The 270,836-nt window shown below is 38.5% G+C and overlaps 2 protein-coding genes across 7 annotated transcripts in view; both read right to left on the reverse strand.

The window, feature by feature from the left end:
* Positions 1-26,301, reverse strand: part of LOC146004908 (protein FAM135A) — a 491,480-nt gene extending 465,179 nt beyond the window's left edge. For all 4 annotated transcript variants that reach the window (XM_083143937.1, XM_083143938.1, XM_083143936.1 and 1 more), the window contains exon 1: positions 25,866-26,301. The gene's annotated coding sequence lies outside the window, so the exon portion shown is untranslated. The remainder of the gene's footprint in view (positions 1-25,865) is intronic.
* Positions 26,302-52,568: 26,267 nt separating this feature from the next.
* Positions 52,569-219,159, reverse strand: tfc (Brevican core protein triforce). Of its 3 annotated transcripts, none has more exons than XM_083144063.1 (5): positions 218,830-219,159; positions 133,662-133,868; positions 86,399-86,508; positions 76,695-76,803; positions 52,569-55,504 (listed from the first exon to the last, which is right to left on the reverse strand). In XM_083144063.1, exons 1-5 carry the CDS (start codon positions 218,930-218,932, stop codon positions 55,260-55,262), a joined length of 774 nt encoding a protein of 257 aa, XP_083000189.1. In that variant the 5' UTR covers positions 218,933-219,159; the 3' UTR covers positions 52,569-55,259. The 3 variants fall into 3 exon arrangements, with proteins under 3 accessions (XP_083000189.1, XP_083000190.1, XP_083000191.1); XM_083144064.1 differs by lacking the exon at positions 76,695-76,803 and adding an exon at positions 79,138-79,246; XM_083144065.1 differs by lacking the exons at positions 76,695-76,803; positions 133,662-133,868 and adding an exon at positions 79,138-79,246.
* Positions 219,160-270,836: the final 51,677 nt, after the last annotated feature.

Consider the following 270,836-nt stretch of genomic DNA (forward strand, 5'->3'; position numbering starts at 1 on the left):
TCTGCTTGCGTTACTTTTCTCGGCTTTCGCCCGTTAGGATTTTGAAAGGGACGGCGTGAAAAAAACAAGAACAGCGGGAATTAGATTTCTTCAGTAAATCCCTCCGTTATTATGCCCGTTTACGTTTCTCGGTGGATTACAGGGAGTCTTCGAACTGTGGCATTGGAGTTTGCCAACTGGAACAATAGAATTCTCCAGGGCTCTTCATAAATTGATTACGGGCCGAGAAGGCTCCCCGGTTTTCATGCACAGAATAATCCAATACAAGAAGCCATTCTCATTTTGAATATAATTTCGTTCTGCGCTTGGTTGGGGCCGAGGACAAGGGAAAATCGAATTTGACGGCCTTCGGTGGTGGCGGGAGGAATAACTGAATTTCAACGAAGTTAGCACCAAGTACACCTTAGGTGAAAGGGCACATTCAGAGAGGGCGCATTATGTTCAATGGACGTTACGCGAAGTAGACGTTTATAAATGTGTTACCGTGAGGGAATAAGTTACTGCTGAAGACCAATCACCAGCATGGACGTCCGGGAGGGGAGCAAGGGTGGGCGACGCCCCCATCTGGAAAATGAATGTCCACAAAAATGTATATACTTCATACATAATTTCATTTCAGTCACAGTAATTTTTGTTAATTATTATAAGGGTGTTGATGGAATGATAATTTCAGACTGAAGCAATTTTTTATGAGAGGGCATCACTACTATGGGGAAAAATTGCCTCCGCCCCTCCCTGAAAAAAATTCTGCAGACGTCCATGTCCTCTACTAGTACAGTCACCGGCAAATATAATAGTAGGCAAATTGTCCACCGCCATTTTCATTACATTTTATTCCAAGTCCTCTGTTATATTAAGGAATAAAACTTTGACCATGCAAAGCAGATGTCCTCGTCTTCTTGACGTTTATCTGTGGCAGCGATTAGGGGAGTAGTTGCCCCCCCCCCCAATATGGCTTCTTAGCTAAGCCTTGCCTACCAAAAGAAAGTAAATTGTCCATGTCCCTAAGTCACTAAGCACACGTAAGGGAAAACACAACCCCAAAGAGGATTGCACTGTCTGTGGATTCAGGCGTCAAAGCTTCGTTACCCTGCAAGAAGCACTACGTGCAACTGAGGTTGTTTTGGGGTGAATCAGGTCACCCCCTTACACTCCGATTCTCAATTCGAGTCCCGGTGTGATTATGGGTGAGTGCCCCCTCTAATTATCATTAATCTTCATCGTCGCGATTAGCCAAAACCCGCAGAAAAGTGACTCAAAATGAGGAAATAGAAACAGTACGAAATTATTTTCATGTTTAACATGTAACTGTGTGTTCCTGGACAATATTACAATCCCTCCTGAAAGAATGACAAAAAGAAAAAAATCTGATCAATAAGAGAAAAGTTAACCATATTCAATCTTCCACATTACCCCCAGGATCAGTGGCGGCGACTGGGTTCCAAAACTCGAGTAGAGGGGGCGAGGTGCGAAAACTGTGGGGGCAAGGACAGTTTACTTCCCCTTGGTAGATAAGGTGTACCATAGTACATAGTATTTGTTTTATATATATGTGTGTACTGTAGTAAAGGATAATTTAAATAAAGGTAGTGTGCAACAATAATGGGTGAACCGTAAAACGAGCATCTGCCGTCCCAGTTTATCACAGAGGCACTGGGACATGCGCATACCCTCGAATGTATGCGGGTGGAGGTTAGGATACATTCGGGGGTTCCCCATTATTGTACCATACTGCGGAGGCAAAAGTGGCAAAAAGAAGGGGGGGGCAACTACCCCCCACGCCGCGCCTAATCGCTGCCACTGCCTAGCGATTGTAACAGATCACAATATTCATATCTGGTGCCACAAACAAAACTCTCTACTCCCTAAGAACTGCGATGGCTTCTCCTTCCACGGTCATTTACATCGAAAATAAACAACGCAAAGAAAATTCAAAATTGAACAGGTTACCAGAACGTATTATTTTTATAGCTCAATTTCCAACACGATAAACTCTACATCCTGTTGGCTGACGAAACGTCTTACAATTGCCAATTTCCACGTCATAGTCAATAATAGCCAAAATGACACGCAATAGTTCCATAAAAGCAAATTGTGCAGCATGAATTAATTTATAGGCTAAATATGTTATTTTTTCTGCTTCGAAACGAAAAGAGGGTAAATGTCTGTTATATCGGAGACACATTTCTAACGCATATTTTCAGTTTCAAATGGTTCGTACTTACCAATTGTGTATTGCGGAACCTATTTCAAGGTGCCATTATGCTTTTTACACGAAAATAACTTCGATTTTTCACATTACGAGTAATTCTTTTGGGACCTTTCTTCCGTTGCGGATCATAGAATATTTCGCGCACAGCTGTGGATCATCACGCGTCGTGCTTGTGTTTTGTCGATTTGGAGTGGGCATGCAGTGCTGCAACCTTCTTAACCGAAAAATACCTACTTTCGTGTTCATTATGTCATCACAAACCATTGACGGATAGCTCCAAAAACCATTCCCGATAGCCCCAAAAACCATTCACGATAGCCCCAAAAACCATTGACGGATAGGCCCAAAAACCATTCACGATAGCCCCAAAAACCATTCTGCTGTTGTGCAGCATTCCATAGTGCCAAAATACCTCCACGAAGTTTGATAAATGCAACAGAAACTCATTTCCGAAAGTAGTATCTCCTGTCAATTTGAAGGAAAGTGTCTCCGATATAACAGTCATTTACCGAAAAGAGTTAATAGCGATCTATGGACGCTCACTTCAAGAGTGTATTATGTCCCTAAAGTGTTACATAAGAGAGAGGAAATGTATTGTTACGTCATTGTATTTAGCGGACAACAATTGGGCTGTTGGTTGACACTGCCCTCTCCCGATATGTCCATAGTGTAGATACACAATGCCTTATTATCATAACTTACAACGAACCTCCGAAACTAATGGAAGGACTAAATTGAACGGTGTGACTCAGCTGTTAGTATATGCAGATGATGTCGACTTACTGGGGGATGATGTAAATATTAAGAATAATGCTAAAATATTTTTCGAACCGGCTAAAGAGATAGGGTTGGAAGTTAGCAAAGAGAAAACTAAATATACGCTTACAGGCCGAAACCAAGTGTTAGGTAATAATCAAAATCTAACTTTTGATAACTCGTTTGAACCAGTTTCCAAATTCAAGTACTGAGGAGTAATACTAACAAATGAAAATGATATTAAAGAGGAAATAAAAAGCAGGCTTAATCCAGGAAATGCATGTTACTTCTCTCTTCATAAACTTGTATCTTCTCGTTTAATACCTAAGAAACGAAACAGTAATTTTGCCTGTAGTATTATATGGCTGTGAAACTTGGTCCCTTACATTGAAAGAGGAACACAAATTGAGAGTATTTGAAAATAAGATCCTTAGGAAAATATTTGGACCTAAAAGGGATGAGGAGACAGGTGAGTGGGGAAGGTTACATCATTTGTATTCATGTCCAGATATTATTATAATAAAAAAATCAAGAAGACTTAGATGGGCAGGCCATGTGGCACGAATGTGAGAGGAAAGAAGACTTTACAGGATTCTTGTTGGGAAACCTGATGGTAAGAGACCTGTAGGAAGGCGAAGTCGAAGATGGATGGACAACGGTGAGATGGACCTAAAGGAAATCGGGAGGGGTGGAAAAGAGTATCTTGCTCAGGATAGGGACACAAGTGATGCTGCAGCCATACACTTTCGGGTTTAAGAAGGTTAGAGAGTTAGTTAATTAACAATGGACCTCTGTGGCCTAATGCCTACCGCACCTCTTTTTTAGTTTAGCCATTCCTTCCTGCAGTACGAGGGTCACTATTATATTTTGAGCCTTAGCAACACTGATTGAAGTTAAGCGCGATTTGACGTTTGCACGGAATCGTCTGGCATTATTGACCATAACGTACTTCAAATGTTTTGTCGATAGCTTCATTTGTGTTGTTTATGTTGCGTTGGAGATTGCGCGAAAACAATAACATGGAATTAACTCGTGAACATTTTCGTGCGATGATTTTTTACGATTTTCGACGTGGATTATCAAGACAAGAGTGCATCGATCAACTTACTTCCATATTTGGCGATGAAGCCCCATCCTTTGCCACTGTGAAACGCTGGTATAACGAATTTAATCGTGGCCGCCATTCGCTCACCGACGAGATTCGCGAAGGTCGTCCAAAATCAGTTGTTGTTCAAGAAAACATTGATGCTGTGCAAAACCTAATACTGCAAGATCGTCATGTGACATACTGTGAGATTGAGGCAACCATAGGCATTAGTTCCACCAGCATATATATAAATATTACATGATCATTTAGCTGTGAGAAAGGTATGTTCTCGTTGGATCCCACACAATTTGACAAAAACTCAAAAAGACGCTCGCGTCAATTGGTGCAAACAAATGCTCAATAAATACAATCGTGGTGCTTCAAAAGACGTATATGAGATTGTAACAGGTGACGAATCATGGATATATGCATATGAGCCGGAACGTAAACAGCAGTCGACTGTATGGGTGTTTCAAGATGAACCCAATCCAACAAAAGTTGTTCGCGCTCGAAGCACATCGAAACAAATGGTCGCCTGTTTTTTTTGGGAAAACTGGTCATGTGGGAACTGTGCCTTTAGAGGAACGTAGAACGGTCAACTCTGAATGGTACACAACAATTTGTTTGCCAGAGGTCTTCGGTCAAATACGGAAAACAAACAAACGCCGTCGGATCATTCTTCATCAAGACAATTCCAGCTGTCACACATCTCGTCTAACAACCGACTTTATGAACAGTCAAAAAATCGAATTGATGGGTCATCCGCCGTACAGACCTGATTTGGCACCCAATGACTTATTCTTGTTCCCGAATGTCAAGAATAAATTGCGTGGACAACGATTTTCGTCGGCGGAAGACGCCGTTGATGCATTCAAAAACCATATTATGGTGGTGTCTCAAGAAGATTGGAAAAACTGCTTTGACAAATGGTTCGAACGAATGCAAAAGTGTATTGACCATAAAGGAGAATACTTCGAAAAACAATAAAGCAGTTTTCAATGCCAAATTCCTGTTTTTTCATTGTTAGGCTCAAAATATAAATAGTGACCCTCGTACCTACCTTATATTACTTTGTTTGTTTGTTTCATTCATATCGTGTTTTATAGTGTATCTGTACAATCATGTACTCTGCTGTATTTTTCTTCTTTTTCTGGGGTTATGTTAGGACTTGCTGACAACCTATTTGGGGTCCACCCACATAGATTAGATGAGAAATTTTCAAAAAATTTGAGGACGATTATGGAGGAATAAAGAGAGATGAAGCGATGGAGAAACAGAAAGAAAGAAACACACATAAAGAGATAGAAATGTAGAAGGAGAAAGACAAAGGGAGAGAAAGAACAAGAGATAGAGAAGCAGAATAAGAAATAAGGAGAGAGATGGAAAAGCAGAGAAAAAACTTAAGATATAAAGAATGGAAACAAGAAAGATACAACAAGGTGAAAGAGAAAGAAACATATTAGAAGAGGTTGAAAGGAGGAGACAAAGACAAAGTAAGAGAAAACCGCAAAGAAATAGAGAAAACAAGAAGAAAAGAGGAGACGGATAATGAGAGAATGATAGGAAGAAAGAAAAACAAGGTCAAAAGTAAAATATATAAAATGAAAAAGAGGAGACAGAAAATGAGAAAATGTGGAAAAAGAAGGAAAAGTGAACGAAATATAGAAAAAGAACAATAAGAGGAGACAGAGAAAGGTAGAAAGAAAGAGAATCAAGAAAAAGTGAAAGAAATAGAGAAGAAAGGAGGCAGAGAGAAACACGGACAAAGTGAAAGAAATATAGAGAAAGAAAAATAGAGGCGGCAGAAAAAGATAGAAAGGGATAAAGAAGAAAAAGTGAAAGAAGTAGAGAAAAGAAGAAGCAAGGAGGCAGAGAGAGAAAGAGAGAAACAAGGAGAAAATGAAAGAAATGTATAGGAGCCAGAGAGAGAGAGAGAGGTAGTGTTGCCCACGAGACGAGATTTTGGCCTGTCTCGTCTCGTGGAATAGCTGTCTCGTCTCGAAAATATTCGTTTGTCTTATGACACATGGTCAATCTCGTCTCGTCTCGACCCGTGGGCAACACTAGAGAGAGGTAGAAAGAAACAATGAATCTTAATTGCCATGACTACTAAGTGGAGCTCACTTGAAAGACGCTTCACCCCACGAAAAAGCCCCTCGTCAGAAGGCAATTTAGTTTAGTTTTACATCAACAGATGGTGCTCACTTCAAGATAAAATTCAGTTACTTTTGTATCACATTACGTTTATTGGTACAATTTGACGCTGTGCTCAAATATCAAATTTCTGGACATGCTTATGCTATTAATACCCTAGATCTTGAAGATACAATGCGTAAAATATGAATTCTGTTGTATCTTCAACATCCACAGAGTAGATTAAAGAACTTCCCTCACTTGTTACAAACCCCCAAAAATAGGCAATAGTTAGGCTGGATAGTTTGATGAGCTAACCAATCACTAACTATTTTCCTACCAACTTGATATTGGTAGGAATAATAGTGATCGGTTATCTCATCGAACTATCCAGACTAACTATTGCCTATTTCTTGGGGAGCAGGAAAAGGTTTATAGTATCCTTGCTTTGACTCATCTCACGCAACAGGTCGTTAGGTGTCGGGGCTTGCCACAAGTTAATAGATTCCTAGAGATGAGGCCTGCTCGAAAAGTTAAAAGGTTTATAGTACAAATAAAAGAAAGCTAAATAGAAGAACATCGAGATGAAATGTTGATGGTTTGGGCAACTATTCACATTGTACGAAGTTATAGACTCACCCTACGTATTAATACGAGATGAGAACTATCGGAATAAAATTATAAATGCTCGAGTTTGGACTCCAATTAAAAATTAACCCGTAGACCTAAATAAAAACAAGTTATATCAATATTTAGCTTATTCAATTCTGCGTTAATTTATGCTAACCAATTTTTTTTCGAGTATGCTGTATAATTTTTACCGTCGTGAGAACAAAAAGGGCCGGTTTTGAAATTATATAAAACAAACACGGGATGTCCGATAGCATGAAACTTTAGTATGGTGCAGTCAGAAAGGTTTTAAACACAACTTTTAATTGTTAAGATTTTTAAAATGTGCCGAAAAAACAGTTGTCATCAATTTTCCGAAACAACTTTTTCTTAGTATTGGGTAAGTCCTACAAATACCCTAATTGGTCTTATTTTGAAGGTCTTTGCATCTGTTCTTAAAATCCATTATTGTTGACAAATTACATTGAGAAACCGATTTTATACAGATTTTTATACAGCGGTGTAAAGATGTACACCGAACGTGGCAACACGGCACACAGCGATATGCGTTGAACCGTGGAAACTGCGGGCTAGCGCTGCGAGTCAAATGGTGATGTCACGTTACACGCGCCGAATAAAAATCTATCTATCTATAGTAGGGATGTTACAGACACAAGACAACTCTCTGTCTGGTCTTGAAATTGGATTGATTCAGTAATTGATTTGCTTCATTTTAATTCGCTTCTTGTGCCACCCTTGGCTAATTTGCGAAGACTGGGATGAGTGGTGATATGATGAAATTGATGAATGGACACTCACAAACATCAATGCACAGGCCACGATTCGAACCCGGGACCCCTGGCGTTGTAGCGCGATATGCTAACCACTCCGCCACGGGGGCCGGCTGGTTTCGAAATTGCATACAGGCTTGTAAGAATTGATATGACAACGAAAGCTCGCCCCCTTGTAACATGTCGAGATGAGTGCGAGAGTTAAGACAGACCTTTGTAATATCGACACAAGGCCAAGACTAGCTCGAGTATTTGGATATTGCAATATGTCCCTAAGCAAAAATTACATTAATATGTGGTTTCTGCAGGCAACTATTATCTACCTGATTAATTATTACTTGGTCACATAGTAATTAGAGAGAGAAATTGGGAAGAAAAGAGAAAGAATACGAGGTGCGTTCAAATTCTAAGGTCTCTATTTTTTTTTCATTAATAGAAGGAGTTATAAACGTGAGAGTTGTTTGAGAAGAAGCATCCATTCTTGAAGGTTGATGAGGCCAAATGACAGCACGATATGGCCCATAGAAAGCTAGTGGCGCTATCTAACGACGGACATGTTTTTGATACTGGGAATGACATCATTTACATCGAAAGAACAGCGTGTTATTATCCATTTTCTTCACCTGTGTGGAATAACACCCATCGATATTCATCTTAAATTGACTGGGACATGCTGTGGTAGTGTCATGGACATGAACTATGTGCGTTCGTGGGTTCGATAGTTCAAATGATGTCAAACGTTGTATGAAAACAAACCAAAGGAGCTTCGCCCACGAACCAGCCGCCAGTTACTCCATTGCTCAGAAAAGTTATGTTATGGGACAGCGAAGGCGTTATACTCACGTATTGCTATCCTAAGAGTACCTCAATGATGGGTACAAGCTATGAAACTGATTTGAGGACCAAGTTGCTTCCAGCATTGCGAAAGAAACGGCCGGAAATGGCTGTAGCTGTGTTCTTTCATCAGGACAACGCACCACCTCATCGGGTGGCCACTGTTCAGACGCTCTTCATGGAAAACAAATTTGAAGTGAATCACATGCTCCGTCCATACTCACCACACCTTGCACCTAGCAAATTTTGGTTCTTTCCAACGCTCAATGACTGTCTCCGTGGTCGCACATTTTCTGGCCGTTCCTCTCTTGCATCAGCGATTATTCAGTATACAAAACAGACTCCTAAAAAATCATTTGCAGAGGCCATGCTATCGTTACGTCAGCATTGTGAAAAAAGTGAACGTCTAGAAGGTGATTATGTTGAGAAGTGAGGCAGTTTCAGCTTTCTGAGGTGAGTATGTTTTTCAAAATAATTTATGAGACCTTAGAACTTGAATGCACCTCGTAGAAAGAGAGCGGGTATCTTTCTCTCGTTGTCTCCCTCTCTCTCTCTCTGAATCCTTTCCTTCTCTTTCGTTCATCATCTCTCTCTCTTTCTTGTACAAAGTCAATCCTTTAGTTAAAATTGTGAGCGTGTGCTTCTCGTTTTCCGAGAGTTCGCAGCGTCGAAACGAAGCGTCAAACAGAAAAAAACGTCATTAAGAAGACTCGTTTCACTGAACGAGCTCTATAAAATTTGTGCTGTGACACGGTGATACTGAAAACGAGGCATGTATTTACAACTCTGTACGCGTCCGTGCAGTCATACACAGAAATGTCCAACTGTACAAAGACGTTCAGTAAGCATGTTTTACTGTGGACAACTTCCCTCTTTAGAAGCCAGTTCTAATATAATCTCTCAACCTTATGAACGGGGAAGCGAGACTTCCTATGGAACACTGGATAAACAAACGTAGTGGGAGAAGGTGCCTAAAAATAGGGAAGAAATTAAACAACGCGTGTAAGGAACAGACTGGAATAAGCAAAGCAACGCTGGAGTTTCAGCAACGACAAAATACTCAGAATAATCGAAAGTGGCAAGGGAAGTTCGTAAACAAGTCTACTCAGCACTCCACTGACATCAGTGCAGTAGCCTCAACAATTACCACAGAGTATACGCCAAGAGTCGTGAAACATTAAATGAAGACCATCTTTCTATTAACATTGAACTGGGTTTCCATTAAATTAAGCATTTAACTTTCTACAAATAATGTACCGTATTGACCCGAATATAAGCCGCACATTTTATCCAAATTTCAATTGTGAAAAATTAGGATGGTATGGTAATTAAATGGTATGACTCAGTTGTTAGCATATGCAGATGATGTAGTCTTATTAGAGGATGATATCAATACAATTAAGAATAATGCTAAAATATTTTTCAAAACTGCTAAAGAGATAGGTTTGGAAGTTAACAAAGAGAAAACTAAATATATGCTTACAGGCCGAAACCAAGTGTTAGGTAATAATCAAAATTAATTATTGATAACAACTCGTTTGAACCAGTTTCCAAATTCAAATACTTAGGAGTAATATTAACAAATGAAAATTATATTAAAGAGGAAATAAAAAGTAGGCTTAATTCAGGAAATGCATGTTACTTCTCTCTTCATAAACTTTTGTCTTCTCGTTAATATCCAAGAAACTAAAAGCTATAATATACAAAACAGTAATTTTGCCTGTAGTATTATATGGATGCGAAACTTGGTCCCTTACATTGAAAGAGGAACATAAATTGAGAGTATTTGAAAATAAGATCCTTAGGAAAATATTTGGACCTAAAATGGATGAGGAGACAGGTGAGTGGAGAAGGTTACATAATTTAGAACTACAACATTTGTATTCATGTCCAGATGTTATTAGAATGATTAAATCAAGAAGACTTCGGTGGGCAGGCCATGTGGCACGACTGGGAGAGGAAAGAGGAGTTCAGAGGATTCTTGTTGGGAAACCTGATGGTAAGAGACCTGTAGGAAGGCCAAGACGAAGATGGAGGGACAACGTTGAGATGGACCTAAGGGAAATCGGTAAAGATGGAAAGGAGTATATAGAACTTGCTCAAGATAGGGAAGGATGGAAGGCCTGTGTTGCTGCAGCCATGAACCTTCGGGTTTAAGAAGGCTAGAGAGTTAGTTAGTTAGTTACATGATTTCCCATAATGCAGCAATAGCATTGTAGAAACTGGTCGCATTGTAGATAATATAATGTTATCCAACAATAGCATTGTTGTTTCTAACTGGGCATTGTATAAATTGCCGACATTCTTGATAACGTACTCTTTGATTTTATTAATATTGTGTTCGTTCTTCCCTAAGCTTATACATGTATTAATTTCTACTGAAGTGGATCTACAGAAAATAGTTACCGGTATTTTTTCTTCCCTCGGTTTATATTCGGGTAGTTTTTCTTTTCGCTCCTTCAAATTTTATGTTGCGGCTTATATTCGGGGGCGGCTTATATTCGGGGGCGGCTTATATTCGGGGGCGGCTTATATTCGGGGGCGGCTTATATTCGGGCCAATATTTCATGAAAAGAGGCAAACTACAATTGAGAAGGCATATATTTTCTTTAAAATATGAAACGCGTAGACTGTATTTTATATTCGTGTTAATATTGATTTTGTGAATTACCAGTTTGTATACCTTTAGTAACCCGGTCATGGAAACCTATATCAACGACTGGGGGTTCGTCGTGCTGACCACACGTCACCCCATAAACTGGTTGGATGATCTCCGGCAGTCAGTAGGTAAGCCCTCACCCCTCACCCACACGGGTTATCTTTATACCTTTAGTAACTTTACCCGTGGCGCAAAAGTTCATTGAGGGCACGGGCCAACATACAAACTGCCGGCCTCACTGCCAAGGTGGGAGATCATCCAACAAATTACGGGGTGACGTGTGGTCAGCACGACGAACCTCCAGTCGTTGTTGTAGGTTTTCACGACCGGGTAGCTCATTCGTAGCTCCTCAATTTCTACACGATGGTGGGTGGTCCCATACACAGGAAATCTCAGGAGAAAAGTTGTTACGCTTCCCCTAGGAGACTCGAACCTGTAGCCAGATCCCAAAGCATGACGTCATAGACCACACGGCTACGGTGTGGGACAGGAACTTTAATAATACTGCTAATTACACTAAAAATGAAAAAAAAAACTAGGGAAAATACTTGATTAAAAATCCACGAGAGTGGACAGAAAACTCCGCCAACCCACAATCCTGCATAGGGTGCTAAAATGTCTCGAGAGGAGCTACTTTGGTTGAGAATTTCATTTCTAATAAACAAGAATATTGTGACAATGGATGAGAGTTGGTGCGAGGATGCATAGCTTCAGAATCACGATCTCTGATTGGTTAATTTATCTCAAGCTTGTACGGAACCACAGAGCGAGCGTTAATGCCTATTGGCTAGACGACGTTGGTGTCTGTGTTCTCCCAGAATGCAGTTCGACTGCCTTTACACCGAGAGGGTATCAACGTCACAGGATGTGACGACAGGTGAGGCGTGAGGGTGATGACGTCACTTCCTCCGCCGCCCTGTCAAGAACGTGCCGGCGTAAATGGTTCAATCGACCTGTGATTAATTGAACTTGTAACTTCACCTCCCCAAAGCGTGAGGTCTTTTCGGGGACAGGGGCTGGGAGGGGGTGGGGGAGAATAGAACAAGGTTACAGAAGAGTTCGCTGAAGTTGGCGTTTTAGACTGACGTGAAAGACTTTACCGGTCCACCAGCTTGGTTGCTATCGAGACGAGACTTAAAAAGAGGACTCTTGTACCGTTCTTTGCCCGTTCTGGAGCAGGAAGTCTCGGTCTATTCTTGGTCCAGAAAAGGAAATCTCGTTCTCGTCTCGGTCTAGAAAAGAAAGTCTCGTTCTTGTCTTGGTCTAGAAAAGAGAGTCTCGTTCTCGTCTCGGTCTAGAAAAGAAAGTCTCGTTCTCGTCTCGGTCTAGAAATGGAAGTCTCGTCCTCGTCTCGATCTAGAAAGGAGTCTCGTTCTGGTCTTGGTCTAGAAAAGAAATTCTCGTTCTTGTCTTGGTCTAGAAATAAAAGTCTCGTTCTCGTCTCGGTCTAGAAAAGAAAGTCTCGTTCTCGTCTTGGTCTAGAAAAGAAAGTCTCGTTCACGTCTTGGTCAAGAAATGAAAGCCTTGTTCTGGTCTTGCTCTAGAAATGAAAGTCTCGTTCTGGTCTTGGTCTAGAAAAGAAAGTCTCGAACTCGTCTCGGTCTAGAAAAGAAAGTCTCGCTCTAGAAAAGAAAGTATCGTTCTCGTCTTGGTCTAGAAATGAAAGTCTTGTTCTGGTCTTGGTCTAGAAAAGAAAGTCTCGTTCTGGTCTTGGTCTAGAAAAGAAAGTCTCGAACTCGTCTCGGTCTAGAAAAGAAAGTCTCGCTCTCGTCTCGCTCTAGAAAAGAAAGTCTCGTTCTCGTCTTGGTCTAGAAATGAAAGTCTTGTTCTGGTCTTGGTCTAGAAAAGAAAGTCTCGGTCTCGTCTCGATCTAAAGGAGAAGGTTTCGTTCTCTTCTCGGTCTGAAGGAGAAAGTCTTTTTCTTCCTTGCCTCAAGCGATTCCCGAAAATCTTTTCACCTTAGTATCCAGAAAGGACACAGAAAGAGAGCTGTCAAATTTACCTCTTCTATCGCGTAGCAATTTAAGTGTAAAAATCACTGTTTATAACGTTAATTCTATTGCAAAAAAGTAACTCATTTTCATAAGTAACTAGTTACAGTTAGAATTCCTCAAGTAGTAAATTCCTCAAGAATAGTAAACAGCTACATCCAAACACTTAACAAATATTACAGCCTATCTACAAATAGGCAAAAAGGCAAACCCTTTAAAATCTGAATGAATTGCATAGTAAAATCATGTTTGATTTAAGGAAAATTTTCACATGTGTAAAACTTACCCCTACACACTGCACTAAAGGCATAAGGGATTGTGAAGTTAGGGCCACACATTCATAATTTTGGCCAATTTTTTGAGGTGATGTGATCAACACCACGTTCCGGTCGCCTTTATCTCCCTAGGTACTCATTTTATCAGAGGTTGCGTGAACCACAGAGTCGCTTTTATACAGGGACAAAGCCGGAAAATGTCTACCTTACATCACCCGCCTAGCGTATCGAATGGTAAGTTACAGCACAGATTTGTAAAAATATTTATAATCCATCACAATGATTCTGAAACCGCACTCCTTCCAAATCCTGATCAATTATTTAGTAATTAGGCCTTCAGCTTTCGTGCCAGTCAATTTTAACCCTGTCGCCACATGCAGGGTACGCAACAATGGTAAGCGATTGTTGTCATGACAAGAAAGACGATCACGCAGGACACTGTAAAGAAGACGTCACGATTCTGGGAATGACCTTGAGGTATCAGAGGCCATTCGTGCAAAAAAAAAATAAAAAAAAAATGGCAACACGGAGTACTGCATGAAAAGTTTCTCTCACGTGTCGGTGAAATGAATCATTGTGTTGGGGCATAATGCATAATACACCAATATCATACATACATACATAATATACAGGATGTAACCGTACAACACCAACAAAGTTTCACAGTGTGTACAGGCAGTGTGCGAATTAACAGAGGGGGATGCTGGGGAATTCCCTACCCAAAAAAAATCTGCACAAGAAAATTTATATCCCTGCAAGGGCTGAAAAATCATTCGTATCTGTTAATGGTCCAATCATCAAAGATTTCCCTGCCGAAAAGTATGCAGCCTTGTGGACTAAAAAAAGGACGCTAGTTTGCAACTGACCAACCTCAGCGAGCCAACAGCAGGTTGTTTTCCACTAGTCTTCATGTTATTTTACAGGTAACATAGGGGTGCGCAGACCCTCTGTTTAGGGGGGAGGGGGCAAAAGCCTTGATGAAAGGGTGCTCGGAAATTCCCCTTACAAACTCCTAGGGCAAGTCGAGGGGACTGATTAGACAATATTTGGAATAGGAACCCATGCCCGGAAACGTACAGTTTCGTGCTAGAACCATGACAATGTGTCGGATGTGCCTGTGTTGGTATGCAACCGGGTAGGCAGTACATGACGTCAGAAGATCACCTGATGGCACGTGACGTCTACAAATTGTTGCGTTCTACTGTCGACACAGGTGTTGATCAATGAATTGTACGTTTCTTTTTTGTTCCCTTGGCATTGTTACCAAATAAGTTTGTTTGTATTATGGACCGAGTCACACGTCATTCATTTCTGTGCCTTACGTAACACCTCATTTGACAATGATTACACTTTAGGTCATCAGGTTATCTTCTGACGTCATGTACTGCCTACCCGGTTGCATACCAACACAGGCACATCCGACACATTGTCATGGTTGTAGCACGAAACGGTACTTTTCCGGGCATGGGTTCATATTCCAAATATTGTCTACTCAGTCCCCTCTACTAGCCCTAGGAGTTTGTAAGGGGAATTTCCGAGCAACCTGTATATATATATATATAATGCAAGAAAGACTTGAAAACTCATCTTGAGTATCCTCTGTCCTGTTCTTCTTAGATTTCTTGCTTTCTTTTACTTCAATCCCCCCCCCTGCCCCCTAAAATTTATTTCCGTCCAGGGAAGGGGGGCAAGGCCACTGCAAGCCAAGAATTCGGTATAACTTGGGGGTACTAATTTTCCTTCATGCCACAGTTATATGGGTGTGCAAGTATAGCAAAGAAATGGCGGCCAATCCAAGCAGGCGAATGCTGACTTTTGATGGGAAACATAGTGTGATGCTTTCCCACAGCACTAGAATAATTTGCATAGGCATGTAACCTGCTGTCGTTCACGGCAACATTCGTTCATCCTCTTGTCACAAGCCTACTTACATTGTGAGCAAAAGGCAAAATAAGATCCGTTGTTTCTTTAAGTTTGTCCAGAGCTATAGTTAAATAATGCTCATCTCTTCAGCTGTTACAAGGTGGAAAGGAAAAGTGAATTTCATGGACGATTCGCACACATATGCAACGTTCTAAGAAATCATATGGCTCGATTAAGACACTACCAAAACCACAAAGCGTAAATGTATGGTCCACGGAATATACTTCAATTTCCTTTATTGTGTGAGAAAAAGTTTAGTATGTGCGATTCTAGAAAGAAAACTTATGAATACAACAGGAAGTAGTATATAAATTCTTATCCTGAGTAACTTACAAAATGTCATTATGGTCTCAAACTTCCTTCTCAAATTATTCAGAAACAAGGAGCCACCTACAGTTTATTTTGGAAACAGAAGCTCTAGGAACATATACCCAAGGCCACGCAACAAAAAACAGAGAATTATGGATCTTTGGTAGTTTATATTCAGAAGGTCACAAAGAAGAAAAGCCAAAAAGTGGGTTGTTTAAATACTTAAATAAATCGGATTTCTGATAGTACTGTACTCAAATACTGTCTTCTGAACTTCTAAATGGCTCACTATAAAGTAAAATAAGGTATCGGGGCCTCCCTGTGGCGTAGTGGTTAACGTCGTCGCCTTGTAATAAAGGAGCCTCAGGTTCGATACAAATTGCTGTTTGCAGATGACCTAAATTTTACATGAAAATAAGAAAACAAGATGGCAGTATTCAACTTCAAAATGATATTACAAAGTTAGAAGCGTGGACAATAAATAATGATTTAACACTAAATATCGATAAATGCCTTTATGTATACTCGAAAGAGAAACGAAGTTGAATTTCATTACCAAATACACAACCATACCATTAGGGGTTATTTTTAATTCAAATCTTACTTTCAATACACACATAAAACATGTAATTAGTCAAGAATCTTTGGTTTATTCTTAGGCTGGGGAGGGATTTTCAGAGTATAGAGAGTGCTGGCCCCTGTGGCGAAGTGGTTATCACATCGCGCTACGACGCTAGGGGTCCCGGGTTCGAATCTTGGCCTGGGCATGGATGTTTCTGAGTGTCCATTCATCAATTTCATCGTATCATCCCTCATTCCCATTTTCGCAAGTTAGCCAAAAGTGGCACAAAAAGCTAAGTAAAATAAAGCAAATCAAATCAGAGTACAGACACTAAAAGTTTTGCTTTTTTCATATGCAAGACCAAAACTCGAATATGCATCTGTTATATGGAATACAGACACAACAAAGTACAGTGAATTAATTGAACGAGCCCAATCAAGCTTTCCTAGATTCTTAAAATACAAATTTCAGAAAGTATACCCCACATTTGAACACTACGACAACCTAATATATGAATGTCGATTTACAAAGCTGTGCCATAGACATGAAATAGCATTCTTGTAGAAGTTGTTAAATCACGAAATAGATTCATTTTCGAATCCCGTCGACGAAAACTAGACTCAAGAATGAAGTTTTTCTTCTCAAGAAGGCTAGATTAGAAATTGAAAAGAAATCTCCATTCTGAAGAATGTGCACCAGTAACAATAAATTGCTAATTAAGGATAATATTATTGACATCTTTTCTATGAACCTACGGGAACTCAGTATTAACACGCTGGCCTTAAACGCATAATTTACGAATGAAATGGTATGATAAAGTAGCAAGCACAAATATATTATAGAAAAATACATATAACTATATTCACTATATATATGGGCTCTGTAACTACGTATGTACCTGTTGAGTTCAATAAATAAATAAATATTTGGTTGAAAAATATATACCCGGTGGAGGACCATAGCGGTTCAGATTGCACTAAACTGTAGGTCCAATGCTGATTAGCCGCATACCATAACATTAATATTGAACAAATCGTAAATCCAGAATAGTGTACGTCCAAAGACCATGCGGGGGCAAAATGGGATACCCCCTTCGACCCCCCTAGAAATTGGCATCATACATTTCAAAATGAGGAATAAAAGTATTGGATAATTAATAACAAATTATGTTCAGCCATTTAGTATTCCAGCAGAACAACAAAAAGAAAAATGAGCTTGAAAAAATTAGTGTAAAATTACGTCAGCGCCTCATATTTACATATTCTACCACTTAATACAAGGTAAAAATTGTTCCATGAGTTTTTATGTGAGAGATTAAAAACGATAAACTTTACTACTAAAATAATAGCTAATAATGTTTCCGTAATAATTGGTTATTAATTTATAATAATAATGATTTATCTATTCAACTTTATATCAATCCTGACCGACCTTACAGAAACTTCTGGCGATGCGTACGTTCTGCAAGTGATTCTTTTCCCAGCATAGGTCTGTGTAAAATAAAATGCACCTAACAGCTAGCCCTCGCGTCTAACACACGACTAACGAGCACTCGCGTCTCACACACGACTATACGGCGTACGCTTTTAGAAGGAACATGAGTTCAGCCAATACGCAGCCAGTGCTGTCGCGCTGCTGCCAAACCAACTGCTAGCGGAAAGGAAACGCAGAGAATTCGCCGTGTCCAATATTCAGCTTTTTATATATAACGGATGCACGTGATATTTGAGTACAATGAAATATATAGTAAGGAATTCTAAATAGGATTATATCATATCACTGCAGCATATAAGAGAAACTCGTACCTGAAAGAAGTTTGAAGGTATTTATTATAGAGGAACTGCAAGACCATCATCATCATCCCTCTCGTTTCTGTTTTCTGGCATGTTTCCCAGAAGATTTGAATAAGGGTTCACCGATTTCTGTGGTAGATACGTTACCCTGTTTTATAATACGCAACACAGTATGCACACAGACACCACACGCTTTAGCCGTAAGTTCTCGACTCGGAGGAAACACTGTTTCTAGCACGCACTTCTTCCGACGCCAATTTCTAGAAGCAAGAATACACTAGATTTCTGTCTTGTGAACGTAATATTTTACCCTTGGTGCCTGTACTACTTGTAATAGGTTTCGAGAGCGACGTTATTAATTTGATTTGATTTACTTTATTTTATTTTTCTGTCACTTTTGGCTAATTGCGAAGATGGGAATGAGTGATGATATGATGAAATTGATGGATGGACATTCACAAAATCCATGTCCAGGCCGGGATTTGAACCCGGGATCTCTGGCGTCGTAGCGCGATATGCTAACCACTCCACCATGGGGGCCGGCACGAAATTATTTAGTAACACTCGCGGAACACACACTATTGCATAACTATCGAACATAAGTGCTGGACTTCACAGCGCGCTACGACGCCAGGGGTCCCGGGTTCGAATCCCGGCCCGGGCATAGGTGTTTGTAAGTGTCCCTTCATCAATTTCATCATATCATCATCCATCCTCATCTTTGCGATTAGCCAAAGGTAGCAGAAAAGCGATAAAATAAACCAAGATTTAATCAATCAATAAGGGCCATTTTGAATCGTCTCACAACTGTTCTTCGTGGCGTACGAGTACAATTATCTTACACCGCCCTTGTTACGAAAACGCTGAACTGAAAGTGACTCAGACTCGCAATGTTCGTAAACGCCCACGACAATGAAGGGCCATTGTTAATATTCAGACGAATTTGACACCCATAGTTTTACCAAAACACAACTCAGCGGGGTCAACACGGTGGCAAATAAAAAAAAAGACGGAACACTGAAGGAAAACGAAGGGTCATTGTGTGTGTGTGTGTAGAGACGCGCTGTTTCCCTTGTTTCTTCGAGAAACGATATCTCCGGCTGTAGGCGACGGAAATGCATGGGACTTGGACAGTCAGGTTCATAATGTCGTGTCCCATGCAATGATGAACCTTAAAGTGGCGAGTTTTATAAAGAACGTCTTGCGCGCAAACCTAACTGTACAACGTTGCACTCCTGCTATTGGTTGGTCGCCAAGGACACGCTCTCCGTAACTCCGCCCGATATCGCTTCTAAAACCGTGCGTCGTATAACAGCAACGGTTCCGTATCTGTTTTATTCCCCCCCCCCCCAATATGACCTGTTCTCCCTACTTGAACAACCCCTCCCTTCCCGCCACCTACGGACCATATCATGTCAAATTGGCCCACACATCTTATGTTCGAAAACGCAACTAAACTGGTCTTGAAACATCAACGATAACCACATCCTTGTTAAGTAAACATGGAAAAAAAATATGATTGGCATGCCACTCTATCCACTTACAAGCGACTTTGGATAATCATTAACGCTTTTATATTGGTTCTGGGTGCAAATTAAGGCCATACGATACATTTGCAAGAGGATTGAATTGTATTTACTGGTATAAAATGGAAACAAGAGACAGTCAACAAAGAATGTAACTTTTTTTTAACCAGCACTTTAAACTATACACGTAAAAACGGCTACCTTTGTTTGTGTAATGTGGCAAAATTTCTGAAAGAGAAAGGGGAGACTGTTATGTTATATTTATATACAGTAAAAACTGCATATCCCGGAACCTCTATAAGAATGAAACCTGTAAAAACGGGAAAAAAAGTCTCCAGAACGGACCGATTTTCGGAAACGGAACACCATTTAAAGACCAACGAGATGTTTTTATTCTCAGTAAGACGGAAATTTCTTCCTTTATTTTTTTTCCCTCGCAAGAAAACAATACTGTATGTAAGTAGAACACGCCTCTGTTGCCAATCGCTTATCGGCAACATTGTCGATATGAAAGAATGCGCTACAATACTCATAGCTGTTACGATTCCATTTCTTTCTTTCATCTCTTACCCTCTTTCTCCACCTTTCTTTGTCTATTTCTCCTCTGTTCTTTCGTCATCTTTCTATTTTTCTTGTTATCTCTCTTTGTTTCTTTCTTCTTTCTTCACGTTTATCTCAATCTTTCTTCACCTCGCTTATTCCATCTTTCAATCTTTCTCTTTCACTCTATGCACATCGCGCTACGACGCCAGGGGTCACGGGTTTGAATCCTGGCATGGCCATGGATGTTTGTGAGTGTCCATTTTACTTCGCTTTTTGCGCCACTTTTGGCTAATTTGCGAAGATGGGGATGAGTGATGATATGATGAAATTGATGAATGTATCGCATTTTTATTCATGTACGTAAATGCATTAGTACTCTACATAATAAGTAATGCGAAATGTAAATCTGTATTTCCATTATTTCCTGCAGCGCTCTATACTGTATTTAAAGTCAACCCTGTATAAGAAGGAAAACTGTTAAGACGGAAAATTTTGCTCGGAACCATCATGTTCCGGAATAGACAGGTTTTACTGTATTATTTTACACGTCATTTTCCATCTCTCTGTTTTAGGCCGAATTACGATCCCACTACTGCATCAATAACTTCTCACCGTCATTCATCCTTATTGTCGCAATGAAATACAAAAAAATTATCACCAGGGGTCTCGTATTGTAATCTTGACCTAGGCAGGGGTATTCTTTGTGAGTATTTCTTCAACCTCATATTCACGATTAACCAAAAGTGGTAGAAATGCGATGTAAAATAACCCAATCAATCAATCAAAAATTTACTAACAATAATAAAATACAAATGTCTGTTGATGTTATCGCCGCGACAGGCTTAAGGGCAGCAAAGTTTATCCCAAGATTTGAACTCAACTATAGTATTAAAACATGATTTCTTTCTTCTTTTCTAAATTTTCGCAACCGACCTTTGTCGTCTTTCACGGACTATAGAAACGAATGGGTCGTGGTTAAAACAGAAAAGAATTAAGAAGTCTAAAAACCTGTCCTTATCATGTCTCTGAAACAATCAGCTCTTCCTTTTTAAGCCCTTTTAACCGTCTTGTATGATTCATTTATCCTACTCCAGCGAAGGACAGAACAAGGCACGTGTTGCGATACTTACTCTAGGGAGCGGAAGTTGATGACCTAAAAAATTTAGGTATATGACCTATAGAATGTCCTAAAAAATGGGAAAAAATGCAAAAATGCAAAAAATGACCATTAAAGTTGTTAGTTTCAGGTTAAAAATTGAAATGAAAAGGAAATGAAACAAAATGCAATCTTTTTTTTTTTTTTTTTTTAAAAAAAGGCACCAAATGATACCACATGCACATTCAATCAAAATAATCAAATAGGATTTCCAATGGAAACAACCGAATAATTTTTAAACAATTTAATGAAAAGGTCGTATACACTGAATGAATTGGTGTAAAATGCAATAATTTCCCGCATCTGTGCTTGTAAATTGCAATCCTGCGAGATCTATATAGGCCTATGTTCACCTTGGTGAAAAGACTCAAGAATATTACGAAAATGAAAGAAGTGATAAAATACGACGAAACAATACATCGAATATACCGAAAAATGACGGGAAAATTACCTAAAACCTAAAAAATGCAGTTTAAAATTACCTTTTTTTGGGTTCTAGACGAAGTGTAATATTGTGTATATTTAATGGGCATTGTGTCCGAGATGTCAGAAAAAAGACGACACTTCATCAACTTCCACTCCAAACTTATCTCGTTTTTTGTTGACGACAGGTGGCGTTAAATATAAACTTTTCCATACTTTTGTGCTACAACCTCGACAAACAATTTCTCTCCAGTGTTCCCAGCTAACTATTGCTCATAATAAAGAAAGCACGTGGCATGGTTTGATGATGGACTTTCTATCACACACGACAAGGAAAAAATACATAGATGACACGCTTCACTGGTTCACATTCAACAGAAAATGTGTTTTGTTTAATTTCATACAATATCTTACGTTCTACGACCGTGTAGAACTGTTGTTGTGGGAACAGAGAAGAAAGTAAGTGAGTGGATAAAGGATGGGCTAGAATATTTTCTGGGGATCATTTTAATGTGCCCAAAAGTATCACAGAATTTAAAGTTTGAGATAAACGAGCATTTATTCATGTAATTTTTATTGTTTCCAGGGGCCATATTGGCAGCCCATTCTGACGCTGTCCCTTTTTGCCGGTATCTATGACGGAGTTATTTGCACAACGAACTACGAATGGGTCTTAAAATGGAATTCTGGTTAAGGCATAGAATGTTTGCCTCATATTCCATTTCATCAGTTCATTTTAGTAGTCTTTTCCTGCCACTTTTGGCTAATCGCGAAGATGAGGATGAGTAATGATATGATGAAATTGAAGTGACACAAAAAGCACCCATGCCCTGGTCTGGCTCGTAGCATGCTGTACTAACCACTCCAGTGTTGAATCCAGACACTTTCCTCCCGGGGGGGGGGGGGATCAAACTTCAGAGGGGGGGATATCATAGTCATCAACTTATAATAAAACACCAATATATTTAAATTGCCCCTACTTCTGATGTGATTAAGCGTTATTAGGTATAATTAAGTATCATCTTAAGAATGAGAATCAATAAAATAATATTATAGCATCATACAATAATTTACATTTACAGTATAGTAAGGCGTCTAGGCTTTCTGCAGCATATATGTGGATGACGTCATCAATGAAACTTCTGTGTGTTCCTCGTCTCTATGAGTTGAGACCTTTACACAAGCCTGAGGCAAATCATGGTCCATCCTACTGCTAAGATGTTATCAAAACGTACGATAATTGAAATTCGTTCATTATTTTGACTATTAATTATAAAGTAGACTGAATCAGTGCTTATTACTACAAAAACACAGTAGTACTAGTGGCGTGCCCAAGGGGGGGTTGGTGGGGGTTATAACCCCCCCCCCCCTTTGGCCCAGGATTCCTAAAAAAATGAAGGTCTAAGGCAGGAAAAATGGCAAAAAGAGGACAGACTACTAAAAGAAAGTATACATAACTCCTCCCTTTCAAAAATCCTGGACACGCCACTCAGTACTACGTTTTACGTTAAATTAGAGTTAATGAAAGAAAGCTACAATGTTGCCAAATTTCTTAGTTTTTGTCTACTGAAATTTTCGGGGGGTCTTTAATTTCCGGGGGTGATTTTCTCCCCCGGGCCACCCCCTAAATTCATCACTGAGCGACAGAATTCGAATTTTGTTTTTTACTTCACTTTTCTATCTCTATTTTAATCGCGACGATGATGTTTAATGATGATTGAAGAAGGGGCACTCACAAAAAAATAAATACTTATGCCCATTACAGGACTAGAACCTAGAATTTTCGATAGCAATTTCTAGGAAGGGTGCAAGGGTAAATTTTGAGCCAATATAATAAAACTTTTGGCATTTTTTGTTTGAAAACTTTTAGGGGGTGAGGTAATTTGGTGTTAAGTGTGTAGATCAGTGGTTCCCAAAGTGTGCGCCGCGAAATATTCCAATATTTTCACTGAAATGATATGATTGTTCCAAATATGTGCTTATTTAGTACTTTTTACACATAAAATGTTTCTGAATTTGAAATATGTGTTTATTTTTTACCTTAAGGCAAGCTACCTAACCACACAAACTGAGCGTTGCAAGTGTCAGATAGGCCCATATTCTGACTAGGGCGCCACGGGAAAATCTTGAAACACTAAGGGCGCAGCGAAACGAAAACGTTTGGGAACCCCTGGTATAGATGAATCTGTGTGTTCGTACCTCTTAACCTCTTAACTGGGAAATTTCCTCGTCGAAAGCCCAATCTGCCCTGGGAATTTTTGTTGATAAATTGATGAATTTCGTAAACCAATATTTTAGTTAATATTTCTGTGCTCCATGGCATACCATTTAGGTATTGTTTATTCTTTTATTGGTCCTTGTTGTACTTTTTACAATATGCGAGATTTACAACTACAATATATCTCGGATTTCCTCGGCAGGAAAAACACGCCGTCGCTTCTGATTTGCCTGAGCCATTATTGCATACGCGATAGAACTGAACGTCGGGCTGTGTTCGTTGCTTCCCGCTAACTCTAACGGTTACAACAGTCTGGAAGTCAGAGACATCTGGTGAAACAAAGAAGAAAGTAATTTGACGAAGTATCTCGTCATACACAACAGATATCAGCAGTAAGAACATGAGAACGTAGTATCCCGTCATGCCCATTATTAATCAGTAGAGCCAGAACGGAGTATTACGTCATACCCAGTTAAGAGGTTAACACCAAAATGGCCATAAATATGAAAATTTGTAGGGGTGGTTACGGAAAATTGGGGACGGGTTCAGGCCCGTAGCTAGAATTGATCTCCAGGGGGGGCTCACGGGTTATCAGGGGGGGCTTTGTAAACCAAGTCCATTTTTAAAAAAATATTAAATGAAGGTAAATTATGTGTGTGTGGGGGGGGGGGGCACTCATTCATTTATAAATATCATATACTACACAAATACCACATTTTTCTAAATCTTTTAAAACATATCTTGAAGTGTTAATTGACCGATGCTGAAATTATCCCTTACACACCCCATACTATTTGAGATGGTACAGATATGTATATCACACACAAAAAACGCACAATATTTAATCACAGCGCCTGCAGTATATTCCACCCCCGGCCGAAGCAATTAAACTCCCCTTCCTTCCCAAAACTTGGGAGCTGTTGTTGACCTTGACGCAGATGCGGAAGGAACTTGCATGATGACAACAAAGTCACAGATTTCTGTCTAAACGGGAGGTCGCAGCAGGGACAGTGAAGGTACAGATAAAGAAGCTCCCCTATGAAAGAACTTTCTGAAGTCTAGAGAATATTCTAAATACTTGCAGCTACTTCTGCTCATAAACAAAATGAGCGAATGTAATAGATGCTGTTCATATTCTGTGGATTTATCCTTAAAGTTGTGAGTTGTCTACATTTTCACTCTTCGCTGCAAACAAATTATGCAAAATAGTTTACCTAATGTAAAAGGGGGCTGATGGCAATTCCAGGGGGGGCTGACCTCCCCCTGGCCCCTGCCTGGCTACGGGCTTGGACGGGTTGTGTGCAAAATCACTTAGCCACTTTTTGGAAAAGTACCACCTGTACACAAAAAAGAGGTAGTACTTCTTGATGACTATTGTGATGTAATAATGGGGGAACCCGGGTTCGATTCTTGGTGCAGGCACAATGGTCAGAATCCCACTATAAACTGTATATCGAGTACCAATTAACTTATCTGTTTATAAAGTGGACCACAAACAAAATAATAATTTCCCATTTTACGAAAGTACTGCCAACCTGAGATATTCCGTTTGAAGAAAATGTATCGACTGCTTGTCACGAAGGGAGGGTATGAATCAAAAACGCCCACCCATCCTCCATCATCGCCTACACTCACTTTTATGTTTTATCTTACAACCAGTGGCGGCGAAAGTGGGGGGGGGGGCAAGGACAGTTTACTTTCCCTTGGTAGATAAGGTTTAGCATAGTTCGGGGCAAAAGTGGCTAAAAGTGGGGGGCAACTGACCCCCCCCCCCCAATTGCCGCCACTGCTTACAATGTTGCTGTCATTTTAAGTGTGTCAGATAACATTTTATACAATTTGACACTTAAAAAGTACTGCAATTTTGATTAATATTTGTCAATAACATTCTGGGGCCAGCTCCCCCTTGTCCCCTATGCTGACACATACATCTATTTGCTAATTTCTTGCGTCAGGTTAAAATTAACACCTCAATGAGATATCCTGCAAAGGAACACATGTTTATCTGCATGACAATGAAATGAGCGTGTTTACTTTGCAAACAGAATGATACGGTTACACCTACCTCGAAGCACAGAAAACCTCTTCGCACTGTAGTAGCACATACCGCACACTATGCACGAAACTGCAAAATACGAACTGGGAAACACAAACACTCCCGAAACATTGAACACGATCACTAAAACAAAGAAATAACCGTGAACACAACACAGAAACGACTTGACAACACACAATCCTATGCACTTGTCTCTCTGAGTTGAATGATTTCGTTAGATCTACCTCCTTCCTCGATTTGAATGACCAGACCACAGCTACTACGAACACCAGACACTGGAGTTATTGATTTTTCCGAATGCAAGGCTCTACGCGAATAACACACGATATTTCCACACGTATATAAGCTACCGTATCTACTTTTCTATGCCTTGAAGCATGTATTTACTACGCAGCACTTTGCCCTAGCAGAAAACAACCTGGAGTTCCGCAGCTGTCAAAACCCGCACTGCCGCCATCTTCGGTGATAGTACGCTGCTGCCACCTGCTGGAAAGTCCCGGTACTAGCAGGACAAATTCAATCGAACAGCTGAGCCTGGGCGTAGGCATGGACGGGAAGTGTCTTCAACCCCGAGTGAATGAAATAGCTGAATCGCTCAATTGTTTTTTTTCTTTCTCCTCCCTCCCCCCGGATGGAAATGTGATAATGCAACAAGTATGGGTGGTTTTGTGTGCTTGTGACATCACAAAGTGTGCAACCTTCGACGGCAGTTAGCCAATAGAAACAGCTAAAAAGAAATGATGAAATTCTCCCAGATGATGCAGCTAATATATCAACCTTGGTGTTGGTTGGCCTGCAGTGCACAGAAGTGGTGACGATATTTGGAAGCGGGGAAAGGGGGGAGGGGGTGTCGCTAGATAAAACGACTGTGACATGTTAGAGGGAAATAAATTATACATACTTGTACCTGACTTCGGAATGTAAACACTTGATGTGTATCGCCCTGTCCACACACTACCCTTAGCTGAATGGGGACAGGGGCGTGCTTTTGCACCTGTTTCTAACGTTCATGCCCCCTTACGCACTTCCCAATCTTCATTTCAATTATAGTAACAGCAAAGAAGCCCAAATGAAAGTTTATTATAGCAGCTACTCACAGTCATGGTTGCATTAAAAATGTTTCAACTTGACGTATAAAAAATGCGTGTAAAAGTGAAACACGTAAATACGTGAAAACTATAACATGAATTAGAATGCGTAAAATATGTTTAAAAACTTACAAATTTACCAGGCACATATCTGAAAATGCGGTTCAAGTGTCCCAAACGTAGGCATGTAATAAATATTATTACTAATAATAAATTTAGTTGTTAAGAATCTCCTGATAATAATAATTATTATTAATGAATAGATTATAAGATGAAAGAATTATAAATTAATGAAACGGATTCACTATATGTAGCTTATTTCTACACACAGAACCCAAAATGTGTCAATTGGCACACATATTTTGATTTCAATAACATGTTAACGTGCATAAATTGCAAATGATGCACCTTTTAGTGTGTCAAAATACACATAGAAATGAATTAAAGGGTATTTTTATGAGATGAAGTTCCGTGTGATGCACTAAAATGCATCAATTGGGAAGATCAGACAAAATCATTTCGAAGATAACAAACTTTCACTTTTAATGCATCAATTGACACAGCTAAATGTGTAATTTTGTTACCTTCGAAATGATCTTGTCTGAACTTACAACTTCATCTCATAAAAATACCCTTTCATACATTCCTGTGTGTTTTTGACACACTAAAAGGTGCATCATTTGCAATTTATGCACGTAAACATGTTATTGAAATCAAAATATATGTGTCAATTGACACGTTTTGGGTTCTGTGTGTAGTTACAATTGATCAAATTTGAATAAAGACAGCTGTTCTACCAAGGTTATTAATGTCATAATAAATAGAAGAATATTTATAGATTAACAATAAATCTACTATAAATATATCCTAATCGAATTCTCACCTTCAAGAAAGTTCAGCGAGAGTAATTAGCTATTTTGTAGAACAAAAAAGTAAACAAGCATATAATATTCTGCTTATGAAATTGATGGAAAAGACTTTCAGAGAGGGAAGGGCATCGGTAGCGCCAGGATTAATCATCTAGGGGTGCTGAGGGGGGTGCGGAATGAAAGTTAGGGGGTGCGATGTTGAAAATAAGGAAAACATGAAACATGCATGCAAGGGTGCCCACAGGAGTTTTTCTCCCGGACGGGGCGGGGGGGCAGGGGGGCAGAGCAGGACTTCATATCTTTCCAGGAACTTATATTTTACTTTTATTATTATTGTTGTTGTTATGCAAATCTCAAAAATGAAATGGAACTGAAAATATTTTGGCGTTGGTGCCAACGTCAGGCTTGAGTCCACTATTTAAATAGAAACTGGCTTCACCTTATATCCTTTCCATAAACATCTAACATTTTGTACTTTTTCACGATGCACTTATCAGAGACCACTGCTGAGTGTTCGATTTGTGTGCGTTGGGTAAAAGAAAATCGCTATGCAACCTGACGTTCTACTATTTGAAAATAAAAATAACACGTACAAAAATTACGAAATCATGTAGTCAGTTTCATGTAATCATCAGATTGCCTGTTGAAAATAATAATAGCGGTATCACTTCAATACCTAACATTCTACGCTCAAAGTGACGACATTGTTCTAATAGCATAACGTAATATAACATTTCATTAGGCTGAAAATAATTTTTGGAATGCGGGTGCTGAAGGAGCTGCGGAAGAAAGTTAACTGGGGTAGGGTGTCGGACCCCTTGAACCATCCTTGAAATCCACAAAATTTTTAATTACTCCCTCAAGACACTTTAACAATCTAGATATTACACATTCTTCATTATCTTTTATTCTATTTATATATTATTTAACTACCTGGCATTAAACAAAGAAGGGTTATTTAGGGAAAAACTTCAGATTATTGCCAACACCTCTCTCCAATTGACACTTGCTAAGGTTAAAATATCTCACTCAACTAATTTGCATTGACATCTTACTCTTTAACGCAATAAATGTACCAGTTTTAAGATAGCTGGTCTCTGCATTTCATGTATAATTAATTGCCAATCTAGTTTCCTGCGTGCAAATCAACAATTGTGATGTAGTGATGTGTTTGATTTTATGTCAGGGCAGGGTACGGAATTTTCGGCTGAGCTGATACATTCATTATACTGTTATAGTTAGGCTTACCATATTTTTTTGGGTCCAACCCGGGACATATTTGCGATCAACTCGTTACTGCTGAATTTCAGTTTTCTTTACAAAAATAAATTGAAATTACTTAAAAGCCTTAACATTTTATTGGAACATTAAACTATAAATTGTACAAGAAAAAATATTAACATTATTTTCTAAAATCAATCAATTACTTTTAAAATGTTGAATTGAATAATACATTGTCTGATGTTTAGGAAACCTCTCTGTTCTCTGTTCTGTTAGTTGACTGAGTTGAACTTTTCACTGGATATAGCCTTTTTCCAGAAATGGCTTGTTTGTTTTAATAACATCATAAAATTCACAACATGAATGTTCTGAATTAATTTTAACATTCAGCAGATGTTTAACAGTGGATACTAGAAGTCTACCTCCTTCTGCAGACCAAATATTCCCTATAATTGAAAATACTCTCTCAACTGGAGCAGATGTTCCAGGCCTAGCAAACTCAACCATTTTAGAAATATTGGTACATGAAATATCAGTCTTTTGAAACACCTTAAAAATTGATCGTGAATATTCAATACCGGTAGCTATTTTCATGTTCGGATTCTGAAAATCCCGGACAGCACTAAAAAACCAGGACTGTCCGGGCTAATCCCGGACGTATGGTAAGCCTAGTTATAGTGTTTGTCAATTCATACTTTAAAGGCGACGCCAGAGGTCCCGGGTTCGAATCCCGGCATGGACATGGGTGTTCGTTGTGTATCCCATCAATTTCATCATATCGTCACTCATCCTCATCGCGATTAGCCAAAATTGGCAGAAATGCGAAGTAAAGTAAATCAATCAATCATACTTTAAAGGCATGTAAACAGAACAACTTTGGGGACCAAGACATTCCGAGGGAGAGTAAAACCCGATATATCCTACATACGCAGTGGCGTGCCCAAGAGGGGGGTTGGCGGGGGTTATAACCCCCCCCCCCCATTGGCCGAGAATTTCTAAAGAAAAGAACGTCAAAAGCAGGAAAAGTTGGCAAAAAGAGGACTGACTAATTAAAAAGTATACGTAACCCCCCCTTACCAAAATCCTGGGCTCGCCACTGTACATACGTCACTTAATACTCGATTGGAGCAAGACCATCTTGAGGTTCAGGCCACAGCGCTCAGTCAAGACGTCATCATCTGGAGGCGATCGTCTTAACGCTCTAAACTCCTTGTCGTAATTTTACATTAGATAATTAAGGTATATTTATTTCTCTTATGAAGTTAAATTTCGACATTTACCCTCCCGACGAATATAGTTATAAGAAAAATTTATAATATTGAATATTTGCACCAAAATTTTCATTCAGGAAGTCACAATGGCCACCACAAAAATTCCTACCATAGCACAAAGAAAGAGTTGAAAACCGTTAGAAACTTCCTGGCGGAAAAATTTAAACATTGTATATCTTTGAAAAATATTATCGGGAATATTGGTCAGCTACAGTGAAACTCTCGTAACCGCTTTTGTATGAACTTTTGTATGTAAAATCAATTGATTAAAAAAAACAAAAAACATGTTAGGTTGACCGTAAACTTTCCAAGTTACCTAATCAATTAAATTGTCTTTAAGTTTACCCAAAATTAATCAACCAGATAATGCAGATATTCTGTGTAGCTATACAATCTCAATACAAATCCTTAATTTCTATATTCTTGCAGCAAAAGCGAAAGAAATTGGTACAAGGACAATGTTACATTTCTGTGATAAAGACTAAACCTAAATCATTTGTCACATTGTAATTTCGATCCTATGGACTTTATTGAACGAAAGATAATAAACAAATTGAATCTTTTCATTGTCGTTAGTAAGATCTGTGACAATAACTTAAGAGTTTCATTGGGAAAAAAAGCAGATTAATATTTCCATTTTAACGTTCACTTGGGAAATAAACATTTGGAATATTTCCTTACACTGTGTTTTATTTACATTATGTTAAAAAAAATCGTGAAGAATGTTAATAAATTATGAAACAATAAACATTATCACTGATTTAATAATCAAAGTTACGAACATTGAAGGTTCACAAAGACAAAAAATAAAAAGCAGTTCATATGAAACAGTATAAAAATTTAATACATTTGTAGTTCGTATTAACATAGCTAGGTAACAAAATGATTTCTGTGTGATAACATTTATATTTGAAACATAAGTAATATATTCTTGGATAGTTTTACACACGAATATTTCATCGAAGTTCTTGTTACACATCACACCTTTGTATTTGAATGTACAACATATCTTCCATTAGCCTCCGATTAGCATAAAGAAGCATAAAGCGGGATAAAATTAGAATAAATGTACACATGTATCAACTTTGCCCCGTTCTATAGCTTTCTTTCATTAAGCACATTATGAAACTGAAAATTTGTGTAAATAATATGAATAATTTATCGAATGCTTGCATAAAATTTACACTAACAAATTGCTTTGGTAGCCGTAATATTAACCAACGTTCGTAATTCAGGGTAAATTATTTGATATTTCTAAAAAAATGTAGACATGTTGTCCACATTCACGAGTATATTTGATACCTATTCCGGACACATGAAATGTTTACATCATGAACTATTACTCTTATTTATTTTTTAGTATAAAACATTTGTTACTTGTATCTTTTCGTAGAGACTGAATCACATGGAATTGCCCTAAAAATTTCTCATTTTAACAACATCTTGAAGAAATGTGAACGTTACTCTTACCTTTTTCATTGTAATTGCCTCTGCAATTGAGTACACAAGACGTATACACCATACCCCTTCCACATTTAAGCATAATTACACGTCATGTAAACTCGATTACAGTTCTTAAATTTGCATTACAATTCCATATTCACTAAAAAGGTCAAACATTGATTCAGAAGAAGCAAATCAAACATGGCGGCTATCTCGCCTCCAGTTGATGACGCTTAGTCACGTGACCGGAGCAAGCCATCAGGCTTTCAGATTGAGAAGGTAATGATTGGAGTGAAGTATGCATGACTCATGGTGCTTCATGACAGTGGTATGTTTCACTTCCAAACAGGAACAAAGAAACATGACTTTTTGTATTTTTGGTTCTAAAAGCAGGAAGTAATTTAGCAATTGCACTTGACTTTCTTTTGATTTGCTTTATTTTACTTCGCTTTTTGTGCCACTTTTGGCTAATTTGCGAAGATGGGGATGAGTGATGACATTACGAAATTGATGAATAGACACTCACAAACATCCATGCCCAGGCCTGGATTCAAAACCGGGACCCCTGGCGTCGTAACGATTGCACTTGACATACAACAGACTGTATATCACACACTTGTCAAAATTATTGGGGGGGGCCTCTGATCACTTAAATACATAAATGAATGACTCACTCCCTCTCTTTTTTAAGAATAAAAATTACGTCTTCGTATAGCGGTTTTTAAGCAGTATTATATTCTTCATGTAAATGAAATGTAACATGAAAAACGTTTAGAAAATGTTTCAAAGTCTCTTTATGTATTTTGTGTCTGCTCATTTGTTTTTTGGATAACAACATTTTCATTGAAAAGTGTATATTTACATTAAGAGGCAAACCTAACAGTTTTATGCCGGCCTCGGTAGCCGAGCGTGTTGGGTGGTCGACTCAACTCGCTTTGATCCAGAGGTCTCGGGTTCGAGTCCCGGCGAGGGCATGGGTGTGTTTTAATGTCCGCAACAGACATGTGACGGGTTGAAAATAACCTTAGTGTTCACGTACCCATACAAATAACGAATATTTACAATATTTAACAGTTTTATTTAATTATTTACATAAATGCTAACACAAATCGGAGGAAAATAGTTTAACTTTTTTGTTCTTGCTACAATATTTTACTTTTTTAGTTTAATTTTGCAATAATAAAAAATACCTAACATGTACACTAAGATATAAAGTGACATACACAACAAAAACAGATGAACATGATTTCATAATAAAGCAAAAGTTGCCTTACGCACTGGGTTATTCCTTATGAACTCATTAACGAGCAGTCTCAGGTCCAATTTATCAAGCACAGTTTGATGTATGCGGAATACGCTAAGCTGCTTAGTCTCTTCTGCCCCATTTTAGAATCTCAAATATGTCTTCAATCGGCGAGGAGCACTGAATGACTTTTCGGCTGTGGCTGTCGTAACTGGCACAGTGCGGAGGAGCATCATGAATTTGGTAACTTCAGGCAAAAGCTCCTGGAGGGTGCTGTCTTCCAAAAGCAACTTCCTCATGTCACGCATGGTAGTTAGAACAACTTTCTTCTGTTTGGCGATATCAACAAGCATGGACAGGTGTAAGGAGAGCCTATCGGCATCCAAATCTTGGCGAAGGAATTCTCGCGTTTGCTCAAAGTTTGTTGTGCAACTGTTCACAGCTGAGATGCATTCTTTCTCTACGGCTGTTACTTTTTGTAGTCCTGTAGATTCATGGCTTTGTTTAACACATGATTTTACCGTGTCACACACGTCAGTGTATATTGATTTATAATACTCTTTTGGAGTGTAGAGCTTGTGAGGTTCGCCAGCATCAGGATTTTCAAGTCTCTTAGGGACGTGACGTTGCCGGGGCAATTCTGGCTCATCAACGAGGCTGGGTATGTCCTCTGTGCATTTCTACCAGAACTGCTCAAAACCCATTCGCTTTTCTTGAAAGATGTCAGTCAAGTATTTTAGTCTTGATTCTGTAGCACCAATGCGTGGAGACTGAATCTCACAGTATACCCCTTCTATTGGACCCATCACATTGCAGTAGAGGAAAAGAAAGAAAAATGTCTTGAAGTGAAGCATTGTCTCCAGATATCCAGTACATTTTGATGCTGCGTCAGTAGAATCTTCTTCAGAAATTTCTCATAAAAATTGACAAGGTTTTCAAAGTTATTTAAGATCTGTTGGATACTGGAGCCTCTCAACGTCCACCGATGAGGGCAAAGTGGTCGCAGTCCAGTATGGCCAGTCTTCTCGATCACATCAATAATATTCCTAAATATTTGCATTCCTTTAGGGGATTTCCTAACAGTCTTAACAAGTCTTTAGATAAATTCATTATGTCTCTGATACAGGACAGGTTACGCAAGCTATGAGCTGCACAGTGTACATAAATAGCCTGCAGCTGCAGATCTGTAGCTAACTTTTGCAGCCCTTTAAATCTTCCCTCATGCAAGAGGCACCATCGTAACACTGTCCCCTCAGATTCTGTATGGTCAAGTCCAGTTTTGGCCTCAGTGTTCGGAATCTCGTAAAAGCCCATGAATTCCTAAAAAATATCAACATTTTCATTCACAGTTCGAATGCAGAATGTCAATTGTTGACGGATAAATATGTCACACGTTTTGTCAAATATAATAGCAAAATATTCCCGACTTTTAATATCTGCTACCACAGAGCGCAAAACAGATCTCCCTAATATATCAATGATGTTCTGAATGCCATGTGAGAGCCATTTGTAGCCCGATCGTCCCATCCACTCCCCTAGTTCATGCACATCGTCTTTTGAAACTCTTTTTAGTAAAAATGTTAACAATACTCATAATTATATACTTAGTATATAGTAATAAGTCATGTGTTTTGCTGTCTCTGGTCATAGCCCCCAAATTGATGGTTTAGTGGTCTCAGCCCCCAAAAGTTGATGGTCTAGAACATTTCAAATGTATTTTTAAAGTTAAGTTCATGTGGCACAATTCAGAGTAAACTTTACAAGAGAAGCCACGAGCCCCCCCAAGCCCCATGGAGTCGGCGCCTATGTATCACACAGAATGAGAATGTCATTGAACTGTCTATTTGAATTCATCTTCTGTAATGTTTTGAATAAAATATTTTTTGGAAGAAATTAAGATTAACAGTTTCTTTACGTAGACCAGGACCTCCCCGATGGGACAGTTGTAGCGTAGTCGCCTCGTAATCAAGGGGTCCCGGGTCTTATACCCGGTGGAGGCACATAGTGGTTCAGATCCTACTTTAAACTGTAGGTCCAGTCCCAATTAGCCTTACTGTGCATAAAGTGGACTTAAAACATCAATTCAATAAATCTTTATGTATACCAAAGCTACCTCATTTCACAAAGTAACTCAGTTTCAGTAACTGAACCTTGAAAAGGTAAATTTAGTTACTTTTATAATGACATTCTGCTCGAACGTTTCTTGCAATCTAATTATTACACAATTAATGATCATTAATTGTAGTTAAATAAATACATGAAGACTACACGTGTTTTATTTCTGTTTCTGGTACCTACATAAAGTCTTCGTATATTTACATGATTGCAACAAATAAATGATGTCCATTGGAGAAAAACAATCGAAAGTCAACAAACCATACCTATATATTTTTTACGTTCTGTCCTAGTTATTATTGTGAAATATGGTGAATTGGCATATTTGCATAATACGATTTTTTTCTACATTGTGTCTTTAATCAGACTGTTTCAGTAAACAATCGAATCTGATTCATACATATCGATTATCTGTTCCATTGCATTGTTGCAGTGAATTTGGGTAACGATTTATGCATGCAAATTACTGAGAAACTGCTAGAGATGAACAATTTAATTTAGTACACTGAAAATTGTAGCTAATGTTAACGTAGTGTTCTATGAAGAATCTCAATCTCGATGGAAGTCAAACGATATTAATTTCACAATCGATAAGTCGAACATTCGATTTCTCTGAAGCCAGTAAAGTCACATTGATGCACTAGCGTGCTAAGGTTATTTGAGGGGGGGAGGACTGCGTTCTAGGGTGAGCGGAATACACAATGAAATATTACGTAATCACTATTTTTATCCTTCGTCTTAAAAATTGTTCAAACATAGAAATGATATGATTTTTATTTGGCGCCGCTTTTCTGCCACTTTTGGCTGACCGCGACGTTAAGGATGAGTGATGATGTGATGAAGCTGATGAAGCAAAGAAACACCCATGCCCAGGTGGAGATTCGAACCCGAGACGCCTGCCGTCGTTGCGCCCTGTGTTGACCACTCTGCTAGAAATGGTAATAGGGTCATTTCATGGGAGGGTGTTGCATTTACAACTCTGGTTTTTCCGAGTAGTTTATTCTGCTTTCATTCGAAAATTTTGATTTTCTCAAAATTTCAGAGTGGCTGTAGCCCAGTAGAGATTCGTTCATTTGCATGTTCGTTTCAAGCTTAGAACTGTTCTATACCTGCTGTTCAGAAATTATTGAAGATATATTTTGTGCACTGCTAGAAATGCAGCTTCTTGTGTAATACGATATTGAATATCTTAAAGAAACTGTCTTCCTGTCTGTCAGTGAAATTTAAATACTGACAGTAACAATCGTCTTACCTCAGAAACAAACACAAATATTGTTATTATTGTTATAATACGGTAGGAATTTAGAGATGTATAACAGTAATTAATTTACACAGATCATTATTTTAAAGTTTTATAAATGTTCTCAATCAACCAATCTTAAACAGCCGTTTTTGTCCATGATTACTTTTTGAAACATACATAAATACTTTACATTTAAATCGTTATATCTCCCCCTCATTATTTCACAGAAATTGTATTAGGACTATTTAGAACAAAAATAAAACAATTTCCCTTTACAACTTCATGTTACATTTTCTTCAGAATGTTAACAAACATTCCCACTTGATTAAATGTTCTGAAACCCTTACAAATCTCCTCCAAATAATAGTTTATTCGTTTATAAATAGGCACATCGACAAGATATGTAAATAAATGTAAATCATTAACCATATTAATATAGCTAATTGGCAAGAAACTTTGTAATTCATGGTTACATTCTTCCTAATTTGAATTTCGCTATCACAATAAACGAAAAACAATATATAATTACTTTGGGAAATTGTTTATGAGAACACTGGTAATAACCTATTGTTCAAAGTTTATAACGGCTTTGTCACTATGATACATTGCCTATGAGATTTCAACAAAGGCTTTGCAATGCTCATTGTTATGATACTGCACAAAGGTCGGTATTCTGTGACAAGGAATGTTTCAATATAAATTTATAATAATAAAGGGTGTTCCATTAAGACGGATCAAAGTTAGCAGTAAATAAAACGGTGTTATTGGTGAAACTTTATTGCTTTCACTTTTGGATCATGTTATTAGAGGCATGACAATTATGTGTGAAAAACAATATCGGCCAAATGTCCGCCAAGGCTTCGGCGGCACACGTCCACTCGATGGTCACAATTTTTGATGACGTCTCTGCATAGTTGCTCGTCGATCTCACCAATATGCCTTATTATCTCATCCTTCAGCTGTTGAATTGTTGTTGGCTTGTTGGCATAGACCTTACTTTTGAGATAACCCCAAAGGAAGAAATCTAATGGGGTTAAGTCGCACGATCGTGGTGGCCAATTGACATCGCTGTTTCGAGAGATGATGCGACCTGGGAACTTCTCATTCAATAAAGTCATTGTTGCATTGGCTGTGTGGCTTGCGGCGCCGTCCTGTTGGAACCACAAATCTTCGACATCCATAGCATTCAATTCAGGCCATAAAAAGTTGGTTATCATGTCACGGTATCGCTCGCCTGTGACCGTTACAGAATTCCCGGCATCATTTTCGAAGAAATACGGGTCAATGATTCCGCTAGCAAAAAATGCACACCAAACAGTGACCTGTTGTGGATGCAGTGGCTTTTCAACAATGTTCCTTGGATTTTCATCAGCCCAAATGCGACAATTCTGCTTATTAACGAACCCACCAAGATGAAAATGGGCTTCATCACTAAAGATGATTTTTTGTGACAAATCATCATCGGCTTGTTTTTGCTCGTGCATCCAATTGACAGATGTACGGCGCTTCAAATGGTCAGCAGGCTTCAATTCTTGTGTCAATTGAATTTTGTAAGCGTGTAGAGACAGATCCTTTGTCAAAATTCGTTGTAGCGTTGTTGTGGAGAGGTTCAATTCCTACGCGCGATGACGAATAGAGGTGTCTGGATTCGTGGCCACATTCTCGCGCACTGCAGCAATGTTTTCAGCTGAACGGCGTAAACGAGCACGCATTGGCGTTTTCACATCTGCCACCGACCCAGTTTGTTTGAATTTACGAACAATTTTACCAATTGCACTCTCAGTTCACCAAAAAAATCGCGAAGTGCCCGAAATGGATTTCTGTTTGACGTCCATTTTCGTAATACGCTTCGATAACGTTGCTCGATTGTAAATCTTTCCATGGTTGCAATTGGCAAAGGCTGAAGTTGTTAAAATCTGAAAGAAAAAGAAAAAAAACATTAAACACTTAACCTTATTTCACATTTCAAATCGTTCCAAATTAATGGAACACCCTTTATTTTGTGCAGTAAAAATACCAATAGGCTAACAATATTGTTATTAGTTTTTACAATTGTGGCATATACGAACATTTTGATTCAAATTCTACACTATATGCAATTTTTTATTATTATACACAATTTCCCCCATTACATAATTCGTAAAATTAATATAACCGATAATAACATCACGGTTACATAATAAACGCAGTTGCATATTGTTCTTTTCTAGGACTTTGGATTCGAATCTCGGCCTGGGTGTCTGTGTTTCTTCATCAATTTCGTCATATCATCACTCATCCACATCGTCGCGATTAGCCAAAAGTGGCAGAAAACTGACTTAAAATAACGTAATGCAATATACCTATCAGTCAAGCAGAAGCAACTTGTTATTTTATACATTTATCTTTAGGTTGCAATCTCTTTGTAAGATCTGATATTTTCATTTCTGCTCCGGTTTATTTTCATTAATTTTATTTCTCAGTATTAGTTTTCTTCCTTCTGTAGATACATATAACTATCTTCTCGTTTAATTATAGCAGTTGATGTACTTACCAACTTAAGTTCAGCAACAGTCAATATCAATGTCATGGATTCCTTTGCTTTAGTTTCTGATACACGATAGTTTCTTTGGCTTCTGGCTATTACATCACGTACCCATTCTCATTTTTTTCTTTACGCCTGCTTCTTTAATGTCTTCCTTTTCAATCAGATTTATCTAAATTTCAAATCTACTAAATTTGGTAATATTCTTTAATTCTTGCACCCAGTCATTATGTTGGAAACTATTATCTTTATAAAGAAAGAAAACACCAGTACTTGAACTTCATCTCAAGTCATTTCAGGAATCAACTTCGATTTTCGTCATGATGTTCCAAGACCTACTTGCATTAGTTCACATTTGAGCTCCATGACTGGACTGCTATGCACAAACAGTTGGCAGCTTCCGCAATAGATGGCAGCGCTATGCAGTGCACTCCTCTGCACAGGCGTGATGAAGCGAACGCAATTTAATGTAATTCTACCGCAGCGAGAAATTTGTGTTTCTTGAATATGTATGAACGGTTTTTTAGCATTTGTAGCTCATGTTTCCCTCGCTTGCGATAAGGTTTATCTTTTCACCCTGGCATAGAAACCATTAGCACACTCCCTAATTCCCAAACTTTGCAAATTATCATGGAATAAATTTCAACGAAGATAATTTCTCAAACTGGCGATAGTAATAGCTACTTCACAGACAGTGCAAAGTAATGTCGGTATTCCATTTTCCAAGATATTTAAGCAGTTACGTAGAAGGAAGAGACATGCAAATTAAGAAATCATCAATTAACACAAGTGTAAATAGTGATGGTCACACCTTGACGCTTAAATTTAAGACATTTCCTTCTCTCCTCCAAATACAGAGGGTGAGGCGAAGTCTCATATATCTAACAATGAACCTTTAACCAACCTAGTACCACTACGTAGGGAACACAGGTTCGATTCGAGGGAAGTTCTGGCATGCGTTCCCAGGTTACTTCAAGGTCACCCCCTTTCCCTGAGAGAACGTCATTAATCCGCCACTGTTTTGAAGAACAAATTGACTGGTTGCAATCTCAGCCATCTGTCAATCTTTGGCGGAACTTTTTACCATCAGTTGTGTTTGGTGTATGTTTATTTCAATTCTGTCAAAATGAGAGCGAGTATTGGAAATTTCTAAGTAACCAATTTCTCCTCGCGTTGCAATTGTAAGTGGATCTTAGTGTCACTCATTAAGCTAGATAAAATGTATTAGAAATATAATAAATAAGTATGCTTCGACTTCCATGTATTTTCTATGGAAAATAAAAACATTGGACCTTCAAGTTTTCGATGGTCAGAGTAAATATTTTGTCATCTTTCGTCTAGATGAGTTACTTCTCTCCTTCGTGTGATTTATGTAATTATTAGCGTGCAACTTTATGCAATTATTATGAGTGACATGTTGCCATAGCATTCAGTGAAGGAAAATACACCTCTCTCTCGAAAATTTGAATACTTCACAAATTTGCACGACGCGAAAGGATCTGAAAATGATTAGGTACGTATAATTCAAGGAAAGTTGAGACTTAAGCTCCATGCTTTAAATTAACCGCATAAAAATAAGTAAAGTGCACCACGCCATGAAGGCATATAGGGGGTGTGGGGGTAACGCCCTACACTTTCTTGATCCGGTCATGAGTGGGGGTGATGTGATCAGCATCACGTCCCTGACCGCCTTTACCCCCCAGGGTTTCCCCCAGGTACCTATATCATTCGACGCTGGGTGGACGCCGAGGCCGCTTCCAACGTTAGAAAAGTTCCCGGATTTGAACAGGCCGGGGATCGAACCCGGGACCTTGAGCATGGTAGTCACACGCGTTACCGACTGAGGCACCATGCAATTGATCCATTTATTAATGAAAACAGCAATAAATTATGATGGACATAACCGGCGATTTGAGGAGTATAATTTCAACGTGTCAAAAGGCTACATAATGAATACTGCGGTTTCTCCTTTGCAAATACATGAACTTTTTATTTGCAAAAATGAGAAATTGTAACTTGTAGAAGTTCTATATATTTTGAAGGCTTGGTGTTTTTTTTATTGTTACGGTCTGTTGGAAGACAATTGTTTCTAAGTCAAAGAACCTCATTGTTGGTTTTTCTTGGAAGTTTGCGGGAACATCTGATGTTCATCCACAAACAGTAGCAGAGCGGAATCAGAACTTTCGTATCTTTGTCAATTTCTTCATCGTACCTAGGTATATAAAGTATTACTATTTTTATAATACTATTCGTTTTGGATGTAGTTCTTTCCTGAGAAGAAAGCATTTAAATTTATGCAGAAATTAATATAAAACAGTTGCAATTAGATATTAAATTAGTATTATTGTATTCACATTTTATAGAACTTTTAGGACTTAATAACAGTAAAACAAACTAAGGAATACTGAACAAATTTCTAGCCTTTTGACATTTTTATGATTAAAAGGAAGTATAAGAATCTTATGCTGCCCTCTCTGAAATGAAACGTAAACTTGAGATCTTTCGAGACGAGCAGCCTTAAAAATTGTAGTAACTTGGAAATACATGCCAACAGCACCTAAAAAGGTAAAGTCCTCCCCTGTGCATAGCACCACGCCATGAAGGCGTATAGGGGGTGTGGGGGTAACGCCCCACACTTTCTTGATCCGGTCGTGAGTGGGGGTGATGTGATCAGCATCACGCCCCTGACCGCCTTTACCCCCCAGGGTTTCCCCCAGGTACCCATGTTGTTCGACGCTGGGTGGGCGCCGGGGCCGCTTCCATCGTTAGAAAAGTTCCCGGATTTGAACCGGCCGGGGATCAGCACCTAACCTACCCAAATATTCATATAACAGCTTAAATAAACAAAACGTACATGCTTAATTTTCCTATTGTATGCCTACGTCGATAGGTTAGGAAGGGTGCTGTTAGTATGTATTTCCAAGTTGTTAATGCTGTGTCTAGCCGCTCGTCTTTCGATAGACATGGTCGAGTGATTGAAGAACTAATGTTTAGACTCGGACATAATTTGTGGCAAATTGAAATTGCCTCCGCCATAGTACAATATGCGACTGAAACAAACGGCGGCAAATGTTCTGTCGGGTGATGACAGCTGACAATGGTATCCGAAAGGAAATTATTACCTTGTTTCACTTTATCGCAATATCAAACTTAGCCTGCATTCTTGCACAGAGATTGTTGAATTGTGATAACTCAAATCGTGCACACTGGATATTGCTGCGCGCTCCGAAGAGACAAAATATTAGACTGTAATGAAAGCTCTATTCCTTCCGAGATATCTGTAACCCTATTGCAAAAAGCATCGAAGTTACAGAACGTTGAATTATGCTTCTGTGATAAGCTGGATACGTCAGTTCTTCTCACGAACATTGGATGAAACACTCGCAGCGCCTCTGGTGGTTGGAACTTCACGAAGATCGGAAGAGAAGAAGTAAAAGAGCATCTTGGTCGGTGTGATGGACACGCCCAAACCTCAAAGCTATCCATTGGTTTACGTAAGGCGTGAAAGTGGCTTCAAGCACTGTGATATTATGTTGGAAGTTGAACCCTCGTGCCTGCATATTTTCGATGAAGGAAGGTTTGTCTGATGGATAGTAATTTCGTATCTTTGAAGGCACATTGAAAGTGGCTTAAACAGTATAATTTCACATATCTCTGCATAGGCTGAAGTCATGGAGATTGACCACTACGTAGGGATCACAGGTTCGATTCGAGGGAGGTTCTGGAATTCGGTCCCAGGTGATTACAGTCGGAGACAAATAATCTGTCCATTTGAACATTTGTAGTTCTTAACTGTATTGGTTGGAAAAGAAACAATACACGCCATTCAAAAGCTTGGAGTGTCTACTTTTCAATTAACTGGTACAGCACGATAGTTTCTTTTTCTTTAGGCAGATTCGGATTTAGGGGGGTTAGGGGGCTATAGACCCAGACGTCCATCTGCAAAGGGGCTTCCACTGGGGAAAAATGATTTGAAAAAAAAAATGCTGAGTTGGTGTTTTAAGTTTACTTAATGCACAGTAAGACCTAAAAGTTATAACTGGTATTGTATACAAGGGGGGGGGGGGCTGTAATCCTACAGTCTTGTATGATCATTAACATTCCATTTTTTTTGTAGAAAGCGAATGCCAAAATGATGATATCTTGCTTTGGATCTACGCATTCCTTCAAGCATACTCAGATGAAATTGAGTGTGTGCGTGTTGAACAACAAATGGGGCCACATTTCAACAATTGTCAGGCCGGTAGACGCTGCCTTCTTATATGAACACATCGGCCTTGAGCTATGTAGGTGGCGCGGTTACCAGGCGCCCAAGAATTTAGGTGCACGTTCATACCAGACACACACATAGTGCCTTGTGTGCTTTTTTATATATCTGCTTACACCTACCGGGAACATAAAAAAAGTGAGTTGCTTTTACCCTTGAAGTTAAATGAAAGTGTGGATATAACGCTCGCCACAGTGGCGTAATAACGTTTTCAATACACGGATTGAGAGAATGGCCAAATATATACTTTTTGTTTAAATTCCATTTATTTTCGCTGCCCAGATATCATAAGTTCGTGTAATACTTTACAAATTACATTTGGTTTATTTCACTTTGCTTTTCTGCCACTTTTGGCTAATCGCGAAGATGAGGATGAGGGATGATATGATGAAATCGATGAAGCAACAACCTATTGCTAGGTCGGGATTCGAACCCTTGACGTCGCAGCGCACTGTGCTAACCACGAGAAGGTCGTCTACTATGTTTGAATTGAACAAAATACAGAGGTGAATCCTAATATTAGAATTTTGTTTATTTACTATCTTAAACAGATAAACTTTCTCTAACATACAAGACATGCACTTGCACGTTCTATTATAATATTATGAAATAACCCCTCATTCCTAATTCTGTTTCTTCCTCACTCGATTTGTACTTCTTTTCACTTCCTTTCTCGCCTTCTTCATCCAGGTCCGTAGCTAGAATTGATCTCCAGGGGGGGGGGCTCACTAGTTATCAGGGGGGCTTTGTAAACCAAGTAGATTTTAAATTATTTGTATGTGTGTGGAGGGGGTCATTAAGTTACTATAAAATTTAGAAATATCACACAAATAGTACATTTTTCTATAGGTATCTTCTAAAACATCTCTTGAAGTGTTAATTGCTATCATCATCCTTTATTTGATGATACAGATATTTATATCATACCAAAAAAATGCACAATATTGAATCATAGTGCCTACCGTACATTCCACCCCCAGCAGAAGGAATAAAACTTCCCTTCGTTCCCAAAACTTACGAACTGTTGACCTTTGATGCAGATATGGAAGGAATGTGGATGATGACGTCAAAGTCACAGATTTCTGTCTAAACGGGAGACCGCGACAGGAGCAGCAAAGATACGGATAAAGAAGCTCCTCTGTGAAAGATCATTCTATAGTCTAGAGAATCTTCTAAATACTTGCCGATACTTCGACCTCAGCTCATAAACAAGATGAAGTTTCGTTAATTTATCCTTCACCGAAGCTGTGAGCAAAATAATATCTGCTGTCTACATTTTCACTCCTCACTGCAAACAAATTACACAAAATAGTTTATAAAATATCAAGGGGGAGTTCAGCCTGGCTACGGCCCTGCTATGCAAGAACTTTCTAAACTCTATACAATCTACTAAATACAGGGTGTCTACAAATGATTGAAGCAGTTTCACGATGTTACTGTACGTGTATTATTGAACATATTGTGAAGTAACTTTACAGTTTTGTAGAGAAACTCAACAATTTTTGTGACACATTACAAGTGTTCGATATGCCCCCTCTTCGTGATTCTGCAGACATAAACTTTATAATCAAGTTATTCCCAAACGCGATGAATAATGTACCTATCAATTCGATCAAAACAAGTGATGATACGAGCCCGCAGATCACTCGGTAATGGAGGCACAAACACTAGATCCTTCACATAACCCCACACACAAAAAAGTCACCATGAGGCAATGACAGCAGTTGTTGATCATCATTTCCAGAACGACCGACCCATCGGTTTGATACTCTGGTGGTTAAGATTTTGTGGACATCGTGATGGAACTGGGGCTAAACTCTAAATTTTGAGATTGCACAAAAGGCATTGAGTTCCGGAAAGTAACGAATATACTCACCGGCGCCACGGCGAACAGAAAACTCCCATAACTTGTAACTTGTCACAAATCTTGTTGAGTTTCTCTACAAAACTGCAAAGTTACTTCGTGATACGTTCAATAAGACATGTACAGTAACATCATGAAACCGCTATCAATCATTTGTAGACACCCTGTACTTTCCGCTACTTAGACTTCAGTTCATAAACAAGATGAAGGAATGTGATAGCTGATCTTCGTTCTGCGAATTTGTCCTTTCATCAAGTTATGAGCACATAATATCGGCTGTCTACATTTTCACTTGTCACTACAAACAAATTATACAATAGTTTTACCTAATGACTGGGTGCTAACGATGATGCCAGGAGGGCTGAGCTCCCCTGGCCACTGCCTGGCTACGGGCCTGTCTTCATCTCCTCCCATTCTCTCGTTTGCTTCTTTCTTTTCTTTGCACCCAGTCCGACTCTCTCCCCCTCCTTGTTTATTTTTGCCTTCCTTTCTCTGTGCTCTTTTCTCCCATTCTGTTTCTCTCTCGTTCCTTTCTCTCCCCTTTCTGTGTGTTGCTTATTTCTTTTCCTTCCTCCCATTCCGCCTGTCTGCCACTCTCTCAGTTTTTTCTGCTTAGATTCTGTTTTTATTTTCTTTCTTCCCATTTTGCCCTCTTTCTCTCTCTTCCATCTTCCATTCTCTCCCTCTCTGTATTCCTTCTATTCCTTTCACACACTGACTTTCTCGTTGCTCTCTCTCTCTCCTGTTTCTTTCTACTTTCCATTCTCTTTCTGTGATGCTACTTCCATTCTTATCCTTTCCCTATTCTGCCTCCCTCTCGCATCTTTCTCTAAGTCATTTCTTTATTTCTTCTCCGTATCTTATTTCTGTGTCCCCTCTTCTCTCTCTTTCGTATAGAATAATATAATTATATTATACAGGGTGTTCACCTGCTCTCGGCCCTGATTTTCGCTTATAAAAATCAAACTATTGGTCATAATGTAGCCTAATGAAATTTGCTATGCTCATACCTTCACACATTGTTTCCAGTTTCTTCACCAGATATTGAATGGAAGACCTTGCAGGCGGTTTCCGGACCCCAAACTGTGTAATAAATTATCGCTGGCGCGTCTTCATGGACTTTTCAGTTCTCCAGTACGTGAAAACGATAAACACACGTTGTTCCTCCGAGTACCGACTCATACTGTACTGTAATCACGAACCACTGATTGTAAGCACAAACTTTCAACCGAACCCGAACAAATACGAAAACACCATCAGGTGCGTCACAACAGCAAGGCCAAGAACTCAGACTGAAAGCACACGTCTGTACGATTGGCATTTAACTGCAGGCGCACGCGCATGCCCACGCAAGGACTAGACACACTGTGGCGCCATCTCCAATGACGTCACCATGCTTCTCATATACCAAGGCACGTCCGAAGCAAATTTCATTACATTTTCACTAATAGTTTAATTTTTATAAGCGAAAATCAGGGCCCGAGAGCGAGTTAAACACCCTGTACTTCAACATGAACAACTTAAATGCAATATAGTGAATTATATATTTATAACGTTCAATGTTCCATGTAATTATACATGTTGCTGTATTAATGAGATCACCATTCTTTTCGTCGTCCCCGATTCAGGCACACAATATTTGTTTCTCGTGCGTATCTGGAAATTACACATTCCCACGAAAGGGAAAGATCCAATATTTGCAAAACTCCAAATGTAAACTCGCAGAAAGAGAGAGAAAGCAGGGAGGTTTCTCCAGAAACACAAACACTGCTAACGTCCCAGGATTTCAATGACGGTACTTTCATAAATACTGCCGATGTACAATTGCAAATACAAGCAGTGAATCCACAGACACATTTGCAAAGAGGGCCAAAATCAACCAGCCATTAATTAATTAATCAACTAATAAAATAAACCACTTCTTATATTACCCTCTCTGTGGGCTCCCATGAATAATCCGTTCCCAGAAAAAATATACAGGGTGACCCTGGAAAGTATGCCCTCGAGTTTCTGAAACGGACAATACACGTCATAGCAATGCAACAATGCAAACAGTCACCGAGCTTCACTCTAAAATGTGGAAATTGAATTAATATGAAGTAATTCTTTTCAGTATTTCAAACATGCTTAACGCATGTAGCACTGAATAATGTCCCTAGACATAGGCTACCTAGTTATACATTAAACACATTAGGACTATATTGATTAGTGAAGAGGTTAGTCCAGCAGTGATGCCAGAAATGGAAAAAAACTAGGAAAACGAACACATTATCGATGAAATTCTAAAACTTTTGAAAGTAAATGAGAGTTACGGAAATTTGATGTACGGAAAGCACTTGAAATTTATTTGAACTTGGAACAATCTTCCTGAATACAAGAATGGAATAAGGACCCATGTCTCAGTCTCAGAGGCGTCTCGTGAACGCATGCTGCGCATGCGTCAATTGTGGGGGAAAGGACAGCTTGCTCTGCGACGACATTAATGAGCATTTCTACATTTCTAAAGTGAAAGAAAGTAATAATTCATTTCCCACAATTGAGGCATGTGTCACTTCAGATCCAAGAACTGTAATATGAGCGTAGTTGAGCGCTCTCGTGTAAAATAAATACTTCTCCTATATGAAAAAATTAGAATGTAGAAATGATCATTAATGTCGTCGCAGAGCAAGCTGTCCTTTTCCCCACAATTGACGCATGCGTTCAAGAGACGCATCTGCTTAGTCTACATTCGTGATCAAAATATAAAACATTGGGTGATGTGACAAGATACATCAGCAGTCTAGTTGAAGTCCACTTCCGGCACAGGTAGGATAATCGGGACTGAACTATCAGTTGAAAGGTGTATCCGAATTATTATTATTGAATTAAACACCCGTTTTGTTCTCGTCTCGAATTATATAAACAGTACATAAAGCCTTTTGTTTGAGTTCTGCTATTTAGCGTCAGTTTTCCCACTTTTGGCTAGTCGCGACGATGTGGATGGGTGGAAATAGGGACACCCACAAAGAAGTCCAATGCCCAGGAAAGGATTCGAACTGGGACTCCTGTGATGTTTTGTTTACGCAAGTTGTACTCAACGTATCATTATTTAGATATATATTTACACGTTTCACTTTAAATAATGATATGTTAAGTACGGCTCACCAATGAGCCATTCCATGCGAAAGTGGACAAACAAGGTTAATTTCCTTTTATTGAAAGTATCACTTATTATAAATGAAATTAAAGGGATAACTATGTAGAATTTGGAATTATTAACACAAACATTAGTTTCATGGCTTTTAAAAAACATATGGTTTCAAACATGTTACTCTTTATAGTAGAAGTGAGATTGTATGTGTGGTGTTTCCACTTAATTTAGTTTCATTATGATGCAGTATTATACCATAAGAAAACCAAATTAATTCTAATTTCGTTCTAATTGTCTCATTTATGTATTATTTCTACAATCTTAAGCTCTGAAGTATCATAGTTCATTTCTAAAACACACCTTAGTTTGAAGAATCTATTTATGATAATTTTCATAGCCTTTGCATTGTTCCTTAATCCTACATGTGCATGATGTCATACACGACACAGGCAAAAAATATTTGCAAAGAAAGAAGATAGTAACATTTTTAGAAACTAAAAGCATCTAAATGCCGAGTAAAGTTTACTTTGTGAAAATAAAATGAAATTGCTTCTGTAAACCCACATATTTCATATTCAGAAACAATGGGGAAGATCCTAATGTTAAGTCTTAGAAGTGTCACACCCGTCACAATTACAAAAAATGTATTTTCTGTAGCTGAAAATTAAGATGCGGGGAGGAATATTCTGAAATTAAGTAACTTTCATTAAGGAAAATAAAATTACATGAATTGATAGAGTTACGTATTTGAAGATGCGAAGAAAATAATTTTAATATGAATATAAATTTGTCTGAATGTCACACCCATCACAATAGAATTGCCCCAATATGCAAGGGCTGACCTCAGAAGGCGCTCAAAAGTTAAACTTACTTCCACGTAGTACACTGGCGAACTTTAAAAAAAGGTCTCCCTCCTCTTAGTTAGATTGGAAGGTAGTTGGAAACACTTCATTACTCCTGTATTGGATAAGAAAGTGGGGGAAGGCAGTTGCAGACAAGGCCATCACTACCCTATGCACACGTAAACTTGTTTCCGGAAAGCTTTCTGTTGGAGTCTTGTCAGGCATGATCTGGGCAGTTTGTGGAAGATTCTTGTGTTCCTACCCCCCCCCCTTTTCTTCTGTGTGTGTGTGTGTATGCGCGCGCGCGCACGCCAACACCTGTTTATTTTTAAGTTTGGCGTATGTTTCTTGCATCGACTAATTGCTGTTATGGCTTGGAATGAACCAGGTTAGCAATGGGCAAATAAAAAAGTATAAAAAATACCAAAATTCCTGGCATGAGTAGTTAGTAGTAGTAAAAGTTAGGTAAAGTTCCTCGTGTGTATAGCAACGTGCCATGAAGGCACATTTAAGGGATGTAGTAGTAGGGCACCGCATATTCTCGAGCTCGGCCATTTTGGAGGTGATACGATCAGCACCACGCTCCAGCCGCCTTATTTTCGCCAGGGTTGTAGTAGAAATGAGAAAATAGAAATGTTTTGCATTCTGCGTTTGTGACAGTATTCTTTGGATATTGTCCCTGAAATATCTATTAAATCCTAACCCGCAGTTTTTTTTTAGGATAAACTAGTTGAAGGCCGCGAGTGGTTCCTGAGAAGTAATGAAGATATCACAGAATGCACACTAGTTAGCTCACATTTCTTAGGGGGAGGGGGGGAGAATGATATACAAATTTATTCTACGAATGCTTACGCCATTGTGACAATGGAGTATATTTTGCAGACTAACGAGGATCTGGCGTCTAGATACAAGGCCAGTATAATGGTCTGTGAAGTTTGGGCTGTGTCCTACGTTTGTGATTGCCTTTCACAAATTTCGTCTTAACACACCTTTCATCCTTATCTATGTGATTACTCAAAAGTGGAAGAAAAGCGAAGTAAAATAAATAAATCAATTGGTCATTGTGTCCCTGCGTTTTTCAATATTTCTTCCTGAACGAAAATTAATGTTTCACCGATGTAATGCATCACTATAGTCATGTGAATTATTATTTTCCGTCATCATAGTGTGCTTAATCATTCCTTAAAGCATAGACTTTAACGCTGTTGTCCTTAGTGTAAACGATCTTAACTGTGTGGAAGTTTTTACGTAGGCAAAAAAATGGTTAAGAGTAAATCCCAATTGATTGTTAGAAATTTAAAATATTATAACTCTGACGTGACGCATATTGCTGTTCTTAGTTCGCTGTCAAGGAACGATTTCTCCTAACTAAAAAGGATTCCGGTCTCCGTGGTTAAAGTGGTTAACACAGCTTGCTTAAACACCGCCTTGGCATTGTGTTCATTCGGTGTTCATTGTGACTGTCCCTTCTTCAATTTCATATTTTCATCGCTCATCCTCATCGTCGCGTTTAGCCAAAAGTGGCAGAAAAGCGAAGTAAAATAAACAAAATCAAACATAAATAAGAAGCTGAAGGGAAAAATAATCCATTACCAAAATTAAAATATATAAATATACAGTAATTACTTTGTTGACACTGCAGTTTTTTTGGCAGTGTGTAGCTGTCTTAGGGCCGTATGTTCGAATTAGCTGACCTCAAAATATACGAAGAGTGAACGATTCATGGAAATGGGGATGCACATTTCTATTACTTTAGTAAGCGTTCAGTCGTAAATCCTGTGGACACAGTGTGATTTTCGTGCAAGGAAGGGTTCCTGGGACATCAACTAGGTTGACGTTTACTTATAACATTACAAGGGTATGGATATCTCTCAACAAGTGCAACAAATGTTTATGGTCATGGAAATAATTTATACAATTTGTTTGAGTAACGTCGTTTTCTACCTCTTGAAATTAATGGTGACGGGAGATGAAAAGACACACGTGGCAGATTGTAACGTGCTTTGAACACAGAGGTCTTAAGTTCGAACCATGATTAAGGCATGTTTGCCCCAACACATCCATGTTATCAATTGGTCAATCATTCTCATCGCCACGGATTAACCAAGAGGCAAAAAGGCAACGCAATATATCCCAAATAGAAAAGAATACAGAAAAGGGGCAAGGAAATGCACATATCATGCCGAGTCGAGGTTGTGTTTTGCAAGACGGAAATGTGTAACTATTATCGCAAGAGCACGTTCAATTATATTAGGGCAGGACCATATATCACACAATGCAGGTGAAATTGTTGTAGGTTGACGTGAATTGTTAATGTGCCTAAACTCTTAAAATACTCTAATATCAGGTTTTTTGTTCCACTTATTATTTCAATTTTGAGGGTCTTCATGACCGAGTGTTTTGCATGCTCTATGAAACCGGAGACCCTATGTTGGATTGATTGATTTGCTTTATTTTACTTCGCTTCTTGTGCCACTTTTGGCTAAGTTTCAAATATGGGGGAGGCCTCCCCGATGGCGCAGTGGTAGCATCGTCGCCTTGTGCTCAAGGGTTCCCTGGTTCGATACCCGGTGGAAGCACATAGTGGTTCGGATCCCACTTTAAACTGTAGGTCCAGTCTCGATTAGCCTTACTGTGCATAAAGTGGACTTCAAACAGAAACTCAATCAAACTCAATCAAATATGGGCATGAGTGACGATATGATGAAATTGATGAATGGACACTCACAAATCCATGCCCAGGCCTGGCGTCGTAGCGTGATGTGATAACCACTCTGCCACTGGGGCCGGAATCTATTTTCGAAACGTGGGTAATATTTAAGAGCTTATTGTATTCGTTCATTTTTTCTGGTCACTCCAACATTCGTCCTTATCGTTGAAAGTAAACAAGAGGGATATAATATGGTCGTAAAAATAGCAAAGTTACCACATATGCCCGTCACGTGCCGAAAGAAACGACCTTCTTTGCTAGTTTTATTTTTATATTTGTTTTAGAGCTAATGACAAAAGAGAGAAAAGAAAAAAAATGAAAAAAAAAAAACTATTTTCATTCATGAAGGAAATAAATCGCCAGCTCAGAACCTGATTTCTTGAGAGCACAAAATGGACAACAAATATTTCTTCCGAGGCCGAATGACCACAGAAAGAAACGCTGTGCTAATTCCTTGATGACTCATGGTTAACATTGCTCTTCTGACAGCTGTGGAGCTCTTCCTTATCTTACATAGAGTTTCGGCATTGAAGCTGGAGTGTTTCCAATTCAATATCGGTTTTTGTTTGTTGCTTCCAATCTAACTAAGAGGAAGGAGACCTTTTTTAAAAGTTCGCCAGTGTACACCCAGGTTATTGCAATGATCCAGACAAAGGAGACTCTGGCATCTTGTGTTGTGTGCTGTCCGTGTGTGTTTGTGATTGTCCCTTCATCCATTTCATATTATTATCATTCATCCTCATCCTCGCTGTTAGCCAAAAATGGCAGAACAGCAAGTAAAATGTACCAAATGAATCAATCAACTAATAAATATAATTTTGTACATTACTTAAAAGTTTAAAATTAGGGAATGTAATAATGTTGCAATTTATTATCTACGAATTTATTAGTTTTATACAATATGTACATTATATTTCTTAGTCACAATCGCATACATCCATAAATCATAATTTGATATACATATTTTTCATATTACAATCATTCAATCATTATCAGTTACATGATTTTTTCAAGGCACGTTTCATTTATGTACTGAAATATTCATGTAATCTGCATAGTGAAAATCTTGCAAAATTGATTGGGGTATCGTTATAATTCGAACTATAGGTTAGGTTTGGAATGTACAACCAACGGCAGAAAGTAATAGTAGGTAAATTGTCCATGACTATTTTGTGAATTGAAATAAAATCGGCAACGTATGTTTCACATCAACATAATTATATTCATTAAAACAACACAGGTTACTTAATAAAAAAAATAATGAATATAACGATGGACAATTTGCCTACTGTTATCTTTGCTGTTGACTGTACTGTAAAATTTACTGCTATATTAACAATATGCAAATTGCCCATCGCTAGCTTTGTTCCCTTCTAGACTATGTCGTATTTTTTACGGAATGGAATTGTTCGCTATGTCGAAGCAGCTGTTTTGTTTCTTTCAAGTAGTGACCCTTATATTGCGGTAAACAGAATTAGTGATCATGACGATGGTCAACTCACCTATTATCTTTACAGTTGGCTTACTTGCAAATGAAAACTGCCCTATTAAAACTACTTGGTTTGATTGGAAAGAATGAAGTGTATAAAGTTATTGATAGCTCAAGACCTTTCCTCGTGTGTATATGGCTATCTTTGAAGCAATGAGGTAATGCCATTACTGAGTTTCTTACTGTTTTAACAATGGACTAGTGAATCACAAAATTCTATTTTAGAATCAACTTGTGGTAGTCTGAACTATATTTTATTAAACTTGTTACAAAGATAGAACTTTTTTTGATCGAATTATAATTTTTCTATCTCTTATGTAAGTTATTGTTTCATACAACTGTCTCATTTTGGAATATCTTGAGTTTTGCATAACCTGTAATCAAAGGAACAATAAAAAGATCAAATTACTAAAAAATCGTTACTAAACCATGATGATTGCATGGTTTTATGCTAGCACATGAAACAGTTCAAATTTAAGATTGCGATCAACTGTTACAAAGTTATCTTCATACAAGCCATGAACTCGACTCGTCTAGATGGTAAACTTGTTAATGTAATGTTTTTCATTTTGGGATATCACGAAGCAAGAAATTATATTTCACTTGAAATCATGCTTTTTAAAATGGATCAAAGTGTATATATATTAACCGTGTATACAGTTATTTATGCCCGACTTGGAAAGTTCATTTATTACACACAATCAGTACAAATGTGTATATTACTTGAGCACCACCATATCTTTTATCTGATATGTAATTAGAATTCTACAAAGATAATGTAATTTTTAATTTTCGTAATACGATGATCTTTAAGATACTCTGGAATATTGTGGCCTTTATTATCTCTTTTACAAGACCGAATTGGACCGAAATATAAATTTACACATTAAACAGGCTATGCTGTTTATACATTTAGTGATAAATGTGGTATGTAGCAATCAAATTACTAAAAACGGAATATCCTGTCATTCAAATGCACGACGAAACTCAATGAGCCAAAGAGTGTATGTACAGTGGGATCCACTAGTATTGCTCGGCAAATTGTCCATGACTATCTTCATTAATTTCTCTTTTACATCCTATGTGTTTTAAGCGATGGATTATTATGTATGCTGGTGCAAAAGTTGTAAACAGTTTGTTTTGAGTTTTCTTTTAATTCTTGAAGCTCTTATTGGGTCAAATAAAGTGAACGAACATGGTGATGGACAATTTGCACGGTAATACTCATGGATCCCACTGTACATTATATACGCTCTTTGGATCACTTTACCAAAATTAAGCTTATAAACAAATGACTAACATTTATTTTAAAAACTTAACAATTCAACTCATCTGACCGTATTTCTGTGTGCAGGTTTGTTACGAATCATGATATTGACTCTGTACATTATATGTGCATATTGCACAATCATTTAATGTATAATTAAAGAAAACTTATCAAATAAAATACTTCCCAACTAATTGTTTGGGAATATTGGGGCATGCAGTATAAAAATGTAAAATATAAAAGTTTTTCACACAACAGTAAAAAGTTAATTATTAACTTTTTTCATTAAATTCGTGCATAATGATTTTCGTAGCATACAACGAATTCAACATTGCGTGGCTAGAATTATCTGATAAATAAACAAGTGAGGTCTAAAATGCAGTGGAAATATTAATGATAAAGCCGGACTGTAAAGTTTGGGGATTTCAAGAAAAAAGAATGCTTTCGAGAAGTATCAAAGCTTCTCTAAATATATTGCCACACAACTCTTTTTCTGCTCTTTTAAATCAACTGGTGGAATATTGGTTCTTTAAGTGCAATGTATGCTTTGGTATATAAAGGGTTAGTTTGGGATCGAACCAACATTGTCAAAATCGGTTTACTCTAACAAGTCATCAAACTTTCATCTCTAAAAATCTTCTCCAAAATCCTACTTAAATATGAATATCATACACATACGCATGCACATCAAACATTATAGGCCTAGGTCTTTTCATAACAATGAGTTGCTGTGAACACGATATACTGGCAATAAACTGCACTCTCTTATGATGTAGTTTATGTTTTGTGTCTTGTATCTTACTTTAAAAAGATATCTTTATGGTACTTCACAGATGAAGTAAGTTTCAAACGAACATGGAGTGTCATTCCACTTCAAGCCTTTGCCGTCTCTGTTCCAGAGTTCAAGACAATGTTCCTCCTCTCCATTCTCGTACCGGAAGTTGTTGGGTTCTCCAGCGTTCCAGTTGGTGAATGTGATTGGTCGGCCGGTGGACATCCAGAAGAAGCTGCCTTCCTCTCCTTGGTCAGTTCCAGATGTCCAGAAGTGTTCATGTCCAAAACCTTAAATGCAAAGCAACAAATAAGTATAGTCACCATAGATTAGTGTGTCGAAAAATTGAACTGTTAAGCATAAGCTTGGGTTAGAAGTCAGAAATTTGGAAAGAATACTTGTTATGGTTCGTCTAATCTTTGTGCACTGTGCACCAACTACTATACAGATGTGCTTGTAACTACATAATGTTAACCTTGGTTTGCTGACAATAAGTTTTCTACCAATCTATTATGACAGGAATAATAATATATTGAGTAATCTTGGTTGAAAATTATTCATTGTCTTTGTATACTGCATCTGGAGTATAACTTGCACACACGCACGCACACACACACACACACACACACACACACACACACACACACACACACACACACACATATATATATATATATATATATATATATATATATATATATATATATATATATATACATATATATATATATACATATATATATATACATACATATATATATATATACATATATATATATATATATACATATACAGGGTGTCATTTTAATGGCGCCCACGGACCACGGAAACGTATAGAGGACATCAAAACAAACAACTTTTCTCAGTAACATTTTTCTCGTTGGTGCATCGTTTCGGCGCTACAGTCGTTCAAAAAAGACTGTTTTGCCGCCTGAATGCTGGCAACCACACACAACATTTGATTGCATTTGTGACGTCATATCCCGTCGTGAAGCGATGCGTTCCAGGGTTGCCAGGAACACACATATTCTGTGAAAAATGACATAGCTACAATCAGCCACATTATGTACCGTAAAACAAAACGAGAAAACACGTTCTGTAACCTAACAGGAAGTAAACAAACGATACGAAAAATGGTAGAAAGAAAATATAATTCAAGTGGAAGTGGTCGTATCGAATTTTGTCCCATCTTACATGTCAAATATTTGCAAATCTAGTTACCAAGTTGGCATTTACAATTTAGTCTATCCACTTCGTCCTTCTGATACTAGTTGTCTGTGACACACTGAACAGATAACAAAATATAAATGAAGGAACTCAAAATTCCAAAGGTAAGCAACACATAATATAATGTATATTCAGGGCACAATGAGGCAAGTGGCAAAAATGGTAGCAGTAATACAAGCTCTCCGACGACTGGGTTTATCTACGCACAGGATACACATGTAATAGTTTGCAACTGTGAACAGGGCAGTATATTCGCTACTGATTCATCATTAGATCTTTACTGTGGTTGTACGTGTTTTAGCAGTAATGTAACAACGTGAAACTCGGATTCTTTCGTTATCAGCACAAAAGTACCACAAGGCATCTGGACACAAACCTGTAGATATCAACCTTGCAACGAGATTTGCAAATATAATTGACATGTAACTGGGCGTAAACAGCCACGTGTAAGCTGTAAGCCAAATAAAATTTATTGTTGTTGATATTTGACATGTAGGCTGAGACAAAATCCGATAATGACACTTCATTTTGAATACGTTTTTTACCATTTCTCATATGGTTGGTTCACTTCCCCCTTCCCCTGAGGTGACTACTGATCTTCTGGCTGGTAGGCTATGATATTCGGCCTGCTGGAAGCGTTTCTCGCTTCGTTTTACAGCTAATAATGTGGTTGGTAGTTTGTCATTTTTAACACAATTTGTGTGTTCCTTGCAACCCTGCCGCGCGCCGTATCGCCGCAGGAAATGACGTCACAGTTACGATCAAATGTTGTGTTGGGTTACCAGCATCCAGGCGGCAAAACGGTCTTTTTTGAACGGCTGTAGCGCCGAAACGATCCACCAACTAGAAAAATGTTACTGAGAAAAGTTGTTTGTTTTGATGTCCTCTATACGTTTCTGTGGTCCGTGGGCGCCATTAAAATGACACCCTGTATATATATATATATATATATATATATATATATATATATATATATATATATATATATATATATATATATATATATATATATATATATATATATATATATATATATATATATATAAGGACGTATTTAGGCGGTCCAGGGGGTCCACCCCCCCCCCCCTCGAAAGGCTTACCAAGTACTAAAATTAAATAATGTAAATATGCTTGTTGAGCATAATCGATGGTTATTTATTTTCTCTGAGCTTATTGGCAGGCAAGGATTATACCGAGATCATACTGCTTTGAAGGACAGCAAGGACATATTTAGGGGGTCCGGAACCCCCGCCCCTCCCCTCCCCACCCGAATGACTTATGAAGTACTAAAATTAAATACTCGATGGTTATTAAATTTCCTCTGAACGTATTGAAAGTGAAGGACTATATTGGGATCATACAGCTTTGAACGACATTACAAAGATTTATACACACTACTACTCATAATAATGTGCATAAAATATTAATCAGAAACTTTACTTTTCTCCAACTGCATCTAACATTGTTTTCAATAGTCAATAAATATTCAATTCTTCATGTATTTGACATTAATTTCATTGCCAGAGCACTTGTTTTTACTTAAATTATTCCGATCTTAAATACAGATAAACTACATAATGAATATGCGCTGTTATATCTTTATTGTTATACCGTCTTTTTGCCTATTCATGTAATAATAATACAATATTAATTTATATATTGTAATTAGTATTAATTTGATTTAATGCCATTATTTTAATTCAAACAGTATTATTATTATTATCATTACTATTACTGTTATTGAGACACTTGGTTCTGACCCCCCAAAATATTTATAGATACGTGTCTGATATATATATATATATATATATATATATATATATATATATATATATGATATAATATACCTTCATACAAAAAAAATGAAAATTTACACCAGAAAAGAAAACAACCACAAAACTGAGGATTTCAAATTTGTAAAGCAAGCTAATAGTTCAACAAAACAGTACATATTTCTCTAGATGATGATGACACAGTATCATAATTCAATAAATGTTCATGAATTTAGACACATATATACTTACTTGCATGCAAAAAAAAATAATGAAAATGTACGCCAGAATGGAAAACAACCACAAAATTGAGGATTGCTAATGTGCAAATCAACCTACAAATTACAGTTCAACAAAATACTTACATATTCCTCCACAAGATGATGCTATATTACCATAACTCAAGAAGTGCTTACGAATTCAGACACGTCTACACTTACCACTTCCATGCAAAAAAATAATGAAAATTTACACCAAGAAGGAAAACTACAGAATTGAGGATTGCAAATTTTCAGATTCAGGTAATAGTTTAAAAAAATACTTACATATTCTTCCAAATGATGATCCTTCATTACCTTAACTTGGTAAGTGGTTATGAATTTATTATATATGTTGTTACAATTTTAACCAGTACAAAACCTGAGGAAAGTTAAGAAATTTTGATTCCTTTATTGCAGATTTATCTAAGATCATTTTAACATACTCACTACATTTATCCTGTTCAACGTAGCTCATTGAAGCTTCCGATTAGACAAAGAACTTACTCGCACATATTCACGAACAGCACTTGAGTGCTAAAACTAATGGGGAGAGGCAAGTGCAGTTTACTACTCTTAGTAGACAAGAATAAGTATTAAGAAGTCATATTTTAGGGACAAATGTGGCATAAGTGAGCGGGGGGTCCTGATCTCCGCCACTGTTCACGAATCTAATCATCAAATAATATGTAAATAACAGTTGTTGCCAAATCTAACTATAATCTGATATCACAGACATATTGCTTTACATGCTCATTGATGGGTTACATATTTGTGCTTTAATTAACAGCAATGGTAGATAACAATGGTGACGTGAAGTCAGTGAAATTGATTGATTGATTATGTTATTTTACGTTTCTGCCACTTTTGGCTAATCGCGACGATGAGGATTATGGTGAAATTGATGAAGAGACATTCACGATGAAGAGACATTCACAGAGAACACCAATGGCCAGACCAATGCGCTAACAACTACGCCACGGAGGTTGGCGTGAAGTCAATGAAAGAACAAACGCTGATATCTTGAGCAGAGTTTATATCACATCTGAGTTGAAATAGGTGTTACTAAATACATCTGATATATAACATGCTATGGGTTTTTCATTAATAGACTTGAATTATTCCAAATTCATTTATCTACTTTCACGTCAACTTAGGTTAAATTTTGGACATAAAAAAAAAATAATCGTTACTACTACTTCCGTCTTTGACATGCAAGTATGTACTTCAACGTGCATCTGCTATGCTAATCCTTTTAAGAAATGCCAGTGTGAAAGGAATTACCTTTTATAACACCACCCTGCATTTTTTGAAAAAAAATATTGGATGATTTGAAATCAATAGCTGATTCTGGAAGTATTTTGATTGCTGATCACGGAAATGACATCCATTTTTTCGCATCACGTCAGGATTTTTCACAATTTTACAATCAAAATTATCATATTCGCCATTCCATTACGTATATTACAGAACGCAATAAAATAAATCTAACCAAAGGAAATTTCGGTTGTTTACAAACCAATAGGTGATTCTGGAAGTATTTTCATTGCTGATCATGCACATGATATCCATTTTCCCCCCATCACGTCAGGAGTTTTCACAATTTCACAATCAATCATATCATATTCGCCATTCTATTACGTATATTACAGAATGCAATAAAATACATTTAAAAACAGGAAATTTCGGATGTTTAATGTCATTAAGTTCAATCAACATAATACATTATAATAACATTGAATTTTGGACATTTTGTGAAGAAAATTTTATGAGGGATTTCGAAAATGGAATTTACGTAATCAAAATTTACAATTTTCTATCAATGTGTCTTGTGAAGATGGAAGGTGGATTAAATGCTTACTATTCTATGTGCATTTATAGTTCGAAATTGGAGGATTTGTATTGTAGAGTCATCTATTGAGGAAATTATGGACCTACACATTTTATTGTTAAATTAAGGCAGTTAAATATATTGCTATTTTCTGAAAAACTGCACGTGATGGGTAAAAATGAATTTCATTTTTGGAATCAGCATGCTGAAATTATTCAGAGACAACAGTCACCTGTGAGTCATCTAAACCCATGCAGGCCTGTGTAATCATCGTCAAAGCTTAGGTCTGGTAATCAGCAAAGTCTATTCATTAATCTGATCTTTTCCCAATCATGTCATTCATTCCAATGCAAGAACAAGGCTCCTTTAACGTTCTCTTTAGCGTGCATTAAAAAAAGACTCGCTTCTATTGGCTAATACCCAATCTAGTCAAATACTTAAGTGTTCGCCACTTGAATACGTGATCTGACTGACATGCAGTGAAATTTCGCCTTTCAATACACTGTAAGATCATACTCTATATCGTATCATATTTAAAATAACTTTCTATTCCTTATCATGATTGTGGCTTTGATGTTTATCGAGCTCCTTGAACATGTTTAACTACTTCTAGCATACTCAAACCATTTAAAAGCTGCTAAGATTTGCAAGTCACAATCATAATGAAATATTTACATTCTGACAAGGGTTTTGAAATTGCACACGCCTTGTGGCAAAACCCAAAATCAAGAGTGTTATGTTACTAAAAGGAAATGTATAAGGGGACCAGTATCCTGTTACTTACAAGGGATTGACGCCTTTTGCAAGATTATAAAGACCTAAATCTTTCTGCCTGAGCTTTGATGTAGAATTATTGTCACTACGTTTACCAATATGATCCATCCTAAATGACTTTGAGGACATGAATATGAATACTTAAACGTTATTAATCTACATAATAATATTTCAAAGACCTACTTATTTTAAACGTCTCCAAAATCTTAGTTATTTTTGTGTTAATATGGAAGAAAATCATCATCTTGCTTTACTGGGAAGGAATTAAGTTCAGATACTTGGAAAATAATTTCAAGTGTGATTTCACAAAATTCCCTTCCACTGCAATAAATTTATATGAAATATCAGGTTAATATAATTACGCCATTGCTTCTACACATTCATTTTCAACAGGATTACTGCAATAGTGACTCATGGAAACAAAATTATATTTTGTAAATTAGGAACGTGAGGTTAAAATATATAACTTACGAAAAGAATGTATTGAAATGTTTAGATTTATAATATCGAAACACAACATTCTCATAACTGAAATTGCATGTCTTTTGTCAGTTTCCCTGTCAATTTAATTTAATTGTACTGTTGGTTCATTATATCTGTCACATTTTCATTCCTTCTCAGTTTGACGAGATTTTTCCTTGTTGAATTTCCGGTAACTTATTTACAGGGCTTAATTTCCTTACATAGAATTAGCCTTAGCATATTTATCACTACAACATTACTTTACATTTGGCAGAAACGTGGACATATTGACGAAGTTATAATCGCATTTGAAATATGAACATTGATATCGAATGCCCTTGCACACAAGAGTGTATTGCAAGTCAAGCTGAGCCTTTTTCTGATTTAGCTGGCAACACTACGTAGAGAATTATTTACTTTTATTCCCACATTGAGAATACTGCTCTAAAATTCAAACAAAACGAAGAGTTGCTCGCTGTGTCCCCGCTTGTAGAAACATTTACGCACAGCATGATGCACGGGACTCCAGATCTGTCGCGAAATCTCCAATTTGAAAGCAAAAACTAACTTGATTTGTTTTCCAAAACCGGTACAAGCGACATTGTGATAAATCTTCTCTTTGCCTCCTTGATCTGCCAACACTGTGCAAAGGAAAAGTACCAATTATTGTAGGCAGTAATTGTGGCCTATTGAAACACTGTCAAACTGAATCCTTGCATGTGTGATTAAAATGGGTGCGAAGTTAAGCAAAATCTATTGTTCCTTTCCTTGTTGCAGGTTGTAATTACGATTTCGTTAGGCTTTGCGTCAAATATTGACAGTTTGCTCATTCGTACGAGTTAGGTAACAGGGGAACTCTATAATTACTAACATTTCGACATAGTAAAATGCAGTCTTCTGAGTCTTCTGTACAATTCGTTTAGTAACTTGAAAGGGCGGTCTGCAAAGACTAACAAAGTTATTCTTTTTTAAAAGATCGTCACTGTGTATTATAGTAGACACATAAAAGAGGTCAATCAATATACAGGGTGATTATGAAAATGTTAACACTATATGGCAAATACAAAATGTACTACTCACCGTATACGTTTACTTCTTTGATTGGTTTTTGGGGCTATCGTGAATGGTTTTTGGGGCTATCGGGAATGGTTTTTGGGGCTATCCGTCAATGGTTCGTGGGGCTCTCGTGAATGGTTTTTGGGGCTATCCGTCAATGGTTTGTGATGACATAATGAACACGAAATTAGGTATTTTTCGGTTAAGAAGGTTGAAACACTGCATACCCACCAAATCGACAAAACACAAGCACGACGCGCGATAATCCACAGCTGTGCGCGCCATATTGTATGTTCCGCAACGGAAGAAAGGACCCGAAAGAATTACTCGTAATGTGAAAACTCTAAGTTATTTTCGTGTAAAAAGCATAATGGCACCTTCAACTATGTTCCGCAATACACAATTGGTAAGTACGAACCATTTAAAACTAAAAATATAAAATATCCGATAGAAATGTGTCTCCGATATAACAGACAATTACCCTAAAATCAACTGAAAACATTCATAAACAACAAAATCTTCATAAACCATGCAAAATATTTAACTTTCTCTAAGGGATACAGAGGGTCAAGGGCAGAGATTCTTTTAAAGGTAAGATGTTTACTTGCAATTACTATTGATCGCATTAAGATTTTCCACTTTATCTGGAATATTATACACATTTGGCACAGATACTGCAAAGCAAAAGTTTGTAATGTTCGGTTTAGTCTACTTTATACACAGACAGGCTAATATGGACGGGACTTACACTTTGAAGTTTAATCAGGACTACCTATACTAAACGCTTCCGTGTACAACTATGGTAAGGGCAATAAAGTTATCCAATGTCGTTAGTCCATTTGTCGTTTCTGTATAGTCATGAATTGACCTTCAAGTTATGAATGCTTATGACAAAAATGTTGTGCCAGCTCTCACAAGACAGCTGTCATACCCAGAATTAATCTAATCTAGTATCTTTACTTTCATGTCTTGGCTGACAGAAACGCTACCGTTAGGCCTACCATTAAACAAAAGCACGTGTTCTCAAGGGTATTGATATCTGAAAGTATTTGGACACACCCATTGTCAATCTACTAGCTTTCGCCTAACTGTGAACGCAAAGTATCTGCCCACCAATATGAAATCACAATCATGAATCAAAACACTTGTAATAAACTGTATTAAAAGGAGCCAATATGCATGCATAAGAGTACTGAAGAACATAGTATTTAGGGTACAGGTGTGAAATTAGAACATTTGACATTCGTTAATGAACATAATTAATTTGGTGTTGGTTGAGTGTTATTTCTTCCCCTTCAAAGGGCATTGTTTTCTCATTTGCTATAACGTACTTGCTTCTAGATAAAGGTTTTATTAGAAATCAACTTCAAAACAACATTTGCAATTAGGTCTATTACAGAATGTACAGTTGTGGAAAGAAATATTTCCCCATAAGACTACCGGTATAAAGGCTCTATGGGGGAACTGCACAAACTAGCCTGTTCACTTGATTAGAATGAATCAATAAAGGAAAAATATATGAGCGCGTCAACAAGTATGGCCGTGTAGCACGTTTCGAAGTATACAAGGAAAAATCTCTTACCTTATGGTTAAAAATAGGGGTACAAAACGCCCGTTGAGAAAGGTTAAAAATGCAAAGTTATGAAGGTACCTGCACAGGACATACACAATATATTAAATAAGATAAAGAGAGACTTAAAAAGTTCCTCAGAAACAGTGTAAGAGGTCCACTCTTCGCAGAAAGCTAAAAGCACTGTTATGGTTATCACACCATATTTAAACGCGCTGAGTAAGATCGGTACCTAATTCGACCTCCGTAACGGAGTGGTTAGCGTAACAAAGTTATAGGCCTCAGATCAACCACGCTTAATGCATTTGTTTTCCCCATCATCCATTTTATCATCAGTCATCATCATCGTCACGATTTATCCAAGAAGTAGAAAAGCGACGTAAAGTTACAAAATTCAAACAAATTATCAGAACTTCAGGCATGTAGCTGTCACTGAAAAATTAACTCTAAATTTCTAAATTTGCAGGAATTAGTCTGTGCACAATAATTAGCGACTGGTGTCGTCTGTACTCATTTCTTAAACCGCTGACAGTGCTTCAACACTTTTTCCCAAAATAATGTTCAGGCGAGTTCCTTAAATTAAAGGAATTAGTTTATGATATTTGAAAATATAAAACAATGGGCATAAGATTCCTTGCATTATGAAAATCTGGTTTTCAAGTTAACTCAAGACGAGTAACGCGTTACAGTTACCTTTAATTCTCCTTCCAAAAAGTACCCTGTTTTTGTTATCTGTCGTACACAAGGCTGCCCGCAGGATGTTTTCTCAGGAGGGGCAACAGTGCATAAAGTTGGGGAAAGTAGGGGTGATGTTTTTCTCCAGTTAATAGAATTCTCATAAAACATCCCCAATATTAGGATAATTTACATCAGCTGTTTTACACGACACCCATTGCCCATGATTTCACGCTACAGTTTCAAAATTTGAATTATATGAAGCCTTTCCAGATATCTCAGGGGGACAAGTGCCCCCTCTGGTCCCCCCACAAAATTAAAACACACCTATCAAATATATCCTCCATTCCGAATTTATCAAGGTAATGAAAGTAACGAAGAAAAATGAAGTACCGAAAAAGTACAACGTTATGTTGCTTTCGAACTGTAAAATAAAAGAATAGCTATACTTTTTATGTTTATGTAAAGAAACATCATACGATTCTCACAGCTTCTGTTAAGTTTGAAAAAGACGTTTTTATCAGAATATTCTACCTAATAAGTTGTGCGACATGTGCAATGTGGCCTGAACAAATTGAGTTTAAAAGCAAATAGTCGACACAAAGAAATTTCAAAATAGCGTTCACCATTGTGTACTTGTTGGATTCGAATTTGAAACTTCATTACTTTGCAAACAGTGAACAGTTTCGAGACTTGAACAAACGTAAGAATCAAGGAATGTGCATACTCGAGGCAATCCGTAATATTTGGCATATCTGCATATATTCCCATCGTCACGCCAGAATACTCGCCTGACCTGACCCTTTTCACTAAGCCACAAGAAACACGTAAGGTATCCAGGCCACTTTCACACTCCTGTTGCTGAAGATGGTATCTGTACGTCTTCAAACGAGCACGTAGTCAGTGAAACCAGAGTTCAAGAGAACCATGGATTCATATCTACATTAAAAGCGGTTAATTATATTTATGGACAAGCGATTAGCGGTGCAACGTTGGGCACGTATATGAGACAATTTCAGGTCAATCTAAATCGATATCTTAATGAGATTCCTTTAAAAGATGGAGCACTTCGAGTAGGAAGACCATGTACTTTCAGCACGCCCCGACAGATGTCGTGGTGGCTCCAGGGCTGCTTTCTTTTGTTTCTGGCTGTTCACGTACGCTAGAAATTATGAATATTATCAATAACTTTTCGTCAAGGACTATAAAACCAAGACGTGACTGGAAAATTCTAACTTTGTTGGATCGAATTTGTAGGGAAAGAACGGGGCAGAGGGGATTTTGGACATTTTCTATTGATTTCCTTCAAGATTAGAAGTAGATTATATAGGATTTACACAGATGAATTATTTTTTAAAAAAACCTTCGCTGATCATGATTAATACTTTCAAGTAATTATGTTCGATATTTTGTGTTTTGTTTTTGCTATCACAGTATTTAGCATAATCGGTACATTGTTTTTAAACACGAGAAACTTGTAACGGTGCTTCAAGAAGCTTCAGTTAACAACGAACATTATGTACATTCCTCTCTCTCTCTCTTACATACACACACACACACACACACAGATGCCTAGTGTTACGTTAAATACTTTTTTAACAGTTGAAAATCCAATAATTAAATAATGTACTTCTACGATGTACTGTAATAGAATTATTTCTAAAGTACGTTCAAAAAGAGTGTTCCCCTGTGCATAGCACCACGCCATGACGGCGTAGAGGGGGTGTGAGGGTAACGCCCCACACTTTCTTGATCCGGTCGTGAGTGGGGGTGATGTGATCAGCATCACGCCCCTAACCGCCTTTACCCCCCAGGGTTTCCCCCAGGTACCCATGTTATTCGACGCTGGGTGTGCGCCGGGGCCGCTTCATTGTTTCTAATAGAATAACATTGTAAATAATGTATTTGCTTTAATATAAATAACACCAAGATGAAGCATTATTTGACAACTGACTTTACAATTCTTAAAGAGTGCTATCAAAAAGTCAAACACATAGCCTATTTCCCGATTCTGTTTCCGTTTCAACTCCTCCTGCACATGGTAATAGAACAGTACTAGTCATTGTGGGGTACCTTGTATACGAGTATCACATCAGCATGAACAAATCTCATACGTTAAGTGCTTTTAACTAATAAGTAGGCCTATGCGAAGCGACAGTGGCGGCGATTGGGTTCAGTGGTGGATACAGTAAAACCTCGTTAATTCGAACCCCGATAAGCCGGACTTCGCTTAATCCGGACAGGCAAAAGGAAAATGCAAAATGCAAGGTTTTAAATGTGGCTAGAAGTCAACAAGAGAACTTCTCAAAGAAAAGGCAGTCAACCACTGATGAAATTCTGTTTCTCGCAGACTTTGTACTGTAGTGCATAGTGTATATGCCCTTTATATACACCATAATAAACGTGTTTTGTTGCTATAAACACTTTCTACTGTTCTTTTAGGTTATTTCAGTTAATCTGGACTTTCTTAAACCGGTCAACTTATCCCCCCATTAGTCCGGATTAACGAGGTTTTACTGTACAGTGACTCAAAAAAGAATTCAACTCACTACAAGCTTTACATGGAAACATGTACAACAAGCAGAAAAGGAACGAAGATGGAAGTACATGTTAACAGAAAATACACAGAAAAGAAACACCTTTAGCCTAGTAGTTGACGGAAGGAGTACAGAAAAACAAAAGACAAGATGCGTAATTGGAGCTCAAAAAAGTATTCAACTGTAGTACTTGCGGCATACAATATTAGGTGTGTGTGACATTCTTAATACTTGCTTGGACACCCTTTTCTCTTGATGATTTCCTGCAACCGTTGTGGGACTGATTTCACAAGGGTATCTGTTGTTTGTCGGGTAATCTGGTCCCATTCTTCCAATAAAACACGCTTGAGGTCATTTTGGTTGAAAATGTGGTGTTGTTGAATCCTTTCTTCGAAAATATGCCAGACATTCTCGATAGGATTATGTCTTGCGATTGGGGAGCTGTTTTCATCCAGCTTGGTGTTGGGGGCTGAATGTTTTGGGTCATTGTCCTGGGTGAACATGTAGTCACCAGTAAGCCCAATAATGTTCACCGAGTTGGATAGGTGCACCTTAAAAATGTTGATGTAACGAGTGTGGTGCATTGTACATCAATGAAACACAAATCCCCAACATCATTGACACTCATACAGCCCCACACCATCAGGGGTTTCCACAGGAGGGTTCATGACACGTCTGCGTCATGGGAATTTTTTGGGGGGACAAAATTTTATACCAATTCTATATATCTTCACGCAAAAATGGGGGGGATCGTATAGTTTGATTGACGTTTCATTTCAACCTACCTGTGGGTGATCGCGGAGATAGAGCTGAAATGAAACATCACCTCTTATGTCTTTAGAATCGGTTTGGATGGAGGGGGCGTGGTATTCGCATTAATACAAGGTTAGTCGAGCAGACAGACTGTGCAGAATAAGGTTGACTAACAATGGCAGTGAGCCTAAAGTATCTAAAATAAACATATATTGCTTAAATATGTCTGTATTATTATACAGTGACGTAACCACAGGAGGGGGGGTCATTGCCCCAACCAACAATTCTAGGGTAGCAAGGGGGGACAAACATTGACGGCCAAGAGCACCTGCAGGGGGGGCACAGAGGAGCAATTACCCCTTCGATTTCAAATTTTATGGAAATATAAACTCATTTTGTAAAATTTTCGTGCTTGCTTCGCTCTCATTATCTGCTTTTTTCGTTTTCGTCAAATTCAGAGCTTTAGCAAGGGGCGGCGGGAATCGGCCATGGGCGCCGAATGATCTAAAAAGAAGTTGTAAAAGAGAGAATGCCATTGCGTCCAGTGAAATTATTTACGCCCTATTAAATCAATATTGTTTTCAATTGCAAAAATTGGATGAAAAAATTTTCTTGCTCGTTTTCTGCTTCTTTTCTGTAATGTATGAATTTAAATAATATGTGTTGTATATTTGAATTGAATAAGCTTTGAACACGTACACAATTTAGTGTTAGGCCTCCCCGATGGCGCAGTGGTAGCGTCGTCGCATTGTAATCAAGGGGTCCCGGGTTCGATACCCAGTGGAGGCACATAGTGGTTCGGATCCCACTTTAAACTGTAGGTCCAGTCCCAATTAGCCTTACTGTGCATAAAGTGGACTTAAAACACCAAATCAAACCAAACAATTTAGTGTTAGCTTGTTGCATATGTATTTTCTATTTTATGCAGCTCCATGTTGCATATGTGTAAAACATATGTTGTACATGGAAGTTACACATGTATCTTCGGAATGCATATGTCATTCATTTTCTGCCATTCAAAAATACAGTTTGTGTGCTTGATTTCCATTATTAGCTAATGTGAAATTGACGGTGTTGAAAAAATATTTCAAATAGTTTGTTCCAACGCAAATGCTTTAGCACCGACTTCTACCCCCCTTTTTGCGTAATTTACGAGGATAGTAACGTCTTTGATACTACTACTACTGGCAGTAATAATAATAATAATAATAATAATAATAATAATAATAATAATAAAGCCATTATTATTATTTGTAAGTTTATCCTGGTACTTGCCCCCCCCCCCCGACAAAAATTTTTGGTTGCACCTCTGGTATTATATTTTTCCGCAAATTTTGTGACAAAAATAATTTGAGTAAATAATTCGGCATAAAGGAGGGGTGTTCTTTTTAGGGGGAGTGCGTCATGGGCCTTGGGGGGGGGATGTGCACCACTGCACACCATTACCCATCCCTCCGTTTTTTTTTGGGGGGGGTGGCTGTGAGATTTTTCTCATCTAGTTCACAGTTCTTTTATAGCCACGCAATCATGCGCCCATGACTCAAATTTCATTACAATTACATAACTTTACAAGAAAGAATTACAAATGGGTCAACGAGCATCTGATGGGCGCATGATTGCGTGGCTATTACTGTGCATAAAGTGGCCTTAAAACACCGAATCAACCAACCAGAAACAGCTGAAGGCAAATGATACAACATAGAAGGAAGACACGTCACAATTACGTACATAAAACGTAACGTTGCACAAATATGAATGAGACTTCGTTTAGCCGTGCTTGGGCCACACTTCCAGATGGCTGGAAAAACAATCCAGCTCCTGTCCACCAAGAATGTCACTGAATACTCCAGGCGACGTCCAGCTCCTACATAAATATCAAATGTTATAGCTAATGGAATGCGCGAAAATGTACTTCAGAGGTTTGGGAACGTGTAACAAGAAGGGGCAGAGCAACAGGTTTCTCGCTGATCGAAACGGTTGGGATTGAATGACAAGGCCTTGTTGCAAGTGCACTGTGCAAATGGCATTCTATGCACCTGTGTTTGAATTGGCATGCGGTTCTCGCACGTTGGTTGGTGGGAACCAGTTTCTCGCAATGGTGACGTAATTCAGCGATTGATTTCTAGCACGTCTTGGCAACTATGGATAACTATGACTGTTCTAAAGTTCACTTTTTCTGTCAAGTTTATTCACACATAATTCACCATAATTGGGAAATGAATTGCATAAAATTACTAAAATTGTAACATTATTATTCTTCACAAACTCTAAGGCGTACAGGGTGTTCATAAATGATTTACAGGATAAATGTCGCCCTTAAAAAGAATTCATGCAAGTACAATGAAGTTCGTTAACATCAACAATATATCATAGTAAGTCAAGGCATACGTAGAGTGAATTAAGAACATAAAGTGTTACGATTATCATTATTACACTTCAGAAAATCAATACCTTCACCTGACGTCACCCAACCGCGTTAACTGAATATCCCTGGTGGTCCCACCTGGCAACATTGGAGTCTACTGTCACCGCATTGTCACAAGTAAAAGGGAAATGAAAATAAAGAAGAAAGAATACCGGTTTTTTATCTGTGACCAAGTGAAAGAGCGCTGTAGAAAAAAGAAACTACCTCAGGCAGAGAAATTTGCTGGAACAACTGGACGAACAGTGACGTTGAAAAGCACATTGGCCATACTGAATTCTACGATATTCATTCAGTCATAAATAAAACATCACAGATTTTAATTCTTACGGGAACGTTCACCGGAAGTCCCTGTTTTATTAACTTCAGCGCTATTACGCAGTTTCTCTTCAGGAACAAGAAACATTGTTATAACTTTTGCACCACTATTTTCATTACATTTACGTCTTGGTGTTTGCATAAGACAGAATTCTGTTGATCCTTGTGCAAAGAGTTTTTGTACTAATTTCGTAATTTAGAAATGCATTCTCATTTCCATGCACAATTTTTTATTCGCCATTTTGAAAAGTATTTGGTGCTGTAATTTTATCAAACATTAAAGTAACTATATTATATTTAGTATCAAAATTATAGGTTTTCAGAGCCGAGCAATTGAACAATGACATTTTATTAGTGTAACTGTATTTGATTTGTCATTTTTTCAAATTAGCTCTCAATATTGTGTAACATTTTCGTGTTTTAGAGTTAAAAATCACATCAAATTGTGGCAATGATTTGGATCTAAAACTTTAAGACTTAATTAATATTGGAAGTAAATTAGTTTTATTATTATTCATTGTTTACAAGCGCTTATGTACACATTTATAAAGAAAATGCTTGAAGAAGGTTATATAATGTGGATTGCTTTAGACTGAGTGTACAGGGTACAATTCGCCTAGAACAAGTTTATATTTTGAGATAGGTCAGTCATTAAGATAAAATCATTCAGTGTTTATTTCTTACAGCTACAGTATAGGGTGATATAAAAGTATTTTCAAAGTTTCAAGTTCGCATTCAATTTTCCAAATCTTTTCAAATTACACAAGGATTAAATTACGACGGTTTATTTGCATAACACAGGACAACTACTGGGATAGTAGAATAAAGTGGATTCAGTTCGACTCTTTCACGTTTCAACTGCAGTAATCACTAAAGTAAATATTTCAGTTAAGTAGACAATCAATTTGTGTAATTTACCTTCACATTGCTTCTAGAACTACAAAAAATATATCCTTAGAATTATTTTAGAAGATTGAAACTTATATTAAAATGATTTTCAACTCCAATTATGTAGTGAGCGAATCATGTCAAACAATCAATGACATTTCTGAAGGAAGACATTGAGGCAGCGTGAAGAGTCAAGCTCCAGTTACAAAATAGTACCACACACACGTTTTACAAAATATAAAAACAACTTCTATTTGAAGATAGACCATGAAGTTCTAATTAAAAATTTTCAGACGAATAGATCTTTATCAGTTTACTTTTAAAAGTACTTCCAGTTATTCCTTTAAGGTGAAATGAAATTTTATTAAGTATTCTCAACAAATATGCACTAAAAAACTATAATTGTTATTATCCCTCTTACGATTCAAAAACTTTACTTTACTTCATATGGCATTTAACTAATTTTTCTAGAGTTTCAGGTTATTCCTGAACAAAAAATTAATATACTATAACACTGCCATCTGTTATCTAAAAGTAAGCATAAAATCATTATCGTGTTTGTTTGTGGCTTCATAATTAATACATTTGTTCCCGATTTTCAATATGTTTCTCATTACTCAGTCCAGGAAAATGCCACTAAAATAAAGCGCCCACTAAGTGGCGTTAATAACTATTTTGTCTCAAAAAGGGGGCTAAGGGGCCTTTGTCTTCAATTGGACCGTATAGAGTTCAATTCAAGATTTAATAACTACAGTACTTTTACTGAGAATTTCTCAAGATGTACTAAATAATTTTCCATCAGTAGTAACTAGAGGGCACACTACTATGTAATTTTTATATTATGAAAATGTATGTACTTTGAGCATGTAAATGACTACAAATGTACTTGGATCAATTTAGCGAAATTTTGTATGGTATAGAGAAGTGCCTTTTCAGCCTTTACTGCATAATTGATTCTAACTACTGGAAGGTAATATACTTACACGAACTTCTAAGTATTGGCTTGGTAAAGTTGGATTTTTTCGTTAATAACTCAAGCTGCATGCGCTAGTCAAGTTAGCGAGTCTATCCACAATGCAGTGCGTGAGCGAGAAGAACCATATAGGTGCTGCGTTGAGGTGACGTCATCGGCTCACTTGTTGATTGGTAGCTGCCGGAGTTATGACTCGCTCCCAAGTTGCAAATGCGTAATATCCAGAGAGGTTTCGAAAAGAAAAGACTCACTGATGCTTGTCCATAACAGACACTAAAGCGGCCATCTTGAATTACATCCAAAATGAAAAACGCTCCTGGAAGTGTATTGCAACGATCCCGAACAGCTCCGCGAAGAGATTGGAAAGAAAAATATGTGTAAAAAGGTGACAAGATATCAAAACTGCGAATTTGTGCAGTAATGAACTGTACGTAAATATTTAGTAGAAATTATCTAGCTCATACAGCGTACTATCATTGCTGTCCAATTGCTTTTATTGTTAATAGTGGTTGATTAATTTGATCCAATAAATAGTGATGGTAGTGTAAGTACGCCAGGCCAGGAACCAGTGCGGAGACCGCCTTTATGCCAGTGACACTATGTTGTCTCGTCTACCTGCGAAGTAACTCACGGTCAAACAGCCAATTAGGCCCACCGCTTTTGCAAGAACCGACAACGTCCCTTCCCATAGCAGCCAGTAGGGAAACACGATTTGATTTTGTCAAAATAACCATTCTGTGATGTGATTGCACACTGGTTAATACTGCGGTCCGACTGTAGTTACCGGTATAATTGGTCATGTTGTTTCTAAAGTTGGTCCTTCTAATAGTATTAGATTTGTGTATTTATTATGAATGTAATGTAGTGATGCTAGTAGATATCCTAGCGTTGTAATTATAATTAAAATTGATATTGTGTGATCATGGATGAATATTATTTGTTCCACTAATAGTGATGATCTATCTTGGAGCTCAAGTTGTTGATTTCAGGTTGCCATTTTTGAAGCTTAAATTCAATGCCGACAGCAACTACAGGGTGTTTCAAAAATCGCTCAACCCTAATTTAACTGACAACTCGAAAACATACACAGTATTTACACCACCTTTTGCGTCTTGAAGCCTAATCGTTTGGCATATCTTATGGTAGTTGTCAATTTCTTCTATACAGGAAGCTCCAGAAATTTTGTAGTCGGGAAGAAATTTGCTCCAGAATACAAGTTTAGGGTTGAGGAGATTTTTTGTACGGTCGAAGTTTTGTGACTGATGCTATGCTAATCTGTGGTTTGCGATTAATATTGGTCACGATCAACGCTTGGTGTGTTTGGGAATAGCGCGACTTGTAAAAACCATCGACATTGCAACCAGAGGGTGTCAAATTGTCTGTGAGGTATTTCTAGTTTTATGTACAATGCCATGACAATATCTCAAACGTGCTTTCAATTTCATTCGTCCATAATAGCATATCTGATATGAGAACTGTCTAGGTTAACGATTCTCATGCCATTACTGCTTTCACTTTTCTTATGTTAATAAGATTTCGGTAGATTTGATCAAACTCTTTTGAAACCGTGATCTACCTTGAAAGTCTACTGATTTTGGTCCCGTCGTTTGAGCATTCATTCACAACACCGTGACTTTGATCAAGATGAATGACTGTTAACTGATTGTCGACAATCGCCTCAGAGATTGATACACCCATACATTACCTACTTAATAGGTTGATCAACATTCACAACACGACGTCAGAGAAGAATGATGTTGTAACACCAGAAGAACGATTTGGCATCGATTCAGTATTTCCTCAACTTAGCTTCCTACCACCTAGAAAGTAGAGTTTTGAGATTGCTTACAGGATGCAAAATTGATTATTTAATATGCGAACTAAGGTCTGAAACCGTTCGTACACGATTAAATTCCCATTGAAACAGAGGATTCAAGACCTAATAAATATTTACAATAGAAAGGCACTGAACAACGTTCTATTTTTGAAATCTTGAAAGGTCTGAAATAGCACTAGTGCACGACCGAAGAAAAATTTGACAATTTACCGGAAGATGGCAATGCATAGGTCAAGACAAAGAAATAAATTGGATTACACGGGTAGTTTCGATAAATACAGATTAAGAACAAAGAGTAATGAAGTTTTTTATTCTGTGATTACCACTATTACAAGAGTTTGATAAATGGAATGCTATAATTTAATATAGGAATGGAGGAATATATTCTTATGTTCGTTATGTATTATGTTTATTTTAATATTATTAAATCGTTGTTGTCACATTCGGAATTGACATGTCCTTTAAATAAATTATTTACATCACAGTGTAATTGTGCTTATTGTAGTATTCCCAATGCGAGTTACAGTTAATGTTCTTCCTTTTGCTTTGTTAATTGAATAAGGTACTTCCACAGATAAAGATATATATCTTCCTTTCTTCTAAATTTGCCTACGTCACAACCGAATACAGGCGAAAATTCTCCAACACACTTGATTGACTCGCCTGCATATAACCTCCTTGATGCATGTGCTGCGGTGCAAAATAGAAAATACTCAGTGTGGTATTTTTTTGGGGGGGGATTTCCCCCCCTCTGGGTACTTGTCCCCCCCTCTGCTTGATAAATTTTATCAATGGGGAATGTTATATGGCATAAAGTCAATATCTCATGCTGTCCCTAGACAGTCAGTAGAATTTCACCCCACTGGAAATTTCTTAAATACCACACTAATACACCAGCGGTCAAATGAACCGACTCTCAAGGGCAGACACGTATTTTTATTTATCACAATTTGTAATGATGCTCAAAATAAGTTTTCTTATTTAATGCGGGGGGGGGGGGGAGAAAGAGGAATATAGGTTTGTCCGAAAGATGATCTTATTTTGGTCCTCCAGACCATCAGACGAGCAGCTAGCGACATGTGAGCTATAGCAACTTTGAGATAGATGCTAAAATAACCAAACCTGACAAACCTAACCTACTCACGTGCGCATCTAATAGCAGAAATGAACATGTGAATAGGTTAGGTAGGTAGATAATGTTTATTTCTACTCTAAGATGCATAGGTTAGATAAGTCAGGTTTGGTGAGTCTCACTTATCGCAGTCATATTGAAGATACTTTGTGTTCTGACGTCATTGAACTATGCTTTCGTTAGGCTAGTTAGGTTCAGTTCTCTTAGCAATAATAATATTTTTTGGTCAATCCCCGAAATATTGGAATTGTGCTTATGTTAAGAGAACTAACCATAATAGAAGGCATATCGCAATGACGTCAGAACATGAAGTATCTTCAATATGAGTGCGATTATGTCCGACCCAGGTTTGGTGCTATTAGCATATATATTATATATATATATATATATATATATATATATATATATATCGAAGTTATTATAGCCGTACATGGCCTTCAACAGTTAGTCCACAATATGAAAATATTACCCTATGTACATAACAAAATAATGTTTTAAATGGTTGTTGTTTCACAATAAACAATTACTGTCTGACCAACTTTTTAGCGATAATTTTAACGTTGTTAAAAGTATCTAATTTTAAACTATTATAAATTTGATTTGATTTGTTGTTTTAAGTCCACTTTATGCACAGTAAGGCTAATCGGGACTGGACCTACAGTTTAAAGTGGGTTTTTGTATTGATTTGGTGTTTTAAGTGTACTTTATGCACATTAAGGCTAATTGGGACTGGACCTACAGTTTGAAGTGGGATCCGAATCACTTGTGCCTCCACCGGATATCGAACCCGGGACCTAAACTATTATAAAGAACGGAGGTAATGGTGTAGGTCCTAGTAATGACGGCCAAAGAAAACACTAGATTAACAGAAATAAATAACAACGAGTTGACGATGTACGTGTTCAAATCATGAACTGAACGACTTAAATAATCAGGTAGCTGCAACACAATACTTCCAAGCGATGGCTTATATTTAATAATCTATTCTCTACTTACCAAAATCCCGGACATATTTTTCGAGTTTATCATTTTCCTCCTGGTTTTCTATACTGGCTAGATGCATTCCATGATATCTGCAGTACTGGGACGCTTTGAACCAGTTAGCCTGAAAGAAATCCAGTCGAATCAGCTCACTTGCACTTTTGCACTTTCAAAGTGTTTGGGAAAGTCAACAGGAAGAAGAGGGTATCTACGGACTTAGGTCAAAGTGCATGGGAAAGTCAAAGAAAAATTCTAAGGGCTACAAAGGGTGAATCAAAGGTAATAAGAACGGATCTAAGGACTATGGATATGGAATCGAGTTTTTGGCAATAATATTCTTTATGTCGCATTAACAATAAAGGGTGTTCCAAAATTATTGATCGATTTTCTAAGGCCATATTTTCACCAATAGTGAACAGATTTCCTTGATACTACAATCATTTGAAAGATGAATATTTCCAGTTTCGCACAGACCTTAAATGCATTCCTTGTGAATCCCATGTGTGGCAGGACAGGTGTCCAAGTGGTACTCCAATCCTCGTCAAACATTCTAAATGTGTGACGTTTCCGATTGGATGTCGATTCACCTTCGCAATTCTGGCACTGTCTGTGGAAGTGCAGGAACGTAAACATTGTCTTTGATGAAACAGCACAGGCAGAAATCGTACACCGAGTCTCATCGGAAACATCACACACGACATGCTTGAGAAGATTTCGCGATAGTAAAAGTACCGCTTGGACACCTGTCGTGCCACACATGGAGTTCACAACGAATGCAATAAAGATTTGTGTGAAACTGCAAACACTCCTCTTTCAAATGGTGGTAGTATCGTGTATTTATGTTCACGATTGGTGAAAATATGGCCTTACAAAATCGACCAATAATTTCTGAACACCGTGTGCGTTAGCTACAATTTCTCTTCTAATACTTTATATACAGAGTGTAAAATTTCGAAGCTGTATTGGTATAAATATGATCTTTCCGAGGTGAGGGGATATTTTATAATCCGTGTATTTGATGTATCATAACTGGAACTTACGAATCCTGGCAGACATTCAAAATATTCATTCAATGGATTAATTTTGTTAAATAAGAATGTCCGATAGCTGTGCTAATCAGGAAATATTACGAAGGGCGATTGGTCTGTCCAAAACACGCCAATTTAAGACCACTGGCCACAGCTACATATATGTATGTGTTTGTGCATATTTTAAAATATATTACAAAAGATTATATTACAAGAGAATAAATTTCTAAACCCATACCATGCATAGGAAGCTGTATTATCTGTTTGCACAGCAGAAAGCAAGAGTTATGTACAATCAGTAATAGGAATCTACTATAATGATCATTAACTAGTGCGCCATCTACTCACCTATTCCTGAGTGTAGTCTAGTTTTGTGGGAAGTAACCCGATATTAAAGGGAACAGGTATGGAAAGTACGTATGGTAAGTAGCATCGATTCATTCTCGATTTGATTGGTCGAGAATTCAGTTCTAATGTACGTATTAAGAAATATGGGAAGAGGTTTTCTAATCCTGAACACACAAGTGTCCTTTGTGGTTGTTTTCCTTCAATAAGTTGCAAATGTTTCAGAACATGAATTGATTTCCTAGTATTTTAGCCTTCATTTAGTACAGGGTGTTTCAAAAGTTTCACCGGAACATGACAACTGACTGGGAACATATTTACACAGGGTTTTCTGTATTGTAAATATACTTCCGAGACCAATAAGGGTCATAGATTTAATTTCTTAATGGAATAGCGTTTTTATGGGATAATGTGTATGTTTTTTATGCAATAAATTTTGCCTTGGTCAGCATATTAATGTTTTATTAACATGGAAACAATGCTTAACAGTGTTACCATCTTAAAACACGTGATCATCTTTAATTCCTAGTTGCAAAGTCACATAATATCAACCTGTGTGTTCAAATATTGTTTCGCTTCTTAAAACATGTGGTCATCCTTAATTCCTAGTTGCAAAGTCACAGAATATCAACCTGTGTGTTCAAATCTGACTTCGATTCTTAAAGCATGTGGTCAGCTTTCCTTCCCAATTGCTCATGTAAGTGACTATAGCACGTTAAAATCACAGAATATCAACCTATTTGTTCAAATCTGGCTTCTATTCTTAAAACATGTGGTCATCTTTAATTCCTATTTGCAAAGTCAGAGAATATCAACCTATGTGCTCAAATCTGGCTTCGCTTCTTAAAACAGTTGGCCAACTTTAATCCTGACACAGTTGAGGATGGTGATGGCTCCGAAGTTCTACTTCTCTTGAATAAAATAATGATAGTTTGATTCTTTCGAAGATGAAAACGCTGGGACCTTTGACCTTCAAGATAAATTTTGGAAACATTTTGATGGTGGGACATTGAAAGAAATCAACTCAGGGTCTGAATCATTTGCAACCTGATTCCAGCTTCGTCTACGATCGGATTAGCATCTACCTTGGGCTGATATGTGTTCCTCGAGAAGACGGTTTTGTTCCTCCGAGTCGATGCTGGCTAGGTGCATCCCGTGATAGCGGCAGAAGCGGTTCGCCTTGTACCAGTTGGCCTGGAAGATAAAAAAGGCAAACAAGAAGAAAGGGAGGAGACGGTGCAGAACCCTCTCACCTCCATCGATTGGACTTTTTCATCTCTTTCCAGATTTCCAGAAGTGGGATTGAAGTTTGGAACCAACCAATGGTATTGAAGTTTAGAACCAACGAACCGAAATAGCTTACCCCGGAACAGAAGCGTAGAAAAGGGGTGTCGTAAGGCATTTTATTCGGTCAGGAATGGTGTAGACCAGTGGCGTATGCAAGGTGGGGAGGGGGTGATGGCGCACCACCCCTTCCCGAAATTAAGAAAATGAAAATTTTCAAAGCACTCTGAAAAAAACCAAAGTGGTAAATGCAAACCCACGTTAACCAGCCTCCATGACTGAGTGGTTAGCACATCGCGCTACGACGCCAGGGATCCTGCGTTCGAATCATGGCCTGTGCATGGATGTTCTTTGTAAATGTCCATTCATTAATGTCATATCAGCACTCATCGTCGTGATAGGCCAACAGTGGCATAAAAGGGAAGTTGTTTCTGCATTTTCCTGTAACTCATATGATTATAATACTGTTTCTACATTATAATTTCATTTGTGCAGTTAAGTTCTCAATCCTTTTAGCGCATTCAGTGAACAGTTATAAACAAGATTAAAAGGTCGAAACGTGTTTTCAATTATGTTTTTTATAAGTTGCAAAAATACTACACCCGAAACTGTTGATACCAGTGCAAAACTGATGGCATATTCGTAATCATCTGGGCCGAATTGTGAAGATTTCATTGAAATGTTCATAATCAACGTAAACAGAAAGCTGATTAAAATTGTTATACCGGTGTTATTATTGAAACGTACATAACTGTAAATGAAACTGTTAATTTACGAGGGCGGGCTGAAAAGTAATGCCTCCTATTTTTTTTGTTACGGTGTAAAGACATTTTGGATTTTGAGCAACCGTGCATTGAACTCTTCAAACTTTCCCGCTTCTCCATTCCAAGTTTCAAATTTCTATCACCAGGGGTTGCTGAACTAGAGCGAGGAAAATGGCAGCATGTAACCATGCTATGTCGGTGCAGCTAAAACTGCGTGTGGTGACAGAGTTTCTAACTGCAGAAAATGTGTCCCCCAAGTGACATTCATCACAGAATGAAGGCTGCTTATGGCAATGAATGTGTAACGTTAGTACTGTATGATGTTGGGCTGTTCATGCTCACAATGAAAACCCCTGCTGAAGAACGCTCAACTCTCAAGAATTTCTTTGTCACACACGTTGAGAGTTCTTCGGCAGGGGGTTTCATTGTGAGCATGAACAGCCCAACATCATACAGTACTGACGTTACACATCCATTGCCATAAAAAAACCTTCATTCTGTGATGAATGTCAATTGGGGGACACATTTTCTGCAGTTAGAAACTTGGGTCACCACACGCAGTTTTAGGTGCACCGACATAGTATGGTTACATGCCGCCATTTTCCTCGCTCTACTTCAGCACCCCCTGGTGATAGATGTTTGAAACTTGGAATGGAGAAGGGGGAAAGTCTGAAGAGTACAATGCACGGTTGCTCAAAATCCAGAATGCCTTTACACCGTCAAAAAAAAAAAAAGGCATTACTTTTCAGCCCGCCCTCGTAGTTACTCAGTACACTAGCTAAAATAACCGTTACACTCGCACTGCTCATTCCAATAAGGAGTTACAGTTACCAATTCTCGAAGAAAGTAGTAACAAGTAACTCGCTATGTAAAAATAGGGGTGTGCAGGACTGAAATTATAAACTAGGTCGGGAAATTTCACAAAGACCAGAAACTGTTTCTTCTCGAAATGATTCCTTTCAACCTTATGGAATGAAAACTGTCATTTACAATAATTTTTCTACACTTACAACGAAGAGAACTTCGAGAATCACGCAACCGAAATTTCCCTAACCATTCGAGGTTTTAAGTTCGGGATTGGGACTGGAAATTTTTGTACCAGTCCCTGGTGCCAACATTTCGGAATCCCTCAAATCTCAGTTTCCAAAGATTGCTTGTTTATAGATAATATAGAGATTAGCACTCAAAAGGAGAGGTGAATTCTATCAAAATCTGGCCTTCCCGATCTCGTAGTGGTTATGGTCTCGCCTTGTAATCTGTGCATAAACCGGACTTAAAATGAAAACCCAAAATGTATCGAAATCTCATATTCGTCAAAATCTGATATTGGCAGTTTTAAATTACAAGCTACTCGGATACAAGTTCCGCAAAAATGATTACAATATCTGAATATTATTGTGCTATCATTATTGTTTTTACTGTACATAGAATACATCACCTTAATAAAAGCTTCTTCATTAAACCTCAATTAGTAACCTCCATTCAAACGTTTAACTAATCCAGAGTTAGGGATCGGAACTAATTTTAACGGTCCATTAAACAGCAATCTGCTTACGTCATTTCCCTAATGGATGGATGGAACAAACTTCAATCCCACTTACTTAATTCAAGAAAGGAGAAAATCAAATTTGGTTCATTCAAAGATTTGTTACACTTTTCAAGACTAAAGAAAATTGTACAAAAAACAAACAATATTATAAAAAATTTAATATGCTTTCTGTGCGCCAGAAATACAGCTATCCTATACAATGAATTGGCAATTTTTAAATATTAAAACAACAAAAACACTGCAGTCAAATAATTCGATAAAAAATCAATACATAAAATATGTTCTAATTAACAGTAAACAGTTTTATAATAATATAGACTGACATGAGATACTGTTCGTTTATATAATGCAACATATCCAATCCCGCGGTGTTGTTTTTTCATTTGCTTTTCTTGTATGCGAAATTATGCAACGAGGTATTATAACTTGCGCATTGCTTTTTGTTGTAACAAATGAATTTATGTAAGCAGGATAATCTTGCAATGTTCACAAGACAACTACAACAATAGAATCGAAACAATTTTGGTGATAAATTAAATAACTGATAGAGTTTAAAGTGTAAATCACCAACCCTGAGACCTTCTGTAAACAAAACCACCTGCATGCAGAAAGCATTGCAAACTCATAGAAGTAAAATAATCCACACGAAAATCCAGCGTTGTTACAGGATTCATTACGTAAGGTAAAACAACGGCCAATTTGTAGTATGGGATACGTTACCGCAAATGACGTCTCACTTTGAACCCAATGCTCTTTCTTTTGTACTTATTGCTTCACCTTTATGGTTAACTCTTTGCACCACTAATCATTTCCCATAAATTTGGCTTCTTTCTTGCATGCGAATTGCATGTGTTGGAGATGTGTTCAAATCAAATTGTGGTAAGAGCTATGAAAGGAAACAGTAACTAACATATTCACGCCTTCTTTTCTGGAAGAATTATTTAAAACCAATCTTTGATAATAAGCATATTTTTAAGAAAAGGTCAAGCCCTGTAGTTCCCTTTAAATACGTCAATGAAAAGGAGGTTGACGGAATAATTTTCATATCTTTAGTTTGTTTTAAGTTCCTGACTTGATCATGACCCCATTTCTCAACAAATGAAAGAAGATTCTAAAAAAAAATACCTATAGTTCAAATCACAAACCCTGACACCTTCTGTAAACAAAACCACCTGCATGCAGAAAGCATTGCAAACTCATAGAAGTAAAATAATCCACACGAAAATACAGCGTTGTTACAGGATTCATTACGTAAGGTAAAACAATGGCAAATTTGTAGTATGGGATATGCTGCCGCAAATGACGTCTCACTTTAAACCCAATGCTCTTTCTTTTTTTACTTATTGCTTCACCTTTATGGTTAACTCTTTGCACCAGTAATCATTTCCCATAAATTTGGCTTCTTTCTTTGAATATATTTTACTTGCATTTTTTTGACAAAATGATATAACATGGTAATGTATATTTCTAAGGTTTGATATAGATAGGAGTGTATTTGAAATTTGTTTGTACATTTTATGTAAGTTGTATGTTATGTAAATAAAATATATAATGGGCATAAACAGCCATATGCATTGCTGTAAGTCCAATAAATATATTGATGATGATCAAAACAAGACAAAAAGTTCGTAAATTTATTGCGGTTGGAAACTTTGACAAGCATCCTAATAACGATTTTGGTACTACTTTACTATACCTGAGACACCTGGGAATCATTTCTTTCACACTTTTTTACATTGCTAACGTACTATTCTGCATTCCGGAACACTTATTTAGGTGAAATAATTGAATTTGTTAGGAAAGTAATGTATATTTCTTACATTTACGAGTACTTACTGTTCTTGTTTATTTCCACACACAACATGGCGATAGCTTACCGTTGATCGTTTCTTGAGCCAGAAAAACCACTGACGTTAGCCCAAAAATTCACGATAGCCCCACAAACCATCATGGGGACGAGGTATGCCTACTAGGTTAGGTTAGGCCTGTTAGGTTGGGTTCCATTAGCACTCCTTTCGTTCAATTTAGCATATACGGACAATACGAGAGCGTATTGTGCTCTCATGCAGGAAGCAAATGGCGGCAGCAGCAATAGCGCGTCGGAAATAGATTTTCATATAAAACCACATGCATTCGCATTAAAATGAATCAAAATTACATTCCCGAACATCAACAACGCTACAGAAAATGATTTGCGTAAGTACTTTCTGCTGTAAATTTGAAGAAATCTGTCTCAGGTATAGTAAAGTGTTACCACGATTTTTGTTCCGCCAAATATAGTGCACTTCGTAAAATAACTTGGTGACATGGAAAGGCAAGATAAGTGTGAACATTTTGTAGTAATATAACTTTCAATGAGCTTATAGATTTGTGTACATAATGATATTTTATAACATTGGTTATTTTCTAAAAATAATCCTGTGAACAGCAAGGAAGTAGTGCAACTTAGTAATATTGCCTGACTTAGCCTTAGAAAAATAACATGCCGAGTTCTATGCGTGATGGAAAGTCTCCGTTTACTCCGAGCTTGTTTTCAAAACACCAGCAAGGACAGCCTTTGAAAAGGGGTGAGAAACAGATTCTACTCAATATTTATGTAACGTTCTGTCAGTAGTATCCTGAGAAACCAGGAAATGAAGTGGTTAAGTTGGTATCCCAGTGCAGTGGTGTGTCAGTGTCTGCAGTTTTAAGGGTTATGAAAGAGAGAATGACCGGGAGAGTAACAATGTATGCGGCTTCATATTCGTCTGATGTTTTGAGAACGGGTTCTCACATTCAGAGGCTCTTATATAAAATGAATAGGTGCGGCGAACTATGAGTGTAACAGCAGATGATTGCGGTCATGGATCAGCTGACGCGGAGTGATATATCGAATCGGTGAGACCGTTTGTTTACAGAAGGTCTCAGGGATGGTGATTTAGACCTTAGGTTTCCCAAATCAATGTCCATTATTTGTATGGCAAAATCACACACGTTTTCACTTTTGTATGATAACTGGTTGATTTGTCGAAATATATTCCTCACACTTATGCAGGTTTAAAGTTCAAGACATTTTTAACAATACAATAAGCAACACAAATCTTAAAAGCTTTGCGATTTAAAAATTGCAATATAAAGAATAGACAAAGCTTTATTTTTGGTACAACTTTTTCGAAGATTTTTTAAGAGATTTAATCTCCAATCCACTGTCTTGGAACATCCTTTATATATGGTATACTCCTTGCAAAAAATTAAGATGCAGAGAGCAATATGTAACTAGTAGTAAATTATATTAGGTCAAATATACTACTGAATTATTATTCTCATTGACAAGTCTTTGGCATACAAGATGACATATCACAGAAGATCGGAAGCAGAATAACTGGAAAATTGTATGTATTTTGATTTCAAAAGGTTTTAAGTTTAGTTTTTTGATCGGAAAGAGAACCAAAGAGGAAATTATTTTACTGTTTAATTATATCCATGGGTTCAATGCTGCCATCTGTCGTTAGTAAATCAAATTACCTCTATCTCTTTCACGTTCCATAACAAATATTACACTAGTTCATAGGCGCCGACTCCTAGGGGCATGGGGGGGGGGGTTGAGCCCCCCCAATGTTAACGGTGTGGGGTCAGAGTCCCCCAAATAATTTGGCTTAAGAGGATCTAATGTATTATTTTGCTTCTCTTGTAAAGTTTACTCTGAATTGTGCCACATGAACTTAACTTTAAATACACATTTGAAATGTTCTAGACCATCAACTTTTGGGGGCTGAGACCGCTAAAACATCAATTTGGGGGAGGGGGGGGGCTATGACCAGAGACAGCAAACACATGACTTATTACCATATACTAAGTATGTAATTATGAATATTGTTAAAATTTTTACTAAAAAGAGTTTCAAAAGACGATGTGCATGAACTAGGGTAGTGGATGGGACGTTCGGGCTACAAATGGCTCTCACATGACATTCAGAACGACATCATTGATATGTTACGGAAATCTGTTTTGCGCTACGTGGTAGCAGATATTAAAGGGCGGGAATATTTTGCTATTATGGTTAACGAAACTTGTGACATATCCATCCGTGGACAATTAATATTCTTCATTCGAACTGTGAATAAAAACAATTGATATTTTTGAGGAATTCATGGGCTTTTATGAGATCCCGAACACTGAGGCCAAAACTTTTAAAAGGGAGAGAGTGGTGGGTCATTCATTAATTTATTTCAGTGATCAGAGCCCCCCAAATTATTTTGACAAGTCTGCGCGACTGCACTAGTTAAAACTTTTTGTTACTACTTTGTGAAGAATGTCCACGTTAACTCTTCATAAAACCATCCATAGCTGTCAAGAAATTAAATTAGTTTCAAAATGATTAACTGTATTTTTTTAAAATGTCTATAAGTAGCACACTGAATAAAAAGCATGATATTACAATATCAGGTGTAACGAAAAACTTATCTTGGATTCATGTGGTTCTATTCTTGTAAACAATGAAAAATATCCCAAAGGGAGATCATATTACTAAGACGCTGGGAAAGATTAAGAGACCAAAGGATTAAAATGGCATTAAAACTTCACAATCATCGAATTTTGTGAATACATCTGTAGGTATGAGAATATGCAGGTATGAGAATATGCAGGTATGAGAATATGCATATGCCTTCAAATAGGCATGATTCTAAATATAATATATATATCCATTTGAACACCTCATTAAAATAACTTAAGGAATTCAAGATTCCATTAAGATTCAAATTTACTCACCTTAAAAAATATTCCTAAGTAGTACCGCTTCTCCCCCAATTTTAACAATGGCATCGTCCATCTGTTATTGGCTGAAGAGAACGTGTCATCTAAGCAGTTGGCACAGTCTCCTGGAAAAGAAAAAAAACATTGAATTAATATGTTTACACAAACATCTCTATTAAGCAGGTGAAAACTTATTTTAGTTAGGAACTTGTGCACAATTGCCTCATTTCGTTAAGCTAACATGTTGACTCTTAACGGTCACATATGCTCCTATAAACAATTTCTGTGGAAGTCATTGATTTCTGGATGTATACAGATATTAGGTTCTTAGGCTCCTGCGTACAATATAAACCGTTGCATTTATTTCCCTAATATAGGGTTTACAAAAATAATTACCTCATTACAGTTATTTATAATTTTTCCAATGTTATATCCGATTTCTGGTCGCTTGTTGCAAGTGGAAGTTGGTGGCTAGTGATTAACAGTTGCATGTAGCACTAGGACGGCTAGACACACTGTAAAGCTTAACAACGTGAGATGAAATACCGTTTGGGCACTGCGTGTCACCCTGGAGGTGGCCACGTTGAGTGTATGAAAAGGCGTGAAGACACATATCCCATATAATTTGCGGGAAAATTAAGTTTCTATGTACAGTCACGGTTACTTTTGGGTTGTATGAAGGGAACCCAATGTAAGTGACAGCCTATTTCGTTACAACCCAGGAATGTCCGTGACTGTACCTGGACAATAACATCGAGAGAGATATAGAGGATAGCAGAGAGAGAGAGAGAAAGAGAGATGAGAAAGGCACATACAAAGAGAGGGAGATATGATAACAGAGAAAGAGAGAGAGGTAGGATAACAGAGAGAAAGAGAGAGATAGGATAACAGAAAGAGAGGGAGATAGGATAACAGAGAGAGAGAGAGAGAGAGTAGGATAACAGAGAGAGACAGAGTAGGATAACAGAGAGAGAGAGAGTAGGATAACAGAGAGAGAGAGAGAGAGAGAGAGAGAGAGAGAGAGAGAGGATAACAGAAAGAGAGGGAGATAGGATAACAGAAAGAGAGGGAGATAGGATAACAGAGAAAGAGAGAGAGGTAGGATAGAGAGAGAGAGATAGAATAACAGAAAGAGAGAGAGATAGAATAACAGAAAGAGATGGAGATAGAATAACAGAGAAAGAGGTAGGATAACAGAGAGAGAGAGAGGTAGGATAACAGAGAGAGAGAGAGAGAGAGAGAGAGAGAGGATAACAGAGAGAAATATAGGATAACAGAGAGAAATATAGGATAACAGAAAGAGAGGGAGATATGATAACAGAGAGAAAGAGAGAGAGGTAGGATAACAGAGAGAGAAATATAGGATAACAGAAAGAGAGGGAGATATGATAACAGAGAAAGAGAGAGAGATAGGATAACAGAAAAAGAGGGAGATAGGATAACAGAAAGAGAGGGAGATACGATAACAGAAAGAGAGGGAGATAGGATAACACAGAGAATGAGAATAACGCAAGGAGAGAGAGAGAGAGAGGAGGGATCACCCCACCCCCACACACATACAGAGGGGGATAGAAAGAGAGGGTTTAAGTTACACACAGAGAGAGGGGGGATGAAGAGAGAGAAAGGATTTCACTTACAGAAAGAGAGAGAAAGAAGTGAGAGAGAGAGAGAGAGAGGATGTGGCACAGCATACAGAGAAGATAAGACGCACAAAAGAGCGTAGATCAGAGAGAATACAGAGGAAGAGCGACAATAGAAAAATAAAGAGGAAATAGATGAGAGAGAGAATAAGAGTCACAAGCAGAGAGGGTGAATGTGTGAGAAAAAGCACTGAAGTTGCATACATTAACCAAGTTTATCAGGAATAAGCTACATTCAGCTCAAATACATCTCAATATCCTTTATGTGGAGTTATCACCGAGTATTCAACCAGCTGATGAGGGAGAAACTGAAGATACTCACTAAGCAACGGATGTACAAAACTAAATCACACGCAAACTCTCAATTACCTTTCCTGTCGATTGCGGGGAAGAGGTACCCCTCCGAGAGTTGAAATTCCTCGAACTTGAAGCACAGAACAAGGAGAGTGCAAGCGATACTTGGCCTCATTGTGGATCAACTCTTGCATCAACATCAACAGGTCCCTTCAGGAGCCGAAAAGACCAGCGACACCCACAGCACTACCACCTCCTATTGACACAAGCAACAACTGAATTGTTGTGCGGTGACTTGCCTGGCATCCGACACCTTGGCCCGGTGCAAGAGAAAGTTCTCAAACCGAGTCGGTGGTGGGAGATTGTTGGAGTGGGAGACTCAGTCACGAACAGTAATATATAATTTCTTCCATCAGTCTGACCCACTGGCATCCACAAGATGTTTGCAGAACAACAATCCAGCTCGATTTTGACCTTGGCGTACCTTTGAGATGAAATGCGAACCGATCGTTTCTTCATGGACTTGAACTGGATTTCTGGTGAAATGTTGCAGGGCGTCTGGTTGGCAGTACTCTTGAGACGTTTTACTCCTCTAGCAGCCATTGGTCAATCCTGTAGATTTCTCTTTCATTATATCAAGATCATTGCCCAATGGGCTTCCTGGGGATGTTACAAAACCTTTCCCGATCCCAGGGTGCAAATTATCGGGGGATACATTCACCCCATTGCAACAACAGAGCTCCAGGATTGACTTTACCCCTTAACAAGTCAGTCTGTATATCTGTTAATTAGCGTCGCTTATCTTCCAATTCTGACTAATCGCGCCGATGAGGATGAGTGCTGATTTTGTTCTTCAACGTCGCTTCTCTCTCACCTTTGCCTATTCGCGGCTATGAGGATGAATGATGATAGGATGAAATTCATGGACAGTCGCAAATATGATATGGACATAACAAACACGTGCCACACAGTAAATTATGCTGGGTCCAGGTGCCAGTGCCTCGTTAGCTTACATGAATGCAGTACAAGGTGTACTACGTGGAAGAGGTTGACATTTTAGTTCCTTCTGGTAAGGGCACGCCTTACAGTCCGGAAACATGATGATTAGACGAAATTCGAAATTCGGCCTAGATTCGAACCCGGAACCTTTGGCGTCACAGCGCGCTGTGTTTACCACTCCACCACGGAAGTCAGCACTTGTATATAATAAAATAACACAAGATGATAGGGGACTTTGAATACCAATTCAAACATTTCCTTTAAAAGATTCTGTCATACTTCTCTGTGGTTCAGTAATAATTTTCTTACGATTCTTCTGGATATGAAATTGCAATTTCTTGTGGCAGGAATAACATTTTGATAAGAAAAATAAAAGAAATCTCGTTGCATGACCTAGTTCAAGAAGGAAATAGTTTTGAACAGCAGCGTACAAGTGAAGAAAAGAAACGGCGAGTAATCAAACGGAAGTCGACTCGAAACTCACTTAGATCGATTCGATAAATCACTTGAAGTTTACCCAACTTGAAAATTGCTACCTACTATATTCATATATCCCAGAGCATACAAACAAAAACTTGTATCAGTTCTACCATAACCATGCATTAGATGTAGAGATAAGCAAATGTGGAACAGATGAGTCCAACAACCAGAGGTCTCTGTAGTCAAATAGCAAGGACAGCTTGATCGAAACGCCCTCTGGCATCAGTTCTTGTGGCTTGTCCTCTGACAGTAATTACACGTTTATCGACTTTCCTGTACCTCTCAATCTTGAGACAAAATATCAATCTTAGATAAGACTTTATCAAGCGGGTTACAAAGTGCTAAACTAGTAATTATAATCAACGCAGAAATTAATAAATTGCGTTCCGATCAAAGGCAATATTCATGGTGGCCACTTTCGCACATACAATGACTAAAAATTAATCTGCAGGAATATGATATTGGGTCACGTCCATGTTGTCTGCGTTCCTGTTACAATAATTATTACCATATTGAATTAAAACCTTGAGTTTTTTCTGGTGCTTACCCATACATTAGGTCGACAAAACATCAACAATATTATACTCATGTTATATAAATATAAATGACGTGTGCTGAATATCTAATTTATTTTCGCTTAGCTACAATCTCGTTTCCAGGTGGGGGGGCTAAGTTTTGGAGCTACATGGAAGCTATTATACTTCTAACTTGTAAATCAATCTTAATGTGGTAGCCTACTTCAACCCTTGCAATATTTGCACCTGCACTTCCACATTATATAAGTGGCGTACTACTGTCACCCCTCCAAATACACTACTAATGGCTTATTATGCTGTATATCTTTACTTAACAGTATACATATTAATCAATTCAATGTATTATTCTATTTATTGAACAATTTTTGTATTATCGTTATTGTATTGTCATCGTCATTATGTTCTTTTTCTCTTTCTTCGTTTTTATTAATGCATTGTGTCTGTGACAAGGTTGGTTGTAAGAACAGACCATGAGGCCGAAATGCGCCTGCTTAAATAAAAACTCGTTCTGTCAGACTCTATTCTAATCTTCAAACGATGGCAACAGGGTGTTTGAGACGGGTTAATCAACCACTCTATAGATGGGGGTAGCGTGCGCTACCCCTAGTTGTATGAAGTATACGTCACTGTATTGAACTATCGGTTAGATGTTATGCAATAATATGTAACAGTTTGCTTTCATATTTAATTATTATCTCCACACTCTGATATTTCACAGTATTTGTTACCTTCTGTCATTTCTTTAAAATATACACAGTAAGACACTCAGGAAAAACAAAATAATCTTTTTGCCATTTTAGCACATATCAATCGATCACATTTATGAAATCGTGCATACATTTTCATGGGGCTCAAGCTCTAGATTATATCTAAAACTTAGTGGCGGCGATTTTGCCCCCCCCCCCCCTCAGTTTTGGGACCCAATTACCGTTACTGCACACTACTGTGGAGAATTTGAACGCAATAATGTAATAATTAGGGAACGGATTATTATGGGCGAAATTATGGTCGGGAAAGAGAAAAAAAGGGTTTGAAAATGTTTTCAAAAAGGTGCAACAAACTGTGTTCATTTTCCTTGATTTCATGTCCTAAAATACATATCTCAAACGGTCGGTATGAAAACTGCTATATTTTTGGAATGGTGCTGCACCTTATAATACGTTCCCTAGTAATATACATACCACAAAGCTGTGTGTGTGTGTACGTTTGTGATACGAACTTGCGTGCAATTTTTGCTGTGGAAATACTCCACAGTAGCATACGAGGATACCGGACAGAAGCGCACCCAGATGGGGGTTAGCCTCTCCTTGGGCCGGAACCCCCCACGAAAGAAGAAACTTCGGATAAAAGAAAGGATAGGAGAAATATGAAGCTGCCTACTAAGAAAGAACCACAAAATCCTCCACTTTCGATATTCCTGGGGACTACCAAAATTTCCCAAGACAGACATTTCCAGCACAGAATTCAACCTTAGATTTTCAAAGCTAACATGAAAATCCGTTCATTAAGAACTTTTACGTACTGGAAAATATCCGTGCAATTTTTTATTGTTCAAGAACTAACAGTTTACGTTCAATTTATTTATTAGCAATGCCATACCAATAAAGGTGTGATTGATTTGGTTTATTTTACTTCGCTTTTGTACCACTTTTGACTAAACGTGAAGATGAAGATGAGTGACGATATGATGAAAAGGATGAAGAACAATCACAAACAGACAAGAGCCCCACGGAAAATTCGAGACGCCAGAGACTCACTATTCTGCGAAATACAGTTCAGGATGTACTACATGGAAGGGAGGTTGACATTTGTCTATCTTCGGAAATATTCACCTCTTACAACACTCCTAGAAGTAATACATAACATATATATATCCACAATATCCAAAAGTGCACATTATAACATACTTACAGTGCCAAAGTCATCAATTCATCCTAGTATTAAAGGATCTGTTGGAACATTTAACTTATTGCATAATATAAAGTTATTTTCGGCAAGAATTACTAATTATCATATTCTTACGCAGAACAATATTTTGTAGTCCCTAATTTGCATCGTTTAAATTCAACTCAGGATATCATATTTAATACATTAAAGTAAGCTGTTGTTCTTTTAATGATGTGTCTGAAAGTGCAAACATTTCCTACAACTTGCACACAGTGCCATCTGTTTTTCAGTTCTAAAAGTAGCACTCTTGATACATGCTCATGGAACATTTCGTATTGCAAACATTTTGTTGCAGCTATACATATTTATGAGTGAACTCGTACAAACAGATAATGTTCATCGTACAGTACAGTACGTCATCACTGTTTGGAATGGAGGGAGGAGAGGCTTGAACCAATTGGCAACACACCCGCATTACAAGCTACAAGGGAATTCAGAAGGCTAAATTAGAAGGCCACTTGGTCTTATTTGAATCAAGCGTTCAGTCACGTATTTTTTTATCGTTTAATATTTATTGTTTTAAACACAGTTATTATATCGAAGGTCATCCGGTACTTGAAAAGAACTATGAAATACTCTTTGTCTGTTGTATAAAGCATGATACACTAATATAAGGTCACTTTAGGATACTCATGAACCAGTGGCGGTGATTGGGTTCCAAAACCAGGGGGGGGGGCGAGGACAGTTTATTTTCATTTATAGATAAGGTTTAACATAGTGCGGGGGCATAATCGCCGACACACTCATGAATGATTTTGCCAGAAGGAAATTTCATCTTCCCGAGACCAGTGGCGTATTAAGAGCTGTAGCCTCTTCTGAAACTACTTCGAACAAAAAAGAAAACAAAAATATGTTGACTTTCAAAAATCTTATGTAAACCAACGCTCACATAGTATGAACACTAGCTGGCTTCACAAGTGCACTCGAGTAGCTCATGTTTGTTCTAACCAGTGCAGGGGTCCCTGGTTCGAATCCCTGCCTGGGCATGGGTGTTTGGGTGTCCATTTATCAATTTCATCATGTCATCTTCGCAAATTAGCCAACAGTGGCACAAAAAGCGAAGTAAAATAAATCAATCAATTAATAAACAGTGTAGGATAAAACGTTTTGCTTTACAGGTTGCCATCCCTTGGTAAATTTAGCCCAGGGTGAATAAGAAATGCATATATTTACTACGAAATGCATTCAGCTTTCGAGAGGAGTAAAGTGCACATTATTATTTACAATAACATAATATTAAAGCAATAAATGCTACATAATAATCATTGATTCCTCACACAAGCGTCCATTGTTGCAATGTTGGTCTAGGGGTCCCGGGTTCGATACCCGGTGGTGGAACATGGTGGTTCGGATCGTACTTTAATCCAGTCCCGATTAGCCTTTCTGTGAATAGAGTGGATTTAAAATCAAACTCAATCAATCATTGTTGATCTCTGATGACTGACTCTTTATTTTTGTTCATGAATTGTTATTAAATTTTGCAAAATGTCAAAATTTGCTTACATATTATGCTCAGATAGGCTAATCAGAAGTGGACCCACAGTATAAAGTAGAATATTCGATACGTTTTGTGTGTGAATCAAAAACCATAAATATTTCCTCCTCCCAGTAAAATTGCTGCGGCCTCGATGAATCAATGCACATGTTGAGTGTACAGTCACCAGCAATTACAATGGGATACCTACCTATATCCTGAAATGCTGACTTTCCTGCAATTAACGCCTTGACCAAAAAGCTACGGTCTAAAGTGATGGTATTTCAGATGTCATGGCATTTCTCAAGGATAGGCTCGGTCCGTATCATTTTTCGTAGCGTAACCAATCAGAAGCGAGCTCTAGGTCACGAGCGCAGTTGTAATGGCGGCCGCGTGAGATGTAAACAATGTATCACTTCACAATTTTAAAAGCCGATAACTATTCAACCGAGAGGAATAACGTTTCATATAAAAGAATATTAGGTACAAAGCAATGGCGTTCCATAAATATATACTTTACAATATTCACTGTGCACATATTTAAGAAAATTTTAGTTGTTTCAATGGTAAACACCCTGCATCGAGCATAGATGGTGTAACTCGACGTGTCTTTCGTGCTGTATATATTATACATTGTAATCGCAAAAGCTTACCGAAATGTTACATGAAATGCTTTCGTGTAAAGTACCATTTGCTATAAGGGTTTTGGAAGCATTTACATAGTATTTATGCTAGCAAAAATGTTAAAGGAAATGCTTTCGTCTAAAGCGGGCTTAACTCTAGGTCTATGAGACAACTTCAATAGCAACTTTTCAATATGAAGCTATGCTATCACCGGAGAATTAGGTAACACACACATAGCGCATTGCAGAGAAGCCAGGATTTCAGAATCTAGGTGTCCCACTTTTATCCCCACTGACTATACATCATCATTATTATCACTTATCGTCACAATTAACCTAAAATACGAACAAAAGCGACGTTAAATATACAACACAATAACAAACCACCACAAGTGTTAACACTTCTCTTGTGACTGCATGTTGCATAAAGTGGATTTTAATCATAACTCGGTAAATGTCTGTTACATCGGAGGCACATTTCTTCATTTTTACAGAAGACACTACTTATGGAAATGAGTTTCTGTAGTATTTTGAAAGTTCGTGGAGGTATTTTCTCACCGTAGAATGCTGCACAACAAGAAATAAGCTATTTTGATATAATAAACTTGCATTTTGTGCAAAGCGACAACATTATGCCGTTGTTTCAATTATGTACCTGCAGATGGCGCGAGCGTCGAAAGTCATGCGGTCTCGCCAGTGTTTCCAAACGTCCTTTTTTTTTTACCAGAATTTTATTATTTTTATTTTCTTAACTATGCTTACCTAACCTAACCTTTCCGGAAATGGTTCGTGGGGCTATCGTGAATGGTTTTTGGGGCTATCCGTCAATGGTTTGTGATGACATAATTAACACGAAAGTAGGTATTTTTCGGTTAAGAAGGTTGAAACACTTCATACCCCACTCCAAATCGACAAAACACAAGCACGACGCGCAATGATCCACAACTGTGCGCGCCATATTGTATGTTCCGCAACGGAAGAAAGGACCCAGAAGAATTACTCGTAATGTGAAAAATCGAAGTTATTTTCGTATAAAAAGCATAATGGCACCTTCAACTATGTTCCGCAATACACAATTGGTAAGTACGAACCATTTAAAACTGAAAATATCCGATAGAAATGTGTCTCCGATATAATAGACATTTGCCCATAACTCGTCTTTTTACCCCCAGACAGAGCACTAGTTTTACTTTCTCCCGCCAGGTGTCAACACATGCAACGACCGAACAAGACTGCTATTTGAGCGAATTCGTCCCAACGTCTCGGACATTTATTTTTCGCTCGATCGGTTAATTTATGCGTAGGCTTATCTAGGTCGCATTGCGTGCGGTCGCAGGAACACGTACGCGTTTATCCTCTCGGGTACAGCAAGAGATAACACGATACACATTATATGTAGGAGCACACCACATGCAAACATGCGTCTGGGGTCAAGGCTGTGTCAGAGAAAGGAACTACAGAAGAAAATTTACAATCAAGACATGGTTGTTGGAGGTCAACAGGTGGCGGAAAATCATTATATCTGTAATTAGTATTTTCTGCAACTATGTTTGCACAGAACAACTGGCTATTTTCCTTGAAAATACCAAGTAACTTGCTTAATTATTGATACTGATTATGTAGACAAAACATGTAAATAGTTGAGGTTTTAGATCTTTTTAACATACAATGTCATGTTAAAGTACTGCCTAAATGGAATTATATTCAGAAATGGTTCCTTGTAGACAAGAGTTTCTAATATCAGATCTTATATCTCTGTTTAACAGTTTGTGGGAAATTCAAATTTAGTGGTTCTTTATAAACTGAAATTCCTTATAAACAGGTAGCCTACATTTTCCCGTAAGTGTGACAAAAGCCCACCTTCGTTGATCCATTGGTTCTTTTATGATAAAGGTGACGCCATGCGTTCGAAGTGAGCTATGGGTCAGCTCACCTTGTTCAGTGTTAAATTACTTAAAGATTCTGGTTTGAATAAAAATGCAAGGATGAAAATGCATGCATTCATATTGTGTAAAAGCATGTATGTTGCTTATATGCCTCGTTAGGCCCGAGCACATTGAATGATTGACTCACAATCTCAGCAATGAAGGTTCCAAGTTCTAGTCCTGGCCTGGGTTATGAACATTAACGATCATCAGCGTCGCGATTAGCTGGCCACCCCCAAGTAAGGCCAGCCACTATGTATGCTGCCCAGAGACGCCAACTTAAGATAAATTTGGGGGGGGGTTGCAAGATCGACATAAACAATACTTTATATATGTAAATATACATATCAATAAAATGTGTCCTTCCACGTGAATTTGGGAAGGAGGGGGGCAGAAAGTGCCTTGCCCCCCCAGTTGGCGCCAATGATGCTGCCTATACTGTATATTTCCAGACTCGAGACGAGATAGAAATTTATTCTTCGACGGGTGTTTTAAATCGAGACGCCCGAGAACGAGACACGCATTTACAGATCGACACGAGATCGAGAGTTTGCCGAGTTACGTCTCGTCTTGATACCATACATACCTGCACTCTAACCATGCCGTTTCCACAATGTACTACTACATAGTAGAGAGAGGTTGACGGAGTGAAACTGATTTCGTACCATTTCTGGCCTTTTGCATTTGTAGCTTGGAAGAGAGTCACAGCTCCCGTAGCATTCAATCAACAAGAGAGCCGCTGACGTCATCTCAACCCCGGCGCCTATCGCTAACTCTCATGCTGACGCTCTACACTGCCGGTAGGCTCGCTAGCTAGCTCACTCAACCAGCTGAAAAATATGACATTACTAGAGTGCCTGCCGATACACATTTCAATGCTTCAACAAATGAGTAATCTGTGCTCAGTTTTACGCCCCTAAGAATTACCGCGCTTCAGTGCTTTGAACCTAAACTTGCCTAACTTAATAAAAGTTGCCTCATGCTATCAGCGCTACTAAGAATAGCAAAAGACGAAAACAACATTAAGCCTTAATGAAATGGAAAATAGATTCAGTGACCGCAAAACATTATTCAAAAGAGGCCAATTTTAAGGTATTCAAAACGTGTGAATTAAACATAGATAGTAAGTGTCACGCATATTGTCGAGTTGATCCTTTCGCTCTTGAACTATATTTACATCAAAGGACACGCAGTGTTTATTATTAGGTAGGGAATTTTAAGAAACTTGAGGTAGGAAAGTTGAAGAACCACACAGATTCGTGTGCCTAGTGGAAGGTCATATTCAAATCAGTTACCAAAATTGACCAAACAAATAAACGAACCAAGCTTTTTCACACCTTGACGATTATGCTTTATACTACAGCTAAAGCAGATTCGATATTGTGATTTTGGCCATATATATGCTATTGTTGGACCATGCCTGGCCCGATTAAGTAAAGTTTTGGAAAATGTATGAATAATACAAAACACATTTGAATTTACCTTGGAACATATAATGTAACGTTATGCAACGGAATCTGCGATAAAATTCGAGACAAAATCCTACAAAAGCGTAGCTGCTCAATACGTAGTAGCAGTTACTAAAAAAATCTATCGGGTCAGATATAACCCGGTTATAAAGGTATCTACTGTTACGGCGGCCGGTCCTCATGCTGGCAAGGGAAGTGGGGAGCGGGGAAGCGACCGATGCAGCACGATAAGAAACGCAGCAGCCAGTAGAATGAGGTACACGTAGTACTTCCTACCGCCGCGTCGTAACTCTTGGCGCCACCGCTGTTGTCTGGTTGGTTTGCGGCGTAATCCCCGCTCTCCTTGCCAGCATGAGGACCGGCCGCCATAACAACAGACAACAACTATAGTAATGAAGGGGTAAATGTATATTTCCGGACAAACTTAAATAAACTCGGATTCATCTTGCTTACAATCTTCACAGGTCGTAAAGAGGCCAGTACCAGATGGCTTAGTGGTAATGTCGTAGCCTTGTAATCAAGGGGTTCCGGGTTCGATACCCGGTGGAGGCACATTGTACAGTTGTTCGGATCCCACTTTAAACTGTAGGTCCAGTCCCGATTAACCTATTTGTGCAGAAACGGGACTTAATTCAACTGTAAGGATATCCATGGGACATGTGGTGGCTACACGAATCTTCCTGCATTGTAATGTTGTCCTGGACTATAGTGTGTGTAGGTTACTCCCTGCACATTAAACGTGTCATGAAGCTTCATAGTGCACGCTGAGGTAGGGCTCCTGGAGAGAAATCGACGGAAAATTTCCTACCGTAGATCATTGATCCGGAAATCAAATCCGGAACTCCTGTGTGCTAGCAGTGCTAACTAAGCAACTCTGGAGCAATAAGCAACTTAGCAATATATTAGTGTGTTTCTTTAAGCCCACTTTTATACTCAGATAGACTAATCAGAACTGGATTTACAATTTAAATGGGACCACTACTGGGAATCGAAGACGGGAACCCGAATTACAAGGCAGCAGGCTAAGCCACTAAGCTATCGGGAGGCCTGATTACATTATTATTAGTATTGAAATAGTCGCAAAGGTAACTTTCTTTTCAAGCTTTAAAATGAAAATAAACACTACACTGAAAATGACACCCCACGACTGATTCACTAAATCAGAATTATCTTGACAAAGAAATCAATATATTCTATTAACAATACGAAATAGACTACATATATTATAGCTATGGCCATATGTCTCAACACGAACAGAGGAAAAGTTAAGCAATTTCAGTGACCTGCTTGTGAGATTAGTCAATCAGCGAAGAACAAAGAAAGAATGTAATTATTATTCCCATTATATAGGCTACAACCATCCCTGAAAAGGATTAGAACAAATGTCTGTTCACAAGTTTAATTGTCGGGTATTTAATCTTAATTCTCATTACATACACTTTCACTACATGTACCAACAGAATGCTACCAAAAACTGACATGGTTCAAATATACTAGGCTACTCCTTATTAAATATTTGTTCATACTTTATTATCATGCGTTTCTTGCATAGGCTTTTAATTAGCATCACTAATTAAACGCATTGAAAGTCTTGTTGGACTACTGTTTTCTTCGACCTGCACCCTACAGGCCAAATACATTAACAACGAAATATGCTGCGAAGAAAAAATTAATTACTATAACTTTTTTCTCTGAGTTTCATTCATCACTGACAAAATCAATTGGTTCAATATCTATTACCATTGCTGAATATTTAGTTGTAATTTGATAACAAGGAACGAAAATTGTCGGAAAAAAGATTTATTTCTTTTAAAATTTGATCAAGATTAATGCAACCATCTCAGTTAATTCAAAGTGTATACTGTAACGAACCTGAGAGTTTAAGCAGGCCTCCCGCACTGGTGCAAAAATCCGAATAAGGTTAATTTCGGAATTCATTTGTTCGTGCATGAATTAACCAGCTACCAGTCGGCACCACCATCGATGTTAAATCCTAATTTTCTCATTAAAAATTTAGTTTATGTATCTATTAATCAATGATGATCACTTGTACGTGATTTTGTATTTTATTAAATGCCTTTCCCTTCTTAAACATGTATAAGAAAAATCGTATTTTTAAAGTCACTAGTTCTACATGACGTAACATCGTTCCATATGATCTGTCATGGACGTACACTAACTATTTTAATAAGGATGTAGAAGAACAAAAAATAAAACAATGGCTTATTGTGCAGATTTTTATTGTAAAAACTGTCAGAAGAGGAATCCAGAGCTGTGTTCGTGTTCTGTCATATCCTGAAAGGTTAGTTATTTATGAATTCTGTTCGCTCTTTATGTAAAAATAATTTCCATAAAGTTAGTTTCCACGGAGAATAATTCCTAGCATGTGTTCGTATTCTGTATTTTGCTTCATTTAAGTAAAAGGACATGTGTTAAAAAAAAACGTCGGAAAGATTAAAGGTTCGATTTTGTAACTTAATGTTATTTATAAGTTACCCAGGAGGATAGGAAGCCAACGAGAATAGTAGGAATGACTTGAAGTTTGTTTGAAGTTCGGAAAAGCTCATTTGTGCATGTTATACTGCAGAAAGTTGCAAGTTATCGCGCTCCTATTCGCTTCTGCATGAAGTTTATTTCTTCTAGCATTTAAAACTTTGTCAACATGTACAGGAGATGAAAAAAAGCGTGTAAATATTAAAGCAATGAAACCTAAGGTAACGGTTCCTATCGTTCTATGATTTTTAAAAAAATTCTCTTTGCAAGAAGACTAATTATCGTAGAATTTTAGAAATCATTGTCACACGAAATTTGAACCTTTCTTAAAGTAATTAGCACTCTGGATTTTTTAAAAAAATATTTATGTTGAAAAAACAACTTAAAAAATTACCTTACGCAAGCTTGCACGCTTCCCAAGGACAATGTATTTTCCATTGACAAGGGACTGTAAGTATCGTAGACTAGTGGGAATTAATGTAGAAGTAAATCGGAACCTTAGTAAAATGAATTAGGTAATTTATTTATAATGCTAAGAGAACCAAGCCTGGCCTGCCTAACCTAACTACGGAAGCATACATTGAACCAAATCATAAGTAATCACTAGTTTTGGAAACGAAATGAGTGTAACTAACCTACATGTGCAATGTATGCAAAATATTTTACAAACATTTACACATGTGTTACTGTAAAGAAAAATCCTTTCTCACTGGTGCCACGGGAGGAAGATTTTGTGTTTCAAATCTCATTTTAATCTATGTGGTTTAATCCAACCCTACAGAATTATGGATGTTACTCCTATTATTAATAATAATATATTTTGTTGATGGAATCATCTAATTATACCTGTAGTTAATATTATTGCTGTAATAGCTCTTGTTGTTGGTCATGGGCTTTGATCTACTAGATGGTATGGGTGATTTTGATTTGTTGACATATTTCCTGTCCTGGTATGTTCTTCAGAAATATGTTGTGTCATAACATTTTCCTTGAAAGCACTCCCGGGAATAGATTCCATGATCCATTTAATGACAAAAATTGCATTGTTAGCCAGTTGTAGGTTAGGCAGTAAGCTTAAGGGCCTCTTTCTAAAAGATAATGTGGTAAAACTTTGCTTCATATGTTAGGAAGTTTAGTGCAATATCTATAATATTTTTTTATTTGCATTACCACACACTGTATGGTGCCATAAAAAGTAGTTACGGTGAGAAATAATGTGAAAATTGAGTAAAAATAAATCAATTGAATGGTGACAAGCTCATAAGATTTTGCGCAATTGTTGAAGGAGCTATCATAGAATGGACCCTTATACATTTGACACTACTTTATTCAACAGATACAGATAGTGATCTAATGCATATTCATTTTCAGTAACTTTTCTTTGTGTTGACACGCTTTGACCTTAGCTCACTAACAACTCTTGCATCTTGGAATTTATCTGTTTTGAGTGACATAAAATGCAGAATGCTTTGTCTTGCATAGTTATATGTTTCTAAAATATTTTTTTTTTATTTTTCTCGTAGAGCTGAGATATAGTTGGAGAAAATATGGCGAAAGGACTTCAGGCACAAAACATACAAAAGTTACAGAGTTTGTGGAGACAATTTTTCAGATAAAATGTTTATGAATTCTAATAGAAATAAGTTAGTGCATGATGCATACCCAGATGTAGAACCAAGTAAGTATATTGCATTTCTTATGGAATAACATTGTCATCAGTTATATGGCTCATGCATAAGAAATTGTATTTTCCCTTTTCTGCATTAAAAAAATATATGCTTTAGAGATAAATTTTGCTTAAAGTACATAACACCTAACAACACGATACATTGCTTGAGGATGTTAGAAACAAATGTATTTAATGTTTCACTAAATATTCCAAGCAGGATGGATGAAAAAGATATGATTTTCAGCTAAACAGTCCTGTAAAATATTTGAAAAGTTTGATTAAAGGAAATAAAATGCACATATTTTTCTGTTTGAGACTGTACATATGTGAACCTACTATGGAAATGTTTGTTGAGTGTGTTAATGATGCTTTAATAATTTCAGTAACTTTTATTCCAGTGAAAGTCTGTAGGACCTCAAAGAGATTATCATACCTTATGCAAAATATATTAATTACGAGTGATTCAATAAATATATATATACCTGAATAACAACGTGTTTGTTTATTTTCCCTTACATTTGTTATTAGCAATAGAATATAATGTTTTACATTTCCACAGTATGAGTATTAAATCATTAAGAGTAATGTACTTACTCTGAAACTGTTCTGTTCTTCTGGAGTATTTCAACATGTAAATTCATTCTTGGTGAAGTATAACATGTCACCATAGTGAGTGTCCGACCAAGAAACCTATCAGTATGACACAATGGTTTGTCTAATGGAATTTCATTAACAATATTATGATAATATTCAATACAGTGGAAATTATTTGATGTAGGGTTTTAAGGATTTCTTATAGTCTTTTACTTTATATTCCATATGTTTAATGCTAACAATATAATTTATATGTGTAATTAGAAGTATGATGCTTGAAATAAATTTTGGAACTTGTAGGCATAATGACCATATTGGGCCATTCATTGTATGTGAGGAAGAATCCTATTATCTAATATCCTTACTTGAGTTTGAACTGTTCTTTTAGGTCTACTTTATGCACAGAAAGGCTAATTTGGTTGAAACTACCGTTTAAAGTGGGATCCGAAACACTATGGGTCTCCACCGGGTATCAAACCCATACCTGAGTTAAAAAAATGGGTGTGAAGAGCCCCTTGAGAAAGGTTAAGTGAAATGTTATAAAGACTTGCAAAGGATATACACAAAACTACGAACTTCCTCAGAGACAGTACAAGAGCCTCGCTCTTCTCAAAAAGGTAATGACATTTATTAAAGTGCTGTCATTATCTCCCAACCTGGTCAATAATTGGTAAAATCAAAAGTTTGAGGAAAGTATAATCTACACATTAGGTAGGAATAAGCCAATCACTTAACATTTAGACATGACACATTGGATGGTCTACCCCTTGCAGCAAATCATCATGAGTGAGACACCTATGTTCGATACGAAGCCAAGTTAAATTTACTTCTTGATGGAAAGGATGGTATGAGAAACATGCACCAATGATCGACCTGATAGTGTGAAGCTTGAAAGAATGATTATTTATTAACTCTTTATGTTCGCTTTCTTTTAGACTGACTAGAAACATGTGTGACATTATTTAGAAGTAGCAGGGATTTTGTCAATATGGCATCCACTATGAGTGAAATGTTGCTGTTGATTGGTTCATTTCCAAGTGGCATATGTCACATGTCACTTTGGTGTGAAATCTCTGTAAATTGCAAAAAATACTGTTGGTTTCTTTGTCATCAGCTGGAAATTTGCACATTTCTTTTGTTTTTAATTAGCTTTAAAAAATTCATGTGCAATATTTATTCTGAATGCATGGATTGTATCATCTTCAGTACTGTATTAAGTATATGAATATATAAAATACATATCTGTGCAGGATAAGATCTTTCAGTGGTGTACTTTTAATTCCATTGTGTGTGTGTTTAGGAGTGGGGGGCTGGGAGTGTGCTTATCTAGCTTTGTCCTACATACTCAATGACTGCTTTGTTTTTTATTATAAGACATTCATATTTCGAGTCCAGATTTTTGTGTAACTATGAAATATGTAATGCCATATGATGAAATTGTAGTCAATATGTAGAGTGGTTCCAGTAAGTAACTTCGAACAAAACTAGCTTTTATGACATACTCCTACTTCCATTCTAGATTAAAATTAGGGATTTTTGACAAATACTAAAATGAATAAGCATGCAGTGATTATTTAATTATATATCTTACAAACATTCACACGTTTTTAGAAATGGATTGAAATTACTCTCATGCAAACCAGAAAAGTGAAATTTCATACAACTTCGATTGATTGATTGATTGATTTGGTGTTTTAAGTCAACTTTATTCACAGTAAGGCCAATCGGGACTGGAACTACAGTTTAAAGTGGGATCCGAAGCACTATGCATCTCCATATAGGTACAACTTCGAGATGGGGTAGTTGCTATATAGGCATTCTAGGTTAACTTGTGTAAGGTGTGACCTTTTCTTACTCTATTTTCCTATAACTATTCATTATCACCATCATAGTAGTTTTTACAGAGAAATAGACTGTTAGAATTATAACAATTACAATTTTATTCCAGAAATTATTCTGTTTGATAACTTCCCCAATGAGCTGTGTCATTCATAACTATTATTTTATTCTATTCTCTCATGGCAGATGGCACTGAACTAGTTTCTATGTCGTATTGTCCAAAATACTATTTCATCTACAGAACACTGAATGTAAGTTGTGAAAGAAATTAACTGTAGTGTAAAATATTTACTTTCATCTACAGCATAACATAACCCATGGTTCTACAGAATAGTTTCTCAACCTATAGGGTGCGACCAACTCCTGGGTCCTGAGGGGACATTTGGTGGGTCGGGAAGTTGGGTTCGAAACTTTGTTAACTAGGTCTTAAAAACCTATTACCTTAAATTACTTAGATATATTGTTTTAACAATTTAAATTCAGGCCGTGTTGTTGTAAAAGAGCAAATATATGATTATAGACTAGGTGCACACCCCTACAAAGTAATTCCGCTTGTTCCCATCTTATGGGTCCCATGAAGTGTAATATCCTTCAAGGTGGGTCCCCGACTGAAAAAGGTTGAGATCCATTGCTCTACAGCCCTGGAAGGTCCTTGGCCTATCAACTGACTGCCAGTCTGCCTCCCACAACCCTACCTAGAGGTGTGGAGATCTTCAACCAGTAATGGGGTGACGTAGGGTCAGCACATCGAACCCTCAGCTGTTATAGGAGATTTCCCAGACTGGGTTACGCTACTCACTTGTAGGTCCCCAATTTTCTTAGGATGGTGGTTAAGTTTGGAAAACAAGTACTGACTGACTATATGTATATATCTTTTATTCCAGTATATTTCATACCTACAAGCCGCCAGCCGATTTGTAATGGTTTCGTTAGATGAATAGCGTTAATGTTCTATCAGTAGTTTTTAATATACGTTTTATGATTTATTCTTATTTCCTGAGACAAAACCTTCGAATCCTGTCTTTTGTTTCCCTGGCATTTTCAGCATCAAATTTCCCCCCTCTCAGGGTACTCCACTGATATCAATTGCAGAGAAAGTGGATGCATTTGTCTTTCGTTTTATGAGGCCATAGACAGATGAATGGAATTTTCTACGTTGGTAAATCAGAAGTGTCTACATTTTGCGATTGAATATGGTAGGCCTACACAAGAAAGAAAATTACAGTGACGGCACCAGAAACAGTTGCTGATATTAAGTGTTCTCTATCCTGCAGATTGCCACCCACGTTAAACTGTGCAGCAATTGTTATGAAGAGAAAGAGACAATTTGGGAAATGTTGCAACAAGGCTCGAGCGCCCTTTAGAACACTTTGGGTAGCGCAATGATCTGCTCACCCCACCCTTCCATTCCATTCCTGCTTTTATTTTCTGCTAATAATTCGGGACATATCTCGTAAGGTCGTAGTATTTATTTTATTTAAGTTCATAAAAATATTCTACAAGGATAAACACCATTGTTCGGTTAATGCAGGGGTCCTGGGTTCGAATCCCTGTTAGAGCTTTCTTTGTGTCATCAATTTTTCATAGCATCGTCGCGATTAGCCTAAAATTGAAAAAATGCGACGCTAAATAAACAACGACGAGGGAGGGGTAAAACGCATTGATCTACGAACAAAGTAATCGCCGTACAGTTTACACAAGATAAAATAGCGATTTGCCCAAAATGTCAGAAAAGCAACGCATAATAGGGAGAATACGACATAAAAATACTTATTACCACAGATAATACACGGACCATTTTTCATGCACAACGGAATGATTTACGTGCTGGAATTTCAGGAACTTGAAATTATTTTCGTATGTTGTGCTTCTGGGCTACTTATTCTGTATATCTCGTAACTTAGATGTAGAAATCATTCAAACGTAACGTGCATTAACTGAACAATGGTATTTATCCTTGTAGAACATTTTTATGCGCTTATATAAAATAATTAATTCGACCTTACGAGATATGTCCCGAATTATTAGCAGAAAATAAAAGCAGGAATGGAAGGGTGGGGTGAGCGGATCATTGCGCTGAGACGCATTCAACTGTCACTGCCAAGAGTAAGATATGATTGGCGGAGAGGTTGCTATGACAACGCTTTACGTTTCGAAACAGCGGTAGGGTGGCTCCACATGTCCGGTTTGGTATACGCACAGATTACAAAGGAGAGATAGGAAGTAAGCGATCTTATTAATCTGTGGTTTAAGGTTTTATATTTTTAAGACGTTAAGATTTTTAAAATGTTTGTTACTTCAAATAATGTGCAAGTTGTCACAGACAACTATAGTTAGATTGATACAGTTGTGATTGGAACTTGTATATATGTTTATAAATACGTCATAATCTGTTCGTGTTGACGTCACTTTCTCATCTCAGAAAAGGAAGTGAACCCACCTGTGTTTTTCACCTGACCACAGACTCAGTTAGAAAACAGGTGAAGGTGAGAAATCAAGAGAAACGTGGAAACGTGGTAACGGTTATTGGAATGCCCGAATAGTGTAATTGGTAACTATTTTCGTTTCATTCTGGCTATACTCGAAATAATAGTTAAGTACAGAAACTTTCGTGTATTTGCGTTTGTCTTGTCCAACGTTAATTCTATATGCAAGTGTGTTTAGTGATTGTGATGTGATTTAATATGCTATAGAATTGTTCCTCTTCAGGCAGAAACGTGAGCAAATCTGTACCTTGCTTGTAAGTCTACATACGATAGGAAATATAACTGCGTTTAACTTCGAATACTGTGTTGTGTTTCTTTTCTATCCAGCAAGACCTGATGATTTGCAAAGATTCTCATGTTCCCGACTAAAGGAGTAGCGGACTAACTTTTTGATGCCTGGTGTACAACCGGGGGACGTTGCAATACATAAAGTTCTGGTAGCATTTAAATAACAGACAGCACTGCTTTATCTCGTATGATTGGAACATAACCAAGGGGCTAATGAAGGAAGGGGTTGATGCCAACAAAATGCACGATTTAAAAAAAAAAATTGAAAGAAAATCGTGCTAAGTTACAGCAAATTGATGGTGTATTGGAAAATACGAAAGTAATAACTAACATAAGTTTCTAGAGTTAGAATGAGGTCAGAATCTTGTTGCTGTAATTTCTACTAATTAACGTATATCTAATTCTGATCACAGTTTCTAAAGCTTCATCAAATCATGTGTTATGAAATGTGCTCAGTTCTCAGTACAAGTAGTAATCAATTTCTTTGCTTCTCTTTGTTCTAACTATAATTTCCACATTGTCAATATTTTCTTAACTTTCCTCATTGTATGGTATTTTGTACGATTTCTGTCACAGACATTTAGTAGCAGACTAGAGACCATCACTACACAATCTATCGATCTATAATTTCCAATCTGTTACTAGCTATCTGTGATTCAAGTCATTGATAAAATAATGGGAAAAGGTTCTATTATGTACCCTGAAGATAAACAGTGACGCTATATCTAGAAAGCTTGGTAATTTTACCAGATCTCACCTGGACGATATCCCCAGAGAATCTGTTCATCATACTATCTTCTGCTTGAGTTACCATGAGATCTTCGTTAATACAACTATTGAATGTAACAACAAAACTTTGGCTTATTAATTCCATACCGGAAACTTCTCTCCGAGTGACTGTAAGAAAGTAATTAATTGACAAATCTTTCCTAGCTGTGGAAACAATGTGTTTTTCTTTCTCCCCTTATACATAGTGCTATAGTGCTTTTCTTCTTCCTTCACCTCAGCCCGTCTCATGTTTGTATGTACAAGGTGAGCATGTAATGCCCAACTGGATCTACCAGGTCATAAATTCCTCAATGGATCTACGCCTGATATCGGATAGATTCTGTGCAAGTTGTATACTTAGCAGTTCCTTTAATCAGATCGGCATGTTTATGAGCTTGACACTGCAAGATAGGTGTGCAACTCAAACAGAAAACATCTCAGAAAAATATCAGTATTGTAACATCAAGATGAAAGCATGCAAGTGTTCTCATTGAGCGCTTTTTGTTTGGGGATTTTCGCGTGATGTAGATTGGACGCTGTTACAAATTTGCACAAAATGACAAACCTAGGATGCATTTTTTAATTTAAGGTTTTGCAAGAGCAACTGAACATAATACAAATGAGTGAAATTGCACAGAAATGTCAAATTCTCCAAAAATTCACACTACTCGACGTAACAGCATTCAAGCTTTGGTTCAAAATTCTTCAAAGAGTTGCAGTATAGTGAGATGCATAACCATCAAGCAAATTGTCCACATGTTTATTATCTGTGTTTTATGAGAGCTTCAAGAATTGAAACAAACAACAAACAAGCTGCTGACAACGTTTATATCAACATTCCTTAAAAACACGTTTAATATAAGAGAAAAATAAGTGAAAATAGTCATGGACAATATGCTCGAATACTTGTGCATAACGTTAAATAATTCGGACGGTCTCACCTCTACGTATGTTACATTTTCCAATACCGTAGCGTCACTGTGCGCACACGGATGGTACTTTTTTTTTTACTGGGTATGCATTTATAAAAACCGTCTAGTGGCAAGTTTCAGATAAACTTAATAATCATTCAAATAAAATTCACACAGCGCTGCATATTTTAGCGTAACTAGCAGAAACTCTAACTCAAATTCGACAAGAGAAATATTCACACATTGGTGTAATCGACGATGGTGCCGCCTGGTGGCAAGAGCGAAACGTGATAGCTGTGTTTGGTTCTACGGCTCGAGCGAAACATCCAGTACTTCTAACGTGAACGTGATAGATTAAAGTATTTGTGGCAGACAATGAGAATGTGAAAAGAGGAAGGCGCAAGAAATGTCCTAACGGCTGTACGAGGGTGACGAAGACACTTTTCAACTTCTTTCACAGACTGTGTCATTCTCTGACATTCACTGGAGGTTATCAAGAAAAGCAAGTCATCTTGAAAGTAATCGTATATAAAGACTTCATTTCTATTTCTGAAGACGATGATTTCGTTTGAAGTTTGTAGAATTGGCGTGAAGATGTTGGGTACTCAAGAGATTACCATGGTTCAACAAGAAGTGGTTTTATTATTTAACATTTTGACAAGAGGAAAGGGCCGCAATGTTGCCAATTCATGTTTGTTAATGATTCAAGAAGTTTTTTATACTCTCTTATGGTGTTGGAAATTAGTATGATCTTTTTCAAGCGCTAACATGAACTATGCTATTTCGCTATGTATAGTCAGCGGCAATAAAAATGGAACACTTAGATCCTTCTGCATGGAGTTGTGTGTGTTGTCTAACGCTTTGTCGGTAGCAGAACTTGCCATTGAAAATTTGCTATTAAAATCCACTCATCACTTTAGAGTTAGGCAACACGCATAACGCCATGCAGGCAAGGTGGTATTTTAGGATTTAGCTGTCCCATTTTATTGCCGGTGACGATACATGCTGTGTCTCGCTATTTATGGGGACGGTTCTCATCCAATACGATTATAATTTTGTTTATTTTTGCTACTCTAACAAGGTAGATGGTGCTAATAATGTATTATTGACTGAAATAGCTTACTTTTTTTATTAAAAAAAAGCCTCATTTACGGATTTATAACAGCTAAGTATAAGACAGAAGAAAGAGGAACTTCTTACTGCATTGGTCCTTTCTGTGACGTCACGTTGCTTTGGTAGCAAGGGTTGCCAGATCAATATTCATTACAGCTTTTCATATTTCTAACAGTTAATGTATATACAGGGTGGTGCACGAAAAATTAGCCCGAGCTAGTAGTATTTGCTGCTAACGGACTATTTTTTTGTGCACCACCCTGTACATCATTTCGTCAAATATTTATATGCTTTTAACAGTGGTTTACTCCGTGCAATAATAGTTTTAAGTTTCTCTAATATCAACTTTTCGTCTTTGAAGTGCATCCTGGGAGTTGTAAAAACTGTTATGGGTTAACGAGGCTCTGGCGAACCTCTCTCGGTTGTCTTATTTTACTTTGACTATCGAATTCCCTTGCTAGTGGGAAAGTTTTCTTCAATATTTACATATGTAATACGGGGCGTAAAATAATCTCTTTGTTAACTGAATTTCGTGCAAATAAACAATATATATGGTATCCGTGGCGGAGTGGTTAGTTAGCATGGCCCGCTATGACGGCAGGGGTCCCAGATTGGAATCGCGGCCTGGGCAAGGTTGAAGAAAAACGACGCTATATTAAAAAAAAAAATCAAATAAAACCAAATACAGGGTGATTCTTATAGAACCGGCTTCACAAAATGAGCTGTAATATGTAATATACCACACATATATTAACGTAATTTATACATGATGTACCTTGGATAGTCTGCCGTTGATTGTGATCGGAGCATGTGTTGAAAATGTCCGCCGTTTTCAAGGAGGCACGCCTCCACCCACGTTTTCATATTCGCCGTGACTAGCCGCCGAGTTTCTATGGTGATGTTCCTGATTTCAGCCGAAATGTTGTCCCTTAAAGCTTGTAACGTACGCGATTTGTTTGCACACATCTTGTCCTTCGGTAAACCCCACAAGAAAATATTCGGTCTGGATTGCGCAAACACATTCGAACATGCACCACTATGTGTCCTTTAACGTTGCAGCATAAGTGCTTCCTCCTGTCAGATCATCTGTACACAGTGATGTGAGTCTACGCGTTAACAACGATAGTCTACATTCTACACGTAGACTATTTTATACACGTAAATTACGTAATCTATGTAAACAACATGGCGAAAGGTGATGACTTAGCAAAGGGCGCCGTGGAATTAAAAGAAAATTATACTGCGTATCAGTTTCTGATGTTTGAGGAGAACTTTTTCATACTCTTTCTTCCAAATTCGAACAATTTTTCACCTAGGAAGAAACCTAATACATGAGATATTGTAGTGTTTTATGGGGAAAAGACAACTCTTGCCTCACGACTGCCATCTGTTGTTGTTTTTTGCATACTATTTATCTTCTTCCATAGTTGATAATAGAAGAGAAGATAAATTTTGTTGTAAATAGGATTCTTTCCATTTCATTAGGAACCAATATAGTTGAAAATGTGACTTTCCTTTCATGAAACCCTTGAAAATTAATTTTAATGCACTTTAGATTGTCTATGTAAACTACAACCCAATGTAATCTACGCGTAGATTACGTGTAGATAACGCATGTAGACGTAAACTTATAGTCTACGGCACCATTCGACTCAGCACAGCCCACGGATTATGTCGTAATTGGGAGCTGTTATATGCATCACATGCAGCATCATTAGAAAATTCATCAGGACGGTTCTATAAGAATCACCTTGTATATGGTCTTTAAATAAGAAGCTAATTGCATTAACAGCCTTTCTAAGCAGTAAAAGTGTATATTTTGATCATGCATTTAATTCCTTTTACACTGGATCGATATATTACCTATTTTCCTCAACATTATCAAGGAAGCTACACAAACAAAAAAAAATAATTAAACTTGCTCTACGAGTATAAAGAACTGGCCCTAATATGTAGAGCTTCTCGTCTTTCCTTCCTGAACGTGTGTTGGTAATTTAACACTGTCACCTTGGCTATTGCAAAGGAACCGACAAGAAATTCCTCAAGTGATGGAATGTAGTGTTGTGTTACTACCGGCTTAGAATTATAGAAAAAAAAACACATGCTCATGTTCGCAGAAACTGGCAATCCACCAATCAACCAATGTCTGTATGTGCACGTGACTTCAACATTGCACTATGGGTACATGCAGTGTTGGCAAGTAATGTAACTAGTTTTTGGCAATTCAGTTAGTACTACATTGCTGGGATTACATCAATAACTTTACGCGTTATTTCAGGTTGTTGTTAATTGCTTACTTAGTTTATTAGAAGGGAATTATTTATTCCAATTTTGTTTATTGAACATTACTTCGATACGAGCAATTCTAGCAGACGGGGAAATGTATTCCAGTGCGTTACTGGATTTTGCGTCTCGTGTATTGACAAAATTGATTCCCTCATATTTCGCTATCACTTAACTCAGAAACACTATTAGTGGATTTTGCGTCTCATGTATTGGCAAAATTGTTTCCTTCATATTTATCAAATGCTTGTCACATTTCGCTATCACTTAACTCAGAAACACTATTAGTGGATTTTGCGTCTCATGTATTGGCAAAATTGATTCCCCCATATTTATCAATACTTGTTCCATTTCGTTCTCACTTAAAATTACTTAGACAGCAACAATAGACCGTAATGAATGGAAGTAATCTGCTTTGTAGAGGAGAAGCTTGTAAATAAGTGGCTATTGTTTAATTTGTGAAGTTTCTAAATTGAGCTGATTTCTTAGAAAATGCCATGTTGATTGCCGAACAAAACAGTGTCTTAATGAGAAAAGGCGTCTTTAATACAGATCTGACACTGAAGAAAAATTAACAAGTCCCAGTAGAAGACGAGACAGAACGAGAGGGGAGGGGGTACTATACAGAAGCCACAATTGAATTAACTGTAATTTTCAAGTATACCATTCACACTTTAGCTTATGTTTTTCCATAACTAAAACAGAGGAAAATGTATGTTTGACAAGTACAAACTAGCAATACTTAACAGCTAAAAGATATATGGGACACACAGGTCGTAGAACTCTCAAATATAGCAAGCCGGCAGACTTTTGCGTATTCATATACGCAAGTCACGTGTCGAATAGGCGAGAGCTGCTTTGTCGTCAGGTAATAAAGAGACTGGGCTTACTAATTGGTTCTTCAGTGTCAGATTTGTATCAAAAGCTGGCCTATTCTCATTAATTAAGAATCTATTTTCTTCGACAATCTACGACACGGCGTCTTCCAAGAAATCAGCTCAATTTTAGGAACGAGCCATCTGTCGGGGGCTTCACGAAATAAACAATAGCCATTTTTGACAAGCTTCTCATCTACAAAGCAGATTACCCCTTTCATTATGGTCTATTGTTGTGTATTTTAAATGATAGCGGGGACAGGACAAGCCTTTTGTTATAAATGTAAGGGAATCAGTGTTGCCAATACATGAAATACAAAACCAGGGTTGCTAAAGGTCGAGGAACACATAAATTCTAATGGGTTCCGGAACAGGACCGGAACCTTTTTTCTCGCACAATTTAAATTCGGTCCAACTTGAATTTTGTTTCATTGAAAACAAGTTCCTGGGCCGTATTTATTATATTGATCCGGAAAGAGGGGTTTCTAGACCGTATTTAAATTGATTCGCAAAAAAGGTTCCAGACCGTATTTAAATTCATTCGCAAAAAAGGTCCCTGTACCGTATTTAAATTCCTTCGCAAAAAAGGTCCCTGGACCGTATTTAAATTCGTTCGCAAAAAAAGGTCCCTGGACCGTATTTAAATTCATTCGCAAAAAAAGGTCCCTGGACCGTATTTAAATTCATTCGCAAAAAAACGTCCCTGGACCGTATTTAAATTCATTCGCAAAAAAAGGTCCCTGGACCGTATTTAAATTCATTCGCAAAAAAAAGGTCCCTGGACCGTATTTAAATTCATTCGCAAAAAAAAGGTCCCTGGACCGTATTTAAATTCATTCGCAAAAAAAAGGTCCCTGGACCGTATTTAAATTCATTCGCAAAAAAAAGGTCCCTGGACCGTATTTAAATTCATTCGCAAAAAAAAGGTCCCTGGACCGTATTTAAATTCATTCGCAAAAAAGGTCCCTGGACCGTATCTAAATTCATTCGCAAAAAAGGTCCCTGGACCGTATCTAAATTCATTCGCAAAAAGGTCCCTGGACCGTATCTAAATTCATTCGCAAAAAAGGTCCCTGGACCGTATCTAAATTCATTCGCAAAAAAGGTCCCTGGACCGTATCTAAATTCATTCGCAAAAAAGGTCCCTGGACCGTATCTAAATTCATTCGCAAAAAAGGTCCCTGGACCGTATTTAAATTCATTCGCAAAAAAGGTCCCTGGACCGTATTTAAATTCATTCGCAAAAAAGGTCCCTGGACCGTATTTAAATTCATTCGCAAAAAAGGTCCCTGGACCGTATTTAAATTCATTCGCAAAAAAGGTCCCTGGACCGTATTTAAATTCATTCGCAAAAAAGGTCCCTGGACCGTATTTAAATTCATTCGCCGAAAAGGTCCCTGGACCGTATTTAAATTCATTCGCAAAAAAGGTCCCTGGACCGTATTTAAATTCATTCGCAAAAAAAGGTCCCTGGACCGTATTTAAATTAATTCGCAAAAAAGGTTCCTGGACCGTATTTAAATTGATCCGAAAACAGAAAGTTCGTGACTGTATTTCAATTCATCCGCAATAAAGGTTCCTGGACCGAAATGAAATACTTGACAGATGAAAAGGTTCTTTACGATCCAGAACCCATTTACGCTTTGCTGATTTTCTCTCCTGGACCGGAATTCAATTTATTTAACCCCTCCCCTCCGATCTTTAACAACCTTGCACAAAACACCCTAAATGTGTTGAATTTTCCTAGGCAACACTGGATTGCAGTTTCCCGTTGCTCAACGTCTGTAAGCCATGTTAATATTTTAGTGAGAAATGTTCCGAGTGGAATTCTCAAATTCTAAAATGAAGATATACAGTACAGCACTATTGGAAAAAACAATTAGATTTTTCAATATATTCTGTAATAGTGTCTAAGAATTGCTCTTTCGAGCTGTTCAATCAGTCTATTTTATTTAATTTATTCTCGAAAAAATTATCCCTAAGTTTTCTTGGACATATCTAATGTGCTTCCCATTGCTGCTTTGTAATCGAGCGAGCTTTTAAGTGAACTCAAAACAAACTTCTTTGCCCAAAGAAAGCCCCCCCTCCACATTTCTTTGAATATATGTTCTATCATTACTTTCTTAACATGCATCAATGATTTATAGCAACAGAAACTAATGAGAGGTTTGAAATGTGTAGATAGTATGTAATCTTATCAAGTTTAAAAAAGAATAGGGCATGTTTTAATTTAAATAAATATCTTAAAATACTGAATACCAATCACGATTTTGATATAATATTCGCTAGATTATATCACTAAAAATCGAGAAATATGAAAAATATAAATTTTCGAAGTCGGCTCTCCAGGTTGTATGAAGTACTGTTTCTGCCACTCTGGTGGCATTTACTTCTTGATCCGAGTCGTAGAAGGAGAAGAAAGAAGATAGGTGTCGTGTTTTGCTATTGTATTGTACAGTCACGGACACTGCTGGGTTGTAACGGTTCCATTGAAAGTCAATGCATTCATTACAACCCAGAACTGTCCGCGACTGTACGCACAATTGTATAATATTGAGTCAAATTGAAATCATAATCGGTTCAAGCTGAATCCTCTAACATTCTATCATAACATATCATAACATAGAAAGAAGGAAGAAACCTACTCTGCACAATATGCATCCTCACAGTACGTACACAAATGCAGCATTAGCAAAGTTATGACAGCTAAGTATGATTATAATCAGAATCAGAAAGAGAGATTGTGAAAAGTTTCCTCTATCTTTCTTAAAAGTGTAACATGTTTTGATCTTTTTCATTTTTCTACGAGCTCTTCTTTTCCGTTGTCATCCTGTAACTACATATTTTCCTATAGTTAGAAAATAATTAAAAACAGCAACATCTAGGGGCAACTTAAGAATTAAACCAAAACATAACTGGCGAAAGCGTAAAGAAAGGAGGAGCTGATGGTGCTGTATCCTCTCTAAATGAGGTAAAATAAACGCATGTTGGAAAATAAGTATTTAGCACAAAATTACTTTATAGAGCAAACATTTTGACTTCTAAACTACATCAAATGGATTAAAAACCTTTAAGACCTTGTTACTATAAAGAAATAGAAAAGCTGCTTCATAATTATTAGATAATTTTCCGTCACATTGCTATCAAGGAATCAGCCACACAGATCTCATTCCGTTCACGCATGCGCTAGTGACTGCGCGCAAAATCTGCATATAATTATCCTCTATTGTCCGTACCTTAAAACGCAGCTCCTCCCAAAGTTAGCACACATCACAATTTCCATCCATTAATTAACGAGAGAAAATTACACTCGTGCTAATTATTTTCTCGAGGGATCTAAGACAGACGAGAATCACGAACGTTTTTAGGAGTTTAATCACGTGGCGTTCAAAAGACGTGATCAGCGGGGAACATGCGCAACGGTTGGTCTTAGGAACAGGTTAACTTCCTGTATGGGGGCTTCAGTTTCCCCCAAGAGTTAAGGCAGAACGTTCTTTAATATCACCAATTAAATCTTTCTGATGAAGGAGTCTCTTTCGATAAGTTACATAAACCATTTCCCGCTGACAACCAAACTTCCTTCAGGGTTTCATTATATACTGCACGTGGCCCTGAACGAACAATGATGTGTCTGCGAAGCAGTAGCCTAGCCAGAAATTTGAAATGGGGGGAGGGGGAGTGTTTGTTGGGAAAATACTTAACAAACTTGCGCCTAAAATTAAGATACAGTGGTATCGCCAGAAATTTCAAAAGGGGGAAAGGTGACCGGGAGATTTTGGAAACATAATTATACAATTTACCCTTAAACATATATGAAACATATTTTAAAAAACAATACACATAGCAATGAAATTTAAAATGAATTTAGACCCGCCAAATGTTATAAAACAAAATCCAGTCTCTGTCTTTGCAAAATGAATCTGTTGAGAACCTCCACCGACCAGACACTAACCGCATTCAAATCCCCGTTTCCCCAACTTTCCAAACCCAGAAATAACCTAAGGCAGTAAGATTTCCTGTTAATGTAGTAAATACCTATATCAGCTGGCCGTGGAATTTCAAGAGTACAGCTTAATTCTACCCACCTTCCTTCCATGCACTGCGACCAGTCCACCCATTCCATAAAGAGGGCTCTCAATGTATCGATGCATAAATTTCAGTTTAACTATGAGACTTAGTCCTCGGACAATTAACGGAATATAAAGAGAAAAAGCATATAATGTGTCGCACTCGTACTCGATCGTATATCTCAAATTTAAAATATAAAATTTTATTGAAAATGGAAAGGGGGGCATGAGACGGGTGAGCCCCCTTGCCTACGCCACTGCTGCGAAGCCTTGAGATAACTATGATATGTCTTGGACGACTTTAACAAACTGTAATATGTCCAGTTGAGTTGGTGTTTTAAGTTCACTTTATGCACACTAAGGCTAATTGGGACTGGACCTACAGTTTAAAGTGGGATCCGAACCACTATGTGCCTCCACCGGGAATCGAACCTGGGACCCCTTGATTACAAGGCGACAACGCTACCACTTGCCATCGAGGATATGATGTCCTGGACGGGCTTAGCCAACTACGACATGTCCTGGACGGGCTGAGCCAACTACGACATGTCCTGGACGGGCTGAGCCAACTACGACATGTCCTGGACGGGCTGAGCCAACTACGACATGTCCTGGACGGGCTGAGCCAACTATGATATGTCCGGGACGGGCTGAGCCAACTATGATATGTCCGGGACGGGCTGAGCCAACTACGACATGTCCTGGACGGGCTGAGCCAACTACGACATGTCCTGGACGGGCTGAGCCAACTACGACATGTCCGGGACGGGCTGAGCCAACTATGATATGTCCGGGACGGGCAGAGCCAACTATGATATGTCCGGGACGGGCTGAGTCAACTATGATATGTCCGGGACGGGCTGAGCCAACTATGATATGTCCGGGACGAGCTGAACCAACTATATGTCCGGGACGGGCAGAGCCAACATGTCCTGGACGGGCTGAGCCAACTATGATATGTCCTGGACGGGCTGAGCCAACTATGATATATCCGCGAAGATTTTAAATAAGTCTGGTACATCCGTGAGGTATTCAAGAATCTATGGAAAATCATCGAGCCCTTCAGCAAATGATGATGTCACCGAAACCTTGCTATAGCATTTAAATTATATGCTGTACAGTTTTCTACCTCATTGGGTGCAATACTGTTGAAGAGTCCCGTTCTGTAGGCATTAATCCCTATTATGTATCAGCGTAGCCAACCTTCCACATAAAATATTTCCAGAAAAAAATAAGCGACTGATATTCCAGTCCGAAGATGTATACTTCAAACTGGAAAGAACATACATTTCACCAATGTCTCATTACAAATGAACCAGACCAGATTTCTCCAAAATTGTAGGAAGACATAAAAATTCTACATGTTCTCAAAGGGAGGAGTTTCCTAGTCGGCAAGCACCAAATAACAGCTTTTTGCCCGATGTTCTGTTGTTTTTTTCTGAAGAGAAATCGTCGCTACCGACATAACGATGAGGTCGATGCGAAGATACAATTTTAAGAAAATGACTGGAATTACATATGGAATGACCACACACGTGTGCCGAACTCTCCACAACTCTTCTGGGATTGTATAACATGAAGGAGAAGTGAACACGTGCAGAAGTTACCCCTTTTATCATTGTTAACAATTACCTATTTGACAACAAAAGTTAGGAAAACGCACTAGGATTCACAGGTAGTAAATTAACGAACTGGATGGTTGATTACGTTGAAGTCACGAACTATCGAAGGTTCTGGGTTGGAGCCCAGGCCTGGGCAGTTGTGTTTCTTTATACATCAATTTCTTCTAATAGTCATCTACCTTCAATGTCGTGATAACCTTAGAAGGTCGGAAAACGACGCAAAGATGGCGTGCACAGGAAGATATTGTGGGGGTAAAAGTGCATATAGCACCGTGCCATGAAGACACGTTTATGGGATGGGAGTAGGGCCCGATACATTATCGACCTTGGCTATTTTGGCGGTGATGTGATCAGCACCACACCCCGGCCGCCTTTACCTCCCAGAGTTGGCCCCAGACACTCATTGATTTGAGGCTGGGTGAGCCCCAGAGCCGCTGTATGCAGGGACAATGCTGGAAAAATTCCGACCTTTGATCACCCACTCCGGGATTGTGAGGGATTTTCAAAATTGTTTATTTGAATTTTTAAGTTCACTTTATGCACAGGTGGCTAATCGGGACAGGACCTACGGTTTAAATTTAGATCCGAACCAATGTCCAATATTCCTCTACGGGGTAAGGGATTTTGAGAAAGGGTTCACTCTCCACAAATATATACCTATGTATACATACATATATGGGGTGTAAGGAGTGAGGCACCCAATTGTCAACCTCTCTTCCACGTAGTACACACTGGACGGCATTTTGCAGACTAACGAGGGTCTGGCGTCTGGGCTAACAGCCAGTACAATCCCCTTGCGGGACTAGTGTTGTATGCTGACCATGCGTGTTTGTGATTGTTCCTTAAACCTTTTCATATTATCACCACATCATCTTCACGATTAGCCGAAAGTGTCAAAAGGCGAAGTAAAATTAATCAAATACATGTAGAGTCGAATTACTTTCGGAACATCTCCAGCGGACTATGCGAGACTGTCTAGCGAGCCTAGTGGGCGTGTACAGCCTGAGCAGGGGGCTTAGCGATAGGTTCTGGGTTGAGATGACGTCAGCGGCTCGCTTCGTTGATTGGCTGCTTCGAGAGTTGTGACTCGTTCCGAAGCTTCAAATGCATAACAGCCAAAGATGGCAAAAGGAAAAGCCTTCTGAATTTATTCTCTACACTTTACTATTTGCTATTGTAATTTCGATAATGTTTCGGAGGGTTTGAACCGTAACCTCCATTTCTGCAAGCCATTTTAACACGGTGTAGGATAGTCTGACATATCTTTAGTGAATTGTGCTGTGTTGTTTTTACGCACACAGCTGGAAATTGGAAAGTATATATGTCTTTATTTGTAAATGCTCTGGCCTAGGTTGCTTTTGGCCCGATAGTCGGGGAAGCCAACGGTTGCGTTCCCTCAACGGCTTCCCCGTTTCAAAGGTAACAATAGGACCGTGCCTAGTGCGCTCGTAGAGTGAAGACCTGAGAAGTTCAATTCTCTGTGTTATGGGCCAAAAGGCAACGGGGAGAAGTTGATATTGGATTTGTAATGAAAAGATCAGGAGCCTATATTCTATGCTAGCTAGGCTATATGCGAAGCCTGGAGCCTAGAGAAAAACATACAGGAGAAAAAAAACGATCAGAAATTGTAGATAAAGTTATTCATATCAGTGAGATGATGATGGTGATTCGGGAGTTGGCAACCTGATTTATTGTGAGTTGGCAACCTGATTTCCTATGAGTTGGCAAACCTGATTCTTATGAATTGGCAACCTGATTTCCTATGAGTTGGCAACCTGATTTCCTATGAGTTGGCAACCTGATTTCCTATGAGTTAGCAAACCTGATTCTTATGAGTTGGCAACCTGATTTCCTATTAGTTGGCAACCTGATTTCATATTAGTTGGCAACCTCATTTCCTATTAGTTGGCAACCTGATTCTTATGAGTTGGTAAACTTATTTCTATTAATAGCCTAGGACCATGTAACATAGTGAGATAGACCACACCTTGGACTTAGTATACTCCACTGGTAAATATGTATATACGGCGAAGGGTAGAAGTGTAAATAAATATTGTACATAAGGAGATAACCCCATGAGACGTCAATGTTTGTCAACAATTGCGAATATTGGTTGCCTCCATAATAATTGGTTGCCTCCATAATATTGGTTGTCTCCATCCCGTCACAGGCCTCCCAGATGGTTTATTCGTAACGCTACCGTGTTGTCAGGGTGGCCATTCTAGGACCATCATAGAATTCAAGTATAACTCCCGGTTTTCAAGGCGAGGTCTCCAAAAATTCAAGGATACAGCACATGATTTCTCTATTTCAACCTTACGTATTACCGCCTCTCACAACCCACAATAACATATTAATAACATAAAGGGTCTTATCTGATTCCAATGAATCCAAAAATTCAAATTCAATTAAATTGAATAGTATATATATATCAGGGTGGCTCAATAAGTCACTTAACACCCTCAGTACAAGGCCACTGCGGCATGGAATGTGAAAATGGCGATGACCAATCATTGCCTGGCCAAGGGGGAACCACATTGACGCCACCCACACGGTCGGCGGCCATCTTGATGTCCGCCATCTTGAATTCAACTTCAGAATTTTAAATGGGAAGGGGGTCGTGCGACATATCAAAATGGGTTAGAATTTCACGAGAAATGCAATGGTGAAGGTTTTTTCGACGTATCTTTCACCAGTAAAAAGTTATGACTTAATTCTTGTACCAATTAGCTCCTTTTCGAGGTGTTAGAAAAATGCCTTAAAATTTGTTTAGCGCAACGGTAATGCATCGAGATCAAAGTGACGTCTAGGGAGAGAAGTTCGCATGCCTTTACACACGATTTTAATCGGATACATCCATGAAGAGCTGCGCATTATAAATGGTTGTCGCGAACAATTTACAGTGTGACGCTTCCATGTGGGTGGCGTCAATGTGGTTCCCCCTTGGCCAGGCAATGATTGGTCATCGCCATTTTCACATTCCATGCCGCAGTGGCCTTGTACTGAGGGTGTTAAGTGACTTATTGAGCCACCCTGTATATATATGTACTATTTAAAATCATCAATTTAAGGTGAGGAGTTTACATTTGCCATTTCACAAACTCAGGCTACATCTACAACACAAATCACAAATGCTACGGAATATACTAATCTACGAAAAATTGTTAATTGTACAGTGGGATCTATATTACCGTGCAAATTGTCCATGACTATTTTCATTAATTTTTCTCTTACATCTAATGTGTTTTTGAGCGATGGATTTTTATGTATGCTGGTGCAGTAGTTGTCAACAGCTTGTTATGAGTTTTCTTTTACTTCTTGAAGCTCTTATTGGGTCAAATAAAGTGCACGAACATGGTGATGGACAATTTGCACAAAAAAACTTGAGGATCCCACTGTAGAAGAATTTCAAACTCAAATGTACTTAATCAACTTCATGATGTGTTATCTTGCAATAATCTACCTGTTAGATTGTCCTGCAAAGAACACTAGCAAAGTAAACGGATTGTGATAATTCTGTTTTATTTTCAACGCAGTTTCTTCTTCCCTCTTCCTTTCTGGAAAAATAAAACCTAAACTGTGAAAAACTTGCCTCAGGGCAGTTCTAAATGTATGAATTCATTTCGATTAATAAAAGTTGCAATTTTTCACGTTTACTGAGAAAAAATCACGTATAATTCCCGGAATTCAAGGAATTCCCGGTGAGTAGCCACCCTACTTGTAATCAAATCCTGGATTCAATCCCCGTTGGGGGGATGTAGTGGTTCGGATCCCTCTTTGAACTATACTATGTCCATTCCCCATTGGCCTTTCTGTGCATACACTGGACTTGAAACAAATTTTGACGAGGCATATTTCCCCAACTGGCTGCCCATTAGGCGTCAGGTCGCTAGGTGAGAGTCCTGGGTTCGATCCAGCATGGTTGACAAGTTGAAGTGGTTCTGAAGCACAACCAACCTCTTTATCATATATGTACAGTGGGATCCATGAGTATTACCGTGCAAATTGTCCATCGCCATGTTCGTGCACTTTATTTGACCCCAATACGAGCTTCAAGAATTAAAAGAAAACTCAAAACAAGCTGTTGACAGCTTCTGCACCAGCGCACATAAAAATCCATCGCTTAAAAACACATGGGATGTAAGAGAAAAATTAATGGAAATAGTCATGGACAATTTGCACGGCAATACTCATGGATCCCACTGTACCTGGGAGTAAAGATGGTCGGCGGTGATCGAGAATGAGCAGATCCTTGGTGAGTAAGGTGTCCCAAACTTCATTATGTGCTGGTAGTCTAATCGAAAATGGGCCTACAGTTTAAATTGAGATCAAAATTGAGATCAAAACTACTGAAATGTGTTCCCACTGTGAATGAAACTTGGGAATTCTTATTACAAAGTGACAACAGTAGGTTATGAACAGGATTCGAAACCAGGATCTCTGGTTTCGCACGACACTATAACTGCTTGAATCTTCGTCAGGTGTTACCAGTAAATTAGATGATACTGACGCATACCATGGTAGAGAGTATGTAATATTTCCACACACATTAACGCTGATTCATTCTGTACCATGTGATTACACACACAAGGTCCATGCTATTAACACACTTCTTGAGCGAACAAAAGGTTAGGTTAAAAAACTGCAGTAATTATTACCATGTAGTTATATGCCTTTTTGCAGCAGCGTACGTGCGTACCTCAAAAGTGCCAGAGGGGCAGAAGGGGCGCGGGAACGCAAGCTCATTTTCTCAAAGGATAAAGCAGGTCACGCCAGAGGATAAGGGCATGGCAATATTTAGCATTTAGAATATCAATTAGCCTTTTGAAGAGTTGACAGGGCTTAACTACTAAATGAACTCTCCCAGAGGAGATTTTACTAGACCTGGTTCAAACTCTATTGCTCGTTTTGGGCAGTGTTTTGGAATAAACAACGGTACGATTATACAGAGTGTCCCTAAATATTTGTCCAAAACTTGGAAGGATATTCTCTGCAGGTTCATATATATATCCGAGAATCAGTAATTTCGAATTACGAAGACAAATAGGCAATAATGAAGAAACGAAGGGCAAAGGAAGGTTCTCAGTAGGATCGCTAGTTTCACTTTATGCAGAAATAGGATAAATCGGACTGAAATTTCAGTTTCAAGTTGAATCCGAACTTTCACATGGAATCAAATTCGAGACTATTGGATTACCAATCTCCAACCAACGTTAACTATTACTTTATCGGAAAACCCCGGGTACTATCATTTAGAATTACGTTTTTATATTCTTAAAAATTATAATTATGGACAGATTGAAACGCCTTACTGTCTAGTCCAAAAATAATATGTACAAATTTTAGCACAGAAAAGAGAATATACTATTGGATGAATGGATAATACACCTTTTCGAGCAAGGCCTCATCTCCAGGAAGCTATCAACTCGGGGCATGCCTAGGCACCTAGCGACCTGTTGAGTGAGATGAGTCAAGGCAAAATGGATAATAAACCTTTTCCTGCTCCCACAAAAATAGGCAATAATTAGGCTGGAGAGTTCAATGAACTAACCGATCTCCAACTACGCACTGTTAATGATCAGGCTGGAAAGTTCATACGAACTAACCGATCCATGTTATACGAACTCTTTGTCACGGTTCCTTTTATTGCAGAATTATTTGTCTCCTTTACACGTAGAACAATATATTTTGTTACATTGTTTATAGATGCTTTCGTGAATAATAAAACCATCATAGTACATAATAGAAAGTTTTAGCCTTCATTAAATCTTCAGAGTTACTACTTTATAGTGACTTTAGTTGCTTATTATTTATTTTAAATTGATCTTGAGATAGTGCTGGCATCTATACTTGTGAAATTAAACAATATTGGGATCTGCAACTTGCTATGGTTCCTTTACAGGGACGGTGCCAGAGGTGAGTGCGGGTGGGTAACCGTCCATACAAAATTTATTTGACCACCCGAACATTTACTCTTTAATGGAATACACTTTAATAAATACGTACATTCTCGTTGTTGACTCCGTACATCGTGAATATTGTCGATGCTAGATAATAACAGTAGTAGTTCAAAAAATACTAACCAGATGGTATACCAGAAAACCGAAGACGCAAAGTGTTAAAATCGAAATCGGATGGCAGCACTTGACGTGTTCACATGCTACTCTACAGTCCTATGATCAGTTCTCAATCGTGGCACTCAGTGTGGTATTAATAAGTTGGCTGAGTAGCTGAGCGCAGGATTTCTGGGAGTGTGGTCATACGAGGCGACAGATTGGGTTCTTTTTACTTTGCTTTTATGTCACTTTTCGCTAATCGCGAAGATGAGAATGATATTATGAAATTGTTGAAGGGACTATTACAAAGAACACCCATGCTCACGCCGGGATTCGAACGCAGGACCCCTGGCGTCGTAGTACGCTGTCATAACCACTCCGTCGCGGAGACAAGGCGACAGAAAACTACAACAGACAAATGTTGTTTCAAGCACTGTCGATCGTTTCCGGCTAAACTATAAAATGTAAGAAAAATGAACATATTTTTTTCTTTTAAGATTCTCTACAAACTTTCCGCAGACGAAAAGTCTCGGACGCGGAAACAGGGGATCTGCAAATTCGTAAAAACAAAGATTTTCCCCGCTTTTTCAGCATTAGGCAATTCATGTATTTACATGTTTTGATGTACAAGGACGACACGACATTTTAGATACAGAGGTGGGCTTTTATGTAATACTTGCCATGTATTGATTAATGATAAACAAATTTTAATTCATTAAAACCATGCTCAAGGTCCCGGGTTCGATCCCCGGCCGGTTCAAATCCGGGAACTTTTCTAACGGTGAAAGCGGCCCCGGCGCCCACCCAGCGTCGAATAACATGGGTACCTGGGGGAAACCCTGGGGGGTAAAGGCGGTCAGGGGCGTGATGCTGATCACATCACCCCCACTCACGACCGGATCAAGAAAGTGTGGGGCGTTACCCCCACACCCCCTATACGCCTTCATGGCGTGGTGCTATGCACAGGGGAACACTTTACCTTTACTTTTAAAATCATAATTATAGCTTAAATAATACATAATTATAGTCAAATTTAGTAACATATATATTAATCCTAATATATACCAAACAAAAACTAACAATTACAACAAGAAAGTGGCAAATGCCAATTCGCGATTAAAATTATCTTATGTGACATCTGGTGGTGTTTTTTGGAACTACTCTCAAAAGGATGCTATGTTGTGTTGAAGTCGTTTAAAGCATGGGAAATGCTCGGAAGAGTAACGTTTAGTCGTTTACTGCTTTTTTTTTTTTTTTTTTTTTTTTTGCAATAGTTTTGAAGGTCAGGTCAAGTGAATAGTTTACACGTGTTTCCACCCCGTGGAATCAACAAAATTAAATTTGTAAATAAATCAGGGAGAAAATAATTGATTGACAGAAGATTGGCATGGAGGATAACAATAACATTGAAGTGTTATCAAGGAAATTCCGAAAGACGATTCTATTACCATAAAAGTAAAGTTCTAATTGTACTTTATGAATTAAACATTTCTTTTTCCAAAAGTCATGAAGCGTCTTGCCCAGTGCATCCAGATAAACAATGTATTATGTATGAAATTTAGAACAGGTGCAAATCGTTAAGTACGAAGATGAAAATAGTTTGAGAATTAATTAATGTCTGTAATCATAAAGGTAACCAGAAGAAGAAAATCGACATGCTAATGTTGCAGTTTCATTCAGTACGTACTTTTTCAGTGAAGATAGCCTTGATGAAATTGTGGATTATATTATTATTATCTTGTGTTAGAGGAAGAACTGCGATATGTTGTCAATTTTCTCCTGACCCAGCTTTTCAAGTACATGTTTATTGCTTTACTTTAAAATCATTTCCGAGAGCCCCAGTTACAACCTGAGGTGTATACAAAACAGTGCGTATACATTAGTTTCGTCTGCGCTTTCCGTGTTATTTTTGCCTATCATAATTACGTAAATGCTTCGTTCTCAGCACAGCTTCACCTCGTTATAGTTCCTGTAATTACATCGCATTCACAATATTTTAAAATTTCGCGTAATTTAAACGTTTCCTCCATACCAGCCATGACAACACGTTGCTATTTGAATGTAAACAAGCGTTTATCCTACATAGAGCGGCCATATTGGAAGCGACACTAGCGCTCAGGTGGCGGGAATAGCCACTTACTGTAATAGTTACTATTTGAAAATAATTCAAAGTATCACCCCTTTTCCTAGAGTAGTTAATATGCAATTTCTACTGTAACTGGCTGTAATACTCAGTATATCAAACTGTAGCATAGTTTGTCCACAACATATTTCAAATTTCTTGCTTGGTCCTTTCTTCTTTGTTCAAGATGCTATTTTTAGTGAATTTACACAAAAATATTGATTTTTCCAGAAACACAAGACATTTTCCTGACATTTCTATGACTTTTCCAAGATTTCCAGACTGGTCGACACCCTGAGAAATAATAAAAGAGGTTTATTCCTAGTTTTTGATCAACATTATTCTGATGTATTGGGTCGGTGCATAAGTTCGTAGAGTTTTATAAGATACGTTAACAGGGAATACGACAGTGATGTGCTCTGAGGAGTAGCTAGTCTAGCAGAGATAGACCAATCAATCTCACCCGCTAATTATTTTCAAATCAAATATTTATTGTCTTGTTAAAGCCACAGTTCATATGAAACCCTTTTTTTTCACGCGCATCTCGCCCCTCGGTGCGATCCGCGCGGGCAAAGCTAGTCTAGCTCGCTCTTCCTCCGCCTCACCAGTTCCAGGAAGAAACGACCGCCAGAAGAGAAAGCGAATATTTCTGCCTCTACCTCCCTTGCCCCCTCGCAGCAATGGTTGAAAGCCCGTGCTTTCAGGTCGCCCAGTCTATCTCCTATAGGACAGATAGGGGATTGGTCTCCATTCGATTTCTTTGTAAATCCTCTAAAGAACTCGGGGGGAAAATTATCTACAGTACTTCTGTTCTCTGTATTTACACCACAACTTTTTATACGTTGTACAATATGTATGTATAATATGGGATGTAGTTCTATTATTTATGAAATGGAAACTTATTATGTGCAGACAATAATGTTACGCTATCTTTTTTTCCAAATATGGAATATATAATGATTAAATAACAAATATCTCGCTCTCGTTTTAGTAGTGTTTTATTTAAATATACTAATAATTTGGCCTCCAATAAAAAATGGGTAAGCTAAACAGTCATAAATACCGATGTATTAATTTGGGCAAGAAAACGCGCGTTCTAATTGTTGTTGTTGGTTAAGTTTATTTTACTTCGCTTTTCTGCCCCATTTGGTTATCGCGAAAATCAGGATGAGTGATGATTTGATGAAATTGATGAAGGGACCTCACAAAGAACAATCCAGGCCTGGATCGAAACCCGTGATGAGCGCTTATTCTTGTTCCTATGTGTTGTACTCTGCATTGAATAATGAAATAATTTGGAATGAAAAATGTATCCCAGAACTCAAAAAGCCGAATGAATATTATTGAAGAAACTACAAAAAAGTGTGTTTTGTTGTCAGTTTATCTCCTCTAATATCTTGAATTTTTGCTACTTCCCAAACTTTTTCTAGCTGTATAGGTTTAATCGCAATAAGTAGCTAATGAGCTTAAGGACGTCATGAGGGACAATCGTAAACAGAGAACTCTAGACGCCTGATTTCTCAGTGCCCTGCAGATGCACTGGGAGGGATTTTTTTTTTAAAAGCGTTGCTCTTCCATCACTTTACCTACCTTCTGCAATGACGATGAACGTTGATTAAATTAAACAGGTGAAGGGTGGATACAAAGGAAAACTCATGCACAGGGCAGGGCTCGAGCCCGGATCCTTCAGTAACGAGATCGTGGGATGGAGAAATTAGGGAAATCGAGCAATACAAAATATTCGGAAATAACGTTAATCATATACAAAGATGATGTTTCAAAAATCCAATTGAAAATTACCACTGAGGAAAAATGCAGTTTGTTTTACCGATACCCACGTATTTCCTCTGTTTTTTGTAGTCGGCCGACCTCCGTGGGTGAGTGCAAGTGGTCCCGGATCGGTACCCGGTGGAGGCACATATTGGTTCGGATCCCACTTTAAACTGTAGGTTCAGTTCCGATTAGCCTTTCTGTGCATAAAGTGAACTTAAAACACCAAATAGACAAACAAATCAACCAACCGCGGGGGGAGTGGTTATCACAGCGCGCTACGACACCAGGAGTTCCGGGTTCGAACCCCGACCTGGGCATAGATGTTATTTGTGTTTGTCCCTTCATTAATTTTATCGTATCATCTTCGCAATTAACGAAATGTGACAAAAAGCGACGCCAAGTAACTAAAATCAAATCATTGATTGATTGCTTGATTAGGTTTATTTTACTCTGCTTTTTCGCCAGTTTTGGCTATTCCCGATGATACGATAAAATTGATGAAGGGACACACACAAAGAATACCCATGGCCTAGCAGAGATTCGAAACCGGGATCTCTGGCTTAGTAGTCAAATCGAATAATTTTTCATATTCGAAAGGGGGTGGTAGTTTGTCTTCTTTGTATTAGTACTCATTCATCATTTTGCAATCTTTTCCCGTTTTTGACGTTCTATTTTTATAGGAATAAAAAAGTAAAGTGTTCCCCTGTGCTTAGCACCACGCCATGAAGGCGTATAGGGGGTGTGGGGGTAACGCCCCACACTTTCTTGATCCGGTCGTGAGTGGGGGTGATGTGATTAGCATCACGCCCCTGACCGCCTTTACCCCCCAGGGTTTCCCCCAGGTACCCATGTTATTCGACGCTGGGTGGTCGCCGGGGCCGCTTCCATCGTTAGAAAAGTTCCGGTATTACCTACACCAACCCCCCTTGCTACCCCAAGTGTCGACGTCATCGCACTGGAATACAATAATTAAGTAACGCAAGTACACAGGTGGTAAGATGACACATTGTTATTGTAGTCTAACAATACACAGCCACAACAACACTCACTTAGTAATGTAGTCGCCTTCATTGCCAATGACCATCTGCCAACGTTGCCTCACCTGTAGAACTGCTGTGTTTTCAGTATATAGCATTAACCTCGTACACAGCACAAATTGTTTCTGAGTTGAAGAAATCAGTTAGCCAAGTTTCAAGAGCAGCTTCATTACGAAATACTTCCTACTGCTGCACTTGGTCCTTGGTTAAACTGACTTAAACGCGAAAAGGAGAATGTGCCGGAAATGTTCAACTTTGTCCACTTGACACTCCATCTTGTTTTGTCCGCAAAATAGACAAAACGTGCTCAGAATTAGAATACACTGTGTTTTGACGAACACAAAACTACAAATTAATCAATAACAATGGAATAACGGACAAGTAACTCTTAACAACGCAGTATTGCCAACCCATAATAAAACGCTACGAACTTATGCACCGACCCAATAAATGGACGCACATGGTGTTTACACTGTTACAATTACTTCGTACTGTTCGTGCAGTGAAATACCGGATCTTTCAAGCACGTGATATAATGTTTTATATGAAAAAAGGCACTGCACTCACTCTGCCATTCATTAAATGATCCTCCAGGCTTCTATATCTAGAAACAAACTTTCGAAACGACGCGCATTAAGCAGATGAAGATTTAATAATACTGGATTCATTGTCATTATTGTTATTATTATTGTTGTGTGTGCGTATCATATTACGTTATATTTCTATTTCCACTGTTGATATTCTGAATTAAAACAGGTTTGTTCGGTACTCAGTAATTTTCAAATAAATTATCTCACCGAAAATTCTTAAGTGACATCTAAAAAAGTGTTCTTTTTCTTGTGAGAACAATTTTATATCGTTGGTTTTCATTAGTTAATTATCATGGATGAAACATTTTTCTTTCTTTAAATTATGTATCATAAAAAAGATACGGCAACTGCAGACCCCATATATAATTTATATTTTAAGAAGTGTTCTAAGCAAAACAACTACACGATATGACAGACTCTAATAGTTTATCACATAAAATTATTGTCAAAATGTGAATGTCATCAACAGGTATTAACTTCACAAATATATAAGTTCAGATTAAATGGATCGTACTTGCAATTTCATAACTCTACTGATTCAAAATTATAAATAATAAATGCTGTGTATAGCTATATACACACAATGCAAATGTAAGTGATATATTTAAGTAGGAATAAAAATTTCGATTCTGATTTCTCAGAATTTGTAATGAAGATTAAAGTTCTTTAAATAACTTACCGTAACTGAAGAGCAAAACTTTGCCTGAAAGCTGATTACGTTAATATTCTACTCTATTTAAAGTGCATGCTCAAGGTTATTTGCAAAATATGTACAAGGGCAAATAGAGAATAGGTAAATGATGAGAGTGAATGGTCGTGCAGACCATTGACGTCATAGATCCTGGTGCAGAATGCAGTTATACAACTAGCAAGTAATATTTAACTATTATTTAAGATTATGTCAGTCATAGTAAGGCAGTCATGTAGGATGGAGGAAGACTGGAACCGAACAGAGCATCGTTGGAAACACTGAATCTATAGTATTTTCCTTAGATTCTAATTTTATTTTCCCAGCTTTTTTTTCAAGTACTGTATTCTAAATTATTTATAACAACGCGATAATACACATTATAAATAATATATACGATTTGCAGTCATGAAATATGTGGAGCCAATTGATGTAGCTCACTGTAAACAGTTGACTGGATTGATTGATTGGTTTATTTTATTTCGCTTTTCTGCCACTTCCGGCTAATCGCGAAGATTAGGGACACAAAGAACGCCCAGGCCGGAAATTCGAAGCCGAGGACCACTGGCATCGTAGCGCGGAGTTTCTGAACTATGTATTAACGTCTATTACATAGATTACCATAATTAGTGTAATTTTAATTATTCTGTTGTTTTTTTAAAAACGTTCATAGTGCATGGGACTGCAATTTATAGTCATTCTTTATTTTTATGCAAGATAAAATATTCAAGTTTCAATTTGAAAGTGTTTCTCTTGTATGTCTCTATGCCATATGTATATAACATGCATGAGTTTGTGTCTTAATTCAATATTCCATTCGTTTACCGACGTCATGTTTACTTTCTGTTGTAGCCACACCACAGAGAGATGACGTCATTGCGTCTTCGCTAACGAAACAAGCGATTGCGTTCAGTTTATGTAAATCAACAGTCTGCTAAAATTTAACCGTAGAATGTTGTACATTACACTGTACCTTCCGATGGTACAGAATTGTTACTCTGATCATATTGCAAAAGTTTTCGCAACCAGTGTCTAAGTCTTCTAAGATGTATTTTAGCAGAAAGTGCTTTAAAAATTACATATGATCATAGAAGTTTCAGATAGTGTAAGAACTGTCTGTAAAGTAAGGCATCAGATGTACAGAATTCAAAATCATTTGTGTTCTAGTCTGGTTATTTGTTGTATTAATGAAATTAGAAAGTGCATTAAAATATTATTGTACTATCATTACATTGTGCTGTTCTAAGGTGCAATTGAATAGTAGTGACAATGTGAAAGAAATGTACATAGGCGAAGAAATAATGCATTGTAGTGTCCCTCACCAATACTTTATATAGACTATGAAACCAAATTTCCTACTTAATCATCATATTTTCCACCTAGCTAGGTACCAAATGGAGATCCCTATTTGTTTCCTAACTCATTGGCGAACTGGTTTTGCCAGTTACACCATCTTCTACATTCGCAAACGAATTTTGAAACTGAGAACAACCAATCGGAATCAACGTTCAATCACGTGACAAACATGGCGAAGGATATTACAACTCCGGCAAGGCATTCTGATAACAAACCGGTGCGTGTGCATGCAGTATGGTACCTAGTTCATCTCAGTCTTGCATTTACAAATCCATATGGAAACAGCAACTGTAGGAGGTGCTAATGAGAACAGCCAATTATTGAACGATTCTTGCATGACGCAACACTTTGTCAGATATAGTGATGTGTGCTTCATACGATGAATTTTCTGCCACAATGGCTAATCGCGACGATGAGGATGTGTGATAATATGATGAATTTGATGAAGGGACACTCATGTCCAGGCCGGGATTCGAACCAGGGAACATACCATGAAGTAAATTAAACAGTGAAACTATGGAAATTACCTATACTTGTGCATCATATTACATGGTATGGGACAACTACTATTATAACAATCGTAACAACGGAAACACATAACCTCACAACTGATTTGGTTTATTTTACTTCGCATTTCTCCCCCTTTTGGCTAATCGCGAATATGAGGCGTGATGAAATTGATGACCGGTCGCCCACAAAGAACATCCTTACCCAGTCCGGGATTTGAACCCGGCGTCGTAGCGCACTATAATAACCACTCTGCAACGAAGATCGGCACAGAACCTCACAAAAACGCAAAATTGTCAACAGCATCAAACGTGACATGTCCAGCGTAACAAAATAGAAAAAATAATGACAGTTAAAACTTGAAATAATAGTTGCCTAACCTAATAAAAATCACAACATTATTAACGTAAGACCAACGAGATACTTCATTTTAAAATGTCAAAGGATTTCGAAGGATTTTGATTCTATTCTACGAAGTAAAGTTAAATAGAACGCCAGCTTAAGCCACTACTTTTCCAAGGCCTCTGGCAGGTTATTTGTGCTTAAAAGAATTTTAAAAAAACACATGTAAGAAACGCGTTACTATTTGCTGTTACCATTAGCCATACTCAAAGTTGTGGTTTCCACCAATTACCAGTAGGAAATTTAGTCATGTTACCCCAATGGACTTTGGATGACAACACCGAGAAAGAAACCAGACTAAATAGAGACTTCTAGAAGGAGAATGGAAAGATATAATAATGATTCTATAGACCTTTGGAATTGACAAAGATTTCCGACGATATGTGCTCCGACTCGTCCGGCTCCAGGGCCTCCTCCTCCAGTTTGCTTCGGTCGTCCTCCGACCTGCCCGTGGACCGAAAGGTGGACGGCGTGGTGAAGGTCGAATGGGGGAATAAGCGACGTTGGAGGTACTGGGCCAGGATCTGTTGCGTTAGGCGGTTTTGTCTCGCTAAGTCACCTACAAGGAGAAAAGGACGGGGTTCATGTACTGAAGGCGTCTTGTCAGTGTTGTCTTTCAGAGATTACATTAAAAACATGGTTATTTATATATATATGTATATATCTAAGTTTATTTCAAAGACTGATACAATTCAACCACTATATGGTCGGATTAAAAGCATGTCTAGAAATCTCTTTTTTGCTGTTCTCGCGAACGTGGACGAATTTCTATCAAGATTTTACTTATTTCTAATAACTACATACAAACCATGGTAAATTTCTTAACTTCAGAAAACGGATTTCTTCAAATTTACAGGAGAAATTACTTACCGAATGCAGTTTCTTTATAGTTGTGGAAGTTTGGGGAAGTGTTTTCTTGCGTCGTTCATTGAATTTTGCCGGTAAATCATCTATTTTTCGATATAAATGTGTGACCGATGCACAAAAGCTCTTGCATCCATTTACTTCCAGGTGGATGTATCCTGTGTGTGATGACGTAATCCCGGTCAGTGTTTCCAAACACGTGTTTTTGTAACTGAAGAAGGTATGTTTCCGCAAATGGTTTGTGGGGCTATGTGTCAATGGTTCGTGGGACTATGCAAGAATGGTGTGTGGGGCTACGTATATTTTTTTCTAAACCTATTTTAAACTATTGTAGCCTAAACGTGACCCTACCTAACCTAACCTTACCGGAAATGGTTCGTGGGGCTATGTGTCAATGGTTTGTGGGGCTACGTAGGTATGTTTGGGTGGAGTGGGGTGGAAACACTGCATGCCGAGTACGGTAGTGAAACTGTGACCGCCATTTTGTGTGTTACCGAAGGCAAAAAGAAACGAAGAAAACTTACTCGCTATGTCGCAAATAGAGTTTATTTCCGTGAAATAAGCGAAATGCCACCATCAGCAATGTTTCTCAATGCAGAATACGTAAGTACGAATTTTCAAATTAAATGAACTAGCAAATTTCAACTGTTTTCCGGATATAAGAAATTTACCCAAACCATAAATATGTGCATTTCGTATTTTTCGACCACTATTATATGAAAACAACATATTTTCTAGCACTCCCTCTTTGCTGCTTTCGTGAACGTAAATGTCAGTGTTGTGTTTCAGAGCTTACATTAGCCCCATCTAGTTCGCTGCACCTTTTGACTCCCTTTGCACTCACTCATCTAGTTGGTTACAAAGCGCAACGCCTTCGTTGATTTGGTGGCACTACGTTCTGGAGCGGTGTACAGTGTGCTGTATAGTCACGTGGTTAGTGCTAACCAATCAACTGAACGATGAAAGCAGCAGGCGGGAATTTGTTGAATCTCTTGGACATGAACACGGCTTACTTGGTTCAACATGGTTTCTTTCCACCAGCCTGACACTAGATGCACCTGCCCTACACCTTGTGTCAAAAGGTGTAGCAAACTAGACGGGGCTATTATACACATATCAACAGTGGTTATTTATACACATATGTACGTTTCGTGTTTTTATTTTTTACTTCACAGAATGATACAATTCGACCACTACTATATGGTTGGGTTAAAAGCATTTCTAGAAATATCTTGTTGCTGTTCTCGCCAACGTGGACAAATTTCTAATCAAGATTTTACTTTTTTTATTACTACATATAAACCATAAATATGAACATTTCGTGTTTTATTCCCCACATAATGATACAATTCGACCACTAATACATGTTTGGGTAAAAAAAAAATATCTATTTTAGCAATCCCTCTTTGCTGTTCTAACGGACGTGGACAAATTTCTAATCAAAATCTGGTTTCTTTTTTAATACATATAAAATATAAACATTGGTTTTTGTAGGGTTCAGTACGAAAACAATATAATCAATTTCAATAATTTATGATCCGAGTGTTCAGCACAAGAAACAATACAATTAAATACAAAGTGTATTTACATATTTTAAAAAGTTTAAACAGTGTCAGTCTTCAATAAAGGATATTAGGATTAACTTAAAGTACTAAAATAACTACATTGGAGAATATGATTGCGGTGTATGTGTGTTTTATGTGTGTGTACTTCTGTTAGAATAATTTATTTTATTTTATTTAAGCACAATCAATATGTACTAAATAATGTCGTACTCCTACTTGATGCAATTACCAATGCAGTTGTTTATTTCATTCCTTCCATTTCCTTCGTTCTTTCTTCTACTCTGATGTATTTTTCTAATTAGAGACGTACGAATTTCCATTGTCCTATGTGCCACCTTATTGTAATTGGAACAAAAGCTCTGTTAGGTCCTAAGTAAAATAAATCAATCTAAATATTCACTTACGGTACTCTATGTTATTTCTGATTTTCAATTTGTTTTCCAACCTTTTCACACACTTTTCTGGTTTTATACTATTTGATACGGTTGAATATGTTATTGCCCTCTTTAACTATCGCCAGTCTGGTGAAGTATAGGTTTTAGAAGTAATTTCGAGTGTGTGTGCCCTCGCATATAATACCGTTTCATAAATGTATAATTAAGGCAGATTTAATATTTTGCACTTGCATACATTTTCACGATGCTCTACTCTTTGTACGTGTTCAAGTTTATTCATCATGTAAAAAGTAACTGTAGTATATAACTGTGAAATGTCTCTTTTTCTGCAATAATGGAGTTTCAGGAGTGTACTAAGAGATGTTGACTTTTGAGCATCTTCCTAGAATCCCCTACAACAACTTATAAAAACAATAATAGCAACTTAGCAATGGATCACATTTCGCAAATGTAAAAGCCTGTTTTCAGCCTACCTTTATGCGCAACTGGCTAATCGGGACTGGGCCTACAGTTAAAGTAGGATCCGATAGCTGTCTCCACCGACCGTTAGCCACTACGCTATCGGAGAGGCTCTCGATTACTTGTGGCGAATCTCTCTAAACCATGAACACTTGAAGAGTGTACGCCATCAGCTCGGAAGAGAAATGTTGAGAATATCTACATGGCAACATTTTTGCTGCAGGTGTGTGGAGCAGACTTTAACACTCAACAGGAAAATAAGGCTGATTTTCTCACTGACTCACTCTTTGTTTCATATTTTTTGAAACAAAATACTCGTTCCAAATCTATAATAGACTAAATTTGGAGCCAAATCTCCACTTAAAAGATTCAAGTGCACAACCAGACATGAAAAAATTGCGTCAGGCTATGCAGGCACATCCTTCTCACTAGAAACTATAAGGATTTAAAATAAAAACTCCAAAAGTTTAATTGACAGTTTCTTTACAAACTCATTTTTGTTCTTTACTTTTTTTTTCAATAACTCGGGAAAAAAATATATGACAATTAATATTTTTATATACTTCTTAGTATACATGTGTTTGACATTTTCATTCTTGTAACTAATCATAAATATTGTAAACGTAGGAACACCCGATAAAACAATAAACGTAGGATTCTAAACTATATTTGTTTACCATTTTTTCCACATACAGCCCGAAAGCCATTTTGTATCTATTTGCAGATACACGCCTCCAACGCATCAAAAACGCCCTAAAATCAGGCAGCCCCAAAAATTCCCTAAAAACCTACTATTCGGAGAAAACCTATGGGGGAGTACATTAGAGATTTAGTTACGACTAAAGGGTACAATGAGAAAAGAGTTTGAGAACCGCTGCACTAAACCATTTAGTTCCGCCACTAAGGCTTTTCCACACTTTATTTTCCTTTCGATTAGTTTATGCGCCTACATCTCCCTATATGCCAACACGGGTATTTTTAAATTTCTAAGTTACATCAGTACAAGGTTAACTTCACAGGTGTGCCAGCACATTCCAAGCTCTACGAGGAGGTATTTTATTCGCGGAAAACTTTTCCCCGACTCTCCTTCCTGCTTCCTACCATTGCAACACCTCTCCCGCCATCATGATGATCCGATAATCGCCTTCCACGACGACCCTGGACGTCCTGCAGCTAATTGTCGCACATCACGTGGGAGAAAGTCGCCGTGACCTGCTGGAAGGGGAGAGAAGAGGATTTCCAGGGACGTTCAGGATGCGAACAAACTTGTCATCTTCCCTCCAGCATCTTCCAGCGACGCCGGTTCCGTATTCTGGAAGTCACGATTAACGGAACGTTACGAATTTCCTTTGAGGACATCTAATTCGCCGTGTCATCTTTGACGGCAAATCCAGACGGAAGTTGCAATAATATCACACAATTAGCGCCTTCTTGGAACTCAACAATGGCTAGAAAGTTATCACCAGCTGATGGCTGACGCCAGCAAGATCAAAGGATTCAAAGATCATTGATGGTGCTGCCACCACGTGGACTGAGGGCGAACTACCAGTGGGGTATCTTAAAAGTTTCAAGTAGAGGAGAAATTTCTCTGAATCCTATTTCCCTTCTGTTCTTGGCTACATTAATCTGTCTAATAACAATAATGAAGATTTATGACAATTGGATAAAAATGTGGAAAGTATTCAGAACACCAATGCTTTTGGATAGTACTCTGCATACCCCAATTGCTTTTACCTCGGGGATAAATATTTGCAACCAGAAGGGAGGGGGGGTTCAAGTTTTTCAGACTGGCAGATTCAATTTCCTCTCCCTTACAAATACTCGTTTGGGGCGTAATCCACAAACCGCTTTATCAAATGGTTTCGGCATGCAATGCTATGATTCCTTATTCTTTACATAGCTTTGAATCTCTTGGACAACACTCCAAGATTTCCACACCATATTCCTAACTTTCTTTTGGTCTATTCGTGTTTCTCTGTACAGTTCTTCATTCGTCAGTCAACATTCAAAGAGTCCTCCACTATGTTCACTCTTCGTTCACTATCACACTATGTTCTCTATCTGTGTTTTGGCCTATTCGTCTTTCTCGTTACAGTTCTTAATTCTTCAATGATCATTTCAAGATTCTTCCACTATATTCACTTTTCATTCACTATCACACAATATTCTCAATTTCTCTTATGGTCTGTCTTTCTCTGTACAGTCATTCATTTCTCAGTCAACATTCCAAGAGTCTTCCACTATATTCACTCCTCGTTCACTATCACCCATGTTATCTATCTGTCTTTTGGTCTATTCGTCTTTCTCTGTCGAGTTAAGTTCTCCATTCCTCAGTGAACATTTCAAGATTCTTCCACTATATTCACTTCTCGTTCACTATCACACCATTTTCTCAATCTCTCTTATGGTCTATTTGTCTTTCTCCGTAAAGTTCTCCATTCCTCAGTCAACATTCCAAGATTCTTGCACTCTATTCATTTCTCGTTCACTTTCACACTATATTCTTCTCCACTCTCTTTCTCTGCAGAGTTCTGAATTCCTCAGTCAGTATTACAATATTATTCCACTATATTAACTCCTTGTCCACTATTACGCCATATTCCTATTTTTATCTTGGCCTAATCGGCTTTCTCTGTAAGTCAATTTTCCAAGATTCTTTCATTCACTCTTTCACCATATTCGCTTCTTGTCCACTATCCCACCACATTCTCTATCTCTCTATTTTGGGTTATTCATATTTCTCTATACAATTTTTAATTTCTCTTCCATCACATTCAATCCTCGTCCACTATTACAGCATATTCTCTACCTCTCTTTTTTGACATCGTCTTTCTCTGTACAGTCCTTTATTCATCAGTCAAAATTGCAAGATTCCTCCACTATATTCAATCTTGTCCACTACCACATCAAACTTTCTCTCTTTTGATTTCTTCGACTTCGTCGGTCATCATTCATATTTAACTTTTACATATTCTTCTATCATGTCAATCCCTTCAAACTTTGTACCGATTCCTTCTGGATAAATGACTCTTAACGGCTGTGGAGAGAGTTGTAGAAGCAAATGTGCCATTGTTAGACATGGCTATCACCAATCAGGTGAGCATTATACACGCACTCAAACAAAGAACGTGTAAAATACAAGTGTCGCGTAGATTGGCTGGGAATTTGCCAAAAAAATCAAGCGAACATGGAGAAAGTCTTTGAGGTGACCATTCATATATCATTTGACGTCGCGGAATGCCATTGTACGCAGTCCAATGTCCCACTCCTGAGTGCTGATTAATGGCAACATTGTTATGTCAAGTGTGCAGACGCCTTAGCGGCATTGTAAAACATTTGATGGGATCGGGAACAGTGCGAGAAGACATGTCGAAACGTCTGTACTCGAATACAAATGTCTTTTGGAACTTTTAACATGCTTTGCGTGAACTTCAAGCGTTCTTTTATGTTCCTTACATGGATAAGCTAGTAGTCTCACTTCGTTCCTTTATTCTAATTCAACTTGTATTTTAACTTAACCTAATACACTAAACTCCTAAATATGGGATGTGAAATAACCCAAAGGACATATTCCTTATTTCTATTTCGGTCATCTACCTCTTAGGTGAACCTCGATAATAACGATGATTGAGAAAGTAATGAAATTAGTCTGTGTGTCCGTGCTTGTGTGTGTGCGAGAGAGAGAGGAGTACTTGTTATAGTCATATGTATTCACTAGATCTTTGATATGCGTAAATCTAGTTCAGTAAGGTTATTTTCGGATCCAAAAAATGTTTGAAAAATATCAAGATCATGCATAGTCAAAAAAAATATTCAGATAACGTCCCGTTCACGAGAACCAAGTCGCAACTGAGTCCAAAAAATATCTATAGAATGGCCAAAGCGTGTCCAAAAATTATCCACAGAATCTCCAAAACTTATCAAAAAATGATCCACAAAATCTCCAAAACTTATCAAAAAATGATCCACAAAATCTCCAAAACGTATCAAAAAATGATCCACAAAATCTAAAGAACGTATCAAAAAATGATCCACAAAATCTCCAAAACGTATCAAAGAATGATCCACTGAATCTCCAAAACGTATCAAAGAATGATCCACAAAATCTCCAAAACGTATCAAAGAATGATCCACAAAATCTCCAAAACGTATCAAAAAATTATCCACAAAATCTCCAAAACGTATCCAAAAATGAACCACTGAATCTCCAAAACGTATCAAAAAATGATCCACTGAATCTCCAAAACGTATCAAAAAATGATCCACAGAATCTCCAAAACGTATCAAAAAATGATCCACAGAATCTCCAAAACATATCAAAAAATGATCCACAGAATCTCCAAAACGTATCAAAAAATGATCCACAAAATCTCCAAAACTTATCAAAAAATGATCCACAGAATCTCCAAAACGTATCAAAAATGATCCACAGAATCTCCAAAATGTATCAAAAAATGATCCACAGAATCGCCAAAACGTATCCAAAAATGTTCCACAGAATGCCTAAAACAAAAAATATCCAGAGAACGTCTACTTCCTGGATATCCTATGGATGTCCTCTGGACGGACATATGGCTTTCCAGGGGATATCCAATGGATGCCGCTGGACATGATACATCCATGCCTGACCAGTGGCCGCACACCGCACTACGACGTCATGGGTCCTGGGTTCGAATCCCGGCCTGGGCGTTCTTTTTGAGTGTCCCTTCATCATGTCAACACTCGTCCTCATCTTCGCGACTAGCCAAAAGTGGAAGAAATGTGAAGTAAAATAAACCACATCAATCAAACAAACTGAACCAGTGGTCAAACCTTGGACCTCTGAATTCGTACAATGTTACGCTAACCACTACGCCACAGGGTTTAGTTTACTTTAAGTGCTGACCGAAAACCTTCACGCCTAAATAAAAACTTACATTTATTTCTAACAGTGTTATATAGTCAAGTATCAGGAACAGACTAGTGGATCTAATAAAGTTCCTGCAGTTCAATGTCACCTGTACGTACAATGTAATAAACGTTGATGGTCTTGTACACAAGTTCAAGACATCTTGTTCTCGATTATTTGTGATTATAATCTCGTTTCGATCTGGTTGTAAATTGATGTTAAGTGTTCATTAAATGTTTTTGTTTGGGCCTCGTTATGATTTCCTGGCGATTAATATTTTCCGCGCTATTACACAAGGCAAGTGAGAGTTTGTTCGGCTAATTACGGTCGCTTGAGGGTCCTCTTAGAAGAACGAAACAACCTGGAGGTCGTCATAAAAGAAGGACAAGACAATTTAAACAATCGTAAAATGGACTAACTAACGCCTCTAACATAGATTTTATACTCAAATGCTCCATGTATTTTAATCGTCACAGCGAAATAGGATGATATACAATCTGATTTAGGTGTAAACGAATGTAATATTCGACCAAACCGTATCGATTATCTCACTTCGGAGGTGAATACCAAAATACATTATTGTTTTGTCTCTTCATGTGTGTGTTAATGTCAAAAGAAATAATAACCATGGTACAGAAGATTCTTGCACTAAACAAATATAGATGTATCACTCAACTTACACAGTAACTTACATTTTTTTTTAAAAAAAAAAATAACTATTCACGAACAAACTCCGCGACACGAAAATCTCCACACAACCTTCTTTTCTGCATCCTTCATTAGCACTGCTTAGTGTTGCCAGGTCCTATTCGAAATTATTTTCTGTTTTACATCCACAATAACACTATGATGTAGTATCTCGGAAACGGTGCTATCTATCAACGCCCGGTTTTCTCAGAAATGCTCCTGTAAACTTTCACAATAAATCTATTTTGAAAAATACAGAATAGTTATTTTCTGGAAAATACTATTTATAACATCTTATGAGAATAACAGAGTTGAAAGTCTTAAAAAAGTGCCTTCCCTTAGGCGCAGTGCTAGCGTCGTCGCCTTGTAATCAAGGGGTCCCGCGTTCTATACTCGTTGGAGGCACATAGTGGTTCGGATCCCACTTTAAACTGTGGGTCCAGCCCTGATTAGCCTTGTTGTGCACAAAGTCAATTGAAAGTCTTAATAATATTCTAGGTTCAAACTACTCCATATATCCTAAGGTTATGAAATTTTAGACGAATCTGATCCTTAAAATACTATTTTTTTTATTTATAAAGTTACCTCAAGTCAACTTTTAGAGAAAAATACCATTTACAAACAATTCAATTTGATTTCTGGAAGACTGCATTTTGAGATGGTGGAATGAGCTGGACAAATGACGTCATAGAAATTCCCACCTTCGCAGCACCGTAACCTTTGCATATTTGGCCAAAGAAGAAGAAGAAGAAGCGTTTCAACAAACACCGAGCTATGTTTTCTTGTTTGGACTAATGTTTCTCCTACTCCGAATTGAATTTCGCCAAAAAGTGAAAGTCCTGCATCGGAAAGTGGGTCTTGCAAGCAGAGAAGAAAGAGGAAAGGCTGCTATGACGGTCACTGTGCTTCTCGGCACCACATGAAGCACAATCCATTATCCACGATCGCTCAAATGGAATTCGTCCATCATTTCCTTTGCCTTTTTGTTCTTCTAAACCCTCATTGCATCATTATGCCACCATGAAATCCAATCTTCGGGGATTAGTTCATTTACTTCACGTTTGCGGCGATAGACAAGACCGAGTGAAACTTGCTGGTTGGGTTTCTTTTCTTCACGAATCCAAAGGTCACTCGACAGCAGTGTTGCAACATGAAAGAAAATTTCTCCAGACACAGGGAAATTACGCTGTATTTTTTTCCCCGTAAAGTGAGAAGAAAAAAATTGATGGACTGTCACATTATTGGTCTGAAGAATTAAAAATGTCAGTCTATCTTAGATTTTATGGTTGTTTTAGTAGTTTTTCAGTTTACAGCACGCAGCAAAAGTAGACTACACTGTACTATAGTCAATATACCATAAAAGTCGTATAGTCCTAATCAAGTTGGATTGATTTGAATCAGGTTGATTTAAATCAGGTTACTTTTTTTTTTTTAAAAAAAAATCATATTTAAATCACTGTAAAGAAATAATTTATAGAGTAATGTAGGGGAAGGAAGGGTAATGTGGCCACGCTAAGGTTTGATGAACTCTTATCATACCTTTTTAATCAGCAAAGTTATGAAAATATAGACCAATAGCAAGTATAATAACTTTACTTCCAATATCTATTTTATTTTTTTAATTCTTGTTGCTTAGAAATGTACACGCTACCTTTTTAAAAAAGAGTACGAAGTAGCCATTTTGCCCGCCTAGGTTGGGTAAAGTAGCCAGCTCCTTCCCATTTTAACTGCATAGGTAAATGAACAAATCACATTGATTCAGAGTGTGTATTTAATCAACACATGCTGAAGTAATACACATTATGAATAATTATTATGTTATTTAAGTATTATCTTAAGTATGAAACCTTTATAAGATAAAGTAAATAGTAATTCGTAACCAATAGTCTATCAATAAAGGATTAGGCGTAGGCCTATTTGCAAAATTCGCACTCAAATTCATCATCTTCTTCGTCACAACAGGCGCACTCTTCATGTGCCAACTTCTTACATTTTAAACATCTAATCCATCCTTCATTGCCTATCGAGTCTGTCTGTTTCGTGGCCACTTTGCCCGGAAAGACGCCATTACAAAAACTGTGGTCTAACGTCGACTTAGACGTTTAAAAGGTTATTTCACGCTGATCAAACAGCACAAGAGCATATGATTATAATACTTACTATTATTTAGCTATAATTAACAATTTGTACCACTTAACTAAAATCAGACTTGCGAAAAAACAATAAAATGAGTTCACATCTAGAAAAGTGATGCCTCCCGCTTCAAAGTCGCAGACAACACTGACAGCATCCGGGCGACTGTTTCGTCCGGCTCTCGCGTGGCGGAAGCACTATACAGCGAAGAAAACTCACATGGCCACTTTACCCTTCCTTCCCCTATATAAGGATTTTTACAGATATCAGAATAATTTTTCGTGAAAGTACATTAATCTTGGCTCAGAAAGAAAAAGGAATGGAAACAAAATATATGTACTGATGGTGTGAAGCTCATACGAAAGGAAATGTAATATGTAAACTATAAACACACATTTCTCTTGTTTCAATAATATTTATGGACAAAAATAGTACACATTTTGCGTAGAAAAATATACGAAATACTGACCATGTTAAACAGTAAATAGTGTCATTTTCATTTAACTACAAATAAACATGGTAGCGGATATTTTGCAAACGATCATTAATAAAATTGCCAATCTTCAGCTACAAAGACTATAAAAGTATTTAAAGTTACAATTTAGAGTACATCCAGAATGTTTTATTTTCACTCAAAGAAAACTTCCTGAATTATTATAGTTTAATTGACACACTCAGAAACATTTCCATAGTAGGTTCTTATATAACGTATCAGAAAAGCAAATTTACATATAATTTTAATTTGCTTTAATCAAACTGTTCAAATATAGTATTTTACAAGGCCGTATACTATAACAAGCCTTTCTATGAAAAACATGTATCCCAGTGGCGTATACTCAGTCCAAGATCTGAGCTATCTCAATATGTCACTTGGTCCTAGGCTATGAATAGAAATCAGGTTGCCAACTCATAAGAAATCAGGTTGCCAACTCATAGGAAATCAGGTTGCCAACTCATAGGAAATCAGGTTGCAAACTCATAGGAAATCAGGTTGCAAACTCATAGGAAATCAGGTTGCAAACTCATAGGAAATAAGGTTGCAAACTCATAGGAAATAAGGTTGCAAACTCCAGAATCAGCATCATCATCTCACTGATATGAATAATAATATTTACAATTTCTGATCGATATTTCTCCTGAATTTTATTATCTAGACTTCAGGCTTCGCAGATAGTCTAGAATATACCTTATGTATTCCTTATGTATCTATATGTATGGTTCCAAAAACCATACAAGCAATTGTAAGCGTTGTCTTTTAAAAAATAAAGATATTCGATTTAAATCAAAAATATCAGATTTAAATTTTAAAAAATAATTAAAAATATTTTTTTAAAAATCAAGATTTTTATCCACGCTGGTCCTAATTTATATTGGAGGCAATACATATTCAAGGTTGTTTGTTGGGATAGATGGACTGCGGCCGTGGGATCTAAGGCGTCAGATTATGGGCTCTCCTACAGGACGAGTCTCTTTAGGGGAAGCGTAACAACTCCCCTCCAGAGATTTCGGCCTGTGTATAGTACAGGTGGCTATCCACCATGGTGAGGAAATTGGAGAGCTACGAATAAGTAGCGTAGCTCGGTCATGGAAACCTACAACGACTGGGAGTTCGTTGTGTTGGCCACACGTGTTGTCTCTGCTGAGAAAAGCTCTGAATCTTCTTCCAAATAAGAAGATCCACAGCAGCCGTTGCAATGGTTAACCTTTCTTTGGAATGGAAATGCAGATCCAGAATTTCCACAGCATACGCCTCAGATTTCAAAATTCCCCTGTATGGCAATATAAACGGTGCTGAGATCAGTTGACCGTGATTACCATAGCTCATCAGAAAACAATACTGCCATTGGTTCAACACTTTATGGCAACCGTGTACAAATAATTAGCAAAAGCAGGTGTTTGAAAATGGACGAATTTAATGCTTATTAAGAGATTCTAAGCTAAAATTTTTATCTAATTTTGTGTGGCCAGTAACACACACTTTTGATCTCAATTGTACATGGGGACACACACACACACACACACACACACACACATATATATATATATATATATATATATATATATATGTATATAGTGTGTGTGTGTGTGTGTGTTGTTCAATGTCCATTACACATTAAAAAACTAATTGAATTGGCGACAGGAACATCTACTGTATCCAACCAAAGCCAACTGGCGTGGCACAGACATGTGACACCAGAGAAGCCAACTTAAGATGAATTTTAGGGGGGGGGGAAGATCGGCATAAACAATACTTTATATATGTCAATATACACATAAAATGTGTCCTTTTACGTGAATCTTTTGGGGCAGAAAGTGCCTTGTCCCCCCAAAGTCGGTGCCTGTGTGTGACACAGACAGTAGAACAGTTAGCCAGGATTGTTCGTTCAGTTTTCCAGACCGCTCTGTACTGATTTAAGAGTAGTAATAAATAAGTATTAACAATAATAATGCTTATTCAACGGAGATGATAACATCGGAGGAATTTTGTGAACAACTCAATTCACAGTTAGATGGGAAGTAAAGGTTATTACTTTTTTCCAGATATCTCATCCTGGATAGCAGAATACTTTTTTGAAAAGCTTAACAAACCTAACACCTTGTCATTATATTCTTGCTCTAGTTAATTCTCATGGCTTTTCCATCATTTGACGATTTCGAGTTCAGAAATATCAGGATTATACTAGTATTCTAAATGGAAGTTGAAAGATGCAGAAAGGAACTGCCATCTGTCCATAAAAAGTGTAACTAGTGTCTCCACCATATCCTCAGTATAGAGACAAAAATGTATCGTACTCTGTAGGTAAAAACGTTGATGACAATGTTGTTCCTGTGATCGACTCAGTTCTATATATAAGCTGTTAGTTGGAACTGGGTCTATGTTAAAATTAACAAAGGGTTTATTCATAATTTCAAAATGAGGGCATTTTTAAATTTGGAGCTCCAAAAACAAAATATGTGATCTTAAATTAAATGTAATTATTTTAACATTTATTTTCTATGTATTTTCATTTTTAATTGTAATTTTTGTAATAATAGTTCCAAATTATATATTAACTATAAAGCCAAAATTAATGAGATAGTTAAACACACATAAATAAATTTTAAGACATTGTCCAAACTTATAGTGGGTAGTTCGTAATTTTTGGGGACATAAATAGATCAATTAGGAATGAATGAGTTCATTTCATTATGTATGGGTTCGTTGTTAGCACATAAAGCTATTTTGCACTCGTCACACCATACGGGAAGAGAACTCCTTATCTATAATAAATCAATTATTATCGCATTGTGCGATTTAAAAGTGCATAGGTTTGTAGGCTGGACTGAAAATGTGTTATCCGATCTGAAATATATTCATGAAATCAATCAGTATGATGATGGGGGGAAAAACTAATAGAATATGGTTACCTGCATAGAGTTTTCTTTGTTTCAGAAGATGGCAACACTCAATCAGTCTGAACTCTAATGAAATAAGATTCTGTTGACGTAATTCACTCTTACGGTACCCGAGAACTATGCACCGGTGTTTTCCAGATACAGACGTGAGTAAAAGCAAGGACATATTGCAAGGTTATGAACAAGTTAAGGATCTATACGCGGAAGGGCTTATGGACAGACGACCAAGCTCCAAAATCCTGATCGAATGCGGTCATGGCTATAATTAGAAATTAATTTGGGAGAGGAGGGATTAGAAAATATGCTAATAGCATGATTAAGTGCAAGTCTTCGTGATCTAGAGGATAACGTAATATCGTGTGAAGGTAAAAGGACCTGGGTTTGAGTCCCGGGTTGATGTGAGTATTTACCTCAGTGTGAAAGGGTTTCATTAAAATGACTGAAGTAACAATACATTTCAGCTACAGTTCAAGTCCTGATTCGAACGTCAGTCGGTATATTTGACATAGCTGGAGAGGAAGCCGACAGGACGGACATGCTGGGCTCCACGCGGACGTGACGGATGGCTGTCAGAGGGAAACTGATTTTTCGGAAATTGTTTGAAGTAAAAGTGGCGTTCGAATAAGGACTTCAACTTTACTACTTCTGTTCTTAATGACTTATTAATAGCTTTCTTACCAAGAAATAAGAACGAGAAATCCTTAATGGATGTAAAATGTGGCACACAAAATAAAACCATGAAAAGTTTAAAACCTATAATGTATTGTGAACGAGAATACATTAATGGAGCGACCTAAAGCTATGGAATTTAACCTAACCGGTACACATAATCAATCGAACCTAATAAATGCAACACGCCCATAACTAAAATTAAAACCAAGCAAACTAACCAATTTTTTGTTGTCTAAAGAACTGCAAACTAACTTAACCAAGTAATAGAACCGAACCAAATCTAACTTAACCATGTTCTAACTTCTCTCAAATCCATTCCGACCGAACCAAATATAACATGACGTTATGTAACCAAACTAACTAACTCAAGCGTAACGGCAGTTCAAACACTATGGGTTATGGTCACATTCGATCCCGTTTCGGCTGAACATTTACTCTGTTGAGTACTACTGACGGACATTCTGTATCAGGAAAATTGCCAGTGTGCTGTTAGTTTGATGTGGAGTATGTACAGAAATGGGTAAAGGTATAACTGTTGGAAAAGCTTCGTTGAAAATAATATTGGAGAGTAATATTTTATTTGTATTTTCCTTGTGGGAGCTGTACGCTGTACGCACTATATAAATTTTTCTTTACACACACTTACTCTTTCCTTACAGTCATGTATTAATATTGTACCCTCTTTATGTTAATATACAGATACTCTTAGTAGTTGGTCAGATATAAGAAAATTAGACATAATAAGTATAGTTTAGCAATCAAATAAAGTTATGTGTCTGGTTCCTTTGGTGTCCAGTCTCTATATATACCTCTATTCCAATCTTTCACTTCCCACACAAACTCCTCCCTTGCACTATTTCTCGGGCTGCCTTTCACACTTCCATTCTCCCCTCTTCTTTATGTGATAAGGGGTGTTCACACTTTACGTTACACTATAAAGATGGCTCGGTTTGAGCATGATCACTAATTTCGCTGTCTTCTCTAATAGCTTTCCCCGCCGTTCTCTTACTTCACACAGGTATTTCTCCACTTGTTATACCGCTTCTTTTGTCTTTATTCTATCGTTTGTCAATTCTATCACCTCCCTCGCTGTTAAGTTTTTCAGAAACTTGTCCCTTAGGTCACGTGTAGAAGGGCAGTTCAGGACGATATGCTCGTTCGTCTCCTCTCCACCGCACATAGAACATATCGTTTCCCCTTCTTCGTTTATCTTCCTTAATTGTTTCCATCCCCCTAGTCTGAACCACACGAGCGCTCCTCTTTCCTTTTTTCCCACAACATTAATATATTTCGCTTTCCCCCATTCTCTTACACTTAACTGTTCCCTGATTGAGGACTTCGTTTCGCAGTCTGCTGTTATTTCTTGTCTGTCTATGTCCAGTAATCTGTCTCTGATTTGGGTTTCTGTTGAAATGCCCCCCCCCCCCCCGTTTTCCAATAGTGGAGGGTGAACGGAATGTGGTAATGAGAAATTAGATAATTTTTGCTATCTCTTGAGTATTTTTACTATGGAAAATTTTAGTAAGCGTTTTGTAATTTCCCTGTATTAAAAAAAAACAGTTTCCTAGCTCCCGACTGAGATAGAGCTTGTGTCTATAATGATTGTCCACTACTGTCAGCTAAACAACGCAAGATTTTAAGTATCGGCACTAAAGTTCAGGCGAAAAACCAAATGATTTGGTCCCATGTGTGCCAATGTGACTATCCACACTTATGTACACTGTTCAGTTTGTTCAGCCGTGTACGCCTGTGCAAATATTCGACAGAAACCGGATCTAATGTTAACACAACGTAACCAAACGCAACTGCTCTGGATGATCCCGAATTCTACCAGAATAGTTGGTGACAGTTCCAACATTAAAACAAGGAATAACAAGAAACAAGACATCACCAGCATGAAAGATTTAGTCTAATCGTGTCCCAAAACCACACTGTGGTCTATGGCTGATATCTTTGCCCTTGCTGTTCAAGCGTGAAAGCGATTCACTCTTCCAACAGTTGCATCATAGTTAATATTGCAAAAAATATATCTGCGTGACGCCTCAGGAAATTTTCCGGCACATTTCAAGATTAGGACCACAATTCACGCCTTTTTTCCACAGCAATCGACAAACGGATCATCCCGCAAGTGAACAGAAATGGGGCAGTCGGGACAAACTAGGCCACAGCAGAGCCATCTGGTGGTGAGAGCGAAACGAGTCGTGACCGAAACCAGATCAACAGAGATCTGAGAAGAATGCAAGCGCTAGGAAGACCATAACTAAATTGAACGTGCCATTGTTGCTCAGGTGCCATAATCTTGGTATTATGCAATGTTCTGTGACAGCCTTGGTCACGATTTGTTTCCTCCGTGAAATATGACCGCATCTAAGACCACAATAGTACACTTGCTTGGAAATATCATGATTGTAAATTGACTCGGCGCAGAGAGAATGTTTGTGATTGTGGATAATATCTCGTAGAGAAATACTTGAACGTGACAATTCGGACACCACAATTGGCTTGCGTTCTTGCTGATCTACTCTGTAGGTAGGTAACACATATTTTCTCCAGCCTTGATGAAGTACGTATTTATGGGATATTGCTTTTCACTATGAAATGAGTTTTATAAATGTCAGGTGTGGGCTGGCGTCAGTAACGAATAAAGGTTCTTCAGCTCTTATTATATCAATCATTAATAAATTGCACATCAACATGTAATACTACGCAATGGTTTATCCACAATTTTCCATGTAGGTATAAGGTCATTTTTAAGGGTATATATGAGTAAATGTATCGCAAAAATGATCATAAATTGGGCTTTTATGAATATTTTGAAGGATTGAGAAAATTTTGTGGCACGCGTGCTTTTCAAAGATTCATGATGAAATTTCTGGATATCCATCCATCAAGTATCAATGCAAAAGCATAGTTGGGACTATTTTTTGTGATGAGATTGAAACTCCTCGGCCCTCTCTCTTTCTCTCTCTCACACAAACTAATCATATTTTTGAACATACTCTACTACTCTTAGTGCTTGGGAATGTAACACAATCCACAGTAATATTATAAAGCCCTCATCTGACATTCATACTCCTAACCGACGCTCATTCTCAGAATGTCTTCACACACAGTCGAGGCTTATTTTGGGAGTACAACATTTCAAGTATTCTCACGGGATCCCGAGTTCCATATTCGGTGGGGGCATACAGTGGTTAGGATCCCACTTTAAATTGTAGGACCAGTTCCGATTAGCTTATCTGTGCCTAAGTGAACTCGGAAAAAAATCATAGTATTCCTAATTGAAAATCGGGAACATGATCAAGGTCACTTGCGAACAAAATGCCTTGATTTGATTTTATGTAGACAAGAGTTCATCAAAGTTTTTTTCAAGTCATGTTATACTCAGATAGGAACTGGACCTATAGTTTAAAGTGCGAAACGAACAACTGTACCACCGGGGTAGAACTCAGGACTTCTTGATTACAAAACAGCATTATCACTACTCCAATGAGAGACCCTGTGTCTATGTAGAGTAGGGAGAAATTGATTCTTTGGGACTGTCGTGAAACACCCTGTATATGTATCGGCATGTTTTTTGACAATAGAAAATGATATTATGATATGTTACAATTCTGCATGAAATATGGCACAAGTTTCTAAAAATATAAACAGTATATCAATGGCCGCCTAAATCAATTGACAAACTATTTCTGCAAAAATTCAAATTTGAACCAGAGATAAGACACACAATGGTAACCCAGTGACGAAATAAATTTTTAACAGTAGAGTGTTAAACGTGCGGAATGGTGTTAAACAACAGACGGAAGAAAAGTGGCACATCAAGTCAAGAAGGCGTGTATTGTAGGCGTACAAACAAGCCGCTCAGCTCTCCTAATCTCTGGCAGGTTTCCACAATTATGACTGCGAAGATCCTGAACTCCACCCTTTAAGTTTCTTTCTGGAACGCCACGATCGGAACTTGCTCAACTCGTGTCCAGTTAACGCCTCTCCCAAAGCCACGGGAATCCTCAGACCCCAAGGCGGTGCATGAAGTAGCGGCAACCAGAGTTACGTCAGGTAATAATTTGTCAGTCATGCGAGCAAACCTTTCGAAAGAAGACCTTAAAAGAATGTGTACAATAACTGTCCTGGTATCTTCAGTTATTTCGTCTGAGAAGGAAGCTATCTGTTAGTGTTTACAGCTGATGAAAGTCGTCGACGGCCACTCCGGGACTCCAAAAGGGAAAGAGCTTATAGGTTTACGAGAGGGGTGGATCAAATCTATGTTGAATGAAAGTACCCGAAAGGGAAAATATGCACAGAAAGTCCTGTACCGAAATACCCAGTAGTATCAAAGATATAAGACCGTAAAAGGTTTGCCCTTTCTCCTGGAGATTTTGCCAGAATTTGCTTTTCGACTGAGGGCGGGGCGATCAAAACTCTTTTGGACGTTGTTATACAGTAACACTTCTTCAGTTTAACAATAACATATCAAACAGAGACTTTTATTTGTTTAAAGAAGCGTCTTGTGTACAATACAAGCCAAATGTAACGGGTGAATTTTATAACAAACAAAGTACCGACAAGAGTTACCGTACTGAAGAAGGAACATTTGCAAAGCAATATAGTGAAGAGAGTAGAAATGGTTGGACACATGTTTATGCACAACAATTTTATAACGAAAATCATCACGAAATGCAGAAATACAAGGAATAGATAAAAGGCATAGCAACAGATGTCTGAAGATGTAAGATTAATAGCTGGAAGAAGAGAATTAAGTAGTATAGCGGAATTATTATTTTGAATTATGGCTATTGCAATTTTATGAGCGAACTGATTGAACAACTACAGAGAAGTACCAAATGTCTAACCAAGGATTTTAAACTTCATGATACGGTAATGCTAAACTAACCAGTTTTATCAAAATAGTTTGTTATAAATATGTATTCTAATAACAGTTGTATTTACGAAGAACTACTGACATGCTCAAATTTCGCCCTGTGAAATTAACAATAAGAACGAGTCAAATAATTATCGTAACAACAGCTGAGTTCACGAATGTGGCTAGCGAGCCTACCAACAGCGTAGAGTGTGAACATGAGGGTTAGCGATAGATGCTGGCTTAGGCATTTATGACTCGCTTCGAAATGTTCCGAAAATAAACCCACACTAACAGATAAACTTTCCATTTTATAGCAATTATTTGAAACCTGGAGTACTTTAAGATGCATGAATGTGTGCTAGCACGATACACATCATGAATTGGAACAGAGACTAGCATCTGCTTTGCATCAACAGAATTCCATTCCTTAAAACAACACAGGATGTAGAATAAAAACAAATGAAAGTAGTGAAGGACAATTTGACTACTATTATCTTTAAAATTAACTTAGTACAGTGGGATGTATAATACTGCGAAGCAACTTGTCCATCACTACGTTTATCCTCTCTGTTTCAAGCAATGAGAGTTTCAAGAACTGAAATGAAACGCCAAATGAGCTGTTGACAACCTCTTCACTAGCAACGTAAAAATAAACTTCTTAAAATCACGTAGGATGCATGAAAAGCATTAATGAAAATAGTCATGGACAATTTGCAGAGCAATATTTGTGCACCCCACTGAACTTCCTGATTCATTATGTTTGGGATATTGATCGTACAACTAATCTCATATGTCTGTGCAGCTTCACAGTACATGTACGTGATCAGGAGGGAAAATCGTATGAATTCAAACTTTTGTTCGTGATTTACAAACAATCAATTGCGCAAAACAAGACCCTGACCACTTACTTACTTACTTACTGGTCGGCGCTACAGTCCATGTAGGTCCTTGGCCTTCCTGACTACCTCCCTCCATTCGTCTCGATCCTCTGCTTTTCTTCTCCATCCCTTGACTCCTAATCTTCTTAAGTCCTCCTCCACGTCCTCTATCCATCTTTTCCTGGGCCTACCTCTTCTCCTTCTCCCTTCCAGTTTTCCATTGAATATTTTCTTGACAACCCGTGCTTCTTCCATCCTCTGAACATGCCCAGCCCATCGTATTCTACCCTGTTTGATCTTCACTACAATATCTGGCTGGTTAAATAATTCCTGTACTTCCATATTTGTTCTCATTCTCCATCCCTCTTTATCTCTTACCGCTCCAAATATCCTTCTCAGTATTTTCCTTTCCCACCTTAACAACCAATCTTCCTCTCTTACCGACATCACCCAACTTTCTGAACCATACATTACTATGGGTCTTAATATTGTTGTATATATTTTAATTTTTGTGTTCCTACTAACATTCTTAGATTTAAACACGTTTTGCAAAGAAAAGTAGCATCGATTTCCACTTGTTATCCTTTCCTGTATTTCTGTAGCTGTCTTGTTATCTGCTGTTATTATTGAGCCTAAATATTTAAAGGCTTCCACCCTTTCATATTCTTTTCCATTTATTATTATGTAAGGTTCTCTTCTGCCTGTTTCTGGATTTCCCATCTTCATATATTTTGTTTTATTTGTGTTCACTTCCAGTCCTAGTTCTTGAGCTTTCTCTTCTAATACTTGATAACTCTCTTCCATAGCTTGCTTATTCCTTGCTATTAAAGCTACATCATCTGCATATGCTACTATTTGTGTTAGCCTATTTAATATTGTTCCTCCAGGGTTGATTGGTAGTTGTCGGATTACTTTTTCCAATGCTAAATTAAATAATATTGTAGAAAGTAAATCTCCCTGTCTCAGTCCTTTCTCTACTTTAAACATGTTTGTCATTTCCTGTTCTACTCTGACTTTACATTCCGTTGTCTTCATTGTCATTTTTGTCAGTCTTATCAATTTCCTTGGGATCCCAAACTCTTTCATTATACTGTAGATCTTATTTCTTTCCAAGCTGTCGTATGCTTGTTTAAAATCGACATATAGTTGGTGAAGTTCTTTTTTGTACTCATAGAACTTCTCCAACACTTGACGCAGTAAAAATATCTGGTCCATCGTGGAGCGATTTTTTCTAAATCCTGCTTGGTAATCTCCCATGATTCTTTCCATCCAATCTTCCAATCGTGTTGCTAAAATTTTACCAAATACTTTATAAGTTCCATCCAGTAGTGTTATTCCACGGTAGTTTTCACACTTAGCTTTATCCCCTTTCTTATGTATCGGGCATATTATTCCTACTGTCCAGTCTCTGGGCATTTCTTCTTTTATCCAAACTTCTTCTATCACTTCATATATGGCCTTCTTCACTCCTTCTCCACCATATTTCAACAGCTCCGATTCTATGCCATCTTCTCCTGGCGCTTTATTATTCTTTAGAGACTTTATTGCATCTTTTACTTCCTTTAAAGTTGGTATTATCTCTTCCTCCTCTTCCTCACTTATTTCTTCCTCTTCATCACTTTTCCCCTCTTCTTTATCCTCCTCATTGGTTCCGTTAAGTAGTTCACAGAAATACTCCTGCCATCTTTCCATCATCTTTCTTTTGTCTCCAATGAGGTTTCCTTCTTTATCCTTGTAGAAAACCGCTCTGGGTTGGTATCCTTTCTTCAGATCTCTTGTTCTCTCATAAAACTTTCGTATCTCATTTCTATCTTTCATTTCATCTAACTCTTCTATTTTATTTCTCTCAAACTGTCTTTTCTTAGCTCTACATGTCTTATCTGCTTCTCTCCTCTTTTCTCTATATTCTTCCACTACTTGTCTTGTTCTCCGTTGAAGCATCCTTTTTCTGGCATCGTTTCTCTCCTGTATTAATATTGAGCATTCTTCATCAAACCACTGTTCTCTCTTCTTGTTTTGTTTCTTTCCCAATGTATCCTCTGCTGCCTTACCTATTACTGTTTTTAGTATTTCCCACTTACATTCTAGTTCTCCTTTCTCCCATGTATCCTTTTTGGTTTCTAGTGCCTCCATAAGTTTTTCTTGGTATTCCTCTCTTACTCTGGCATTCCTGAGTTCCTCTATATTATGTTTCATGTTCTTATTTTCCTTTTTTGATCTTTTCACGTCAATTTTCTGTCTATACTTGATTCTCACTAGATGGTGGTCTGAGTCACCATCAGCACCTCTACAACTACTGATCTCCATAATATCTGTGGCATGTCTCCTGTCTATTATAACATGATCTATTTGGTTCTTCGTGCGGCCGTCTGGAGACACCCAGGTCTCCTTTTTTATGTCTTTTCGTGGAAGCCAAGTACTTTTAATTACCATTTCCTTACTGCTTGCAAAGTCTATCAATCTCATTCCGTTATCATTGCTTACTTCATGCAGGCTTTCTTTGCCAATTATGCTTCTGTACATCTCTTCTCTTCCTATTTTGGCGTTTAAGTCCCCTAATATGATTTTTACATCGTGTCTTTGTACATGATTTATTTCTTCTTCTAATTTTGAGTAAAAAGCATCTTTCTCCTCCTCCTCTGCTTCTTCTGTGGGGGCATACACACAAAACATTGTGATATTGAAGAATTTTGCTCTAACTCTGACTGAGCACATCCTATCATTAATTGCTTTAAAGTTAATAATACTTGGTTTAATAGACTTTTGGATTAGGAAACCTGTACCATTATTACCAGTTTCTCCTCCACTATACATCAGTATATGTTTTCCAGACGTTATCATTCCTTGTCCTTTCCAGCGTGTTTCTTGTAATGCTAACACTTTCACTCCATATTTTTCTATTTCTTCTCTTATTTCTCTCAGCTTTCCTGGTCTCTTCAATGTTCTTACATTCCAGGTTGCGAGCATTATATCTGTTTTCCTTCTCATTAACCTTTTCTTTCGCCGGGTCGTCAACAAATTATCCAATCTCCTCCGAGGCAATCTTGTGGTATCCGTAACAAGTTCTTTTGACGGGGTAGGGGAGTTAACCCTACGCCCAACCCCCAACCTGGAGGACCAGGATTTATTTAGGGTTTACTCCCCTAGGTAGGTTGGTGTTGCTTTGCCTTCGGAGCCCTTCCTACCCCTTGTGCACCCCACTGAACTTCCTGATTCATTATGTTTGGGATATTGATCGTACAACTAATCTCATATGTCTGTGCAGCTTCACAGTACATGTACGTGATCAGGAGGGAAAATCGTATGAATTCAAACTTTTGTTCGTGATTTACAAACAATCAATTGCGCAAAACAAGACCCTGACCACTGCGAAATCTAAATTAGCTCTCTTCACTAGAGGGCGGATTTTATGATCTCTATGCCCGTGTTGCTCAACAATACCCGAATTTGCTTACAATGGGATGTGTTCAAATGCATTGTTTCCTGACAATGCTCACTTAACCAAAGATTGATGGAGGAAAGCGATAATTTCTTTTTTTAGCTCATAATTCTCGGAAACTTTTTTCATGGAGCGAACGTGTCTTGTTTGGTAGCTTTTAAAATGTAGAGCGGGAAATCTTAAGGACATGGCTGGATCATACGCAAAGATAACACTACGGAAAAAAGAAGAAACTGTTTATCTTATCTTCAGATCGATTTTCAACTACTTTTGTAGTGATGATTACGAATGTGCTATTTGGTTTCTTGTAATGTTGATAGTTTTGAATTATTAGATTGTGAATCTAATAACAGGCTGTTATCAAAAAGATAGTTTTTTTTATGGACTAGATTAACGGTTTCGAATCATAACTGTCGTGCTATGTATCTCGCCGGACATCGAACATGGGGATCGCTTCATTACAAGATGACAGAGTTTCCACAAGGTAATCGGGTTGGGGGGGTGGGGGCAGAGAGTGTGTTGAATATTGCGAATTGCATAATATACGTTACTACAGGGTGTTCCATTTACAACGCAACCCGGAGTTGGGGATAGTACAACTTTTGAACCGGAAGTGGTACACATATAATCCTTATACCAAATTGAAGCCTTGTTCATGCATATATATTTTAAACCAGGGAACAATGATTGGATTTAATTAGGGTCCACGCAGTGTTGCCAGATGTAACGGGAAGTGTAAATAATTTTTTTTTACATAGCATGAAAAATGGCACATAACACACATGCACGGCCATGCCGTCCGTAATTTTCAGTTTGGTTAGGTGGATTAGCTCGGCATCTATGGCGGTGAAAAAAGAAATGTTCATTTCTACCGATAGCCAATCGGATGAGGTGTCTTTAAGGGGGAACTGGGAAAATCATTGTTTTTAGAAATTAAGACTGTGCATTGGCAACACTGCTGGTGTTTCAGTGCCACAAAAGATGTGTTTCAAAACTGTATACATCATGCAATTACTGACGACAATAAAAAAGAAACTTGGAAATTTTCATGAAAATAGTGTTACTTACATGCACCTGGCAACCATGCGATGAAAACACAACTGGCCTTTCCTCTGTTTCTTTCCAAGCGGGGGAAAATGTAATTGTGTATAAACACAATATAGATCGTTACATTAAAATAAATTATGATAGAAACCGAAGGTTATTACTTTGGGTACAAAATAGCAATAAAGTGCTTAATTTAGGAGGAGTGGTTGGGGCCAACATATCATTCCAATTTTGTTGACAGGATAACTCATAAATTAGGATATTTTGAAGTGAAATTTCTATAGTCTGGAGTACCGGTAGCGTTTTGAAATTTGAACAGTTCAGTTAAAAAGTTTCGAGATGTTGGACGAAGCTTACTGATACCTGATCATTACCGTGTATGTAGTAAGGAAATTTCCAAGCTAACCATAGCGACATATGTGATTAGAAAGTCTTATAACCAAGGAAAATATATCCAAAACGGAAATATGTTAATGAAATTCGTGTAGAAGGAAGCACAGATTCATCTTCCACACCACTGATTACAATACCGCTGCTAAGGTTTTGTAATTTCACGCTATCAAATAGAAGATTAATTCGCTTTTACTCATTTCTGCTCTTTGACCCCTTACGAGGAATTGTATCTTGGTGAAAAGTGCTTCCGTTCAATGTTAATTCGCTAATGATCATTTTCATGACCAAACCTAAGCACATCAGTATTTCAGAGCTCACGTAGAAAGCGCATTAAATGTTTATGTAGCTTACTGGGCTAATGAACCAAAGCAGGGTCTAAAAAAAATTAGAAAAGAAAGTGCGACCGCGTAAGACGCAGCTAGCTCAAGTGGACGAGTCCAAACTCACAAGGGAGATTATCTAAGTGTCTCCCTCAGATTTCCATGAAAATTGGCAGGTGTATAGAGGGGCCCAAAGGAAGAAATACGTGTTTTTTTGTTTCGGCTAAAAAACTGTTTTAGGGGGCAACCCCCATCAAATGTCAAGATGAAGACAAATTGACGCGGGGATCTGACCCCTGTGTCCCACTCTGATTTGCATGAAATTTGGCAGGTGTATAGAGGGGCCCAAAGGAAGAAGTACGTGTTTTTGTGTTTCAGCTAAAAAACGGTTTTAGGGGGCAACCCCCCCCCCCCCCCGCTCAAATGTCAAGATGAGGAGAAATTGAAGTGGGGATCTGACACCGAAACCACGTAAATATGGCATAGGAAGAAACAGGGGGCATAGGGTCCCTCTATACACCTGCCAAATTTCATGTAAATCGGAGGGGGACACAGGGGTCAGATCCCCACGTCAATTTGTCCTCATCTTGATATTTGAGGCGGGTTTTGCCCCCTAAAACAGTTTTTAGCTGAAACAAAAAAATACGTATTTCTTCCTTTGGGCCCCTCTATACACCTGCCAAGTTTCATGGAAATCGGAGAGGGACACTTAGATAACCTCCCTTGTCAGAAAGGGATGTAGGTAGAAATCTGCGCGAAACTATGCTTTGGGTTTAGAATTTCTCTGCCTGCGACATTACTAAGTTTGAAACTTTAATGTTCTGTGCAGCAGACGATTTTCGAGGAATCTACTTCGCCGTATGCGTTCCACTTGCAGCCATAACCCCTATCGTGCCAGTCGACTCGTCCAGTTGGCGCATGCGCACTTGTGCCGATGGTCGAGACTAACACAGATGGACTAAGGCACGCAGTGTTCAAACAGAACATAATGCAGAGAAGGACGTGGCCCAGACATTTATCCTTTTCCACATTTAGTCAGCAGTGGCGGTTCCAGGCGGAAATATTTTCTGAGGGGCAGTCCGTTTTATAAATGCCACACAAAAATTAATATTTCGGCTAAAACAATTTCTACTTTTCGACCGGAGGGCGTCCACCACCGTAACCCCCTCCAGTGGCGTCACTGTCAATTACATCATAATTATTATAACCATGCTAATAAAAGTAAAACCAAATTGTGAGATTATAATAACATCAGCCACAAAATGTTAAGTTTATAAAACAGATATCCAACTCTTTGTAACTGACTGTTCAGGCATCTTAATTCTTCACTTTCTTATTTTGCGTCACTAATGTGTCACTTTTTGGATAATCACAACGACGAAAATAAATGGCTATTACATGTAATTGATGAAGACATTCACAAAGAATAATGGGTATCCGTAGTATTTTGTCCAGGGGTAAGTAAGGAATTTTTTCCAGCCATTTCATCGAAAATACTTCTTTAGTTTGAAGTTATTGTGTTCCTGCTACGATCTGTAGCATTTTTTATTGAATCATCAGTTCTTTCTAATAATTACTGTGGCTGAAATGAAATTATATATGTGCGAGATATAATTAAGGACTGACATTTATCGTCCAGGAGAACCAACTCTCCCATTTCCCCTACGCTTCGGACGCCCTTGCCAATGGTCCGGTCGGGACTCGGTCACTAATAGCAGTTCGGGTCTCCAAGGGGTCCGGGTTCAACCCGCAGTGGAGGCATTTTTGAGAGGAACAGTTCCCTGAAAAGTTTCATACAAACGAGACGTTCGCCAAAATGAACGGCTCAATGAAGAGAATCGCTTACTGAATAAAAACCTGACCGAAATGAAAAGAACTGAAAGAAGTTGAGCGAAATGGAAGGTTCACCAAAAATGAAGTATTTTCCAAAATGAACAGTTCGCTGAGAACGGTTCCTTCGTGATTCAATACAGAAGGTCGTTTCACGTTGATGGTAACGATTTCGATCACCAAGGAGCAGCACGTAGGCCTAGCACAGAGCAGCCAGAGCCAGTAGGACGAAAGTACTGTGTGTTGACTTGCAAAAACGATGGTTGGTGTGTGAGTGAGTGTTTATATGGCACCAAACATTCCAGTCTTTTGGGAGGTGTACATCTGTGCCCTTTCCGACGTTGTTTATAGTTATAGCCAGATAATTAAACAGTGCCACATGAAAACATTCCATGTGTCAAAGAAGGGCATCAATGCAGTGTTGAATCGCCATAGAGCTTGCACCGTACCTGTTGCTGGAACCAGTCAAAGTGGGCTTCGAACATATCGGAAGCACAAGCGTTCCTCCGATGTAGTGCGGAAAGTGAGATCCTTGGTGCGATGTGAAAAACCCTGCAACGCAAAGAGTGATTGCACAGGCAGTGCAATGTTTCCCTGCAACTGTAAATCGCATCATAGCCCAAGATTTACAACTTGTGCGGAAGCACAAGGCCCAAGTTCATAAGTTGCGTGCTTCACATGTCCAGGAGAGGAAGACCAACAGTCGAAAGCTCTACGAACGCCATCTAGCAGGAGACCGCTGGAAGTATGTGGTGTCCCTGGATGAAGCATGGGTTTATCTGTCGGTATGTGGTAAAAAAGGGCCATCTACTATCGTCCACGTGATGCAAGATGTCGATCTGAGTGGGTACGTGAATGTGCTGAAAGTTTTCCAGGCGGGTTCATGGTTGTTGGTGGTTACTGCCATAACGGCAAACTTCCACTGCTGAGAGTGGGAAAAAAGGCTAAAATAAATGCAGCCTATTACCAGACGAATATTTTGGAGCCACTTTACAGACATGATATTCCTTCGCTCTATGGCAGCGACACATCTCGCGTTGTCATCCACCAGGACAAGGCTTCCAGTCATACGGCAAAGTCCACTCCGCCATACATGGATCGGATGGCACGTGAAACGGGAATTCATGCAATCCCCTTTACAGATATCCCTGTGAAATCCCCCGATGCCTCTTCCATGGATTTTTGTGAGTTTCCGTTGTTGAAACGAGACTTGGGAAGCAGACGGCCCAGCACAATTGAGGGTCTTTGGAAAGCTTGTCAGGAGGAATATGATCGTTTGGACCAATGTGTTCTTCAACGCAGTCTCCTCCAATGGAAACTCCGCTGCAGGGCTATTGCTGCAAGACAGGGGTATCATGTGGAGCACCACCGCTCGTGGCGTCATGGTTTTTCTTAAGGTGAGGTGGGTTCTAACTTTGTTACCATGGACATGAAACGACCTTCTGTATTCAAAAACTTCGATCGGTTCACGACACAGTTAAATTTAGGTGACTGGACTAAAAATAAGCAAAGAAGCATCTATGGTATACACATTTCCACAATACGGAAAGAATAAACCACGTGTGAATCTTGACATGCAATTTCCAAAGGTGAAAGTCAGGGCATAACGCAATAAGGGAGTTGTTTCGTTCACAGATCGTGAACTCTCCTTGAACGGTGAAGAATTAAGTGACAAATCTCTTCCTTCCCTGTTCATTTACACCGGGCATTCCAGCAAACCTCGAGCAACCACGCGTAAACAATGACAAAACGGAACAAGTGAATCTGTTACGTCTTTTACATGCTTCGCGTAACAGATTTTTTTTTTTTTTACTTTCTTTTCTTTCTTGTGGTTTTTAATGTCAAGGAAACTTCGTGCATGCCTTAGAGTACCATGTTGAATGTTGGAATGTAAGCGTTGGGAAGATGCCACATATATTAACGAAGGGGTTAATGTGGGTTTTCTACGGGTTTCATTACCTCCATTTCTTCTTATTGTACTCCTTTTCTCTGTAATTTGAGTTCTCTTCCTCTTCAATATGTTTCTATGATTCTTTCTGTATGTCTCTTCCTGTTTCTTCATTTTCTCCCTTCCTTTCTCTATTTCTTCCTCTCCTGCATGCCTCCCCCTCCCGATTTCTTCCCCTTCTATATGTCTACTTCTTCCTCTTCTGTATGCATCTCTATTTCCTTCCTCTCTGTATGCCTGTATTTCCTTCCTTCCTCTGTGCCTCTCTCTATAACCTTCCTTTCTGTGTGCCTCTCTATAACCTTTCTTTATGCATGCCTGTATTTCCTTTCCTTCTGTGTACCTCTCTATAACCTTCCTTTATGCATGCCTGTATTTCCTTTCTTTCTGTGTGCCTCTCTATAACCTTCCTTTATGCATGCCTGTATTTCCTTCCTTTCTGTGTGTCTCTCTATAACCTTTCTTTATGCATGCCTGTATTTCCTTCCTTTCTGTGTGTCTCTCTATAACCTTTCTTTATGCATGCCTGTATTTCCTTCCTTTCTGTGTACCTCTCTATAACCTTCCTTCATGCATGCCTGTATTTCCTTTCTTTCTGTGTACCTCTCTATAACCTTCCTTCATGCATGCCTGTATTTCCTTTCTTTCTGTGTACCTCTCTATAACCTTCCTTCATGCATGCCTGTATTTCCTTCCTTTCTGTGTGTCTCTCTATAACCTTTCTTTATGCATATCTGTATTTCCTTCCTTTCTGTGTGCCTCTCTATAACCTTCCTTTATCTATGCCTGTATTTCCTTCCTTTCTGTGTGCCTCTCTATAACCTTCCTTTATGTATGTCTGTATTTCCTTTCTTTCTGTGTGTCTCTCTATAACCTTCCTTTATGCATGTCTGTATTTCCTTCCTTTCTGTGTGCCTCTCTATAACCTTCCTTTATCTATGCCTGTATTTCCTTTCTTTCTGTGTACCTCTCTATAACCTTCCTTCATGCATGCCTGTATTTTCTTTCTTTCTGTGTACCTCTCTATAACCTTTCTTTATGCATGCCTGTATCTCCTTTCTTTCTGTGTGTCTCTCTATAACCTTTCTTTATGCATGCCTGTATTTCCTTCCTTTCTGTGTGTCTCTCTATAACCTTTCTTTATGCATGCCTGTATTTCCTTTCTTTCTGTGTACCTCTCTATAACCTTCCTTCATGCATGCCTGTATTTCCTTTCTTTCTGTGTACCTCTCTATAACTTTCCTTCATGCATGCCTGTATTTCCTTTCTTTCTGTGTACCTCTCTATAACCTTCCTTCATGCATGCCTGTATTTCCTTTCTTTCTGTGTGTCTCTCTATAACCTTCCTTCATGCATGCCTGTATTTCCTTCCTTTCTGTGTGTCTCTCTATAACCTTTCTTTATGCATGCCTGTATTTCCTTTCTTTCTGTGTACCTCTCTATAACCTTCCTTTATGCATGCCTGTATTTCCTTTCTTTCTGTGTACCTCTCTATAACCTTCCTTCAAGCATGCATGCCTGTATTTCCTTCCTTTCTGTGTGTCTCTCTATAACCTTCCTTCATGCATGCCTGTATTTCCTTCCTTTTTGTGTGTCTCTCTATAACCTTTCTTTATGCATGCCTGTATTTCCTTTCTTTCTGTGTACCTCTCTATAACCTTCCTTTATGCATGCCTGTATTTCCTTTCTTTCTGTGTACCTCTCTATAACCTTCCTTTATGCATGCCTGTATTTCCTTTCTTTCTGTGTACCTCTCTATAACCTTCCTTTATGCATGTCTGTATTTTCTTCCTTTCTTTGTGCCTCTCTATAACATTTTTTTTATCTATGCCTGTATTTCCTTCCTTTCTGTGTGCCTCTCTATAACCTTCCTTTATCTATGCCTGTATTTCCTTCCTTTATGCACGCCTCTATTTCCGTCCTTCCTGTATGCCTCTTCCTATTTCTTCCCTTTTGTATGACTATTTCCTCGCATTCTGTATGAACCTATGTCCTCCCATTGTGTATCCCTCTATTTCCTGCCATTCTATATGTCTCAATTTCTCCCCTCTCTGTATACTTCTCTATTTCATCCATTCCTGTATTCCTATCTATTTCCGCCACTTGATCCACTCTGATCTACTTGATCTCGTCAGGGACCAAGCTTAATAATTGCAAGCTAATCTAACAATACTCTCTCCAGGAATTGGGATTTGTCATGTATACTTTATAACATAACTTCAATACTATGAAATATAATTTATCCAAACAACTTGCAAACTTCTCGCAAGAATGTGTGCTTCTCATAATAACCTTGTCTTTAATAGGTTACATAGTTAGAGTTATTTGACAAAACACGTCACTGAAATTAAAAAAAAAACTAATTTGCAAGCTCTATTTCTAGTTGTGTAATCTAATAACAGCGGTAACGTAAATATCAATTCCTCTTTATCGGTATATTTTTGGAAGATGCTCTTTCGATTGCCATTGGTACTAAGTTTCTAGGTGTAACAGTGACGGTAAGACGGAAGTGCAGTTTATGGCTTTCATTTTGGGATAATGCAAACATGGGATTTTGCGGGACTTTTAGTATGTTATTCAAAGAGGTTCAAGGTAATTTTTCTACCATTTTACAACTATACGTTACTTTGTGAAAGGTACGAACCTAAAATGACTGGTCTAATACAAGGCTTTTATCAAGATAGACAGTGGCATACTAGTTGGAGGGTTGATGTAAATTTTACCCTCCTCCCATTCGCCTACATTTTCTTAAAAATAAATAAATAAAATCAAGTCCATGAGAATGTGGTAAAATATAATACCAACTACAATGCAAAGAAGCTGTCAAAAGGAATTTCTTGGCACGTCACAAGTCATCAACGACTTTACTGGCCTTATAACAATCCCCCTCCCACATGCAAGTGGATCTGGTTCACCTTGAGCTCCACCCACATACAAGAATACCAGACAACTATACTTACCAAGCCATCGAGGCGAGATGAGTACGATAAGATGGGTGCACCTTATATACTTACTGCATAAGCAACATAGCTGCAGGGAGTCCGGTTATATACGTACTTATAAACCGACACCTGATCAACCCGTTATGATTTGTAACACGCTGTTATTCCAATAATTATGTTTCGTAATTAATGCCTTGGTTCTGTGATAGAATTTATTGTCTTACACTCGTGATATATAATTTTCATCCGGTATGAAATCTTGCACTAACAGTGACATCTGTTGGCAAGAAACTAATTGATAGTTCGACGTAGAGTTTTTTGACATTGAAAACCGTAAAAATCTGTTCTTTTCATTCATCTGGAATAATGGCTGTCACGACAATTAGTCATCTTCCATGGCGTAGGGTTTGACGTAACGCCGAGAGTCCTAGGTTCGATAATCCGATGAATATGTACAAATTATATCGGACATTATTTTGGATCCCATGTCTGGGACTGGTTCTCTCATTTATATTCATTAAATGTGCATTCCAAATTTACTGGAGAATTAGGTAAAGTTCCCCGTACATATAGCACCGTGCCCATGAAGGCACATTTATGGGATGTTGGGGTAGGGCCTCACACATTCTCGATCTCGCCCATTTTTGGACGTGATGTGATCATCACCATGCTCCGGCCGCAGTTACCCACCAGGTACCCATTGATTTGAAGCTGGGTGAGTCCCAGGGCAATTTTATGCGGGGACATGGCAGGAAAAATTCCGACCTTAGATCACGCATCCCGGCAATCGAATCCGGGTCTCCCGCGTGGCAGTCAGACGCCCTAACGACTAGACCACAGCGGCTCTAAAAAACAATATTGTATTCAAATTCATGAAAATCTTTTAAAATTTTTATGTGAAAAAAATTCATTTTCAACAGGTTCTTCATCTTTCTTCAACTTGAAAAAGTGTCCTTCGGGATCTCTGGAACATAGTTCCCACTGTTGAATTCAATGCGAATATTTGCTAGCATTGGGTGGTTCCAACCTAACTTCACTATCCGTGGGAAAAAAGGTCCCCCACCTTAATTTCTCCTGGAAGGACAGGGGTGTCCCCGAAACGCCTTTTCTTTCGGCCAACCGGACACTGTTTGTGGAAGAATTTCTTTCTCCTCGACCTGCCTCCTGGTGGACTTTCTCCCAAAGAGTGAAAGTGGTTCTGCTTACTAATATAAAGCATATCACTGGTCCCCTTTGGCTTTCGCGTAAACCGAAAGAAGGAAAGCAATTTCTAGGACGGCAGAGGCACCCAGAGGAATGTAGTTCATATCTTGGCGATGCTACAGTGGGGGTCAGGGTTGGCCGCTGCACCAAAAAAGCTCCATTCGCATTTGTCTTAGAAAAAAAAACGACTGTGCATAAAAATAGATTTATTTTCCCCAAAGCTTCTGAAAATTGTCCCCATTATGTACCCTTTCTATTGTTTTTCTGACGTTTAATGTTTTGTTTACATCATCACCACATGAATATATTTCAAGGAAAAATCAGCAGACAATTTCAATAACAATAATGAGAAATTACGAAAATTATTTTTTCGTCGCGACGATGAGGCTGAATGATGAATAGATGAAACTGATGAAGTGGCACTCACAACCAATGACCACGACCCATTCAAAGACACAGACTCGAACATGATTTTTTATGTGAATTATCAATTTTCTTATGGTTATCTATCAACCTGGATTTATACATCTCATAAATGTTTGCTAAAGTAAATAACATTTATCGAAGATGGAATTTGTAGAGGTGCACCCGCTGGATACATTTTCGTGCAATGTGGCATATTAGACCAGATTGGTAGAGATTAATTAGTAATTTTAATAAACATATGGCATTTCTATAATTGTTGCCTCAAGCATATAATCATCTTCTACCTACAAAGTCATGTGCTTCTCAGATCTGTTATAGTGAGTTCTAATATTGTAGTGGACATCTTCCATTTCTAAACCACTGCTAAACAATCAAGAAATTACGTTACAAGATTATAACGTTAAAAGTCTAGACCTGCCAATTTCATTATTCCATAAACTAGTGGGGAGAAGCAATAAATGGAGAAAAACACAAATCTAAACATAAAAGTTTCAGATATAAGAATATGACTGGTATAAAGCTGAGACTATGTAAGGGAAATGAACATGAATAAAGTTATGACATGTCTGGAATGATATTCCTATTTCATGTTTCAGTCAAAATACGAGTTTATACAAGTAGGTTTGTCAGATGAAGAACCAGTTCGAACGGTGGGTAACGGAGTCTCGCGTGAGACGTGTCTGTCATGTTCCCTGTTTCGTCTCTATTTATAAACACCCATCCAGTGACGGCGATTGGGTTCCAAAACTGGGGTGCAGGGTGCCAAGACTAAGGGGGACAATGACAGTTTACTTTCCCATGGTAGATAAGGTTTTACATAGTATGGGAGCAAAGGTTGCAAAAAGTGGGGGGTGGGGGCAGTTGCCCCTAATCGCCGCCACTGCTGACCCATCTTATTCTCGACTCTGTATCGAAGAGCAGAAAGTCGACTCTTCCACGTAGTACACCCTAGACGGCATTTTGCAGACTAACGAGGCTCTCGCGCCTGGACCTTCACCAAGGTTAATCCTCTATAGGAATTACGTTATGCCGTCCATATCTCTTCAAATATATCTCATCGTATCACCATTCATTCCCATTGTCGCGATTAACCAAAAGTGGTAGAAAAATCAAAAAATCTATTTCAATAAATTGGAGAGCATAAAATGCAAGACACGGAAAATGCATGGATCAATGAAAACCAATAAATAAAAGGCGGGAAATGGACGAGTAACTCAGAAGAAACATATATGAGACAAAATATTTGATTCGATCAGTAACGGCTAATATGAACCAGAAAATGCATGGATAAGTCAAATTTAACAAATATGAGATTCAGGAAACGCACAAGCCAATCAAAACTAACAAGAATGAGACACAGAAGATGCTAGAGCTAAGCAATATAAGCGAATACGCGACACAGAAAATGAATTCCATACAAAAATAGCAAATTCACGACACAGAAAATGAATTCCATACAAAAATAGCAAATACACGACACAGAAAATGAATTCCATACAAAAATAGCAAATACGAATTCCATACAATAATAGCAAATACACAACAAAGGAAATGAATTCCATAAAAAATTAGCAAATGCAGGACACAGAAAATGAATTCCACTCAAAAATAGCAAATACACGACACAGAAAATGAATTCCATACAAAAATAGCAAATACACGACACAGAAAATGAATTCCATACAAAAATAGCAAATACACGACACAGAAAATGAATTCCATACAAAAATAGCAAATACACGACACAGAAAATGAATTCCATACAAAAATAGCAAATACATGACACAGAAAATCAATTCCATACAATAATAGCAAATACACAACAAAGGAAATTAATTCCATAAAAAAAATTTAGCAAATACAGGACACAGAAAATGAATTCCATACAAAAATAGCAAAAACACGACACAGAAAATGAATTCCATACAAAAATAGAAAATACACAACAAAGGTAATGAATTCCATAAAAAATAGCAAATACACGACACAGAAAATGAACTCCATACATAAATAGCAAATACACGACACAGTGAATGCACGAGTTTATCAAAACAAGCGAGTACGAATAAAAAAAATGCATGCATACAAAAATAACTAATCCAGGACATAGCAAATATGAAAACCAGGGAATACGAGACACAGAAAATGCACAGTCAATCAAACGTAACAAATAAGAGACAGAAAATGCATGAGTCAATCACAGCAACAAATGTGTTTTGCATCCTAAAACGCACAGCATTACAACCACCTCGGGTCGAATTGCGTACAGTGGGTTACGAAAAGTGAAAACAGCATAAATACAATATGTAACATGTGTGTGTACGTCTAAAGGATACAACAGTCGTAAATAAAAGCAAGAACACATTAAACTAATTGAAACGGCTTTCTTTGATCTTCCCGCTTTGCCAAAAACTTCAGGAAGGCCACAAAACGAAACCGAAATCAAGGTGGACCTTTTTTTAGTTCGTGGCAACCTTTAAAAACAAGACTTTATGCTGAAATATTAACGGAACACCTGTGCAACTGACGTTGTACGTTAATCAAGTATTTAATTACCTCAGGCATATTCCCTGCTGTTTTCCAAGGAATTGCGAGGTTGGTTATGGAACTAACCAGATGAACAGGGACCGAAAAAAGGTTGGAAAATCTTTTTAATTGGCGGAACGAACCGCTTTTGCAACATTCCTTTATATAAAATGAAGTCACTCGGTCACTTTCTACGAGTACGTGATCTCCCTCACTGGCGGAAAAAGAAATACGGCCTTCCTTGCTCTTCTTGTCTCGATTTTCGTCTTCTTGCGTGTAATCCGATCCTGAAATGCTATCGAGCGAGCATGGAAATGCAAATTCAGTGCCGAAGCAGTGTGCACATCTCATGCTAGCACGCCGAACGAGCAAACACACTGCAAAGTTTTGTGCAAAGTTTGTATCAAATGTACATAAAGTGATGGCTTATTAGTAAGACCAGGATAATTAGGATAATTTTGTACTAAAAACATATACTGAAATCACTGGCGTACGCAGGATTTTCTTCTGGGGGGAGGGGCTGGAATTGTAAAAATTGATAGTACATAGCTGCTTTATAGGGGGCGGTATATACAATAAGATATTTCGTATACGTATTTAGAACTTACTCTAAGTAATGTCAATTGGGGGTCATCTTAAGGGGGGTTGCATTTATTACTGTTTTTCCCGAGTTCTTCACTGATTTAACTTGAAAAAGTTGTTTTTCTCAAAATTTCGGAGGGGGCTGTAGCTCCATCAGTCCCCCATCTGCGTACGCCAGTGAGCGAAACCATTAAAAAAGTATCAAGTACAGTTTGTAACATCAAAAACATAATATTATCAGCATCCGGGAACTTTTCTAACGATGGAAGCCACCCCGGCGCCCACCCAGCGTCAAATAACATTGGGTACCTGGGGGAAACCCTGGGGGGTAAAGGCGGTCAGGGGCGTGATGCTGATCACATCACCCCCACTCACGACCGGATCAAGAAAGTGTGGGGCGTTACCCCCACACCCCCTATACGCCTTCATGGCGTGGTGCTAAGCACAGGGGAGCACTTTACTTTTTTAAAAAAAATTTATCCTATTAGACAAACAAAAAAAAATGCTCCTTAGACAAACCAACAAGAATATAACTCTTTACATAATATTTTACATATACCTGAGTAACTGTAATTGTAATTGATTTATATTTCGAAATGAGTGCCTGTAACAGAGTTACCTTTAGAAATGAGTAGATCTATTTGTAACAGAGTTAGCTTCATGAAGAAACTGTAACAGAGTTACATCACAAACAAGAAACTGCAACAGAGTTACCTTTGGAAATGAGTAACTGCAACAGAGTTACCTTTGGAAATGAGTAACTGCAACAGAGTTACCTTTGGAAATGAGTAACTGCAACAGAGTTACATTTGGAAATGAGTAACTGCAACAGAGTTACATTTGGAAATGAGTAACTGCAACAGAGTTACATTTCGAAATTAGTAACTGTTTTTGTTACGTTTCAAAAGGAATAACTAACTATAACCGAGTTACTTTCTGAGCAAGTTATCTGTAGCTGAGTTACTTCTAAAGAGCAATATTTCACTGGCAATTGTTACCATGCTAAGTCGAGTCTGAGAGTACCCTTTTTCTCTTTTTTCAGAAAAGGAAATGTTTCTGATGGACTGAAATCTCAAAATCTGTCCTGCGCACACTTCTAGTTTTCCTAAACACTAAATTTCTCCACAAGAAAGCAAGGAATTTCCCACGAGAAGCTTTCAAAGGGTAGAAAATTGCCCAAGAGCCGAGTCCTTGGCATTTGCAAAGGAGAAGAAAGTTCATTGATGCATTGGGTCGAAACGTATAACGGGAGAAGGCATATGCTGACAGCAGAACCGGTTTGCGAGATGCAGCAGTGTATGGGATATACATAAGGGTATTCGAAGAAAGTGGTTCTCTAGGTTTGGCATGCGAGTGCAAACATGATTTGGGTCAGTGGAGAACCTGTGGCCAATACATTTCCCTGACTCAATAAAAAGTCACTTTTATGGTGATATAATGACGCGCATGGACTTTTATTGTTTACGGATAGATCGTTATCCGAAGACGTGCGTGTTTGGTGGTGATGAACCAATTTGACTGTAACGAAAGTGTTTCCTATACCCTGTCCCAGCTATCTCTGGAGAAGGCGAAAGAAAACATGTCTCTGCGCAAGTAGTGACGCGAGACGGTTCCACCAATGAACACGCGAGCGGGAACTGTATTGTGAGGAGGGGGATGCGACTGGAGTTACCAGCCTTCTCAGCAGCGTTTACTGCTTTGCTCTACCCACTCGATCTCCTCCCCTTCTCTGCCGTTATGCGCGTCCTTGCTCTAGAGATGTTGGGACAGGGTATAGCTGCTGTGTCTAAAATTGACTGATTGATTCAGTTGGTTTTAAGTCCACTTTATGCACAGTAAGGCTAATCGGGACTGAACCTACAGTTTAAAGTTGGATCTGAACCACTATGTGCCTCCACCGGGTATCGAACCCGGGACCCCTTGATTGCAAGGGGACTACGCTACCACTGCGCTATCGAGGAGGCCAACTGTGGCATATATATGGGGGTCACATGATACCCAATAAATTCACATAATCAGTTTTATGCATTCTCTGTGACTTGTACAGTCACGGACAGTTCTGGGTTGTAACGAACCTATTGACTTTAAATGGGATCATTACAACCCAGAAGTGTCCGTGACTGTACAGAGTGTCCCAAAGAGATGTAACCAAATATTCATACGAGTAATTACAGGACATGTCCGTACTGTATATTGGATGGTATTGACTTTGAGGTTATTTTCCAACAGAATGGGGCGCCACTTCTCTAAAAACTCAAGTTTTCTTTCTTGTATGTTTGTCTAATTCATATTAAATACTTTGTGACAATCTAAAATTGTTACACTATTTCCCCCCCTTCCTGCATATGTGTATGTATAAGTGTGGGTGTTATGTTAACCGTGACGGTAATGATTGAAACAAAGGAACCTGGAAAATGGAAGGAAGACTCTTTTGCCTTCGTTAAAGGCACCATCACATCATTCACTACCAAGACCGAGACACTACCAAATCCGTGATCAAGACTAGATCTTAGGGCATGGGTTTGTTTTTGCAAAGTTAATATAACAAATCATCCTAAAAACCCTGTAAGGACCACTTCTAGTTGATAGGCTACACGCTTCTCATAGCCTCGTAGAAAGTGTTCCGGGATGACTCTCCTTTCTCTGCTGAACATATCCCCGACTATCACTTTCAGAGCACTTAGATATGAAATCAATACCCTTTCAGATCCGTGAAGTGTTTGAGGAAGATTTCTCCCAGTCTCTTTTGCGTTTTGCAAACACTTCTCAACCTATGATGGCATGGCACCCAAGCCAAGAGGCAGCAACGGTCAAGTGATACCAAGATCTCCTTGCACAGTTTAACCTTAAAATTCTGTCTGCAGTACAATTATCCAGTGGAAACATGAAATCACTGGTTCCAGTTACAAGAAACACAATTTTATAAATTGCGTTACATATGAAACACCCTGTGGCTGCAAAACAGCAATTGATTTGACATTATATGAGCATCAGCACATGGACTATTTTTAGGGATGGACGATATCGGAAATTTGATATCGGGATATATCGTCAAGAAAATATCGTCACAGACGATACGATATTTTTCCGTATCGTGATATGGATGATATGGATGATATATGTATAGCCTCCACGATATAGCTCTCCAAATATCGTGACGATATCTCGCTGACACGATATATATCGCCAAAACTGCCCCCCTGCCCCCCGTGCGCACGCCTATGGCCAAAGACAATGTCTTTCAACTTCAGTATCAAATGCAACTTCCCGTCGGAAGAAAGCAAGCGACCATGTAATGGAAACTAACTACTTAATCAAACCCCGCCATCTTTCTTTTGTTGAGAGTGACGTAACAATTACGAGTGCAGCCACCTCTGGCCTGAGCGGAAACTCAAAACAATGAATCTTCGATTTTGGTTATCTGGGAATCTTTGTTCTATTCTGAAACGCTTGTTTCACGCCAGCTTTCCTCTTATCTCGAGTTCAGCCGTCAATTCCTTCGCAGCTATGGAACACCGTACTGAAAGTTTTAACTTTTGGCACGAGAGGACAGCACTGCTGCATTTTTTTAAACATTATCACTGGATTCCTCACAATGTTGTCTCTGTAACTTTCAATATACACACTATTAACAAATTGTGAGTCTGGACACTCACAATTAAGAAAATCTAGATGACCGTCAAATCTAAGGTTATTTTCACGTTTTTAAGTCTATTTCTTGAGGATATGAGTCTACAATGTGGAAATTAATTAACACCGATATAACAATGACTTGCAATGGACTTTAGACTTGGTGTCACATTGACAGATTTTATTCTATGATTTGCCGGGTCACTACATGGATGGGTGACCGTTATCGAAGGAGAGCGGAAGATCTTCCCTTCAGCCAAATAAGAACCATCGAACCTGAAAACCAGGGCATAATCACACGACCACTCATCGCCCGCGACAGTTGTGCGGCGTCAACAGCCTTTCAATGTCAATAAACACAGTCACCACAGGAAACATTCATGAACGCTAGAAGGCAAAGCGTACCAGCTGGAACTTTACAACTAAGATGGAAAAACCGCCAAGATCCGATACATTAAAAATTGAAGCTGTTAACTGCTCCTCAGGTTAAGCATTTGGAAAACACACTTTGCATACTAATAATTATGACTTATTTTTACCACATGTATATAACTCGGCCCCTCATTACAAAGGAAGTTTTCGTGGCGGCTTCTTTACAGACGATGCTCCCAACCCTCCTAAATCCGTGCCAGGTTCACTCGTAACGTACCATGGACGCATGTAAGAGACACTTTATCTTGTGCATAGTGTAAGTGATGCTGTCAGCACCACACTGCGGGTGCCTTTACCCACACGGCCATGAGCGACTCACATTGTAAGACTGTAGCCGGACACCCGAATGTCAACCTCACTTCCACGTAATACACCCTGGACTGAATTCTACACGCTAGCGATGCTCTGGCGCCTGGAATCACAACCAGTATAATCTTCTATGGGACTTTGTTGTGTGTTGTTCATGTGTGTTTGTGATTGCCCATTCATCTCATTTTATCATCATTCATCCTCATCTTCGCGATTAGGGGTCCCGGGTTCGATACCGGGTGGAGGCACATAGTGCTTCGATTTCCACTTTAAACTGCAGGTCCAGTCCCGATTAGCCTTACTGTGCATAAAGTCAATCAATCACCAACTGAATCATCTTCGCGATTAGCTAAAATTGGCAGAAAAGCGAAGTAGAATAACCTAAATCAATCAAACCGAATAAGGGGGCAGCGGTAGGCCGAATCAGTTACTGCAAATTTCTTGGTAGGTAAACGCGGCAACAGCGGGTCACTGCCATAAAGGCCGGGAGTTAGCTTGGCTCGACTCTAGGATAGGGAAAAGTACTGCCCAGATGACTCACCTTGAGAATCGAACCCGGGTCTCCCGTATGGAAGCCATACCTCGACAACATAAGTCTACTGTTCTCCACATCCTCATGACTCTGAACCATCACCTATCTAGTCCTACTTAATTTACCAGGATGAATATATCCATATAGTCAGAAGTCAAGACTCTTGCAGATTAGTGTTCACGTTCTACGACTGTGGTTTCTGGTTGAACTCCTGCCCTTACGTCTCCGCGCAGGCATCCAGAAAAGCACGAACAAGGCGAACAGGAAAGTAACTCCTGAAGCATCGATTCTTGAAATATTGAATGATTTGTGACTCCTTTGAGGGACCTTTTCACCCCCGAAGTCCTTCCTAACTTTCTCCAGGGCGGGCCATAACATTCCTCACTTTCAAACACGCTTCGTGCATTTTGGGGAGCTTGGTTAAGTCAATCAAACGTTATGGAAGCCCTCGCTTAATGAATGATGCAGCACCGACTTAACCTTACGAACAAGATCCGGATATTGATACGAGTTTCATTCCTGTATACTTATTTCTATGGACGTGAAGTTCTAGTTTTATTTTCTCCATAATTTCGATGTTATTTTCTTACTGCAATTCGGTGTAGTTTTTCGCGGTTTAGAGCAAACATCCCTCAGCGAATTCTATTTCAGGACGAGGTTAAACACAGTCAGTCATGTCTGCGCCAAACTGCAATAAATGATGCTTAACAATCTGTTTCGAATCGAACTATTAGAAGTCAGATTATTTTCGGAACAGCTCTGGCTGACTGCGCGAGTCTAGCTAGTGAGCCTACCGACAGCGAGGAGCGTGAGGAAGAGGGTCCGCGATTGTTGCCGGGTTGAAATGACTTCAGTACCTCGCTTGTTGATTGGGTGCTTCGGAAGTTGTGACTCGCTCCCAAGCTGCAAATGCACAACAATCAGGGATGTTATGGAAATAATCTTACTCTACCAGCTACACCTAGAAACGACTGCTATAATAGCGATCAGATAGTTCTTTTTGAACACAAGAAATGTTATCCCCAGTTTATTCGCAGCGTTTTTCGTGTTAAAGTGCAAAATTCGGTGTTATTCTGAAAAATGGCATAATTCGCGTTATTTCGAGATTCCGACACACCCAAAACTTGACTTCTTTACCTACCCAAATACATTTTAAACACTTTCTTTTCCTTTCCTCAACTTTTCGGTGTTATCGTTGAAACGAAAACTTCCAAGTCCCTGCCTATTTCTATAAAAAAGGTGAAAAATGTTAGCTAATAGGACTCCCATATCGGTAGAGTTTTCCCGTGGCATAAAAGTCCGCGAGGACCAGGGCCCACCTACCGACTGCCAGCCTCACTCCCACCAGAGGTGGGCGATCAACCAACTACAGAGCATTCCCTGACATTCGCTACGAGACTCGGCGGCAAGCGGCCCGGCATCAGCGCTTGGGTGAACGGGTCCGCGACAGTCGCACGCTACAGTCTGTTTTCTTCGCTCTCCCTGCCTTCGCTCCCTTTCCCTTTCTGTTAACGTTGCAGACTGACGCCAGTATAATCCTCCCTCGGAAGTTGTGTTGTGTCGTGTCCATGTGTTGAATTTGTGGCTTAATATGGCAGCACAAAAGTTTACTTTGCAACAAAGGATTTATCTTGTCGAGTGTTACTTCGGAAAGAGAAATTGGAGAAGTGCGACGACGTTTTGCAACGAAATTTTCTAGTGTTCCCGTTCCACACAGGACCACTATATTAAACCTCGTAAAACGTTTAGAGTAACAGGGTCAGTTCTGAATAACAGTGGAAAGAAAAATGGGGAAATCTAAAAAATAAAGTATACAAAGACAATCCGCACGCCATCCGTGAGTTAAAAGAGAGTATTGTACGATAAATCTGGAGAATTACAGTAGACGAACTTGCACGTGCAAATGCCAATTTCCTTCGGAGATTCCAGGAATGTGTTGCAGCAGAGGGACATCATTTCCAACACCTTCTGTAGTCAAGGTTAGTACACAATATGAAAACTGTAATTTTAATAGCCGACTCTAGCGACTGTCGCGGACCTCGTTGACCGGGAAAGACAAGCGCTGATGCCGGGCCGCTTGCCGCCGAGTCTCGTAGCGAATGTCAGAATGCTCTAGTTACGGGGTGGCGTGTGGTCAGCACGACGAACCCCAAGTTGTTGTTGTTGTTGTAGGTTTCCGTAGCCGGGCTACGCTACTCATTCATAGCTCCTCAATTTCCTCACGATGGTGGGTGGTCCCATACACAGGCCGAAATCTCAGGAGAGAAGTTGTTACGCTTCCCCAGGGAGACTCGAACCTGCGCCCTTTCCGTAGCCGGACCCCAAAGCTTGCGCCACGGTGCTGGACTGCCCTTTGAAATAAACTACATATTTTTTTTCCGATTCGGTATCTCTTTTTCTCTAGTTGGCATTTTTCACTCGATAGAGAGCTCCTTCCTACCCACCTGGCGGAGACCCAACATCGTGAGGACAATTGCGAGCTATTTTAAAATAAAATGTAGAGGACTCCGGTCTCGAAAGTCAGAAAGCAGCGGCAATGGGACTGGATGCGCTCGCCACGTGTCATCCAATGAAAAAGCCGCTTGCTAGTCGAAGGGCTGTTGCGGCATGGAGCATATGTTGCCATGGAAGTCTAGGGGATAAGAATATAATACGTGAATCACACGAGGCAAGATTTCCTGCTGGATTCGACTAGTTGAGTTGTTGGTAGAAGACTTTTGTTCCCACAAGGCATTGCGCAGACGAGCAACTTGAGGAAGAACGTTGTTGGGGAGTAGCTATGGCTGCTATTTTCCTTACAATTGTCAAAATTTAAAGATAAGTATGGAATTAACTCGAAAGATTGGTTTCATTTGATGTTTTAAGTCCACTTTGTGCACAGTAAAGTTTATAGTGGGACCCGAACCACTATGTGCCTCCACCGAGTATCGAACCCGGGACCGCTTGATTACAAGGCAACGGCGCTAGCACTGCTCCATCGGGGAGGTCCTTAACTCGAAATAAAATAAGGTAGTCAAGGTATACTTAAGATGCTTTTAATGAACTCTGGTATGTATTCGCACACGAAATTCGCAAGGTTCACTCATTAAAGAAAATGTTCAACAAAATATGTTTAACGTTTAATACAGTGGTAACAATAAACATTTTCATTGCCGGCTAATCACATCTGTTGTGTACAATTCTCATTATTGTAGATAAATTCCTAAATATTACTTTTTTCCATCGAGCAGCGAATAACAACCAACACTCGCAAAGCACAGACAAAAACCCTCTTCCACGCCAAAGTCACATGACCAAACTTTCGCTTTGATTGGCTGTTACCACAGCAGCTGGGCATTCCAGCCACGTAGCCAGTCCAGCGTCAAATAGGGCACCTACTGGAAATCCAGTTTCGTGTCTTTTGGTAGCGAGGCTTCGAACCCAGCTTTCTATCACACCCAGGGCCAATTTAACAGTGTTGCCACCTCTAGGGCAGTATAACAAAAATTCCACACTTCCCGAAATATAGTTCCGGATACGAGTCTGTTCGTTCCATTATTAACTCCCAAGATCTGATCTGGCAACCCACGCTGGAGGCAGTGCTGCCAGGTACATGTAATGGAAATCACAGACTTTAGATTGAAATGCACATCGCAATGCCCCGGGGATTCCAAGTGGCTCCAACAGGTTTACGGCAGCAGGAAAAAAGTGGATGACTTGGTTTATGGCCTTTGCCATTGTCCCGCGGCGGTCGCTATGTAGTCTCTTCTTACATAATTACCTGAATCGACACTTGTCGCCTGCTATAAACTTTCCATCAATGCCGATTTCCATTTCTTAACCCTCCAACCCTATGGCGTGTTTACCGTCCACTAATAGCTTATATAATTGACATTCGTGTTCGTTTCTTTATCTGGATTACAATGTATCTGGAGCATAGGAGGCATTGCCAATGTTGTAGGACTCTCGCAGTATATATAAGTATACACAGAAAATGCATTATACACTTTAGATTCATCTACGATGCAACCACTTTGATCGAAACTTGGAAAACAATGAGTTTTCTCTGCACTATAGAAAGTTGATTTGTTTTATTTTACTTCGCACTTTGGCCACAGTGGGCTAATGGAGAAGATGATAATCAGTGATGAAGTTGATGAAGGGACACTCGTAAAGAACACCAATGTCCAGACCGAGATTCGAACCCGGAACTCGTTGCGCGCTCACTCCGCCACGGACGCCGGCGGCACTAGAAAACTGAAACTTTAAGATGTATATACAGTGTTTGCAAAAAAGAATGTCCTAGTTTTAAATTGTTATTAACTTCTCGTAGAATACGTGAACAGTGTTCATTCATGACTTGAATGTTTGAAATTTTGTTGGTGTTCATTAGTTCTCCGTTTTTCAGGTTGGCGGCGCTGGCGTAGCAAAGGAATAGAATAGGCGAGATGGTGAGCCCCGACCAATGTTGTACGCCAAATATGTATGAAATAACAGAGGTTCAAAACTAGGACATTCTTTTTTGTACACCCGGTATAAATGAACACTGTGGTAAGTTTCCTGCACTAGGATTCTACAATCATTGCATTTTCGTGCAGAATATTGAATTTTTGCACTTCGCTGCATCATTACTTTTAACAATAAGCTTTCTTTATCAGTTAATATGTTGTTAATTTTTAATTGAATTAATTCATTTGACGTCCTGGAAGCTAATTTTATTGGATGAAAAACTATTCCATTCTCCCCCCCCCCAAGTTAAGCCTCCTGCGCCCCAAAGTTAGGTCCTTGCGTATGGCCACCGCAGAATTCGAACTCAGTAGTCCAGCAGATTGAGTGGTCGACCTATGTCTTTCCGAATGTCCTGAGTTCGGACTCCTTTAGTAAAAATAAATTAGCAGACGTCGCTCATAGAATATTTAATAGTGCGCGCCTTGAAACCAGAGGTGCCGATTCATTCTTATTTTTAAATTTTCGGTTTATTTTTATCACAAAGTTTTCACAGGATGAGCCGGCCTGATTTTGGGGGCCATGGCCCACTCTGGCACACCCTTGCCGTCGCTGAGGAGAAAGCATAAGCAGGCAAAAAGAGAACTTCACGCAAATGTCATAATCAATGTTGTTATACAATGTTGAAACAGTACTTAACTGTCATTACAACGTTAATGAATATGACGAAATAACACCACGTAGATCATTCGTCATCTTCCACAGAATACTATCTACACGATATGTTTTTACAGTTATTTTTTTCATGTTTTCAGGTAGTAAATTATTAGAGTGGCTTCCTCCAATTAGTAGCAACTTGTAGAAGCTTTGTTTACAAGCAATGGTCATTTTGTTACGACATAACTATGTCATGCTTTTTCTTCTGAGTTCCATCGACTTTCATCTTGGAGCTTACAAGGAAGGGTCTATTTCGTTGTCGCTGATATTTGAACAAGACCAGTTTGGTTGTGTTGTAGATCGTAAGAAGAGAGTTGTGGCCCAATTTGACATACTATGGGTTCTGTAGCGGAATGAGAGGAAAGGGGGTGAGGAATGTGCACGCAGGTAGAGGACGGATATTGTTGGAAGCGAAGACGAGCTACAGAACTTTCTGTGTGTATGTTAGACGCGAGTGCGAGCTGCTATGTGCATTAAACACAATAGCCCCGTCTAGTTGCTGCACTTTTTCACTCCCCTGGCGCTCGGGCGCAGAGTGCGAAATCTCGGGGGGGGGGGGGCAGGGGTGAATTCCCCTGAAATTTCCCCCCATCAAACTTTTCCGGGGTGAGAGTTTTTGTTCTAACAACAAACTTAAACAGTTTGGGAGTCTAATATACTTTACTGGAATAATATCGAAAAGAAAGACAAAGAACGGACAACAAAGAGCCTCATCTCTAAGGACACTGAACCCAGCAATCCCCAGAACACCGAAATTAGTCTGACCTGTTACTTCTCCATTCCTCACTGCCATTCGGTCAGCTACCGCAAAATATATAAATATGTTAATAAAACATATAATAGCATTTAGATGTGAATTTTATGTAGGATTCTATTATCTTCTTAATGTCTCTTAATTTTTGCCCCTTAGTCACACAAATCATTGTTCATCTTCATAGCATTAGTAGTGTATTAAAATCTTCAATTTGCAATCGAATTTTAAATGAAGGACAGCGGATATAATATATATCGTATATTTTATAATTTTATTTTTTAATAATTGGCTCATATTTAATGACATATATATATATATATAAATAAACTGTGTGTGTGTGTGTGGGCGCGCGCGCGCGCGTCTGTCTGTCTGCTATTCCCCCCCACCAATCTGCAGTGATTTCGCACCCTGCTCACGCATCTAGTTTGTTGCAGCGTGCTACACCGCTTTCGTTGATTTAGTGTGTCTGCACCGTTTGCACTCCGTTCGGTAGCGGTGTAGTGTGTGGTGTATGGGTCACGTGGTGCGTTTTAACCAATCAAATGAACGTTCAAAGCAGCAGACAGGCATTTGTTGAAACTTCTGAACTTGAACACCGCTATTCGATTGATTGATTTGGTGTTTTAAGTCCACTCTGTGGACAGTTAGGCTAATCAGGACTGGACCTACAGTTTAAAGTGGGATCTGAACCTCTAGTGCCTGTACCGGGTATCCAACCCGGGACCCCTTGAACACAGTCATTCGTATATTTGGTCGAACGTAGGGTGACCAGACGTCCCGTTTTGACCGGGACAGTCCCGTTTTAGAAGCGTGTCCCGGTCGTCCCGTTGATATTATTAAAAAGCCACCATTTGTCCCGTTTTATAAAAGTCTAGTTATCTTGAAAGCCAAGTCTAAATTTGAGATTCATTTCATGCTAAAAAAAATATATTCTATTGTTTTATGTGTGTTCCGTTATTTGTAGAGCAGTGAATACGCATGGACAGAAGCGTACGTGCAGTTTCAATAAGGAATTGCAACAAGAATTTAAATTCCTGCATCTTGACACAAATTCATAGGCGCTGACTCCATGGGGCTTGGGGGGCTCGAGCCCCCAATGTTAACGATGTGGGAGCAAAGCCAACCAAATAATTTTGCTTAAGAGGATCTAATGTATTATCTTGCTTCTCTTGTAAAGTTTACTCTGAATTGTGCCACTTTACACATTTGAAATGTTCTAGACCATCAACTTTGGGGGGCTGAGACCGCTAGACAATCAACTATGCGGGGGGAGGGGCTTTGACCAAAGACAGCAAAACACATGACTTATTACTATATACTAAATATGTAATAATGAGTATTGTTAAAATTTTTACTAAAAAGAGTTTCAAAAGACGATGTGCATGAACTAGGGTACTGGTTACAAATGGCTCTCACATGACATTCAGAACGAGATCATTGATATATTAGGGAGATCTGTTTTGCGCTCCGTGGTAGCAGATATTAACAGTCGGGAATATTTTGCTATTACGGTTGACGAAACTTGTGACATATCCATCCGTGGACAATTAATATTCTGAATTCGAACTGTGAATAAAAAGAATGCTATTTTTGAGGAATTCATGGGCTTTTATGAGATTCCGAACACTGAGGCCAAAACTTTAAAAAGGGAGAGATTGAGTCATTCATTAATTTATTTCAGTGATCAGGGTCCCCCCAATAATTTTGACAAGTCGGCGCCCCTGCACAAACTCACAATGCAAATCTCGTGTTGTGTGTCTGAGACGTGGGGTAAGGTTTTCGGGGAGATTTATAAACTGTTGGTGAAGAATGAAACTGCCCTCAAGAAGATTGGTTCTTCTGGTAAATGCTTCTGGTACTCTTCAATTTCAGTGTAGGATTAACGTCAAATGGTGATCAGAAGGGACCAGGAACACTGTATAAGTCATTAACACCATTTGACAACGGGTGATCATATTTCACTTATTGTTTATGATGTTCCACTTATGTGATACATCCTTTAATAATAATAATACGTTAATTATTACATTTTTTAATTAGCCCTAACCGATTTTTCAGGAAGAGGGGGTAAACTAATCTACTTGACATGTCCCGTTTTTGGATCAAAATATTATGGTCGCCCTATAGTCGAACGTCATATCCTTGCACCAACCTGACACCGGAATACACCTGCACTGCACCTAGTGTCAAGAAGTGCAGCGAACTAGACGTCCAGAGCCTACACAGGACCGCATTTTCTATGCTTCGTACTCGCTTCCCACCCCAGCGCCACCTGGTATATTGTTTGTGAACCTTATCCCTCCCCCTTCAAATGGAAAATTCCACCTTTAGGTTCAAAAACGTCACAAATAATCTGCCACGATAGCTTCAATATGACTGCCCAAGACCAATGAAAGTTCGAACGTGTGAAGAAGAATCGCAGGATACGGCACACATGTGCGTGCAGGAAAACAAGACATTCCACGAGAATAAAAGTGAGGGAACACCCCTGGACACACGGCGAAACAAAACTCGTGAACTGTAGAAAACCGCTATAAACCGATTTCATTTCTGCACGTATACTAAGGGGATACCCGCTCCAAAACATATCCTTCCGAGAGGGGGAGAGAGAGAGAGATTTCACAATTATTATTTCCTTTCGGGTTTTCTACGGAGAAAATAAAAGTCAGGAAACATTGTGCTACGCATGGCGATGCGTGTAAACTATAGGAAACGGGACCCGTAGTGCGTGAGGAAGAGCACGCGGAATTCCTTATTACGAAACGCAATTTTACGCATGACAGGGCAAAGCCTAGAGCGAAGTTTGTTATGGTTCTGTAGGCAGGAATAAGGTACCGACGTATAGGACGGATTGCGTGATATTAAGTGTTGAAGGAAATAGTCAATATAAAAGCAAGTTCTTTTTCCACATTTCGTTAGAGTTAAGTTTATGGAGTGATAAATATGTCTTAATATAAATTTATTTATTTTCACATCTTGGAATTGGATCTTTCAGTACATGTTGATGATATGGAGCCATAGCTCCAGTTTCGAACATCCATGTGTGTGTGTGTGTGTGTGTGTGTGTCAAATCCATTTCATCATTCATCCTCGGCATTGCGATTATCCGAAGACCTAGAAAAGTGGCGTAAATGAACCGAAATGGAGAGAAAGAGGACGGAAAGAATAAAAAGGGGAGAAAGAATAGAATAAAAGAACGAAGGAAGGAGGAAATAAAAATAGAAAGAATAAAGGAAAGAAATAATAGAATAAAAGAAATAAAGAATAGAATAAAAGAAATAGAGACTAAAAGGAAGAAGAATAATAAAGAAAAGAAATAATAGAATAAAATAAATAGAATAAAGGAAAGAAACAATATAATAAAATAAATAAAGAATACAAGAAATAAAGGAAAGAAATATAGAATGAAATAAAAAGTGTAAAGAAAAGAACGAAGGGAGGAGGAAAAAGAATATAGGCAAGAAAGAATATAATAAAAGAACGAAAGAAGAAATAAAATAATAAATGAAAGAATGAATACCAGAAGGACAAAGAAAGATACGATCCTTGGATACACATGAGTGGCAAGTTGTTGAGTTGGTGTTTTAAGTCCACTTTATGCACAGTAAGGCTAATCGGGACTGGACCTACAGTTTAAAGTGGGATACGAACCACTTGTGCCTCCACCGGGTATCGAACCCGGGACCCCTTGATTACAAGGCGACGACGCATGTGAGTGGCAAGTGATACATTAAAATTCACATATGAGAAATTATTCAATAACATTAATCGACTTTTATTTATATACCTGCATGTATTACACACACACGCTCATACAAAAATCCTGCGAACGGTCATGTATAGATAATAATGCAAAGAAATTTTCTCAGTTGAATATATAATGGAGAACATGTGTATGATATCATTATTTTTCTTTTTACGGATCAAGAAAGTGTGGGGCGTTACCCCACACCCCCTATACGCCTTCATGGCGTGGTGCTAAGCACGGGGGAACACTTTACCTTTTTTATATTGATATATTTTACCTTGTCTGTAAAACTAGGATGAATCGGGCCATTTTCCGGGGAAGGAAGAATGACCCCACCTTACCATCACCATTTATAACACTTAAATAATATTAACGACTACCCATAATGCTCTTTTGCATTCAAGCTAAGAAACCGACCTCTCCGTAAAGAAGAGTTAAAAATATGCTATATTTCACTTGCTTTATTATCATGTTGCCCATTCAAGCATCGAAAGTATTTTGACTTGTCGTAGGTTGAAGTTAACAGAACAATGTACGTAGTTCCTGCAATTCCAAGCATAATTTATTTCCGTTCGAAACAAGAGAAGTTAAAAGTTATTATGTTCAGTTTCTTCAGGCTTGACCGACCTTGTATCGGGGCAAAGTTTCTTGGAGCATTCGCAAACAAGTTGGCCTTGGTATGCATTTTTCAAGTTCTGCTTTTTTTTCAACCTTCGTTTTTATAGAATTGGACATTGTAAAGCAGAAAACAGCGGGATCGTGATTGGGCCTTTGATTTACAGACCCGGCTTTGTCTATAACCACTAAGCTACAAGGCTACTGCAACCATGCAATTTTGAGTCTTAATTTCAATTTCTTATTTTCTTCTTCCTACCGTGTTGTAACACGGAACTTCATTCGTGTCTGTATTTAGTTTATGTCAGCGGTTCCCAAACTTTTTTGTTTCACGGCACCCTTAGTGCTTCAATTTTTTTTTCCACGGCGCCCAAGCTAGAATGTAGGCCTATCTAAGACTTGCAGCGTTCAGTTAGTGTGGTTAGGTTGCTTGCCTTAAGTTAAAAAATAAACATTTGAAATTCAGAAACATTTTACTTGTAAATAGTACTACAGGAGCACATATTTGGAACAATCATTTCATTGATTGAATTTCAGCGAAAATATTGGATTTTTTCGCGGCGCCCCTGTACGGTGCCTCTGTGCACACTGCTTTATATTTTAGGTCACTTTTCTGTCTCTTTTAGATAATTGCGACGTTGAGAATGAACGTTCAGGGCCAGGGACTTTATGTCCTATAAAACTTTAAAATATGTATGTAATTATGTTATAAAAATTGAAAAATATGTCATGAAAAATTGAAAATATGTCAGAAAAATTCAGAAGTATCCCCAGTAAAGCCAAAAATATGCACAACAGTATTTTCGAATGTCTCATTATACGGGATGTCAGTATCTTCCAGGGAGGATCGACTACGATTGGGGGGGGATTAAATGAAGTCAGAATCCCTTTAACCATATAATATAGTGAAATATATTGTGAGGTTCACTGCAATTATCCAAAATGTTATTTGCTATTATGTCAGATTTACACCTTTGTGGAAAGTAAAGCATAATTGGCAGCTCGCTATAAAAAGGGAGTATTTTTGTTCTGTACTAGTTGGTAAGAAGATTACATCTGCTATAATTTCTTCGTTGGTAATTTCCTTATCCTGTCATCGATAATATGAACTATCCGTTGTGCTAAAGGTACGAATTATAAAATAAAAATAAATAAATTATAAAATAACCGATTATATGCAAGACAATTACGAAATTATACAGAAATATGTCTTATTACGAGAAAATTGAAGAAATTTGTAAAAACACAAAATTGGTAATTTATGTCAAAATATGCCTTATGAAGTTTGTCTATTTCGACTGATTTTCATCAGATATGTAAAGATCTCACCTCAGTATCCGATTTGTTGCCAAATAAAATATATGTTTAAAGTCCCGGGCGCCCTAGACATTAGTAGATGGATAACGAGGTAATCGCAAACACGCCTAGCCCGTACAGGTCAGCGCAAACCTCACAGATTATAGCGGCTCTGGATCAAGGCGCCAAAGTCTTGTTAGCCTGCAAGAATGCTCTTTCCAAGGCGTAAAATAGAGGTTTTTGAGACTTCTCAGCAAGTCACTCCATTACACCCCAAGAACTTCACTATTCACTATCGTGATTGGCCAAAAGTAGCATAAAGCGGCATAAAACGAACATACAGTATTACATTTTACTGTCTTCAAGGCACTCAGGAATGATTTTTTCAAAAAGGTACTCGAGCGTCACACTATTTTGATCGTAACACACCGTAGAAAATTAATTTTGTAGGCTAAATGCTCTATCTTAAGCTTCGTCACACTGTCCCTTTACAGCTTAGTCTACCACCAGAGGCAGTGGCGGCGATTGGATTCCAAGACCGGGGGCACAAACACAGAATATTTCCCTTTGTACATAAGGTTTAGCATAGTGCGGGGGCAAAAGTGGCGAAAAGTAGGGGAGCAACTGCCCCCCTGCCCGCCTAATCGCCGCCACTGACCAGAGGTGTAGTAATTTGAAACATTTACTCAGCTAAACACCCTAAGGTAGGACGAGTACACTCGCCCCTCTCTCTGTAAAGGGAGGAAAAACACTATCTATGTTAGTGAGAAAACACCCCAACGTGGGGTGAAACTTCTCCAGTACCCTTTTCCAGTTAACTATTCTTTTCAGGCACTTTCTTCTTAGCAGGGCCCACTTGAAAATCCCATCTTAAAACCCAGTGGGTTTTTTCATTAACTTTGGTATTTCAATGATTTCTGAAATGAAGGAATGTCATAGAGGTGTATACTAACGCAGATTGCATTTTAGATTCTTAGAATGCGAGCACGACTGTCATTATAACTCGAGATTAATTTTGCTATCTAAAATGCACAACACTTGTAATATTGAAATGAAGTAGAATGAAATATCAGAGCTCAGTACACCAATACAAACGTTAAATCTTGATTAAGAAATTACATAGGCCTATATGAAGCTGCAGATTCTTCAGGTACTTTAGACAAAAGATTCCAATATGTATGTTGAACAGCAACGTATTTATGTTTGCTCAATATTGAATACATTCGTTACTGCAGTTTGTATACCAAATAGCATAGAATTACATGATTACTACATTATTACAATAACACAATTATTACTTTCTACGTAACAGTGTATTTCTTAAAAAATCTACTATTGGGGAATAGTATGTATACTATCTATGCTATCGCTATTTTATTATGCTTGTGACTGAAGATAATAATTAGTACACATCTGCAATTGATTTCTTGATGCTTCTGACAAAAGTCGTAACGTATCTTATATCGTAATGTATCCATTATTGATACAACATCTGCTAATATCAATTCAAACATACAAACTTGCTATCTACAGAGGCACAGAGGCAACCAGGAAATCGTAAGAGAAAAAAGGATAAAAAATAAACTTACTATTCGCGATTAAAATTACCACCTGCGCGCTAGTGTCGCTTCCAATATGGCCGCTCTAAGTAGGATAAATCTTTGTTTACATTCAGCAGTAGTACAAAATAGCAGGGTGTTGCCATGACTGGTATGGTAGAAAACGTTTAAATTACGCAATTATTTTTAAATATTGCGAATGCGATTTGAATTCCAGGTACTCTAACAAACGTGAAACTGTACTGAGAACGAAGCATTTAATTATGATAGGCAAAAATAACACGGAAAATGCAGACGAAACTATGTATATGCACTGGTTGTCCAAAGCAGTGCTGTATCATCTGCACGTCATGTAACTGGGGTTCTCGGAAATTATTTGAAAATAAAGGAATTGAAATTGACCTGTACTTGAAAAGCTGGGACAGGAGAAAATTGCGAACATATCGTTGCAGTTCTTTCTCGAAAGAGAAAGGCTGGTTTAATAATAATATTCACGATTTCATGACCAGGCTATACTCACTGAAAAAGAACATCGTACTGAATGAAACAGTAACATTAGCATGTCCACTTTTTTTTCTGGTTACATTTGACATTAATTCATTCTCAAATTATTTTCATCTTCTCTCTTCATCGACTTGCACCTGTTCCAAATTTCACACATACGTAATACCGGTAATATATGGACGCATTGGGTAAGACGCTTCATGATTTTTCGGGAAAAAAAGTTTTATTTATAAAGTACAATTTAAAACTTTACTTTCATGGTAATATATATTTATCTCTCGAAAAATAAAGTAAGCAGACTCGTGCATTGCATTCTTCGTAATTTCCTTGCCGAATTACAGCGTTATATCCCCCATACCAATCATCTGTCAATTACGTTTTCCCTGATTTATTAACAAATTTCATTTCGTTGATTCCACGGGCTGGAAACACATGAAAACTTTTAATATGTTCTGACCCATAAAACGATTTAGAGCAAAAAAAAACAACAGAACAGTAGACCTTAGTCTCTCGCATATTCCCCATGCTTTAAACGACTTCAACACAACGTATCCTACGTAGAGTACTTCCTGAAAATCCCACCAGATGGCATATCGGTTAATTTTAATCGCGAATAGTTTAGCTGTTTGTGGTGGCCTGCTAGTTGGTGCGCCGGGTGGCGAAGTGCAGTGAGCGGGTGGTTGGTTCTTTTTGGTTCTTTTTTTTTTTAAAAAAAAACTGTTTTTTTTTTCAAACCCTGCTTCTTAGCCACTGAATTTCCTTTTTATTTTCTTGATTACTTACACTGTGGCTCATTTCCCATCACATCTTTCTAACACAGTTTCATTTCTTCTCTTTCTAATACTCAGTTTTTAGCCACAATTCTAAAGCTTCTACCTTTAAAAAAAGTGTGGCTTGTCACAAATAGTCGTTCCGACAAGGCAAGTTATTGGATTAAGTGAATCCGTACACAATTTCAATAACTTCAATGAACAACCGAATAATATTTTACTCTTTTCCGTCACGTTCGACGATAGGAGCCAGTGAAAAAAAGACATATTTCATCCTGTATGTATGCAACTACGCGGCACAGATTCACGGCGCCACTGAAAGCACACCTGTTTTTCGACATTTTAATCATAGATAAATGTGTGTATATACTTGCCTGTATAAAGGAAAAAGTTCCGACTCCTAGCCAGACAGAAATGAATATGTTCAATAAATTATATTGCACACAAAAATGTTGGAAATGTTATACGTCTGCTCCTCCGGCATGGTGATCAGAGCTTTGGAGACTGAGGTTCCAAGTACTAACCCTAGTCAGGCATGTATACGTATCATTGGGCATCTCCCAACGTCCATCAGGTCATCCTCATCGGCGCGATATAATTCAAAAGGTAGAAAAGTGATTTATACAACCAAACTAGCATAGAAAGAATACAAACGTCATGGAGAAACACACATTTTCTCAATAATTTGCGAAAACTGAAGTCTCCTGTAAGAATGAAAGATGTTCCCTCAATCTTTTGTCCCAAATTATTAAATCTGTAAGATTGGAATAGTACCATGTAAAAACATTATGAAAAAATGCAAAAAAAACCACACCCAGTGTGGGGAGGTACCTTCGGCCAAGTGATGGTACAGTGGGATCCATGAGTATTGCCGTGCAAATTGTCCATCACCATGTTCGTGCACTTTATTTGACCCCATAAGAGCTTCAAGAATTAAAAGAAAACTCAAACCAAGCTGTTGACAACTTCTGCACCAGTATACATACAAATCCATTGCTTTAAAACACACTGGATGTAAGAGAAAAATTAATGAAAATAGTCATGGACAATTTGCACGGTAATACTCATATATCCCACTGTACAGGCCTTTATTTATAACACTTACCAAACTATACTAATACATAGTTTGATTTATCTTCAAGTGCGTTTACCTGTTAAGTCATTGACTCACCTCTTAGTAATATCAAAGAAGAAAAGAATCTTCGGCATGCTACTGTTATATCTCAACAATGGACCTAAGACAATGCTCTTGGTTGGAGATAACTTATGAATAAGTAAGCACAACTCTTCCATTCCACAACAATGGGCTGTGCAAAAAAGGGAATGGTCCATTCACCCGGACAGGGCTAAAAGTTTCAAGAGAAGTAATTTGAAACGATTTGCATGCTTTTCTTCATTCTTGGTGCAGACTGTGTAACCCTGGGTTTAAATAATTTGATTCCATATCAGCCGAAACAACAATTGACAGTGTTGCCAAACGGGACGTTTAGAAAAGAACTAAGATGAAAATAACTTTCAAGGGGCTAGTTTTCAAAGATGAAACAACCTGGTCTCTATTTAAAAGGGATGACCAAGAATTGTTTACAAACTACACTTAGGGACACGAAATGAGGGGGCTGACATAATTTACGTTGTTGCCACTTCGGTGCTAGTGATCTGTTCGTGTTGAAGTCTCGGGGATGACAACGGTCTATTATCCTTTGGTGGAAGGTTTATGCTTACAGGTAACGCTGCATTGCGAACGTTGCCACAGGAACCAGCGATTTTATTTTTTTGCCTTGTGATAAATATGGCATCAGTGCATTCTACCCAGCCGTCTTATCTCTTGGCCACTACTATAGGAAATCTTGAATCGAATACCACATAAGCAAGGGCGCCGACTTGTCAAAACTATTGGGGGGGGCCTCTGATCACTGAAATAAATTGATGAATGACTCACTCCCTCCCATTTTTTAAGTTTTGGCCTCAGTGTTCGGAATCTCGTAGAAGCCCATGAATTCCTCAAAAATATTAAAATTTTCATTTACAGTTCGAATCAGAATGTCAATTGTTCACGGATGGATATATCACAAATTTTGTCAACCATAATAGCAAAATATTCCCGACTTTTAATATCTGCTACCACGGAGCACAAAACAGATCTCCCTTATATATATCAATGATCTCGTTCTGAATGCCATGTAAGAGCCATTTGTAGCCCGAACGTCCCATCCACTCTCCTAGTTCATGCACATCTTATTTTGAAACTCTTTTTAGTAAAAATGTTAACAATACTCACAATTATATAGTACTTAGTATATAGTAATAAGTCATGTGTTTTGCTGTATCTAGTCATAGCCCCTCCCCCCCCCAAAGTTGATGGTTTAACGGTTTCAGGCCCCCAAAGTTGATGGTCTAGACATTGGTTCTTCAACTGTAGGGAATTATCTCTGAAGGGGGTCTGCGGTCTAGGAAAGTTCAAGAACAGAACATTTCAAATGTGTATTTAAAGTTAAGTTCATGTGGCACAATTCAGAGTAAACTTTACAAGAGAAGCAAAATAATACATTAGATACTCTTAAGCAAAATTATTTGAGGGGCTCTGCTCCTCATCGTTAACATTGGGGGGGGGGGGGGCTCGAGCCCCCCCCCAGCCCCATGGAGTCGGCGCCTATGCACATAAGATACCTTAATCAGTGGCGTAATCATGTATATAATAAACGGGGTGGTTATTTCATATTTTTTAAGCAGTTTTGCCATATTTGTCTTAAGCCACTAAAAAAGAAACAGAAACCGAATCTAAAGGGGCTTTTACCCTCAACAACTACTCTAGAGACAACAGTGGTCTGAACATGGAATAAGTAACAAGGCTATGTTCACTACTTAAATATCACAGACATACACTGATACACTGAGTATTTTTATGAACACCTAACCACATGTGTCAGACAAAAATAGCTTTTCTCTAGCCCTCTTGTTAAGTAAGTGGATGTCCTAAGTCAATGATATTTGTTTTCGTCATTGTTATGGTTTCTGTATATCCTAGCGATATTGAAATTAAGCTACAAATGTGTGTATTGAAAGGAAGAGCTAAAAAAAACCTGAGAGCACAAAATAACCAAATGAGGTCCTAAAGATGCTAAGTTGGCAACATCCTCCTCCAAGGTGAACATCCTACATGGAGACACAAGACAAGAATTTTACTACACAATCCAATTGTCTGCGTCCACCTAACAGACTTTTGTTTCCCCAAACAAAGTGAACGACCCAAAAGGACAACTTTCCTTCAAAAGATAAAGAAAAATTCACAAATCACCTCCAAACATCCATTACGGCAGCTTCAGCTGCAAAGTGCATATTGTCCCTTAAGCACTCCACAGAATAATGCATACTTAAAAGAAAGGAGACACGAATACTAATATTCCCCTCGCTTCGAAGAGGTCCTTGGACGCAACAGAGGAACGCTGCGAAGGTATTTGAAGAGACACTAATGCCTATTGAGAGGAATTTACAGCAAATAAAGCAAGAGGTTACAACGTCTTCAAATTCAAATAAAAAGCCATTAAAAAAACAACAGTATTCAAGGAGTATTTGACCGAAGTTCAATGAGACAGCATTGTCATCCAAACTCTGCTATCTGCGGTTATTTGAAAACTTTTCGAAAGCATTGCGATATCCTGTTACCCTCCTGCCTTGTCAAGCATATTTTACATAATTGACCTATATTTTAATGAAATTAGCTCTAAAAGCCTAAAATTAACAGTAACCTGTTGCCCGCCCGCTCTCCCCCCACTTGACATAAAATATTAAGCAATCACTCCCTGTGAGACGTCTCCCAATTCAAGTCAAAATTAAGCGATCACTCCCTGCGAGATTATTGGCGTCTTTACTTGTCATCAGCTTGTCCTAATAACTTTTTGGTATTCAATACACATTTATTTTTACATCTTTGGTAGGACAGAGGTTGTCGTAGAAATGTTAGAGATCTTAACTAATCATAAGCAAGATTATGAATACATGCTAATGTATTTCTATTGTATATCTTGTTCATGTAGTTATTAATCGAGCTATTTTAATAATATTATGTATATTAATTGACGTAATGGTCTAACATCCAAGAGCTACCTTTAAAAAGTTGAATAAGTTCAGAACATTTATCAGGTAACTATATACGAAGTTAAAAATGAATTACTATGAACAGCATTATTCTGAATGGTTAACACAGTTAAGCATGTCTACCTTAGAAGAAAGAAGAAAATTGAAAATATAGAAATGGAACAATTTGGGCTGAAGATATTGTCTTTCCAATCAGACAGAGAATCCTTTTTGAATAATATACCCTTAAAATTTATAAGTAGAACATGAGAAATATCTTAATTCTATTCTCTGTTAATAAATGTTTAATAGGTGAACTTGTGGATAGATATAATAGGCTATGTATATCGCTATTTTGACATAGTGGTGTATTGGTTATTTATCCGTTCTCATAACATTATCATCATCACATTATAGTTAGACACTTGGTTAAGAGCCTTCCCGAAATGTAGTTATTTCTAGATACATGCCTGCTTGTGGATATTTATATATAAAAGTGCATAATCACAGGATATTCTATAACAATTTATTTCGTAGTTAGTCTCACTCAAACAGATAAAGGTCAAATTCGGACAGAGAAAAGTTACCCGATTCCCATCCAATACACGAATCAGCAATGACGCCATCTTGAAGAAGCGCCATTTCACGAACGCCATAACCTCAGGATCTTGATCTTTGACACCCACTGCTTACGACTCTTCTCTTGGAGCATAAAAGGCGAAGGGAATTGATTTCCCAACACGCCCCCCTGCTATGAAGAGGAGCATGAAATTCGCCTGCAGAGAAAATGTCCGTCCAAAGGAAGTCTGCAACTTTGTTAGCTTTCGTTACATAAATGAGTCAATGAATGAGTTTACGTCGCGTTTCTGCCACTTTTGACTATCTCGACGATGGGGATGAATAAAGATGTGATGAGATGAATGAAGGGGCAATTCCAAACACACAACACAATTTCTATAGAGGATTATCCTGGCTGCAGGCCTAGGCGCCACAGAAACGTTAGTCTGCAATAAACACTGTGTAGTTTGTGGAAGTGAAGGTGTTACGTAAATATAGGATAATACTATAACATATTTAAATTGGAAGTTTGAGTTTTCCCTATAAGTCCACTTTTTTTTTGCACGGTTAATCGGGATTGGAGTTTAAAGTGGGGTCCGAACCATTATGTATCGAACCCGAAATCCCTTGATTATGAGACAACGACGTTCCACAACGCCGTAGGGGTTAGATTTGTACAATATATATGCTCACTGTGTTGCAAAATACTCAAACACCAGTATTTGTAAAAGTTTGAAACTTTGTGTTTTGAAATAGGCATTAAAATGGCTTTTCAGGAAATTGTAAAGTACAACAGTAAATTGGCAGGTTTATATATTCTTGTCTTAATACTGTATCTATTGACAAAAGGTGGAAAAATATACCCTAAGAAATATGTATATAAAAACAGTAATGTGTGGAGTAACACACACAAAAGCGAAAAATCCATGGACAAAACACGGCTTAAAAACTGTTAGGTTCAGAATTAAAGCATGAATGACTACACCTAAGGAAATAAAATAAATTTTGCCAAATTGACAGACGAAATGACTGAAACAAATCAGCAAGTAAATTAGTTTTCTTGCTTAGTACTGTAAATTTATACCTGAGGCTAACCAAATTCTTTAATTATTAAGGTACCTTCATAAAATAAGAGTGTATTAGCATGTATTCATTATCTTTCTTAAGTCTAGTTAAGATTAGTAACATTTCTACAAAAAACAGCTGTCCTACTAAAGAAATTAATGTAAAAATAATGTAAATAATAGTGTATTTTTGTCTTCGTTATTTATTAGCACTTCCCACCTTTTCTTGTTAATCGCGATGATTTACTACAAAATGACTGAACCCTTAGGAGATATTTTAGTGACTCTTCTAGGAAAATTGCTGTACGTATATCTATTGCAAGCTATCTATTAAAGATTACTGAAACTCTTCTTCATGACGACTTGCATGAACGAGCTAAACGTTTCATTTAATATCGCATCACACACATGACAACGATGCAGTGTCATGTTGAAAAATGTCCAAGTCAAGATCTCCAAGTAATACCTTTTTCCGCCTTGTTCTTAATGAACATCATGGTGTGGATGTGGCACAACCGGTTCTACATGAGCCATTTGTAATTCTTAAACTAGTCTACCTTGCAATCTCTGCATACCCGCGGATGTCGCAAATATTTAGTTCTTCCATCAACTGCAGCTCTAGGTGTAGATAACACAGGGTGCTGACAGAGCAGCAGGATGTTTTTGAAGATTGTTCATAACATCCACATTCTCTACATTCTCGATTTATAGTAGATATGGGTCTAACATTCCAAGACAAGCAGTCATGTAGCGTGAGGCAGTGTTTCAGGATTTGCAAAAATTTGTATCTTTGTATTACTGCAAAATCAGCTCACTGGAATGCAGATAGTATGAAAAACAGTTGCGTTTTGTTGTAGGATACTCTACGCAGCTTACCTTTCTATGTGAAGATGAATGGTGAATTGATGCAGGATTTTGAATGTACATGGTGAAACTGTGTACAGGGTCAACGAAGTTAGTAGTAAGGTGTGTTTTATACAGCGTGTATTGATTCACGTGTAGGTTGAATTGTGTCTTTTGCAAATATGCTAAAGAAACAAACTGCCGGAGTACTAATTGAGGTGAGTGTATTATACATTGATCTGAGGATGGAGGGGGGTTGCCAATGACCTTATAATGCACCTCCTCCAAATATAATTGTCAAAATGTTTTCGAAATGTAAACTTTTTCACGGAGCAAGTAAATTGTGGGGCTTTCAAACGAATGAATTGAGTTGTTAGGTGTGTCGGCACTTATGGTCATTTTGCACCCTTCAAAGTATACAAGGAAGACATTCTTTTTTCTAAAACCCTTATCTGAGTGTTAAAAGAGGGGTGTATAGAGCTCCTTGAGAAAGATAAAAAGTGGAAGGTTTTAAAGGGTCTTGCACAGGACAAACACAACACATAAAAAAAAGTAAGGAGAGACTAAAAACTTCCTCAAAAACAGTGTAAGAGAGCCGCTCTTCTAAAAAACCGAAAAACATTTATTAAAACGCTGTAAGCAAAATCACTTCAAACTTCACACACAACCAAAATGTGTCACAATTGACGCAAACATATCGATTCCTCGTCTCGACAAGTCTCGTAGTGTCTGGTCAAGAGTTTCAAAGGGTCGTCGTTACCAACCTCAGCGAGTACTGTTTCGTCAACACAACTAAATTTTAGAAGCAAACGATTCGTGAGTCCATAAGCATAATCATTAGTAAAGAACTAAAGCAAGTGTCAGAAGCCAATGTGCAGAATCATAGCTACATGCATAAGCAGCATTCGATAACATACCTTGGACTCCTGCAACATCCCTCAGCTTGTAAATGGAGGGGTTCAACCCTACAAGAATAAGAGGAAACGAGAGAGAAATGAAATAAACAATAAGAGGGATAGGAAAATGTAATAAAAAGGAAACAAGTAAACCATAGGTGGATACAAGGAAGTAAAGATAAAGATAGCTTAAGTATGCCGAGAAAACAATATATTATAAAACGAATATCTTGGGGGCCGGAATTGAAAGTAAGACAAAAAAAGAAAATGTACCGTACTCTAGTGAGAAAACAGGACGATAAAGACAGTTAAAGCAAAGAAGAGAAGCTACTCAAGAAAGTACTGTGTTACTCTTGCGTTGTATCACGTTTCCAATGTCATATTAGTACGCCTCCCACGGAGCTGGATGGAATTCATATTAGATTTGCTTTATTTTACTTCGCTTTTTGTACCACTTTTGGTTAATTTGCGAAGATGGGGATGAGTAATGATATGATGAAATTGATGAATGTATACGTACAAACATCCATACCCAGGCCGGGATTTGAACCCGGTATCCCTGGTGTCGTAACGCGATGTGCTAACTACTCCGCCACGGGGGCCGGCGGAATTCATATTAGAAAGACATTCTGGCCACTAGACTACTCCGTCCACTGTAAGCACGCAGTTGATGTAAACAATAGTGAGAAATAGTTCCTTTTCTGTGTATTAGATTAGGCGTTGTTTTGCCAGTGAATATTTTGGTCGGGTCTGTACCTATACAGTTCATGTTACAAAGTCCCACAACTTGAATGAAGCAGCCACGGTAACGAACCCGGGATCCCTTGATTAGAAGGCGACGACGTTACAACTACACCATACAGAAGACCGGATTTTGTAACTAATTCAAATGTTAACTAAACTAATAGAAATGTTTGAATCTGTTAAGGATCAAGAATTTCTGCTTTCAATCACACTTTAAACTGTAGACTCATTACCGATTAGATTTTTTTGATTTTTGTTATTTAGCCACTTTTCTGTCACTTTTAGCTAATCGCAACGAGGAGGATGAGTTATGGTCAAGATAAAGTTACCCCTGTACATATGCACACATGTCATGAAGGTGATGTGGAGGTAGGGCTCCACATATTCTTGATCTCGGTCATAGTTGGGATGATGTGATCAGCATCCTTTACACCCCAGGGTTGCCAGCAGGTACCCACTGATACGAGGCTAGGTGGACCTCAGAGTCCACATGTATCAACTTTTACTCAATTATCTGTTTTCTCATTGCGGACAAACACAAATATCCACGTCCTAACCTGGATTCGAACCCGGTACCCCTGGTAACATAGTGCGCTCCGCTGACCACTATACCACGGAGGCCGACAACCAACTGAGCTACCGCGGATGAGTGATGAAGGGGCACTCTCAAAGAACACCCATGCCGGGATTCGAATCAGTGACCCCATTACCAATTAGCACAAATTGAAGTTTGATTTTACTTTTCAAGAGATCTTGCAAAAAAAAAAAACAGTAGGAGAGACTTTAGCTCTAGAGCTAATGACGTAAAATAGCTCCCTCAGGCAAAAATACATTAGTCAAATATGTATTTCTTAATTGCCATCAATCTCTGCTCTATTAGCATCATAACTAAAGCATTAAGCCACTCTGACCAATGTGTTTCAAAGAATCCAATCTCCTTCCAGGTGGACAACTTGATAGGAAAAAATAAATAAAAAGTCGAAGCAGTCATTAATAATGCAGGAGGGAACGTCGGAAAGAGACCCCCAAAGGAAAAACACTTTCACAGACAGGTTGAGGACTTCCTTAAAAGTGGACCAGATCTCGAACACAAAAACTGAAAGTGGATACTTTCTTCTGTCGTTGATATGTTGATCGATGGATCAGACTGAAGCATGGCCATTGTATGAAAGCGTTCGCGAAAGTGTCAGAAGTAGCTAGTCCATGTAGATTATATAATAATCGATAAAAATGTCGCCAGTTTCCAAGATGGAGTGGTCAGGGTAAGGTACTATGAAATCAGAGATCCCAGATTCGAAACAATTTCATAGTTTATCATTCATCTTCATCATCGCGATGATCCCAAGAGGTAGAAAAGTGACCATTGGTACAATCGCTCCGGACATGTTGGAGCGGACCTGGATGGAAATCGAGTACAGACTAGACATCCTTCGTGTCAATAAAGAAGCTCATTTAGAAGAGGTGTGATATTTTCTACAAACTAAACACGTGAAAGTGTTGTGATGATGTTTTTATAAAGTTCATAGTCGTAAGACTTGTGTGCGTGAATAACATTACCTTATCTTTATTGCTGTGGAATTGAGAACGAAAATAAAATTAAGGCATTTCGGTGTAGACACAGAAAAAACTGTTTTGTTTGGAATTACCAAAAAAAGTTTGGTTGAGCTGTTTGATTATGCTTTTTGTTTCCGATAACCAAATGTTGCTTGTTTTTACTAAAGCATTTTGTTTAAGAATACCAAAAAATTTGGTCAGACGAAACATGGTACTCGTAAACAAAATGATACATATGTAAGTAAAGAGAAACAAAACGTTTGGTTTTCCTAAACAAATGGGCTACATTTTGTTAGGTTTACCAAAATAATGTTTGGTTTTGGTAACCAAAAAATTGTTTACGACAAACAAATAGAACTTGACCAATTATTTTGGTACTGGTGGACAATTGTTTGGTTGATGCCTATTTAAACAAACGATTTGTTCAGCACTACCATTTTTTTTGGTTAATCCAAACAAACATTTTTCTCTGTGCACCCTCTAGAAAGAAAGAGGTGAACGTTGTTTCTGGATATGTTACACTTTGGAGTTTATCTGATTGAACAGAAGTACGTGCTGATTTGTTGGACAATAGTGGTGATCTGTCCACTACCTACCTAGATATGAGTGTTATGTGTGTGCGTGTTCGTCACATACTGGATGAGTGAGGGGGAGGGAGAAACGAAACGCACCGATATGGCTCTATAGCACTGCTTAAGAACAAGGAATGCTGCTTTTATGGGCACATCTCGTTACGAAATTCTTGAAACATGGCAAGTCGAGTGGGACGAGACAAGTGGGAACAAGCTTCGTACTATGAAGCCCGTCGCGCTTGGCATTTCTCGTCTCGTCCCTTGAGAAGAAGTGACCCTAACGCGACTCCGAATTGGACATAGCCGTCTAACGCATCGCTATTTGCTGCAAGGACTGGACACTCCCTTGTGACGTTCTTTTAAGTGTTCGACATATTCTTCTTCAATGTGCCGGTTTTAGCAACCTCAGACAGAGTTTTAAACTTCCCAAGGACTTGTCATCCATGTTGGGTGACGATGTCAGTGTTTTAACCAATGTCTTTAGGTTTTTGAGAAGAGCGGATCTCTTCCACTCTTTCTGAGGTAGTTTTAAGCTTACCTTATATTTTTTAATGTGTTGTGTTTGTCCAACGCAGGTACATTTACAACCTGCATTTTTTAACCTTTCTTGAAGGGCTTTTTACACCCCTTTTTATTTAAGGTAAGGGTTTTAGATAAGGGAATCTTCCACGTATTCATCAAAGGGTACAAAATGGCCTGACGCACCCAAACAATTTTAATTCAATCAATCAATAAATCGGTACGAAATTCAGGGATCTGCCTCAAGAGTTCCCTGACAAGAAACACAAGCTATAAGGAAGCAACGGTGTCATTGGGTGATTACTCCCAAGACAATCACTCACGGCTTGTAATGACTCAAGAAGTAACACCCTTCGCATCAAAGACTTCCGTGTAATGTTAATAATACACATGTCAGGTTAAATGCACAAAAAGTCCCGCAGTGCATGGGTAAAAAGTATTCACACGTAGTCACTTACTGTGTTAGCAGTGCGAGAAAAGGAACGATAGAGCTTTTTTATGTGGTATTGTAATTCTTGTACACTAATCATAGTGGAGGATGACTTGTGAAGAATGTGCATCGTTAAGTGACGATGCAAGAGGCAATTGCCAATCCAATCGTATTATTCTCACGTGAAAGTCTTCTTACTATAGTACTCACATTGAAGAAGGTAGGACAAAAAAATAAAACAAGAATGCAATCTTTTAAATTTTATGTAAGAGAATGTGCATTAACCTTTAAGTTGCTAAGCAATTGTAATGCATTAAGTGGAGCTAACCTCACTTAAGTCTCAGGGGTACTAAACCTGAGATCACTGTTTTACAGCTCCGTACATACTTAAAAGATTGATTCATTTTACTTTGATTTTTCCGCCAATTTTGGCTAATCGCGAAGATGAGGATGAATGGTGCAATTGATTGATTGAATTACACTGTCCCGGTAATATATGGAGCAAACAAATGAAAACAACTGAATTGTTGTTTAAAGTAAATAGTTTAGAGTGCACTGCGCCACTAGGCCATCGGCGAGGCCACGAAGACAAGTCTCTACGCAAATAGTGTCTGGAGAGGGATCGACCAATGACCACGAGAGAAGGGCAGTTAGTGCATGAAGGCGAAAACGCGGCTGCAGCTACCAGTAACGCACTGTTTTGCTCCACCCACTAGCTTTATCCCCTTTCTTACAGTTATGCGCGGCCTTGCTTCACTATTACCGAGGCAGAGTGCAGGATATTTTACGTCGCACTTCTACCACTTTTGGCTAATCGCGAAGATGAGGATGAATGGTGATACGATAAGGAACAAGGGCGACACAACAGAATTACTGCACAGGATTGGCTGCATATTAAGACGCCAGAGCCTCGTTAGTCTGCAAAAGGCAGTACAGGGTGTACTACGTGGAAGTGACCCTTCTATTTTTCCAGTTGTTGTAAGGCACCCAAGGCGAAGGGGCAGTGGTGAGGATACGCAAGCAATAAGCGATACATCTAAGTTGCATTTATTTCTACAGGTTCGTTTTCCAAGTGGCAAGTCTCTGCTTGTGGCCTTTCGCTTGATATGAAAGCTCCCTAATAGTTTCATAAGTGCAAAAAAAAAAAAAACAACATAAAAAACAAAACAAAAAACAATACGATTGCTGAATGCAGGGTTGTTGAAGGTCCAGGAATTTTAAATAAATTCAATTCCCGTCCGGGAGAGAAAAATCATCAATTGAACGCGTATATGGGTTCTAGACAGTAAAGAACCCTTTTTCATGTTTAAAGTACACTCCTTACAGAATTTTTCGAATATTGTTTTATTAGGCAATAGGTGATAGGGACGGCCTAGGAATGCAACAACACATGACATCTGTCTGCCGAAGGTTCTCGTGATTTTCGTCGACATATGCCACGGCACCTATCACTATTGCCTGATATAACAACATTCCAAACATTTTGTGAGGAGTGTATATCAATTCGGTTTGGTAACCTTATTTCTGATGAATTTAAACACGGTCCAGGAACCTTTTTGCCGATCAGTTTAAATAGGGTACAAGTTCCATATTGAAAAGAAACAATAGGCAACTTGGACCGAATTTAAATTGTGCAAGAAAAATGGTTCCGGTCCTGTTACGGTACCCAATATAACCCATTAAAATTCATGGGTTCCTGGAGCTTGAACAACGTTGGCTGAAAGGTGTATACTCGCCTATAGTGATAAGCTAATAATAAGAACATATTTAGGTCAGTGAAATTTGATATTTTCAATCTGTATTTGTTCCTGGAAAGCTGATTGCTGACGCAGAAACGCAAGGGGACATTCTAATTAGTGTCCTAAAAATAGCATCGTCAATTCATCTAAGTACAAAACATGAGCATGCAAATGTGTAGGAAAGTCCACAACCCATTAAAGGGGAAAAATAAGGAAAAATGTTTTCAAAGATTTTTTTTATCACATATTTTCGAACGATAACATCTTCGTCGCATAATGGGTAAAACTTCACAGATAATCAAGTTGTTTGTTCTACTGGATTCTGAGTGCTTAAGATTTGAAGAAAGTGTTTTTCAATGAAAAGAGCACGTCACATGCATGCATATAGCCCGGCGCAAGCAAACCTTTTGTTTAACTAACGTCTCTATATCTCTCTCTCTCGTCCTTTCTCAATTTATCATTTTCTTTCGTTCTCTTTCTTAGACTTCCTCAATCTCTCGTCCATCTATCTTTCTCCTAGTCTTCCTCAATCTCTCGTCCTTCTTTCTTTCTCCTAGTCTTCCTCAATCTCTCGTCCTTCTTTCTTTCTCCTAGTCTTCCTCAATCTCTCGTCCTGTATTCCTATATATCTCCCTGTGCTTCTCTTTCACTTCTTTATTCCTCTGTTTCTATCTGTTTACTTGTATTTGACTCTTTCGTCTGTTTCTGTAATTCTGTAACTTTTTTCCTCAATTCTTCCTATATTTTATTCCATTGTGTGCGATTCTTTCTTAACTATAAAATATTCGGAATGCACTCTGTTCCATGCAGTGCAACCTGGAGTGATTTTGCAGACTAACGATGTTCTGGCGTCTGGGCTTACAGCCAGTTTACTCCTTTGCGGGACTTGTGTGTTGTCCATGTGCTTGTGATTGGCCACTCAATTTAATCTTATCACCATTCATCCCCATCGTTGCGATTAGCCAAGTGTGCCAGAAACACGAAGTAAAATAAATTCAGTCAGTCAGTAAAACTCTAGATCAGGGGTTTCCAAACTTTTTCGTTTCACGGCGCCCTTAGTGTTTCAAGATTTTCCCGTGGCGCCCCAGTCAGAATGTAGGTCTATCAAACATTTGCAACGCTCAGTTAGTGCGGTTAGGTTGCTTGCCATAAGTTAAAAAATAAACACATATTTCACATTCAGAAACATTTTACAACTAAAAAGTACTAAAGGAAGATGGGACAATCATATAATTTCAGTGTAAAAATTGGAACATTTCGCGGCCCACACTTTGGGAACCACTAGTCTAGACGATTCTATCGTGTAGGCTATGTGGATTGGAAAAAAAATATCGTTCGGGTAGATCTCACCTTCACCCATCCCTTGGCGACGCCCCTGGATAACAGCTCAACCAGTGATGTGCCGTAGACTATAAGTTTACGTCTACATGCGTTGTCTACACGTAATCTACGCGTAGATTACATTGGGGTGTAGTTTACATAGGCTACGTAGACAATCTAAAGTGCATTAATATTAATTTTCAAGGCTTTCATGAAAGGAAAGTGACATTTTCAACTATATTGGTTCCTAACGAAATGAAAAGAATGCTATTTACAACAAAATTTCTCTTCTGTTCTATCATCAACTATGGAAGAAGATAAATAGTATGCAAAAAACAACAACAGATGGCAGTCGTGAGGCAAGAGTGGTCTTTTCCAAATAAAACACTAGAATATTTCCTATATTAGGTTTCTTCCTAGGTGAGAAATTGTTCGAATTTGGAAGAAAGAGTATGAAAAGTTCTCTTCACACATCAGCAACTGATACGCAGTATAATTTTATTTTAATTCCACGATGCTCTTTGTTAAGTTATCACCTTTCGCCATGTTGTTTACATAGATTACCTAATCTACGTGTATAAAATAGTCTACGTGTAGAATGTAGACTATCGTTGTTTACGCGTAGACGCACATCACTGAGCTCAACCCTATTCTCTTATGAGTGTGTTTCAGTTCAAGTGAAGCACAATAGACCTCGTCTCAGGAAATGCCCCTTGCTTGTTTGTTCTTCCTATTCTGTACGCCGCAGTTCCTCGAGAAAACTAAAGGAAAGAACAACAAACGCGTCTCGTGACCGATTAGAAAGTGTATACTTTCACCGCCAATAATACCCGGAGCAAAAGTCATTCAGAATGTTTACCAAAGTTGAACAACAAAAAAAAGTGCTTCTGGGCCAACTTTGCTGTATGAGCTGACCATTTTATTCCGACGAATAAATTTCTGTTCAGAGTTCACCCTTCAGACAACGAAGCGGCGCAGAAGTGAAACGTCCTCATTGGTCCAGTGCCGGTCCTATAGGTGCCCATGTAGTACAGTTTGTTGGCCCAACGTTGGGTCATCGTCGGCACCGTTGGAAAATGGTTGGTTGGCAAATGGTTGGTAAAGTTCTTCATTATTGTTGCCCACCTTTGGGAAGTGGTTGGTTGGGAGATGAATGGTAAGGCGGATATCGCTAAGCGCTAACAATTTTGCAACTGTTGGAACAAAAAGTGATAACAATTTGCCAACATTGGCCCAAAGGTTGTGGGACCTGTAACCATTTTTTTTTCAAAGTTTTGAACAATTAGAAATGTTGTCCCTAATCTGAAGTAGTGCCCTACATGATCACAATATTCACATTATTTCAATTAATAAACAATTTATGTTATTTCTTATTACAGTAAAACCTCGTTAATCCGGAACTCGATAAGCCGGACTTCGCTTAACCCGGACAGGGAAAAAAAAAGCAGAATGCAAGGTTTTAAATGTGGCTAGAATTCAACAAGAAAACTTTCCAAAGAATGTCTGTTTCCCGCAGACTTTGTACTGTACCGTATAGTGTATTTAGTTCTATGCACTTTAAATACACCATAAAAAAACGTGTTTTGTTGCTATAAACGGAGTTTTAATGCACTTTCTACTGTTCTTTTAGGTTATTTCAGTTAAACCGGACTTTCGTTAAATCGGTCAACTTATTCCCCCCATTAGTCAGGATTAACGAGGTTCTACTGTATTATCTAAGAGCAGTGAGGAGAACATGTTGAAGGTTGAAACAAAAAAAATCTGGGAGGCTAGTAAAAGTTGCTAAATTAATGTTTCTTTTCATTTCCGACGCACCACAAATTGGGAGTTTTCACTATCAAACTATCATTTCATGCATCAAAGTGGCAATTTTAATCGTATCCAATAACATTCTCTAGCATAAGTATCATTTATTTTTCATTTAATTTTGACGCTGTAGTGAATATACATTGTTTTACATAAAAAAATATCTTCACTTCATGATTGAATTCTATATTTAAAAGCATATTTATTACTTTTGAATGAAATATTTCAAGAAGAATGAATAGTTAAAAATGTGATTTTAGTAATTCTGGATTTTTTTAAGTATGTCAAAACAATCCATGAAGTCAGGAAAAATCCCATTAATTTCGTAATTGGAAACACCAGTGTCGTATCAACTCATAATAAACCGTACACAAACAATTATTTTCGCTGGCGCGGGCGCCATAAATCGCGAGGCCTCGGGCGAATTCTCGAGTTGTGTCTTCCGTGCTATGCGCAGATTATAATCGGGACTGGACCTACAGTTTAACGCTGAATCCGAACCACTGTGCAATGTACTTCCACAGAGTCAGGATAAGAAGTTTACCAAACCCTAATTGGAAAAGGCATTTGCGAACTGTCGTTTTATTCAAATACGTCACACGGAAATTCCCGAACTCAAAAACTGGCCCGTATGCATTCCACTTAGAACTTGAATACGGGTTTAAATTATAAGAGTTGTCCGAGGCTGGCTTTAGTGTCCATTATTGTCCAATTAACTTATTTATAACGTATTTTTCTAATGGAAATATTTGAAATCTGATCACATTCGGCAAGCGATTAAATCCTTGCCCCATTACTCAGCATTCGTTCCTAAAACAAGAGTCATTATACTGATTCTCCAGAAAAATATTCTAGATTGTTCATTTGGAAGTGAAAAGAGATGTAGACGCTCCTTCTCTGTTCGTTAACACTAACCTATTCATGCAAACTGTCTGAAGAGCTACATATCACTGCACTGGGTTCAAGATAGTCCTACAGGTTCCAAAGCAAGAGATATACAAGCATGCATTAGGAATGGTTAAGTAAAAAGTAGACTGGCTGGATTCAGCTTTTACTGAAGCGAATTTAAATTCACAACATGTACTGTTAAGTCTCGAGCACATGCCTTTTCAAATCAGTCAGCGCTGAGGTAAGGCGTTTATGAGATACTCTGCAGCAGTGTTAAAACCATATGGTTGTTCACCATCCAGAATATCGTGTTTGTTATAATAAACAAAAAGATCTTTCCCATGCTGGCACATAGAGGTTAAAGCACCAAACATTTTCAACAAAGCGATCACGTTGCACGTGAGCGCTGAGATAATTCATGCGCCCCTGTATGCAAGATTAAATATTCACATTTAAATAAAAACTATTGTGTCCCGTTTTTTGTAAATTAACAGGCAAAATTTTAACGGAATATTGTATAAATTTTACTTGTAAAAGTGCAGGGATGTAAAAATACTAGTGTTCCCTAAAACACTGAACAAAGAGGTATAGTGTACTGAGAGGAAAAACTTTGAAGGAAGTATTTTGCATTCTTCGCATATACAGGGCAGGCAATAAATAGCAGTCAAAAAGACACAAATGTCACAGTCGCACAATTGAGGCAGTTTTATATTTCGCAAAGGTAAGCCGTCACATCGCCAATCTTATGGCTAATAATAAATGCCAGTTTTAAAAGCAATTGGGCACCTTCTACGATCGCCGATCTTAGAAAAACAAATTATACTAATCTAACGTTACTTTATATGCTGACGGGTTTGCGCCGATAACCTTCTATTTGAAAGAAATGTGAAATACTATAATAATTGATAACATTAGCTTAACGACCAGATGTCACTGAACGATTGTTCAAAACATGTTTATTGCAATCTTTAATTTCATTTTTTCGAGTTGGTTCAATTTATTCACAGAAAGGCTAATCAGCACTGGGTCTACAGTTTAATGTAGAATCCGAAACACTATGTGCCTCCACCGAGTAACATACTCGGGACCAGTGTTGCCACATGAAGGGAAATTTCCCTTTTTGAAGGGAAATTTGGAGCGAATTTTAAGTGAAAAGGGAAATTCGGTTGAAAAATAGCGAATTTTCAGGGAAATTTTTAGACAGACTCAATATTAATTATATTAAACATTATAAGAGATTCCAGTTTTGAAAATGAGATTTTTTTAAAAAAAATTGTTGTATACTTTGTTCTGAGAGGAAGGGTGGAATTTGGGTTGGTCCACATCTGGCTACCGTTTGGGGCTGGAGGTTATTGACCATTCACCCTTATGTCCCAGCTTTGGGAGTGGGTGTCTATTTGCAAAGATGGGGATGAGTGATGATATGTTGAAATTTATGAATGGACACTCGCAAACAACCACCCCAGGCCGGGATTCGAACCCGGGACTAAGGTGTCTTAGCATTCCAAAGTAAAATTGTTAAACATTTTATACATACATACGAATGGATCAACGATAATATTTATTATTATTAATTATTTAGATGAAGGGAAAAAATGGGCGAAAAGGGAAATTTTACTCCTTGCAAAGGGAAATTGTGCTTACAGATTGTGGCAACACTGCTCGGGACCCCTTAATTACAAACCGACGACTTTACCACTATGCCATCGGGTTTGACTGATTGATTTAGCTTATTTTACTTCGATTTTCTGTCACTTTAGGCTAATCGCGACGACGAATGATGATGTGATGATATTGAGGAGTGGATACTGACAAAGAACACCCATGCCCTGACTAGGATTCGAAACCAGGACCCGTAGCGTCGCAGCGCGTTGTTAACCACTCCGCCACGGAGGTTAGCGAAGGGACAAACACATAGGGACGACACAGCACGAGCCTCACATGACTATACTAGCTGTGGGTTCAGTCGTCAGAGCCTCGTTAGTCTGTAAAATGCAGACCAGGGTGTACTACGTGAAAGGGATGTTGACATTTGGGTGTCTTGAGAAATGGCCACCCCCTTGCATCCCATACACTTCCCAGTTCCCACTATACAAGTAGCTAGTATGTGTCATTTGTTTGAATATTTAACCCTTGCATAGCCGAGAGGGCTGTCAAGCCCACCCCCTCTATATTCTTTCAACTTAATTTTTTTTATAAAAAAATGAAAATATATTTCATTGTTCCCTAGGGTGTTCTCAATATTCTGTAATATTTTTTCTTCATAAAAACAAATTAATGTAAATAGGAGGCAAAATTCACTTGGAGGGCGTATCAGGCGCCATCTTTGAATGTGTGTTATTCGAGACACTCATGCCAGTGAGTGTACAATTGGTTGGTAATGATGGTAATTTTAGTAATTATTAGCTCTATAATTAATAAACAACTGCCCCTATATGAACAAAAGTATTAATGAAAAATTATTGTTTTTTGTGAGTTTTATAATGTGTGTGACACTCATGCAATAATTGGTTATTATTTTTTATTAATGACAGTAACTTGTATAATTTATAAATAACTAAACTTATATAAACAAGATAGCAAGCAGCGATTCAATATCAAAATTGTTTCTTGAATTTCAGAAATTAAAAACAGTGTGGGCCTATGAGACACCCCCCGCCCTTTTCAACTAAGTAAGTTTCCCGTACGGCACTGGCAGGCGAGGGTTAAGTCCACTTTGTAGACAGATAGGCTAATTGGGATTGGACCTACAGTTTAAAGCAGGGTGCGAAATCTCGGGGGCACAGGGAGAAATCCCCCACCAACGATTTTGTCCTAAAATTTCTCCCCCACCAAACTTTTCCGGCGGGGAGAGTTTTTGTTTTAACAACATAAGAAACAATTAGTTTTGAAGTAAAATATACTTTACTGGAATAATATCGAAAAAACACAAAGAACGAACAACAAAGAGCCTCATCTCTAAGGACACAAACCAGCAATCCCCAGAACACAGAAATTAGTCCGACTTGTTATTCCTTCTCAATTTCTCATCGGCTTTCGTCAGTTACCGCAAAGTATGTAAATATATTAATAGAACAAGCACGTAATAGGATTTAGATGTGAATTTTATATAGGAAAATATTATCTTCTTAATGTCTCTTAATTTTTGCCTCTCCCCCCTCCCCTTTAGTCACGCAAATCATTGTTCATAGCATTATTAAAATCTTAATTTGCAATCGAATTTTGAATGAAGGGCAGTTGATTTAATATATTGTATATTTTATAAAAGGTAAAAAAAAAAAGGTAAAGTGTTCCCCTGTGCATAGCACCACGCCATGAAGGCGTATAGGGGGTGTGGGGGTAACGCCCCACACTTTCTTGATCCGGTCGTGAGTGGGGGTGATGTGATCAGCATCACGCCCCTGACCGCCTTTACCCCCCAGGGTTTTCCCCAGGTACCCATGTTATTCGACGCTGGGTGGGCGCCGGGGCCGCTTTCACCGTTAGAAAAGTTCCCGGATTTGAACCGGCCGGGGATCGAACCCGGGACCTTGAGCATGGTAGTCAGACGCGTTACCGACTGAGCCACATTTTATAATATAATTTAATTATTTAATAATTAACACACATTTAATGACATTATACAGGGTCCGGCGGAATGAATAGCCTGATTTGAGTCACGTAGAACGGCGTCGCTGTTGCGCCTGCGCAACGACGTGTGTGCGCGCTGCATTGAGGAAGGACTGCCATTTGTAAGTATGGCCTTGTGGAGTTCGGAACATCGAGCATTCGCCGTTGAGACGTATTTGAAAAATAACGAGTCTCCAATCACCGTGCAGCGGCTCTTTCGTCGCCATTTCCAGGTGGGCCGACATCAGAACGTCCCGGATCATAGGACGATTGTACGGTGGGCGCAACAATTCAGGACTATTGCATCGTGTGCAAGAAGGAAAAGCCCGGGGCGACCAAAGACACAACGGACCCAGGGGCGAGTGGAGGAGGCACGTCAAGCACTGATCCGAAGTCCTCGGCGTTGTGCTGCCAGACATGCCTTGGCGCTAGGAATGTCAGATCGTTCCCTGCGGCGCATCATCCATGAAGACCTCCACTTCCACCCCTACAAAATGCAGGTCGCACAGAAACTAACCGAACAAGATAAACATGCCCGACGAACCTTTGCGTTGCGTTGCTTGGAACTTTTAGCAGCCGAGCCGCAGATGCGAAACAACATACTGATGTCGGATGAGGCTCATTTTGATCTGCACGGTGGTGTCAATAAACAGAATTACAGATACTGGGCACTATTTAATCCTCGTTGACTGCATGAGCAACCCCTGCACAGTGAACGTGTGACGGTGTGGTGCGGTGTGGCATCGTTTGGCATCATCGGTCCATATTTTTTTGAGGATCTTCATGGACGTGCGGTAACGGTTAATAGCGATCGCTATGTCAAAATGTTACATGACTTTCTCCTTCCAAGGGTGAACAGAGACATATGGTTCCAACAGGACGGGGCAACAGCCCACACGGCCCGCCGGTCCATGACTGTCTTGCGGCGTCATTTTCCTCGTCGATTGATTTCCCGATTTGGGGACATTCATTGGCCATCACGGTCGCCCGATTTGCCTGCCACTGACTTCTTCTTGTGGGGCTACCTGAAAAGTCAAGTGTACGCTACACGTCCTCACACCGTGGCTGAACTGAAGGCAAGGATACGTACAGCTGTGGAGGCTTGGACATGCTGGAGCGGGTGATGCGAGCTTTCGTTCGCCGCCTGGAAGAATGCGCTGAACGTGATGGCGACCATCTGTCGGGCGTTATCTTCAAAACAAAGTAAAATGGCATATATGGTATGTAATGGCATCTATTATTCTTTGTTTTCAATGTGTGTTTCAATAAATTATTCGATTTGTTTCGACGTTCTATCCTTTTTATATCCTACTATTCATTCTGCCGGACCCTGTAATATATATATATATATATATATATATATATATATATATATAATAGAATATTATAAAAGGTAAAGGTAAAGTGCTCCCCTGTGCTTAGCACTACGCCATGAAGTCGTATAGGGGGTATGGGGTAACGCCAGACACTTTCTTGATCCGGTCGTGAGTGGGGATGATGTGATCAGCATCACGCCCCTGACCACCTTTACCCCCAAATATAGTATTATATATATATATATATATATATATATATACACACACACACTATGTGTGTGTGTGTGTAGTGTGTGTGTGGGTGTCTGTCTGCTCGTTCCCCCCCCACCAATCCGCAGTGATTTCGCACCCTGGCTTTAAAGTGGGATCCAAACCACTAGAGGAGAAGGTCTAAATATAGGCGAAGGTTTAAATATGGGTTTTGGAGTTATCAGCGCTCCCGGGTACTGCAGCCTGGCAGAGGCTATTGGAACTGGTCATCTGTCAAGGACAAAGGTTGCGGCGCCAATTTGCAAGAGAGGTGGTGGTTAGTTTCGGCCTTGGACGCTGTTATAGAATTGCGACTTCCGAAAACTTGCAGGTAGGTTTTAATTCAGAGTTTTCTGAATTCTCATCTGCTTTGTATAGGTTATGACATTAGAGGAACATAAAAATAAATGTGGGCTTTTATAATGCCATGATTTGTTTGTGAAATATGTACCACAGAGAGCGAAAATAAATTGAAGAAGAAAAATAGCGTGATGGTTTAAATATGGGCTATGACATGAGGTTTAATGTTGAGATCAAAATTTCAACAAATATTTGGATGTTTTTCTTAATTTCGATTTTTCCCATTCCGCTTGATTTTCAAAACAACAGATTATTCATAAATATGAATTTTATAATGTTTGAGCGATAAATTACTGTTTTTAAATTTTAATTGCTTTTTTGTGATATTGCCACTAGTAGCCCATATTTAGACCACAATTTTGAAATACATCAATTTACCGTTTTTTTGGAAATTGCTTTTTTTAAGAAAAATTGAGACCTTCTATACTTTGTCATGCTATTATATTTAAGTATATATTTCATAGATATGCATTATAAAGGCAGGTGCTTGATATATTAATTTTTTTCCTCCGAAAATGACATAAAAAGGGGGGCCCATATTTAGACCTTTTCCTCTACGGGTCTCCAGCGGGTATCGAACCCGGGACCCTTGATTACAAGGCGACGACTACAAGTTACCACTACGCCATCGGAGAGGCCCCTTGCTGATGAAACGTTCAGTATTAACAGAGCTTCGGATTCGAATCGCCGGGAACAGTTCGAGAAAAACAACTTTTCATTGCTTGCAAAAGGTCCATCCACTTTCCTCATGACCTCCGCAGTATAAGAAGCATTCATTAGATATTTGGGTCCGTCAAAGCAGTGGCCTCGTTACCCGAAGACCAGACAACAGCCTGCAGACAAACACACCTGGTGAGCTCATCGCATATAAACGAAACCGCTACTCTTAATAGGCTTCTGGTTCAAGGTCGCTCGTCTTTTTTCGATTAGCGACCTCTTGTGGCAGTTACTCTTCCTTTCCCCTGTTCTATACAGGGTTGCCAATTTGGTCCTTTTTACACCAGATCTGATACTTTGACACCTCGAGCTGGTGAACTTTTGAAATTGCTCCAAGGGGAAACTCTGGTGCAAAGAATCTCATCGTCCTATTCAATCTGTATTGAATTATAATATGATAGCTTCACTGGGGAATTAAAAATCTACGTATTTCAAATACGCTGGTTGGTTGGTTGGTGTTTTAAGTCCACTGTATGCACAGTAAGGCTAATCGTGGACGAACGAACTATACACGGCCAAAGATTCTAATAAAACTGGCGTTTCCTTTGTCAGATGAGGTTTTATAATGATAAATATACTTTTTTAAGCTACAATTAACTTTTTTGGTGATGTAGCGCTATTTCTGGTGATTTTTCACTTTGCCTAGCGTTTTTATGGTGATTTTTAAGCTGGAATCTAGCGCGTTTATCCGTTGCCATTTGGCAACCCTGGTTCTATACGGTTGTTCAGTTATTCAAATGTCTTGGGCAGGAAGAGAGGATGCGCTGGGATGAATCCTTGCGGGTATTTCCACAGAATCTACCTGGGGAGAGAAATCTGATCACGAAGGTCGGAAATTCAAGCCACCCATAGTTCCACTTAGAAGATTTCACGCAACGTACATCATATTTTCTCCTTTAACCTATATTTACCGCTAAAATTGGCAACGCCGCGAACTTTTGCTTGCTTAATACCACTTTCTCATCTCGTACAGTACGCTCCTTAGAGAATACCCTTGTGGCCCATAAGCCAGTTGACAAATATACGTTATTGATTATACAGGATTGGTTATTATTGAGGCTGATACTAGTGGACGTATTTAGGGGGTCCAGTTGGCCCGGACCCCCCACCCGAAAGGGTTACTAAGTACAAAAATTAAATAATGACAATAATGAAATAAAATAACTAAAATTAAATAATGAAAATATCCTTGTTTAATCGAAGATTATGTATTTCCTCCAAACTTATTGGAAAGTAAGGATTATATTGTGATCATACAACTTCGAATGACACTACCAAAGAAGATATGCACGATTTATTACCACATATAACATTCATAAAATATCACCAGGAATTTTATCAAATGGATCTAACATACTTCTTTATATTCAATAAATATTCAATTCTTTATCTATTAGACAATAATTTCGTTATCAGAGCAGTTCTTTATAAATTTTCTTTATTTTTTTCTACAAATTTTGCCGACCCTAACTACACGTAAGCTAGATAATAAATACGTGCTCTAATATCCCTATTCGTATACCGTCCTCTATCTATTCATGTAATGAAAATATAATACTAATTAATTTGAATATTTTTATTAATACTATTTTAATTAATTTAATATAAGTATAATTATTTTAGTTTAAATATTACCTATTATTATAATCATCATCATCATTATTTTGAGACACTTGGTTCGCAACCCCGAAACATATTTCTAGATTCTAAATTGATCTAGAAAAAAGGTTCCTGGACCGTGTTCAAATTGATAAGAAAAAAAAAGGTTCCTCGACCGAATTGAAATACTTTTCAGATAAAATGGTCCTTTACGGTCCTGAACCCATTTACGCTTTGTTGACTTTCTCTCGTGGACCGGAATTGAATCTATTTAAAATTCCTGTACCTTTAGCAACCCTGATTCTAACACCTCTATGTTTTCTCATGTCCTTCACAAATTAAATATGAGACATTTTTCTTCTTGTTTGCAAGAAAATTATTTTCTCATTTGTGAATGTTGAAAACATCATGCTGTGTTTTTGACTTTGCACCTTGTCTGATGTACAGATAAGCTGCCTTACTTGGAGTCAATTTCCGTTGTGATAACGAACGAAAAATACCATCGTTCAAGACGACTGAATAGCAGTGCGACTCCATAACTATGTTTTTGAAAAATATATCTAGCGGTAAAATCATGAAGAGGAGAGACAATACAGGATTAAAACACGCGACTAGGGCCGGCTCTAGGCGGGTGCGGGGTCTATAACCAAGAATATTCAGAGGCTTGAAAAGAATTTGAGTTGTTTTTTCCTTAGCCTGAAATATAGGTAGCCCTTACACGTATATTCATAATATTCACATTATTACATTTAATAAACAATTTATGTGCTTCTTGTGATTACCAAAGAACAATAAGCTGATGGTTAAAATCACGAATTATGAGTATATAATAAAAGTTTCTAAAAATTTCCGATGTGGAACTAGCGCGACGTTTATTGTATTACAAAAGCAAATGTCAAATTATTATCTTGTGTGTCAAAGTGGCAATTTTTAATCATATCCAATAACATTCACTATCATAATTCTCTTTTCGTTATTTTTCATTGAATTTTGACACTGTAGAGAATCTAAATTGTTTCATATAAAACAATATTTTGATTTTATTATTTCTGTCTATTATTAAACTATTAGTGCATATTAACTATATCGACCGAAATATTTGAACCCTTTTTTATGTAGTACTTTTTTGAACATGATTTCATTAATTTTCAATATATTTCAAATGTGTCAAAACAATCCATAAAATTAGGAAAAATCAGATTAGTTGGTTAATTGGAAGCAGCAGCGTCCTATAAACTCGTAGCAAACTGTACACAAATAATAATTTCTATCTAACGTGGGGGCCCCTGAAGCCCAAGTTGCCCCTCCCTCCCTAATACCGGCTCTGCACGTCACCTTGTAATTGCAAACGCAAACGAACCCCTTATCTTCTTTAAGAACAAAGTTTTTCTCCAAAAAATAGAGCGGCCATTTGTGAAAGACCATGGACTTTTTGGTTTGTTGTCATCAAACTTTATCTTATCTTTCATGCCTAAGATTACCTAACTAGAAATCTAAATAAATCTAATACCAAGACAATCGTATCTCTATTACATTGTTTTTCTGCGTCTAAATGAATGGTGATAATGAGAAAGTGTGAATTTATAAAAATAAAAAATGAGGGATCTCAGCCTATAGAAACGTCCATGCTGACCGGTCGAACACTCACCAATTAAGAAACACAGCTACAAGCCCATTTCATCAAAGCACATAATATTTTACCGTTAAAATTTAACAGTCTGGCTGTTAATTTGCCCTTTTTCAAAATTTAAATTGGAATATGTTATTATGCATAAAGATATATAGTGATTATAAACTGGTGTTCTGTCCCAGAAGTCTTTCCCTGATTACAAACTTTATTCATATCCGCTATATGCAAGGTAGAGATGTGAAAGTGGTGCCAAAATGTTTCAAAACTAACCAAGTTTATTTGTTGCAGGTTTGAGTAACGTGGCTGTAGTGGAGCAGTGTCAGTGCCCAGGAAACCGGAAATGTTCACAAATCAGGAAAATGCTCAGCATGTCCTCTGGTATCACGAGACCCTGTCACTAATAACAGTGCAGAGGAACTTTCAAATGTACAGAATTCTTTCGTCAAGAAAATCTGCCATCAATAAGTTGGTATTTAAAAAATTGGGATTTATCTTCATTCCCAAATCCTGTCAAGTCCAAGAAACATTGTATGGAAAGATGCCACCCGATGTCAAGAGCATTAATTCCGGATTATTTGGCACTGACACAGCTACACTACAGCCACATTACTGAAACCTACAACAAATAAACTTGGTTAGTTTTCCAACATTTTGGCACCACTTTCACATCTCTACATTGCATATAGTGGATATGAATAAAGTTTGTAATCAGGGAAAGACTTCTGGGACACCCGGTATATTTATCAAAACTGACTCGTTAGAATTACAGTAATAGAGTTAAGTATGTATAAGAGTTAATACTTTCAAAGCGGTCTTGTTAATTTTTTACGCGAGATGGATGGCAACGGAAATTGTCCGTTTCAGAACGTTATTTCTACACTCAACTTTTTCCAGTGAAATGCTTGCAGAGTGCGCTGATCTATTTCAATTTTGGTTATTTTCAGTCCCTTTTCTACGTCTTGGGTAAATCGCGAGGAATGCGGATGAATGATGAACTGAAATGGGACAAACATATTGATACATACATGCCTAACCGTGGTTCGAACCTTGGACCTCTGGCTTCGTAGCTGACCACTACACTACGGAGGTCTACTAGGCCTGCGCGTGCGTGATCCTTTGTGTCAAAAGTGAAATATAATGGAATGACATGAAATAAAAAATACAAAAATAAATTATAATGGAAAAACATTCGTTAAACCAAGATTATGAATTATCAATTTTTAAACTCGAAACATGCTCGCACGCTGAACTTCTTATTGTTAATGTGAAAAAAAGTCTTAATAGATAGTTCCCTCATTTGCCCTACAGAGGTTTGATCGACTGTACCCCCTCGAGAATTATGCCGAGTTCTTTTTTGAATTGATAAATTTTGATGTTTTGTGTAATATAGAATGTGTTTCAGGGCGCGGAAACCACAAGTAACCGAGATTTTTGAACCCAAATCACGACGTACGTCAGTTAAAACCTCCTATCTGTGCGTACCTTCGCCGTTTTGTATTCGCAAAAACCGATTGCATTCACACTCAAACAGCGAAAAAAGACGTGAAAATTAACGTCACCAAACACACCACTCCAAACCTAACAAAAACGCCCAAAATTGCTAACAACGTCAAATCTAACACTCAAACATCAATAAATCTAACGCTCCTATCAATAATTATACTTCTACTTTGGTTTCGTAAGTTTTCAGTCCTTAGTGTTTGATTTACTTTATTTTTTAATACATTTTAATGCAAAATAATTGAAGATCTCTGTTGTAAAGCATGGTGATATTTTGGTCATTATTGAGTTTGTTAAGAAAAAAGGTTATTAGAAGCTGTACTATAGATAATTGTTTTCATGTTGTGTTTACTAATTTCAGAAGCGTTCAATGAGTCCAATGCAAATTGCATGACATTATAATTACAAGCGGGAATTGAAGAATGGCTCTTTTTACTTTGGTACTCAATAAAAACTAAAATGTCACAATGTTTCACTCTTTGAATTAATATTTGTAAATATGCAAATGGTAGGAAACTTCCTGTCAGGTGTTGTTTTGGATTAACGTTTCGGATGCTATATTCACTTTTGCAAAGCTTTCTAGCTGTGCTGCTTCAAACTAACACATCTTCGCGAGCCAAAAACAACAGAAAACCTATATGAACAACATGATCTTCATAAACCATGCAAACATTTTCGCTTTCTATGGCAGTTTCAGTACCAATCACACATTGAAATCTGCAACTACTTTTTCATTCCATAAACACTTACAATTCTTGTAAAAAGAAGAAATATACTGTACTTACTTGCTGTGTCGCGTGGTTTCTGCCCTTGCACCTGATGATCCACAGGTATCGCCACTGTGGTCAAGAGAAAAACGCACAAAACACTATTCTGCAAAGCCATCATTGCCACTGTATAATATGAAACAAAAACTGGTTAAATGTTGTCAATGTACTGAGGTAGATATAATATGGCTGCAGCACAAACAGAAAACCAAACACCGACCAATATGCTAATCCCCTCCTTAGCAACTGTCGGGCCGGTTGCAGAGTAGAAAACTGACTGATAGCTGTAAACTGGAAAACTGTTGCTTCAAGAGAACTTTCGCTTGTGCGCGCGCTCACCAAAACAAGCAAGACGTCTGCAACGCCGCTCGAGTTCCGTCTGAGGATAGGACTCGCTTGCAGCCTTGTTGAGGAGGAGGGAAGATTACGAAAAACCAAAAGTTTTGGTTGGTTTATGTTCGCATGTGCCTTGAACAAGCTTGCAGTCATTTAAGAACTGGTTCATGTTAAAAGCATTGAATCGCATTAAGAATGGATAAGACAGACGCCACTTTCCCAATTTGTGAAAATGATGGGGTATTTACTGAAACTTGGTCATTTCTTACTATCAGGAAAGTCTTATTTTCAGAGAACAATAGCTGTTAGCGCCTTCAGGTGCACAGGGTGTCTACCACAATAACAAATCAAAATTCTTTACCTTGCCCCCTTTCTTTCTAAACATTAATCGCCCCCTACTTAGGTATAGTTGCAAAATTAAGAAAACAGATATTTCTATTCAATGCAAAACCTCTACCACAAGGTCGGTTGAGATGAAAACTGAAGCTGTACTTTAACAAAAGATTTAGACTTGCTTTAATTGCTTCAGACTTCAACCTGGAACGGGAATGACCACATTACTTTACTTAATATTTTTACAAAACTTCACACTTGCAAGAATGTAATTCTAAATGAACTTAGTGAACAAATCTTAACCACAACGTAATACAATTTTATCAAATCTTAGTACAGGTATATAACAATGTAAATTCACTATACTGTGAAAAGTAGCAAGAATTCTTGACCAAAAGCATAATCTCTTGACTTCTTCTTGACTGGTAGACACTCTGTATCAAATATATTATAAAAGCTATCTTAAAAAGGGTTCTGTGATTGTAACAAGAATAATATCCATTTTGTACAGTCGGATGCACAAGTATTGCTCGCCAAATTGACCATGATTATTTCTCATAATTTTTTCTTGCATTCTATGTTTTCTACGGAATGGATTTTTATGCATACTAGTGCAGAGGATATCGGCAGCTTGTTTAGTGTTTTGTTTCAATTCTTGCAGCTCTCATTGTGTAAAAAAAAATAAAAAGAGGGAAGGAAAGAGAGAATAAATATACTGATGGACAATTTGATTGGTAATATTTATGCATCCCACTCCACTTAGTGAGTTGTTAAAACCAGTTGGAGGAAATTCTGAAAGCAATTTCTTACACCTTAAAATCTACTTCGTCCCAGTTGCACTTCACCTCGTGGCCTTGAAGGCATTGGAATTAAATTGCGTAATTTGCTATTTGATTTTTGTTGTTTAGCGTCGCTTCCCTGCCACTTTTGGCTAACCGCGACGATGAGTTTGGGTGATGATATGATGAAATTGATGAAGGTACACACAAAGAACCCCCATGCCCAGGTCAGGAAACGAAACCAGGGGTCCTGGGGTCGTAGCGCGCTGTGCTAACCACTCCGCCACTGCAATTTACATCAGCTAGAATTGGCCTCCTTATGGAAAGCGGGGGGAAAGGTTAGTGTTGGGCGATATATCGTCTAGAAGATATATCGCGATATTGAAAAATGTCGACAAGGTGATATCAACTAGACGATATATCGACACGGTATTTTGACGATATATATCGTCTCGGCGATGTATCGTCACGATATTTTGGGGATTTATATCATGTGGGCGATATATCGTCACGATATTTTAGCGATATATATCGTGTCGGCGATGTATCGTCACGATATTTTGGCGATATATCGTGGAGACGATATATCGCCGATATCACGATGCGGAAAAAATATCATATCGTTTGTGACGATACAGTGGAACCTTGGAAAAGAAATATATCGAGGTATCAAGTATTTCGACTTATCATGGCTCGAGTTAACCTTTTGGATCCCAAGCGTCTCGAACAAGATACCCAACTGTAACCCTCACGGTCCCAAGCGTCTCGATCGAGACGCTGTGTCAAGGTCGTAGTTTTTACGTTATAACTTTTCTATTTTTGGCTAGAATTTCGATTTTTTTAATATTGTTCCTAACACACGTATTTAACAGAAATGTTTCTTGCACCTTTTTTTTTCTTCATGAAAATGGAGGTGAAAAGGCGGGAAAAGGGACTTCTCTTTTCAAGGGAAAATATAAATTTCAAACATTTCAACAATTTTTAAAAATAATTTTTGGGGGTTTTCTCCCTTCCCCCTCCATATATACGTCAAATTTGCATAAATTTTGCATTTTGTGCATTTTGAAAAAAAAAATTTGGGGGGGGGGGCGGGGGGAAACGCCATTTTTTAAGAAAAGTATTTTTGAGGGGATTTCCCCCCTTTCCCCCTAAATATGTACGCCGAATGTGCATAAATTATATATCGTCTGAATCTGTGATTCATTCTTCGTACAACGGTATATCTTTCATATTTCTAGGGCATTTAGTTTCTGAGCTATAGTCGTTTCAAGGTACCGCTGCATTTTGAAGCTTGAATCAGTGGCGTGCCCACCATTCCTTTTGGGGGTACAACTCAAGTTACATTGGCCATACGACAATGATGCAAATATTTTTGTGTTCCTTACATGCCAGCGATAATTTCTATGTGCATTTTGAACTTTTCAAATCCTTTTTTTCGGGGGGGCGGGGGGGCGAAACCCAATTTTTTTTTAAAAAAAAGTATTTTCAGGGGATTTCCCCCTTTCCCCCTCCATATATACGCAGAATTTGCATAAATTTCATATAGTCTGAATCTCTGGTTCATTCCGCGTACAACGGTATATCACTCATCTCTCTAGGGCAATTAGTCTCCGATCTACACTCATTTAATTGAAACTCTCTTTTTGCTCAAAATCGGCTCGGGACCGAGAGGCTTACTTGTGAAAATGGCCTTGGGACTCAAAAGGTTAATGAGGTCTAAAGTTTACTGACACTTCTGGACGTCGGCACTACGTATGCCTATAACGTATGTATAGTATTGTTGATCACCTGACATTGTATGTACGTACGCACTCTACACTTCGACTTATTGAGGTCCGTGAGACAAACTTCGAGTTATAGAAGTGATTAGAATTTAACTTCGACTCATAGAGGTTTTCCATAGTCTACCTTCGAGTTATTGAGCTCGAACGGCATTCCATAAACTGTACAAAAATTCGTCATATCAAGGATTTATTCGAGTTGTTGAGGTAAAATTAGTATTGAATGTTATGGACAATTCAAGGGGGTTACAAAAAATTCGACTTATCAAGGAATTCGAGATGTTGAGGTTCGAGTTATCAAGGTTGTACTGTATTTTCTTGCCGATATATCGCGATATCAAATTTCCGATATCGTCCATTCACGACCAGAATCGGACAGAGAGCATCAATTGGACGGTGATTTCATTGGTAAAGTACACCTCTCTTCAGGAGCGTGTCAAGATAAAATTTTCACCTGAGTGAGGTAGAGTTTTGGTGTCCACTACTTTCCACCCTGCTCCTCCCCCATCTTACTACCTTGGTCCTCCTACATTCCACCTTCCCCAAATAAAGACATGACCCTGTTTTATATTTATGGTTTTATGAAAAATAATAGCCTTATTTTTAAAATAATTTTAGGTGTTACTGTTAAAGAACGCGTTTATTGTTAATACCTAGATAGTAATAGTATACGAGGGTCACTATTTATATTTTGAGCCTTGGCAACACTGATTGAAGTTAGGCGCGATTTGACGTTTGCACGGAATCGTCTGGCATTATTGACCATAACGCACTTCAAATGTTTTGTCAATAGCTTCATTTGTGTTGTTTATGTTGCCTTGGAGATTGCGCGACAACAATAAAATGGAATTAACTCGTGAACATTTCCGTGCGATGATTTTTTACGATTTTCGACGTGGATTAACAAGACAAGAGTGCATCGATCAACTTACTTCCACATTTGGCGATGAAGCCCCATCCTTTCCCACTGTGAAATGCTGGTATAACGAATTTGATCCTGGTCGCCATTCGCTCACCGACGAGATTCGCGAAGATCGTCCAAAATCAGTTGTTGTTCAAGAAAACGTTGATGCTGTGCAAAACCTAATACTGCAAGATCGTCATGTGACATACTGTGAGATTGAGGCAACCATAGGCATTAGTTCCACCAGCATATATAAAATATTACATGATCATTTAGCTGTGAGAAAGGTATGTTCTCGTTGGATCCCACACAATTTGACAAAAACTCAAAAAGACGCTCGCGTCAATTGGTGCAAACAAATGCTCAATAAATACAATCGTGGTGCTTCAAAAGACGTATAGAAGATTGTAACAGGTGACGAATCATGGATATATGCATATGAGCCGGAACGTAAACAGCAGTCGACTGTATGGGTGTTTCAAGATGAACCCAATCCAACAAAAGTTGTTCGCGCTCGAAGCACATCGAAACAAATGGTCGCCTGTTTTTTTCGGGAAAACTGGTCATGTGCCAACTCTGAATGGTACATAACAATTTGTTTGCCAGAGGTCGTCGGTCAAATACGGAAAACAAACAAACGCCGTCGGATCATTCTTCATCAAGACAATGCCAGCTGTCACACATCTCGTCTAACAACCGACTTTATGAACAGTCAAAAAATCGAATTGATGGGTCATCCGCCGTACAGTCCTGATTTGGCACCCAATGACTTCTTCTTGTTCCCGAATGTCAAGAATAAATTGCGTGGACAATGATTTTCGTCGGCGGAAGACGCCGTTGATGCGTTCAAAAACCATATTATGGAGGTGTCTCAAGAAGATTGGAGAAACTGCTTTGACAAATGGTTCGAACGAATGCAAAAGTGTATTGACCATAAAGGAGAATACTTCGAAAAACAATAAAGCAGTTTTCAATGCCACATTCCTGTTTTTTCATTGTTAGGCTCAAAATATAAATAGTGACCCTCGTAACAGCTAAAACAATAGAAAACGAACAACAGGTTTTTTAACTTTCAAAGTGGTGCAGAGTTTCAAGAGTAACGCCATTACACATGAACTTAACGGACGAGACGACTGTAGACTCGTAACATTCTTGTCTGTAATTCTTTCCGCATAAAAACTTGCTTATTGTTTTCGTAAACTTGAAGTTCTTGGTAACAACGGAACGTTCTAGATTATTACCACACACTGATAGAAATGTCATTTTCTGCTAACGAACAGTAACCGGCACAAACACCACACGTAACGTACAAACCACGTTATCGAGAGGGCTCCACCTGTCACCACTATGTGGCGCTGAAGTAGCGAACAAGATAACAGCGAGCGGACTGGATAGCGCGGCGCACTATGCCGCCAGGGGTCAAGGGGTTCGAATTCTGGCCTGGGCATGTGTGTGTTTGTGTGTCTCTTCATGGTTGATTGATTTGGTGTTTTAAGCCCACTTTATGCACAGAAAGGCTTATCGGGACTGGAACTACAGTTTAAAGTGGGATCCAAACCACTATGTGCCTCAACTGGGTATCGAACTCTCTGGACCCCTTGATTACAAGGGGTGTAAGGGGGTGACCTTCCACGTAGTACACCCAATTGTCAACCTCACTTCCACTCAGTGCACCCTGGACTGCATTTTGCAGACTAACGTGGCTCTGGCGACTGGCCCTATGGCCAGTATAATTCTGTGTGTTGTCCTGTCTTTATGTGTGCTGAGTGACCCTTTACAGCCTCAGCTTTTAACGGAAGTCAGAATATTTTATGCTTTTAGTTATGCAACGTTAGAGTTGTTATTTGTAATGTTAAGGGGCTGGGTCCCGTATAATGTGACGGGTGCAAAATAGCCTAAGTGGTTACGCACCCAAATTTTTAAAATAAAATTCCCTTGATTACAACGACGCTACCCTTCATGAATTTCATCACATCATCATACATCCTATGTTCACGATTAACCAAACGTGACAGAAAAGCGAAGTAAAATAAACCAAATCAATCAGTAGTTGGATCCTCCACAACAATGACGTATACTGTTGTGCAGAAGCGCTTGTGATTCAGGTAGGTTCCTTAATGACTTGCGTCATGCAGAAAGGTATAAAACACCAGAGTTCAAAACATTTGTGGCATAGTGAGGCATCTAATTTTCTAGCTAAAACATGCATGGATATGTTTTATTGAAAACCCAACTGACTTCAGGCAAAAAAACAATACCTGTGGCGACTAATACCATAAGTACGTTATTAAGCAAGAAAGGGCCGACCCTTCCTTCGGACTTGGCGTCCCCACCCGAAATGTCCATGCTACGCCACTGCATATCACCTTGTCAAATCTAATGCAGTTCCCATGGCAACAGAATCACTTTATTAACAAGACTGCTCTTGAAGGGCAAGAAAAAGGGGGAAATAAAAGGGATTGGAAAACAGGCTGGCCTCCAATCACTCTACTTTTCAACCGATCCCAAAAGAGTTTCTTTGCGGCCGACAATTTTCAAAGCAAGTCGCGTCCCCTTCTTGCACCGGGTTGCATTAGCAAGCGTCACGCCGTCAGGAAAAGGAAAAAGTGAGTGCGTCTGCGTAACTGTGACAGAACTCGTCAAGGACTCTCTCGAGTTGTGTCAGAGACCGCGCTCGACATGCACAGGAGTTCGTGACTGTGCTTTCGGAGCGAGGGACGTAACTACTGCACAAGCATACACTTCAGTGATAGGAAATGCCACCACTCGAGATATTAGCCAATCACGCCACTCCTTTTTCCCTGCAATTCAAGAACCAATTTAGCCTTTAAGATCCAGTACATTGCAGTCATAGATATCCCCCCCCCCTTTCCTCTTCCATGTCTACTAATAAGATGTTCTGGCAGAAGTGTACTGGCCTACACACCTCACACACTGGCATTCCTAAACACGAAGGCTTATTGATGAACTTAAGTCGAACCGGTCAAAGAATAAGCCTCAGGAAACCCAGACTTTTCGGCCTCAGTTGTGGAAGTTTCGAAGGAAGGGTAGGCGAAACAGTGTTGCTACAAGCCAGATTTTGTCCAGTCGTACGTACAGTGTCTCTCAAAAGTTTTAGGACAACGACATTTTAAACTAGGCAACCCAATTTACACAAGCCGTTGGTGGGTTGCGTGCAGAGTTAGGCTCAATTTCAGGGTTGCCAAGTGCACAATAGATATTTATAAAATACGCGAAAGAAATATAAACAATTATTATTGTATAAAATTATTAAAAATATCACTATTATATCGCAAATGACAAAATTCTTTCTGAAAGAAAAAAATAGGTTTCTAGTATTCCATCGCTGTTGAGTCTACAGTAAGGAAAAGAGGTGAGAGGAAACGAAAGGTTACAAAGGAGAGGAGAAAGAGAAAGCGAAAGGAGAAGAGGAAAGGTAGAGGAGAGAAGAAAGATAGGATAGACGAGGAGAGGAGATGTAGTGAGGAGAATGGAAAAAGATTCGAGGAGAGATGAGGAAAAAGAACAAAGAAGAGAAAAGAGGAGGAAAACGAGAGGAGAGGAGGAGACGAGAAGAGGGAAGTGGAGAGTAGAGTAAAGGAGAGAAAAAGAGAAGAACGAAAGAAGAGAGTGCAGTGGAGTCGGAAATCTAAGACAGAAAAGGACAGATAAGATGTGAGAAAAGTAGGGAAGGCGATATGAGATAAAAGCAGAACAGAAAGAGGGGAGAGAAGAAGGAGAAGGAACTGGAGAGAAGAGGTAGTTGCAGAAAATATCGTCTCAGCGTCAAGAATGGATGCATTGGTCAAATTATCGACATGAAACATTCAATAACATTTTGAAATGTATTGGAGAATATATTAGATCGGTGCGAAATGCCTTTTGGCTGAGTTCAGAGCAAATTAAAATCTTCCATGTAAGATCTTTGATTTTACCTGCGATTACACCACTAAAAAAATTAAAGTAATTTTTAATATTTATAAGAATTATACAATTTTTCTCCACTTCTCGGTTCGTTGAAATTGAGATTTTGCAATTCAATATTTCCCCTCACCCCATCGTTAATTCCAAACTGAATCATTCCGTTTCACACGGGGTGGACAATGAACACAATAGGATATGTCTAAAACTTACGAAAATTTTCTGCCATCGGAAGGGTTTGAACCTACAACCATCAGATTGACAATCCTGAACGGTAGCCACTACCCTACAAGCTTTCTTTCCACAAACCAGGTAGAAGAATCGATACACCACGCCTTTTCCTTCGAATGAAACAACAATTTTTTCAAAGTATTCTGTCCCTTTAATATTGTAAATGTCGTTTGGTATACGTGTAGTTGAACTTTTACTTTAATTTTGATTTGCTTTCTTGTAGTATAACCGATATCTTCGAGAAATAATTTTCGAAGTAATTAAAAACGAGAATATTGGTAGTTGTGAAAATGCGAGTTATTTCTTCTAACTTATTATTGTGATTAGACATTACTAATGGAAAATATCTAGAGGCTTGAACATTACAGGACGATGTTATTTTCCTGTGATACTGTAACAGACAAAATGCTTGTTTACTGATGCAAGTATTGTGTCCAGAACAGTCTTATGAAATGTATTTGCTGTTGCGTAAGGTAACACGAAATAATTACACCGTGTGCGAACTACCAAATCTGTGCAACGTTATACGTAAACAGGCGGAAAATTTTATTCATAAAATCATGTCACATTTGACAGTATTAGTCAAGAGAGACTCGTGGGACACTGTGTTAAGGTGCTGGACTAAATCCTTCTAATTTTTCTTCCTCGAAGAACAACAATTTCTAAGGAAGAGCAACAGTGATGATCTTTCTTATTTCTTTTAAATGCTTACACTTTCCTTTAAGTGGGTTAAAAATAAATAAGAATATTGCTTGTATTTCTGTCATTGACGTAGACCAGAGAGAGAGACAGACAGGCAGACAGATGTTACAAAATAGTTCAAATAGTGCGAGCGCCATTAAAAAGTCATGATAATTCTATGTTGCATACTTAGAATTATTCATACAATAAAGAACATGTCTAATTGTGAGTTAACAAAAAAACAATAATAAAGAGACATTTTCGCATTATGATTGCAGTTCGAAAAAGTCGGGACAGGGATTGAAAGTAATGCACTGTCCTGACTAAATCAGTAAATCGGACGTCTGGTAGCCTTGCATCAATGATTATAAAACTAAAACCACCCAATATTGCAGCTTGAAGACTTTTGCGCAAGAAACAGATTCATTTATGCAAGAGCAAAATTGAAATTTTTACATTTCAAAAATCGACGATGTTATTTTCGTATTTATTTATTTATAGGTTCACATTTAAATATTTTAGGGTTCGAAGGGGGAGCATGGCCCACATGGACCCTCCCCTGGGTACTGACCTTACGTAGACAGTGGAAGAGAAATTTTCGAGAACCTTTCTATTAAATTTATTATTTACATTCACCTTATGCTCAGATAGATTAAACAGTTTATTGACAAATCGTGAACTTTTCGTTTAATAGATAATATTTGGTTTTAGACGACGGGAGAACATTGGTCGAATTTTCTTTCTTGCTCTTTTGAGAGAATATATTCTTCTACAATAGCAATCGCGTTCGGAAACCGTGAAAAAAAATGACTTGGTTTTTAAAGGCAGACAAGCTTGGTAGTCTAGCTTGCTCGCGATCAAAGTGACTCACTCACGCTATTCAAGGCCGCTTCTTATCGCAAAACATTGTGGTTCGATGCACAGTGTCTGCACCCAGCACGTTACAAGTGAGCAGAGTCGAATTTTAAAGAGAATCTGAAGAATGGTAGATTTCATCAGAGGCGGCTAGGTAGGCACCAGCTCAACGTGCAATAGTTTAAGTGATAATTCCTGACAAACAAAAAACCGTATTGAATAATTATTGGGATAGTAATACGTGTATCCGCTCCTTTTTAACAATGTAAGCTCGAAGACAATCTGTATTCCATTTATTTATATTGGCAACTTGGTCAACCGGAGGTTATTTTATCGCCTTCGATAATCGAATTGTCTGATCGATTATTTTTTGTTTACCCAGGAACATGCCCCATAGGAGATTTCCGAGACCGGGTTACGCTACTCACTCGTAGCTCCCCAATTTCTTCACGATGGTGGGTTTCTACCGGTCCCATACACAGGCCGAGAACCTAGAGAGTGAGCATAGGCGGACTCGAATCCATGTCGACCTGCAGTCCGAGTCCAAAGCACAGCTCCTTTGACCGCACGGTCACGGAGGAGGACTTTTCTTATCTTACCCTGGCTAATCGCGACGATGAGGATGAATTATGAATAGAAAAATAAAGAATGTCACGCACAAAGTAGAGGACGATCTTCAACCTCTTGGGATGACGAGTTCAAGCCCTTAATATGAGAATTTCAACCTTAGACGACCTCAATTTCAAAATTATAAACAAAATGCCTACTTACACTAAACTTCTCATCAAGGCCAAAATAGTTTGTAACTGTGAAACTACCCCTGAATACAAATTGACATTTTTTTTCCATGTGAGTAAGAATTCAATGTGTGGTATACAGACATAGATGATACCTTTGGAGAAACAATTAACTGTACCCTGTCCCAGGATCTCTGGAGCAAAGCCGCGCATAGCGGAAGAGAAGTGGGGAGAGGGGATCGAGTGAACAGAGCGAATCAGTGCACGCTGCTGGGAAGGCTGGTAACTGCAGTGGTTTTCCTCCCTCCACGCAATCCCATTCCTCTCTCACGTGTTCATCGCTGCTCAGATACTTTTTTCGTTCACCTGCTCCAGAGATAAGTGGGACAGAGTGTAGTTCGCATACATGTAGCAAGTAACGTATCCCAGAATGAAAATTCCACGTAGTTTTAAAACGTTTGTTTAAGCAATGAATGACTGGAAACGGATCACACATAATTCCCTTGCCAAAATCTAGTGGTCGAAAATTAATTTCCAGACATTTCATATCTATTCACCATATTCCAAGTTATAAGGAACTATTTCGTAGATGTTCATGAAACCGTTATAAAATTACAAATAAAATATATTCACAAGCTTAGATATACCAATACGAAGAAAGAAATTCAGAGTTAAATTTCAAATGCATGTGTATAAAGTAATTCTAGAAGTACAGAGCTATATCTGAGTATTTAACTTCTTTTTTGCAGATAACGTTTACAATATTGAGGCGACAGAATAATTAGGAACTGTAGCTCCAAGAAAACAAAGGGCGTAGTGTATTGGTTAGAGTTCTTGAAAGCATTGCGGTCCCACGTTCGATCCTCCATACTAGATGTTCCTTAAAAAAGAACCCCTTCCATTAAACAAGAGAGCATGGTAACATTATTTGTAAGAGCAGTATATAGTGGCTGCATTGTTCTGCATATGAAATTTATAAAAAAAATAATAAACAAATAAATGAATTGACACACGTTCAACGGGATATTTTTATATATAAGATCGTGAATTATGATACTCTAACGATAATTGTGTACTGCTTCAAAGACATTGACAAATATTAATGAAATAACTATTTATATGTGTGGCAATTCAGGACATGCTAATTTTACCCCTTGAGTTCAATGCAAGGATACCTCCGCAAATATCGTATGAAAAGTTCTCACCATGTGCAATTCTCCATTAAATGTTTTCGCCGAGTCTTACTACTTTCCTTTTCTTTGTTACAAACAATACTTGTTTGCACGTTACATGCAGGAGAGTTGCATCTACATTTCACATTGGTCAGCTCCTTCTACCTGGCTTAAGGAGTGAAAGCTTGTAGGGAAGTGGCTACCGTGCAGGATTGTCATTCTGAGGGTCGTATGTTCAAACCCTTCCGCTGGCAGAAAATTTTCGTAAGTTTTAGACATATCCCATTGTGTTCATTGTCCACGCCGTGTAAAACGGAATGATTCAGTTTGGAATTAACGATGGGGGGAGGGGAAATATTGAATTACAAAATCTCAATTTCAACGAACCGAGAAGTGGAGAAAAATTGAATAATTCTTATAAATATTAAAAATTACGTTAATTTTTTTAGTGGTGTAATCGCAGGTAAAATCAAAGATCTTACATGGAAGATTTTAATTTGCTCTGAACTCAGCCAAAAGGCATTTCGCACCGATCTAATATATTCTCCAATACATTTCAAAATGTTATTGAATGTTTCATGTCGATAATTTTACCAGTGCATCCATTCTTGACGCTGAGACGATATTTTCTGCAACTACCTCTTCTCTCCAGTTCCTTCTCCTTCTTCTCTCCCCTCTTTCTGTTCTGCTTTTATCTCATATCGCCTTCCCTACTCTTCTCGCATCTTATCTCCATCCCACTCTTCTCCACTCCTCTTGTCTCCTTTCCTGTCTTAGATTTCCGACTCCACTCCACTCTCTTTTTTAGTTCTTCTCTTTTTCTCTCCTTTACTCTACTCTCCACTTCCCTCTTCTCGTCTCCTCCTCTCCTATCGTTTTCCTCCTCTTTTCTCTTCTTTGTTCTTTTTCCTCATCTCTCCTCGAATCTTTTTCCATTCTCCTCACTACATCTCCTCTCCTCGTCTATCCTATCTTTCTTCTCTCCTCTACCTTTCCTCTTCTCCTTTCGCTTTCTCTTTTTCCTCTCCTTTGTAACCTTTCTTTTCCTCTCACCTCTTTTCCTTACTGTAGACTCAACAGCGATGAAATACTAGAAACCTATTTTTTTCTTTCAGAAAGAATTTTGTTATTTGCGATATAATAGTGATATTTTTTATAATTTTATATAATAATAATTGTTTATATTTCTTTCGCGTATTTTATAAATATCTATTGTGCACTTGGCAACCCTGAAATTGAGCCTAACTCTGCACGCAACCCACCAACGGCTTGTGTAAATTGGGTTGCCTAGTTTAAAATGTCGTTGTCCTAAAACTTTTGAGAGACACTGTACAAGACACTTTCTGCTATGGTACTAAGAACCATTCTTTGTGCTGTCAACATGCACCCTTCGCTCGCATTTGAGGGGGAGACAGGGAATCTGAGACCCATTCGCTTGCTACGCTGGGCAACCATTAGTCCTCGCCTTGTTGAAGGTGACACCTGCTTTGAAAACGAAAAATTTGGTAACGCAGAATACCACGAGAATTGTCCCGCACCACGGCAACTGGGCAAAGTCGATTGATTCAGCGGTTCATGTGACCCTCCCTGGCTTTCGACGTAAAAGACAAAAATAGAATTTTGAAGTACAGTAAAACCTCGTTAATCCGGACTAATGGGGGGATAAGTTGACCGGTTTAACGAAAGTCCGGATTAACTGAAATAACCTAAAAGAACAGTATAAAGTGCATTAAAACTCAGTTTATAGCAACAAAACACGTTTATTGTGGTGTATTTAAAGGGCATAGGCCTAAATTCACTATACAGTACAGTACAAAGTCTGCGGGAAACATAATTTCATCAGTGGTAGACTGACTTAACTTTGGGAAGTTCTCTTGTTGACTTCTAGCCACATTTAAAACCTTGCATTCTGCTTTTTTTTTTTATCCCGGTCCGGATTGAGCAAAGTCCGGCTTGTCGGTGTCCGGATTAACGAGGTTTTACTGTATATTCTTTCGGAGAACAGGCTTTAGGGGTGTAAGGCGTGACCCTTTAGGAAGACACCCAAATGCCAACATCACATCCAGTGGCGTAGCATGGGCATTTCGGGTGGGAACGCCAAGTCCGAAGGAAAGGTCGGCCCTTTTTTGGTTAATAATTTACTTATGGAATTTACGCCACAGGTGTTGTTTATTTGCCTGAAGTCAGCTGGGTTTGCAATAGAGCATCATCATCCATGCAGTTTTTAGCTAGAAAATTAGATGCCTCACTATGCAACAAATGTTTTGAACTCTGGTGTTTTATACCTTTCGGCATGACACAAATCATTATAAAACCTACCTGAATCACAAGCCTCTGGACAACAGTAGTAGTCATTGTTGTGAATGATCCAACTAATGATTGATTTGGTTTATTTTGCTTCGCTTTTCTACCACTTTTGGTTAATCGCGAATATGAATATGAGTGATGATGATATTGATGAAGGGACACTCACAAAGAACACCCGTGCTCACCCCGGGATTCGAATCACGGGCCTCTGTCGTCTTGGCGCGCTGTGCAAAACACTCTGACACGGAGGTGGGCGGATGATCCAACTATCGTACACTCTACTAACATAACAGTGCCGATTAGTAATTCAGACCATTGTTTATTACGTCATGAGAATGTTGATAAACATCATTTTAAAATAATTTTGTCCACAGACCATGCGATGTTAAGAGTTTTCAAATGAATGCTAAACATTTCCATTGACACAATATTAAGCAGTTACATAATAACTAAAAAATAATAACCCGCAAAACTATTATTTTTTTATTATTATTAAGTGGTAGAGCAGCCACAGGCTGAACTTCTACCACGAGGACTTCAGCAACTTATTTGACAAAAACTGTGTTGATCTTTTAGTTTTTAATGCACATCGCTGTTCGTGCGATAAATTACACAATGCAGTGGCCATTAAGAAGTGCTATATTTCGGTTTGGTAAAGTTACGTCAGTCAATATTGCGTATTGTAGCAACACATAGCACGAGTGGCACGAGCGCGAAGAACCGGGTAGAAATTCTACCGCTGTCGTCTGCTTCAGAAGGCAGGAAGGGTCACGTCAACCAATCACGTAGCCCTCTGCTCCATACGCGGGCGTAAGAGAGAGCATTTGGGCGCGTGCTTTAGAGATCCAAGCTTTCCCTCCAGAAAGGCAGCAAGGAATATAGGGTCCTGTACGCCGAACCTGCTCGGCGTACGGCTAGGAAAGGCATTTAAAAAAATGCTAGAACGAGTGTTGTTAGTAGAGCGTTGCAAGCGGATCGCGAGAAATAGCTATTATAATGCCATGAAGGTCAGACATATATGAAATTAGTCAAGATTTACTTTATATTTACAGCATTTACGCATTTTTTAAATATTAAATCTGGGAACGCCGGGCGTACGGGCGTACTATAACGCTACGCCACTGCTCACATCCACGTACTACACCCTGGACTGAATTGTTGCAGAAGTCCCCCCCAATTTACTCCAAGATAAAGTGATCGCAATTCGCAGAAGCGAAATCTCCGATAGAACTGTTGTTCTTACAAATTTGTACGGAGTATAGACTTAGTATGAGAATAAGGTCAGTCAATTGTTAACGGTACGCCGATTTTCTGAGCCTGGAGTAGAAAAAATTTCATGCTTTTGATTATTGATTATGATCTTGTAATTGCAACTCTTTTGTTATCAGATATAGGGACCTTCATGGTTGCTATACTGGAAAGATTAATAACAAATTGAATTTCTTTCTCAATGACCTTGTTCATACTGGAAGTACAATAACAATCAGTCAGTGCTGTAAGATATTTCTCACCTTTAACAGTGTAACAATGTTGCGGAAAATTACATTGTTGGTGGTTACCATCACGCAAGTATAATGGTATGCTGCCCTCAATCGTGATAAGTAAGGCGAGATGGGAAACATGACTGTTGTCTTTCTCAAGGTCACAGAATAGCGTTTGTCCCTATTACTTTGACCTGAAATCACAACAGTCTGAAGGCGATTCTATTCTTGGATTCATTTCTCGAAATTGGTATTTCCGCAACTTCGGAAGATGCATACCTTTGAGATAAGTGTGTGATGAGGTCGCGGGTTCGAATCCCGCCCTGGGTATGGGTGTTCGGTAAATTTCTCGCAAGGGACAGACGGGGTTAATCAAATTTACAGGAGAAATTACTTACCGAATGCAGTTTCTTTATACTTCTGGAAGTTCGGGGAAGTGTTTTCTCGCATCGTTCATTGAATTTTGCCGGTAAATCATCTACAGGGTGTTTCTAAAGGTCGTTTACAACGCTTGGGAGGTGATTCCTCACACGAAAACAAGCCAAAAGTGTGACTTCCATTTTTACGACTGATCACAGATAGAGAGGCGGATCCAAGGGAATCATAAAGGAATCGTATGTGCTCAGTCCGGAAGTCACTATGAAAAGTTCACTGCACGCATGCGCAATGGAGTCCTCAAAGGAATTGAGGATTTCCAGCAAGAACAATGCATGGAAATGTTATGTAACGCAGCAAGAAGGACCGTGACAATGAGAAATGCGTTAAAGACAACACATCCCGACCTCAAACATCAAAACATGAGCACGGAACACAAAATCCGAAAAGTTGAGCACGGTTGCATACCCCAGTTACACGCGAGGAATGAACGCATCATGTCATGTGGCATACGAGAGACACATTATTCCACCAGGAGGAGGGAAAGAAAAACACAATATCAGATGATTGCGACAACGTGTATTTTTACACGCGACAACTACGTAATATCCCCCACACACACAACAAACAACAAATGCTACAATGTCTTACGCACAGAGAGTGCGTGTCACTGTACACCAACTGAAGATGTTACTTTCACCACACAAAGGGGGTGGGGAGCAATACCAAGAGTGTTCTCACTGGGATTTACCGAGGGCGATAATCACAGACGGTTTTCAAAATGTCTGCCGTTCACTTCTACGCAGAGATGACAGCGACGAATCAAGGATTGTCGAGTACGAGCAAACAAGCCAGGTGTATCTGCTACCGTCGCGGCGGCGACGTTGATGCGAGCAACGAGGTCCTCAGCTGATGACAGGTGTGTCGTATACGAGGGTTTTCATTCCTACCAGAAGAAAAATCGAGAGGTTTGAGATCTGACGACCTCGGTGGCCAAGGCACAGGCTCAACCCTACCAATGAACCTATTGCGAAACACGTCATGCAGGAAATGTCATACATTACGATCGAAATGAGCTGGTACTCCATAGTGTTGATACCACATTTCTTGCCGCAGTGCCAAAGGTACGGTCTCCAACAGTTCAGGCAGAACCTCACTAAGAAATGCATGATACGTGCGACCATTCAGGCGAACAGGGAGAATGTATGGTCCAATTAAATGATCATGTACTATCCCGCACCACACATTCACTGAAAACCTGTGCTGGTGATGGGCCACAAAAAGTGCATGTGGGTTGTCAAAGTCCCAGACATGACTGTTTATACTATTGAAGACATCCATCCTGGTGAAAATGGCTTCATCTGTCCACAATACCTTTGCCCAGAAGTGAGGGTTTGTGTTCAGCTGATGCAACAACCATTGGCAAAACTCCATACGAGGGCGAAAGTCACGAGGTAACAGTTCTTGTACTTTCTGCAGTTTAAAAGGGTGCATTCCTTCATCTGACAACACTCGCCAAACATTCACATGAGACGTGTTTCGTGCCCGAGCGAGCACGCGCGTACTGGTGCCAGGATGTTCTGCGACCGCTGTCAACACATCTTCTGCAAACTGATGTGTGCGTACACTTCGGGGTCTTCCAACTTCTTGCAGCGGTGGTAAAACTGACCCTGTTTCACACCGTCGCCTGTCCACTACCTGAAAGAAGGCGTGAGACGGTAAACGTTTATGTGGAAAGCTTTCTCCATCAAGACGCCTTGCCTCACGGCTATTACCACGTGCCTCCCCATACATGAGATGAATGTCTGCTAGCTGCTGGGTCGTATACGCAGCCATCTGTGTAATAGGGAGCTGGAACTGCAAAGTATCGTTTTTGTTTCACACTGGCACACTGAACAAATTGGTCGTATCACCGTACGAACACCACAGACCAATTGTTGCGATACTTGACTTGCCCACTCCACCACGTCAAGCTCCTTCAATACAACATACTAGTACTCTTCAATGCGTATGACAACCTAGAGCGAACTGCTGATCATATCCCAGCACCTGCAACACGACTGGGACGACTGTCGGAGAGAACCAACCCTTCGAGCTCCTCTCGCGGGTACAGCAGTCATGAAGGTCAAACGTAGACTAGGAGAGCCGGACTTGCCTGCGCAGCGCTTCCAAAACTGGTCTCTTTTACGTCACAGTGATCGCGTGCGAACACTCTTGGTATTGCTCCCCACCCCCTTTGTGTGGTGGAAGTGACATCTTCAGTTGGTGTACAGTCAGAGAAAAAATTACCTGGGCCACTGGACGTAGAATTTCGTAACGTCTTAAAGCCTGTTGTTTATGCAACCCAAATAACAAAATATTCGCTTAAGTTTGCCTGGTGATTCTGAGTTCTCGGGAAGGATTGAGCTTTGATAGTATGAGTCACATGACTCGTGCCCCAGCCACAACAAATAGCTGGGTGCTACGAGGCCTCCAGAAGAAAATTTCAGGAACTGGTTGCTTGACAAGAGCTACTCGTAAGGAAATAATATTCTTTCGAGTGATATTAGAGTCATTGTCAAGAAGGTTCGCTGAAATTATGGTTCTCATCACAGACCATATGCCACACGTTAATTAATGGTTTAAGTCCAGTTCATGCACTGGACCTACAGATTAAAGTGGGATCTGAACCAAATGCCTCTCTATTTGGTATTGAATTCGGAAGCCTTTCATTACATGGTGAAGACGTTACCACTACGACATCAGAGAGGCAATGGAACCCCTAGAGAAAGAGATAAGCGAAAATTGCTACGTGACAAACCATATTTGCCCGTAAATTTTAAAAATAATACAATATTTTGTACTGACAGTTTCGAACCGTGGGAGAGGCATATATTTTTTTGTACCATCGTCCATTTCACGAGTTTATAATTCTTCCTCACCGACACGATTAACGCGAGTGGTAGAAGAAAAGCGAAGTAAAATAACTGAAACAGAAATAAAAGGAAAAAGCGAAATAAATTTTATTCATAATATTCTGCAGTCACTTGAGTTGTATTCACGGGATGCTACCTTTAAAGAGAGGCGTCGTCTCTCCCTTGGCTTTTCCCCTTCCTTTGTGCTCTTGCTTTTCCCTGTCACGATTGGTCTAAAACTAATTAATGTAACGTTAATTAAACAAGCCAAACAACGAAACAATGCACAATCAACGGCACAAAACAACATTCCAAATGTTTTCTAATCGGAAAACAATTGAGCTGTAAAATGACGAAAGATGCAGTAATAATGTGGGAATTTGGTACCGTATAGAATTAAATCGGTGGAGATGTTCGATTTGATTGGATGTTTGTTATTTAGATTTGCTATTCTTTCACTTTTGGCAAATAGCGACGATGAAGATGAGTGATGATGCTATGATGAAATTGATGAAGGGACACTTACCAAGGACACCCATGCCCAAGTCGAGATTCTAACCAGGGACCCATGGCATCGTAGCGCGATGTGCTAACCACTCCTCCATGGAGTGGACATTATACCATATTTTGTGTGCTCAATTGGGATCAATCAATGGAATGAATAGGCATATTATATGATTAATAAATTCATATCATAATACCACGTCATATTATTTGGCACGAAGTAACATCAGAAACATTGAATCTTGCATTTTTGCCTTTCAACTAATTCTTTGAATTCAGGTTAAACACAACAATAAGATAAATTATGAAGCAAATGATAGTGAATGTGGGATATTGACAGTTATTACGAATTACCTGACAGAAACAACATTAAACAGGCTCGGTGGTCAAGCTCATTAAGTGATTGACATTCGATATCGTCGCCAAAGTTCCCGGGTTTGAGTACCGTCCTTGTCGGGGGTGTTTGACTATTTCGTCATCAATTTCATGTAATGGTCACTCATCCTTATCGTCGCGATCATCGAACAGGGAATAAAAATTATAAAAATAAATACGATGGAAGAGTACTTATTTCATCTCTCACGAAATATCCTACAAAACCGGAATAAATGAAATACATGTATATTCATTCACATACATTTTCGATTTCTATATTTAACTAATCGAGACCGAGAACGGGAGAGCAATTTTCAATTCGAGAAACCGAGAGACGGAGACACTGTCAAGTCTCGTTTCTTCTTGGCACCTCCGTAATCGAGTTGTTCTGTTTCTCATTGGCTTTGTATTGGCAATTATTGTCATTATTTTTCCCCTGCAGGTAAACCATAACGATGAATTATGATGAAATGAAGCTGATAAAAGGGCAAGAACAAGAAAGTCATGCCTGTTCGTGACTCCAACCCAGAACCTTATGTAACGAAATTTGAAATTCTGGAGAAGGCGTCCGTGTTTCGCTTGGTTTTCTCTTTCCTCTACTTCTCTTATATTATCATACATGTATAATAAAAATGGATCTGATACGATATGTTGCGATTCATAATTGTGCTGGTTAGATGCTACAGATGTGAACTCCAACCTGCAATATATTCCCTTTTGTTTTGTACGTGGTTGAACATGAAATTTTCTTACACTGTGACAATTTCTTTCTTTGTTTTGGTTTGGTGCACAGATATGCTAATCTGGACTGGACCTTCAGTTTAAAGTGGGATACTAACCACTACGTGCATCCACCGTGTATCAAACCCGGGATCCCCTGATTACAAGGCGACGACGTTATCACTACGCCATCGAGGAGGCCCCATGACAAAATGTTATTCACTCGATCTCTACCATAATTTATTTCAGCATTTACATTTTCGTTTTCTTCTTCTTTTTTCCTTCTGTTAACTACTCTTATACAACTCTTTTTGCGTCTTCGAATTTCTTTTTGTTTCAGGAAAAAATAATACATGCAGGCTGTATAAAAATTCCCCCGTTCAAATAGATAAAACGTTCATTCTCGATAACTAATTTACATGTTTATCACTAACGTAACCATTTATTTATTTATTTATTTATTGAAATTTCCAGTACAGCAGAAGCCATTTTAAACCGGAAAGAAACAACAGTAAAACAGTACACTAGTGTTAAAATGAACACACGAAACAAGATAAAATAAAATAAAAATAAAAACAAAAAATAAATATAAACATTAACAAGTCGAGACAGTTCCAAGGTAAACAGATGTGTTTCACAAAAGCATTACTTATATACAATTTTTTTTATGTTGGTGATAAAAGATGGATATGAACTGAATATATCGGTTTGGTTTGAGATGACATTGAACTGATTTGGTAGCCTATGAAATAGTGAACGTTGAATGAGTGAGAGTCTTGGAGTTGCAGTGTGGAAAGTTTCCTTGCTCCGTGTTTTGTGTGTAGGCACTCTGAGGGAGAGTTCGTTGAGTGGGATGCTGCATCTTAGGTTTCCATTAATAATCTTATGTAGTAATTTCATATCTGCAACGTATCTACGTGATTCTGGAGTATTTATGTTTAAGTTTACAAGCAGATCTCTCCTAGGTAGGTGTCTCAGGGCCACTCTATATCGAACGATGGAGAGGAAAAAGCTGAGAACACGCTCGATCTTGGAGGTATGAGAAGGGGCAGCCATGTTCCAGATGGGTGAACAGTATTCTAGAATGGGGGACACAAAAGTTTTGAAGTAAATGGAAAGTGCTTTCGGGTTATGGATTTCGGTGAATCTGTAAAGTAAGCCTAGCATACGCATTGTCTTTTTTGTGATGGTTGATATGTGATTATCGAAAGTTAGTTTAGAATCTATGAGGATACCTAGATCTCGGTGTTGTGCTTCTTTTGCTAGAGGGAGGTCGGTGAGTGTATAATTTCCTTCAAGAATGTTTTGCTTCAATGAAATTGTTATGTAAGAGCATTTCGAAGGGTTTGTGGTCAGTTTACATCGCTTACACCATTCAGAGAATCTATTTATGTCATTTTGGAGAAGTTGCATGTCTGATGGCTGTTAGGAAACTATTCAAATGTTAACTGATATAACTGAAGATGAAACAATACTTACAGCCACTAACGAAATATCTATTCTTGTGTAGCCTCACAGACAACAAGTATCTGGTGAGTCATTCATTCTTACGAACTACGGGCGAAGGTCACCGAACTAAAGGGTGGTGGCAAGCAAGCAGGCGTCTGCTCTACCAAAGGCGAAGTAACGTGTTCCTGTTATCAATGGCGTACGAAATAAGGAGGAACACAGCTATCTGACGTATGTTTTGGTCCCGTCATTACACGTAGAACACTTTATCGTCATGGCCTTGAAGTTCCCTCAGGGCACTGCTACGTAAAGGCTTCTCAGCTAGAAGAATATCTTCCCCATTGAGTGGAGGAAAAGTGGGTGCGTATAGGTCCTTCAACTTTCGTATTCTTGTTCATTTCAGAACGCATGCTGTATCGTCGACTTAATCCAATCTATCCGTTGTAGGTTTTAGGTTCTGTTTCTATTCGGTTATTTCACACTGTCTTACTGCTTATGTTATTCGCGACGAATGTTCTGTATTCGATAATATGGACAATAACGGGATTGTGTTGGTTGCTTGATTTGGTGTCTTAAGTCCACTTCATGTCCTGTTAGGCTAATCGTGAATGGACCTACAGTTTAAAGGGGGACCCTAACCACTATGTTCCTCCACCGAGTTTCGAACCCGGGATCCCTTAATTACAAGGCGCCCACGATCCCACTGCGCCGTCGGGGAGTGTGTTCGAAACGAATGAATCAAATTTGAGTGATATGATATGCAACCATTGTAAGACTATTGAAAGAAACGCTATGGGAACCTGCCAGTTTTTCTACTGCAGACAGGAAACCATAAACATGGAAGAGAAGCTTATATTCTATGAAACCTTGCTAAATAATCCATAGAGGCATAGCAACGTTAAACAACCTATTATATGATACATATAGGTTTAAAAGATCGAAATACAAAGATTGTGTGCGCCTCACTGATGGCGTAGTGGTAAGGCCTTGTAATCAAGGGGTCTCAGGTACGATACCATGTGATAGAACATACTGGTCCGGATCCCACTTTAAGCTGTATTCAGTTCAGATTAGTCTATCTGTGCCGGTGACTCAGTCGGTAACGCGTCTGACTACCATGCTATAGGTCCCGGGTTCGATCCCTGGCCGGTTCAAATCCGGGAACATTTCTAACGATGGAAGCGGCCCCGGCATCGAATAACATGGGTACCTGGGGGAAACCCTGGGGGTAAAGGCGGTCAGGGGCGTGATGCTGATCACATCACCCCCACTCACGAACGGATCAAGAAAGTGTGGGGCGTTACCCGCACACCCCCTATACGCCTTCATGGCGTAGCGCTAAGCACAGGTGAGCACTTTACCTTTTTTTTTTTTTTTTGCATAAAGTGGACTTACAACAAAATTTAAACTTGCGATAAAGATTATGATAAGGTATTAAAGAATTGGGTCTAAAAAATTTTTGATTGTTTACCAATGACATTGTTAACTAATATTCCTAATTTCAGTTTCAAGATGAAATCGGCTACGAAATAAAAGGAGTGGGTTCATTTTTCTGTTACGAAATTCCACTTTTGTAGTAGACGTTTGCCACACTAAGATGTGACATAATAAACAAATCTGAGACACTTTCAAAGTATTAAATTGCTCTCTACGTATTTGGGAACAATCTTTCAAATATAATACTTTTTTTGGACGCGTCAAATCATAGTATTTAATTCCTGTTTTAGCAGCTTTAAGAAACCTGATTTGGGGGGGTTACAAATGCCCTTTCTGCCCCTGTCAAGTTACGCCTATGACGAACAGGAATTCAAAGTAACAGACTGTCCCGACTAAATCGGGAGACACGTCTGATAGATTTACAATTGGGAAAATCATAATTAAGCGTGTAGTTGAAAACAACCTATTTTCATATATTGCATGCAGCTCTACTTTTTCTGCAATGTGGATCAAGAACTGGGGACGTGGAGAAGCACAACACTCCACGTAACCAATAGCCACGTGACCCTCTTTGCTTTCCTGTCATGTTGACCTTCGCATGGAAGACATTTCTCGGTGTTAAGACAGGCAAAATCACCCGATCATCGAAGAGTGCAATATGTGTTGCCTACCCTCCTGCATTACTTGCTCCTATTAAAGCCTTATGGGGAAGAACTTTTTTCCATGACTGTACAGTGACACGCACTCTCTGTGTGTAAGACATTGTAGCATTTGTTGTTTGTTGTGTGTGTGTGGGGGGGATATTACGTAGTTGTCGCGTGTAAAAATACACGTTGTCGCAATCATCTGATATTGTGTTTTTCTTTCCCTCCTCCTGGTGGAGTAATGTGTCTCTCGTATGCCACATGACATGATTCGTTCATTCCTCGCGTGTAACTGGGGTATGCAACCGTGCTCAACTTTTCGGATTTTGTGTTCCGTAACACGGTCGTGCCAGATTCAACCATAGGATATTATTAATAGTCATAAGAATATATTTATCTCAATACATATTGAGAATGAGCAACATGAGACTATATATTGGTATACACGTGATACCTCCCAGGGCACGGGGAAAACATTAAGATTTGCAGTAAATTAACAAGACTCAGGACTTACGTGTTAACATCTAGGTTCAGAATCTATTTATCTTGATTATGCAATTAAGAACAGCATTTTACATCATAACGAAATGCACTAAAAGTCATAGTAACAGCAGCACAAAAATTATCACATGAACTTCCATTAATCTCGTAACTTCTATCCCCTGCACCAAGATTCATATCTATCAGGCGGGATGGTATACTTCAGCAGTCTGTTCATACGTCCAGGAAGGACATGCCAATCGCCCCCTCCATTGAGAAACAAAATCGACGACGACTCGTGGAAGCACTCACAGTCTAGGAGATTTTGGATTCATACTTCTAAAAGTATTTTCCTCATGTCTGGAGAACAATTAAAAAATCTTCAGATTGTCGAAATTCACCTTGCACACTTCCTTGCGAGTTTTTGTGTCCAATAACACTGCCGTGTTGAATTCACTTGGGTAGCTATGAACGGTCCTGTCCACAAATGAAACAACTTGGAAATGGTTCGGTTAAAAGCTGAACTTGGACGATGACTTCTTAGCAGCACCAGGTCATCCTCCTTCAACTGCAAAGCATGGCACTTCTGCTTCAGTTTCCTCCTCTGCACAGCATATCGTTTCCTTAACTGCACTTGAACAACCTTACTCTGCCAGTCTTTCTCACCATCTTCGTATTCAGGCCATGGACATTTTGTAAATCTTGGATAGAACTGCACGTACAAAAAATAATCTGTAATTGTTATTTACCAGTGAGACAATGTTGAAGAGCATTTTGAACAATATCAGGTAGACACACTGGCAATACGCGTGAAGAAAACGTAAGAATTTCTGCAACTCAACTGGATAAAGTCTTTGTCTCACTGGAACGTGACCGGACAGAGGAATGTCACAAACTAAGTTCTTTGCAGTGCCAGGCCTCTCTGAAAACACCTTACTATGAGCAATAAATATCTCGAACAATTCGGCTCTTTGTTCCTTATCCAATAATTCACTGAAGTCAATCTTCTCCCTCATATCCTCTAGCGGTGTAGCCCATTTATTGTAGCTAGCTTCAATCCTCCGGACGCTCATTTGCTTATCAACGGAATCATCATCATCTAGCTTTTGCTCAATTGGCTCTCCATCCACCATTAGATACAACTTTTATGCTTGAGATTGATCTCTGCTTCATATTTCTGCAGGAACGAATAACCCAATAATAAGTCTGAAGGCAAATCCTTCACAACAAAAATTTCTAAAGGTATGGTGCTCTCAGCAATTTCCAGCACGATTCTGCGCTTTTCCACAACTCGAGTTCGACTTTTTCCAGCGAAATCAATAAGTCGCACCTCTGGAGTAGCTTGTAACATGGCCCATCGCAAATTTTGCTTTATTTTCTTCCAAATCTCTAGACTCAGAACAGATATTTCAGCTGCAGTGTCCACTATACAAGTTATATCAACATTTGCTACACGTGCCTTGAACTCAGGCGCTCTTCCAAAGTTTTTAGACTGACTAGCCTGACACAATTTGTAAAGAAACTCACTCTCTTCATGATTGATAACAAACACCAGCTTCAGATCATTATTTACAGACTGGGAAATATTTTCTGCAGGCCCCAGTTCTATCCGAGACCGCCCGACATCAAAAGGGGACGTTTCTATGCCAGGCGTGGTGTAAAATCCCGCACCTGGTCGAGATTTTCTCCATTCTCCCAGCAAAAATTTCTGGTCAGCTCGACGCTCTGTTGCTGCTCGTTACTAGGGTACGACACTGCAGCATCTGTTTGTAAACCACTGCTCGCCGCTTGCAATCGTGGAGAGCTACGACCTTCCCTCAAAGGTTCACTGTGCTCCGGTGAAGATAAACGGTTCTCATTTCGTGGTCTCTTACAAGGTTCGTATCTGGGAGCAGCATACTCATGTCTCTGCCTATTTTGGCTTTGTTGACGATAACGATTGCCGTTTCTATATGGACCTGCAGAGCGATTTTCACGGTAATTATTCTGCCTCTGGACCATACGAACCCTCGGGTTTCTGTTTGCCGAGTTGCCTGGAATATCTCTGTTGTTCTGGTGAGTAGGATTCTCCTTCCTCCACGCACTTCGCCAAGCATCCTGCTCTTCCGCTTGCTCGTATCTCTTAACAAAATCTGCAAGCTAATCAACAGTTACGGGAGCGTGGGCCATACACAATTGCTTCACTCTATAAGGCAATTGGCCGATTATGAGGTTTACCACCTCCTGCTCTGTGTAGTGGCTACTCAGGTTTCTGTAAGCAGAGTATACAGACCAAACATATTCTTCCAAACTAGTGTCATTGTTTTTGTTGTACCGTTTTGCTCTAACAGATGCCAACTCCCTTTCTTTTGCCTCTGAAGACGCAAAACGCCTCTTAAACGCCCTACGAAAATCTGAATATGTGTGGAAATCATTCTTATGAGAGTAGAACCAATGATAAGCCATGCCCGTTAGCAAACGAGGAATAATCTCCAGCCTGTATCTATGCGGGATCTGAAGGATCTCAAGGTTGGTATCTAATTCTTTGAGATAAATCTCAGCCAAAGTGGCGATAATATTTCCGTCGAATTTCCGCATGGAATTCAGGTCAGCCATCCGGGGAGTCATCCCACCACGCGTAGCATTGGTTCGAGATTTTCTTTCTTTTCTCTTTTCCGATAAAGTCGACTCGCTGCCTGAAGAACTGGAAACGATCTCTCTGTGGCGTCTTTTTTTTACATGTGTACGGTTTCGTTGCCCCGAAGAGACCTCAGAACGACTAGGAGACAGTAACCTTCGAAAAGGCGCACCCAGCTGGTCTACCCGCGGTAACTCTGGTTCACCGGAGAGTGGCAACTTGCTTAAAGTGGTTGAAATTTGAGCCACTTCGTCACAAAGATTACGCATGTTTGAAGAAAGCTTCCCTTGTTTGGATTCAATATCATTTTTCCACTCTTCGGCATTCTCTCTAGGCCCCTCTGTGCTTCTAAGTTTTTCTGCCACCGTCTCTTCAACTCGCAAATTCAGGTTTTCTCTCAGCTGATATGCCATACTGGTCTCTTGGTTGTCCAACTCTCTGGACATTTCTTCCCTGAAGCCGCTCTGCGTTTCAGTGATTTCCTTTCGGAAGTCCTCCTTGGTCTGCTCAGCTTCTTCCCTCAACAGAACAACTGTTTCATGGAGTTTAGATTCCAGCTGCTGAGAATTTGACTGACACGCTTGACGTAAGCTCATCATCTCAATTTCAAGGCTTTCGTTCAATTTCTGCTGTCCCTCAGACATTTGCAGAGTCAGTTGTTCGATCCTCCGTCCCATCTCTGAATTGGACGCAGCGAGTTGTGAACAACTCTGGGACAGTTTCTCCTCCATCCTTTCTTCTAGCCGGCACTCAAGAGTTCTACTACTTTCTTCCAATTTTAGTTGTAAACTGTGCTCCAAGATATTCATATTTTCCTGGAGTTTATCCTCTAACCTCATAGAGTTCTCATGTAACTTAGCCTCCAAGCTATCAGAATGTTCCCGTATTCTAGATTCTAGGTTATTAGTATTTTCAGTAATCCTTTCTTGGATTCTAAGTTCTAGATTACTAGAATTTTCAGTAATTCTTTCCTGTATTCTAAGTTCTAGATTACTAGAATTTTCTGCCATTTTAGCTTCCAGGTTGCTGGAATTTGCCTCCAGCATTCGCTGCAATGACGCGAGCAAATCAGCAGTAACAGGAACAACAGGAACTGAAAGTTTTTCTTTGCATGCGAGACATGTTAATTCACCAGGAGAATTACTTTCCTTTGGTGACTTTAGCTTTGCACAATTGAAATGAAAAGTATTGTGACACCCAGTGCAAACAAACGTATCATCAAGCCTTGATGTAGTCTCACAGCAAACACATGAACTGTGCTTTCATCAACATATGAAGCTTTGCTTCCACTTCTTAATATTTTCTTTTCCATTGTTGCGCATCAAAAGTTCTGAGTCAACTGCAAATCTAAAACACGTTACCAAAGATTAACGTAGCTAATGCACAATGTGTTCGAGTTGTTGTATTTGTGGTACTACTGGGTCGATAAATGATGAGCCCCCCTCAGGCAGATTTGGCTACACTTAAAACTAGCTCAAGATGTGCATATGAGATTATTGCTCAAGTGTGGTACTCTGTCTAACCCAAGATTTTTGTAAAAATGCCCTCGGGAATTTCCCGTGAAATGATGAGCCCCCTCAGATTGATTTGCCTACACTTACAAAAGCTACATCTGTGAGATTGTTGTCCATAAGCTTGTCAAAAATATGCCCCTCTTGATATTTTTTTTGGATACACCTAAAACTAAGCCAAAAAGCCACCCACACCCACACACACCCACCCACACCCACCTACACCCACACACACACACATGTTTACTTCTTGTTTATTTCTATTGCATTATGTTGTGCAACAAATTATTATCCAATATTATGCAACAAATTATAAGGCAAGAGCTCTTGTATCATGTTGTGCAACAAATTATTACCCAATATTATGCAACAAATTATGATGCAAGAGCTTTTGCATCATGTTGTGCAACAAATTATTACCCAATATCATGCAACAAATTATGATGCAAGAGCTTTTGCATTACATATCAGTTAGTATTGTGAGAGTGGCTGAGGAGTACAGATGTGTTGTTGCAGTGCTCCTCTTATTTTTTAAAAAAAATACAAAAATATAGCAGATTTGTATAAATTGAATTATAGGTTTGTTTGATTTAATATACAAAATTTTCTAATATATTGAACAAAGGGTTTATATCTGCCCCAGTTTGTTATACATGACACATGGTATTAGGTCATTGCCTTTCTAGGACATGCCTGTGTAGACATGCTTTTGTGCTAGGGCAGTGCTTCTGTACTTATTCTATTTTTGTGCATGTAGGCTATCAGCTTTATACAACCTGTCATAGGTTTATTAAGTATAGAGTTTTGATTTGAACCCCAAGAAATTTTATATAAATACCAAAGCCAAAAATATTAACACACATACACACACACACACACACTAAATATACAAAGCACACTGCTGAACCCAACTGATATTTTTTATTAAGCATAAAGTTTTGATTTGAACCCCAAGAAATATATATAATAAACCAACAACAAAAATGCCAAATCAAAAATATTGTAATCAATGCAATAAGAATATATCCAGCCCCAATTGGGGCAGGCACCAAAGGAATTGTGATCCAGACAAATGCAGAACTCCCACTAAAATATGCCCTAAATGCCATAGAAAATATAGGATGGAATATTTCACATATAAACATAAGGGTACTTGTTCTGCACAGTCATCAACATTGCCCCCACAACCATCTACATCTGGTCTCAAAAGGAAGCATGAAGCACCTGTTAATGCTAGAGCAGCAAAGCAGCCACGCTATGAACCCATCCATAGCAGTTTTAATGGCCAACTTAGGGATTACCGGTTTGTATCAGAGCCAAGATGTGACATTAAGAATTTTTTGAACAGTATAAATCCTGATGTGCAGGCAATTCTAAATGCACAAAATGGCTCTTATAAGCTGTCCCTCAAATTGTTTACACAATATAAGAAGCCAAATGGCACAAAATTTACACAGCCCCACATAACAGAAACTGTACCTGTATACTCAAATGCAAATTCAGACAAAATAATAAGCAGTTTGATAGATCAATTGAATATTAAACATTCTGAATTTGCTGCAAAAGAATCAGGATGGAGCCTATGCGGAACTCCACACAAATTCTATGTTAATATTTCTGTATTCAGCCCATTACAAGGTTCTACATATGTGTCTTTACCTGACAATATCAAAAACAAAAAAGCTGTGCTTAACATAGAAAATAATGATGAGAAATGCTTTCTGTGGTGTATTTTAGCTGCTTTGTATCCAGTTTTAGATAATCCAAAAAGAATAAGTTATTATAAACAGCATGAAAATGATTTTGATGAAGCAATGGCGGGCTTAAAATATCCAATGTCTGTTCAGAATATTGATAAATTTGAAAAAAAAAGGCCAGGGATATCAATGGTAAACAATTATCTATTAATGTTTTTATTTCTTCTACTGGCCGTGGCAATTGCTTGATAGCACCTCTCAGAATCAGTACACTTGATGATGATTCTGCTGTTCCGATTGATCTGCTCTTAATTGAAGGGGATGATACATATCATTACACTCTGATACATAATCTTGAAGCTTTAGTCAGAAAACAATTAGACAAATCTAAGACAATATTCAAGATGTGCAGAAGATGTTTGACTGTATTTGATGGTAAAAAAATAATAAATGGGGTTTGTAAAGTGAATGCAGAAATTGCTAAAAACAAGTTAATTGAACATTTAAAATACTGTGGCAACCATAAACCTGTTCATATGCTTATGCCTAATCCAAGTGAAAATGCCAAATTCAAAAAATTTGAAGCCTTGTTGGAACACCCAGCATATATTGTCTGTGATTTTGAATCAAATCTCAAACCTCTTGCATTCTGCAGCCCAGATCCTGATGAATCTTCAATTACATCATACCAGTTACATGAACCTTCTAGTTTTTATTATGTTGTTGTACAGGATGGTGTGGTTAGTAAAGAATATTTATACATGGGAGGAGATGCCATCAAAGAATTTGCACATAGAATAGAAAATGAGTGCCATGACATAGCATCTAATGTCTTATTAAAATCAAAACCCATGTTGTCTTTAACAGAGGAACAGATTGAAGATTTCAACAATGCAGAAAAATGCCCGGTATGTGATTCTGAATTTTCAGATACAGATATCAAGGTGAAACACCATTCTCATACAGATGGTAAATTCAAAATGGCCCTGTGTAATAGCTGTAATATTAAGATCCAGAGACCAAAATTTGTCCCTATATTTTGCCATGGGGCATCCAATTATGATTTCCATCATTTGATCAGGTACGAGGGGTTTGACAAGCAGAATTTAAATATTTTAGCAGAAAATGATGAGAAATATATTGCCATTAGCAAGATAATTAAAGTTAATGGTGTTCCCATTCACTTAAGGTTTCTTGATTCCTACAGAATTCTGTCTGCTAGCCTGGCTACACTGGCCAGTCAATTATCTGATTATCAATTCAAAATCACATGTGCTATTTCCAAATCAGGACCTGAAATTAATTAGGCGGAAGGGTGTATATCCATATGATTATGTTACAGATTTTTCTAAATTTGATGAGTGTGCTCTGCCACCACAACAAGAGTTTTACAGCAAACTCAGAGGATCTGGAATCACTGATGAAGATTATCACCATGCCCAGTTGATGTGGAACAATTTAAAATGCCAGACATTTGGTGATTATCACAAGGCATATTTAAAACATGATGTCACTCTCTTAGCTGATATACTTCAGGCATTTAGAAAATCTTCCATGGAAAATTATAAGCTGGACCCAATGTATTTTTACAGTGCACCAGGCCTAGCATGGTCTGCAATGTTTTTGAACACTAAAATGCAGTTGGATCTGATCCAAGATCAAGACATGTATCTGTTTATGGAGCAATGTATAAGAGGAGGCATGGTGCAATGTTCTCAGAGATATGCCAGAGCTAACAACAAATATATTACTGATTATGATCCAGCACTGCCATCAAATTATATACTGTATGTAGATGCCAACAGCCTGTATGGTTATGCTATGATGGATAAATTGCCATATGCAGGGCTTGAGTGGGTTGAAGATTTCAATATTGAAGATCTTCAGGATTTTGATGACAGTGACTATGGCCTGTTCTTAGAGGTTGATCTGACAATTCCAGATAATTTACACAACACATTTTCTGATCTGCCCCCAATTCCTGAGGTTAAGTGTTCACCTGGCTCTAAACAGAAGAAACTGATGATGACTCTAGAGCGAAAACAGGATTATGTCATATATTACAAAAACCTCCAGTTCCTAATGAATCATGGTGTTCAAGTGACCAAAGTTGGCAAAGTTTTGAGGTTCAGGCACTCAAGATGGTTGAAGCCATATATTGATACAAACACAGAGCTTCGAACATCTGCAATGAGCCAATTTGATAAGACCTTGTTTAAATTGATGGTAAATTCAGTGTATGGCGAAACCATAGAAAATGTCAGAAAACATACTGATGTTAAATTAATTACTGAGCCCAGCCTGAGCAAAAAATTGATAGCAAAGCCTAATTTCAACTACAGAAGAATTTATGATGAGCATATGGCACTCTTCAACATGAAAAAAACAAAGATTAAGTTTGATAAGCCTATTTATGTAGGGGCTGTGATATTGGAATTGGCCAAATTACACATGCTGGAGCTCTATTATGATGTGCTCAAGCCTTTTTATAAGGATCGTGTAAAACTGATGTACATGGACACAGATAGTTTTATCCTTGATATTCAGACAGAAGATGTTTATCAAGATATATCACAGCCTGAATTGTTTACATATTTTGATACCAGTGAACATTCAAAAATTCAGCCCCACAACAAAAAGGTGCCTGGCAAGTTAAAAGATGAGACACTTGGTGATGTTATTGTGGCATTTGCTGGGTTAAGGGCCAAGATGTACAGCTTTGAAACATGTAGTGGTGTTGTTGCACAAAAAAGCCAAGGGCATTGGCAGAGTAACTGTGGACAAAGAGCTTGAATTTAAAGATTACAAAAATTGTCTCAAATCACAGAGTTTAATAAGAACATCAGAATCCAGAATTCAGAGTGTGGATCACTTGTTGACTACAAATATTGTAAGAAAAGTGGCTCTGGACCCACATGATGATAAGAGATGTATTTTGTCATGTGGCATACATACTCTACCATGGGGTCATTGTGATTTGAAAAGTGGGAAACAATGCTCAATTACAGAGCATGATTTGAAATAAATAAACATGCCTATGAACTTATTTGGGTTCAAAAAACAGGCTATTATGGACCTGCCAACACCAGCACCCTCTTCTGATATGATATCTAAACTAAGTGGTTTGTTAATTATTCATCTGAACAGCATACTTACAGATGTTGATGATGAAACAGGTAAAACATTGTACATATTTAACAATAATTTAAATCATTACCAATTACCTGTAAATTACAATTTATTACAACCCCCGAGGGTAATGTCAAGGTTTCAGTAGGCAAAAATATTTACAGGATAAAGCACTCAAACATGATTTCTGGCACTGTATATACTGTTTCTGCTGGTGACTGCTTATATATTGAGGTCCCGGGATCCTATGACAAGCTTATACCTTTTTTTATAGAATTAAGAATTAGATATTCAATAATAAATAACCACTAAAACAAAAATGCCTAATGATATATTTGGCCATACAAGGCATGAAGATCACAGTGATGAGATTCTGATGCTTGATGTCAGAGTCAAAAAATTAAGAAGTGATTTACAAGCTTTACAAACCACACTCAATGCCAGTCTTCAACAAGAAATTACAAATTTACAATCACAATGCATGGACCCTCTTCTTAAAATTGATTCAGAACTCAAATTACTGCTTCAAAAATATACTGACTTGGCTACATTGGATAATTTTCAAAATTTAGAGGAAGTTGTAGCAGCTCTTCAAGCCAAATTTAAGACTCAGGCTAACAACTCTGAGCAATTGAAACAACAATTGGAAGAGCAGATTAATAATGTCCAGACACAGCTCCAAACAATTGTCAAAAGCATAAAATCACAAGAAGATTTTGATCTAGTGATTTTCACTCTAAAAGAACAGATTCAATCACTACAGATACCTAATCTGGACCCTCTGAACAATGCCATAGCCGAGGTTAAAGAAAAAATTGAGACACTTGAAAATTTTATGAACAACCTACCATCTTCTGATGCTCTGAGTGCTGTAACTCGTAGTGTTGCCAACATCAACCTGCAACTTGAAACATATGAAGATTTTGGAAAAATTCAGAGTACCATAACCCATCTTGAGGGTAGAATAGCAGCAGTGCAAAGTGATTTGGCAAATGTACAAGAATCTCTAGAATCCCACTTGCCTGGTATTGTAGATACCCTTGCCAGTGTCCAGCAACAGATCACAAAACCTGAAAACCTCAACACTGAATCTGAGCTATCTCATTTTCATCACTTGATCGATGATATCCAAACAAAGCTTGAAATTTTACAACAATCAACACCTAGTCAGGCAGACATAGCCCTGCTCCAAGATGCTATGCGTGGTGTGGTTGATGCTTCTGAATTAAATGATGTGAAATTTGCACTTGAATCTTTGCAGAATACTGTATCAAATCTGCCTACATCACAGGAACTTAAAAATATTAAGAGAGCTGTGAATCGCATATTGAAATCAGAAGATATCAAGAATATCCAGACAGAGATCAAACAACTTACTCAGACAGTGGCCACTTTACCAACTAATCAACATATTAATGAACTGCATGCCCTGTTTGAGGATATCAGAAGACAAGTCCATGATCTTACTGCTCAAAATTCAAAATTGGCAGTTGTTGAAAATTTACAGCAAATTGTAGCTAATATCAAGCAACAGCTAGGAAGCATGGAATCCAATCAAGCAAATGCTCTGTCTGTTTTTGCCACCCAGCTTCAAGAGATTGTGCAACAATACAAAAAACTTGTTGTGGACATAAAGATCAAGCCAGGCCATGATGATGTTGTTAGGACTATCAATGAGCACCTTGAATCTGTAACGAGTAGATTGCTTACAGCAGAAAAAGAAATAACAGGCATAATCGAGAATCCTAAACATACAGTAATTCTTGAATTGTACAGTATCCCCAACAAAGAATATGATTCACCGTTTACACCAGGTGGCAAAATATATATGCTGTCCCCTGCACAATTTTATTACCAATTTTTTGTTGGGGGCACACTTAGATCAATCAAGATCAAATATTGGCTTCAACCATAGGCACACCACTGCCCTACCTTATCAATAACAAATGCTGATAACAAAGCAAAAATCACCAGTGTAGAGGTAGAGGATTTTACAGACCCCAATACATTAGAGACATCTTATTTATTTATTTATTTATTTATTTATTTATCGAACTCAACAGGTACATACCTAATTACAGAGCCCATGTGAAGGATACATAGTGAATACAATTACATATATTTCTGTAATATATATATATATATATATATATATATATACACACACACACACACACACACACACACACCTACATAAAATACATTAAAATTATTTCCTATATATATATATACACACACACACTTGATCACATATTATTTCATTAGGAAATTATGTGTTTAAGCTTAGGTTATTGTGTTAATAGTGGCTTTACTGAGGTCCCTTAGGTTCATAGAAAAGATGTCAATGGTGTTATTCTTGATTAGCAATTTATTGTAACTGGTGCACATTCTCCACAATGGAGATTTCTTTTTAATTTCCGATCTAGCCTTCTTTATAAGAAAAATTTCGTTCTTGAGTCTAGTTTTCGACGACGGGATTCGAACATTTATCTGGCAGAGTAGATGTTCAGCATCTACCTCGTTATTTAACAACTTCCACAAGAATACTATTTCCTGTAGCGTTCTTCTATGGCACAGCTTTGTAAACCGACTTTCATATATTAGGTTGTCGTAGTGTTCAAATGTGGGGTAAACTTTCTGAAATTTGTATTTTATAAATCTTAGAAATCGTGATTGGACTCTTTCAATTGCTTCACTGTACTTTGCTGTGTCTGTATTCCATATAACAGATGCATATTCGAGTTTTGGTCTTACATACGAATAATACAAAACTTTTAGTGTCTCTATATTCTTGAAATCCCTCCCCATTCTAAGAATGAACCCAAGGCTCTTGAACGCTTCACTAATTATTTGTTCTACGTGTTTATTAAAAGTAAGATTTGAATCAAAAATAACCCCTAAATCCTTGACTAAAAAATTTCTTGCTAGAGTATGGTTGTATATTTGATACTGAAATTCAACTGGGTTTTTCTTTCCAGTATATGATACAAAATGGCATTTGTTGATATTTAGTGTTAAATCATTGTTTAATGTCCACGTTTCTAAATTTGTAATATCATTTTGAAGTTGAACACTATCATCTTGTTTGCTTATTTTCCTGTAGAATTTCAGGTCATCTGCGAAAAGCAATTTGTGTGAATTTTCAAATGAATCAGGCAAATTTAATAAGTAACGTGAAAAGAAGTGGCCCAAGGTTAGACCCCTGGGGTACTCCAGAGGTGACTCTTATCTTTGAAGATGTGTGGCCTTTATACGTCACGTACTGCTTACGGTTCTGCAAATAGGAAGCGAACAATTGGCGCAGTGGTTCAGAAATATTGAAGCATGCTAATTTACTTAATAAGATATCGTGGTTAACCAAGTCGAATGCTTTGCAGAAGTCTGTATATATTGCGTCAACTTGACCTCCTTCGTCCAAGGTTGAACTTATAAAATTGGTAATATCGGAGAGATTGGTCAACACTGATCTACGTGGTACAAAGCCATGCTGAAACGATGATATTACAGGTTTTACGTGAGTAAATATGTAACAGTGCATGATTTTTTCGAATATTTTTGCTGGGGCTGATAATATACTTATTGGTCGGTAGTCTTGTACGTCATTAGTGTTATTGGTTTTGGGATGTGGACAAATTGCCGTGGCTTTCCATTTTTCAGGGAATTTGTGCTTTGCAAGAATTAAATTGAAAATTAGATACAATGGGTATTTCAACACATCACTGCAACCTTTAACTACATAGGGAGGTATCTTGTCCGGTCCGGCTGATTTCTTAGGTTTTAAATTTTTAATGGCTTTTTCTACGTCTTCAATTGCTATCTCTGTAATATTAAGATTATCCAAAGTTTCATATTGTTTATGGTTAGGCAATACTTTCATGTCGTATCTAGGGGGATCTTTTTTATACACCGACTGAAAATGCTGTGCAAAAGCTTCGACTACTGAACGTTGGTCTGACAACACTTTATCCTTGAACAGTACAGGATCTTTGTTGCTTTTCTTACGTTTATTTGCAACAAACGACCAAAACTGGGTGCTATCTTTTGCAATATTTATTTCCGAATTGGCAACATAACTATTGTATGCATCAATAATTTCCTTACTAACTATTGTTCGAAATTCGCTAAATTTATTGTACTGGAATTTTATATACAAATAGGAGACAAACTGTATTTAGAAAATCCTGTAGTATCAGCTGCTGAACACCCCATAGTTGCAATATTCTTGTTTACATACTATGTCTAGAAAAATTATTGTTGATGAATTACACAGACAAGCCAGACATAATTACGAGGGCCGCACTGAAAGTTTCAGGAATCAGGTACTGGCAACTATGCAATCTGTTAGATTTTGTTATATTTATAAACTGTGATATTTGTCGACTGTAATTACAAGGACTGATGTAACACGGATTCGTTTTCGTTTCAGGATAGAAGTTTGAAGTGAGGTGTTCGTAAAAAAAAATGGTATTAACAAGAGAGAACTTATGTGCCATGATTTATTATGATTTTCGGCAACGTTTTACACAGCAACAGTGTGTTACTCGAATGATCGAAACTTTTCACGAAGACGCCCTATCAAAGACGACAATTTATCGCTGGTTTCAAGAATTCAGATGTGGCCGGGTTAGCCTTGGTGATCAAATTCGTGAAGGCCGCCCATCGACAGCCATTGTGCCAGAAAACATTGATGCAGTTCGTGAACTAATCAACAGTGATCGACACGTGACTTATCGCGAAATTCAGGGCTCCTTAGGTATTGGCATGAGTCAAATACAAACAATTTTGCACAATCATTTAGGTGTGAAAAAGCTTTGTGCCCGTTGGATGCCACACAATTTAACAAAAGCACAAAAAGACGACCGTGTGAAGTGGTGCAAGGCTATAATCAAACGGTTCAAGTCGGGATCATCAAATCTTGTATTTAACATAGTCACAGACGATGAATCATCGATTTACTCTTATGAACCTGAAACAAAGCGACAATCTGCTGTGTGGGTGTTCGAGGATGAGTCTAAACCAACGAAAATTGTTCGTGCACGCAGTGTGTCGAAAAAAATGGTTGCCTCTTTTTTCGGTAAATCAGGTCACATTGCGACTGTTGCACTAGAGAATCGTAGAACAGTCAATGCAGAATGGTTTACCACAATTTGCCTGCCACAAGTACTCCACGTGCTCAGAACTTCAAACCCCAATCGTCGAATCATTCTGCATCACGACAATGCCAGCTCGCACACAGCATCTGACACAAGGAACTTTCTGGACCATGAACAAGTTGAACTCATGACTCATCCAGCTTATCCACCTGACTTAGCCCCATGTGATTGTTTTTTGGTCCCAACAATGAAGAACAAGTTGCGTGGTAAGCGATTTTTCACTCGAAGAGGCTATCGAAACATACGAAATGTATGTCTCGCAGGTACCAACTTCAGACTGGCATAACTGTTCCAACAATTGGTTCCATCGCATGAAACAATGCATTGCTGTAAAGGGTGAATATTTTGAAAAGCAATAAAAAATTGATGTACTTTCATTCTTCTTCTTTGTCATTTTCCCGAAACTTTCAGTGCAGCCCTCGTATAAGAGACTGCCAGTGGTTACAAAAGGCATAGATGATTTATGGCAGTGTGACTTGGTTGAGATGGTAAGTGGACAGCTGAAAAACTTAGACAAGATCAACAAGGGCTACAAGTATCTACTCACTGTCATAGATACATTTTCAAAATTTGCCTGGGCTGTGCCACTCAAATCCAAGACTGGAAAATGTGTTACAGAAGCCTTCAGGACAATCATCAATCAGAGTGGAAGATCACCGCGCTATTTGCAAACAGATAATGGCAAAGAATTCTATAATTCTGTGTTCCAACAATTTATTAAAAGCCAGTCAATACAACATTACTCGAGTTACAGTGATCTCAAGGCCTCTATTGTAGAGAGATTCAACAAAACCCTAAAAAATCATATATATAAACAATTTACCCTTCAAGGTAATTATAAATGGCTTAATATTCTTCCAGAACTTCTACATAAATATAACAACTCGGTCCATTCCACAATCAACATGAAACCCTCTGAGGTAACTTCATCTGATGAGCAAAAATTGATCAGTACTGTTTATTATCCTAGATACCAGCCAACAACAAGAAAAGCCAAATACAAGGTAGGTGATCAAGTAAGAATCAGCAAATATAAGAACTTATTCAAAAGAGGCTTTACCAGAAACTGGAGCACTGAATTATTTACAGTGGTTCAAGTTAAACCTGGGACCCGATACACATATATAATAAAAGATCACCGAGGAGAAATTCTCAAAGGCAGGTTTTATGAAGAAGAACTCAGCAAAACTAAGCAGCCTGACACATATCTCATAGAAAAAATCATCCACAGAAAAGGCAACAAGATACTTGTCAAATGGAAAGCTGCTGCCTGATAATATTAGATGTCTTATTGTTGGGTCATCGGCTTGTGGTAAAACTACACTAATGATTGATAATTTTTTATTGGCACCCAACTGGTTAGACTGGAAAAACAGGCACTTGTATGTCTTCTCTAAGAGCTTGGAACAATTAAAATATCAGCAGCTGATGAAGCTATATGATGGACTGGATATAGCCACTTTTGAATCAGATGTTAAGCCACTCCATGACTGTCTCGATAATTCTGTTGTTGTGTTTGATGACATTATACTGGATAATCAAAACAAAGTTAGAAATTTTTTTACACAGGGGCGACACAAAAACATTGATTGCTTCTACCTGGCACAGACTTTTTCTAAAATACCGAAGCAGCTGATCCGAGACAACAGCAATTTTATATGTGTGTTTCATCAAGATCATACCAACCTCAAACACATACATGATGAATATGTAGGTGGGCTACAATGATTTTCCTAAGTTTTGCAGTAGGTGCTGGAATCAAGACAGTTATGGGTTTGTCACAATTGATATGACAAGGAAACCCAATAGTGGTAAATACAGAAATAAAATCAACAATTTTCTAGACATTGAAACATATATAAATAACCATGAAAAGGCCAATTATTGATGATCTTAAATTAAGAGATTATCTTGTAAAAAGATTTAAGGGATGGAAATCAGAGAACCGAGGAATCTATGAACAACACAAGCAAACAGAACAGCCTATTATTGATGCTATTAGTGAATTAGGTAAAAATATCAAAACTGTTACAGAGCAAAATCAAAATTTGATCACAGAGCTTGTACCTGTAGCTGCAAGGAACATATTAGATTATCCAATCACCCCACTTTCTAGTATTCATACACCTAGTCCTGTTGCTCCTCAAAGAATTGAAGCTACTCAGGATCCTATTGAATTGGGTCTTCTTGCTCAAAAATATTTAAGCACACCTAAAGACAACAAAGATGAGGTCTTTGGCTTATATGCTGACACAGAGCGTGATGGTAGCATCATACATAGAATTGGCAATTTTAGAGTAACATTTATGGGAGATGATCTGATTGTATATTCAGAATCTCATCTTGGAGAAAGAGGTGGTTTTGTTAAATATCCTGGCACACCTGGATTGTGGGAACTGATGACTAGGAAGAGAGCTGGCAGCTATACAGATCAAGATTATGAGCACTACAAAGAAATATTAATAAAATCAGATGCTCTATACCAGAACAATGATCCCACACAAAAAAGAGTCAAGTCTAGCAGTGGAGCAAAATACAACAACTTAATCAAGCCCATATGGTCACAGATCAAGACTGGCAGTGGGATCAAACATTACAACACCCTGCCAAAAGACTTTGTGTGGGTTGATGATGTCAGGAAACTTGTAGATAGGTTGCTGGTGATAGCTGGGGAGGAAAATGCTGGCACAATTTTTACAATGAAAAGGTTGGAATTATGGACATGATAAGCACTAAATTGTCTAATTTTATAGTGAATGACACTAAGGGGATTGGATATCTTATAAAAATTATTAATACTCTACCACCTAAATTTTGGAATATCTCTGAGGGTCGGGGGTTGGTTAATGATATCATAAACAAGCTGCCATTTGAATTACATGTTCCAGGTTATCAGTATTGTGGTCCCGGTACAAAATTGGACCATTGATTAAACAGAGGTGACCCTGGTGTTAATCCCCTAGATGCTGCTTGTAGAGACCATGACATAGCATACAACACACATTCTGATCTTGAGAGGCGACATGTGGCAGACAAAAAATTAGAAGAGGCTGCATTTGGTAGATTTGTAAGCAAAGATGCTTCTTTAAGTGAAAGAATAGCAGCATTGGGGACCACCATAGCTATGAACACCAAACAAAAACTGGGGTGGGGGTTGTGAATATATATATAATAAACCTACAATGAAGGCCAAGGGTGTTATGTATCAGATACCTTATGCAGGTCTTAAATCTCTTAAAACTATTGATAGTCTTTTAACCAAAAAGCAGCGCAAGAAAAAAAATTCTTGTCTTGCAAAGGGCCATGGTATGAAATTATTACTTAGTACCCCCCAATTAAAAAAATTACAGCAATCTAGAAAAAAATCACATGTGGGTGGCTTCATATTTACTATCCCGGCCATCTTAGCAGCACTTGGGGCTGTTGGGAGCTTGGCTGGGGGATCAGCTGCCATAGCAAAAACAGTAATAGATGCCAAGAAGAATAAGGCAGAATTAGATGAAATGAAGCGCCATAATCTGGCCATGGAGAAACAAGGCAAAGGTGTTAAGAGAGCCATGAATAAGTTTTAAAAAAAACAAGAGCCGCTTACAAACCAAGATATTGAAGCTTTAATCAAGCCACTGGGCATCAAAAATTTTAGAGGTGTGTACATGTCTGATTCTTTACCAGAACAACCACTCAACAAAGAGTGTGGCATAGTTAATTTGGATAAGTACAAAAATCAGGGCACTCACTGGATCTGTTATCTTAAATATTTAAAAAGATGAGGCATTTGTGTTTGATTCATTTGGAGGTATTCCACCTGAAAATTTAGTGAAATATCTAAAATCAGCTAATCTTTATTACAATAATGCCCGTGTTCAAAATTTCAAAGATGTTAATTGTGGACATCTGTGTTTATCTGTTCTTAGATATATGTCTCAAATAAATAAACCATCAATTGAAGATTTTCAAAAAGCCCTGTTGTATCTGAAACATCATGGGGGTATTCCATCTCACCAGCCAAAATTCAATATTGAAACTTAGATTACATGATGATATAGTGTATCCCAAAACAATAGCTCTCAGAGCATTTTATGGCATGTACTTGATCCCTAATATTACACACCACAACAACACAATTGCAGTTGGTGATCAAAAAATTGTCATCACTCCAGGGCAGTATAATCTGTCCACTCTAAATGCTCAGTTACCCAGAGGTATAGTGTTAACTCAAAATTCTGTCACTCACAGAGTAGAGATTGTATCTGCTACAGAGACAGTGGATCTGGGTACTATAGGAGAGCTGTTAGGATTTGAAAACAACACAAAACTTGAACCAGCCATCAAACACACTGCTATTAATATACCTAAATTCTTAGCCATAGAAACTCTGAATATTCACTGTAATGTGGCCGAGGGTATGATCACCAAATCAAATGGCATAGGCACTCACAAACAAACTGGCATCATTGCAACATTTAAACCTAACTCTGAATTCATGGAGCCCATCATCTACACTCCATCACCAACATTATATTTTCCTGTGTGCCATAATAGAATAGATTACATTGAGTTGATGGTCACTAATGAAAAAGAAGAATTAGTTGATTTTGCTGGAGCCACAACAACTGCAATCATAGAAATTAATATTTAAATAAAAATACATACAAAAAAAATGGAAAATATTGAGAGTTATGAGCTACAATCATTCCCCCCAAACAGGAGGACCTTTGCAAATTTAAATCAACCCAACACAGAGATTGAGGTTGATCTTGATGTAGGGGATGGCTTTATACACCCTCACAGAGCAGATTTATACATCAAATTTGATGTTGTAAAGCTCGATGGTACAGATTATCCGGCAAATTCAAATATAAGATTGGTAGACAATTTTGTGCCACATCTGTTCTCTGAAATTGAGATCAGAAAACATGGTGTTGTTATAAACAGAGTAGATTACCCTGGCATTACTTCTACAGCTTTGGCCACACTAAAATTATCCAAAACCGAGGCATCATACTACAAAATAGGTGGATTTGAGGCTGGTGATAAGATATTATCTAAGAACCACACAGTATTGTTCCCTATGCGCCTGTTGCCAGGATTCTTCTCAGATTACAAAGATATTATGTGGAAGGGTGGTTTAAGAATTACATTTAGAAGAGCTGCCAATGATAATAATGCTTTGATGAGGTACAGTACATTAAACTCTACAGGGGAAGCTCTGCCTAATACCCTACCTGATGAGGGCAAGTGCCTTATTCAGACTATGGAGCTAAGAATCCCGGTTGTTGAATATGAGGCCAGTTATGCTCTTAAATACAAAGCAGATATCCTAAAAAATCCACAGGTGCCTTTACAATTTTATACATATCAATGTGTGCAGAAGCCTGCCACTGGTACCTATTATGAGTTTGATGCTACAAATTCATTCTCCAGTATACAATATGACATGCCGGATTTTGTGGTGGTACTGTTTCAGACTGGAAGACACAATAATCAAGAAAAAAATTCAAGTAAATTTGATAGCTGCAACATCAAGAACATATATCTTAAAAATGGCAGAAATGAGGTATTTCCTAGAGAAAATTATAATTTAAACATGTCCAAGGATGATTTTCTTAAATTATATGAAGCATTTACAGCATACAAAAGGGTCACTACTGGCAATACTGACATGTATTACTCACCAGATGAATTCAAAGCACAGAGACCTATGTTTGTCATCAACACTTCAAAAAGGAAACAAGTTGTGGTTAATGACAGGACAAACATTAAAATTATCTGTGAATTCCACGATACACTCCCTGATGACACTATATGTAGTGTTATTCTTATAGGTGAAAAATCATATGTTTATGATGTAAGAAATGAGAGAGTCACAGAGCAATTCTAGAAGGCCTCTGCATATTACATTGTTTTTGTACTAGATATGCAAGTTGAGCCTGGTGCCCAATTGAACTTAAACCGGAAGTAGACCGGAAGTAAATATGTGTGGGTGTGGGTGGGTTTTATGAGCATCTTGGCTTAGTTTTAGGTGTAGCCAAAAAAAATATCAAGAGGGGCATATTTTTGACAAGCTTATGGACAACAATCTCACAGATGTGGCTTTTGTAAGTGTAGGCAAATCAATCTGAGGGGGCTCATCATTTCACGGGAAATTCCCGAGGGCATTTTTACAAAAATCTTGGGTTAGACAGAGTACGGGTCGGGTACCCTATTCTACACCCTCGAATTTTGAAATTTTTTCTTTTTCATTATGAACATTATTTGATCCTATTTGTGAATAAAAAAAAATTGGAGCGCCGAAAGAAGTATTTACGACTGTACAGCCGTTTAAAGTTGAAATTTTGTCGTTTGAAATGGTTCGCAATTATTTTCAATTTCTAGATCGTGATACTAACACGACACCAAATTCTAACTATCGATCTCAACCTAACTGAACTAACCTATCCACGCGCCAATGGTTCGTGGGGCTAGCGTCAATGGTTCGTGGGGCTAGCGCCAATGGTTCGTGGGGCTAGCGCCAATGGTTCGTGGGGCTAGCGCCAATGGTTCGTGGGGCTAGCGTCAATGGTTCGTGGGGCTAGCGCCGTGGGGCTAGTGTCAATGGTTCGTGGGGCTAGCGCCAATGGTTCGTGGGGCTAGCGCCAATGGTTCGTGGGGCTAGCGCCAACGGTTCGTGGGGCTAACGCCAATGGTTCGTGGGGCTAGCGTCAATGGTTCGTGGGGCTAGCGCCAATGGTTCGTGGGGCTAGCGTCAATGGTTCGTGGGGCTAGCGCCAATGGTTCGTGTTGCTAGCGTCAATGGTTCGTGGGGCTAGCGCCAATGGTTCGTGGGGCTAGCGTCAATGGTTCGTGGGGCTAGCGCCAATGGTTCGTGGGGCTAGCGCCAATGGTTCGTGGGGCTAGCGCCAATGGTTCGTGGGGCTAGCGCCAATGGTTCGTGGGGCTAACGCCAATGGTTCGTGGGGCTAGCGTCAATGGTTCGTGGGGCTAGCGCCAATGGTTCGTGGGGCTAGCGTCAATGGTTCGTGGGGCTAGCGCCAATGGTTCGGGGGCCTAGCGCCAATGGTTCGTGGGGCTAGCGTCAATGGTTCGTGGGGCTAGCGCCAATGGTTCGTGGGGCTAGCGCCAATGGTTCGTGGGCCTAGCGCCAATGGTTCGTTGGGCTAGCGTCAATGGTTCGTGGGGCTAGCGTCAATGGTTCGTGGGGCTAGGTTCCCTGTAAGTCAATTACAATGTCCCCTATGTCTCGTCGAACAAAGTCCTCTATGTCCTTCATCCGTTGAACGTATGTCAATCTCATATTTAGTCCTTTTGTCTTAATTCAATGTCACACAAATCAATTCCAATGTCTAAAGTCGCACAAAACAATTGCAATGTCTCAAATATCCAATCCGCCAATAAATTACATAAATAATATATTGAAATCGCAAATTATCCCATTGCACAAGTCATTCATAACAAGAAAAAATTGCAAATTATCCCATTGCACAAGTCAAAGATAAGAAGAAAAAGAAAATGTTCAGACGTGCGCCTGTGACATGAATCCAAGATGCGCCATGATCAAATCCCTGCAAAACCGTTTCGACGTTACATGAGGAATCTAAATATTGAAAAACGTAAGTTTCCTAGCACGTAGATCTAAAGAAATTACTTTCCGCGCTATTTAGAAACATCGGTTCTTATGAAGAACTAATTTTCGTAACGAGAATATTTGAAATGTGCGAAAAATCGAGGGTGTAGAAAAGGGTACCCGAGCCCAGAGTACCACACTTGAGCAATAATCTCATATGCACATCTTGAGCTAGTTTTAAGTGTAGCCAAATCTGCCTGAGGGGGGCTCATCATTTATCGACCCAGTAATACCACAAATACAACTTGTTCGTGGCCCCACGTTCTGTGCGCCAAATTATTGACACGGTCGTGCCAGATTCAACCATAGGATATTATTAATAGTCATAAGAATATATTTATCTCAATACAAATTGAGAATGAGCAACATGAGACTATATATTGGTATACACGTGATACCTCCCAGGGCAAGGGAAAACATTAAGATTTGCAGTAAATTAACAAGACTCAGGACTTACGTGTTAACATCTAGGTTCAGAATCTATTTATCTTGATTATGCAATTAAGAACAGCATTTTACATCATAACGAAATGCACTAAAAGTCATAGTAACAGCAGCACAAAAAGTATCACATGAACTTCCATTAATCTCGTAACTTCTATCCCCTGCACCAAGATTCATATCTATCAGGCGGGATGGTATACTTCAGCAGTCTGTTCATACGTCCAGGAAGGACATGTCATCCGTGCTCATGTTTTGATGTTTGAGGTCGGGATGTGTTGTCTTTAACGCATTTCTCATTGTCACGGTCCTTCTTGCTGCGTTACATAACCTTTTCATGCATTGTTCTTGCTGGAAATCCTCAATTCCTTTGAGGACTCCATTGCGCATGCGTGCAGTGAACTTTTCATAGTGACTTCCGGACTGAGCACATACGATTCCTTTATGATTCCCTTGGATCCGCCTCTCTATCTGTGATAGTATTCGTCCCAGTTAGGTGTGACGTTCACTTTGTCACCTTTTGAAAGGTTCATATCTCGGAAACGAAGCCTCAGTCGTAAAAATGGAACTCACACTTTTGGCTTGTTTTCGTGTGAGGAATCACCTCCCAAGCGTTGTAAACGACCTTTAGAAACACCCTGTATATTTCGATATAAATGTGTGACCTATGCACGAAAGCTCTTGCATCCATTTACTTCCAGGTGGATATAGCCTGTGTGTGATGACGTAATCCCGGTCAGTGTTTCCAAACATGTGTTTTTGTAACTGAGGAAGGTACGTTTTTGCAAATGGTTCGTGGGGCTATGTGTCAATGGTTCGTGGGGCTATGCGAGAATGGTGTGTGGGGATACGCATATTTTTTCGAAACCAATTTTTAACTATTGTAACCTATACATGATACTACCTAACCTAACCTTACCAGAAATGGTTCGTGGGGCTATGTGTGAATGGTTCGTGGTTCTATGCGTCAATGGTTTGTGGGGCTACGTAGGTATTTTTGGGTGGAGTGGGGTGGAAACACTGCATGCCGAGTACGGTATTGAAACTGCGATCGCCATTTTGTGTGTTAACGAAGGCAGAAAGAAACGAAGAGAACTTACTCGATATGTCGCAAATAGAGCTTATTTCCGTGAAATAAGCGAAATTCCACCTGCAACAATGTTTCTCTATGCAGAATACGTAAGTACGAATATTGAAATTAAATGAAGTTGCAAATTTCTGATGTCTGTCCCTTACGAGAAATTTACCGGGTATTTTTTGTTAGTGTCCCATCATCAATTTCATCATATCATCACTCATCCTCATCTTCGCGATTAGCCAAAAGTGGCAGAAATGCGAAGTAAAATACATCAAATCAATCAAGCAAGGGTGTGATTGATTATTTTCTTATTGTGCAAGTGCACTCCCCTTAGCTTCCCCTATGGTGTAATGGTAGCATTGTCGTCCTGTAATCTAGAGGTTCCGGATCAATACCTGGTAGAGGCTTATAGTGGTTCGGATCACACTTTAAACTGTAGGTTCAGTCCCGATTAGTCTATCCGTGCATTAAATGGGCTTAACTCAAGTTAGTACATTCTGAGAGTCTTCGTTTTAAAATATGCATTCTGCATGCTTAATATCAACTGAAATTGTCATTACTCTTCATCCACTCCTCTGTTGAATAAAGAAAGAAAAAGAGGTAGCAAGAGCGATAAGGAGAATGACCACCAAAGCAGGGTCCGCCTGAAAATGTTTTGTCTGTCCTTGACCAAAATTCCTATATTAAGATTGTCTGATACGTTTTATATGCGTAGAAATGCGTTTTAGTATATTTTAATGTGTAAGTGGAGAAAGAGATTGGGCATTAGACATTGAGACGAGAAGAGATAGTATTTGTTCAGACATCCTCATCGTTTGGACAAACCTAGACATCAAGAGCGTATATTCTAGGCTATCTGCGAAGCCTGAAGTCTAGAGAATAAAATACAGGAGAAAATCAATCAGGAATTTAAATAATATTATTCATATCAGTGAGATGATGATGCTGATTCTGGAGTTGGCAACCTGATTTCCTATGAGTTGGCAACCTGATTTCCTATGAGTTGGCAACCTGATTTCCTATGAGTTGGCAACCTGATTTCTTATGAGTTGGTAACCTGATTTCTTATGAGTTGGCAACCTTATTTCTTATGAGTTGGCAACCTGATTTCTTAGGAGTTGGTAAACTTATTTCTATTCATAGCCTAGGACCACGTGACATAGTGAGATAGCCCAGATTTTGGACTCAGTATACGTCACTGAGATACATGTAAAAATGCACGTATATTAACGAAATTGAAGCAGTGTCGGTCAGTGAAATATTTTCAGGTAGGATTATGGTTTCTAAGATATGCTTCTCTGCTTCATATTCTCTGTCTTTTTCTTCTCCCTTTCTCGCACCCTCTCTCTTTTTCTATCTTTCTTGCCCTGTTTCTCTGTTTTCTTTTATCTTGCATTCTTTCTCAACCTCTCTCCACCTTTATATTCTGTTTGTATCTGTCTCTTCAGTTTTCTTCCATCTCTGTCTCTCTCTCTCTCCCCTTCTTTGTTATTTCATTTATCTATCCCTTCCTTCTTGCTCTCCATTCTCCCTTCTACCTCCCTCCTTCTTCTTTCTTGTCTCTTTCTCTCCTTCCCTCTTCCTTCCGTTTTCTCTCCTTCCTTCTTTGCTCATTTTGTTCTCTCCTTTCATCTTTCTAACTTTTGTTCAATCTTCCTCCTCTCTTCTTTTCCTTTTGGTCTCTGTTTATTTTTCTTCCTTTTTGTTCTCTCTCCTTCCTTTTTCTTTGTTTTGTTTTCCCTTTCTTTCCATCTTTCTATCTTTCTCTCCGTCTCTCTATCTCACTGTGTTTCCCTATCACTTTTTCCATTATCTCTGCCTCTCTTTCTACACATAAAGGGTGTTTTTTTAAGAGTGATAGAACTTTCGATAGGGATAGCTGTCATTTGTTTTGTTTTGATGACATGTTGTTTTGTCATTTCATATCAGTGAGCATTGGCAAATGATCATGGAAAGACTAAAGCTGCAACAACGTTTACAAATTGTGGAAATATATTTCCAAAATCAATGTTCTGTTCGCCAAACGTATAGAGCACTTCGGAAATATCGGTGCTGTCAGTGAATTGGCCTCACAAGATCATGGGACCTAACACCACTGGATTATTTTCTTTGGGATGTCTAAAGTCTCTGGTTTATGCTGATAAACCAGCAACAATTGACGTTTTGGAAGCCAACATAACTCGTGTTATTAACGACATACGTCCCCAATTACTTGAAAAAGTGGTTCAAAATTGGACTGATCGAATCCGGTTCATCACAGCTAGTCGTGGTGGACATATGCCGGAAATGATTTTCAAAAAGTAAATGTCAGAAAGTTATCTTTCAAATGAAAACACAATTGGCTTCAAACTTATTTTTTTATGTGTTTTATTTCAATTCAAAGTTCTATCACTCTAAAAAAACACCCTATATATCCGTCTATTCCCCTCTTGTTCTGCTATCATTTCAAGGTGAGCTGGAGCACTTTTACTCAGTCGCTGGTGACGCCTCTGAACAGAAGTAAAGTGCAAAATTTATCGGCAGATCGATTTTGGTGAAGCTCCTACGTTACGGGGAAATTTTACCGCAAAATGAGGCAACACGATGACGAAATCCGACTAAAAAACCGGAAATACCAAACAAATCGAGATGTCTTTCCGGCGAAACTCTGCAACAAACAACACCACGAGAGTGACTGTTTAATGCAATCCGCACACGAGAGAGCTCAGCGAACATTTTTCAGGGGAAAACGACGGGATTCTCACCGAAGTTGGAAAATAACCCAACTTCCACCTTAATGTGAACTATTGGAGTGGGTAACGAGGAGAAAGGGCGGAAAGGGGAGGGGAAGAGGGGGGAGTATTGTAATTAAAGCAAGGAAAAAAGAGCCTTGCACTCTGCTGTTCCGGTCTCTTGTAGCGTGACTTCCATTCTCAGGGTTGTAAAACCAGACCTCGTGAGAATCTTGAGCCGGAGCGTATGGTTATTAGCTTTGTTTAATGGTCATATGTCGACTTATGTCATATGCTTGTGCACTGCATTTCCGCAATAATAATGCCTGGTCGTGTTCCTGTAATTTCGATTTATGGGCCACAGGGTTTCTAAACTTCAGGCCATTCAATGGAAGATCGGTAAGAGATCAGGGGAAAAATATATATTTCCGCACTGGAGAGTTTGGGCGGATAGTTTCCCATAGACAAAGGCGTGAGTGGTGATTTACGGTTGGCAATGGTAGCACTGCAACGACAAAGGGGTGTGATTTCTGTGCTGAAAACGAGCCAACCCTGAATATAGTATTACGGCATAGAGCTCGGATATACAGGCACTAAGAACTGTCCAAATAGGCAAGTAAAAAAGGCACGAGGCACTAAAAGTGAAAAAGCCACATAATAGGCATTTGCTTTAATAATCCTAATCTTACAGCGCTATAGTCCAATATCGGGCCCTGGCTTACCTACCGACTGCTGGCCTCCCTCCCACGCGGGCCACGGTGACGTCCACATTGTGGATGTCCTGATTTAGGATCTCTTTGAAAAGTGTTTCGATTCGGGATGTGTTTATCACAGATTTGATGTCTCAGTGGAATTTGTCCTTTAATTGCCTAAGGTAAGGTAGGGGTAAGACCGGTTTCTTGATAATTTCGACCTTTAAGAGCATGGGGAGATCATAGTCCAAATCACCTTGAAAAGACAAAATTAGGTTAGGTTAGGTTAGGTTAGGAATCATATCGTTTCATTGCTACGCGAACCTCGCGTGCATGTGCATGTTCAATGTCTACCCTACATGTGGAATGTCTACCCTTTGAATCACTCCCACTCTAAGCCTCCAGTCAAGAAGACATTGAGTTTGACAACCTCAAATCTTTAGCAAACCGGTTCACAGAACACATCCCCAATCGAGACAATTTTCAATGGAATTTCCACAGATCCTGAATCGAGACATCCTCAGTGTGGTATAAATCGCGGGCCACCAGGGGGGCGTGGAGATCTGCAGCCAGATTATTGGGACGGGTGGTCGGTCCGACCAACCCCCAGCCGTTGTAGGACTTCGCGACCGGATTACGCTCACTCACTCGGAGCTCCCAAATTTCCTCACGATGGTGGGTTGCCGCAACCGGCCCTATACACAGGTCGAAAATTCCCGGAAACTGAACCCGGCATTTGCTTTAAATATGTTGCATAATGAATGGAATTAAATTCAAATCCTCTCACCCAAATATAATACTCATAACAATAGCAGTTATAATTTCCTAATGCATACAGGTTATTATATAATTTTGATATTAATGAAAGCAGTATTATATATTTATGTATTATTTATTCATTAAAAAACATAGAGAAACTTGCTCAAATTATTTCCTTACTCTCACTCTATGTGAGATAGGCTAATAGGGACTTAAA

Source organism: Lepisma saccharinum, chromosome 22, assembly GCF_977018435.1.
Source record: "Lepisma saccharinum chromosome 22, izLepSacc3.1, whole genome shotgun sequence".
Classification (NCBI taxonomy): Eukaryota; Metazoa; Arthropoda; class Insecta; order Zygentoma; family Lepismatidae; genus Lepisma; species Lepisma saccharinum.

Coding starts and splice junctions, on each gene's coding strand:
- tfc (XM_083144063.1), bottom strand. CDS start 218,932: ATGATGGCTTTGCAGAATAGTGTTTTGTGCGTTTTTCTCTTGACCACA. Junction 86,509..133,661: donor AATCTTTGTCAATTCCAAAG/GTCTATAGAATC, acceptor TTTCTTTTCCAG/GAGACTGTGCCAACTGCTTA. Junction 55,505..76,694: donor AAAATATGTCCGGGATTTTG/GTAAGTAGAGAA, acceptor TTTGCATTTAAG/GTTTTGGACATGAACACTTC.